At 40.7% G+C, this 288,358-nt stretch overlaps 3 protein-coding genes across 6 annotated transcripts; 1 reads left to right on the top strand and 2 right to left on the bottom strand.

Annotated features, from left to right (window-relative positions):
• Positions 1 to 13,534: 13,534 nt before the first annotated feature.
• ABCD2 (ATP binding cassette subfamily D member 2) lies at positions 13,535 to 60,866 on the bottom strand. Of its 4 annotated transcripts, none has more exons than XM_059816672.1 (10): positions 59,931 to 60,866; positions 58,391 to 58,571; positions 53,925 to 54,046; positions 50,836 to 51,004; positions 47,338 to 47,432; positions 45,819 to 45,964; positions 26,805 to 26,950; positions 18,005 to 18,089; positions 17,155 to 17,280; positions 13,535 to 13,949 (listed from the first exon to the last, which is right to left on the bottom strand). In XM_059816672.1, the coding sequence occupies exons 1-10, from the start codon at positions 60,864 to 60,866 to the stop codon at positions 13,739 to 13,741; spliced, it is 2,217 nt and encodes a 738-aa protein (XP_059672655.1). In that variant the 3' UTR covers positions 13,535 to 13,738. The 4 variants fall into 4 exon arrangements, with proteins under 4 accessions (XP_059672655.1, XP_059672658.1, XP_059672656.1 ...); XM_059816675.1 differs by having other exon boundaries at positions 58,394 to 58,571; positions 59,931 to 60,513; XM_059816673.1 differs by lacking the exon at positions 17,155 to 17,280.
• Positions 60,867 to 73,991: 13,125 nt separating this feature from the next.
• REDIC1 (regulator of DNA class I crossover intermediates 1) lies at positions 73,992 to 92,228 on the top strand. The gene is made up of 13 exons (XM_059816023.1): positions 73,992 to 74,377; positions 76,025 to 76,064; positions 78,125 to 78,260; positions 78,969 to 79,101; positions 79,602 to 79,668; positions 81,466 to 81,666; positions 84,713 to 84,819; positions 87,457 to 87,986; positions 88,223 to 88,295; positions 88,987 to 89,047; positions 89,601 to 89,667; positions 90,927 to 91,009; positions 91,608 to 92,228. Exons 1-13 carry the CDS (start codon positions 73,992 to 73,994, stop codon positions 92,226 to 92,228), a joined length of 2,505 nt encoding a protein of 834 aa, XP_059672006.1.
• Positions 92,229 to 109,430: 17,202 nt separating this feature from the next.
• On the bottom strand, positions 109,431 to 271,655 carry SLC2A13 (solute carrier family 2 member 13). Its single transcript, XM_059816927.1, has 10 exons — positions 271,106 to 271,655; positions 242,320 to 242,479; positions 234,805 to 235,013; positions 193,940 to 194,048; positions 152,922 to 153,085; positions 147,871 to 147,991; positions 134,621 to 134,746; positions 111,167 to 111,288; positions 110,881 to 111,033; positions 109,431 to 109,711 (listed from the first exon to the last, which is right to left on the bottom strand). The coding sequence occupies exons 1-10, from the start codon at positions 271,653 to 271,655 to the stop codon at positions 109,485 to 109,487; spliced, it is 1,941 nt and encodes a 646-aa protein (XP_059672910.1). The 3' UTR covers positions 109,431 to 109,484.
• Between the last annotated feature and the right edge of the window lie 16,703 nt (positions 271,656 to 288,358).

Genomic DNA, 288,358 nt, shown 5'->3' with positions numbered 1-288,358 from the left:
CCTGTCCATGCAGCTTCTGAATCGTCTTTCAAACTCAAGCTAAACCACTCAGGCATTGATTAAATTCAGTGCAGAAGCTTATTCACCTGGCAAACCCTCTTGAGATCCATGGAGAGTTTGGTCTGAAGTTGGGTAGAAACCAAAGTAATTGACATAATACTGCTTTTAACTTAGGAGGCAATTCCTGCCTTGCCTTGGCCAGACAGTGATGTGGGCAGCCATTTCATTTTTTTGTTTGTGTGGGGGTTTTTTGTGTGGTTTTTTTTTTTTTTTAGGTTGGACTTGATGATCTTACAGGTCTTTTCCAACCTTTGTGATTCTGCGATTCTGTGTGATTCATTAGAAAGACAGGATTTGCCATGAAAGCCTTTGTGCTGCCTTTTCCCTCTAACCCCTAAGTTGGGAGGTAACAAGAATAATCACTGAATTGTGCCTAAGGCCTGTAGACCCAGAATCCAGCTACGTACTAATACACGTTAATATCCACCATTACCTAATTCACTGTTCAGTCTTTAGCAAAACTACATATATTTCACTAGGATGTTCAGTTAAGTGGTCTGGCCTTCCTGTATGCTTTCTAACTGAACTGCTACTTACAGTGTTTCTTTTAACCTGTAGATTATGTCCTTTCAAATGAATCTGAACTTTAACCTGTGTTACTTTCACCAGCCGCATGCTGAACCACCTTCTGCTACCCAACATGTTTTATAAACTTAATTTGGGGTAGCAAATACTATGATTTATGTACTATGATACAAGCCCCTTTTTAGTTACTAGTAAAATCTTGTGAAATGTTTTCTGGGAGGGCTGAAATTTTCTAGGCTTGGCTCAGTTCAAAGGTATGCACATAAAAGGAAAAAAAAATAATAATTTCTTTTTGTTAGATGACATAAAGGTAAAAGATTTTTGTTTATTTTATAAAACATCAGTGTTGACAGTTCTTGTAATTTGACCAAGAATTTCAAAGATTTGATGTTTTCCATAAAGCCTGAGCTCCTGCACACCCATAATTATGCAAGAGTAAAATCCATCTGGATTTTTTAATAAGAAAGTATCCAGCACTCATATTCACAAAGAAAATAGGAAAATTTAGATTTGCCATATCCTAAGGCTCATAAATCAGAAACACAAAGATAATAACAACACAATAGTTGTGGTTTTGCAAAAATATCACTATTTTTAAGAAAAGCTGATCGAGGTGTGGCATTAGCAAACATGAAACCTTGCTCCATTCTTCTTCATGTATGTATCAGAAATGTTTGAACTCTGTCATTGGAAACAGATTATGCAAGTCATCCCCAGCACGTAGCACCTAGTTTTGAAGCATGAAGAAACAGGTTTTGAATCACCAGGGGAATGGTACTGAAATACCTCTCAGTAAGAACAGGCAGGGAAACATTTTGTCATGTTCCGTAACTTGTAGGTCCAGCTGGCTGTGGCACGTGCAGCAGTGCTCTGCAGAAAACATATTTTCCACGTGTATTTACGCAATATATGTGGCATGCCTTGACAGCCATATCAAGGCAGTGTCTTCTGGATGCAGAGGGAAGACTATGCCAAAAAGGCACAAACACCATAAAACTTTACCCACGTATTTCCCAGACTGCAGCAACCAGCAGTTTCAGAACATTCCGGTCTTGCCATCGCATTCAGGACACATTTGATAATCACCAGGGGACATACCTAAAGAAGCACATGGGTGTAACTCAGTGCCGGCAACGTTGAGTGGTGCTGCATCTGCATGAGGCATAACAATAGCTCTCCAAAATCTTGATTACAGTGGAAATAAAGAGTAATTTCACATCCATGTGAGTGGGTTGGCAGTCCACCAACAGCCTTCACACACTGCCTTGTGTCTCACCCACACAACAGCCACCCAGCCTGGCTATTCTCCTACTCTGGGACAGAGTGGGGGCGATGGGGAGCTGGCTGCTGTGGGTACTCGTGTCAGCATATGCCACGCACAAAGCATTAGATGGCCCTTGCAGTCTGTCCCTGTGCCCCACATGCTCATCATGCTTGTCACAGGTCCCAGCTGGTGGCCTGGGATGAGTGTCTTCTAGCATGACAGGAGGATGCTGGAAGTGCTGGTGTCCAGGCAGAGAACCATAGCATGCCAGAAAGGCATTCCCGTGGTCATGGCTGGATGTGGCCAGATGTTCCTGAAGGCATCTGGTGTCCCATAAGGACCAGGTGTTTAAAGATGTTCTACAAATGGGTTAAAAAAGCAGCAGCTAAACTATCTTCGGCCTGTACAATGCTGGCTGACAGCCCGTGGTCCAGGGGCTTGAAGTCAGCCTGGCTCTAATGTTTTGCTAGAGGTGGGCAGCAACTCCCCTGGCTGTGAGCAGCATCTTTTGGGGTGGAAAAGAGGTCTCTCTCCACAGTGGGAGGAGTGGATTTCCAGCTGCTCCACCTTACCCTTGCGGCTGGTTAGGGAGGGAGTCCCTGGCTGGCGGTCCCACCCCTCTGCCCTAGCTGGGGAGAGGCTCCTTAGTCTCATTCTTGGTTGACTTCGTGGCAGCCCTTGCACAATCCCTGGAACTACTGCCAGGCATCTCTCTTATGTGAACACCCCCAGATCTCTTATGTACTCAGCTTGAAACAAACTTAAAAGATGCACTGCTTCAAAAGGGGGTCGCTGCTGCCCCCAGAGGGGAAGCATTCCCCGGCTTCCCTCCGCCCTGGCTTTCCCTTTCCCCTGCCGCACCCCTCCTTTTTCTCTCCTCTGAAGTGCAGCTGCCCTTCAGCCTCCGAGCCTTTAACCTCACCTCATCAGTATGAGGCAGGGACTAATGCATTCCTCCTTTCCCAGTCGTTTCCACCACGGCAGGGGCCTTTGGCAGAGAGATGGGTGCATTGGCAAGGTTTCCTCACCCAGAAGCCCTGCAGAAGGGCACCCCGCTGTTGCTGCTGGCCTCTGCCCCTCTCCTTCGCTGGGGCCAGGAGGACATGGAGTTTGGGGAAGCCAGGCTGGCGGCAGTGTTTGCAATACAGAACAAACATTTAAACTGAAAGGAGCCAGGGGGACTAAGCTGTTTTCTCAGCAAAGCCAATTCTCACTTTTTTTATTAAAAATCTCCTAACAGTTGGATTTTTTTCCCCCCTGGAATTCCAGTTCTGTGGAGGCAAGTGAAGAGGAGAAGGCCACAGCCTTTTTAAAAAATAGAATACATAAGAGCAACCCATTTCTAACTTCACCGCCAGAGAGTAAAGCCTGAAAACACGAGCCATTGGCAAAGCCAAATGCAAAGCAGTGCCGTGGGTCTGTATGCCAGCTAGGTACTGTCAACATTGTGGGGCAGCCCCCTGTCCCGGGGACCTTCCCCAGCACCTCCTCTCAAGAATGCCAGCCTGGGATGTAAGCAATTATGCTCAAAACTCAGTGAATAAGAAGAAGCAAAAACACAATGGGAAAAAACAGTAAGATTTTCCAAAATATCCAATCCCCTTATTTCACCATAGGGTTGGGAGCACGTCCCTCTAATCCTGTCTGTCATCTTCAGATTCTCTGGTCCTGGACAGACAGGCAGCGTCAGTGATCCCTGCAGTGGAAACCTGTCTGAAAGTGAGTTCTGACAGTCTCAGATCTGCTTTCTCTGGAAGCCTCTCTGGGCTAACCTCTTCAAAGTGCAGGAGGGAAGCACCATCTGCCTGCTGGATCAGAGGAAGAGTGCATGAGATTTAATTAAGATGATTTTTGCCCTCCAGTCAGGTTGTTTAAAAAATAATTTTACCTCTCCTACCCCTTCAATTAAACTCGTAAGCTAGAGGGAGCAATGCACCCTGGAATATGATTCTGCCTCTCAGATGGTAGTGACCTACATTTGCGGGTGCTCAGCCCATGAGCGAATGCCCGGGATTGTTGCTGCCCTGCCGCACTGCACACAGGAGGAATGATCAAGCTGCTGGTTTGGATTAGAGGCAGAGTTTGACGTGAATCCTTTAATTTCTTTTAAATGCATCATGATTCATTATCTCAGGCGGGATCCCATATCAGGTGCATGAAGAAAGCTTTGTGAGAGGCAAGCTGAGGTTGTTTGATCAAAGCTATGCCCTAGGCAACATGAGAGTGCTTCCCAGCCTACTACAGCTGGTTTCTGTAAAGGCAGACAGCACAGGTTCAAGTGCTGGAATTGACTGGAAGGAAACTTAGATGTGTTTCATTTTTTCCCCAACACTTTTCCCTCTCAGCTTATCAGTCATGTCAGTCCTACACAACAAGGCATAACTAAAGGCCAAATTCAATTCAGCTTTCATCTACACCTGCAAAGCTTACATCATCTTCACTGAAGGCTTCCTAAGTGTGGCAGACAAGTATTTGGCTAGTGAATCGTCAGCCTGGCAGAGATAAAGTCATTGAAACTCTTGAGAAATGCTGTGGTTACTGAGCCCTGCTCATAGCAGTGCTGATCAGGATGCAGATCTGCTCCAATTAAGTAATGTAGCATGCAAACAATGGGGAAAAGAATTTGGGAAGGAATTTAGGGTCTGTGAATAATTTTGACTTCAAGTCTCACCAATTATATATTCCACGGTGTATTGCATAGTCAGTCATTCCCAAGAGCTGCTAAGCACCTTAAAATTATATTCATACAAAACAAACCCTTAAGTGCCTTCATAACATTAAGCGTCATGAATGCAGTTGCTATTTTATGTGTTGTGCCTGAAAGTAATGGCAATTTCTTAGCCTGCTAATAGCAAAAGGAGTTGCACTCACTATCAATAATCTGTACAGGACATGCTTGCCAATAAAATTACTCTAGCTATGCTGCGAAGGGAGCAAGCCTGGCTCGGGAGCAAACCTTGGCAATGCTATGCTGATACGAGTCTGCAAACTCAGCAGCAACGTGGGTTCTTGCAAGTTCCTCTCTAATAATCTAATCAGTGTCATTAAGGAAACCTTTTAAGAACAGCTAGAGATGCCTGGTGACTCTAAGCTTCACAGACCAAATATTTGTTTTGTTTAGTTTCCCTGACATGCCCTGTGTTTCACTACTCAATGTGGTTTTCAACTTGGCGTCACCTTTCTTTCCTGCCAGAAGCCCACCGGACTGGAGTTTTAGCAGCACTTTCCAAACAGGATTCCTGAGGCTTAGCATTACACGTGGAACAGGAAATCTGAGCCTGTAAGACAGCACAAAAGCTTGTGTATTTGTGCCTGAATCTGGTGCTCAGCCAACTGCAGGAGCAACTGATTGAGGTAAATGAAGCAAGACATAGGCGATGAAGAGCTCTCCCACCTCTTAAGTATTCCTGCATGCTGATGAAGTACGTTTGTAGTGAAACTCTAAGACCGTAAGATCTCCACGGCATGCGACAGAGCTGTGTTGTCGCCCCAACCCGAGCCCGCTGTGGATGAGGACTCAGCTTCAAGTGCAACAAAGCAAATAGTTTCTGCTCACACACGCCTCATTCTTCAGGAGAGCGTGCAGCCGTGCCTCTTCTGCCTCCACCCACGAGAAATCAAAAAAAACTTGAAAAGATCGTGACAATCAGATGGGATTAGAGCACAAGCCCAGATTATGGCCAGTTTAAGACCTGTTTGGGCAGGTGGATGCAGAGGTCTTCTGCCCGTGTTCCAGGCTGGCTGGGCAGGAGCCTGCTCTGACCTGGAGGCAGCCCAGCGCTGCGTTTAGTGCAGCCCAGGGTCACGTTGAGCCCGGCACTGGGTAATGCAGGGCAGGTCCTGCTTGAAGAAGTACCTTTTCAAGGTGGGCAATGCCGGCTAAACATGCTTTCATGGGTGCCGGGACAGGGCAGCCTGGGTCTGTCTGTGCTTGCCCACCTACAAATGCAGGAAAAGAGCTGGAGAGACTCGTCTTTCATGGCTCCAGGTCTTCAGTCCTTTCCTCCCAAACTGTGCAGCGAGCTCAGCATGCTGGCTGAGCTGTCCATGAAAGCACAGGGCGCTGCAGCCCTGTTGACTCCAGCAGCACTGGAGTTCCTGCTTTCATAATTGCCCGTTGGCCAGGAGGGGCTGTTTTGGCACCGCATAACACAAGCCATAGATGCCATCGAACAACGCCCTGTGCCAAACAGGCACTTTCTGCTGGAGCACCCCAGCACCCATCAGAAGTAAAACCTGTCCTGGCTTCATTCAAGCCTGAATGTGTCTACTTCCAACTTCCGCATCTCATTTATGCCTTTTGCAGTGGCGTAAGGCTCTGAATTCGCAAAGTAAACACGCATCTTTGAGCATGGCTTTAACGAACCAAACGAAACCACTTTGAACACGGCCTTACATTTCACGGCAGGCTAGGCAGGTATTTGATGATACACCCCTGAACTATGTCCTAGGTAAGAACACGCTTTGGCCCATCTGATCTGGTCTGTCTTTAAGGTGCCCCTGGGAACTCCAGCCTCCACTGGAAACTTTGACAGGCGGAACAGGTGTTAAAGCCAAGAGAGTTAAGAAGATTGTTTTTTAGGAAATAATCCTTGGTTGGAGGGGAAGGGGTTTGGAAAGGTTGGAGCCCATGCCAGTGCAATAACCTCGGGTTTCCCAGAGGCACTCAGTGGAGCAGAGGAGCAGGCGCTTTGGTGGTGTCCCGCAGGGAGCCGGGGCGCACAGCTCTCTCTGGCATGACTCCATCCTCACGGAGCAGCCCCGTGTCAGAGCAGGACGAGCAGGTCATGGGAGATTGACAAAGCCAGATCGGATGGACTAAGGGAACACCTAGCAGGCTCATTTTTCAGAAACAGACGTTTTTTAATATCTTTAAAACTGATGATGCCACCAGGGTTTTTTTCCTGGTTGTTAATTAAAACCTCTCTCAGACAAGCAGTTTTCAGCCCATGACTTGAAAGAGGAATTGAACCTCCCTTCAGAAGTCCCTGGAAGAAAGTCCTTACAAAGGAAGCGCAGTTGTTCTCCCAGGCCGGCATACCTTGCCTCCACTTTCATCTTGGCATGAAATGCATTAAGCACTCTTTCTTTCCACCCATAATAATGTAATCAAGAAGAGTCTAATAAACAAAGTCCTCATCCTCTGATGCTCAGCAGTGAACCATATGGCACATACACAAGTGAGGACGAGTGATTGGACAAGAGTTGAATTCTCTGTAACATGATTAAAGTGTAAAAATAGGCTAGCAAGAGCTTGCAACACCACCTCCTTCTATGCTCATTTTGCATTAGCAAGGAAAGGGGGATTTTCATAATTCTGCTTCTGCGGCTGTCATTTCATACTGGATATAAAGGGATTTTTGGTTGAATAGCAGAGCTCAGACAAGGTGTGTCATTATTTAAGAATTTATTATATTTATGGGTTACCTAGAAATACTCCGAAGGACATTATGAAAAGCAGTTGTGTGCTTCTGATGACCCCTTGCTGGGGTTAAAAGAGGATTAGTTGTTTTTCACAAGTATGAGCTGTACAAATTTTAAACCACCCTGGCATTGCAGGTATAAACTGATATTGGGAAGTGTTTGCTCAGTGCAAGAATGTCCTATTATTGTGAGCATACACCTAGCAAAGCCCAGCTTTATCACTACTAGCTGCACTTCAGGACCTTGCATTAGTACCTTGTTAGTTACTGACCATTTTAGTTGTGCAGATACTATTTCTTAAGACTTTTCTTAAAGGTGTTTGCTGGCTACCTATAAAAGTATTTGCAGGGTCTGGCCATGCGGTGTTCAGGGACTTCTGCTCACATGCACGTTTGTGCCGTACATCTCCCGGGGAGCAGGGCACCAGCAGCCGGTTGTCTCAGCACTGCACCCATCCTGGCAGGGACGGAAAGTGGACTAAAAGGCTGGGAAGGAAGACTTAGTGAAACCTGCATAATAAAGACAGAGATCTCCAAACACACCAGCACAGGGAACACCAACTGATAGAGAAGTCTCTAATAAACTTCATGTATTTATAGTATAGTGTGCTATAATTGAGGAGGAAAACATACAGAGGACAAGAATATTGAGAATGAGTGCATTTTTTTGGCTTGTTTTCTATATTGAATAGGTTGGGTTTGCTTCAATAACTTGTTTATCATTTATGGTGAAAATAATTTCTGCTTCCCAAAGACTCAAATCTTCCTGAAAAGCATCATGAATCTGATCTATTTGAAATGTGTCTCTAAAGCACAACAAATATAAACTCAGTGTCAAAGAAATTTCAATCTAAATAACTCCTATGACAATTTTCATGCTAAAATTGATCAATAAATGAACATTTTTGTTTCTTTCATTGTTCCTGTTATCCTACAAATGCTGTGTCAGGGCCAGCTTGTCTCTATATGTTTGATGACAACAGAAGAAAAGTAATGTGCTATTGCATAATTATTTTGTGTCCAAGACAGGTTTCATTATTACCTTTTTCCAACACATGGCTTCTCCCATGGGCTCTTTTGGACTTTTTTTTCCCAGACCTCATCCCAGCCTGGTTTCTCACTGGGGGCTCAGCCCCAGGACCCAGCTGGCTCCTCAGCCATCAGCCACCATCGCAATCTTTCTCCCTTTTTAAATAAATTACCTGTTTAAAACCAGATTGTTCATACACATCAAACTTGCACTGGGTGGGTGCAGTATTTTTAATACATCACTGTTACCCTCTCATAGATGGTCTCATTTACATGAGGTTAAAGACACTAATTTAAAAAATACAAAACAGGTGCTGCAGAATGAGTCGTCATCAGAAATAAGGCCATAGAGAGACAGCGTAAGATGTTCTTCCAGATACTCCCCACTTACCAGAAAATTTCAGCTGTGGGAAGCCTTTGAACGCCTCTGCTCTGAATATTTCCTGAGTACATTTTGCTCCTGTGATAGGAGCCTCGCTGTCCCATCTCTTCTGGGAATTCTTAACCCTTGGGCAGAGGCTCCAGGCTCCAGCACTTCACAGCGAATACATGGTGCTAGTCCTCCAGTGGCCTGATCAGAAAGCAAGAATGCTCTCCAAAATGCAGACACCAAAGCATGTCTTACCAAAAAAAGTGAAACTCAAGTGCAACCTCGCAGCTCTCAGCTCACCTCACCCACCACATAGCCTGTCTCCTCCTGGTCTGATGCATGAGCCCCAGCATGGTCCTACAGCCCCTCAGAGACCCCCCAAAATGCATTTCTCATGGTTCGTATCCTGGACTTTGCTTTCTGTCGGTGCTCTCCCTCTGACTGGGCGCAGTAGCTGGAAGGGAGGCACAGGGGACAGGCCTTCAGGCACTCATGAGGATCTAGTTCTCAAGTGACCACCACTGCCATGGGCTCCTCAGCTGCATAACCCCGGTCCTGTACCACCACACGGTACCTCACCATCCCCAGCCACGCAGCTGGGATGTGGCTGGACACAAGCCAGCTCTGGGTGCTAAGGAGGGAACCGGTGTCCTTAAGGTCCTCATACTCCTGTCAGTCTGCAGGGCTAAAGAGACTGCATTTGTGGATCTTAACCCCTAAGAAAAAAACATCTCTGTTATTCTAGGCCAACATGGGCACTTGCTTGTAATATTTGTGACATTGATGCTTTATGCATAACTTTATCTTACAAAGACCAGAACAACCTTTGGGAGTGATGCTGCTGAGGCCACTTGATCTTGCACTACCGGCACCGTCCTCTGGCACATAGCTCAGTGCCCAGCCTCCCAGCAGAACTTCCCAGCAAGTGGTGGCAGCTCTTGTCACCTTCTTGCCATGAATCAGGTCCGTGCCGAAGTAGATGGGCATGAAACACGAGAAACCTCACAGCAGCCTTTGATGCCAGCCTGATCTAGGAATGAAACACTTGTTTTAACTTGCAAACACGCAACGTCCACCCCTAGCTTTCCTACCCCATCACAGAAACGGAGGATGGGAAGGGGGTCCCAGAGCACACGCAAGCAGGTCCCGACTGCTTTGTGAATGATTCATAAGGAACACTGTAAACTCAAAGTAAATGCAACATGTTTTATTTGAGGTTGGAATAAATTACAACTGTAAAGCATAATTTATTGCTTTATAAATTTCTGCTCTTAAAAGGCATTAGTATCAAACATAAACAAAACAAAGACACATTTGATTAGCAGTTCAGTTCTCAAGCTTCATGAACAGCTCAGTAGGGGGATTTCATTCTATATACGGTTGTAATCTCTGATCACAGGCTCATAAACTTGACTTTGACATGCATTATCATCATTCAGACATATTGAGGGGACTGTAGATGAGTTCATTTGTTTTAGGATATAATTTTTATTGCGATTTTCCCTAAAATATCCCATTGAATACCTGGTCCTTCATTCCTCACTCAAATACAAATCCCACTGGTTTCAAAAAACTCCTTTAAAAGATGTGTGGGGTTTTCTACCCCTGCAGAAGGAGGGCTTCCAAGTCTAAAACAGGAATGAGTCTGGTCCCAAAACTAAGTGAAAAACAAACTCCTCCTAGGTTAAAATACTGAAATCCCATGCACAAAAAATGTTTCCTCCCATCCTGAAGATTCTTGCAAAAAATCCCAACATCATCTGAACGACCTGATTTGGATACTTTGTATTTTTATTGTACAGTTACTCCATGCCTGAGACTGGTATAAATTTTGCTCAGCACCTGTACTCCTCTAGGATGCAGACCCATGCAAGTCCAGTCTGCCCTGAGTCCTGGGGGATGAGAGGGTGCTCACAGGAGGCTTTGCAGTATCCAGCCCTGAATGCATAGATGCCGTGACACAGCGAGCTGGATCTGGCTACCTCCAGCTAGGTATGACAGGCAGAAGGAAGGCCAAAAAGTCACTTCCTCAGCCTCCTGGGGAGTCACAGCTTCTGAATGCCAGAAAGGGAATGAACATTGCTGAGCAGCTCTCATTGTACCACGAAAAAGGATTCCACCAAGGCATCCTGCCCTGCTCTGACCCTCTTGCACTGCCAGGGCCAAGTGGTCACCGTGCCTCGGCTCCAGAACAGCGTCTCCCTGAGCTATTCCCTGAGCAGGCAGCATGCACCTCTGCTCTTGCTTTCACAAAAAGATCTGGCTTATGCCCTGTATTACACCAGAGGTAAAACTCTCCAGACACAGAACCAGAGACTCCCGTCTCAATTGATCCTGGTGCGACTTCAGTTTTCATTAAAATTTCATCAGTAATGTATGTATCTGTTGCATGTTTTATGCATAATCTCATTTAAAAAAACATCAAACAAACCTTCTTCTAAACACGGTTTCCTCAGAAGATGTGTTTCTGTTGTGCCATGAGGGACAGCCAGCTTCGATCTCTGCGAGGCGGTACAGCAGATTTCAGGCCCTGCACTTGCCCATAATGGCTCCCAACAAGTCAAGCGCCACGGTAGAGCTTTGGTGGGAGGCTGGGAGCGTGCAGGGCCATACCTGGAGCTGTGCTGAACTGGGCCAATCATTCAGCACTTTTCAGTGTCCTCCTCATTCAGGACCTGGACAATCCTGGTTTAGCTGCCAGCCACATGGTAAAGTGCTTAACAGACGGGTGGGGAACACTAATGCCCCTTCCTCCACCTCAGCTCCTGCCTTGGGCTTGTGGAAAAGTAGCTTTGTGGCTGCTTTGTGCTAGCAGAAGGATACGCTGCAGCTGGGACAAGGGCATGGATGTGGTGCGTGCCTGATTCACCACCATCTTAGAGAAACATAACTCAGAAATGTGCAAGCCTTTAAAATCATCAGTCATCTCCTTTATGCTCACTGAGAACAGATTCTTGGCTGACTTCTTTTTTTCCTCAGCAGTTCTGAATTTGTCTTTGAAGATGAGACGGAGGAAAGCTAGCCTTCAGGGAGAGGGACAAGCAGAGACACTTGCAAATTAAAATGCATGCACATGTCATCCACCACAGCAGTGACCTCCAGTCTGCACTTTACAACACAACATCTTATTAGCTTGAACCTTAATTTCTCATCCGTTTCAAAGGTTCTAAAGAGCATTCCTTTCTGTGTCAGTGAGATATCCCAGGGGACTCTACAGAGAAAACTAATGAGAGGAACAAACTGTTGTCACCAGAGCAAATACAGGGTTACATTCAAGTCACAGACTCTGGAGTAGGACAGGGAGCAGACTTACTCCATTTTCTGGTGCAAGTGCTGTTGGGGATCTGTAAAACCAGCAAGACGAGCACACAGTGAGAAGGAAGATGGGTTAATGGTTAGTGCACTGGGCTGGCATTTGGCAGATGGAGTTAATTCACCTTCCCCTTGTTCGTGAAGCGATCACAAAAAGGAAAGAGTTTGTATTAACTTCAGGGTGCTCAAACATTCCCAGCTCAGCAAATACCCCCCAAAATATTTCTCCTCTCCTAACAGTTCTTAGCAGCTTATGCATTGCCCCTCTCAGACTAAGCACACCAGACAGAAATCTTCTAATGCATCATACTTCTTCTAGGAAAAAAAGAACCAACAAACTTCAGGATTGCTACATCTCGGCTAAGGCTCATTTATCCATCAGCAAAGGCTCTTACCCGCCCTGATCTTCACTCCCGAGCTGCCTATTTGCAGTGCACTTGCAGTCAAAGACAGTGGACCAGGAGACCTTAAATGCACTCCCATCTTTATTTCTAATTCACTGGGTTTTGCCTCCGGCAAGGCACTCAGGCCAGCACCGTCTTAGGGGTTTCTGTTTAAAGCACCTTCTGACTGACTGGCGACCAGGTTCCTACTGAACTGAAAAGCAGTGAGTGCCTCTGGAAGCAAAGCTGTTAACTGGTGTGTTTGCTCATGGGAAGGGCAGTGTTCAGCCGCTCTACAGAAATATGGCAGGCATATTAATTAGTGGTTACAAAATGCTCTAACTTTTCACAGACCTTTATAAGTGCTGAGCATTTTAATTGGCAGGACAGCCATGCCTGAGAATTCAGTGTATTGTTAGAAAGTGACATTTTCCTCTCCTACAGTCATTCCTGTCACAAAGTGTTTCATGGAACAAACAAGTGTCTATATTGTGATTTTTCCAATGGAGGAACTGGGTCAGAGATGGGCCCCAGCTGGATCTGACCCCTGGAACAGATGAATGACTTAGTCAAGCGAAAACTAAGTCACTTGGCACCTGGCCCAGTGCTCCATCCCCCCCACCAGAGGTTACTAAATTGGGGACATAAATAATCCCCCAAAGGAACTGATGTATCATGAAGGGCAAAGAGCCTCTATGCATAATGGCATAAAGTACAGCACAAGTATATTACATATTTAGCCCTATCTCTGCTTCTCTGTCGTGAGGGCAGTGGGCTGCTCGGACAGTTGTCTTCTCATCAGCCTATTACATTATTTCCTATGGAAATGCAGGTAAAAGTGTGTATGCGATTCAGTAGTAGAACAGGAGTCTGGTTTTACATGGGCTGAAAGAATATTTCTTATACCCAAATGAGATTTTTGCATGCATCTGCATACTCACCCAGATGCTGCCTCTGCTGTGCTCCATGCCTGAGTTTCATGCCAGGTTTGCTCTGCATAGCAGGCATATCATACGCACACAGTGGTACAAGAGCACATTCTGCAGGCCAAGTCTCAGGCAAAAATTCACCTACAAAACCTAAGTGTGTTGGTAGTTTTTTGCAGTGATTCAGGCTTTCACTAGAAATTAACATAAGCTGCAATGACTAATCTTATACTCTGTGCACTTGCTTATTTTCTTTTCACAGTTCATCCACTTTCTTCCTTAATACTAAAATGCCGAAGTCTTACATAGCATTCAGAGCATTATTTTCTGCTGGCTGTGTTTCTCTATGCTCTAAGCCTCTATCACAATGCATGCAAAGGATAATGGCTGAATTTGCAATGCTTTTAACTAAAAAAATAATTTTAAAAACATAAAACATAAATTATTTATTCCTCTTTATCCATTGTTTTAAGCACTGAGTCTTCTCCCAAGATTTTACACAGTTCATTCAGTCTCTGCTGCATTTTAGGAATTCCTGCAAGTTGGGATTCCAGTCTCTGTTTTTCTTCACTCAGTGATAAACGGATAGCAGTGTCCAACTGCTCGAAACTCCAGCCCCCTTGTCCGTCAAACTGCAGCAAGTGAGTGTGGTACTTCCTGCAGTAGAAATTAAAACATTAGTAATGGCTCAAGGAACAGATGGTTCATTTTTGCATGCAAATTTGGATGTCTGTGTCTCTTTTCAATGGTGCCTCTCAGGAAGTTGAGAGTTGTCCAGTTTTGCATCACTGGGCAAGACTCTTTTTTGGTGACTCATAACCCCAGGAAACCTTTTTGTAAGGGATTTGGGTATTTCAAAGCCTGTCACCAGGACCTCCCTAGGCCATCTAGTGAAATTCAGAAATGAGGTGCCAGCTGTAAGCTATTGGCACTGGTGTGGGCTCCCCAGCTGGGGCAGTCACCGTCTCAAGCAGCCCGCATAGCCAGGCTCACCCAGGCCCTCACCTGCAGTGACACTAGCAGCAGCAGTCAGCAGGGCTGCAGAGAGTCCCCACCATGGTCTGCTGTCCCTGGGCAAGGTGGCAGCCTTCCTCTTTTTGCCTCCCTCTTAGAAACATTGTCTGTGGCTGCAATTGCCTTCACTGCAATTCCACCAGACTTCTCTTTCTCCAGGAACCTCACGAGGAGCAGTGGACAAGGCTCCTTTCTTCCCCAGGAATGCTAATCCCAGTTAATTTTATTTACCTTGCTTTCTAAGAGACGTTTTACTTTCTTAGCAGAAAATACATTCAGGCAGGCATGGTGCACCTGAAGCTACCTATAAAGATCTAGTTTGTTTGAATTACACCTCAGTTTGTTCCCCTTCATCCTATAAGGCTGGCTAAAGAAAATTCCAGTCCTAAAACACGGTTCAGTTTGCAAGGGCCAAAATAAAAAACGTCTGTGTAGGAGTCACAGATCTGTCAGTGAGTTTCAGGGTGTGTGCACCGAAAATATTCAAAGGTGTACATGTGGAGTTTGTCAAGACCTGACAAGACATTCATCAGGAGATGCAAGAGAAAGAGCAGAGAGTTCCCTCAGAGCTGCTGGTATGACTGTGTAATTTATCATTATAAATTATAGAAGATGAGACACATCATAGAACAGTGATTATAAATCCCATCCAGGGAATGTGACAGTTTAATAAACTCAATAGCTTATGGCATGGGACTCAAAACAGATTCAACTCCAGGCTTAAATTCACCACTTCTTGCATATTATTCTTTGTGACATCAAATGCTTAACCCATCCCTCTATTTTTCCCCCACCAAAAAATGAAAAAATCAGGAAGCTAAAATAGCTGATTGAGACATCCAATGTTTGTGCTCTAGGAAAGTAGCCAATATTTTGATTAAAAGAGCAAATATTTCCTGGTATAATCTTGAGGAGGAGAAAACAGCAGGTGAAACCACGTGAACACAGTGCAGTCCCTGCGGAAGCATACTAAGTTAAAGGCATTTGATGCTTATTTCTGAATACTCAGCACTTCTGTTTACTTCTCCAGAACCCCACAAATAACCAGATTTCTGATAATGTCAATAGTACTATGGAGGTTAAGAGAGCAATCCCAAACCTTCCTGAATAGCACTAGTACTACAAAACAAGAAATGTCAGCAGGAAACTGAACTCAAAAGGTCTTTCTCACAAGTTCTTTTGCAGAACTTCCCCCCTCTGCATCATCGTTATTTGCGGGTGGGATCATAAAATCAGAATAGAATCATAGAATAGTTTGGGTTGGAAGGGACCTTTGAAGGTCATCTAGTCCAACCCCCCTGCAATGAGCAGGGATATCTTCAACTAGATCAGGTTGCTCAGAGCCCCGTCCAACCTGACCTTGAATGTTTCCAGGGATGGGGCATCTACCACCTCTATGGGCAACCTTTTCCAGTGTTTCACCACATCATGGTAAAAACTTTCTTCTTTAAATCTAGTCTGAATCTACCCTCTTTCAGTTTAAAACCATCACCCCTTGTCCTATTGCAACAGGCCCTACTAAAACGCCTGTCCCCATCTTTCTTACAGGCCCCCTTTAAGTACTGAAAGGCTGCAATAAGGTCTCCCCAGAGCCTTCTCTTCTCCAGGCTGAACAACCCCAACTACCTCAGCCTCTTTTCATAGGAGAGGTGTTCCAGCCCTCTGATCATTCTTGTGGCCCTCCTCTGGACCCTCTCCAACAGGTCCAACAGGTGCTGAGGGCTCCAGAGCAGGACACAGTACTCCAGGTGGGGTCTCAGTAGAGCGGAGTAGAGGGGCAGAATCACCTCCCTCGACCTGCTGGCCAATACACTCAAATACCTGTTTTCTTGACCAGTGTTTTTAAAATAATACCAAACTTTAAGAAAAATAAAGTAATACTTTTCTTTTTAAGTGTAATTTAAATTATTTTAAAAACAAATGTCCAAGTGGCATTTCCTTATCAGAATACCCATTTTTTCTTAATATTTAGGTCCTGATCCAACAAAAGACTTTTCCTGTCACTATCTCCACAGAGGAAGGAGGAATGACGGGGAAACTGTTCTTTTTCAGAGAAGCAGACACTGGTACAATTTCTTTCCTTTGAGGCAACGAATTCGTAATGGATTTTTTGTCATCAGCTTAAAAAAGCAAACACTCTGACAGTAGAGATCAAGGACTTCAGAACAAATAGTCTCTGCTAATGTCGCTTACAACTTCTTGATCTCCTTTTGCCCTTTAAAGTATTTGGTTGTTTTATGTATTCAGTAACTACATTTATTTCCTTTGAGGGACTCTTCCATACTTCGTACTCCCTCCTCCCTCACTAGAATAATGTTTCTCAGAATTCTAATATTTCTTTTTTAATAGACAATCAAATTTCAAAAGCTCACGAACTCTGCAGATAGAGGACACAACTGAAGTTAAAACAACAGATGTATTATTCCTATGAAAGGACAAAGAGCAGGTTAACCACTTGCCATGTTTCCCATCTTCTCCTAAGCACTGGTAAAATTCCCCAGGCCAGCTCATGTGTCTTGTCACCTTTACAGAATAATCTGGTGATAACTGTTGTGGCTGTGGTGTGGTGGACTAATTAATTGCCTCTTAGATACCTGCATGTTGCTATTAATAGCTAATAAATGAAACACATTTTAAAAAAATAAGAAGGAGGAATAAATATGTGTCAAAGAATGACAAAAAAATCAATGCTAAATGCATTTACATCGCTATTATTGTAGACAAGTTATCTTAGAAAGTGCAATAGATATTGATTGAACAACTGTACCAATATGAAGAGTAAAGGCCAATCTGCTGCCTGTCAGAAAGCTAAAAGCAAGGACCATGATACATCCTTGAACATACTTACCAAAGAGAAGGTCTGTGTGTTATAGAAAGCAGGGATATCCCAGCAGCTTTTGCAGCTTGGAATATCTTTCCTTCAACATCAATGCTTACAGCACTTGTGCATTCATCCAGCAATGCATACTTCGGCCTTTCAAAAGCAGATAAAGAACATTACTCGTCTATGTTTCAGACAGTATTCCCATGTATGATGTTTACTTGAAAGAACAACAGAAAGGAGAGAGCTGTTTTTGCCAGACAGCTGTCTCTCATCTACAGTTGGAAGCTGGCTAGCAACAACATAAAGTTTCCATGCATTGTTCAGGTGAAGAGCCAACTTCCAGGAAAAATGGGGTTTATTTCCTGGTTCATCTGAGTACACAGTGATCTAACTTCTATGTTCTAGTTTGACCTAGTATTATTCTGTCCTGTCATCAAGTCATGCAGTAGCTACAGCCAACTCAGAAACTTTCTATCCACTCCTATGTATGCACTGGGTTGCCTTTGCATGCCTGCAGTCTCCAAAACCAGAAAGTTTTGCAGCTTGGCTTTCAAACTCCCATAGCCTCTGCAACAGGCCACCAGACTTCTGCAATATTTGTAGGACAGATGCAGGGAAGATGGTTGTGCCTGAGATGTTAAAGAAAGGAACATCTGGAAAATGTAATGCTATGTTGCCAAAAGCAAAGCTTAAGTAAGAAGCATTGCCTGAACTAAAAGCACAGCTTGTGTGAATAAACAACAAGGTCTGTGGTCCTATGCAACCATCTAGCACTATTGCATATTGCATGGAGATTATAGTTTACTACTGCTCAAACTATTACAGCAAACATGCAAAACTCTTCCTCATTTTCAGATTACATCAAAATGCTTACTTATGGTAAAACATCCGAGCCATGCCCATCCTTTGTTTTTCTCCTCCTGACAAGACATCTTTCCAATCCATGATGGCATCCCAGCCTTTTAAAAAAAATGCAAACAAAACGCATCAGAACAATGTATGTTTATGAAGGAAATGCAGCTTCACTTGCAACATCTCTGCAATCTGCAACCAAAATTATAACGAGCATTTCTATTGCAGAAGAGACAGCTCAGGTTTGTGGATCACATCTTCTGAAATACCTCAGTGCCTTTCCACTGGCACTCAATTGGAAAAATGTCCAAAATATCATGTCAATTTTTAAAGTGGAATTTAACCTTCTTGGTCATATAGGTATTGTCAAAAAACTTTACTTACCATCTCTTTGAAAAAACATCTTTTACCTGTGTATAACTGATCATTTTATTCTGTCATGTTTGTTTTAAAGAAAAATTTGCTATTCCTTCTTGAAAGGTGTGACTGGAAATTTAAAAACAAATTCAAATAGATAAAGTGTAAAAAACAAAGAGCACTGCCGGACTTCACTCACTACTGCAGGTGAAGAATAAATGTCAGCAAACTCAACAGAAACACAGATGCAGACACAGGGATGCATCCTGTGTGCACAGACAAGCAGCTAACATACAAAACTGCATACAGACAGGAGGATTTTCTGTACAAACTTCCCGCTACTTTGTATTTAGAAATGACCCACAACTGTTATAATGCTGGGTATCCTTATTTAATATTCTGCATGGCCCCTAACTGATCTTTTTCTTTATCACTTTCAGATACATGCAACGGGAGCGTGATGCATTTTATCTGCGATCTTATGGCGGACTGGTGTTTCTGTGAGTACTCTGGCATGATTCATTCCCACTAATGAAAAACTTCAAATACCAAATTAACCTACTGAAAATAAGTTTTCAATCAAACAATCCAGATGGATAGAGTAGCAAAACAGATGAGTTTTGAGAAGGGAGAGTGTGGATGTAGATAAAATCTGATAAGACATTTCTCTTGATAGATCATCTATTCATTAGACAGGCAGCTGGAGCAGGGCCGAGCGAGGAAGAGAACATTTTTCCAAATCAGCCCAGAAGCACTGTAACTAAAAAATTAACAACACAACCAAAAGCCCTTTTCTGCCACTGTCCAACTGAAAATAAAGATTTGCCAGAAAAGACTATAAACAAGGTCAATCAAGGACGTGAGCTGTGTCATTTCTGATACCTGACCAAAGGTGACGTAAGTGGGGCTTGTGAAGGTGCAGGAGGCTGGGGAGTGTTCTACCCATGCTTGGTGCTACACCAGGGCTTGGTAGGTCTGAACAAAACCTTAGTGAAGCACCTGGTGAGAGGCTGTGTGACTGAAAACAGGAACTGATAATGCTAGAGACTGAATTCCAAGAATTTTCTCTATGTAAAATCATAAAATATAATGTCATGGTTTTTATATATGTCTATATAGTTAGATTTAAAAACCAGGCATGCACACACCAGAAATACATCACCTTTAGTAATCCTAATGTTTTTCCTTAGTTTCCTTCCGTTCTTGTTTAAGGATCCCAGTGGGCACCCCCCCAGGGGCACATACAGTGCTTTCTATCAGCCGGCTCCTAGCAAAGACGGAGTTGTGTAATGATTAACTGAATCACCATTTGGATGAACTCCGGTAAAGGAAACATACACAGAGGCTGCTGATGATGAGCAGACCTGGTGCTGGAACCACACAGAGAGCTGGAGTGCTGTTCCACCGACACGTTCAGCTTCCAAAAAAGATTGTAAAACACCTGGAGCTCTCCTTTTTGGCAAAGGGTTCTAGGGGCAAGGGATGGGAATGGCCCTTCATGAAAGCCATAGAAACAACTATGCTTCTGAAGACATCATTCAGGCTGCTGCATATATTCTTCTTATTTTTAAGCTAAGAATATAGATGAGCTCCAGGGATCTGGATCTGAGCTAGGGGGTGGGTGGGTGTGCATGTGTGCACATGTGCCTGGGGAAGCAGTGCCTGCATTCATACAGTTTCTTCCAGATCAACTGGTTTACAAAGACTTATTAAAAGTCAAAAAGGGAATGAAGTTCAAGAAGCATCATCATCTTATCAGCAAAATCGTTCTATTATTTCCTCTAAAGGTGTAAGATTTAGCCTCTGCTTACCAGGATACAATGGTCATCTCTGTGGTCACTTCAACTTACATTCTAACTGAATATTAGAAGTACGTCTTGTCTCTTCCTGCCTAGCTCCCTCCCTGAACTTTCCTATTTGCCACTTGAAATGTCTCAAACAACAGATAAGGAAGGATGCATTTTAATATTATCCCTTTTAAAAAGCCTTATGTCACCCATAGCTACATCCACTTTACAAATGAAGAAATGAAATGGCTTGTCCATGAATGCAGAAGAAAAGAAATGGCTTGTCCATGAACACAGCAGAAATCTCTCAGTAGGTACAAAGATAACCCTGGCTTTCAGAGTCCAAATTCCTTGCCCAGCTTCTTGTTACATGTAGCCTTTGATTGCACATGGTATGACGTAGACTGGATGTCACAGAAATGCCTTTTGCAACGAGTAAGACAAAGAGCATGTGTAATGTGCTGGGGCAGATTAACAGCAGTAGAAATAATACATACAACTAGTGATAGCCTCATGATAGCAGCATTTAATTTTCACAGAATCACAGAACCACTAAGGTTGGAAAAGACCTGCAAGATCATCAAGTCCAACCATCAACCCAACACCACCATGCTCACTAAACCATCTCCCACAATGCCACGTCCACATGTTCCTTGAACACCTCCAGTGATGGTGACTCCACCACCTCCCTGGGCAGCCTGTTCCAATGCTTCACCACTCTCTCCATAAAGAAATTTTTCCTAATATCCATTCTAAACCTCCCCTGGTGCAACCTGAGGCCATTTCCTCTTGTCCTATCACTTGTCACTTGGGAGAAGAGACCAACACCCACCTCTCTGCAACCTCCTTTCAGGTAATTGTAGAGAGTGATAAGGTTCCTCTCCACCTCCTCTTCTCCAGACTGAACAACCCCAGTTCCCTCAGCCACGCCTCATAAGACTTGGGCTTCAAACCCCTCACCAGCTTTGTCGCCCTTCTTTAGACACGCTCCAGCACCTCAATGTCCTTCTTGGAGTGCGGGACCTAAAACCAAACACAGTATTCGAGGTGTGGCCTCACCAGCACCAAGTACATGGGCACAATCACTTCCCTACTCCTGCTGGCCACACTATTTCTGATACAGGCCAGGATGCCGTTGGCCTTCTTGGCCACCTGGGCACACTGCTGGCTCATATTCAGCCGGCTGTCAATCAACACCCCCAGGTCCTTTTCTGCAGGGGAACTTTCCAGCCACTCTTCCCCAAGCCTGTAGCATTGCATGGGGTTGTTGTGACCCAAGTGCAGGACCCGGCACTTGGTCTTGTTGAACCTCCTACAATTGGCCTCAGCCCATCGATCCAGCCTGTCCAGATCCCTCTGCAGAGCCTTCCTACCCTCGAGCAGATCAACACTCCCGCCCAACTTGGTGTCATCTGAAAACTTGCTGAGGGAGCACTCAATCCCCTCATCCAGATCATCGATAAAGATATTAAACAAGACCGGCCCCAAAACTGAGCCCTGGGGAACACCACTTGTGACCGGCCACCAACTGGATTTCACTCCATTCACCACAACTCTCTGGGCTCAGCTGTCCAGCCAGTTTTTTACCCAGTGAATAGTGCACCTGTCTAAGCCACAATTCACCAGCTTCTCCAGGAGAATTCTGTGGGAGATAGTGTCAAAGGCTTTGCTGAAGTCCAGGTAGACAACATCCACAGCCTTTCCCTCATCCACCAGGCAGGTCACCTGGTCATAGAAGGAGATCAGGTTAGTCAAGCAGGACCTGCTTTTCATGAACCCGTGCTGGCTGGGCCTGATTCCTTGGTTGTCCTGTACATGCCCTGTGAGCACCCTCAGGATGAACTTCTCCATAATCTTCCCTGGCACCGAGGTCAGGCTGACAGGCCTGTAGTTCCCCGGATCCTCCTTCCGGCCCTTCTTGTAGATGGGCGTCACGTTGGCAAGCCTCCAGCCATCTGGGACCTCCCCTGTTGATAAATGATGGAGAGTGGCTTGGCAAGCTCCTTCACCAGCTCCCTCTTAGGTGGATGCCATCAGGCCCCATAGACTTGTGAGTGTCCAGGTGGCATAGCAGGTCCTTAACTGCTTCCTCCTGGATTATGGGGAGTTTATTTTGCTCTCCATCCCTATCTTCCAGCTCAGGGAGCTGAATACCCTGAGGATACCTGGTCTGGTATGGCTTCTTTTATAGTTCCTTTTACATCAGTTTTCTGAAGGAAAAAGCAAGCTATATTTGACAACAAAAAAAGGGTTACATGTGGGGTCTGTAGCACTGTGTATCCTTCATCCTTGTGAATCCTCACACTTAAATGCAAGACAGAGCATTCAGCTGCCGTAAAAAAATATGTTTAAAAGTTCCCTTTCCAAATCTACCTTCCAATGCACCTCATCAGACATGGACTGGAGTGTTACAGCTTCATGACAGAAGAAAGGCTGCCACAGCAAACTACAGCCAGAGACTCCACCCCTGGTGAGTTTTTGAACGTGGAGGCCTCTTGCACAGTGTATGTCCCCAGGCAGTTGTCAAAATGGAAGAGAGCCCGGGTGCTGTGCAGGATGAATATGCAAGGACAATCCTTAGTTGAGGAAGGAAAAAAGAGACCATCTACTGCATGAGCCCCACCTCAGCAGGATACTGCAGGGATTTGTGTCTCTTGATTTCAGAGCCACTGGAAAAGCCAGCAGAGCACTTCAGTGTTCCTGCTGGTACCAGTAACAAAAGCAAATCAGATGAAAAAGTCTCAGAGAGAGGAAATGTGCTTGTCTGTGTGTTTGTACATGGCCTAGCACAAAGGTTCCCTGGACAAGACCCAAAGATATGACAAATCTGCAAAATAATGAGGAATAATTATAATCTGGGGTGCTGAGAAACCATAAACAGGTTGAACTTGTTCAGTAATGTCATCAGCCCCAACCTGACAAGCCTAGTCACGCATTCAGCGTGCTGCTACACGTATTCATGGCTCCTCTCATGTGACAGGCTATTGGCAGCCTAAGGCTGCATCACGATTGACACTTGCTAAATATACACAGATTTTCAAAGTAGGTCAAAAAGGAACCACTTCATGTATATCTACTGCACATCTCCATGCTATTACCCACAATTTCTGGACATGCCTTTTCACCAGCCGTGCTGAATACAACTTTCTTTGCTACCCTCATTTTGCATGAAATTATTGTTCTGGTAGAGCTAGCAACTTCGCAGGTGTTGATGGGGGCACCTTTTTGATAATATAAAGGTAAATAACAGAAATGGCATTCCTCTAATATCCAGCAGGTGAAAAAAACATCAGTGTGGGCCTCAGTGGGAAGGAAATTCTGCCCCTAGCAGCAAGGGGGGGGCTACTGTCAACAGCAATTGCACTGGGTTCTTCTAGGGCTTGGGCTCAGGGACATACGGAATGGTGGTGGTGGGGAGGGGGATTGTTATTTTGGTGGTTTTGATGTATTCTGTTGCTACTGACTGAAAAAAGTTTCATGAGGGTTACACAGAAGCTAAATGCCAAACTGGGCTACTTATTCTTGTAACCATTCTATTTACTTCTAACTGGGTCAAACCTTATTGCTAGAAAAAGAGACAAATTTCTGTCATTGGCAGCAACAAGAACAACATCAGGCTCTTGTTGGCTACTTTACACTTGGAATCTGGTGACCCTTGTACTGATGCAATGTCGAAGTAATTCAGCTAAAGACAATAAAGTTACACCAGGACAAATAAATTGAGTTAGAGTTGCACGCTTCTGATTCCATCTGGCTTTTTCGTAACTGCCCATAGGGAGCAGAACACAAAACTGCAAAGCATCATATTATACACGCATGACATTCATGGTCAATTAAAGCACAACAGGGTCATGCTCTAAGGAGCCTGCTGTCTGGTAGAGGCTTAATACTGCAGACAGAGGTAAGGCTCTGAAGGAGAAGAGGATCTACAGAAAAAAGTATTGAAGAATTATATTAGATTTCTATAACTTAATGATTGACAGATAGTTAGCTCCATTCTTAGAACAGTTTATGGAAATGGTTCAAAACAGCATGGACATATCCCATATATCCACAAGAATCTGAATAACTAAAAATGGTTTCATTGATCTTTTTTTCAGATGTAGTACATTTTCAAAAAGTGTATATAATATATAAATAGAAACTTGCTGGGAATTTTTCAGCAAAATGTTTTTCTACTGGAAAATGCCAGTGTTTGTCAATCATCAAAGCAGTTTGCAAAAACGAGACAGTTTGGGGCAAATCCCTTGTTCTACAAGCTTTACATGGGATTTTTCATTATTTTGCAAAGAAAAAAGTTCAATTTTTAATAGTAATCAATTTAGTTTAAAAATGTGATTTAAAGTAAAAGAATAAAATAAAAATTGGAATTAAAAAAAATAACTCAACTATGTATAAACAAAAATTTCAATTGTTCACTTTTAACAAGTATTTCTCTGGCTTGCTGGTTCAAAAAACAGAATATGAGTCTTTGTCCCAGACTGGGGGAGCTCTGAAGAATACGTAAGCATAAAAAATCCATGTAACATGTCAAATCATGTGTCACGGATTTCCTCTCTGCTCCTGTTTTGGCACTTGTCCCCTGCAAATGCCCAAGGAGAAAAAGGAACAAGTAAGTGTATTACGATCCTAAAAACTTCCTGATATGTGGTAATCTCTCTCCCTGTTTTCTGGCTTTGCCCACTTTTGTCATTTTAGATCACAAAGTACCTAAGACACATTTTTTTTAACGTTTGTTTGTGCAGACTTTTGCACAGTGTGCCCTTATCCTGAGTGGAGTTTCAATAGAGCACCAGTGAACATTAACAATGCCCTCTAGACTTTTTTATAGATTGTGTGTGGCTCACATGCGCAGTCAGACAGGCAGAAGAGCAAGAATGGGGTCAGCAAGAAATACTTTCTTTGGCACAGAAAGTAGAGCGAGACTGATCCAAACCTGGGTTTTCAGCTTGGCAATACAGAACACTGACTCTAGCCAACGGCATCTTGTACGTGAAGCACAGTAACTGCCCCATCATCAGTTACACGCTCCAGCTGCAGGGTTATAAACCACAATGATGTGCGTTCAGAGACTGCTGGGGATATGGTTTTGGCCGCTGAGAGTCATGTGTTGTTCAGTACATCTACAAGTACCAGTGGGCTATGAATGCACACTCCACAGTGTCTTCTTGCCACTGACAATTTAACTGTTCCTCCTTTTCCAGCTCCCCATTCCAACACATCTGCTTGTTCTTCTGCAACCTAGACACTTCACTTTTAGTGAAGTAAGTGACTCAGGAATACTAACAGGAATAGTTATAATGTCAGTGTAGGGAGTAAAGGCCTTCTCTGCAACTATTCCAGTCACTGAGTTTAGCTCTCTGCCCACTTTTTCAATCCTTGTGTCATAGTACCAGATCTGAATAATAATATGAATCAGAGTGATGGCAGATTCTTATTTTCTATTGCAACTTGAGGGCCAACAGTCATTACTACATTCTTAACAAAGCAGCATTAACCCATGGAAAGATAAGAGTCTATCAACAGGATTGTGAGGTGGAGAAGTATCTGTAGGTATACAATTGCTGCTGCAAATGATTACTACTTCCCGCTCTAAAATGTGCAGAAAAGACACCACATGAGTGTCCATGCATACTTCAAAAATAAAATACACCTTCTGCCTTTTGAACAGAGCAACAGGCTGCCATCCAGAAATGGGAGTTTAGATGTTGCCTTGGGATTCCCAATGGCTGAAGCACTACTCTTGATTGTCAGAATGATCCTGAGAGACAGCAAGCACACACATTACAAGGCAATGCACCTGAAGTACCCTCTCAAAAAGGAGCACTGACAGCTGGCAGAGGGAGGCAGGGTACATCCAGCACTCCCAACATCAGCGCCTTAGAGGGGTTTGAAGATCCTCCTTCTTCTCTCTAAACGTTACCAACTTTGTCCTATGTCTGTTTTAAAATCATAATGATGGGGAGGAAATTCAAACTAGAAATTAGTGGCTGGTGGGAACAAAAGGATGAAAATTATTGCTATGCTTGGGGAAAAAAGCCATGAAATGCTCCAGTTCCTTAGACACAAGAGAAGCATTTAACATCTTGACATTTACTGTGCCAGTGTATTTACACTGTCCCCTACTCTTAGGACAAACAATGCTGAGAACACATGGCAACTTATACAGCAAGTGGTAGATCGCAACACTACTGCCAGCCAGTGTCATTTGCTTATTTTTAACTTGTTCACCCTGGTGGTGTGGTATCAGACACTCCTCCTCATGGCATATAGTCCTGCTGATCCCACAAACCAGGGAGGTGAAAGCAGGCCTGACTCTCTCTTCATTCATGTGCTTTTGTGTTGATGTAGTCAGTGACATTGCAAGGTTTTAAGACAGGTTACATTTCCTAAGAAAATGAAGGAAGGTCAGTGATCTCACAATACCATGAAAAGACTGGCCATTACAAAAGAACAAGGATGTTCAGCTTGGGCATGGATTTACTGGGGAGGAGAGGAGCACTTAGTTCTTCTCCCTCCATTAGCACCGGAGGCAACAACCATGTGGTTGTGCAGCTCCCACAATCACAAAAGGTCTGGATCCAGTTTTGCCAGTTCAGTAAGTAAAGGTCAGTCACACCAAGACACACATGTGAGGAATGGATTTTGTAAAGCTTTTTACAAAAATGTGCAATTTACCTCCTTCTCTTTGAACTATGTGGTACAGATGAACCATATGCAGGATGCACTCCAGATCTTGATCTTGGTAGCCTTTCTCGTGCATGTCATCCACTGAGTCTGGATAGATGACTTGATCACGTAGTGTTCCAATGGACATGTAGGGCCTGAGAAACAATACAGAGAAACTGGTAATCTGGAGCTGGCTCCAAGTAAGCACATCTTGCTGATGGTCTATGAGCAGAGTATAATGCTTTAAACATCCTGTTGCTAAAACTGGATTTATCTGTGGGTGCATTGTGTGTGGGTGAATATCTTTCTAAACTTACCCTAGGGGCAATCCATTGTTTCCATAACAGCTGATTACAGGGTAGCAACAGGGGTAGTATTAGCATGAAAACAAAACGACAAATCAGGCAGAATAAACATCCACTTCATAGCCCATTCTTAATGCTTTCACTTGGAATCAGGGAACCTCTACACTGTATTCAAGGTTTGGTACGCTTAGAGATTTAGAAATCGAATTAAACACCCGCATATTAAAAGCGACTTGTATCAAGTACATTGCAGCTCAAACAGCAAAGAATTCCATGGTGCAGCATGAGACGCCCAAATCAAGCAGGAGAGCACTGAAAGCCTCCTTTGCACACTGCTATTACGGACTGCAGAATTGGGCCCGGGCATAACTTAGCTGGCTCTAGAAGCCAGTGTAACACTTCTGAATTGCAAAAAGGCATACATTACAGAAGTTGATCAGCTTAAACCTCCCAGCATCAGCCTCCCTTTGCCAAACACAAGGCTGAGCTGTACTGTGAAGCAGCTTCTGAATCACCATGTTCCCAGACCAGGTAATACCATCCGTCTTACTAAAACAAGCTGTCTCCACATTGGAGCCAGAGTCCTCAATCACGGCCGTGTCCCTGGAATAACTATGGACAATCTCCACAATGTCATGAGCTGTGCCCAGCCTCTGGTACAGCACAGGCTCCAAAAATTCCTCCTAGTTTCTAAACAAAGTCAGCTCAAAGAACAGTTTTACAGCTCTCAAAAGATACCAGGCCATTCAGGCGAGGATAGCAAAGGCAATCTAAGACACATCTATCTGACTATCTCTCTTGCTGCTCTTATTCTAAGGATTTCCTGCAAAGAACAAATAAACATCCTGTCCCACAGACACTACTGATAGCCCTTGGAAGCTGGAAACACCCCGGGAATATCTGTGAGATTTTGAGTTTTGACGGGGAAGGCCAGAGCTGAAGAACAGTTAGGCTCCAGACTCTGTCCTGCTTTCTGTGCCAAGAGTTACACTAACTCCCTCTGGGTTCATCTGCCAAAACAATACTAGTCTTATTAAAGCTGTGGTGCCAGGGTATGATGACAGAGAGGAGCAGTTAAAATTGGGCCAGCAACGAGGAGTCTTCCAGACAGCTTGCTCTTGCCACTGAGAACTGCTTCCAAGAAGTTCACAGCGCATTGACGAGGGGTCAGTTTTCTTCCTTGAAGAGCTCTGGACCTGCGTGGTGGGAAGGTCTCAGCCATGCATTTGAGGCTTTCCCTGACAGACATGTGTAATACCTTAGAAGATTTCTTCCCTTCACTTGGATGTGTCTCTGCAGAAGGGGTGGATCTACCCATCGTTATTCTGAGAGTCCCTATAATAACACCACAGAGTAATTTGCATTCATAATGCAACAGATACAGAATTACAGAACTAAAGCAGCAACATGAACTGAAAGTCACATTCAAGCTGGCATCAGTTGCATTGGTTTTAGTGCTGCAGACATCCATGGTGAACTGTCTGTACCCACCCGTAGTTAAACTACTTTCACCACCAGCTGGGTGGGAAGGGCAGGGGATCTGAATTGCTCACAAATACTTGGTCATCTCCCTGCTGTGGGCAGGCACCCAGATGAAGTAAAACCAGAACCACAAGTGAAATACAAGCATTGCTGCTCCTCTTTGCTTATTGTTCTGCTTTGTGCTTATTGTGGGAAGAGTGCCGCTCTGGGCTGCTGCATGAACACCAGCATCAAGTGCAGTGAACCATTTACATTAATGGGGATATTGCAAAATCTCAACTCTAAAAATTATGTAACTTAATGAAATAATGATATATTGCATTTTCACAGTGCTCTCCATTTAAAATCCCAAAGGGCTTTACTTCTTACATATGTAGAAATCACTTCACTTGCTCCAGACTGCTGCCATCTCTGGGACAGAAGACAGCAACTCCACCTGGGCTCAGAAAAGTTGAGATCAGCTTGTGCATAAGACTGTGTAATTTAGGTGATGCTGCAGGTAAGGGCAAGGAGGACAGTTACCTATCATATAATTTGTCTGGGGTTTAATACTTTACTCTTGTGAAGTATGATCCTGTAATGATTAGAAGCTCTGAGATTTAACCTACAGCACAACTGGGAAGGCAATGCTCAAAAGCACTGCACCAGGACACTTGTTGCCATGCTGTTTATTGAGTCACAAGCACTGCTTCCTGGTACAACTGTATTTTCCTTGCATCTAATCACACCAGTACTACCAAGCATGTCTCTCCCCACCTAGTTTTTAAAACTTAAAGAAAAGCCCAGCCTGCAGTGGAATAATAAACCCCGTCAATTACTGACTCACTAGCAGAGAGGAAGAATGGCTTATGGTTACAGGTCTACCCCAGGAGGTCCGAGAGCATGTTCTGCTTCCCCCATCCTATAGGAAGCCACTCATGTCCCTGAGGGGACGCTTCATCTTGCTTGATATGAGATGTCTTGTTTGAGGCTCCAACTCTTGACAACAGAGAGGCACCTCTGTGGTTGGTTTATCCCATTTATTTTAGGGTGGGGATGGATTGCCTCCTGGGTGTGTCTTCTCCCTCAATGGCGGACAGAGTCCAGACAACTAACTTACTTAGATAACTAACTTCTAAAGTGCTAAAGTTAGATGAGATCTCATCTAACTCATACTCTCATAATCTCATACTAAACCAGGTTTCTCTAGCCGTAACTTGAAGGCAATAACCTCCTTACCTACCCTGGGTGCCACAAAGTCAAACACACTAAAACCTGTTAAACATCAGATGTTATTCTAACTGAGGTTACATGTGTGTGATAGCTAGACATTAAGTAGTAAGAAGTATGGGTAACTGGATACAGCAACAGTGAAATTTTGGCTCTGCCAGTTAAAATACTCCTTGTAAATACTCCTTGTAAAGCTCCTTGTTAAAATACTGTTTTAGTTAAATTTTTAGCAGTTCAAAAAACAAAACCAGTCTTTTTGTCCTGAAATAATACTTGAGTTTAACTGGACTTAATTGATTTCTGATGGGGTTTTTCCTTTCAGCCAGAGTGTCTGGGTTCCAGTCTCAAAGAAAGCACTCTTACAGGCTCTGAAAGCAACTCCTCTGCTGTGCGGAGGTCATGTCTTTGATGGTAATAGCTCTGCAATTGTTTTCTTTCTTTCTCTGCTCTCTGAAAAAAGATTCCTACACTGGTTTTGAGAGACAGGATTTAAGATCAGTAATCCTGTTTCAAAGCTCTGGTATCAAACCTCCAGAAAGCTAGGAAAACTTACTGATTCTTGCCTGGTTTTCTGGAATTTCAAGAACACTTTCAGTTCTCATAAACCAATCTTTTTTCAGTCAGTTTGATGGTTTTACTGCACCACCAATTTCTGTTTGGTGCATTTAGCGCTTCACTTTGCAGAGTATTAACTTCATTCTGCTGTAACAAGTCATCATCCCTAAGGCTTACAGCCTCCCCCTTGCAGTGCAGGCTTTAAAGAAAGATGATATCAAGACATGCTGTAATCTGAAGCCTGTGGTAAGGACAATTCCCCAGCACCGTATTGACACATGATGTTGTGTACAATGTTGGCAAAATATTAGAGAAATCATATGGGTAGGAAGGGCAAGTGTTGCTGATGATATGGTCTCTTTATTGCGGTTAGCTGTGGGGAGGGAGAAGGGGGCAGGTGCTACAAAACACATTGGAGTACATACCAGACACTTATCTTTCCAAAAGGAGGACTTACGTGTTGGAGCTGTTAGGTTTAAAGAGGGAGGTATAATGCCAGTGCAAAGGGATCGTAGATTAACACTGCACACTGTAATCAGGCAGTACTAACATCTATTCATTCACTGACGTCTTGAAGACCAGAGGGCGTCACTCTTTTTAGTAGCAAGTTAAGGAAAATTACTTGCTTAGATGTCAAGAAATTTCTGTTCCAAAATCAGAACAAGCCATATCCACTTGAAATGTTTACAAATACTTCCCGAATGTATTCAAAGGTGTTTTCATCTTCCATGCAAAATAAACTGTCCTGGAAGAACTGATAACCTGTTCTGACATCCATAATCACAGAATCACAGAATCACTAAGGTTGGAAAAGACCTGTAAGATCATCAAGTCCAACCATCAACCAAAAAAAGCACCACCATGCCCACTGAACCATGTCCCACAATGCCACGTCCACACGTTCCTTGAATACCTCCAGGGAGGGTGACTCCACCACTTCCCTGGGCAGTTTATTCCCGTGTGTCACCACTCTCTCAGTAAAGAAATTTTTCCTAAAGGAGGTTTTTCTGAACCTCCCCTGGCACAACTTGAGGCCATTTCCTCTTGTCCTGTCACTAGTCACTTGGGAGAAGAGACCAACACCCACCTCTCTGCAACCCCCTTTCAGGTAGCTGTAGAGAGCGATAAGGTCTCCCCTCAGCCTCCTCGTCTCCAGGCTGAACAACCCCAGCTCCCTCAGCCGCTCCTCATAAGACTTGTGCTCCAGACCCCTCACCAGCTTCGCTGCCCTTCTCTGGACACACTCCAGCACCTCAGTGTCCTTCTTGGAGTGAGGGGCCCAAAACTGAACACAGTATTCGAAGTGCGGCCTCACCAGCGCCGAGTACAGGGGCACGATCACCTCCCTACTCCTGCTGGCCACACTATAATATTTTAAATAATTATAGCAACTAATCAATATGCACTTTGAGAGCCTATAAAGCAACCTGAATGGTCAGAGTCTTAATTATAAGCACCCTGGAATAAGAAAAGGATCGAAAATATATCTTAATTAAGTGGCTGGCATCAGAAGTTAAGGGATATTAGTCCAGTGTAAGTGCCCAAGGAACTGCTTCCAGGTAGAGTCTAAAGCTCACCTCACCTTCCTTGGTACAGGCTATGATTAACACTTCTTCCATGCAAGGTAAAGTCTAAAAACATGTGGCTTGTGATTCTGAAATCCATCTGCATGCCCCAGACTGAGCAATCAGGACCTGACTTGCCATTTGCTCTCCAAGTGTGTTCGCAGTTATTACTGCACTATTATTCTCACAGATATGCAAAGTTATGTGGGAAAAGCTTTATATTCTAGAAAATTATGTGTAATGCAAGTATAAACTCTTGCCTGACCCATCTTTTAGGTTTCTGTCTCTGGCTGACAAGATGCCTCTCTAATATACCCAAATAGGAGAGAGAAAGGGGAACACTACACCTGGGATTCTCCATTTCAGATAAATTGCAGCTTGGATTTTCAAAGGAAATTGGGATGGTTTCAGAGTGCAATCCAGAGTGCTTGCTTTGACATCTAAAATAAAATGTATTCCAAATTTAGGCACCTCTGTTCATGAAGATGATACTGGAGCACAAGCTCCAGCCATGAAGGTATCTTCCTAGGAAACTTGGAAGATCTTAAGGAGTCAGTGCTTGCACTGAAGAATCTCCAGTCCAGAAAGCTAAGGGCACAGCTCATGTCTACAGATGTGCCTAAATGCTGTCTAATTCCCCAGAAGGTCCAGTACAGCATGGAATATGAAAGCAAGAGTTTTAAGTCTAGCGCAAAACACTACAGCTACTAGAGATGCGAGATGAGGGGATGTATGACAAGCCAACAGTTAGCAAATCTCTTCCAAGAACTGGGTTGAAGCTAAGTTCTTCTCAGCTTACAGGGCATCAGATTCCCATTTTTCTAGGCTAACGTCCAGGCTAAAGAGGAGTCAAAGGGAGGGCACCTTCTAATCTTCCCACTGAAGCAAGGGAACTGCTGCTAAGAGGCAGGAATCATGTGTCTGAAGAGAGAGTTACGGAAAGAGCCTAATTATATACTATACCAGTCAGAGTCCTGGAAGGAGGGAGACTTTAGTACCAATCCTTGTGCCATATATTATTTATGTTATTCCTTTTTTCCTAATGCTCTTTAATATAAAATGCAGTAACTATCCTAATCCTTCAGTAGCATTGTAAAAACATATTAAAGGGGATTCTAATCTTATTTAGGTGCTTGATCTCAGGAGAGGACTTAATATAGATAAAGGGGTTTAACATTTAGCTTTCAGTTTGGCACCTAAACTTCAGTAAGAGGCAGGAGTTCAGACATACATTTATATGTAGAGATTCCTATAGATTAACTCTAGGTGGCTCCCTTTACCTACCACACAACTTTTTTGGATAATTTTCCAAAAGCCCTAAATCTCTGCCCAACTATCTAGGGAATCCACCTATATTTAGAAGTGTCCATCACCTTGCTGGTGCCAAGATGCTAATTTTTAGGTGCTGTAATACCTCAGCTGGAATCACCTCAGTAGGACTCCAGCTTTTGCCATGCTCCTGATTTAGGTCAATAGTAAAAACTCCACGGTTTTCAACAGCAGCAAAGCTTGATAACAATGATGCTCAAGAAATGCCAGCCTCCACTAAGTAAAGTGATCTGGATTCCTAATAGTTCTTTGATGACATTAATAAAATAAACAGCAAAAAACTAATGATGGCACCACCACTACAACTTTGAGAAGATAAAGTGTCTTGAATGAATGTGAATTAAGTTCTTTTTGAGTGGTGTTGTGTCTACTACTCCCACACAGAAGGTGGTATCACCAAAGAGTTAAAAAATAATAAATAATATAATATTTAGCAAAATGTTAAAAAAGCAACAGGCTCAGTTTGTTGTATTGTATCTAGTTCAAGGGATTTTAGGACCAGCTAAAGTTTCAGCAACACTTCTAAAGATATAAATAATAGATGTCTCTTTAAAATACCCTACACTGAACTCTCCACTCAAATAGAACTAGCCATGAACATCCTCTAAATATTTCAAATAGATCAGTTGCCAGAGTGGAATGTAATCAGCTTATAGCTATTAACATAGTTAGCAGGAAATTAAATGCACAGTATGAAAGACTGAATTCTCAATGCATATAATTAGAATCTGATATCAAAGGCTGAAAAAATCCACTAATCAGTCTGTGGCTTTATTTGCAAAGAAGCTGCACATCTCTGCAAGAAAATAATCTGGGAGGAAATAATAACCAGAAAGGTAAAAGAAGCCTTTAACTTAAAGCATTATTCATGCTCAGGTATCACCTCATCTCATGATTTACTTATTCACCATAACCAAGATCACTTGCAATATAACTAGAACTAGTCAGATGGCATGAAACTTTAAGGTGCACAATTCACAAAATAATCCAGTTCAGTCTGTTTGTATCTTGTGATAGGCAAAGAAAACAGAAAGAACACAAGAAGACATGTATAATTAAAAACAAAACCCAGACAATTTCTACAAAATATGAGCAGCTAATGCAATCTGAAATAATTATACCTCCTGCAATGAATCAAATCAACCAGCTGAACAAATGAAGGAAGAATACTCTCCTTTTCTTAAGCATCCCATTTTTGCAGGCCCAGTCTTTTCATACGTCTGGCAGTCCTGATAATAAAAAGATTATTTGGATGGATGATCATGAAGATCAATGAATTGAAGAAAGAACAATGAGCTGTTCTGGACAAGAGTCCAGCCTGCCAGTCCCACCAGGCACACCCCAGCCTAAGAGGTGTTTCTGATTTTTATTACAGCAATGGAACACAATGAGCAAGGCAACTTCCCTCTTTTAGAAAGATCCCAAATTATTCATGGTTTTGCAGATGAGAAGTGACACCTTACTTTACAGAGAAGAGGAAGTGTAGACAGTGAAGCCTTTAGAGCAGAGGCTGCTTTTGCTCTGGGTTTCTACAATGCTTAGTTGTCTGTGGCAACATTTTGTGCATGCACTGGGATATGAATATGCAAGTAATACTACAGCAATAGTGTGTCGCCAGTGAGACACCCTGCCAACAAGTGGGAAGTCACACACTGCATTGACTTCACTCTCTAATCCTCTGTGAAACACTGCATTACACAGGACAGAACGCGACAGCGCAGAATACAAAAATGCACCATGTATATGGATACGTAGAACATTATTATAGCCATTTTATAAGCTTTATAGGTACCTGAAGTGGCCACAAGGGAGCTGTAGTAATCTCTAGCAGAAACTAAAATTGATAGGGTACAATTAATGCAAAATGCTAGGCAGACAAACAAGTCTGGAAAAGTCTTTCCTCTTGGGAAAGACATGCTCCCATCTAAGCTAGGCTAGCGCACACATGCTGAACTGCAGAAAGAAACCCACCTGCTACATGCTCCCATGAGACCATGACATAATTAATGACTCAGAAACAAAGAACTGAAAATCCAATGTTCTGGGGACTACTCAGCATTATTTGCAGAAGAGACTCATCTCACCTAAAAGTTACTCATCCAAGTCTGAGTGAGTCACCCCAGGCTCTCTTTGTAGTCAGTGGAGTCCTCTAGTGAACTGGTACCTCCAGTAGGTCTCATGTGTTTTAGATGTTTGTCCTAGGACACAGGATGAACAGCTGCAGTGGTCTGAACTGGAAGACTATTATGCACAGAGGAGTTAGCAATCCACATAACAGTTGACCTGAGCAGGCACAGGCCTGTGCTATACTTTGCTGCACTGTGTTGGGCTGTGCTGCACATACAAGTTGGCCTTCAGCCCTGTGCTGTCCTGCACTTATCACTTGGCTGCAGGGTAAACTTTGCCAGCTAATCGTAACAGAGGAGCCTGCAGGCAGCTCCCACTTGGCATCAGCAATTACGCCACCTGTGTCTCCTTGTCTTTATCTTGAAGTGAAGCAGCATGCTCTCATACTAACGTCCTTGTGCTTGACAGTAGAAATGATAAATGGAATTGTTTACTTCTAAGAAAATCCTACCAAAGCGCTAAAGACCATAATGCCAACGAACCTTAGCACGGATGGGATCAGTGCAGCATGCCATGCTGTGACTAGAGGTCCATCTGGTGCTGCACAACACTGGGTTCCTAGCATGTGATGGGATTTAAGTGCCACAAAGATGATGAACAGACTGGAGCCTCTCACCTGTGAGGAAAGGCTGAGAGAGCTGGGGCTTTTCAGCCTGGAGAAGAGAAGGCTCAGGGGGATCTCATCAATGTACATAAATACCTGAAGGGAGGGTGCAAAGAAGGTGGAACCAGGCTCTTCCCAGCGGTGCCCAGTGACAGGACCAGAGCCAATGGGCACAAACTGAAAGATAGGAGATGCCGTCTGAGCATCAGGAAACAATTTTTCACTGTGAGGGTGATCAAGCACTAGAACAAGTTGTCCAGAGACATTGTGGAGTCTCAATCCTTGCAGATAGTCAACAGCCATCTGGACACGGTCCTGGGCAAACAGCTGTAGGTGGTCCTGCTTGAGAACAGGGGTTGGACCAGATGACCACCAGAGGTCCCTTCCAAGCTCAACAATTCTGTGATTTTGTGATTATCTACGCTATCAACTTATTCCTTATCTCTAATAAAAGGAAGTTTAATTAATGCATTATAGAGTTCAAATACCTTTCTTATTGGGATTGACAATGAACATTTTCATTGGTGCACTCAAACAGTGAATCACCCTATGGAGGTAGACGGTTCACTCATTATAAAGCTCACACAAGGGTGTCTAACTTTTAGCTGCCTACATGAACATAGACAAATTCTACCTTTGGTGCCTGAGTTGACAGTTTATTGTGTTAACTTGTTGGGCGTGGGTGTTGAACACTTGTATACAAAAATAGCTTAGTCTTCTCTCTGGAAGGTGGGTAGTTACTAGTGAACACTGCATTGTCTCCAAGAAATGCAGAACAGAATCACCGTGCTGAATAAAACTTACATTTACCTTGGAAACCACAGTGAGCTGGAGGAGGGACAGAGGTGAGATCCTCAGCCTGCAGGCCGGCAAACATGGGACTAGACCCTAAGAAATGTGTCTAAGTGAGCAGACCGTGGAGAGGCTGGGAGAGGGTTGAAGGTCCAGTTCACCTTGGAGCTGGGACACAGTTCTGGAGCCCAGGACACAGCAGCAGGCAAAAGGGAGAGCATGGGAAGGACTACCACCTTCTCCTCAAGAGGGAGGTGTTGGCTATATCTACTATGTGGGTATTTAAAAGTATAGGGCATTGTAATGAGAATTTCTGATTGAAAACTGTAGTAAGGAGGAGAAAGGACTTCTTCCCAGGGAAGATGATACAGTTGTTATTACAGCTTTCAGTTGTCCTCCCCTACAAAAGCCAGCATCCTTTCAGTCTTTTCATATCAAGATTTTTATGCCAGGTAGCTTTTGTAGTTTATTTTTCCCAGTGTTTCCCAGTGTTATGTAGCCAAGTTGCTTCTCATAATTTGATATGCATAAGGCATTTGAAGCATGCCTTTTGACATTCCTATGTAAAATATTAAAATAGTAAACATTTGCCATTCTGTTCATCTGTCAAAGATCCTTTGTTGCACAGTTGCAATGTAGGGCACTAAAGTGGAGGTAACTGCTCAAGCTAGACATAGTAATGGCACTTCTCTGCAGAAACTAGGTCATGTAAATGCAACCACCACATTACTCCCTAATACGCAAGTTTGTCCATACCACTGCTAAGTTACACAGCGATCTCAGTTAACCTGTAGGTGAGTTTGGTCCTCTGGCACTGCTATCAAAACTAAATTTCAAAGGCAAGTGAGCTGTTTGCCTGAGCCAATTGAACCTAGCCAATTGAACCAGATAAAATAGATTGTCAGTTGCTTTGCTGGACGGACCCTATAAATACCAGCCATGTACTCAGTTCTTACAACAATCTCTTTAGTGACTTCATATTTATAAAATGTTTGTCAAGCTTAACCTGACAATGTACTTAAAAAAAATTTCAAAGCCTAGTTTTCCCAGCTTTTAAATGAAGTTCCATAAACAGTCTGGCACATACATGGATGCCTGGAAACGTGGTACAGGCAACGTGTAATTATCGGTGCTGAATGAGGACTTTTGATATTTAAAATCCCATCAAAAGAAGCAAGGTGGGGATTGGAGGCATTGCAAGCTCATGCTGGCAAGAATATGGTGTCCAAAATACGTTATGAAACAGAGCAGCTGATTGCCAGAGATTCTAGCAGAATTATTCCTGCAACTGGGTGTCATCACAAACAGAAACTTAGGTCTTCTGTAACATTGAGGAAAACATCTCAAAAGAATATAAATGGTGAAAGTTCTGCATATTAGTGACACCCACTTTTGTGCAGGAGCCAAAACAAGATTTATATGCTTAGTACTGAAGCAATACTCAAAATAGGAGGGGTGTTGCTTTGATTACAAGAATGGATTTCACCTTTTAGTTGCATACATATCACAGTATTTAATCAGCCATGCAGCTGACAGCACTTTAACATTATACCTCTGTGTCTCTGTGACTTGGTAGGAATGCAATGAGTTACTGAATGGATCTTAATCCTCTGAATGTTCAAGTTCTTTTATGGATCCCAAATAAAAGGGACTTGGCTTGCACCAAGTTAAGTGACCACATTGTGCTTTAAGTGTGCCATCTCCATGAGTCTGGACAATGAAGTCTCTCCATCCATCTGTACAGAAGGTGGTAATAATAGAAACTGCTTCAACCGAAAAGTCCACCAGTAGATAAGAGATGATACTGAAATCTCTGTATCAAATCAAGTCTGGACTTCCCTGGAGACTCAAACTTGTCAACAAGGGTCTTCATTGGTATCAAGTGTGGTACTGGCTTCTGTGCTTCAGACAACTGCCCACTAGGAAATGCACTAGTCTCCATATGGAGTAGAAGTTGAGTATGTATCAACTCAACTCAATTCCTCACCTATGTTTAGTCCTCTTGGTATCTCCCGTAGCCACAGCTTGCTCCAGACAGGCCCCCAGTCTGAAGGGATTGACGGACCAAAATCCTAGAGCATGCTGAAGTCCTTCACAACCATCAGTTCAGCAGCAGCCCTTAAGACCAGTGTTGGATTTATGTAAATATGTTTTAAATCTAAAGTAAGCCCCAATGCAGCAAGCTGACTAAAGCCTTCAGTCTGGGATTTCTGCAACTCTTTGCCTAATAACAGAAAAGACTTGTAAGCTGTGCTTTAATTAGCTGACTCCTCTGTCTGGCCAGTAAGGAAGGCACCTTGCATGGCTTGAGAGGAGGTAGCAGCTAATCCATAAAGCCATTTTCTATCTCTATTAGTGTAGGTGAATCTTGTTCACAATGTGCTATCAAGAGGTACTGTCATTACTTGTGATCAGTTAGCACATAGACCTAATTAAAAACCTTCAAACTTTACAGCTGTGAGTGAGCCTTCAGTGGAAATGGAGAGATCACCCAATGATCCTGGCAGGCAGAGCTTCAGCTAACCTACAGGGCAGCAAGACAAGAACTTTTCTGTTCTAGGTGGGACAAGACAGGACTTCCTTCAATCAGGAAGGCGAAGTGCAAGCATTTCTATATGAGTCCCAGTAAGATGAAATGAGAAAAGCTGTGCCCTGGCTGAGGGGAGAGCTTAACAGCCCTCTCAGATGCAAGGCCACTCTCTAATGAACAGCAGAATACTGAGTTAACCTGTCTTGAATTGATTCATTTCAAAAAAGAAAAAAGAAGATACAAAGTAGCAGCCAATTTGTTAAAGCAAACCTATATGAAAATAGTATGCGTAACTGAAGTATGTTTTGTTATGTTTTGCGTTAACACTATCTACCACAGACCTTTTTCTCATCTGTCAGGTAAGTGGTGAACTTTGGAAATAAACATATTTAAAAGGAGCACCAGGAACTTGATTACAGTAAGTATGACAGATAGATGCAAGGGGGTAGATATCTGTATAGCATGACATGAACTGATGGTAAAGTACTGAAGGAACAAGTCAATGTGGTGGTGTACTATCAGCAAAATGCTGAAGAGCAATGACAATTGCTAGTGCGGTGTTGGCATGTGCAGGCAGAGTACAGTTTAACTGCAGCTGATCCAACTAAAGGGATCATAGTTAAAGACAGAGCAGTATGAGCTGAGAAGAAATTAGCATGTGCAAAATACAACATAGCATAGAGACATCTGAGCCAATCTAAATGAGGTGAGGCAACACAGAATCACAAAATCATAGAATCACTAAGGTTGGAAAAGACCTGTAAGATCATCAAGTCCAACCATCAACCCAACACCACCATGCCCACTAAACAATGTCCCACAATGCCACGTTCACATGTTCCTTGAACACCTCCAGTGATGGTGACTCCACCACTTCCCTGAGCAGCCTTCACCACTCTCTCCGTAAAGAAATTTTTCCTAATATCCAGCCTAAACCTCCCCTGGCGCAACTTGAGGCCGTTTCCTCTTGTCCTGTCACTCATCACATGGGAGAAGAGACCAACACCCACCTCTCTACAACTTCCTTTCAGGTAGCTGTAGAGAGCGATAAGGTCTCCCCTCAGCCTCCTCTTCTGCAGACTGAACAACCCCAGTTCCCACAGCCAAGCTGTGCAAGGCTTGCACAGAACTTGCATAGGCATATTTGCACAGCACTTCACTTGGGCTACTTCTCTAACAGACCATACGCTAATGAGAAAGTAGTCTAATACAAAAGAACCATATATATACATACTATACATGCACATACTTTCATATGTAATATAGAGTATCTGAAAGTGAACACAACAATTTTGCAAGATTAAATTGTTTAGGTAATCAAGAATTGTCTTAGGGAAAAAACACATTTTAATGACAGTGGCCACTACTACCTACCTCCATGCTTAAGATAACATTTGAATCATGCTACAATCTTTAGAGTTTCATGTGCTTTTAATGTAAAAATTACTTTTATCCCTTTTTATTTATATCACTTAGATCGGAAATATCCTTGCTTGGTTTCATCCACATGATGAATATCCTTGGACTTCTTGAGGCAAATCACATCAGACATTTGGATTACTCAAAAGAGCTACATATCTAAATATCTATAGCTAATAAATAGAGAGGAACTATATCTTTGTAGCTGATGCAATATTGTTTAGTAGCCAAGGATACTTTTAGAATACTTTTAGAAGGAAAAACACCAGACAGGAAAACACTTGTAAAGGAACCCCAGATAAAACACCAGAAATAGAGCAGATGTATGCAAAACCAAACAACTTAGGCAGGCCAGATAAACCTTTAAACTGTTATGTTCCATATTGTCCTAACTTTAATAAGAAGACAGCAAGATATAGGCATATAAATCTTAAATGATGAAGAACAAACAACACTTGATACTAGTGCATCTTTGGTTGCCTCCATTTTAGCATCTGACAAGCCTGGTGTTGAAGGAACAAACTTATCAGAGATCTACTTGAATGAGCAATAGAGAGAAAATACAGAATGAGACCATCACTGTGACCACTGAGAAAGTGGTCAGGATTGGTCTTCTACTAGAACGGCACACAGAATTACAGAGAAACAATGCATGCTACTCGAAAAACATGCCCCTCTCACAAAAATGCCCAAATTACAGTAGAAGCAAGCTGGAGAGAAAAAACAGTAACAATGAAAGAGAAATGAGAAAGAAGTACAGTGGATTAAGAATTACTCCGAGCTCTATGAATGTGAATCAGTGAATCAGTCCTCAAGAAAGACAGAGAAAATGCTGATGATAGATATTTTAGATACATGCTGTGCTAGGAAGACTCGAGAGTTGTGATAGAAGGTTATGGAAGCAACAGAGACTGCATGAGACACTCCTCCATGCAAATAAGACAATAAGACACAGCTGGCAGAAAATAATTGATAGTTTATATCAATAACCCAGTGGTGATTACAGCTTTACTGCAGCTTTACGGTGCAGAGACGTTGAGGAATATTCCTGTGGTGTTGTCAAGGTAACCTGCAAGTATGTAGGTGTGCAATTCTGCTGGCGTTTATATCAAACAAGGGAGAAGTAAGGAAATGAGAGCCAACGTGTTTAGAATCTGTGTTTCCTTAAAACTGAAAAAGCTGAGACTTTTAGTTGGAGAGCAAGAAGAGCTGGAGTAAATGTTAGGAATTGCATGCTAGAGCTCACAAATTCCACAGAGATGCAGTCTCCTCCCATGTTTAATACCGACAAAGTAGGAACAGGGCATAGTCTGGAGAAATCAGACTACCTTCAGATACACTGTTGATATACCATGAAAGTATTGACTGCTTCTTTAATTCCCTAAGTGCTACATATACATCTTGTGGTCATATCTTTAGCATCTGTACTCATGCTATCCGCTACATATTTTCGTTAATTATTTCTTACTTAAAATTATGTTTCTGAATTCTGATTTGAATCATGATTCCTTACCAACTAGAGCACCTACAAGCATTTATTTTTTTATTCATGGTACCTTCTTGAGCAGTTAATTAAAAGAGGAATGCGAAGAGATGGTTAACACAAATGAATTTTACTTCGCAAAAGAGGGACAGAGAAGTAGAAGAAGGGGTAAGAGCACACACTCTGCCAGTTACTGAGGCTCCAATGAGATGTGACAACTTGTTGATCTGTGACCAGCTCCAGCACTGATCCATCCTTGAAAACAAGCTGCTTCCAGCACCAATATGATGCTGGGCTGCTTAAAGCCTCTTAAAGCCTCCCTCTCTTCTGCCCACCCTCCTCTTTTACAGGCCTGTCACCAGCAGCGGCAGAGCCACACTCACAGAAATCCCTGGGCTTCTCTCTCCCTGCTCCCCAAAAGGGCAGATTGTCCCATCAGCATTCACCAGAACTGTGACTGATTAAGGACAAATTCTGCATGGCCTGACCTATACAAGGGGAGAAAAAAAATAAATCTCACAATGATTCACAGTAAAATCTAAAAAAAGCAGTATAATGATGCCAAGCAATCTAAAAAGATAAAAAGATAGGGACTCTTCAGGCTCTGTTTTAAAGCCTAAATACTGCTAAGCAAAGCTAACTACAAAGCATTTGCAGTGCTGTTGAAATTTGGAGTATACAACGAGATAATTCACTTTTTAATAAATCATACTTTTGTGTGTAGCTTTTGAACTCGGCAAAGATACATGATTTCCCACACATTTCTGGAATACTACACTGGAATATTACAAACAGAGATGAAAAAATAATCTTTTCAGTGAGGTCCTGTTTACTGTGGAGTATTTTGTTCCTTAGTCATCACTGTATTCTCCACCATTCACTGTGTGCAGATGAGGTTCCTCCATTTGACTCAAAGAGGGCTGATGCAGAATTAAATTCAGCCACAGGCACGCAGGAGTAAGCTCTTACCAAGCTCAATGGTAACTGTGTCCACTCATGGACAGCCATCTCCCATGTTCTTAGACCAGAGGCATAATTTATACACTTAAACACAATGATGTCATTCTAATTCACCGCTCTGACAGACATCTGCCAATTCAAGAAAATTCTGCTATACCACAGTTTTTACCTACCCACCAAACAAAAGAGTGAGGTAGGTTGAATCCAGGTGATACTGCCCTACCACCTCCCAAATCCTCTCAGTTTGGAACATAAATTTTCCCTAAAGTTATGCTGAAATGTATATATGATGAAATGTAGGCAGGGCACTATCTTTTCCAGTCTGCAGTTTTAGAATTATGTCTAAAAAAAATAAACAAACAGAAGGTAATCCTAACAAAGCAGCAATTTGCACAGGGTTAATAAGCAAAATGGTTGCACCAGCAGGACCTTCCAAAACAGGCTGCTTTAATTTTGGGACTTCAGAATAATTTACAAAGCACTGCAGAAATTCTAAATGTATTCTAGAGCCAGGGGCAGAAAAAAACCCCAACTGAATGTGTCAATTATTTAGGCCATTAATAAATGAACTGTTAAAACACTTAGAAGTGGAATACTGGCAGAAAAAAAATGCCTGGACCACATAAGGCAATCCACACAAAAGCCCTAAAAATCCAGCAGATCTGTTGCAAATCTGGTCCAGAAATGTATAAACTTCAATTTAAAACTGAATCTCCTTCAAGTCATTCTTAGTGTCTCAGATATTCATCTAGGACTCTGTAAGCCCAAAGAACAAATACATTGGGCAAAAAAGCAACTCAGGATCCTCAAGGACATCCTAACAAACAAATCTGACTGATTGCTGCCCTATACCAGCCCCTTCAGTCACATTCACCCACAAATCCCTACAAGACTCAGTCTCACAGTCCCTTTCCAAATACAAGATACTTACAAGTGACAGGCCAGGCTTCTGAGCCCATAGAACCCATAATGACACAGCTGAACTGTTCCCCAAAGTAGACTTCAAAATCTTCAGCTGCAATCAAGGTGCAGCACTTTTGCAGAACAGCCCTCTCTGTAACTCACTGTTGCCCCATTTACCCAGACACTGCTCTGTCCCTTGGGAAGGGAATACCTCTGTACTGCCTAAAAAACCCTCCAGGAGAGCAGAGCTCACACAGAGCCACAGAGTTGAGCCATGGCAACATCACTTAGATGTCCCAAAGACATCACGGCAGCACCCTTTCTTCTGGCAGATGCTATTAGGGTGGACTGCATATGAGAGATATCTTCAGGGTACATAGCAAAGATGATATGCCAATCCCTACATGGCTTTGGTCACAGAGGGCTGCAAAGACGCTTGCTGAAACTCCATTTCCGACCAAAAGTTTTGAAATGTTCCAAAGAAGAGGTCTGCTGGACAAACTTACCCAGCACTGCAAAGTTAGGGGAAACAGCTAACAAAGAACCATATTTATGGAAATGAAACCCCAGCAGACGTGGTTCAAGCCCCTCAACCTGCACCTTGGCAAATCTGCCTGAACACAATGTGAGTCTGTTTGCTTTCACAGAATAAAGGGGACAAAGTAAAGGGCAAGGGCTGTAGGCAAGCCAGCCTCAGATGTTGATCTGAGAAGGGGCTGGGATCACACAGAGAACAGAAGTGTCTGAAACTCAAGATTTTCTGCAAGAAAAAAAATCAGAATAGCTTTTTTTCTGCCTAAGAGTAAAACTGATTTTAAGAATGTCCCGCACAATGGGAATTCTGAAACATTGTTTTGAAAAACATTTAATAAAGCATTTTGCTCCAAATTCCTCATTGAAACCCTTGAGTGGCTCAGAAAAATGACAATGGCTAGCAATAAATTATACATATATTTGAAAAGATTATAGATAAATGTTTTTTGTTACCTTCACCTGCAGCAAGGAAAATCTACTCATCCGTTAATATTTTCCATTCAGCTTAATAGCTTGTACTTTTTAAACAAGACTACAAACTGTACCATGAATACTTATTTTGCTCATGGGAAGAAATAAACTACAGAAAGCAATCAAAGATTCTCAGTATTTGATTTTGCTTTTGCAAAACAACCTAGTTAGAAGTCTCTAAGGAGATATTCTAAAATCAATTGCATTAAATTATGTTCTGAGAGTCCAACAGCAAGTCAGAATACAAATGAAGCACAAAAAAGCCATGTTTCCCGTAGTGAAATGAGCACATATTATTAAAAAGGCAATTTGCAGTCAATACTGGATTGGATTCTGGTCTTGTAGTGTAAAAGCTGAAGTTTTGAAAAATATTTTGAACAATTCAACATTTAGGAACCAAAACACTCTCACTTGTTTTGATCTTTGGTTTTAAAGTGAAATCAGAATTAAGATCTATTATGTCTATTTCAAATTTGTTTCAGATTCTAGTCTGTTCCCATGATCCCAGTCATCCAAGACTTTAGCCATCAGGGGAGCATAGGCTCCATCACGATGGTATGTGAGCCCTTTCCAATGACTGAACATTTGCATCACCAATGAGAAGGGATCTTTTTTTTTTTAGCACTCTCCACATAGCTGAGGTTGTGCTTACCACCTTTTAACTTGGCTGTACATGTCACAGATTGAAAATGAGAGGAACAGGGTCAAAATTCATGTAACCAGAAAAAAGGTATCACCTTGAGCACAACACATACCTTTGTGGTATATAAAACATGTGCTGCGGAGGGGGTTTGTAGAGAACTCCTTCATATACAGGCCACAAACCACTTAAAATTCTGAAGAGCGAACTCTTTCCACAGCCATTGGGTCCAGTGATTAAAAGATTCATCCCTTCCTGAACCTACAAAAGCAATGAAAATGCAAAGATGTTACTATGCAGTATACATGGCACAAGACAGTCTAAGACCCCTAGAGGGAGTTATGTGAGCGTTCATATCAAATTATCAGCCCGTTTCATTAATTACCTGCACATATTTATGCAACTATTCTGGAAACAGTGGCATTAGACACAATATGTGAGCTGAAATAAGGAAAATAATTTCTATAACGTCTGAGTATTTATATAAGCCACACTGATTATATCACAATGTCAATACACCACAGTCAGAATCAATTATTCTAATGCAGATTAGATCCAAAGGCATTAACAGCATACAGAGCAGTGCTATGCCCATCAGTGATATTAATTTAAGCTATGAGAAGCTCATCAAATGATTTGGAATATTTTCTTCACATTGTCCTTTCCTGTTTAATTACCAGTGATATTTTGGCTGTGATGCACTTGTTTTTATTCATTTGAATATTACTCTGTGTATATATGAGTGTATATTTATGCATAATCACAATGTCATTGTCTATGCTTTACATAAATATATTGACTATGTTATATTTTCTGTTGGTTTTGTCTCTTGAGCCAAATGAATAAATATAACTGTCTCCTTGACCATAAAGTTGTAATTTTACAAATCTGAAATTCCTACACTGAAGCCATTGCAAGTTTTGCCACAGCTAGGACCCTATCCTCCTAGTAGCTAATTCCTATACCAACAGAGTTGTCAAGAGGAACACTCTGCTTTAGCTAAATTAAAGGACCTGCTGGAATTATTCACGGTAGTGTTCCTGTAACTTCAACTATTTTTAAAAATAATAACATCTGCACTGGAACATGAGATCAGGATATATATGGGAGTAATTCCGTAAGATCATCCATTAAAATTGTGAGCAGGTACCGAGCGGTATCTGGAATAGCTTTTTAAAAACAACACAAATTTTTACTGAGTAAAGACTCCATGGTTGGGCTTGTGAACTATGCTGTCAACTACTAGTTAGTACTGCTTTTTGTGGTGATCAAGCAAAACTACAGACTCAGTTTTTTCACTGTTGCTGTGAACTCAGACTTTTAAAGGAGCCTATGTGAGTAAAGCATCCCAATTTCAATGAAATTAAGTAAAGATGGATGCAGACTCCCATATACACCTTTGAAAACCCCAGGTTGGTTTTTCACCTGGCAACAGCACCAGAAATCCTCTCTTCTCTTTCTTTGAGCAGGATAAACTACATATGTCTGCCTCTATTGAGCTACTATGCCTACCTTTCTGGACTTCCCCTTTTATCCATATGCTCCTCCAAGTACTTAACAAAAGGGACATTAATTCTGTGCTGTTTATGTTAATGTGATGGCAACAATCAGAAGATTCTTGTATATCATCTTACTTTGAAGTTTAGTCTGGAAACCACCACATCGCCATTCGGAGTAATAATAGGAACATTTTCACAAATAATTCCATGATCAACATCAATAACTTTCCCTAGAAACAAACAAACAAAAAAAAAAATTAGAGTTTGTGAAACCTTCCATTAAGCAATGATATGTGACAGTCTCTGTGCACGGCTAAGAAGTATAAATTGTTGAGTTTCAAACAACTCTTATGTGCTCCAGGTTCCCCTAGTGGAAAATCTGGATAATAAATCTCAGGTAGTCAGAAAGACACTGTCAGCAGTAGCCACAACTGTGCAATGAATCCCCAATTTAATCATAAATATAATGCACAATATGCATCATAAATATATAAAGCACTATAAAACCATGCTTATTCACATCCTACCTGTATTTACTGTGTTTAGTTTTAAATAGGTGGTCAATAACAACCACTAAAAAAGTTCAAGGACAGCCTTAGCCAAAGGCAGACCACTTTACCTTCTCTTGAGGTTTTCATTAGAAAATGGAATCTACTTTCACTGCCAGCTCTGAAACTCTCCTCCAGCAATGACAGCAAAGGAGAAAACATTTAATGGCTTGCTTCCATTTCTTTTTGAAGCCACAGACACTGTAAACGTTGTCTTGCAAGTATTTGTGGAAACCCATAAAACATATTTCACTCCAGTAGCTACACTTACTATTTGGGTTTCTGGCAAATTTAAATATACAAACTCAATCGGATATTTGGATACCCTGTAATACAAGAACTTAGAAATAAATTCTTCTGGAAACAGTAAAAAAAATGAAAGCAACTCTAACTTCTCAGTTGCCTGTTCATGGGCTTCTCTAACAGAACCCAAACAGCTGGTCTCCTGGACAAATATCAGAAATTGCATTTACAGACGAGATGCAAAGGAAAGAGATCCCTCTTTGTATTAGAAGGCTGCTTATTTTAAAACTCACACTAATCTGAACAAGGAAAAATGGAACTAAGGAAAAGTTTGAGTTTATTATAAAAGAACCTGATATCATTTCCTTCAGTTAAGGTTAGTCTTATATTTTCATTAAGAGGCTGTTATTTCAATTGCTTCCAACTTTGCCAAACTATAACAACCTGGGCAAAAATTTCTGTGCCATGGATCAGCCCAAGGGTTCTTTTTTTTCCTAAAATAAGTTTTATTTAAAACAGTTCTGTGGTGTCCAACATGACATTATGGAAAATGAAAGTGCTTTGCTGTTAAAAAAAAATTATTGCAGCCTTATAACATTGACAGGCTCTATTGCCTTCAGACTCCTACAAAGGCACTTGATATGCAACTGGGAGATCAACCACACCACACCAGGCGCGTGTTTTTGATGGGTTCACAAAAATGCTAACATACTATGTTAGCATTGCCAATAACTATGCCAAGACATACTTTTGTGAAAAAGGGTCATACCAGTCACTCCAACCACATGAATACTTGTGAAGGACTTGGCATTCATCTGACTATGTCTCCACAGAAGATTATCCTTCACAATCTCAAGCAAATTCTGCAAAATTCATTCATGTTTTTGAAGCACTTGGATACAGTGGAGAAATTCTAGTTAAAATAAATCTATGATAAAAAATAGTAAGCTAATTAAGTATTAAGTAAACTTAATTATAATTTCCTAACCTCACAGTGTTTGATTGCAACTTTACCACGCTTTTAAAGCATATTTATGTGTAATCAGAAAGACAATTTGGCAGTATTTGTACAAGATGTACAAAATTCTATTTCAATTTTAAAATTCTGAATTATCAGAATCACTATACATAAGGCAATATTATTATCTGTTAAAAATGTTCTAATAGTATTAATATTTTCACAAAGCTCTTATTGATAACAGTAAATGCAAGGCACAAAACAGACACCCCTTAGTTACATAAACTTATATTGGATGATTCAAAAGGAAATAAGTAGTATGTGTTCAAGGAGCCTTTGGCTCTTTGAAAATCTTGAAAAGATTTTTCTTTTCTAACAATGCAGACGCATATACATATGTGAGCATGTGTACTTTTATCTACGTGCAAATCCACTCTGCAGGGATTTCTGAAGTATCAAGACCAAAAGAAAGGAGGAAAAACAGTATTACAATGGGACTTGTCATGAAAAGTGGGGAGCCTGTGGCCTAGATTCATCTGGCCTAAATTCTACTTAAGTCTTTGTGCACAATGCTTGGTATTGGCTGGCTGCCTCTGAGAGCCTACAACCACTCAGGAGCAAACACTAGTCACCACGACTTAGGAGGAATTCAGGCTGGATGAAATGTGTGACTGTAGTGGAATCAAATCTTGGGAAAAGGCTGCAGAGAAAAAAGGAGTGGGATATTAGTATACTAGACCAAAAGGGATCGTGGACAGCATGCTTGCATATCTGAACTGTATTTGGTTTTGTTTTTGAAACACAGTTATCTAAAAAGAGCCCCCAAATTACTTTGTTGCTCCAGGAACTACAAACCTTTTCTCTTTTACATGATAAAATGTAACAGTTATAAAATGCCATTTCTTTTAATGTCAGCCAAATATGACCAAGATCTACAAGATTAAGACATAAGCTATTTCCACAGCTGCATCAGACTGTTTGTTATGAAGAACGTTGTCAGAGGACCTTTGAGAGATCTGTGCTGAAGGGCAGCACTGTTGAAATTGTTGAAAGAAGTTATTTCATAAATAGCACTTTGGTGCCTTCAACTCTACCTAGGTTTAAGTTTTCCGAAGCCAAAGGGAAGGAATGAGGCTTTTCAACACCACAGAGGGGAGAAGCAGAAGGCTGCAAAAGCTGCCTTTAAGTACCTCAGAGAGAAGCTGGATGCAAAAGAAAGAGAGAGGTAGAACGTAATGGAGCACGATAAGAAATGGATCTACACAGAAAATGCTCTGAGGAGCGTGGAGAGAGAAAGATAGTGGCACCAGAAAGATACAGGATAGGGAGAGGAGGAATAAGGTATATATTGATCAGATCATTCAGGAGGTGAGGGGGAGGGTAAAGTTGTCAGCCCATTTTCAGTTGAAAATTCCCACTAAATTATGAAAAAATGAGCACAGGCTGATTTATAGTCACTGAAAACAAAGTAGTATTTTCATCAAAGACTACTGAACCAATCTGTCTTTCCCTCCCACCCCAAACAAAATAATGTGGTGTTTGAAGATGAAAATGTTAGTCTCAGTTTTCTGAAAAAAAGTGTCTGAGGAAAGCAGGCACTGTCCGTGTGAGAATAACACCACCACCACTAATAAGAGTATAGTTGAAATGCCTTCTTGATTGAAAGTTTTCACAGAAAACATTTGAGCAATCTTCTGTATTAGAAAAGTACTGCATAAGCACAAAGTTACAAAACAGCAGGAGGTTAAAATGGAAGGCAACATGGTCTCTGGGTTATTAAGGCTGAGAGGCTGATTTGTTGTAGAAACAAAACCTCTGTTCACCTCCTGTCCCACTGCACCAGCCCCACACACAGGGAAATACATACAAATATGAATTAATTACCTTTGATTTCTAAGGGCCCATCGACGCGTAATTCTGCTTTATCTTCATTCTTGCTGTTGTTTTCAGACTCTTGAATAACAGCAGTTCTTTTGTAGATGCCTCTCTTCACCTCATCAAAGACCGAAAACATGTTGTAGACACGGGCGGTGTAGCCTGCTAGCTCAGTAACCTGAGAAACAACACATGCCTCATTTAAGTTATACTTCACAAATTCTATAAATGAAATGTTTGGGCAGAGATTGGTGAAAAACCAGCGATTCAAATCAGCGCTTCTCAAATGTTACCCTGGAAGGATCAACAATGTATCTTTTGACACCGATCAATTTTCATTCCTTGAGATTCTGTGCTAACCCATGTGCCACCTACAGCTCCTACCCGTCAGCAGACAGGGACAGTTTGAGGGGGACAGATTTCAGCCAATGTAAGCTATGATAGCTCCAGTAAATGAGGAGGTTGCACAGACTGCTCTTTTCCATGGATCAGTAGAGTCTTCAAACGGCAGAGAATAGCTATTAGCATATCTGAAAATAGAGAGCCTATCATACAAGATAAAAACAAAGTCTCTGCATTTGCCAGCAAAATAAAGGCCCACAGAGTGAGAAAAATCGGCATCTATAATTATTTATGTTTACTTCCCTGCATTCCCGAAACCCCCTGTGGGAAAGGTGTGCTTTTCTGTGGAAAACAAGCAGCATCAGGGCATCCTAATCTAAAATGTGGTACAAAAAAGAAATTACTCTTTTGTCGACTCCATGCTAGAATACCAGAGTTAGATCTGAGCCCTTGGATTAGAACTGGGCATTTTTAAGATGATGAGGTCTCTTAAAAGGCTTTCTCCTTTTTTTTGGTCCTTCTGTCACAGTTTCCACCTGGTGGAGACAGAAACAACAGATGTACGGACCTGGTAACTTCCCATTTGTGGGCAGCAACACCACCAAGAGCTCCCAAAGAACTGTCTCCATCTGCTGGCAGCGAAGAGTTAAACCCAGGCATCTTATTATAAATGCATTATTAGATGGTTTTAAAAGGATGAATTTTTATACTACATGCAGAGAGCAAGACAAGAATAGCACGAAAATGAGTTCAAGATTATAAAATCATTAACTTGCTGTGGTTAAATACATACACCCCGTGATTGAGTTCACCTGCTATGGCATACATAATTTCAATATAAAATCCTCTACAAATTCCCCTGTTTGTGCCAGATTCAGAAATGAGTGCTAGTTCTGGCCACATGGCCATGACTCCACTGGAGGTTAACAAGTATACAATGTCTCGAAAAACTCAGTTTAAAAAGAGTAATCACACAATGTTTCTACTCCATCAGCTGTACATTGTTTTGCACTATTGGTAATTGCATTAACAGCTGTGAAAAGTATTGGGCTAACGGCACTTGAGGCAGTAGATTGCACACAGGAGCTGTAACATCATTCTCCACACTGGAGTTCTTCTAAAAATTTCAGCAGGAGCTCGTGCCAGGACTGAGTGCTCCGCACAGCGTCGGCAGTGGCATTTGACGGAGAGAATCCTGTACGTGATGAATGAAACTTGTACCAACTGTGCCCCAGAAGAAACATAACTTGTAGTAAGTTTCTAAACCATAACCCTACAAACTCGCTTTGTCAAAACACGAAATACTACCATCTATTGACCTGCAAAGAAAAGTTGAGCCCACCTCATCTGCACGCTGAATTACATTGCCTGGAAGGAGGCTGCTTTGGTGGATCAGGTGGGCAAGAACTGGAACTTCACTACCACTGGAAGTGGATTGAAGTACACTGTCCTTTGGAAACTGCCTGAATCATGAAATGGGAATGACAATGTGATTAAAGTACCACAGTGTCTCTTGAAGGGAAGTATAAATGTAAAATTAAGATGGAAATTCATAGAACTGGTCTTTGATCTCATGCTGTCTGAATTAAAATCTCACCATGTTATAAACAAAGTGAGTTTGTTCAGTTGTTCCTACTACTTTGTGGGTATTCTTGTTTCCAAAAAATAAAACCACAATGTCTGTAAGTCCCCATGTACATTATATAAATGACTTAAATGTTGAAAATAAAATAGAAATTACATCAGTGTATAATAGGTTATCTGGCAGTATCTATACAAGCAGGGGAACAGCTAAAGGAGCGTAGGTCAAAATCACAGTCCATTAGAACTCCTTCTGAAAAAAGCACAGACTCTGGCTTTGTCAGAGTCCATATCTGAAGGCACCAAACCATCCCTCCTCCTCCAATTTATAAAGCTGTAGCTATTGTGGCTGGATTCCAAGTAACAGAATCCATAGTCTTTGATTAGCTGCCTAGCTAATGCGTGCCTCCTCGCACTGCACTGGGAAAAGGGGTCCCCACCAAAGGGACAAGCAAAAACCAATTAATAAATGCAGAAACAACATTCAGAAGGAAATGTTGAGGAGAATAACCATGCTGCCTCACTTTTCTTTTGCTTAACAGCCAGCACCTAGAGAAAACCCCAAGAGAGACCACAGATGACAGCCCAACTTTACTGGAATTTGGGTAAGGACCTGAAACAACATCTCTAATCTTCCAGACGAATATCCCGTACTTCTAGACTATCTGCTGTCCCAAGGTGGATTTTTTGCTGCTAAAATTTCTCTACTTTGCAAAATTACTTACAATTTAACAGGTTCACAAACTCCTACAGTTTAGGTGGCCAGGAAATAAGTATTCGATTCTCTTTGTGTTTCATACAAAACATGATACTTCCAACAGAAAAGTCCCAATACATTGGAGGCAGATGGCCTGAATTCAGGTCTGTGCTCCAAACGGAGGAAGAATTTGAACCTTTATTACTCACATTCCAGGAAGTTCTGTTGCTCTCTGACGGTACCTGAACACAGGTATTAAAAATGACATTTACATTTTGCATCATCCTGGCGGCTGTGCACTTTAGACTCTTTGTGGACTTAACTCTAAAGATCAAACTATCAGTTCAAAGATCTCCATGGATTTAGTTGCAATAGAATTTGCCTTTAAAAATGGCACTTTTTTTTTTTTTACATTTATATTAAATGTAAATTCTGGTTTACTTTCTTTTCTGTTTCATGTATGACAGATGTACAGTACCTCTTTGTATGAAGACATAATCCTTTCAATAGCATCTGCTGCAGAGATCAGCAAGTTTCGTGATGTAGTAAAAGCTTCTGTTCTTTCACTAACCATTCCCTGTTTCTGGCCATCTTCCAATTCTAAAAGTAAAAAATGTTAAAATATTCTTCTGAAAATAATATCTACAAATTAAATTATGATTAAAATGTGAGCAATTATAGAGCAGCTTTTAAATTAAGAAAAAATTAACTCTACAAAGAAAACCTCTCAAAAAGAATTGGTGAATGTAACTAGCATAGATAGGTTGGTAACAAAGAATAAGTGGGAGTATATGGAATTCATCTTCTTATGCAAAACATCCTATTCTTTTATACTATTTGTCTACCTAGATAATTTTCCTTTTAATATGTTATTATTCAACCTACATTTTTCAAAATATGAAAAAAGTGAAACCTAAGCAATTATCTGAAACAGATTTTTAATAGCATTTTTACTTCTTTTACAATTATTCATTTTCAGCCTTACTTATTTACTGACTTCATGTAAAAAGAAACATTCATATTGATGGAAATTTGGCAACATGATTATATTTCTATAAGAAAGCAATAAGCTCTTTTATTATCAAAGGCATGGCTTAAGTAGGATACCTCTCTCTCACAACACAGTTTCTCTCTTCATCTGACCCCAGAACAAAGTTGTGATGCTTTGTTTATGACACTGCATCCTATTAGCAAGACAACTCTTGCTCCAAAGGAGTTGCCTCGTAAGAACATGTCAGCAGCAACAAACAAGGAGAAAACAGCAGTGGAAATTATAGAAGACACGTGAGAAATAAATATGTTTACATTTAACATATCTACATATACTCTTGCCACCACGCAACCTACAGATTTATACAGCATAGTCAATTTGCAATGTTTGCTTTTTGAAGGAATCAAGATTTAAAAAGAAGTGGCTGAATATTTTAAGACTGAATGTTGTTTCAGTGTTAATAGCTGCATCTACAAAAAAGAAGACAACAATGTGTAGTAAACCACTCTTACAGATTTTTCACACACAAGATTTAGAATGAAAGGTCTCAAGGGTTTTCTGCATCACATAATTTTATATACAGCTTTATATATTGCTTAAGTCTATAGCAGAACAGGGTCTGGATATTATTCTTTTTTTAAGTATATAAAGTTTTTTTAAAGTTTCTTTTTTAAGCTAAGCTGCTGCTAGGCATCAGGCTAGGTAGGGTAATAGGGGGATCCAATGTGGCAACTCCTGTGCGAGCAATTGCTATTAACACCCTCTGTGATGATTGCACACTGTTATGGTCAAGAAAAAGCTACGACGAATTCCCTGCAGGTGTGATGTGACTGTAAATTTTATGGGCTAAGTCAAGCAATGCAAGATTATAGCAATCAATATTTTTTACTTGGTAAGTAACTGTCTCACCTCCCTGACAAGATCAGATTCTAGAAATCTGGTGTCTAGAGATTTACATGCAGTACCAAAGCCAGATGTGTCTTTTTGTCTTTATTAGTCAAATCTAAATGTTATTTTGTTTTCATTTACACATCCATAAAGGTATCCTTACAGAATTACATCTGAATCACTGAAATACACTATGGATAAGTTTTAGGAAAAAAATTTTTTAAATTCTTACATCATAATTTCGCATATATGTATACACACAGACCATTTATATGTTACTCTGTCTGGCCTCAGCTGTTTTTAATAACAATATTAATTAATTCAGACACATGTTCAAATTTTTTTGTTTAAATTATACAACATCAGTACACTGTCAACTAGTTGTAAGTAATCTAGCCACCTGAGACACAATGAGAGGCATGCTTTTTTTAAAAATAGACAGAAAACCTCTTGCAAAGGGAGAGATTACAAAACTCTTGCTCATGTAGTTCTCACTTATTTTAAAAAGTCATTTCCACTCCAAGAAGAATAAACTTAGGGGATAGAGAAAAATCAGTTAATTCATTAGTAAGAACTAAACAGAAATTTGTTTCTTACTTCTCAGAGAACCTATTTTTGCTGATCTATTGGGATTACAGCCCATGCAGCCCAAGTTATGTAGAACCACCAAAATTAAATCCTTTAGGAATCAGCTATGGTTTAACTACACTAATGCAGCATTTCTCCTGTAAGTAAACGCAGAATTTGCTGATGGCTGCTTCCAGCACCCAGGCTAGCTCATCTAGCAAGAGTTGAGAGATCTCTACAAACCACTGCATGGGTCCTTTTAGGCATACTTCTATGGGTATTTGAAAAATTAACATTATTTAGAATTTATGAGCATTTCACCATTCCAAAACACAAGCTCTTCTATTACATGCCTAACCCACCAAGATTACTTTTCTTGAACTTTTCGTCTGAAACATTTTTCATATGGCTGACCTCCTGTGTTTGAAGAAGTAGTGCATTGTCACAGGGCAGGCAGACGGTCTCTGTGTCTAACAGAATCTAACATTTGCCTTTTCATCTTCATTTATGTAATTGATAGTCATACTTGTTTTATAAACAAAGATAAGTGTTCACTGTGTCTAGAGAAATCAAAGTCTTGCTTCCAAAAATAGTTACTTTCCAGAAACTGATGAGAGACACAACATTTGGAACACCAATCGTTTTATACAAAAAGAATGAGAAATGTTATCAAATGGGAATCTTGGCTTTGCCAGTTAATTTCTTCCCTGAAATATGTAACCAAATTAGCAAATTTCAGTCAGAAATATCACTGTCGTAGAAGATTCTTTTTTCTTTTTATTGCAGGATTATTTTTTTACTTTTTTTTTTTTTCCCCTGAAGAAGTGTACAAGATCTATTGCTTTACACCTTTAGTCTCAGGTCTGGTCATGGTACCAGTTTTGTGCATATCCCTGATTCTGGTGATTTATCCTAAAGTAATAAATCCACTATCTGTTCCTTCAGATAAGAACAAATTGCATCTGACCTGCTAAGACACAAAGCACTGTTTTCCCAAGCAGGCCAATCGTTAAGTTTAGGTCTGCTTGATTCTTTGAATACCTGTTATACTTTGAACTGGTCTTGACAGTGTTGATTTGTCAGTATTATGTTTGCGACCCATCATTATGATATGCCTCAGGTCTCCATAATAAGCGTCGTGCTTTAACGTTTTATGTTGCTGGTGGCAAACACTCTTCCGCTTTACAACATGAGCCATCACTGCGTCTTTCTTTTTTCCCACATTTGAAAAGTATTTATCAAAAGGATACTCATGAGTAAAAGGAAAGTTATTTAGTTTAGCATGAATACAAGTCTGTTTTTTTTATTCATGCTGTAATACCAAGGAGATATTTACAATATGTGGTTAAATGATCTTTTTCTTGACTGTACTCGTTCCCATCTTAGCAGGAAGACTCTTACCACTTTTTCTGCTGTGCTGATAACCTTCACTGTGAGGCGAAATGGCTTTGTACAAACTCTTCTGTTTGGAATAGGACCTCCTGGTATTTTTGAAGCTGTTACCAGGATGCCAGCCAAGGCCCTGATACAGTGCCCTCCTAGCCATGTGATGGGCAGCAGCTCAAACAGCTGAACACCCAGCCATGTACCAACACAACTGCAAGTAAGCTAACCCATGGCGGGGCTGCACAAAGTCACCCTACAGGTCGAACCAAGCTTGTCCAGTTGGACAGCCCTGTTTGGAATATAACTACCAAGACCTGCACGGAACACTCGTTCCTGATTAAATGTACCAAACTTAGAACTGATACTTCCGCAGACATTGTAGGATCTGTGCTTAAAGAATCCTATGGAATTCGTAATATATTCTATGGTCCTAATTGCACATAACAAAGCCTGTTGAGACAAACTTCCCCACTTGTCTTTCACTATCCTCCCTTAATTACCTTTCTTTCTGCTCTCTCTTTTTTTTTTTTTTTTGTAAATAGTATCTGTAATAACAACACTACTTCAGTCTCGTTTCACTTCCTGGAAAGTTGTGATAGGATGTCAAAAATTATACCATCCAAGCCTGGAATCTGAGTTTCACCTTCTCTTCTCCCAGGGAGTCAGGGAAAAACAGCAGTTCCTAACAGGTCAACACATAAGAGAATAATTACTTATAATTATACTATGGTTTATAGAAGGAGGAGATAAGCACCCTAGAAAAGTTAATAGTATAATTTTGTAAAGTAGCAGGAGATGCTGCAAAAATCAGCCTGCCATCCCAATAGTGGCTAGCGAAAAAGGACTGTGATTATCATTATAATCTCATGTGACACGAGGATCCTCTAAGTCCTGAATTCATGCTGTTTATCAGGCTTATGTTCAAAGTTGGATCTCATGTGTTGCTCTTTCCTCAGCTGACTTGCTATGCTTGAAAGTTACACACAAGACATGGATGTTGTAATAAAGTCTGTGAATAATAAATGAATATGCATGGCATTCAGAGGAAGTACAGTCTTTTGAGGACGTAACTTTAAAGAAACATTTAGGAATTAAGTAAAAAACGGTATTACCACCATCTGCAAATCCCGTTGCGGTGATGATGGGCACAGCGACCATAATCATACCACAGCTACTCCAGACGTACTTCATCAGGAACTGCTCTATCATGATGTACCACAAACGTTTGGACAAAATGAGATTCATTTGATCTGCCAAAGCCTTGTAGCTTTTTTGCAGTTGTTTCATTTCTACCTACAGTCAAAAAATAAAACATTTATACAATGCAACAAAGATGCACATGTCATACAAGATACATTCACATACGTGCATGAAATAATTGGGTACCCAGAGCTGTGACTTGTGAGTCACATCTGCTGTGTGGTACTTTATTTTCACAGTGCTGCATTCTCACAGCAGAAGTGTACAGCTTTATGGAAGTCAGTGGACCTGGTTCTTATTTACAGCATCGTCCCTCGATAGCACATTGGCAGGTTTTCAGCTCTTTTAAGATCTCTGATATATACAAGAACAACATACGAGGCAGTCACAACAGCTGATTCTAACAAACAAAGTAAGATTGATTCCACATCCTTTTAATAAAGCTGCAGCTGTAGAGTTTCACAGCAACTGAAACTCCTCATATTGGAAAGCATTTGGGGATCAATTATCTCCAATGACTTTAAGTTGCAGAGCTGATCCCTGAAATGCAATGCTGCTTGTTTTTGCAAGCAGTCTGGAGCAAGAAAGAACTATCCCAAGAGGTTTAACAAGACAAAGACAGTTGCAAGTCAATATGATAGAATGCATTCAGGTCAAGCCAGTATATGTGGGAATTGAAAAAATGTTTAATTTAGCTGCATTTAAAACATTACTATAGGCAGCTTTCACGAACGATTGCTTCTACCAAAATAAACCATTTACATTATATAACCAATGCTTGGACTGGAAGAGTAATACTTCAGGCTGGTTTCCAGCTTTCATTTTCACCTTACATGAAACAACTTTTTTTTCCAAATCATGTGTGAAAGGTGTTACAGCCAAAATTCACTTCTAATAAAAATATGAAGAGTTCCTTAATAAGGTGGCTTTAAAACAAGCCATTAGTTTATGTAACTGTGACTGCTGAAGTACTGTACTTAAGCTATTTTAAGACTCTGATGACTACATCTTTGCTTAGCTATGTAAAAGAGTGTCAAAGGTTGTAGTGCTCTCTGTGCTATCACAGAGTTTCTCCCTAGACTTTCTGGTGTGCCCTGGTTGCTATTTCTGCAGCATTAAATCTGGTAGTTCATAAACATGGGTTAAAAAAAAAAGCCTGGAAAAGTTAAGCAGAATGGTCTGGGTGGGGGAAAAACAGAGATTAGCTTTCTAGAAAAGCATAAGATCCAGCTGCAAAACAGGAACATTGTCAGAGCACAAGGGAACTACGGTTCGTTCCCCCCAGATACCGCCTGTGAGACTGCATTTTCCTAGGAAACGGGAAGTGCTAGCTGTAAACAGGTTTAAATGCCAGAGGGACCCAAGTGCTTGGGGAGGGCAGCAGGGGAAGCACAGGTCGGCTCCAGCACTGCAGGGGCAACCCCAACACCCTCCGATTTCTCTCCTCCTTACCTTGTGCCCTCGGTAAAAGGCGATCTCTTCCACATTGGCAATGATGCGTGAATGCATGAAGCGCAGATAGCCCTTCTTGTGTGCCTCCTCAGCCACCAGCTTGCCAAACTTGGGAGAGCAGGCTTTGAGCACGCGGGCTGTGGCGTAGACGACGAGCCCAGCCAGAAGCGTGGGCCCGATGGGGTTAGCCCCCCGGGACCGTGCTGTGCGGATGAGGGTGTAGGAGGTAAGCATGACGTCCAGGATGGGCTTGGTGAGGTTGGAGTAGAGATGCGCCACGGACTGTGAGAACATCATGATGTCCTCGGTGAGGGACTGGTCAGGGTTGGCCAGCCGCCCGTCCATGCTGATCACTCTGTAGTAAGTCTGGTTGGCAAAGTAGGTCTCATAGGCGTGATCCACCAGGCGCGTGCGGAAGACGAGGGCCAGCTTGCACTCCAGGTACCGTATGGCGCTGTTCACGAAAGTGGCCGGAATTGCAATCATCAGCCATTTGATTAGTTTGAAGACAAAGCTCCTGGGCTTTTTTTCCACAATGCTTTTCACCATCTTCCCATCGAGGGCGGCCACATAGATGGAGAGGAAGGTCCTAGAAACCAGAGCGACCGAGTGGAGGCAGAGCAAGCCCAGCTCGGCGCTGACCAGCTTTGGGAAGAAGAGCTTGCGAAGTTCCAGCAGCTGCTTGAAAAATTCCGCGTTCACGGCCGGGGAGGCTCTGCCCCGGCTGCCGGCGCCGTGCGGCGCCGCCCGGCCCCCTTCCGCCCGGCCGGCATCCTGGGAGCCGCCTTTGCCGCCTGCCCGCTTGACGCGCCTGCGGATGATGGGGTAGAGGATTCTGAGCCCGTACGCCGCAGCCAGCAGGCACGCAGCTCTCTTCGCGGCGCTCGCCCTGCTCCACTGCACCCGCCGGGCCGCCGCATGCAGCATGGGGGTCATCCTGCCCCGCCGGAGGCACGGCTTCGCGCCGCTCCTAGCGGTGGCGGCTCACGCCCAGCGGAAAGGTCGGCCCCGCCGGGTCTTCATCGGGCCGCCGAGGGCCCCGGCTCCCCGCCGGTCGCGACGGATGCCGAATGAGCCCTGCCTCCGAGGGGTGATGGTTGCCTTCAAAGCGCGGCGCGTTGCACAACGCAGCCCAGTGCCGCGCAGCCCGCCCCGCAGACCACCATTGGCTGCGCCGGGCGGGGCGGCACCGGCAGCGGCAGCGGCCCGGCTCCCCCGCACCGCGGCCCCGGCCCCGGCCGCTAGCTCGGGGCCCGGCAGCGGCAGCAGCAGCAGGAGCAGTGCGGGTCCCCCGGCGCTCGGCTCTGGGATGACAGCGCTTGGCCCCAGCGGCACCGTTGATCCCCCGGAGCTCGGCCCGGCAGGGCCCCGGAGCTCGGCCCGCCAGCGCCCCGGCTCGCCTAAGGCTGCGGCCGGCCCTTTCCTTCCGCCTGCCCTGCGGAGCAGGCACCGCCTCCAGCTCCGGCCCCGGCCCCGGCCCCGGCCCCGCCAGCGACGCGGGGGGGTGGGGGGGACGGCGACGACGGCGAGTGCTCGGGCCCTGCGGCAGCCCCGGCGGCGGCGGGGCACTGCGTTACCCCCGACGCCCGCCCGAGCCCTCCCGCGGGGCGGGGGGGGGCTGTAACGTCGCCGCTGTGGGCGCGCCCGGTGTGCGGCGAGCAGCGGCCCGGCCCGGCCCGGCCCGGCGCGACGCGGGCGAGGGCAGCGCGCAGTCGGGGCCGGTGGCTGAGGGGCAGCCTCGGGTCGGAAATCTGGCCGGGCGGCTGCGGGAGGGACCGGGGCAGCACGGCGTCTCCGGGGCAGCGCTTTCAAAACACGCCTAATTTATTTCCTGTCCTCTCGTCAAAAGGAAACCGGTATTGTGCTGTTGCGGCGTTATTAGACAAAACCAACCCCGACCGATTCGCACGGTCCCTGCAGCAAAACCAGGCAAAATTCGCACAAACAGTAAACAAACAACAGTAAAGGCAGTTGTCCTGCTGCTTTGTTTTTGCTCTCTCCCTAATTTCTTATTGCTGCTTGATCAGTTGTTTGGAAACGGTATTGTATTTGAAATTACGGGGGGAGGATCAGAGTACTTTGGGTTCTGTCACACTTTGAAAATTAAGTAATAAAGTAACTGCATCAGCTGGTGTATGATAAAGTAGTAAATAGATTAGGATGATAAAATAATGATAATGATAAATAGTTTAGGATGTGTGTGTAAAAGCAGATTTGAAAAATGTATTACTAGGCATTTACAAGAGCGCTGAGGAGTCCAGCCTTCCCCTAGAAATGGGAAGTGAGGCTGCTTACCTTGCTGTAACTTGGCATACACAGAGTTAAGTCAGGTCACATTACTGTTATGAAACGGCCCTCTTTGGCCAGAGTGCAATGGTGATGTTTAGATAGCAACACAAGCTCCAGGATGAAGAAAGAGTATCTTTGATTTAGGAGAGGGAGCGCTTTGCTTTTAAAAATCAGGCACCACTTATCAAAACATCCAGGTGCCTTCCAAAGAGCCCAGTAAGCCAAGACCAGCAAGATAAGACCAAGTAATACTTACCAGGAGGTTGCACAAACTGTGTCCACAGTAAACTGGATAGTTATGTAGAGAAGATACGGGGTAATCTTGGAGCTTATTGGACTTTCTGCTGGTGAGGACAGGCTAGAGATGTGGACAGAGGTCCTTCTAGCTTTTTTTTTCAATACACAACTCAAAGCCAGGAAAACGTCAGAATATGATCTAGTGCAGTACAGCCAATGTTCAGTTAGTAGGTAGGCCTGGTTTCACTGCAGCTTATTTTGTCAGTATAACAGAAAGGTTTTTCAGCACACAAAGACACTGACAAGATACACTGCCTAAGAAATTGCTTTGCTTAGGGTTTGTTATTTTTTAATCATGATCTCCAGTTGGATACTTCCCATTCTGGCTTTCCCATTGTGTGTATCACAGCACGCTGATAGATTTTGCCAAACCACAGTTATTTGCAATATTCCATTACTCTAGCATTTTCTTACCAAGGGGAAAGTTCACAGATCTCTTTCAGTTCTGCATATCTGCTGACATTTCACTTCACAAGGTGCTGGAGGACTGAAGCTTTTCGTGTCTTGGTAGTAGGTGCAGGCATACACCCCACAGTCAGATCTGTGGGAACATTTAAGTAAAGCAAATCTGACCATGCAGTGGTTCAGTCAATAAAAGCAATGTATTTTCTTCTTTTGAAAGTATGGAGAAAAGCCTAAACTGTTGTTTTAAATACACCCTTTCTTCTGTTCTCGCTGCTTTGAGAGTTTTGCCCTGCCACAGTCCCGCTCTGTAATCCATGCACAAACTCTTCTTTGTGGAACATGGCCTTAGGTGGTAGATTATTTTTTTTAGTGGTGAAGGCAGCAATTTTACTACATTTAGTTATAATAAAATTTCTCAGTATTACTGGGAAAATAATTACCAAAGCTGCAGTAATATTGGTGCAGTGTTCAGTGCTCTGTTGTCTCCACAATTTCTACTGACTTTATTTTAATAAACTTTTGAAGATAAGTGCAATCAAATACATTCGAGTAACTGAGGCTGTGGGGTTGGGGGAAGTTTATATTGGAACCAGAATATTTTGGAGGTTATCCTCTCTTAAGGAGAACCAGATATTTTTTTTTTAATGCCCAATGAATGTTTTTAGGTCATATGGTTAGTTTTCATCAACACATTAAAATGACTTGTGTGCATTTTCTGAATATAGGACGCAATAACTGAGGAAAAGTAAGAGTAGCTTATCCTACTTTTATAATTATCTAATATTCTGTAGTAATTTTTCACTATTTTAAGTCAATATTCCAGCCAAAGAGAATGCCATAATTCTGCTCCCAACTACAAAAATAAATTTTTTTATTATCCAAACAGTGCTTCTCTGATGACTGAAGTGACGGAATCAGTCTATAGAAATGATTTGTGTTTGGATAAAACCACAAAGCAGAAATAGAAACAATGAATATCAAGATGACTAAACTCTGTGAATGTTTGAACATGTAGGAACTCAAGTGTAATCATGGCAACACTGATGCCTCTTTTTTTCTCTTCGATTTTATGCCCACTGGCTCCCACTCCAGCACTTCATCCTTGCACAGCTTTGTGACTGCTGTGGAGATAGTGGAACTGGAACATGCAGTTTATTATGTAAGAGATAATCAGTCAGCCTTACCCAATGATCATTTTTTAAAACCTTTTGATTTAGTGTTTGAGAAAATAGAATGCGCAGTTTTTGAAGCAAAAGAATGCTTACCTGATGCCTGATATGCTCCTAACACAGAGTCCAAAGGCTGTAATGTCAATCTTTGCAGAAAACTAGAATTTCCTCACTGCTTGCAGAGTGCCATACGCTGTGCCGTAAAGACATACAAAATAAAAAATAAGGTACTGAAAAATAGATACAAATTACGCCTTTTGTATCACTGCTATTTGAGATATCTAACATTGAAGACCGTCTTGGGAGACGGTCCTGAAGGGCAAAGGGGGCTAGGAAAGCTGGATGTTCTTCAAGAAGGAAATCTTGAAGGCGCAGGAGCAGGCAGTGCCCGTGTGCCGTAAGAAGAGCCGGCGGGGAAGACGACTGGCCTGGCTGAAGAGGAAGCTTTTGCTGAGACTCGGGGAAAATAAGAGAATTTATCACCTCTGGAAGAAGGGGCAGGCAAGTGAAGAAGAATACAAGGACCTCGTTAGGTCATGCAGAGAGGGAATTAGAAAGGCAAAAGCCCAGCTAGAGCTTAACCTGGCCATGGTCGTGAGGGACAACAAAAAATGCTTCTATAAATACATTAACAACAAAAAGAGAGCCAAGGAGAATCTCCATCCTTTACTGGATGCGGCAGGGAACATTGTCACGAAGGATGAGGAAAAGGCTGAGGTACTTAATGTCTTCTTTGCCTCAGTCTTTAATAGCCACACCAGGTATCCTCAGGGTATCCACCTCCCTGAGCTGGAAGACAGGGATGGAGAGCAAAATAGGCTCCCCATGATCCAGGAGGAAGCAGTTAACGACCTGCTATGCCACCTGGACACTCACAAGTCTATGGGGCCTGATGGCATCCACCCAAGGGTGCTGAGGGAGCTGGCGGAGGAGCTTGCCAAGCCGCTCTCCATCATTTATCAACAGTCCTGGTTAACGGGGGAGGTCCCGGATGACTGGAGGATTGCCAACGTGACGCCCATCTACAAGAAGGGCCAGAAGGAGGATCTGGGGAATTACAGGCCTGTCAGCCTGACCTCGGTGCCAGGGAAGGTTATGGAGAGCTTCGTCTTGAGGGCGCTCACAGGGCATGTGCAGGACAACCAAGGGATCAGGCCCAGCCAGCACGGGTTCATGAAAAGCAGGTCCTGCTTGACCAACCTGGTCTCCTTCTATGACCAGGTGACCCGCTGAGTGGATGAGGGGAAGGCTGTTGATGTTGTCTACCTGGACTTCAGCAAAGCCTTCAACACTGTTCCCCACAGTATTCTCCTGGAGAAGCTGGCGACTCGTGGCTTAGACAGGTACACTCTTTGCTGGGTTAAAAACTGGCTGGACAGCCGAGCCCAGAGAGTTGTGGTAAATGGGGTGAAATCCATTTGGCGGCCGGTCACAAGCGGTGTTCCCCAGGGCTCAGTTTTGGGACCGGTCTTGTTTAATATCTTTAATGATGATCTGGATGAGGGGATTGAGTGCTCCCTCAGCAAGTTTTCAGATGACACCAAGTTGGGCGGGAGTGTTGATCGGCTTGAGGGTAGGAAGGCTCTGCAGAGGGATCTGGACAGGCTGGATCGATGGACTGAGGCCAATTGTATGAGGTTCAACAAGGCCAAGTGCCGGGTCCTGCACTTGGGTCACAACAACCCCATGCAATGCTACAGGCTTGGGGAAGAGTGGCTGGAAAGTTCCCCTGCAGAAAAGGACCTGGGGGTGTTGATTGACAGCCGGCTGAATATGAGCCAGCAGTGTGCCCAGGTGGCCAAGAAGGCCAACGGCATCCTGGCCTGTATCAGAAACAGTGTGGCCAGCAGGAGTAGGGAAGTGATCGTGCCCCTGTACTCGGCGCTGGTGAGGCCGCACCTCAAATACTGTGTTCAGTTTTGGGCCCCTCACTCCAAGAAGGACATTGAGGTGCTGGAGCGTGTCCAGAGAAGGGCGACGAAGCTGGTGAGGGGTCTGGAGCACAAGTCTTATGAGGAGGGGCTGAGGGAACTGGGGTTGTTCAGTCTGGAGAAGAGGAGGCTGAGGGGAGACCTTATCGCTCTCTACAATTACCTGAAAGGAGGTTGTAGAGAGGTGGGTGTTGGTCTCTTCTCCCAAGTGACTAGTGTCAGGACGAGAGGAAATGGCCTCAAGTTGCGCCAGGGGAGGTTCAGGCTGGATATTAGGAAAAATTTCTTTACTGAGAGAGTGGTAACACAGTGGAACAGGCTGCCCAGGGAGGTAGTGGAGTCACCATCACTGGAGGTATTCAAGGATCGTGTGGATGTGGCATTGTGGGACGTGGCTTGATGGGCATGGTGCTGTGTGGTGTGGGTGGGTTGTGTGGTCGTTTTTTTTGTTTTGTTTTTTTGGTTTTTTTGTAATGGTTGGACTTGATGATCTTACAGGTCTTTTCCAACCTTTTTGATTCTGTGATTCTGTGATTGAAATACGTGTATATCATGCATAAAGTACGTAACTTTAAATGTGGATGAAGTATATGTGAAATATGTAAAATAGGAATCCACACAGTGCCCATAGTTTTGAATTACATACTAATACTGAACTGTAAACAATTTCTAAAATACAATGTACTGTAATATGGTGAGCTAGAAATTTCCGTTTTTTCTTTAATTTTGAGCTCTGTGTTTATGTACTGGTGTGGGAATAGCAGGCCTTGATTGGTGCCAAATTCAACAGAGGACGATCATACAAGCTGTTATTCAAGTAAATACCTTACTCTGAAGTACTTCCGAAGTTTCTATTGACTGTAATGTAATCACTTACATAAGTACAGAAATATACCCACAGAATTAGTTTGCAACATCAAGGCAAACCAATGACAAATTAGACCTTTTCATCAGAAAAGGGTGATAAGGTATCTGACCTTTGATTTCAAATTCATAGCAGCAGAAATTGTCGTCTTATTCTGCTTGGTTTAGAGAAGCTGTTGGCTATAATCACACACCTCAGTAGAACAGCCGGACACTGTCATTCGTTTAGGATCTGGAGATCTAAGCCAAGCAAGAAGCTTCAGTTTTAAGGTGACAGACGTGGAAGCTTGTTGGAAGAAGTGTCACTGTGGTGAGACTGACCTGATCCTACCAAGCAGCTGGTTCCAACTGTTTCGGTCCTAATGAGGCTGTATGGTACCCAGACTAGGGAGAGATGAGTTATGGCAAGAGGGTAGAGAGGAAAGGTGAAATGGGAAGGTCCTGCTCTGTTGTTTGGCTCCAGAGTGTAGGCACCACAGAGATGGTGTAAATGGTGGGCATTCCTGCACCTGTAGTCCTCTTACTCTTATTCTGTCTTCTGTAAATTTAAATCCTGCATGTCTGGTAGGTTATGAGAATTTATCCATAAGGCATTTGAGTAGTCTGGTTGATGGTACAATCAATAGCAGACCAATCACAAACAGTTCTGACTTCTGAGAAATGCATGATTCTAGACAGAATACAGCTCTAGAAAGAAGTGTAAACAGGTTGTTCTTCCTTTACAGAGAGAGAGGGAGAGGAAAAAGGCCAAGGATAGAGAAGGTCAGTGTTGGCTGCTCCAACCACAGTGAACTGCTGACTAATGATCTCAGACAAAGGATTACACTTTTAATATTTAGGCTTTAATACTTAAAAACTTGCATATATGTATTTTTAAGACATATTTCTCTTCTTAAATTTATTTCTTATTTCATACAGAAAATGCAACTAAACCCAGCGATCCCAGAAAAATACAATTCTGGGAATACATGGGAATACAGTTATGTGTCTATTTTATGCCTTCAGAAGTCTCAAATATGTTTTTTGGTTTTTGCTTTAAATCTGTAAGGGTTTCTGCTCTCACATCATCTGAAGAAAATGCTAACATTTCTTTATTAATCTTTTGCTCAAGTGCATTGTAAACACTTAAACAAGCTACATGCTAAGTGCAATTGTACAGGTATAAGTGGTAGAATCATGTAGCTGGTATCAATTAGCAAAGGTTATATTGGCACTGCCTGCAGCAGAGCCAGTGCTCTACTAGGCAAAAGTGCAGGCAGGAATAAATCCACAAAAATAATCTATCCTACTCATGCACCCCAAACACGAGATCTGCTGCCATCCTTTTGTCATGCCTGAAGAATTTATTTGAGGGGTTGCAGCTGGTAGATATGACAATAAAAAGGTAATTTACTGCAATCTATTAATTAACTTTTATTTGAGAGATTTCTAAATATTAAGAATAACTGAACTGGTTCAGGCCAGTGCTCCATTGAGCACAGTATTTTGTCTGTAACAATAGCTCTAAGCAGATACCAAGGAAGAATAAGAATTGCAATTACATATGATGCTACCTTCCCTGCTGTAGCGCTATACCCTCCCAACCTCTGGCCGTTTCAGTTGCGAGAATTTCATGCGACTGAGAGGTTTTTCTATGAAATATTCCACTCTTACAAGTAGTTGTCCAGTCTGTCTTGAAATCATGTAAGCTCTTACATAAATAGTAACATCCTTTGGCAAGCAATTCCTCAGTGCATGAAGAACCACTCCTTTCTGCTTGCTTTGACCCTGGCTCCCACAAGCTCCACTTTATGGCCACCCATGCCTGTTCTGGAAGAGACATTCAACAACAGAGCTCGCTCTAGCTCTCGCGCTCTCTCTCTCTTTCCCTCCCCGCCCCACCCCCGGCAACTTTCCCGTACCACTTATGAGTTTGTCAGCCTCTATTCCGTATCAGCCCCCAGAGCCTGAGTGCATGGATGCAAGAACTAAATAGTCTCTCCACTGTCTCTTGTATTTTAGCCAATGGCAGGACCTTCTCTTTTATGTCATGGCTTCTTAGTTTCCTTAAAACCTTCAGTAACAGATGTTGTCAACAGCCTTAATTAAATCCATCAAGACTACAGCAATTGCTCTTTTCTACATGTTTATGAGGCAGCACTCCCATTTACAGAAGCTATGCTGGTCCTTCACATGCTGGCTTATATTATAGTTCCTGCTATTTTTTGTGGTACAGAAGTAGGCTTTCTGGATTGCCCCAGAATATTTTTTTTCTTCAGTTGTGTCACATTTGCAACCTTCTAGTATCCAAAACCAAGGAAGTTTTAAGTGGTTCTTTCCACACTGCTGCATTATAGAACTCTTCAGCAAATACTGTTTAGTCTTGGTGCTATGCTAGTGTTCATTCTGTCTTGGTAACACCATTTTGACCTCATCTACTGTTATTTTCCCTTTGGACAGATCCTCTGCTGAGTTCCCCAGAAAGGATTCCTGCATAAAGTTCTCCCCAGTTTCCTCATCAATGCATACCGACGCAAAAAACCTAACTTACTTTTCTGTAACATCCATGTCTCCCCTGAGCACTCATGTTGTACCTTGGTCATCAACTGGCCCTGTAGACTTTCTAGCAGGCTTTTGCTTCTGGTTGATGTGTAAGAAGAATGATTTACTAGTTCGGTTCCTTTGCCTAGTTGCTTCCCAAATTCTTTTTGGCTTATCTAATTGTATTTTTGTGTTTATCAAAGTTCATGTTCCTTTCTGTTACCTTCTTTTGAATGCAATATAACTTTTTGCTATGATTCAGACTGTTTCTTTGCTTCAAGTCTGGTATCCTTAAGCTTTCTCCTAGCCACATGTAAGGGTTTAATACCTTTAGCTCCCTCTCCTAATTTGTTTTTAACAAGCCTCACATTGTTCCCTTACTAGAGTTTAGCACAACTATAGAGGATTCTTTGGTCTTTGTTGCTCTTTGTAGAAATACTGTTTTTATAAAGTGGGGATTCCAGCATGAGATTCTGAACCAGGTCTTGTGCATTGTTCTCCATCAAGTCAAGGACTGCACTTCATCTTGAGAGCTCATTCTGTGAAAAATAATTCCATCTAAATAATACCACCTAAGAATGGCATCTGCTTCATATAGCAACATGTCAATATACTGTCATCAATGGTACTGTCCTGGCTGGTGGTTTGACATGTAGGTCCAATCCCCTGTTCTTCCCAACTGGGCTTTGAATTTCAACCCATGTAGATTACGTGCTTTTCTCTGAGGTGGCTGGTTTGCTATGTTTGGAAACTATTTAGCCTCTCTACTATCTAGTCTTCGGATGAATGTCATCATCCCTTTCCATTTATGCTCACTCCTAACTCCTTCAAACCTAATGTAATGAATCCAGCTCAGCAAGGAGCGTGTATCAGGAGAAACAACCACAAAAGGCGGTTTCTTATCGCACTGTTTCCAACACGGCAGGGGCAAAACTGACCTGCTATTGAATGCATCGGTATTCATTGATTTCAATATATATTGTAGGTATTTAAACTGAATGAATGCTACTCATCTCATACAGCAATTTACTGTCATTTTTCTAATCTAATGCTGGTACCTTGTACACGAACATAAGGAAGCCCACTGTGTTTTTCTTTAGATGTTTGGCTGAAGATTAGTGTTTTGTGGTGAAATATAAACATCCTTGGGCTTTCTGCAATTTCTAGAATTCTTTGAACTAATGCACTTAGCGTAAATCAAAAAGGTGAGTGGGGAAGGACTTTTCATTAAATTAATTGAAAGAGAGGTCTGTCTTTCAAGAGAAACTACTTTTTAAAGGGGAAACTTGTTTTTAAAACAAGCTTTGTCTCTTCTGTTTTAAACCTCCTAAGACACTATCATGACTTTGCAATAGCACAGCCATCTTTTAAAAAGAACTCTTTTAGGGCAAAACCACCAACCAGGTTAGTATAAACCACCACAAGGATAGTATTACTTTATTTCTCCATAAGCTGGTCTCTCAAGGAAGGGAATGGGCAAAGGAGCATTGACTGGGAGAAGACCATGCAACTCTGTAAACAACATTTAAGCACTGGGTTTGCCAAACAAAAGCTTTCACTTGGAACAGACTCAGGTTTTTTTAGTCATACATTCCTAGCATTAGATAATTAGGTCAATATTAGGCGCCTAAATAAGTGTATCCTGGTGTTTAAAAGTACCAGAAATTCCCACCCTGGATAGAGGATTCAAAAGCATTTCAGTTACTCTGCATCTTTTATGTAGATATCTACGGATGGGTTTAGTTACCTAATGCTAGATATCAAGATCAAACATTTTGGGAAAAAATCAAAGCTAAAATGTGTTAAATTAACACCAAAAAAAAGTCAGTAATGTTGTAAAAGATTTAAACCCAACTGTGAGAATCCCCAGGGGTTTTTTTTAGTACACGTTCATCTGTTTAGTAATCCCTTCCTTTGTTATAATGAGCATTAGAAGAGGACACTTGCTGGGAAGTGGAAGATTCATTAAGAAACTTGAGAACCATTTGCAGTTAGGTATAAGAAATTACTTGGAAACACATTGTCTCTCTCTTTCTCTGTCACTGTCTCCAATGAGTATGAGATTTTATATAAGCAGTGTCCATTCACTTAAGGGAAAGACTGTCCTGCTTGGGGAAGGAAGGGTGTTCAAATAATGCTGCAGATAGTGGCACACACTTCTACTTCATGCAGTTTCAGTTACTTAAATTAGCTGCTTCCTCTCTGGGTGCTGGGACGTAGAGTAGGAGCCTAACTTACGTGCTCTGAGTCACCCATCAGAAGATCCCCCTCTCTCTTGTTTGATTGTATAGGAGTTCTGTGAGGACTTACTCAAAGCTGGGTGCCAAAAGTTGCACAGTCAGTGTTTCAACACCAGCCTTCATGGAGAAATGCAGTCTTACATCAGATAGATAGTACACTGCTTTGGATTGCTTTGCTACATCACTTAGACCTAGAGCTGATCTGATAAGAAGCATGTCCAAGGGGAAAACTCAATTGCTCAAGGTTGGAAAGCTGTTCTGAAGAAGATCCTGTGTAATACTTTTCTTAATAAAGGAACATGAGATGTAGTTATTCTAAGGAGTGGCTGTTAAAAAGTTACAAAAAAGGAAATCTTCAAGGCTTTTTTCTTTAAACTTCAGTTTCTGACACACGGAGGAAGTTTCCTTGTTCTATACTTACTTCGCTTCCCAGAGAAGCGACTAAGCACCACAAAACTCATTATCATGACCTTTTCAAAATTAATAATAATGTCCTGCAATTCTTTGAAAGTATGACATCACTTAGAAATTCAAATCAATTATTTCAAAGTTTTCAAATGTTGACAGTCAAGGTGCAATACTTAGACACTGGAAATCCAGAGTCATATGCATCTCAGGTCTTATGTCACTGTTTACTTTGCCTTCATTAAAGAACTGATTCTTTATTTTGTGACTGTTTGAAAGTTGTTTTAGCTTTATCTGCAGAAAATAATTTGAGGAGGGGAAGATTTCTAATGTTGAAAAATAGTTAATTGAAGCTGCCACATCATTTTTCCTGGATTCTATGAACTACTGCTAACTACCAGATTCAATAAATTAAACATAAAGAAAAGTGCAGTCTTTTGCTTTAAATCCAGGTAATGCTCTGGAAGAGTAAGAGTAAGGGTGGTACAGAAAATATCATATGTTAGAAAAACAAAAGTAAAAGGGATTTGATTATGTCATGCCTGAAACTACCTCTTAGACATAGTATTAACAAGTTAAATATTTACACTAGATGGAAATGCAAACAAAATAAAAAGGATTATTTCAAGTGATGAAATGAGTTAAATAATCTTTCAGTCTGTCATCTGTCATATTAGCTGTAGAGGCACACACACTTAAAATACAGATATATTTTACTATGAAGATTTTAATCTAGAGTTGTTACAAGAAACAATTATGCATACTGATCAGAAATACCTGGAATATCTCAATATTATCTCAATAAAACATTCTGTCCAATAAGTTTATTCGGTTTAATTGGTGATATTTTAAAGAAGCAGATCTTTTAACTTTTATAATGTTTCAGCTGTGGATTCTATAAACAACCTAGCAAAATTAAAAGTATTAGAAAGCAAAGAGCTTGGGTCATTTTTAACATTAGGCGCTTAATATCTGCTCTAAGCACTCTCCACATTGTTGTACTAATGGCAATCAAACATTAGTGTCCTGAAAAATGCTAGGCTAAAGATAACTCAGTAAAGAAACACTACAGGAAAAGATTCATATAGAATTGTAATGATTGTTTTGTAAACGGGTGCCTTCACTTGCTGAAATGATGGGAGTGTCACAGGGAAGGGAGCAAGGGGAGCTGCGTTGCTGTGGAGGTGCCCCGGGAGCACAGGGAGCACCCACAGCTCTGCGTTGCTCCTCAAGGGTTTGTCTCTATTTACACACAAAAGCTCATCAGGCAGCTCCAAGGGCAACGACGCCTACTAGTAGAAAATGCTTGGTGATTCCCCCATTGCCCCTAAACTGTCTGAGGAAGAGCAGGATGGGGAGGAAGGTGCTTCTCTCTTGCCCTAACAATTATGGTAATTGTAGCAGTGACAAGCTGGGCCTGAAAGACAAAACATCAACAGCTGTGTAACCCACTCCAATAACTGAATTTGATTCACCTGGGACAGCAAGAGGCTTGTGATTCCCTTGCAAAAGGGCAATGCCTTCTGGCAGCAGCAGGTATGGAAATGCTAGTGGTAGAGGAAGGGTGGAAGCAACCAGAGCATCGCTTCCTCCCCATCAGCCTGCCCCACTTGGCTTTCTGCATCCTTCTCCTTTGGCTGTCTGTCCCTGTACCACCCTCATCCTCTTCTCTGCCAGCACTGGGGGGTGTGGAGAGCAGCTGCCTTGGCTCTCCCAGGGAGGAGGAGGCCCTGCAGGAGGGCCCTGTGGATCTGCCGGGAGGCAGCAGACTGTCCCATTGCCTCCCCTTTCCATCCCCAGCACCACACACAGCAGCCCTCCCTCCTTCCTCAGTGGCGGAAAATGAACTGGGTCGGTGGCAGCCGGTGAGTGAAACTCTTCAAAGGCTGCCAGAAAAGGCTCCATGCTGAGCCAGTGTCCCCTCACAGACCGGGCACAGCCATGGTGTGTGAGACAGCCCCGGTGTCCCCTCACAGACCGGGCACAGCCATGGTGCGTGTGACAGCCCCGGTGTCCCCTCACAGACCAGATGCAGCCATGGTGTGTGAGACAGCCCCGGTGTCCCCTCACAGACCGGGCACAGCCATGGTGCGTGTGACAGCCCCGGTGTCCCCTCACAGACCAGATGCAGCCATGGTGTGTGAGACAGCCCCGGTGTCCCCTCACAGACCGGGCACAGCCGTGGTGTGTGTGACAGCCCCGGTGTCCCCTCACAGAGTGGGCACCGCCATGGTGTGTGTGACAGCCCCGGTGTCCCCTCACAGAGTGGGCACAGTTGTGGTGGGTGTGACAGACACAGTGTCTCTTCACAGACCAGGAGGGCCATGGTGCGTGTAACGGCGTTGGTGTCCCCTCACAGAATGGCAGGGCCCTGGTGTGTGTTTCAGGCCTGGAGTCCCCTCACAGACCAGCAGGCCATGGTGAGCGTGACAGTCCCCACGTCCCCTCCTGAACCAGACTGTGTGACGAGACGCAGATGCCCTCCTACACCAGGCAGGGTGGGTCACATTTGGGCCTAACATCTCTCTGCAGACTGGGGCCGGGTGAGGCTCTCCCACCTAGGCCTTTCCTCACGCCCTCATGAATGGCAGTGATTACCATTTGGGGAAAAAGATGTGTAATTATTGAGAGTCACTGAAATAGTAAAATAATCACCAACTGAGTTGTAACATTAAAAAAAAAGGGTAATATTCAGTTTCTTTAGGTGCTGTACCATCTGCGTATCTACTAGAAATTTAAACCTCACAGATTTTGTCAGCCATTTGAAAGTAGCTTTGCTAAACACAGCTTTATAATCATCCTGATTCTATGCAGAATCAAACTAAAATAATGCCTTATACATCTGGAAGTCTTCCCAGCAAAATCAGGTTTCTGAAAGTTGGCTGTGTGAAGCAGGGGGAAGGGGGAGCTTCAGTCTAAAAGAAAACCAAACAAACAACCCCAACTTTGTCCTAAATGCCTGTCTATCGTACTATTCTGTCTGTAAGAAAAAGCAGCACGTAGGAGTATTGCACTCACTTAGCAAATACCAAATCATCCTGCTGCTTTCTGCTGCTTTTAATTATCTGTCAGGATTCCTCAGGTGAGCCTGGTATTTGCATTTTAGGTGTCAGAAAAACTATCCATTACTGGGGCTTCTACCCACTGCAAGGGTAAAGGTTATGTGTGTATGTTTAGAAAGTGTGTTCTAATGTTAAGCACAGTAAAAAAAAAAAAGTAATTCCAAGGGGATACTCCATATTTCTAACTCTCAAAAAAAGTCCTAATCTTACTGACCAAAGAATTGCAGCCATGCTCACCCTGCTCACTCACAGCAGTGACCCAGAGCTCCAATTTCATGCACCATGTCCTGTAGGCGATTCATTTAAGACTACGTTTAACAAGTGAGATACGTAGTTTGAAATGTAACTGTCACCTATATTGCACAAGCAACAGAAGCTCGATAAAACTTGTAATGACAATCTATTGTTCTTACCTTTTTGACAAAATGTTCACAATATTCTGTAAACTCCCGAAAGGTAGAAACTTGTACTGCGCTCCTTTTTTTTTTTGCTAATATGGTTTTGTAACTATGTTGCAGCATGACAAAGAAAATTAGGAGAAATTACTGTATTGACAAAGATCTCTTATAATGTTTTAAGAAATTAAGAATTGATGAAATGTTGCATTACAGGGCAAATGTCTAAAAGCTTTTCCTTCTGAACTTTCAATGTGTTTGGTAGCCCTAAGATAGAATGTGGTCCTATCCTTACCTGAGTAAACCAGGATCCGTCAAAGTGACTTCAACAGAGATATGTTGACTTCACTACGTAAAGGCTTGATCCATTATAACATAACATAACATAACATAACATAACATAACATAACATAACCATATTTGTTTCCTAAATTCTCAATACTATTGATGAGAAATTCAAGTCATGACTCAAGATTATACTTTTGTAATTAAAACAATAATTATTTACATCTTTCAGGAGCAGAATCATATTAAAGCAGGAAAAGAGAAAGCAAAAGGTAAACAGTTCTAGCCATCTTGGATTGCATATTGTTATATAAATGCTTTAGTTGCTTCACTTAGGAAAAAATTTTAAAGCATTTGGAGTGAGACTCAGAACTGTAGCATAACAGTTGTAATGCATTTGCCTGACTGCATGTAACTTTTAGGGCAGAAGTCTTGTTCTAGGTTTACTACACTGAATTACAGCAGGAAGAGGAGGGAGTAGGAGAAGGCATGAATGAATATGCCCAATTTAAGTTTTACTGAATTACTTCTGTTACTGTATTTTGTTGGTATGTGCTGACACAGGGGATTGCTTGAAGCCTCGCAGTGACAACCACGTGGTCAGTTAGCCTAACACTTACACATATACACAGCTGTTCTTCTGGGCTACATAAAAGAATGTTAGGCTCATTGAAGAACTTTATGCTGGCATTTGCAAAAGTAGGCCAGTTTATTTGTATTTTGAATCTGAAAGTGAAATAATAGAATTAAATTTATCCCTGGCATAGCAGAAGACATTTCAAACAGGAAAGAGAAAGAAAACAGTAAAAGGAGATAGTTGTAATGATAGTAAGAGAAGTCAGTTTCCTCCTCAGCAGCTGGGAAAAAAAAAGACAGAATAGGGAAGATCCACCACTGAAGCTGGTACCCCGCAATGCCCAAAGCAGATGCACTGGCATATACAGGAGGAGGAAAAACAGGCTGACAGTATGGAGGCAATCTTGGAAATTAAAACCTTTACCTAAGGGGATGTGGGAGCAACCAGCAGCTTGTTTCCCCCATCGCTTTCCCAGTCTCCTGGAGGCCTGTCAGTTCTCCAAATACCTGTTTTCTTGGGGATTTATTGGTCTGAGCCACATAATTTACATTACAAACATGTAATTTGCTTCAGTGGAGGAGAGAAAACAGGAAAGGCTCCAAGACAGGATTTTTTTTAGTAATTTAGTACTAAATTACTAAACACAGTGGTAATTTTGTGATTGTTATTACACAATTAATAGTAATTTAGTAATTTAGAGGTGATGGGAAGAAAATATCTGGGACACTGAAGGGACATGAGTGCATTTTGGGGGTGTGGACTCCAAAGCAATATGAATTTTGAAGTGTTAATTTCTACACAGGCTGAATTTACCTTACTGCAGATGTAAGGTATTTTGCATAGATGGCAACATCCTGGGAAGCTAAAGATTGTCGTATAATAAATTATACTGGAAAATAGTTACCAACAAACATGTTGGGTATATTAGTTACATGTAACCTGCAATCACAAGAAGGATTACATTTCAGAAGAAAAGCCAATGCTGTTTTGTGTTTTGGCGTAGCCTTCAGTTTTCAATACCCTTCTTGTGGTTAAAATAAAGAAATCTTACTGGTTTTATTTACTATCTGCTGTGCTTGATACTAATGACTTTAGGATGACTATTAATAGTCTCCTATAAAAATGGAGATTTTTGTTTCCTAAATTTTCCAGAATTGTCTGCCTGATATATTCGAAGTGTCAGTCATATCTCTTTTTGTTCCTTGTGACAAAAAGCCTTTCCGAAGTCCCAGTCTCAGAGATTTTTCTTCTTTACTTTTTTCTCTTTTTTTTTTTTGTCACAAGACTATTTTCTGTGTCGAGAAAGACAAATTTAGAGAACAATGAACTCTTTGTATCATTGTAGATGGCCATGTGTATGTAATCTTGCTGATTTATTTGCCTCCTAGTTTATAAGCTTCCTAAAAAGCCCAAGTTTAAATTTTTTTAAGACTTTTTCCTTGCAGCATTTTGGTATGTCTTGTATTTTAAAGAAATGTTTTTAAAGATCATACACAAAGTTTGAGGCGTGACTGTTTAAGGACTAAGTTTTTGGCATCAAGAGGACAGTGATTTATTTTGAATATGACCAAATTATATTTGCAGTCTTTTTCAAGGCAATAAAAATAAACTAAACAACAGTAGACAGGTTGTGAAAATTCAGAGAGATTTAATAATGTTTTTATTATTAGGAATTGTTTACTAACAATTATATATGCTGCTAATGTGTTGTTGAAGCTTCTGTCAAAAACTTATTCTTTCTTTTAAAAAATGTAGGAATTCTTTGAAAAGAAGAAACTTAAGTCAAAGATGAAGATTCTGGAAGTATCATCTCCTAAAAGTTCAGCAGTCAGTTTAGATCTCCTCAATCTATACGTTGTTAACCAGATATCAACCAAGAAAACCAACACTGGTGAGTTTAGTGTAACAGTTTTCTGACTCCACAGTTAACAGAATCAGTTACCTTTAACCATTACTGCTATTATATTAGTCCTTGTTCTTCCATTTATAACTTAATGCTCAAATAAATGTTATTTTATTTTTAAAATAAAAAATTGTAAGTAAATACAAAAATTATGATTGAATAAAAAGTCAGGACATAAGAGGAATCAAATAACCTTGGCTACTGCCTACTTCACCTTTAAAGCTTTGTACACTTATGCATCTTCCTCATTCCGTCTATTAATTATTTTAACCCACATCCATTTCTTTTTCTCTTTGCCATTGAATGGGTCCATTTTTTCATAACTTTTGGGGAGCATTTGGAATAGCCTGCCAGTTCTATCCAGTTTCTTAAAATCCATCATTAAGCTTCTAAAACCATCTCTACACTTGAGTCCTAACTCTTATCCTCTGTCACATATTCATAAACCAGATTGTGGAACAACCATTTGCTGTCCTATGCTCAGGAAGATTAGAAGGTGACTGAGGAGGGCAACAGAGCAGCTGACCGTAAATAATTTTATACTATAATGCCATTTAGAGTAGATCTCTTGCATTGGTGGTAACAAAGCAAGTAAAAATACAGCTTTAAATGGATTAAAAAATCTCTAATGAAAATTCAGGAAGCTCAAAACTTTCTCCAAGCCCAGCACTGACTTTCCAAATACTTTCATTGCAGAGAATATGAGGAAGCCGGTCCACATTGATATCACTGAAGATGTGAAAATACCTGTTAGGAGGCACAACATAGAGCTTCCCATGTCACCACTACGTACACAACATACGTCAAAATTAGATGACATCCAGAACAGGTACTTGTATCAAATAGGCAGTAGTTAAGCTATCATGAAGTTCTGGAAAAGGTATTTCATGATGGCCTCATTTTTGGGGTATGAAGTAAACATAAACACACCATTCTAAGACGAAGTTTCACAATCACTCCTGGCATTCTAGTGACACTCTCACTATGAGAGAGTAAATAAATGTATTCTAAATAAAAAACTGTACATGAAGCAGAGAGATTTTTGAAAAATAATGTTTCTTTACTCATGTCAGGCACATACACTAAGTTTATCTCACAAAGCAGGCTATTCAGACAGCATTTTCCACTTACACTGTTTTCCCATCCAACTTTAGACACCCTAAAGTGACTGACTCACACACTGGCTGCTCGTAACTGCTTAAGAATCAGGCCTTTTTAAGAAGTGTGGAAAAATATTCTTAAATTATTTTGAAATTAATACTCAGAATATTTTAATCTTATAGATCTTTTATCTTGTATTTCATAGGCTGTTTTTATTCATTTTACAAGGTTACAAAAGCAAGTATTGGACAGCAGAAGGCAGCATCTCTCAGAGAAAGTTAAATACCAGCATAATGTAAGTAAGTTTATTGTTATCACTGATGTAAAGCTAAAAATATGCAGAAATGACTGTATTTTTAAGTGATTTTTCAAAGAGTGACCAAATCTCATGGATACTGAAACACGTGGAGTCTTCCTCTTTAAGGCTATACTGATATGTAATTTGCCAGTCATATTTTATATTTGTTCCTGATATTTATTATGTATTTCTTGAAAGTCTCACCTTGTTTTATGCATTTTCCAAAATTCTTAAGAATATCTGTGCTCTAGCTAGGCACAAAGGACAGAGATTATGGGAAAGAGGCTAAGGCCAACAGCAGGTAAGTTAAAAACAGTATGTAGAAATGGGACATGATGAAATGTGAGAAGCATAGACAGAAGTGAGTCTTTAAGAGGAACTTAAGTACAAGTCTCAGTGGATACAATTGGGAAGTTGATACACTTATTGAGGTTACAGTGAAAAACATTCTCTAGGTGGAATTTAGGCTTTTTTTTATGACCCATTCCACTGTTGTGTAAAAAACCAACCAACCAACCAAAAATCTCAACCAAGTTAGTAAATCTGTTAGAAGACACTTAGTTTAGGTTACTCAGACTTGCTTGAAAATATAGCTCCACTGACTCCTGCTATTCATATCAGATAGGACTCTGAGGAAAAGATGCTTGCAAAAGATGCTTGCACAGTATTGTTCTGTATGTTCTTGGCCCATTCATGTTGCCAAAGCACGTTTTGCTAGAGTGAGAAAGACAGATGTTTTTCTAGTGTTAGAAGTTCCTTTCTTTTGAGTCAGGAAGAATTACTTAGTATGGGTGAAAAGTTTATCTGTCTAACGTGTTTCAGCTAAGATCACCATGAGCTGCCACTACTATTTTGGATATCACATTAAGTCAGCCTTCCTTTATCACTCTTTTTCATCTGTTTCTTGAAGACAGAGAGGATGTATTTCAGATTTAGTGTGGCCAGAAATAATGCATCAAAATGATAGCTAAGTTTCTCCTCAACCTCCACTTGTATGGATAGATTTACATCAGTTCATTAAAACATGTCATAATGCAGTGTGCACACACAGAAAGCTAATTTAATGTATGGATCAAAAAATCAAGTCTAAGGCCTGTATGTTGCAAAGAACTGTTTTTAAAATCTTCATAAGGTGAAGTATATCCAATTTAAGTAATTAAGATATATCCACTTTATGAAGCAGAAAGAGGGGTTATAAAATTCATAATTTTCAGCTTTCTGGTAATGTACGGTTTTGTGGTACAAAGATTTTGTGCAATTAATGTACAAGGCTTTTGCACTTCATTAGTAGTTTGTGCTGCTTTCACTGGATAAGCTGGATTACAGGCATTACTTCCATGTAGCGGTGGATACAGTGACATTTCATGAGTTTTGCCTTCAAATTTCTCCTTGTGTTCTGATCTGCTTGAGATAGCATTGTTGCTATCACAACATGCTGGAGTTCTCTCCTCAATGGAGTAAAATATTTTTCATTTTACTACTTAAGAACCAAGTCAGCAGATCATTTACCTGCTAGTTTAAAGCTAAAACTTCATTTACACCCATCTCTACTCAGAATAACATTTGTGTGCATGCTTCAACTTAAGTAGGTACTTATGTGTTTCCCTGAAATAAGCCCTTATTACCTTACATTTTTAATGAAAAAAATCATATCAGAATACATGAAAATTTTCTCTTGTGTGTGGTATATGTGCAGAGATGTAAAAAATATAGAAAGGTTGGATTACTTTCAACTTTATGCTTACATCAAAACAATGTTAGATAAATAAAATGTCTCTGCTATCTTTTGTACAGTTATCACAAGTAACAGAATTAACATATGCTGACTCTAGTATGGAACATGAAGACAACATAGCAAGAGCTTTTAGTGCCTGTCCATTGTCCTCTTCTGTATTTTGGTCCTCTAACTGTACACAGTTTTCAGAAGAAACTTTTGACACAAACGTAATGGGCAACACTTGGGAACAGACCTATGAAGAGACGCTGCAAAACCAGGTTTGATTAATATTTTGTCATTTCCACAGAATTATTTTAAATTAACTTCCATTTATTTGGGGTGTAGAATTAGTGTAATGGTGAAGGTAATTATGAACGATCAACTCTTCTTGTAGGCTGGTGGTAATGAATATTCCATATATACAAATATACTTCTTTTATTGTTATGAAATATGCATAACTTGAGCTTTTGTTTACTGAGCTCTCAGTATCACTGGTATCTGCAGAGAGTTAGTCACATACCACTGGCTTTCTTTTGTTTCTGGCTTGTAAAGTTGGTTAAAGAAATTGGAAATGTCTTACAGTTATAAATAGAGCTTTCTTAAATGTACAATTAGTATAACTGAGTATCGTATGATCCCAGGTGATCACCGTGACCTAATCTGTAATCATGCAGTGTCTCAGTGAGTAACATAGTTCTTACAGTATTCTCAATGCTCCTAAAAGGATTGAGAAAAGCCTGCTGTTTAACTCAAGTTAAGTTGAAGAAATTATTGGAAGTTATTTGTTCTGATGCATGATACTATTTTTTGCTTTTTGTTACCTTTGGGATTCTTAAAAGAATCATCCTTAGAAAAGTAATAGCAAATATAAGGGGGCTCTCATAATATGCTTTGTTTTTAGAAAATATATTATTTATTGAAAATAATAAAACAAATTCTACACGTTATCACCAGTGGTATTTAAAAGTCTTGAGGTAAGTGAGGAAGGAGTACTTCGGGACTTCAGAAGGGGAAATGTTGGGTTGTTCAGGGGACGGGTAGGCAGAAACCCACAGGAAGCTGAGCTGAAGGATGAAGGAGCCCAAGAAAGATGTTTTCGAAACACAGGGACAGTCCACCTCAATGTGCAAGAGAATGAGTAGGTCCTAGAGGCCAGTTTGCCTGAATCAGGGAACTCCTGACTCAGCTCAAATGCAAAAAGAAAGTGTGGAAGGAGGGAGGGACCACCAGGAAGAATACAGAAACATCCTCTGAGCTTGGAGGGGTGGCATTAGGATGGCCAGAGCTGAAAGTCACAGGGGGTTAGAAGGGCAGCAAGGAGGACTTCTACAGGTGTGTCATCAGCAAAAGGAAACCAAGGAAAATGCTGTCCACTGCTAAACAGAGTTGGTGACCTAGTGACAAAGGACATGGAAAAGTCTGAGGCACTCGAGACCTACTTTGCTTCAGGCTTTTCTGACAAGGTCTGCTCTCTGGCACATCTTCAAGCTCAGTAGGGAGTTTGGGGGAGAGCGGTACAAAACAGTAGGGAAGGAACAAGTTAGGGAATCCTTAGTAATTTCATAAAGAAATACATGGGACTGGACAGGGTGCATCCAAGTATATTGAGGAAGTTGGATGACACCACTGCAGGGCAGATGTCTATGGTCTTTGCAAGACTGTGGTGATCAGGACAGCTTCTCAGTGACAAGACATACGCAAATGTTATGCCCATCTGCAAAAACATAAGCATGATCTGAGGAAGTATCATCTCACCTGTCCCTAAGAGGATTATGGAGCTAGACCTCCTGGAGGCAATTCCAAGGTACATGAAGAACAAGAAGGTGACTGGGAACAGCCAGCATAGATTTACCAAGGCCATAGTGTGCCTGATAAACCTGACTGCCTGCTGTGATGAAATGACTAGCTCTGTGGACAAGGGAGAGCAGCAGGTATTATTTACCTTGACTTTAGGAAGGTTTTTGACAAGGTTCCCATGGGATCCTAGCAGCCAAAGTGGGGAATTATGAACCAGATGAGTTGACAATAAGATGGGTAAAAAACTAACTGTTACCATCATGCTCAAAGTAGGTGTCTGTGGGCTAAAGCCTAACTGGCAACAGGTCAGAAATGGCAGGGATCCCCAGAGATTAATACTGAGTCCGGTACATCTTCATTAGAGAGTTGGACAGTAGGACAGAATGCACCCTCAGTACCTCAGCAGGTTCATGCATGACACCAAATTGGCAGAGTGATAATTACAGTAGCAGCGCTGCTACTCAGAGGGATCTTGACAAGCAGAAGGCCACCAGGAACTTCATAGAGTTTAACACAGAGAAATACAAAGCTCTGCACCTTGGGAGAAACAGCCCTACACATCAGTGCAGGTGGGGACTGACTGAGTAGGCAGCAATTTTGCAGAGAAGGACCTGAGGGTGCTGGTCGACAAGAAGTTGTACATGAATCAGCAGTGCACCCTTGTAGCAGCGAATGCCAACTACATAGAGGTATGTATTAGAAAGAGCATACACAGCAGTCAAAGGCAAGTGATTATTTCACTCTGAGCAGCGTATGTGAGAACACATCTGAAATACTGTGTCCAGTTTTGGGACCCTCAGTACAAGAGAGAGATCAACAAACTGTAGCAAGACCAATGAACAGACACAGGAATTGTTAGGGGATTGGAGCACATGATGAATGTGGAGAGACTGAGCAAAGAGGGCTTTCATAGTCTGGGAAAGAGAAGGCTATGGGGCTGTGGGGTGAACTAACTGCTGTCTTCACAGTCTAAACAGAGTTACAGACAGGACAGAGCCAGAGGTACACAGTGAAATGGCAAGAAGTAAAGGCCACAGGTTTCAACAATGGAAATTCTGTTTGTATAGGAAAAAAATATTGTCACAAAAGTAGCTAAGCACCAGAAGAGACCATCCAAACAGGTTGTGGAATCTCGGTTCTGAAAAATCCTGAACAATCTGGCCTAACCTTGAAGCTGGCCCTGCATTGAGCAGGTTAGACTACATACCTCTTGAGGTGCCTTCCAGACAGCAGCTTTCTATGATTATGTGATCTTCAGTGGAACTTCAGCTTGTTACGGTCTATCAAGCTTGTTAATACGATGAAGGATGGGGTGCTAAAATTAACAGTAATACGCAAATATGGGAAACTATGAGTTATGCAGAACTCAGTTGGGCTGTAAGGAGGTTTTGGCTTCTACTGTAAAGATAAAGAGAAGTAAAAATAGTGGGAAAACATGTATATTGTTTACAAACCCAACTTTAAAGTTTAAAACACTGTAACTATTATATATATTGAGAGTTTGACAGATTCTACTGTTTTCTCAGCCAGAAAATAGTTCTGATCAAGACCCTTGGATTACAAAACCTCCAAACCAGTGTATTTTCAGGAAGTCTGATACAGCGCCTCAGGAACTGTTTAAGCCATTGCACAGGTAGGCAGTGATTTTACAATGAAGAGAGAAATAACAGTCGCGTTTACGTTTAAGTAAGAAAAATACTAAGATAATCTGAAACATATTGCTACATGATTTTTCACTGATTCTTGGTTCTTTTCAAATAGAAATTGAAATTAAATGGAAAAGCTGAACATACCAAGCTATTTAAATTTGCTGAAAGGCACAAAATGTGAATTTTAGGTAGGTGCTTGGAACCATGATCTATTTTTTGCAATGTCACAAACATGATAGTGTTACTGAATTCACCCCAAGTGAGAAGCACAGATTTACTAAAAGACCGCAGGGAGGGTAGCTGCCCCAGCTCTCATTAGTGCTGGTTACTGTTGCAAGTGCTTTTCTGATGACCTTGATGCTGTAACAATTGAGCAACTTCACCTGCATTGTTTACATTTGGGATTCCAGGAACAAAGTATTTTCTTTCACTCTCTGTGGGATTCCACTATAGGTTTTTTTTGGTTTTTTTTAGAATTGGTTCAATAATACTTTCATGAGAATATACACTTTGTTTTTAAAAGAGTGGATAGAAATATAGAATATATTTCTTTTTGTATGATGTGCTGAATAAAAATCTTTTTAATTGCAGAGGGTTTAGGGCCAGACTTGTTTATATTGAACATTTTATTTCAATTTCTTTCCAGGGGCTCTTGCCTTGGATCTAGAGGTCTTACAAGGCTAATCTTTCTTTACTCTTTTTATTCTGTAAGTCTGCCATCTGGTTGAAAGTTCCTATCAGTCTCTAGCTTTGGCTGGATAGAGCAATAAAAAGGCCATATATTATTTTGCTGTTCCTGAAGTACCTACAGCCTGTTTGCCTGCAAGTCAAGTGACTGATAAGCTCACTGACCACATGATAACTAGATGAACTCATCAGCTTCCAGTCTTAGCCACCTTAACTTTCTCTTTCTCTCTTCTCCTAGCTTCTCCCAGCTTTTTCCAGCAAAACCTAAAATGAGGATAACATTCACCTTGCCATATATCTTGGTGAATTCCCGATTAATATCTTTACATTAAAGCCCTACCTAACCTTATCTCACCTATATCTCGCCTTTCATTTCTCCACAGGCCCTCAGCCCTGCACTCGTCTGCTTATGGCACCTCCTTTAGTCCTCTGCCCATTCATGGCTCACTAACAACATCTCCTTTCCAACAGTTCTTCAAATCCATTTCTTTGTATTGTCCTTGTTTTGTTTTCATCCATTATAGCCATAAATTTTTATACCTCAAGAGCTGGCAGTTCTCCTGGGAAGGGAATTTCTTTCGCTGTATGTGAAAAGTAGAGTATAAATTTATACAATCGTTTAATGTAATTGTAACATACTGATGATGTAATCAGCGTGCATACATCTGAGAGCTGTGGCACCTCAAGATCATTAAATATTAACTAAAAATTTTAGATGTCTTATAAAAATAGCAGATGTCTTTCACTCTGAATAGTGCTTAGCTAGCTATTTCCTCATCTACTATTAACTTTTACTTAGCATTACAAAATGTTCAGCTGGAGTGAAGAAGGAGCCTCTGAATTGCTTCACAAAATGTTTTTGCCTTTCTCACGCAGATGTATCCAAGTTTCTCCGCAAACAAACTCTAGTGTGTTTAGCCTTTTAAAACTGTTTGGGGGAGGTTCTGTAAGTAGGGGACACTACTTTCTCATCTAAGTTCTCTAGGATCTTTATGCAGTTCCAAGTATTTGCTGATCAAAACATTAGAGAATTTTTCTCCAGTAAGAGTTTTCTGTACTACATTTCAGTTTTCAAATTCCATTGATAGCTTTGCTCAAAATTTTTTAAAGAAAGGGCATTTTTTGAATGACCTTCTTTGCCAGTTCTCTGTGCTTCAGAAGCCTCTCAACTTTTTGCTCAGATTTTCTGAAAGGTCAGTCAGCAGATCAAGCCTAGAAAAAAGCAGTGAAAATGTTAGATTAAGAGCTAAATAAGTGAAGGCATGATAGGTTTCATGCTAGTGATGCTATCATGATAGCATCTTCAAAACCACTATTATCAGAACTGGGGTAGGGAAGTATGGGCAAAACAAAATGTCTGACTGGCCTTCTGACAGTGGAATAGGAAAATTCTGTGCTGAATTAGGATTACTGACTTCAAGTACAAATGGAAGACACTTGCTAAAGAGACCAGGAATTAAGCAGCACACAGAGCTTATTATGGGCCTTCAGTACAGAAGAGGACTGTACTCTTGAAGAACAAGCTGTTTTTATGAACAGAAGAAGCTGTCTTCCTCTTTTTCTTCTTTTTTGTTTTCTTCCCAAAGTGGACTTCTTTGGTCAGCTGGTGGAGCAGCAGTGACATACTGTGGCTGATTTTATAAATCACAGTTCCCTACTCAGGAGGATGTGCTCTATGTCTTGGTATGTTTGGAGACTTCATGAAACAGAACCCCTTTTAAATCAACCTTACTATAAAGTGGATATAAAATACAGGACACTTTTTCAGTTGAAGTAATGTACAAAGAAAGTGTAATGAGCAGTAAAGTCTTTGAGATTTTTATCGTCAAGTTATCATAATTTGTTGTGTTAGCAGTTAGTATTTCCCTTATTTACGTACTGAGCAAACTGTTTTTTCTTTTCTATCCCCCCTCCACCCCACACCCCACCCCCAGGCTAGACTGTATGAATTCTGCCAGGGAAAATCCAATGATAATGACCAGTAACGAATCAGAAAACAGTGAAGGAATTAAAGAACCAGTGTTTGATGTGAAAGAAACTGCAGAACTGAAAGCTCCCCAACATGGAAGTGATTGTTCCTTTCTGGCACTGTTCGAAGATGACAGCCAACCAATCCATAATAATCCTTCCACAAAGCATTTTAATCCTTTTGTTAACCAAAGCAGTACCACCATTTTTTTCATTGATCCTGATGATAGAAATCAAATGACCAACAGGAATTATCCTTATGATACTGGAGAGACTTATCCTGCAATCAGTGCAAAAAAAAGTTCTGTAGACAGACACCTTGAAGGCATTTTCACGGCTCCAGAAGAGATTTTATTTAAAAGTAACAATGCCTCAAACATAAGCTACAAGAAAACCAGTGGACTTCATAAAACCCACCTGCAGGACTGTCGTGAGGGACAACACTTCTTCATACCCTCTGAAAACAAAGAAAAACCTGCAAACCTTGAAAAAATTGGTGAGTGTCAATATTTTAAGGACATAGATTCTGGTTTTTATTCTCTTTTTAAAGACATTTTTATAACCAGAGATGTGTCTGCCCTGACCGAAAATATGTCATGAATCTTCCGAATGCAGTAATTTGATTTAAAATCCAATTATTAAGATTATTTTTAAAAGTTGACAGAAGCATTTATTTTCAAATTGCATTTATGCTATTGCATTTTAAAACCAATGTTTACTTTTTTATTTTAGAAACATTTGCTTATCACCATGATCAGCAGATTAACTTACAGGAGAATGTGCAGAACTATTCAAGAAAAAAAAGGTGAATGCCATAGAAATTGTCAATCTATTAACTGGTGATAACTGCAGAGACCTTGCTGAATTGTAGAAATCCTCCTAAAAGAGCATGAAGGCAAAATCCTAAACAGTATTACTGAGGCCCCAAGTTTTCCAAGTGAAAATAGCAGTGAATAATGTGAATAAGCTTATGAGCATGTAAGCCCTTTGTACCATTGTTCATCTGCCCATAATAAGTACAGAGAAAGAGTGCTTCATAGGACAGTTTTGAGTCCCTGAAGTTAAGCTGTTGCTCTGACTTGCCCCCTAAAAGACCTTGTCTCCTTCCGCTGACTAGAGAGGAAGTTAGTGTCTTTCTTCCCTGGGCTAAGGTTAGCATGTGTGAGTGCCCCATGGTTTACAAAACACAGTTTTATTAAAGACTCTGATCCATAACACCTTCCATTTTACAAAGCAGCACTATCTTCTGTCACCTCTCATATTATATTTTGCATTTCAACAGAAGTGAAGTTTGTGAAAAACAGATTCTTGGTGTTAAATCTCAGGTTCAGAAATAAGTTCAATGATCTCAATAGTGGGAAGCATTTCATGGTTACTGAAGACAAAATAAAAATTGAAGACAAAAAAGTCACCAGTAATGACTTTAATTCAGAAAGAAAATGAAAGTACAGGAGGGGAAATCACTTACCAGAGAACTTTGTGCTTGCATCCCTCAGTGACGAGGAGTCTGTGAAAGAATCAGCCTGGGGACAGAACCAGCTCTTTGGATTTGGAGAGGTAACTTTTTAAAGAGACAGATTTTTTGTCAAACCTACTGTTTGCACCATTCATTTGAGATGGAAAAGGAATGTCCGCAACAGAATTTAGCTTCTCTGAATTAACTTCTGTGGAAGCTTCTTTTCCTTCATGGTTTATATAGGGAATCGAGAAAGAATAGCATCTAGTTAAGTGGTTCAGATAGATAGATAGCCCTTTCAGGTCCATAATTTACATGGTTTGATTCACACCTAAGCTGATGCCTGAAATACATTGCATAAGTTACCCATTAACCCTAGGATCAGATTCTGCAGGCAGCGCCCGGACTGCAGGACACTTCAATATTATAAAGGGACTTTATGCCAGTATACATATAAAGAACCTTGTACATATTTTGCCCATAGAAGTCACTCAAGTACATAGAGTATTGTTCAGGGGGTTTGTACCTCTTAAAATAATTTGTGGTACAGTGCAGTGACTCCTTTATGTAATACAGAAACTGAATGTTCCTCACTTAACCTGAGGTGCTGATCCAGCTGAACCCTCACTATTAACACTTACTTATTTTTAAAAGTTCACAACAGCGCAAGAGAAAGAGTCTAAGTTTGGAGTGAGTTCAAATCTTCACGAGATGGAGAAGGGTAAGTACAATTTATACATTATTAAGTAAAAAAACCCAGATTTTTCTCCTCATGTGAAACTGAAACAGTTATTTTTAAAGCCAGAGAAGTGTTTTAAACTTTTTAGGATGTTACATTTGATGAAGGCTTGTATTTTTGATTCATGCAGCACTGTATAAAGAAGACTAGCATTACCAGGTAACTAAGAACTATCTGTATTTGCTTTTCCTTGAAGAGATAAATTCAGGTTAACCTCTCTCTGGTGACTATTACACACATATTTTCCATTGTACCATTTCCTCCAAAGTTGTCCCCTAAACTGAAAAGCCAGCTTTGAAAGTAGGGGTAACTGCTAAAAAAAAGAATAAATAAATCCATGAGAGAGGTCAAGAGTATTAATCCGAACACCACAACTCAAGTTTACCGACATCATCACATACTAAAATGCCAAGTAAATACCAGTCATTTTCTTTCTTTCTATTCCTGCAGACCTCTGTTGGTTGGAAAAAATCTTGGACATGGTTTCTCTATTGATTAATATCTTCATTAGATGTTTGACATGTGCCATTTTATTTGTCTAGTCTTTCCTAGTCTTCTCTTCCACTAGACTATATGCTGTCATTCCACACATCATACACAGAGTGAGGGGAGTCAGCAGAGAGATCCCACGACCTTTTTGCTCCCTCAGTAGCTGTAAGGGTCAGCTGTGCTGGCTGCATTTCAGAGCAGAAGATTTCGCGAGGGCCTCCAAGAGAAAAACATGGCCATCAGCCCATGTAACTTGTATGGCAGCCAATGTGTGTAGAGAGTTTGCTGTGTTCTCTCGCTGCCCGTGCTCTGCAGAGTCCTTCCTCCTTTTCATAGAATCATAGAATCATAGAATAGTTTGGGTTGGAAGGGACCTAAAGGTCATCTAGTCCACCACCCCCGCAATGAGCAGGGACATGTTTAAATAAAGCAGGTTGCTCAGATCCACGTCCAACCTGACCTTGCCTTTGGGTAGCTCAGTTCTGCTGCCGGTGCAGGCTGCTGATTAACGGCATAGCGGAAGCTTTGGGGAAACTGTCTCATGCTTTGTGTTGAGACATACTGTCCTGAGAGGAGAAGAATTGGCTATTGCCAAGACCTAGATTGACCTAGCTAACACTTTATTCATTAAACAGTATCTTATAACTGCATCAGAAGTACTAATGCTTAATTCTCCATGCTGTACTTGAGAGTTGGATGTTTGGGGAATTTTTGGTGAGTAACCTTTCTTTCCTTTTCATCTCATTTTTCAGATGTGGAGTCATCACTCAGCAGCCAGTCTCCCAGTTACTCTCCAAGGCAGACAGAGAGCTGTTTCAGCTCTAGTCCTGACACAGTGAGTACTGCCCCTTTAGGGGTTTGCAGGGCTTCATTTGAATGATATCTGTATGCCTGAGTGCATCTAGGGGTGGATGTAGCTGGAATCTTATTTATGGTTTTGTTCTGTACAAGGCAATTTCATGTGTGAGGAAGACAAGAAGTGATTAGCTGTAAATTTTCTTAAGTAGTTTAACAGACGTGTCATCTGGTCTCTTGATAGTACCAGGCCTTGTGGAATTACAGTAACATGACTGTGGGAAGATGCTAAGCAAGCTGCTTCTCTCTTCCTTGGTGTATAGCTGCCTTCCTTACATTACATGCCTGTAAAGCAGGAGGATTTGACACACTGTGTGTTTTCAGCCATTCTTGAACACAAAAATGCCACAATATAAGAATATAAATTCTGTGTGAGAGTGAAGGTCCACCCTACTCACCTTCTCTTCAACAAAGGCCAGGAATACACCCATGGAGAAAGAATGGAAAAAAACCCCAACTAACCAAAACCAGATCATTCTGGCCTTTCTCTTTATTTCATTAGCTTAGTTATTAGTTAGTCAATAACTTAGTTATTGAAGTATTTTAACAGTTGCATTCACACAATTCTGTCCAAACAGTCTGAAGAGGAAGACACAGCCAAAAAGAAGGAATATCTGAATGACCGGTCCTTGAAGATAGATGCTGCCAACCTAGCCTCAGCCTCAGCAAGTACAGAGCCCCCCCAGGCCTCTCACACCAGAACCGTGCCTCTCCAGCCCAGCAGTATTTTGACTAGAGAAGCAAGCCATCTCCAGGAGAAAGACTCTATTTTATGTGCCACCGAGGAGGAAAATAAAGACCACACCGCCCCACCTGAGGGCAGCTCATTACACCAAGCCCTTAAAAGAGAGCACGTCGCTCGCGGTACCAGGTGCGACGTTTGGTCGCAGACTGAGAACTCCGTTACAGAAGTAGGGAAAGTGGATGTTGCCACCCAGTGTGGCACCATGCAGGCGTGCAGCTGTGGGAGCTCCCTCCCCTCTGCCCGCAGCCCGGGGGGGGTCCCTCCTGCCAGCCCCGCAGGCACCGCTGGAGGGCACAAAATGCCCGCGCGTACGGCGCTGCAGCCTGCGGGCGCGGGCGGTGCAGCGGGAATAGCGGCGTTTGCTTCTGAAGCCGAGTATCTGAGTTTGGCTGGCAGGAGGACTCTCGAGGTGCTGAACTACATTGATGTAATGAAGGAGAGAGATAAGCAGTGACCAACTAGAATGGCACGTAAGGAATAAAGAAGTTTTGTCCTGTTCTCACTGTGTTTCATTCAACTGTCATGTTTTGATTTTTCCAGCCTGGTTAGACAAAATATTTTTTTGCTGTTTGTTTGCTTTAAATTATTATTAACTATGGATCTCTATCTACCTACTGCTATCTCTAACTATGTATTTCTATAGAGCTCCAACTGTTAACACAGAATTTTACAATAGCTTAGTACATATAAACCTTAGTAATTAGATTGGCTTTCCCACCATATATCCGTAAGATTCTGTAGTTTGGGAATGACTTTGCTTCTCTTGAAGGTAGTGGAAAGATTCTGTTTCGCTTCAAAACATATTTGAAGTGGCTCTTTGTTCAGAATTACTGTCTGATTCTTATCCATTTTAACAGGCAAACTAGCCTTTGCCATATGTCTGTACTAAATACAAAAATGGGAAACAACAGAAAATGCACATCTGCACAATGGAATAAAATGTAATTTAAAATTAATTAATTTATTAATTTTTTTAAAAAAACCCTCAACCAAATGCTTAGTCTCCCTCCATAGCATATCTATTGATTCATTCTCTGGCTGTTAATACTGACAAATCTTTTATGTATTTCTGTATTTTGCCTGCAGATTGAAAATCTGAAATGCTTTCCTCTTCATTTCAGTATTTCTGTGATGCTACAAATCACAATAAATAAAAGTTTCTGATAATATTGTTTCTAGGTTATATTCTTTCCTTCTAAAAAAGTTCCTAGTAAAGGTGGCAGGGAGACTCACTCTGTTACTGGTATCTTCTACTTACATATACATACACATTTACTTATCCTATATCTATATATCTTATGTGTGTGGTTGTGTGTGTGTGTGTGTATATATATATATATATATATATATATATATATATAAAGTGTGTGTGTGTTTATATAGGCTGGCGTTAGCCAGCTGGCTGCGTTCAGGTATCCTGTTCATTGCAAACTGGGCTTGGGCAAAAACTATGCTGGAGACTATTCCTTAAACAGTGCAGGAGAAAGGAGATTTGCTTTTATAAGGTTAATATGTTGTGCTTTCTCCCCTGTAGACAGCTGTTAAAAGATTCACTGCCCTTATTCCCACCAGGTCGGTTTCTTTTATTTCTACATTTTGTAATAAAAGGTTTTGCGGATGAAGGGATGTGTGTCACCCAGCCCTGATGAGACCCGTTGCCATTCTTTGTCTCCGTTCTCATCACCAGACTAGTGGTTGTGTTTTCTGCCAGCTTTTATTTTTGAAACTAAGAGCCATTTTGCAGGTTTATGGCTATGCCGTTTTCAAAATAGCATCTCAGAAATTTCAGTGGACTTTTCTGTACTCGGAAGAAAATAGCATTATCTTTTATATATATAAACTGCATACATGGGAAGTGGTTTGCACAGCTGGACTTCTGAAATGTGTAACTATCATTTAGCCAATTCACTGCCCACTTCCTAAGGCTTGACATAAGCAGATTTTCTTTTTTAGGTTGCCTCAATTTATTGTCAGCTCCCTAGTAATTTTTTTTATCTGAAACTGCAATGTTCATCTTCACAGGAGCTATAATCTATTTTAATAACAGCTATGATTTGCTGAAAGCTCAGCTATTACCAGTGGTTTGTAAGGCAGAGTTGTTCATGCAGCATTATGAAGCCCGTTCAGACTGTGCCACACCAGCAGCAGCCCGTGCTGGCCTGAATAGGACATCTCTAAGGAGTGCGTTTTCCCAGGAATCCCCCCTGCCTGGTACGTACCTGCCAGCCTTTCCAGTGGCATGTGTCCAGATTCATAGCCCTCCCCACAGCTGACACTGCTCCAGCTCCCTTGGTCTGCCAGCCTCCTGCAATATGCTGTGCCAGAGGCCAGCAAATGGCATGTTACAGCTAAAAACTCCAGCTCTATATACTTTAGATTTGAGTTTTCATATTAGACTGGCAGATCTAAAATTGCCACGTGGCCAGAGAGTTCTCTGCTGGGTGTGCTTAGAGGGATGCTGAGGTGACCCAAGCCAAGGTAAACTTGCAATGTCAGTTATACTCCTGATTTCTGTGAGACTGGCATTGTTGCTGGGACTTTTAAATTTTGTTTTGTTTTACAGTGAAGTGAGCTACCTGAGTTCAGTTGGATACTCCTGATCCGCAGAGCTAGCCGCTGAGCGGGACATATTCCCAGTCTGTTCCTGTGAACCTACAGGACAAAGAGTGCAGGTCAGAACTGGGAGAAGAGAGCTGGTTGCACCATATGGACCTATGTGCGTGGGAGTTTCAAAGGAAGCAATACATCTTTATTAAGTTAGCGCTCATATCTCTCATAATTTACTGCCTTTCAGTGGGTATAGCTTATTTTCACTTCAGCCACTAATATAGAACCTCTCAAAATCTGTCTGGTTCCAGCCAGGTTTCAGCCTAGATTGAACCGTTTCCCAGTAAGGACTGAAATTACACAGCTCAGTGCCAGATACACGTTTTCTGACTGGCTGTACGTGAGAGCTGCAGACATACCTCTAATGCAATAATTCACCACTTGGGATATGTCAATCACTGTAGATAATCATGTTCCAAAGCCTTCAGATGAGAGCGTAAAAAATCCAATTACCTTACAATTTTTACCTGTAATTGCAAAGCAATCAGAAGAAAGAAAAGTATCTTTGTAGTGGTATGTGTGCTGGCAATGATGATAAATAAGGCAGCGTGCTCTTTTTAGCCACTAGAGAAGTATTTTAAAGTATTTACGTTACTATTATTGCATTAGAAGAGAATTGTGCTTCCTCCATATCTCAGTGCCAGTCTCCCCCTCTGCTCAGGTGCTTTCTTTCACCTGATTTTTTGGTGACTTTTGGGACTGAGTTTAGTTTAATAGGAATCTCCTTTCTCTCAGTGGTAGCCTCAAATCGTGCTTTCTTCAGCTGATACTTCAGCAGCCGACGCTATTTAAGCCACTGGTATTTGTAAGCTGCAGTAACGACCGTTGTCCCACTACACTCATCCAGGCACCACCAGCTTTCACTGAGGCAACGGCACAGGCAGAGGCTCTCCTTGTTCATCCATGTTAATCTTCCTGGAAGTGTGCTAAGCCTCTGGGGAGGCCACAGAGATGTATGTGTTTTTGACTCTGGTGGGAATCAGTTATAAGTTGAGTTTTGCTGGGGAAAAGGACAGAAGGTACCTGTAATTAACCAAAAACCAGGAGCATTGGTTTAGCATTGGGACTCAAATGCTTCTAAATATAGATGGAAAGAAAGAGTCTCTCACTGAAAATGTTGCCCTAAGCTTCAGTCAGGAGCAGTTTTAATATGCACCTGGTATCCTTTTTTGCTATAAAATCAGCTCTAATTACAGTAACCTGCAAGGTGAGCATTCAGGCAAAGGTTTCTGGGCAAGCACCAACAGAAGTTTCTTTTCATTAATGGGGCAGTTTGTTGCTGGATGTTATTATGCCAAGAGTCTCCACAAGCTTTGTAGAAATCCTTATTTCATTTTTGTGAAGGATTATCATTGTGGGAAATGAGAAGCTTAAGTCTTCATACAAGTGATTATTTCTCAGGTTGAAACTATTTGTCAATTGACTTTTTAACAGTTTTTAGCAGAGACCAGCTTCAGGAAGGATGAGGTTTCCTGGAAAAAATACTCAACTCTCTGCATCCAGCGCCTCATCTGTCCCCACAAAAGCAACTTCAGCCCCTTCTCACTAACAGCCTCTGATGGGTTAGAGGTGACAGTCCCAGTTAGTTACCCAAATCAGAGCTCGCTTCTCCAGGGCTGGTGATACTGAACTCCAACAAGGTCTCATACCTCTGTGAGCCGAATACCAAATGCTTGTCCTCTCACCTAGCCACGCCGCTGTAAATTCACACCCTACACCTTGATGGCGCTCGCTGTGGGTGCTGCAGCTCCGGATGTGAAATCCAATGGAGACCAGTTTGCAGTGAGCTCACGTGCATCGCCCAGATGGCTGCGGAGGATGCTGGTATACCAGCTCCATGTGAGGTGATGGGGAATCCTGGGCTGAAAGACAGAGGGGTGGAGAGTCAGTGAAGATAAGGCAGGAGGCTGCAAGAGGGCTGCTGTATTATTTAATAGAGCTGGGATAAAACACTTCCAAATCAACTGTGTTTGTGCATGCTTTCAGAGAGGGGGCTGTGATTTACTGCCACTGTGTCATGCTTGGCACACAGGGGCTGGCCTGGCCAAAGGACCCAGAGCTGTGGCTGATCACAGGACAAGCCAATACATCATATTGCAGAAGATCGACTCTGTTCCCTGGGCTGGAGTAATTTTCAGGAAACAGAAGGTCTGTAAGGAGATTTGCTCTCCAGAGAACCTGCACTCCCTGCAAATGGATGAATTTTTGGAGAACCCCAGACCAGCTGAGGCTGGTGGGGACTGCTGGAGCTCGCCCAGTCCAAGCCCCGCTCGGAGCAGGGCCAGCTGGAGCAGGATGATCCGGGCCATGGCCGGCCACTGTCACCACACACCTGGGCTGGGGATGGGGGATAAACCGTGCCAGGTAGGTGACCCCAGGAAAGCTGTGTCCGCTCACAGCGGCTGCTGCAGAGAGCAGCAGCCACTGCCTGCAGCGGTTTCCTCCCTGTGCTGTGAGCAATGCAGGAGCCTGGGGCTGGAGGAAGGGGAGCTGGGGGTGCATGAGGAGCGAGGCTGGGTGCTGCTGCCCTGCTCTGCCCCCGCCTCCTCTGAGCACATCTCCTTCCTCCACCCACCCATGTTTCCCTGCAGCAGTGAAGAGCAGAGGCATTTCAACCCAACTCCAGCTCTACCCTGAGCGCTGCAGCTGCAGTGCCGTGGCTGTGGTAGCCCCACAGCAGTGCCTTGGGTCTTGGCTAACAACAGGCACTGATTGCTTTCCCACCAGGAACCTGAAGGGGGGGCGGGGGGTGGTCCCAATGCCCTCAGTGTCTCCCTGTGAATCCCACCCACCATAATGAAACTTGACATATAAAGATAATATAAAAGCTATCATCTCAGCTGGTACCAGGCTGGGGGTGGCAGTGACCCACCACCCAGCTGAGGCCAACCGGATGAAGTTCAATAAGGCCAAGTGCCGGGTTCTACACTTCGGCCACAACAACCCCAGGCAACGCTACAGGCTTGGGGACGAGTGGCTGGAAAGTTCCCCCACGGAAAAGGACCTGGGGGTGTTGATCGACAGCCGGCTGAATATGAGCCAGCAGTGTGCCCAGGTGGCCAAGAAGGCCAACGGCATCCTGGCCTGTATCAGAAATGGTGTGGCCAGCAGGAGCAGGGAGGTGATCGTGCCTCTGTACTCGGCTCTGGTGAGGCCGCACCTCAAATACTGTGTTCAGTTTTGGGCCCCTCACTCCAAGAAGGACATTGAGGTGCTGGAGCGTGTCCAGAGAAGGGCGATGAAGCTGGTGAGGGGTCTGGAGCACAAGTCTTATGAGGAGCGGCTGAGGGAACTGGGGTTGTTCAGCCTGGAGAAGAGGAGGCTGAGGGGAGACCTTATCGCTCTCTACAACTACCTGAAAGGGGGTTGCAGAGAGGTGGGTGTTGGTCTCTTCTCCCAAGTGACTAGTGACAGGACAAGAGGAAATGGCCTCAAGTTGCGCCAGGGGAGGTTCAGGCTGGATATTAGGAAAAAGTTCTTTACTGAGAGAGTAGTGAAACATTGGAATAGGCTGCCCAGGGAGGTGGTAGAGTCACCCTCCCTGGAGATATTCAAGGAGCGTGTGGATGTGGCATTGTGGGATGTAGCTTGATGGACATGGTGCTGTGTGGTGTTGGGTGGGTTGTGGCTTGTTGTTGTTGTGTGGTGTGGGTTTTGTGGTTTTTCTTTTTGTGGTGGTTTTTTTTTTTTTTTTTTTTTTTCAGGTTGGACTCGATGATCTTACAGGTCTTTTCCAACCATACTGATTCTGTGATTCTGTGATTAACAAAACTTTGCTTGCTCTTGATTTTTTCCATCATTTTTAGCAGCCCATGAGAGGAGAGCGGCAGGGACACCAGCACCAGCCCCAGCTTAGCTCCGATACTGTATGGTGCAGCCGCCTCCCCGCCTCCTGCTCTGCCCCCCAGCCAACCTGGCGGCTATGTGTACCCCAAACACGAGGGAGAGCATGGAAGAAGCTGTGTAGCATCAGAGACCAGCTCTGACTGAAGTCACATCTTGTGACATTCCAGTAGCAGTGCACACTGTCCTATCAGACAACCTGGACAAAACGAAGGAGCTCATCAGGCGCAGTCAGATGGGGTTTGATACCACCACGTCATGAAAAGATTAAAATAAGCACCAATTTCACAGCAAGGCTTACTCCAAAGCACCACTTCCCAATGCAACAGGCCACCTGCTGCAGGCTAGGACTGCCACTCTGGGGATGGAGAAGTCATCTCATGTTTGCAGGACGGCACGTTATGTGACTGCCGACAGCCTCCCCTTCTGCAACTACAGCGATGCTGAGTGACGCTGAGTGAAGGATTCAGGCGGACAGCCTGAACACGGGATTTGGTGACAGCTGGCTGAGGACATGGGGGTCTCACCAGTGTCAGCTGTGGAAACAGCTTTGAGAACAAGGAAGGGCTGTGGGGGGGGGTGGGAATGCAAATGCCACAGCACTGTCGAAAGGGAATGGTGAGACATGCGTAAGACAGGCCAGGCATCAGCCCCGAGCATTGTAATACAAACTCTGAATCAATTTTGGAGAACAGGACTAAAACAAACACAGGTCAGCTGCACTACGGCAGCCTGTTCACCACCCACACTTCATGCTTTGCCTGGTAGAGTCGGAACCATCCCAGTCCCTGCCCCTTACTGGGGTTTCTGGGCATGCTGGGAGCCTGTGTCACATCACTGGGGTGCTGCTGTTCCCTTGCACTCCAGGAGCTTCGCTGTGCTCCTCCCTGGCGGCACCCACGGCCACTGCAGCAGCTGGGGAAGGGCTTTGCATGGGGCTCCTGGTGCAGACCTCTTCCTTAGGAGGCTGGAGGGCCCTTTCATCAGGTATCGGGGGGCGATGATGAACTATGCCAGTAACACAAAATCAAGGAGATGGTGAGGAGCAACACTGACAGAGGCTACAAGCAAATTATCAGCAATTGGGTCCATTTAAACAAAATGCACCCAAATGTCCTCAAGCGTGAGGGTGCCCTGTTAAGAAGGAGAAGGGCAGGACGTGCGGGCAGAGCAGGGCTCAGCCTGGAGTGCGGTGCCAAGGGCTCGCCCTGCACCTGCGCCTTGCCACCATGTATGAATGGGCAAATGCAGCTGGGGACAGGGAGCCAGGTATGGGAACCAGGGTTAAATCTCTCTCTATGCGGTCTTGATAGACTAAGCAGTGAACAAACTGCAGTGCAGCACCCAAGAAATTTCAAAAAATAATTGAAGAACAAGCCTACAAATATCTGAGGTCCTGGGGGAAAAAAAAAGCCTTTTAGAGAGACAGTTAGACCACTCAATCTGCTTACCAAAAAAGATCACAAGAAAACCTGGCTACTGTGTAGAGATGGCACCGCAGGGAGCAAATACAGGCACTAAAGGACCCTGACGCATTTGATCTACCAGAGGGTGACAGTGCCCAGTACCTGTCCTCCTGCCCTCAGAGGGGAAGGAAGGGGACAGCAAACAAGCCTCGCTGGATGCAGGGTGAGATATGGTGGCTCTCTTCTCACTTAGTGCCCAGTGGGCACAGAGAGACTTGCTCTGGAAAGTGACACTGCGTCCTCACTTGCTCAGGTGCTGCAATCCCTGTTGAGCTGCTTGTGCAGAAGCTACTGCATCCGCAGCCCAGTGCCCATCTTCTGTCTTTGCTTCCCTCCGCCCGGGACAGTTTGACTGTGTCCCCTCTCATCATGCAGTGGTGTGGCAGTGGCACCATGTCCCCACGCTCTCACCTCACTAACCATCCCCTATACCTTATGCCCTGCTTCCTTCCCCCAGCCCCTGCTAGGGGTTTGCTCCTTGCTCTTTCTGCCCATGTTTCCTCGGCAACCTGATCCAATCTCAGTTCCACCTATCATCTTCGTTATGAAGTTTAGCTAATCCAGCCCCCTCTGCCCTCAAACTGCTGTGCATCTCCAACCACCTCACCGAAACCCCACTGCTCCTTCAGGCATGGACCTTCCCCACCTCTCCATTCCCCTTTCACCACCTTTCATGAAATTTAAGCAAGCGCATAAACTCCCTTTCCAACAGGGATGGGCATGTGGTTCACCACTTTGCTGAAAGGGGGAGGGGGCCTTAATTTTTCCTTCTCACATCTGAGCCCCCCCAAGGGCTGTGCTCCCCAAGGGATGCAGCAGTGTGCAGCATCTTGTACTCCCCTTACACCGTGTGCAATTCCTGCATCCTTGCGCACATCTGTTTACTCAACACGATCTTTTTCTGAAGAATAATCCACAGCATAGGGTTTGCTTGGAAGGTTTTCATCTCCCTGGCCCCTTAGCAATAAAAGGGGTTGTTGCAATAAAATGCAACTAAGCCCATCCCCTGTGTGGTGATGGTCTTAACATCTTATAAGACCGTGGGCTGGTCATTTTGGAATCACAGAATCACTAAGGTTGGAAAAGACCTGTAAGATCATCAAGTCCAACCATCAACCAACAAACACCACCATCTCCATTAAACCATGTCCCACAATGCCACGTCCACACGTTCCTTGAACACCTCCAGGGATGGTGACTCCACCACCTCCCTGGGCAGTTTATTCCAGTGTGTCACCACTCTCTCAGTAAAGAAATGTTTCCTAATATCCAGCCTGAACCTCCCCTGGCGCAACTTGAGGCCATTTCCTCTTGGTCTATCACTTGTCACTTGGGAGAAGAGACCAACACCCACCTCTCTGCAACCTCCTTTCAGGTAGTTGTAGAGAGCGATGAGGTCTCCCCTCAGCCTCCTCTTCTCCAGACTGAACAACCCCAGTTCCCTCAGCCGCTCCTCATAAGACTTGTGTTCCAGACCCCTCACCAGCTTCGTCGCCCTTCTCTGGACACGCTCCAGCACCTCAGTGTCCTCCTTCTTGCAGTGAGGGAATGGATGCATGCTCCTCTTTCTTCCTTCATACAATACACATCTTACTACTCCACATGACACCCTGCTTTTTTTCTCAGCATTATGGATTCTATTAGAGCTTTCATGGGATATCAAAGTACCCAAAATTAGAGTGTGCTAGCTAAGGCAAAGGTCTCACTCGTGTGAAAAACAGATGGATACTTGTATCATCATGAAATCCAGACTCAAAGATCTCCTAAAAAACACCTAACCAACCAAAAGCCCCACCCTCCTCTGGAGGTCTCAGAGGGGATTTTTTGCCTTTTTTTTCTACCAAAATCAAGATGGCAGAAAGTATTTCTGGTAGTTCTGCTGTTAACTCTCAAAAGGCAAAATCTTTCCAAATTTCAGCTCTATGCAGAGCTTCTCTATTAATTACACACACGCACGGTGGTAGGTAAGGGATGTTAAACAGGCGAGTGAAAACCTGCCCTGGAGACCAGCTAATGAAGAGCACCACAACGAGACTGGTGGAACTGCTTATGGCAAATGCGCGTGACTATTTCCACCTGTCTTTCAGCTGGTTGTCTGATGGGTTGAATAGGCAGAATCCTTATCTGTCAGGATAAGGATTGAGATGCCATTCATTTTGGGTCAAGCAAATGTGCTGGAAGTGAAACTGCAGCCGCAGAAGAGACCGAGTACGTTCTTGCAGGGAGCTCTGCATGGGCAGGGTCGGCTGGAGGGACGCCAGCTCAGGGGATGATCACCAGCAGGTCTCTTCAACCAGCTCAGCGACACTCAGCAGGGGACCACTAAAATCAGAGGAAAGGGACTTCTTTTTTTTTTAAGCTTACCTTTAACTTCTCCACCTACTTCCAACAAAATGTAGCAGCCTTTAAAAGAAGCACTTTATGCAACGCACAAAGCAAAGGCCGTGCAGGACTGTAAGGGTGACTTTGGTTTGGATGCAGCACCACCCAGCCTGGATGCCTGGGGGGTCTGATCCTGAAAATGCTCACAAAAATTTGGGAGCAAGTACTGCTACTGCCTGCAGTTCAGTTCTGCAGATGGCAGAATCCGTTCAGCAGAAATCAGTCCATCAATAGTTGTTTTGTGATAGTAGCTGGAGTGGAGGGGAATGGGAGAAGGCAAAAAAAATGGAGCCTTTGACAGCGGAGCCACCAGCCTTTCCTTATCCCACAAAGCCACCGTGTGGTTTTGCTGACAAGTAATCTGAACTGCAGCCACTCATCACAAGCACTATCAGCCAGAAACCTAAAAACATAACCTGTCAGTGCAAAATGATCAGCTTCCTCTCTCCCCTCCCGGAGATAAGCTCTGCCACGGGTACAGGCTTGCGAGCAGACCCTGCTGCCAGCATCTCCCCATCAGCTGTACTGCCGCCAGCTGCGATCTCTCCGCACCCCGGACCAAAAGGCTACAGCTCTGTCAGAGGCAACTCTGGATCTTGCAAGGTTCGATTGTGGTAGTTGCGGTAGGTGGAGGTAACGGGACCCATTTCCACTCAGTCTAGCGGATGTGATCCCTCTGCCGCATGGGAGACAACAGCCAGGGCAGCCCCCAGCCTGGCATGCCACGGTCCTGCTGCTCTTTGTTAATCATCAAACTGGTTTAAGGAATTTTCTTAATAAAACACACAGAGTTAGGACACTTCCCCATTAGAAAATAGCAACTTCTGCCCTTTCCCCAGTCAATAATCAAGTCTGAAGGTATAAATTGCTGTCAGAAAACTGGTCTGTGTTTGGGCAGGGGACATTCGAAACCCACAGGGGGACGTCGGGACAGTCAGCAGTTCTGCATAGCTGCACTCAGCTCTTCAAACAAATCCTCCAGGAAGGAAGGGACAATTTTCTGGCGTGCCATCAACGCAGAAACACTCTCTGGTTTGAAACGCATCATATTAAGAGCATATTCAAAGTTATTCTTACCCTTCACTTATTTCAGGTAAGCCCATGGGCTATTTTAGCTCATTTTGCTGAGCAATGCAATTTTGCAACTCTAAAAGACGACCCAGATATCCAAACAAAGGAAACATTGAGAAAGATTCTGTAATTAAGTATCTCACCTTTTATTTTGTTCATTTACACTTCTGGCACTGACAATTCTTTGAAGATATTTATTTTTATGTAAAGACCAAACTTCATTAAAGCAATCAGAACAGAAGTCAATTAAATAATTTTACATCACTTACTTAGAAAATGTACAACACTTTCATACATTATAGGCTTGACTGGCTGCAAAAGGAAATGGCATGTTTGACACGGTTAAGAAATAACTTGGACAACCCGACAATTAGTTTTGCCAAAACCTGTTTTGTACTGAATACCTAACACGTGCCCAGGAATTACAGTATGCCTGATGGCGTCATGTGCATGTTATTATTCAACACAGAAGTATTACTATCAATTTGGTCTCCAACAATGTCTGAAATATTCTACATAGAATTTGTCACAGAAAAATCCAGTTAACGGTTTTGTAGGGGTGTGAGATTCCCGATGGAAAGCAGAGACGTGACTTGTGCCACTTCCCAGCCATGTCCTGGACCAGCAGGACACTGAGCACATGGAGAATTTCAAGCATATGAATCATCCTATCGATTTCATGGGGACTACTCGAACACTTAAAATGGAACAGATGCCAGGTGTGCACTGGGCAGGGCCTGCAGTGTACCACAGCATCCCACCATCATGAAACCATCTCGCTTCACACCTGCTGAGGATCCATGAAGTTTCTCCTGCAGAAGTCATGACGATGGTCATACATTCAGTCCTCTCCAAAGTCTGTGTAATGTTCAAGGCAGCGAGAGAAATTTGCCTTTATTTTAACACTTCAGAAACTGATGTTTCCTTTAGAAATAGGTGGACGTTATTTATAATTAATCAGTTCGCCCCTTATTTATATAAATGCGATGAAAGGTCAAACCAAATTTTGACAAATTGTATCTCAACAGAATCGAGGAGTGTAACTGAACCAGAGTTGAAGCTTTATAATTACACGTGCCAGACCATTCACAAGTAACATACTGTCTAGGAACAATGTGAAAAAGCAGGGATTTAGATAAACTCAGTATTTTTGAGGCCTGAGGCTGGTCAAACTTCCCCCAGCTTGAGTGAGCTCTACTGAAGCTGACGAGTGAGCACCTCTGATGAGAGGTGTGCGTAAGATTAAAAACATGCCGCTGGTTCACACTAACAGGTCATTGTGGCTAAAGTATATTCTCATATACAGAACTCTGGAACACCATTAACACCCATTTACAAAACACTACAGTGATGGTTATTGGCACATAAAAAACTCCTTCTCTATATGAAAACATACACAAAAGAGATAAGAACTGCCATTTTTTTTCAGACTTTTAAAATCTATATATAGTTGCCTTTAAGGAGTTTTAACCCCCAGTATCACAAACAACAATATTTCTTTAACAACGTTCACCTAGATTTTACTGTGCTGACATTTGTAACACTGCCACAACCTAGACCACTTTGTGGATTATGCTTAACTGTACTGTACACAAGGCGATGAAGATCGATAGAAAACCACTAAGATTTTCGCACAAAAATGTGACTTGTTAAAATCCAGAGAACGATTGAGTCACTTTATAGGCAGCAGCTACATGTAAGCTGTAAATGTTACCCGCAATAAAAACACATTTTGCCATAAAGCACATATCGTGGCATTATCTGCTTCTGGCCTGGTACATAAAGCTTGATTTTCTTCCCAATGCAGAGGAATGGGGTTTGGTTAGCTCGACTCTCTCAGAAAAAAGTGCACAAATATCTTACTCTTTAAAGTGCTTTGCAGAACTGTCTCTTCTGCCTTGATTTCTACCCCGAGATCTCTCTGTGCTGTGAAGACTCTGCCTCTTTCTCGTGTAGTGATGTTCAGCTAACAAAGCCTCTTATGCACGTACAAGTAAAATTTCAAAACCATGTTAGAAGAGCATTGATGTTGAGAAATAGAAAGTTGGGTATCAAGCTGAGAAGTACAGGGTCTATCTTCCATTAGCCCACTGCGCGCTTGTGGGCCTGCACCCAACACCTCGTGGCCGAAGGACAGACCCTCGCTCAGGGCCTGTAGCAGCCCCTGAAAGTCAAAACTTCTCGCTGGTGCTCAACCCAGGTGATTAAGAAGGGCAAAAGAGATTTCACCGAGGAAAAAAGTACTAGCTTTGCAAACTCCATTGCCATGTTCTCACCTCTGCGTGGGCATCGGAGAGGAGCACTCGTGTGCTTCTTCCCCCGTAGTCTGCCAGCCCCCTGTTCCCATCCACAGGACCAAGCACAGCCCCTCGCTCCCACCACCCTTCTCCCACATGGGAGCATCCAGTCAGAGACTGCTCCTTTTGGCTACAACACCTGTCTCTACTGAAACGTGACTTTGTGGGGCTTTTGATGCATCATTTCTTTCTTCTCCCCTCCCAACCCTAACTCCTACACCAGTGAAATGCTGCATTTACCAACTCATGCAAAAATAAGTCGGTGTTGGAACAATGATCCTTGGGACATATCCCCTCTTGTCCCAAAATTTCTGACAGGGTTGTCACTGCAACTTACAAAGTATCAACATCTATGACAGCGATCTATCCAAGGTGCACGCATAGCAACGCAACTTCAGCCCTCAGCCGAGTCCTGGGGCCTTGCTTCGTTTCTATGTCTATTTTCAAAGCAGATTTGCTTCTCTCGTTAAAAACTGATTTTGACCAACAAAGTGACAAGGGGAAGAAACAAGTGGTTAATTATCTCAACCCCCCCCAACACTTTAGATTTGCCACATGGTGAACAAACTACTATATGTGAATTAAATTTAGAAAGATTAAAAATGCATCAGGACTTCTTTTATACTTGCTTTTAGATCAAAACATGTAGAGTCAGTAGATTAATCAGAATTAAAATATCTCAAATTGCTGTGTATAATCAATATGCAATTCATGCCCAACTCTAGCAGCAGTACTACTCTATCATTCCTGATGCACAGAATACCTGAATTAAGTGTGCAGTCCTTGTGAAGAAACGATTTCACATCTTCTGCAGAAAGCTTTCAATAAAACAATATTGTGCTTAGACATACTATTTATGCTACTTCATAAATTAAAATCCTGTCATAAGAAATTATTCAGCTACACTGTATTTTTATTCTTTTATCTGGAATGTTACTAAGTCTACCCTTAGCAAAAATCTCTTAAAACTTAAAATACGCACAAATATAAAAAATCTTTGCAAAATAGAAACATTTATTTAATTTTCTTCATACATTATAAATGTTCACAGATTCTAAAAATAAAACCCTAATTGCGTAAGATTAATTTCAAGTAATTGATGTCATTTTTATTACACGTGATGTTTGGTATGAGGTTCAGTGTTCCTAAGGTATGGAATGTTATCTTGGTGTTAAGCAATCCTAAAAGGGAGACTTAAACCCAACTCTCTGCGGGCGGGGAAGTGGGAGTGACAATAAAGAAGCTGATATCTTTTGCACCCTCACAGCCAGTAGCAATGATGAATAAAATGCACGTGTTTCAATCATTTTGCCTCGAGAAAAAGGGCACAGGATGCAAACCTTCAGAAAACTGCTTTCCCTAAGATCAAACTTGTGGGAGAAAACGAGCCCAGTGCGGTATACAGCTGAGCACCGCTTTTGAGAACGTCCGTGAAACAAGGCTGGCAGAAAGAGATGGTCTTCTGCTGCTAAAACGCCCCAGCAGTGCCTGCAAAACAAAAGACGCTAATCTTGTGACAGTGATCTTTCCAGTGACTTTGCTTTGGTTATGCCCAACAAATGCAGCGGTTTCCTCTACCTGTGGACACAAGTGCAACGAAGCGCGAGGTCAGCACTGACACTGTGCTGGCGCAGGGACATCCTCCTCAGCTCGCACCCCGCTCCAGCAAAACACGTCAAGCAAGGGCACGTTCATAGGTTTAACGGTGAGCATGGGCTCATGCTTTTGGGGGGATCAGAACCATAAGTCCCTATTCTCAAAAGCCAGTAAACACCCACTTAAACCTATCAACCACGTAAGCGCAGGTTGGACGTTACACACCTATTCACACACTCTTCTGGGTAACGAAGCGGTTCCGAATAAGGGTCATCAAACACACATTTTTCGGTTTCAGAAGAAAACCAATTTGGCCTTAGAACTATTTTGTTCTGGTCTGTGCCAAGTATCCCTTTTTCTCACTTGAGGTACTGCACCTTCGGTGAAGGTTTCAAAGAGGTGACAGCCTAAGGGAGACATCCTGCAGTGGGTGCATTTGTGGACAGGTCTGGAGACCTGAGCATTTTCAACAGCTGGTGCTTTCAAGCATAAAAATATTGCGTGCTTAAAGGGGAGGCAAGATGGAAGGTATGAGAATCCAGCCCTCTCACTGCGCAAGGAGATATTCAAGGTTGGGCCACTCTTCACAATGATTCATTTGAAATTCCCTCTGTCTGCTATGCTTTCCCCTTTTAGTCCCAGTCAACTCACAGAAGGATGCTTTAAATGTTTTCTTTCCAAAAGTATTTCTTTGATTAAAAAAGAAAATAACACAAAAGACACCCAATTGCCGAAGGTCAATAATTGGAAAGTAAGAACTCCCCCCATAGAAGATCAGATAACATAATGGCAGACTTCTTTACAACAACAAAACGCCATGTTATCCAATAAAAATAATTTAGTAACAGATGTCCAGTCTCAGTTTTGACAGTAATCCTACGTTCAAAATATTTTTCAACCCAAGAAAAGCCCACTAAGCAAATCTATAAAAGCTAATGAACCCAACAACTTCTTTAATCTTTACACAATGAAAAACAAATGTATTTTTACCAAATAAATGGGGGGCAGACCACAGGCAGAGGAGGTTTTCCACATTCTTTCATGAAGCAAATGTTTCAAAGATAAGAATTTGAATTGTTGATGCTTTCAAATTCGTATCTCTGAAAACTTAAAGCACTGAGGACAGGGCAAGGAAAAAACCCAACATAATATTTTTATGTAGCTGCATAAAATTCAATTTGCCAAGGCAAGCAATCATGGCAGGTGAATAAAATGCCATTTATATTTTCATTACCAGACTAAAGACAGGCAAGTTGATTTTTGTGCCTGACATTTTCTTGACAATTTTGCAATGCTTTGGTAAGGCAATTAATATGAGATATAGGCTTCTGCCCATTGCTAATATTTCTCTTGAGATCCAGCAAGACACTGGTTGACTAAGGGCATTTGAAGGAACAAGGTGCTGGGATTCATTTACTCTGCGCATACGAAGATAAACTGAAGGCAATACGATTATTCACAAGCAAAAGGCACAGGAGGGATGACCAGCGTGCATTTAGCAGCACAAAACCTCTCCCCTCCTTTTCTTTCTTTTAGCTAATGATTATTTTGTGTTCAAAAGTAGGCACAAACCCAAATGTTCAAATGTAAAAAAGAAAAACAAAAATAATTTTTTTCCGACTAACTGAAGCCTCTACATTGTACCTAGCAATATATACCAGTTCATTTGTATGTGTGGCGACATACTTAGTTCTGATTTCCTGCTGTCAGGTAGTTAATTATGGCAGTTTCTCTCACAAACACCAACTCCCAACCGTAGTGAGTACTCAAAAGCAGCAGTGGCTAGATAACCCGGTGTAACACAGATGCATGCCACCCTAGGGAACCTCCACCAAGGTGAGTATGGCTCTCTACTTGTTATCTCAAATAAATAAAAATGGAAATTCCCTTAGGGCAAATTTAGGAAATATTCCCTCCTATACATATAGCAGATATTTGTATTTTCCTAATCAGTTAAACTTTTAAATGGCTACTGTTACAGCAGCTTATGCATTTGTCATTCGTTGTACTGCACAACAGAGCTATTTGCTAGGCTTCTATGGGATGGGGATCTGACAGAAGTTGGCTGCTTTCTGATTAGCTACTCTATTATTTTCTCTTTTGTCAGTATTGAAGATAAGGACAACCACTGACCATCTAGGATAGCCTTTTGTATTCATATGGTACAGCGCACCCTACTATATACCTTGGGATGGTGCAGTGTTGCACACACTTGGTGATTTCACATAATAGTGGAATTCAATCTCTTTTGGAAACCATTGCTTTTAGTTATCAAGAAAACACTAGCATATTGAATTTCCTCCCCAGTGGAGCATTTTCAAATGCGAAGGCATTTTTAACTAGACAGTAGAAAGGAGAACCAGACCAGAAGCAGGGCAGTGAGGTCATCAGAGAGCTGCTTTTCCCCCAGAAGGCTTTTAAATGATTAAATACATCAGCAGCTGAAAATTATTCCACATCAGAAGCATCATTGTCAGAAAGATGGTAATTACTTCCCTTCACCCGAATATACTCGATATATCTCCCTTCATCAGAATCTGACATACCACATGTACATAGCCTGTTTTCAAACAAAGATTCAATTTCCTCTAGTTTTTTCCCTTTAGTCTCAGGAAGGCAGCCGTAGATGAAAACCAGTCCCAAGCCAGCAAACCCTGCGTAGAGGAAGAAGGCTCCTGCAATGTAAAACAATATGCACAGTTGGTTACAGAAGCTCCCGCCCCTTCTCTGCTCCAGAGCAGAGCGAGAGGCAGAAGCAGCAGGCTGCAGATATCAAAGGAGTGCGTAAAACCAATGGTTGGAGCGGCATCATTAAAATAACGAGCTGTGGGGCCGTGGGTGTAGGAGAAGGCTGCTTTATTGCATCACTCCACAACGGAGTAACTTAACAAAAGCAATTTCATTTCACATGGAAGATAACACACATCTTTTTTGGGCAAGTCATTCTGCTGTTAAAATAAACAGCAATTAAACGGTTGCATATCCAAATAAAAAAAGCAGATACGAAAGGCAAGAACTTCCTTAGTTTATCTTAACAGCGAAGGACACACTAAGACAACCCTCAGAATAAGAAACTTTAGCAAAAAAGAAATAGTTGGGATTAAAATAATGCTTGTGACTCTCACACCTAACTATTATTTGAAAGTCCTCTGCAGAGACAATTAGCAGTGAGAAAGAGCTTGTTCCTCCTGCCACCCACCTCACCTAGGGGGGGCCAGAGAAGGTACCAAAGGACCAACAAACGTTTACCTGCTATGTTTTTCTAGACTGATGACTCAAAGGAATGACAAGTAGAGCTGAAAAGCTCTGTACTAGTAATGATACGAAGGTCACAACAACTCCCCAGCAGCTTAATGTAATTTAAATGACTTGTACTGGAGTGGCTGAGCAGTAATCTGACAAACTCTCCACAGGCTCCAGAAGACAGGACTTAATCAACAGCTGGGAGTGGGGCAGTAGCATCTTACAGGGCTATTTCTGCAAGGACCATCTGATATTGGCCTTGGATGCCATCATAAACTGGAAAATTGCAGATGCTGTCCCCTTAAGTGGGAATCAGCATATTTCACTAAGTCAAAAGTGTTTTTTTTCCAGCTTCCCTGTTTTAATCAGCTGCCTAGGTTCTCAGTTAAGGACAGAAAGAAATGTTTCTTATGAAAGCTGACTGAACTCTATGATCCAGGCAGGTCATATCAGGTCTCTAGCCTTACTAAACCATAGTGGTTTGAGAACACTGCTTTCACAGTTGACATTTCATAGCAAAACCAACTGAGCGTCCCAGAATCAGTAGAAAATCTATGCGCCAATGGTAGTAACGCACACACGGACACATACTGTTTCTTACCATAGTATGTCAGATATTCGGCCGTATGCAGAAATGTCAGTGACACGAGCACATTGAAAACCCAGTTGACTCCAGAGGAACATGCGTTTCCTGTACTTCTAGCCCAAAGTGGGTAAATTTCAGAATTGACGGTCCAGGGCATAGGACCCATCCCTAAGAATTAGGAAAAAAGGTCAATCTCAGTTTAATGTCTGGACTCAAAAGTAAATTTAACATGTAGCCTCACTATTCGACATTTTACCTTCACAATTTTTTAACTTACATGCGTAAACAAACATTTGCTTACCAGGTGCAAAGAAAACCAAGTATAAAATAAGGCCCAGAAGTGCTGTCCAAGAGTATGGAGTGGGGCAGAAATTGTATGCCCAGAACAAACCTTCCTTTTTGAATACTGTTTCATTTGAACACCTGAAAAATAACAATAAAACTTAGTATTAAAGAATTTTCAGGGAAATGGGTGACAACTCAATATAAACATGGCACATGATGTCTTATGAAAAGCTAACAAATGTAAAATGAAAATAAAAAGCTCCATCCCTGTTAATTTATCAAGATCTTTGAGCCAAGCCCTACATTCAGAAATGTGCTTTTCCCCAAGCCTGGTCTTAGGAAGAGTAACCAGCAGAACATTACTGAATTTAAACTCTTGCCTTTTATCTACAGATCTTCTTCAAATGAATAGTCTTTACTATGCAAGTGGTCACACCAAAGCCAACGAGACCATTCACATGAATATCGCACAGTGCAGAAAGAGCTGCAGCAGCAGGACTTTGAGCTAAAGATGCTGCGCACAAGGATTTAAGGTAAAATGCAAGTTAGTCCTTAAGTAATTGATGAACTATATGCTGCACACTTTGGGTGTAATCAGTAATGCCTATGGAGTGTGCCAAGGTCAAGTGAAGTTCTAAGGAAAAGAGGCGTATACTTTCTTTTCTACGCAGTGAAATAATTTAGAAGAAGGCAGCATTTCTAATTAGACAGTAAAAATAAGAATCAGAGCAGAGGCAAACTATGCCTGTGCTACTGAAAGAAAAAGTGACTCTATTCCAAGGACTGTGTGGAAATCACATATTTCTAGGAACAGGTATAAAGCCAGGTATTTCCATCTGACTGTCAACAATGTATTTTAAAGGAATACTGGCAACTTCATTTTTTGTTATAAATCTTATTTTTGAAAATTAGTATTTGTTTAAAGGGACACCAGGTCATAACTGTAACTAGAGAAATTTTTCAGCTGCAACCGCATCAATTGCTACAGTTGAAAAACCATGTACTCTTGGGAGAGAAGACTTAGGCAGACACCGCCCTTTCATATGCAAACAATGTTATTTACTTGGAGAGAAGAAATCACAGAGAGCTGAACATCTGTCTGGGTTACGATTTCCAGATTAGCTGACCAGTTATGTGAAGGACATGACCCTCTTGACAGTAGGAAAACCAGAATGAAGATACCTGCAACAGGTGATAAATCATAGCTGGGCAATGAGTGGAGAGATGGCGGAGCAACAGACATGCTGAAACATTTCAGAGGACCTACCACCACTGCAGCTGACTTTCAAAAGCACTTCCAACAAAACACTTCTCCTCTAACTTTGCTGTTGAGAAATGACCAGGCAGACCCAGGTTGAACAGGAATGTGCTAAGCACTGGTTGCCAACCCACACCAGTCCTGGGGCAGAAATTTTCCTTATGCTGTCATGGATGTACCAACAGGACAACATTTAAGGCAGGATATCACTGTGAAGTCCCAAACCCAATGTCAGGACAGCTGGAAATCCAAAATTCAAATACACTTAAAAGAGAGAGGTTAATCCAACAAATCCTGGAAAAATGCACATCTGAAACCCCAGCCAAACCCTAATGCTGCCTTAACGGCAGTAAGCCACAAGATTTGCAGTTCCACCTTGCACTTGAGCAATGCCTGAGCAGCCGGTGCCAGCGCTGCCCAGAGAAATGCCGAGCCCTTGACACACTGCCGGCAAAGCAGCCAGTGCCAGCGTGCACCTTTCCACCCTGCCGCAGCCCTGCCTTGCTGAGCTCTCCCAGAAAGCCCATCTCATCCAGCACATACAGATTCACTTCCAGTCTTGAGGTGAAAAAAACATAGAAAACAGGCCAGCTGAACATCTCTCTCAAAGATACGTCCCTTGTTCCCGGATACCACAGCTGCGTGGCCTCAGCCACTGCCTGGCCCCTGGAACACCCATCAGCCTAAGATACCAGCAGCTTCCATGACAGAGATTTTTCACCTTTTCTCAGCCAAAAGTACTGCTGCTATCCTTGCCACTTCTTCATCTTGCTTCTAAGCATCAGCCCAGGTTCCTTCTTCTGTCACTTTGCTCTTTCATGGCTCAGCTCACCATTTCTTTTTATGTTACGAGCACTAGACACATATCATTCCCTGTTAGTGTCCACCTTGACACTTTCCTACTGCTCTACACACTCCTCACCATGTGCAGATTAAATCAGGTTTGAGCTATGTCCCAGGTACAAGACATACAGAAGACTGAACTGTGCTGGAGAACTATCCATACGTTTTAACCAGTCGTTCCTTACACGTTAAGGAAATGGTGTTTGAAAGATTAATTACTGAACACCTGATGATCCCGTTGCCATCTCCCGCTCAGCCCCATGTAGCTGCCCATTCTGCATCTGCACCACTGCGAGATCACAGGATCGCTCAGTTTCACACTGTTTTACCAACACCAGGTTTGCTTCTTTCGCTGTCGCTCTAATTTCATTTGCAGGTGTTTGGTAATGAATACGAGCTGATTAGCATTTTAAAACATCTTGATGCTGAGATTGGTTTCTCCATTCTGCCCAGCCAGATCAGCAGCTCCTCAGAGAGGAGCCTCATACTTTCTCTCGAACGTTACTGTAAAGAAAGACGTACTTGGTTTATTATCTTGCATCCATCTCCATCAGCGCAAACCAACCTGCTGATTCATACAGACACAACCGTCAGGAGGTTTGGATGTTTCCTTCGCCTACCATCTTTCTCCAGATATGTCCTACTTTTGACAGAGTGGAACACAAACGATACAAGGGAAAACCAGATATCTCCAAAGCCTCCTATCGCTTAAGCCACTCAGCCATTCTGCGCTGTCTGCCAATAACTGAGAGGAAATTCTGTTGCAAGACAGCAGATTCAGTGCATTGAAACAGGAAAAATAGCACCCGAGACTAGACTTAACAGAAACCTTGCAGTAATAAACTGTGCTTTTCTTATCTTTCAGTAGTAAACCAGCATGATACACAGAGTAAAAGCAAAGATATCTGCATTTGCTGGCATCTTGCAGTGCTGGGTACTTTCAAAAATAACACTCCTTCAAGGATGGGTATTTGTTCAAGCTCTGTTACTGTGCTAATTCTACTGCTATACTACTATTTCTACAAGATCTATTATTTTGCTGAAGAATATATTAATAATTACTGTATAATGTACTATCAGAAAAAATTCTGAATTTTGTCCCACATGAAGAGAGCATCTATGATGGAAAGCGGACAAGCAGCTACCTATCACTTCACAAGCTGAAACACACAGAGGAAAATGTCCTGTAAACCGCTTACAAGTGAAATGATGCAGTCAGGTACCAGTGCAAAGAGTTTGTAAATACCAATATGCTGGGTAATCGTCATATCGGTATAAACAGTGAAGACACACCACATAATTTCCTCTGAAATTACTGCCAAAGTGAAAATATGATAGTGCTACACTGAAAATCTTTATCGTGAATTTCTTTCGTTATGTATTTTCCACAGATAATTTCACGCACATCTATTCTAACTAGTGAAAACCTGACCTTCCAACAAGTGATGCGAACAATTCGACTGGCTGGAAACAAACCAGAAAACCAGTAGATTTCTAAATTACGGGCATTATATGCTTGGTTTCATAATCACAGAATCCATCCTTTATCAGATATGGTCTGTAGTTCAGAAGATCAAAAGCTTTGCTCTCCACCTCCCTAAATTACCTTCATACGGCACATAAAATAAGGTAAGAGAAGAAGAGCTGGTGTGGGTGGTCTAAAATGTTATTGCTAATAAGAGGAGGATGAAACAGGATAAGATCATTTCCCTGATAATCAATCTAAATTCTCCTAATACTTGAGCCAAGTTGGCTGTAAAGTAATTCTCAAGCGCAACACTGAAAACCACAGACTGGGAAATGGCTAGAGAGTACATAGCACAGCAAAGTGAGCACGGCACAAGACAGAGACCCAACTGACTTTCTCCTCAAATTTTCATAAATTTTTGCTTTACTGTAGAGTGAGGACTGTGTAGCCCTAAAGATACGGCTTTTGTGGGAATTAAATGTTCCATTCTGAACAGTTCATATATTTTTTATACAAAAGCTACTGACTTCTCATTGTCTTTTAAGCCCTTCAGGAGCATCTTAAATTGATTTAGATTGAAAGTCTTAAAAGGTCAAAATTCAAATCAAAGCAGGCTAAGGAAATAAATTACTTCTAAAGAAAATCACTAATGTGATCATTCATCTCCTTAAAATGCTTGTTAGAACAGGCATATTTCAAAATTACACATTCTGCTCCGAGATAAACTTTAACATCAGGTGCTGATGGTACAGAATGATTTTAGACTAATTCATAGCTTCTCTAATCTCCCACTTCTTTGTTCTCACAAGAGTAAAACTACTTAAGGACTGCTCTTATGCCAGACTTTTGTGTCTGGGTAATGAAGATAATGATAATCTACAACTTACCAACTTAAGTCTCTGGTGTAACACAAATATATTGGACTTAAAAAAATTTCCTTTAAAGAGATTTTTAAAGTCTCCTGTGTAGAGTGCTGACTTTTATAACATGCCAGTCCAACTGAATAATATAAATTTATGCCAAGCTTATTGACTCATCTTTTCACCTGAAGCCTGGTCATGGAAAGGACCAGGAGAGGACCAAACAGACATAATTTAGAGTAGCTCCTGTTTGGACTGAGAAAGGTTTTTGTGGAAGATGCTTGGGAACAACTAAGATTATTTATCCACAAGCAATTACTCATCCTGTGGAAGAATCTGGACCTTGACATTTGGGTTAGTTCTCACAACTTCAAGCCCCTCTTCTTCTGCTAAAGATATTTAGTTGTCTGAACAGATCCCTAACTATCTTTAAATTACTTAAAGGCCAGAATTTAGCAAGGTACCAGATTAATGGTGTTACAGTTTAGTGGTAGTCAGACGTGTAACTAAGGAGAACTTGGGAAACCGCCTCTATCCTGTCCATCAAGTGGCCTCTCTAATCCACCCATATACATTCAACATAGTTACATTAGCACAACCCATAGAAATCAGTGAAAACATACGGTATAGTTTCACTGTAAATCAGTATATTCTGATTTAAAGAAAAATCTCTGCTCCTTCGGTGTTTAATTTTTATATATACCTACAGTAAGATGCTATCTGAAGTATCGAGCAAAGTGTAACTCTTTCCGAAGGTGAACAGATTAATTTAAACCTGACTAGTGTCTGGATCAATACTTCCTAAGCTTTCTCACAGTTCCCTAGCTACTGGCTTCTGTGCCTCAGAGAAGACGTGCTGTAGCTCCACGCCCCTGGAGAAGTTTTGACTTTTGACCGCTTTGACTTTGTAGTTTACATGAAGAAATAACTCATCCATTAAACCAGATGTTGCTAAAAATATGCAGATGAAGCTTCTTACGCCAGATGATGGCAATTGAAAAAAACTGAAAAGAACAAACAGATGCAGACTTGAAAAAATATACCCATAAAATTTCACGCTATTCAGCTAGACATTGCTTAACCTTCATCACATAAAAATACCAGCAGCATTTTGGAACACTCATTGGAGTGTCCCCTTTTGCTATAACTGGCAAAGAGTTTTACTAGCATGCACTTCAAAAACTTGGAAAAATAGTTTCGTTCACAGCAAGAAAGCAAATTCCACCTCAGCAGATTGCTGATGCATTTGCACATGACTGAAAAACAATCTTTATCACGCTGAGGCCCCCTGCTATAGGATCTATCCGTTACACCTATAGAGCTGTGGGTGACATCCTGCACAAAGAAAAGAAACCAGGCACTTTAATGGATAACAGCTATAGTAATCGCTGCTGTCCAAAACATTTTAAAAAAAATCCTAAACTAAAGAGACAAAGACAGTTCCTTTCTCTGTGCAATGCTTTCCATGCCAAGTAAGTTTAGTAGCAGCTACTACAGCAATGCCAACAGGAAAATTATTCTCCTCAAGCTCAATGACTGGCACTTCATACTCTGCATCTGGGAAATTGAAAGCACATATTCAAAGATAAATTAAAAAAAAACCAAGAAAAACAGAAGCTTGGTTGCTTTGCCCATTACAGAGCCAAAGAGTTTAGAGATGCCTTCTTTACTGTGTGCTGTAGGGTAAGAACTGAATTTTTAATAAGGTTTTACATTTAAATCATCATTTCTTACAAATCTGCTTGGAGGCAGCACATAACATATATAGAAATAACTGACAATTATTCACACTGAGCATCTTTTCCCTTACTGGTTGTTATCTTCTGATCCCTCTTTTATCTTCTTATGAAAAAACCAGACTCCACAGACTGCTAAAATCTCCTAAAATCAATCACAAGGAATATTTCACTATAGCTCATACACATTAAGTTAAAAAATTACTTAATATTTCATTTACTTAAGCAGAAGATCTTACTGAAATAATTACTTCATAGAAATAAGTATCTCTAAGACATAACTGCCTTCTGTCATGCTTGGACAGGCGTACTCTTCACTGGGTAAAAAACTGGCTGGATGCCTGGGCCCAGAGAGTCGTGGTGAATGGAGTTAAAACCAGTTGGTGGCCGGTCACAAGCGGAGTCCCCCAGGGCTCAGTATTGGGGCCAGTTCTGCTTAGTATCTTTATCAATGATCTGGACAGGGGGATCAAGTGCTCCCTCAGTAAGTTTGCAGAAGACACCAAGTTGGGCGGGAGTGTTGATCTGCTCGAGGGTAGGAAGGCTCTGCAGAGGGATCTGGACAGGCTGGATTGATGGACCAAGGCCAATTGTATGAGGTTCAACAAGGCCAAGTGCCGGGTCCTGCACTTGGGTCACAACACCCCCATGAAACGCTACAGGCTTGGGGAAGAGTGGCTGGAAAGCTGCCCTGCAGAAAAGGGTGTTGGTCAACAGCCGGCTGAAGATGAGCCAGCAGTGTGCCCAGGTGGCCAAGAAGGCCAACGGCATCCTGGCCTGTATCAGAAACAGTGTGGCCAGCAGGACCAGGGAAGTGATCGTGCCCCTGTACTCGGCACTGGTGAGGCCACACCTCGAATACTGTGTTCACTTTTGGGCCCCTCACTACAAGAAGGACACTGAGGTGCTGGAGGGTGTCCAGAGAAGGGCGACAAAGCTGGTGAGGGGTCTGGAGCACAAGTCTTATGAGGAGCGGCTGAGGGAACTGGGGTTGTTCAGTCTGGAGAAGAGGAGGCTGAGGGGAGACCTTATCCCTCTCTACAACTACCTGAAAGGGGGCTGTAGCGAGGTGGGTGTCAGTTTCTTCTCCCAAGTAACAAGTGATAGGACGAGAGGAAATGGCCTCAAGTTGCGCCAGGTTTAGACTGGGTATTAGGAAAAATTTCTTCACCAAAAAGGTTATCAAGCACTGGAACAGGCTGCCCAGGGAAGTCACCATCCCTGGAGGTATTTAAAAGATGTGTAGACATGGTGCTTAGGGACATGGTTTAGTGGTGGACTTGGCAGGGTTAAGTTAATGGTTGGACTCAATGATCTTAAGGGTCTTTTCCAACCTAAATGATTCTATGATTCTCAGTCATGTCAGAATGCACGCCTCCATGAGACTTAGTACACTGTTTTCATTTACCTCTGTTCCTGGCCACCTGGTCACAGATTAACATAATTTTTTTTTACATTATTATTTATTTAGTTAAAAATCTTTAGTCAGTTTGAATTCAAACACTTCCATTTTCTTAAACTGAGAAAATTCTGCTTTGCAACTGCATCTGAATTTGCCCAATAGAGTGCTGGAGATGTTATTCAATCTGAATAAACTGAATAATAGACTACCAAATGATTGAAAACGGGAGCAGTTTTTCCCATGACAAAGAGTTCTCCAATATTAATCACATCAAAGGAGTTCTTAACTGTTTGCCGTTCTGGATGTTTCAGTATTTTTGTAACCACTGATTAGTGAATTCTGAAGGGTGGACAACATAGTTCCTTGCCAAAGGAAGATGCTCGGCTGTCTGACAGTGCCCGCCAGGACGTTCGTTAGCTGTGGGTCTGAGCAAGCAGCTTTTGTGTGATTAGACAACTCTAATCTCCCAACGAAAGATGTTCAGGTTTGGATTTGTTTCTGGACTGAAGGTTCTCCTTCATAATTGCTGTATCCTATCCCTGTCCTCTCAAAGTTCAGCCTGCTACTCCATTAGACTTCTTTTATCCTATACTGGTGCCTTCCAAGTCCTGCTGGCCACCTCCAGGCCATTGGCTACAATTTCCCGCTCTGCTGTCACACCACAAGTGTTTCAAGCTTCATTTTTCATCGTATCTACCAGGTATGGAGAGAAAAAAATCTCTGCTACTACCAGAACACTGTCCGACAAGCTTCTCTCATCATCTTTTGTGCTCTCCTTACCTTGAGAAATGGATTCAAACCAGGAAAAGGCAGAATAACATTTATACCTCGGTGTTAAAGCCCAACCATCTGAGATTTCACAACAGCTGACAGCACCCATTAGGCACACATGTACACTAGTCCCAGCTACAGCACACTTGAAAACTGGGAGCAGAAATAAGCAAATACCTGGTTTTTGTTATAGGACATAGAATTACGGTAATCACACAACACATAGATTGACTTATTTTTCTTCCCAAGCTTTTTCCTACTCTTCCAAAGTATCAGATGGTAATAAAAGTATCAAGAAACGTCTGATGTATCTGTGCTCTACAGAGTGCCCTATCCTAGTCCTAATTCTGATCCCGACTCGACACACTCTGTTTATCCCAGTACAAATTAAAATTAACTAGTAATAATTAAATTGTACTATTTCATAATCATGAACAAATCATAAATAATTCAAATATTATATTAATAATGTGTAAACTTGTGAGGGGTCATACAGCAACTATGAAAAATAATTATCTGTTCACTGAAACAACTAGCAGTCATGCCTCCAGAATTTTAATGGGCAGAATTCAAATTAAACCTGATCAAAATGCAAAATCTTGATTAGTTGTGAGTATTAGCATCTTAGCCTAATATCACTGTCCTTCATGCATTTCTACCTATGATCATTTTAACTACTTTAATCATTAAACAATAGGTCAGAGTTTCAAAATTTAGTATTTTTTGTTTCTTTTAAACATTGCACACTTTCAGGTATGAAATACTTAACAGTACAAAGTTAGCTGTTCAGGCGAGGAAAAACAATGAAGGAAAATGGCATATCTGTTTCAGTTTTTTGTGAAAAGCTTCAAAATTGCCCCAATTTTCAAGAAAAATGAAATTATAAAAAAGGAACAGAAAGATCATAGAATAAAAATTGTTTTGTTCTTGTTTAAAAAAGATTTTTTTGCATTTTGTGAAAAAATATTATTAAACATATTTTTATATATATTTAAAGACAATGAGCATCTCATAAAAGTACTTTAAATAGAAAACTCAAATATCTAAATATATTACTGCACAAACTGAGTGCACAGAGGTCCATTCTATATCCGCTTATATCCAAGTCTAAGACTATACTCAACAAACAGCTGGCTGTAGATGACTTGGTTAACACCCAGCTAAGGTTGAAATCATAGCTGTAAAAATTAGATGCGGTATTCACAAGTTAAGAAGCCATGACAGAAACACCCAGAAGACTACTTAAGGGTTTGAAACTGTAAAATTCAGTGACACCGGCAGCAGTGAGTGGTATTACTAAGATGGAAAATAAAATACCAGTGTACACGATAAATAAACAAGAGTACAATCTGGTAATTATTTCTGAATAGATTCTTCATAAAACTGAGTAAATAGTTTAAAGATTTTTTTTTTTTTGTAAGGACAGAGATTATTTTTTTAAATATATGTTCTGAACAGCTTTTTCTAAATTTACAGTATGACTCACTTATTAGCTTGACATGTTGCTATTTAGTTGCAGAAAATATTTCTCCAAAACATCAGAGAAAGCTTCACTGGAACTAGACGTCATACAAGGTTAAAGTTACAGCAAGGTAACGTTAAAGGAGAAGCAAAGCCCACATCTGCTAAATGTTTTCATGAGAAGACACAAGAATATATTTTTGCAACTTTAAAGATCATTCTGTTTATTTGCAAGCTAACAAAGAAGATGAAAAATGCAACGCTTCCAGTAAGGCCCAGAAGGCAACAGCAGGCAATGTAAGATTTTTGCCCTTCTCCCCCTCTGAAGGATGTACTCCAGCAGTTTACAGTCTCTTCCCCCGTGTACTTTAAAGACCAAGACCTTCAGTAATTTTTCCTGCTTTTTCATTTGTAGAATACAACCCTGATCTCAAAAAAACACCCAAAAAATCCAAAAACAAAATGAAAAAATTCACAATGTATCACACGCACTAAACCATCTGGCAATCCGTACTGAAACATTCTTAGTATGGATATACACCTTGGGTTAGGCCCTTTTATTGACAGGCATATCCTGTTGATAAAGTTTGTGCCTCTACAAGAGGTTGTGCCTGCTGCTCCACTGAAATTTCACCTCTCACCAGAAAACTTTGTTTGTTCATGTCCTTGAACAACTTTACTAACCCTAAATCTTTCACCTCTTTTGTTCCTCTTTTAAGACAGATTTTACTGTTTCTTGCAGCTTCCAAACTACTGATGTGCATGAGAAGTCCAACCACTTTATAAACATAGAGGTGGGCTCCAGTAGAGTGCCATCAGCAGGTCATGAAGCCTCCCAGATTCCAGTGCTGTATTTAAAAAAGAGCAAGATCCAGGAAGAGACAGAGAAACAGTTCAGTCCCAATTCTTGTATTGAAAAATTTCAATCGGTTAAATGCTGTAGTTTTCATTAATTCTTTCTTTCAAGTATCTTTGACTCTCGAAGAACTTCACCAAGGTGCAGATCGGCAAAGAATATTTGGAAATTTGGGTAAATATGATGGAGGTGATATTGTCCAATATTTTGAAGCCTTTGTCATGATCAACAGATATTTTAGTACTACAGTGGTATCAAGAAATGTAAGAAAAACACTGCATTCTACCAGATGGAGTAGAAAAAACGCCATGATGTGGTAGAGGGCAAGACCCACTGCTGTAACACCTAAAGCATCACGTATTTGTGTTTAGGTCTGGATGGAGATGTGACATGAGTGATGGGGCCATGGCTCAAATGATGTGACTTGCACGCACAGCAGTTGGTGGGATGAGAGAATTATTGCTACCACCGCCTTGGCAACTGCCGCAAATCCTCCCTGCCCCTTCAATCCTGTTCACAGCAATCAAGCACAAACTGAAAAGAAGGATCTCGTGCCGCAGCATGAGCACAGGCACATGGCAAGCCCTTGCAAGAAACGGCACCTGGGAATATTTAATTGGTCATGAAATAGATGCCATTTCACAAATTTTAAACGACACGAGCACAAAGCTATCTCCGCATGACAACCAGCAAAAAGGTAGCGCAGAGGCATTCTGGAAACAGAATGAGCTATTATTTCCCTCCCAGCAGCCGTCAGGGCTGAGACAGACTTGGGGACTCCCTGTGACCCCCAGAATGTGCCTTACAGTTTGTTTAGTGGCTTTTCTGTGGTTATACAGAAATAGTTCACTTCAGGAACAACCAGCTTCAGCAGTGAGTACATATATGCACCCGTGCCTTCATCCAGTCGTTGACGGCTTCCCTTATTTTTCTGGAAGGAGGGACTGCTCACTAACAATTTGGTCATTTTTTCTGACAGACGAACCTTTGGGGGATTTCAGTGATGAGCACTAACTGGGAGGCAGGTACCAGTCGCCCTGGGGGGCTCACGGAGCTAACCAGGGCCACACGATGCTTTCCACTGAAAACCAGACAGATTTGGCCACTCTCTATTACTCACAGGTGCCTGCAGGCAGGCAGGCTTCATTCTGTTTGATCTCTTTCAGGACAAAAATGCTCAGAAATGTAGGACTCATAAGTATTTTTTGTTAAAGACAGACTGGCATTTAGCACCCGTGATAGGCTAGCGTATTAAATATTTTTGTTGTGTGAAAACCCCTCTCTGCAGCTCAGTGCTCCCAGTCTGTCCCTGGAGCAGTTCTGCTGCTCCTGGTGTTTTTGTGTGGAAGTTATGGGTCATCCCAGCTCAGACATTTTTGAGAGCTTATGGATGGAGCACCAGGCTCCAACCAAACTACTGACAGAACTGGGGTAATCGAATTGGAGACTTTCTAGCTTCTGTTTCCAGATCTAAAAGCATTTAGTCTTTCTGATTGTATCTTCTTGCAGCATGAATACTTAATAATTAAATTACTGAAACAAATTGGTCTGAAGATTATGATGTCAGATGCAGCATTTTAGAATTTCATGCAAGTTTACTATCAAATAAATCTCCACCTAATGTTTAACGTGTTTGTTTTTTCACCTGATTTTACATTTAATTCACTTAATAATTAGCATTTGTAAAGTTCTTTTGTTACAACAGAACTATCAACCAACTGCCTATTCACTGCAGAAGTATGAATTCTCCCAGAGACACCTCTTCCCTATGGTATATGAAGGCAGATCGCCTCAATGAATACTAGTGGAAAGGGCTGAGCGTAGGGCTCAATAAAACAAGTATTCATATTTTAATATTAATTAAAGTATTATTAACAGAACGGTGTGCAAGAACTGCTGGCATAATGCAACAAAGTCTATTCTATAAAACACAGGCAAAGGCCAGCTGCAAATAAAGAACAACAAGGAACAGCAACTTTTACTCCATCAGTTAAGGAACTACAAGACAGCTCAAGGTCAAACTTTTAGACATCTGAAGTTGAGTAAGACAAACTCTATCCAGACTTCTTATTCTTGCCTGCACTTACAAGTAACCTTTATTGACACTGTGCTGTTCACCATGTGTCAGTAGTATTATCGAAGGAATGTCATCAGCATCTCAAAAGCATCACTTGAGTTACAACTGCCGAAAGTAACTCTAAGCCCATGGTCAAAAAATACCAAAGACAAAGAAATCAAGGTGGTGGTTGTAACACAGGATGAGGGTAACTAAGCAGAAATATTGACTGGAAGTTCAACCTCCAAATGAAATAGGTTCTATTTCACTGCTACAATCTTGTTTTTCCGAATGCTTCCAAACACTCCAGAAAACAATAAAGAAACAGAAGAAAATTGATTGCTTTTAATTACCCCAAAGTTTTAGATATGCAAAGGTATTGTAAAAAACATGCTCTTCGGTTGAAACCTGGTATTTCAAGTTAGTAGAGAATGGCAAGATTTTATAGTTCAATTTAGAAAAACAAAGCAAATCCCACCCAAACACAAATGGGACATGCTGACACAATTGTAACAAGTTACCAGATGTGGCACTGAATGGTGAGCATTATTGATTTAATTCATTATCCATATAACTTATTTGCCAAGTTCCAGTCCTGAAGCCCCCAAAAGGCTGCCCGCCCTGCAAGCAGAGCATCTGGTGGGCAGCCTGGGTCAGGCCCTGCTGCTGCAGGCATGCTGCTGAGATTTTAAAGCTAGTTCATGTATTGCTTACACCACGCAGCAGACCCTGCGCCTTATGGCGCTTGCCAAACCAGCACTGTGCAGAAATGATTTTCCATAGAGCTGTTAAAACCTTAAAATCACAATCAACCACATATTTCAATGGGAATTGAAGAGAGAACAAAATATTCATCCTTCTGAAATTTCCATTGAAATCAAAAGGAAAGTGTGTGGAGGGTAAAAATAATTTTCTGAATTTGCTCTTTTCATTGAATCAGAGACAAAAAAACTGTAAGAACAAGGAGTTTAAAATATAGATAAATATTACATGTATTAGCATACCTTTTTTAGCCCTTCCCTGCCCTATTTAATTTCTAGTTATTGACATACATATCAAGTTTATATTTTAATAATTCTAACAATAACCTTTTGGCCAACTTAACCTTCCACCTGAAGTACTGCACTGTTACGCTCAATTTCTGTAACAGCAGTTTAGACACTAACACTACATTTTAACTATTGCCAGCAACTGTCTTTCCGCCACTACAACTGAAATCTATCCAGACTAAAAATTTGAGATCTTGCGTTCATCGTTTTAAATAGATGATAGAAGAGTATTCTTAAAAAGGAGCTTTTCCCTGATTCCAGTAGATGGCAATAGCTCTGCCCTGAAAAGCTCAGAGAAACTGGTGCTTCAGAAGGGGAATGAAGCACCACATCCCTGCCCACCCATGCTGTACTCAGGAGGCTCTGAATAAAATCAATGAACAGAGCTATCCAAAGAATGATTCTTCCACTGTCAGCCCTAAAATTCACTGGAAATCATTAATGTCGTAATGGAAAATGGAGCCCCAAGGAGATTTAAATAATACTCTAAGACCACTTATAATAAGATAATTATTTCACGCCTGATTTGTGAGAGTGAGCACTTAACATAGAGTGTCACTCTGCTTTGATTTGTGCATGCAGGTGCAATACCTCTGCCAAATCTAAGGAATTTTATAAAATACAGAAATGATAAGTGGTTACACTATCTCTAGTTCATGACATATATAAACATCGGATACCAAAGTCTTCACTGTTACATGAAACTCAAAGTTTGGGATCTGCCAGTAGAAGAACTCAGAAGAAATCAAAGTAATCATCTATTTTCCATGGCCTCTGACAACTAAAAAGAACTTTACATAAATAAGTGCTTTCTAACAATAGTTATTTTGCCAAGAAAATATGCTAAATGGGAACATACATCACCTGAATCACAGGTCTGAAGAACTAAATAATCGTGCAGAGCCTCAAACTCATCTCTCATTATCATCTGTGCAAAGCTAATGTGACAGCTGTGGAAAGCTACAGGAAAAAAGAAAGTCTGTACATCCTACAAGCAAGAAGAAATGCCCAAAATGCTGCTGTGCTGCTGCCGTCTAACAGACTGCCCATTTCCTAGCCTGTACTAACTGATGAGCTGAGTTAAAGTAAGGTCACGACTTTAAATCCAATGAATCAATAATTCCAGCTCATCTTGTGCCAGTGAGGGATTGATGTTACTGCCTCCATTCTCAAGGAAATGAGCCACATGTGCAGACAGCACATACAATAATTTATATGAATTAAACTCATCAAATGTATTGAGTTATTCAACAGTCCTAATGCAGAAATGTGTTAATTTATTTTCCCTCAAAAAGAAAAAAATATACTCTGAAAAATTCATCCTTTTAAAAAGAGAGGAGATCACAATTTTACTATATCAGATGATGTGATTATTGAAGAGTTACTTATTATGGAATAAAGGTGTGTAAGATTTGGATTAGGGATACTGTTAAAGGTACAAGCTGCTGTACAGCTTGCTGGGTTCGACCCTGCTAAATGTTCTTTATCAACAAAAATCCCCAACCATGTGCATCTTTCAAAAATATTTTCTGTCTGCAAAACAGACAAAATTTCAATTTAGTAAATTCATTTCAGAGTGTAAAAACCTAAAGGAATCTGCTGAGACAATTTTCACTGAGGATTTTTATTTAGATCTGTACTTCAGAGTCAATAACTGAACACATGTGAAAAACAACTATCGGAAATATTCCCCTCTCGGGAAAAAAATCCACACGCTCCCAAATATGAGTCAGCTCCTTTTGCTTTGGCTCCAAGGCAGAAGGGGAAATCCCCAGCTCTCTCCCAGCAGTGGCTCCCTGCACGCTCATGCTCTCTGGTGAAGCATCCTCCTCTGCCCCTCGCTCCGATTCCCTTGGCCAAGGAGAGCGCCTGCGCCATGCTCTGCCCTTGCTGTGACACCGCCCCAGGAGAACCCGCCTGGTGAGGCACGGACATCTTTCAGTCTGTCCCTAGAAAGATGAGCAGCTGAAGAAGCTAATTAGCAGTAGGCTCCTATAGGCAATAAAAGACTGTCTTCTCCAGTGTACATTTCATGAGAGGGAGAGGAAGGCTGCAGGAATTATCCACACAGTCTAAGCATGCTGACAAGAGACTGCCAGTTCTCTCATATATGTTGGCATTTTTTTTCCTTTGCTTTCCTATCTATACCCTTTGTCAACTAACAGTGAACATGCTTTTAAAATGGGAAACAAGATTTATTTTAGTCCCATCTCAGCTGACCAGAAAATGACTGAAATGAGCAGAAAGCTTGCTCCTTCAACAGGATGTAAATTCAAATTTTAAACACCACAACATCGTCTTCCTTGGACCACTTTAAGTGGTGAAGAGCACAAACTGTAACACAATTTTTCCTGACACAAACCAGCATTCCTGTTCTACTCCATTCCATTCCATTGCAGAATGGTTTAGCTCAAAGGCCACTTTTGCTTTTCTATTCCAGTTACCTCAGTGATATAGCATCCAAATAGCTGTCAGCATCTGTCTCTTCATCATTCTCTACCAGAACGCCTTTTAAATTGTAACTTAGAGCAAGATCTTGAAGCAGTGTTCAGCAACAAAGTGCAATACAAACAAACTGGTAGAGAATAACACAAACGATGTTTCAAACTAGTCAGACCTGCTTTAAAATCCTATTTTGTGCTGGGTGTCTCCAACAAGTAAATTTTGTCTTCAGCATATAAACTAAATGTTTCCGGAGTCAGAATACATTCACTTCATAACAGGGCTGACTAGGAGTATATTTTGTCCTTCCTTTCAAGCATCCAGAATTTGCCATTGGTTGAGTAGATATAGTGAGTTAGAGCTATTAACAGTAATTCCTAAGTAATTACCCTAAAGGAATGTAAACAGTTTTAGTTTAGATTATCATGTTGGTCTGGTCATTATTTTAGATCTAAAATGCAGATACAATATACAAAAGACCTTAATTGGTCAGGCATTAGACTCAGTCAAAAATAAAATAATACAAAATGGGTTTTCTCCACCTTGAAAACAAATATGAAGAGACTGTATCTTCTGTTAATGTTACAACAAAATTCCATCCTCAATTTGAATTATTTAAGTACATATATAGATTTTACCATATTTTTAAATGCTTAAAGAGATCTTATCTTGGTTATCAGGCCCACCATGAAATAATTTCCTTTTAAAAGAACTTAAAATCCTGACGCCTCAAAGATTTGAGCGGGAAGAGTAGCTGAAAGAATCGGAACATTAAAATTGCACTTACTTGGCTACCTACTCCTGCATCACTGAGAGCACAGGCTTCATCTATAAGGACACAATATTCCACATCCCTTTACCCTTCTATTCTTCCTATTGACCCTTACCAGTTAGCAGAGACGGCATTAAAACACGCATACAAGGTTTCTTAAGTTCCTCCTCTACCTCCCCAGCTCTCCAGAATCACACTGGTATGTGCAACCATTAGACCATGATTACACTGCCTAACATCCTCCTCCCAGAAAAGACCTTGTGCCTTAGATTTTGGGCTGACAAAGACTGGAATCAGTTTCAGATCTTTTTTTCATTTCTGTTTTCGCACACATCACTAATGTGCATTAGACATCATTATGCTGAAGTACGTACTCCTAATCAAACAGGACAAACAGCGTTGCGTACTCCCACCCAGCTACTCCAGGTTTCCATACGCACTGGCAATGGTGAAGATAATCAGAATGTAATTCTATTTGAAACTGCATATATTTTGGTTTTCTTTCCTAAATGATCCCAGAGGGGAGAAGGGGGATTCTACGTTCTGGTTCCTACTGAAGCAATGAATATTTCAATTTAGTAAACATTTAGCATATTGTCCAGAAAGAAATTTCACTAAGACTACTGGTTATAATCACAGCTCTTCTGAGTGCTGCCGATATACATGCAGATGTAAATATTCTGTAGGTCCTGATACTTTCCTGAATCATTTACTCCCTCTACTACCTTTCTACTTTGCAAATGTGAGAACTATACTCCTAAGTATAATCTTCATCTATCGATCTGAAGACCTAGTAAGAGAAATACTAGTTTCTCCTCTAATTGCTGCTGAATTTAGCAGCACTTTTCAATGCAGGCCCTTGTAGAAAGATTCTAAATCAACATTTCAGCAATAAAGTCTTCTACCAATAGTTCCTGCATGACAAAACAAGCAATGTCTATGCGGGGACAGAAGAGTACTTCATTCCTGGAAGGCTGCTCTGGTGCTAGCCTTTCCGTGGTAACAGGAAAGGTCTGTATACCCATTCCCCATGACGTACTGAAAACAGATTCTTTAAATGTGCGAATACACACATACATTTTTTTAGCATTAGTAAAGCAGTCCCAGCAACTTTTACAAATGTACTTGTCACATTGCAAAATCATCTTTACAAGACCGTGACTAGCAAAACAAGTGTAATGAACTTATTTATGTCTGTCTTTACTTAAAAGCAGCAAAAGAAACCTGACATTTCCAGAAAAATCTAGTGCTGCTACAAAGAAAAAGTATTCTAATCATTTTAACAGTCTCATCTGCTGTGCATTAGACAACAGGCAGCACTGTATGACTGTAAAGCTCCCCAGAATACTCCCGAGGCTGTGACAGACACTGGCATGTCCCCCGTTGGACATAGACCAGGCTATTGTCTGAGAATCCAGCTAATGAACTCCTATGGCTGGTTTTTTTTAATCACTGGAATCTAGTTAGCATCCAGGCGCATATGCCGAGGTCGTTAGGCACATTCCTGTGGTGGAAACTCTCCTGTAGCTGGGAACCAGGGTTTGACTGCCTGCCTGACCTGCTTCTTCACATTGCCAGGGTAATTTAAACCCAATTTTCCCCAGAACGTGTTTCTGAGATACAGTTAAACTCCTCAGCAAACTGACGGATATGAGCAACAGGCACACAGTGACACATAACAGCATTATTGAGCATCTGTAAACATGCCGTTAATTTTACATGGAAGGAAGGAGCTCAGGAGAGCGCTGGCCAGAGGAAAATGAAGAGCTTCCCAAATGCAGAGCTCTCCTTGTACTCGCCTTTGCAAGGAACGCCCTTAGAGAGGGGAATGCTTCTTTCTATCGATGAAAGCAGGATTCTCCATGAAGCATTAAACTCCCGTGGCAGGGAGATGTGCCTCTAACGAATTTAATAAAAATGGCTGAAGAAAGCAAATCACTCAGCTCCTCTCCCTTTATAGATTTCTGTTCCCAATTGTCCTCCTTCGGGGACTGTGGAGACCTGCCAGCTAATTTTGTGGACAGGATGGCTTCTAGGCTTGCCTCTGATCTGCAGATGATGTTATTATTTCCTCATAATTGTTTACTGTGTAAAGTCAACATCTTTCTCTCCAGAGGGAGATTGCTCAGACTCACTCATGAGAGCCTTTTAGCTCACAGTTGTGGGCCTGCTGTGGTCTTGACAACATACTCATGTCAAGGTTAATATCATGTCAAGGCACTATTAGTAGCTCCTTTCCTTGCGCGGTTATTCTTTTAACTGTAAAAATATTAATGCAATTTCAAGTTACTTCTAGAGCATTCTTGGCTTGCCTTGAGGGCTATTGTAATTACACTGACAGAAGTTTCAAGGTTTCCGAGAGTACTGTTGGAGTAATTGCAATTGTGGGGAAAAAGCAGATTTTGGGTTGTGCTCTGAAAGCACAGAACTGAAAGCAATCACCTCCACATTCAGTCCTGGCTGAAAGACGAACTCTGCCCATGACCTCTGTCATGCCACCTGAGCTTCATATTGGAATTTTCCCACTGCATCCCCATCTGTAAAAGTGAGATAATGCTTTTTATCAGCTTTGTGGGGATTTTATAATTTGATGTTCATGAAGAGAACAGAACTGCAAGCCTTTCTGTGCTACTGCTAAATGCAAAACTTCCCTAAATCTTGGAGAAGAGAGTCCCGACACAGAACCCTCAGACCACACTGAGAGAAAAGACACAGCTCTTCTTTTATTACAAAATGAATAATTTAAGAATATTCTTGCTCGCTGTCTTGAAACCATCCTTTGTATGACCCTGGGCAGAGCTGGAGGCAGCAAGGTTTGCATGTCAACAGTTGTTTTGTTAACTGGTTCAGTAATACCAAGGGCAGCAAAGCACCCAACTGTGCTGGTGCCCTGGGCAAGACGTTTCTCTCCGTGTCATTCCAATACCAGAGTCAGGCTTATGTAACTGATTAAATAAATAAAAAAATAAATCTCTATTCTTTGTCTTACATTTATGATATTACAAGTGTACCCGTCATGCACTACCCATGCTGCTTCAAGGCCTGACTCGAACTTGGTCTCCCTCCCCCAGGGCCACTGCTGGCCACAGAGTTCCCTATATTCATAAGAACCAAAATGCTATATTCTTCTTGAAAAACATTTGGACACTCTAATTGTCTCCCTAGGTTTCTATGACAACCACAGCAACATAAACAGCCTTGCTGGCAGCCACAGGAGACTGAAATCTCTGCTCTCTTCTCTCCCTCCCCAGAACTTCTCAATTTAGAACATACCGTAACCGAATAAATATGATTAACAATAAACATAGAGGTGGTGTCTAGTACACCAGGCTGGCACTGGGGAAACTTCTTGCAAATAAAAATACATTATGTTATTTTATGATAACAGTCAAAACATTGCCTGTTACGTCAGTCTTATCAAAGTACCTTGGGATCAACTGTGAAGAACAGTGCAAAGCTATAAATATATAAACAGGAGAGTTTTCTATGTCAGATTGTGTGACTGCAGAGAGCTTTAAAAAGATATGACAAGGCCCTCTCTGTTGGTGCCTCTAAGCACCTCTCACCTTGCTGGTAGGTTACACATAAGGAATAGATAAGCCCCTGAGTGAGCACCAGGATGGTTGGGTTTAAGATGGCTGCAGAGCTACATGGCTGCACACACATTGTGTGAGGTGACTGTAAGCACCTCTCCATGGCTGCAGCTCCCAGCTTTCCAGCAGGAAAATCATAAACAAAATGTGATCGCAGCAGCAGTGAAACGCTCTGCACGGCACCGTCAATCTGAGCCCAGCAGAAGCCGTTTCTCTGAACCTCCTGCATCAGGGAAGGTAGTCAGAGCTGCTGCTTTTGCTTACACTCAGGCATGGAGGCAAACTGAGGTCCAATGAATCCCGAACAAATAGCTCAGGTCTTCCTTCTCTCCTGAGCAAAATTAATGACAAAATAAATTGGCCATATGAGGCCACTGTAACTCTGGAGGTTTTAAGCCTTTTAAACCCATTCAGCCCATACTGGATGACATGAAGCCATTAGAATACACAGGAGTTACAAAGAGGCTGCATGTGATAATTATGGTTATCAGCTGTCCATAGATCAAAAAATCATCTTTCAAATTACTAAACCAGTTTCTGATAGTAAAAATGCCACGTATTTTTAAAATAACTGCCACTGTACATCTAGCTTGTGACAAAGTAACCTTGTGAAATGAAGGGATGCAATTTCAAGCATCAGCCCAAACGTAATTTCACCAGTGCCGTTAGTTTGTCTTAGGCGCTTGTTCTCCCTATGCTGCCAGAAAGATACAGACGGCTCCTGCTGCTCTGAGACGCAACTGGGGATGTAACTACGCCGTTTTCACTGCGTCAATCTTCTTGCTTGGAGAGGAAATCCTATGGCTTTGGGGGACCGGTTTTGCTGTAAAGCAAACTCAGGATTTGAGGAAGCAGAGCTGGGGGGTATGTGAACGTGAACCCTTGGAAGGCAACATCTATGGGAATTCCCTCTGGACCAGTATGCAGAAATACACTTATCTGTGAGGAGGAGGTGAAATGCTTGCCTGTTCCACAGGGCTTGGAAGGCACAGAAGGTGCCACCTGACATTTCACAGCTTGAAGGACCGGCATTTAGAAAACTGCCTGATTACAAAGACCAGGTGGAGATGAGATTAGAAATTAATGAAATAAACACTAGAAATGGGGATGAACATATAATCTTCGGAAGAAGAAATGTGGGATTTCATTGGTTTTCTTTCTTAAGGCAGAACTTTCACTCTAATGACTACCAATATAACATCAAAATTGTTCCGTTTTCTCTGGAAAGATTTTGAACAGTGTCCTTATACTATGGAATTATTGTACAATATGGAAATACTTTATTTTGCAATACGGAAAGGAAATATTTCTCCTTTCCTATCTAATTCACTCCAACAGGCTGTACAGCAAGGCTTATGTGAGAGTGAATATAAAAGGATTACTGATGCCCACATTTCCTACATGTTATACAATAAGACTGCCTAATAAATAAAGTTTGATTTTATCTATCAACTATTCGTAGTAAGTTTATGTTTCCATTTATGTCTTCCTGCGTGTTAGCATGAGTTTGCTAACTACAGACACGCTACTTAAAACTACAGATATATGAAATGAATGTTGACTTGGAATACAAAGACAGACCTGTTAATTTACAAATATGAAAGTCCAAGTGCTAGAAAGCATATCAGGATATTAGGTAATATGCAAAGTATGTTGCATAATGTGCCATTGAAGATAGTCACAGAAGAAGCAAGAGGGATGAGATTTTGTAGTTTTCACAGCTATTCATTAATAAACGGTAATAGCCCCAAAATAATCACAGTGCTTTTAAATTAGGATTGCAAAGGATATAAACTATCCTCTTCTGCATCTCTAAGGAACTACTAGGCATAATATTTTAATAGTACCGAAATCAAAAGGTGGGCAATTTTAGAGTAATTTTAAATTAATGAATTTACAATTAGTAGGTATTTTCATACCTTTCAACCTCTGTCCAATATGACTCAGCGCCACTTAGGCACTTGGTTTTAACTTCTGAGAAAGACACATGAAAGTTAAAAAAATAATTAACAAAAAAGCCCAAACCACTACATGAACCTTTGCATATTTCCCAAGTATGTTTATGGCATGTGAGTGGCATAGATGAATTATGGCAGGGAGGTTTATCAGCAGTAATTACACATTTTATCATCAGTAATTATAGAATTCCCTTGTGGCACTGAACCATTCTAAACTCTAATCCAAGACCTAATCATCATTAAAGTATTGATAAAGACTTTACAGGACATTGCTCCAACTCATAAAACCATTCCTTAAGAATAGTCAATACTTCAGAAAACTTGAAGATTGCTGTGACTTCACAGGGAATCTTTGTGCTGCTTAAGAAGGAGGTGTGATATATTTTGCAGTTGCACTGGGACTTTTGTACAAATGCACACATTTTTACACCCCAAGTGCAACGTATGGCATGACGCTGCTTTTAAGCACAGAAACCTGTGGCCACCAACCATGCTTTTGACAATTTGAACTTTTCAGATTTTTATAATTTTAGATTATTCAGCTGAGCAACTCAGTTTCTTTAGTAGGTCAATATTAAAAGCATGGTTTAATTAAAGCATTTAAAAAGAAAATTAATTCAGAGGGCTTTAAGTGTATACCTAGGGAATGTGCCCCTCAAATGAATGAAGACATCAGGGAAAAGTAATCTTCCTAATTGCTACTGTACTTTTGCCATACTTTCTAAGTGGCAGACTACACCAAACTGGCTGCACACATCAGGGTCACGGCTTTTATTTAGAACAGTTGTTAGAATGTAATGGCCCATTTTTGACCACGCCAAGTTATTTTTTTTCTTCCAGAACATCCTAAGAGTAACATTTTATGTAAAAGCAAAAGTGTTCTCAATAGCATAAAATACACCGTCAATAGAGCACAAGACCAGAAAATCTTGAAAAGTGACATACCTGCCCCATGCTGCTTTCATTGTAGAATCTGTATCAACAGGAATGCATGAAGACTCAACAACACTTGATTTATTCAATTTGTAGCAGAGACCACAGTCTGGATCTAACATACATCCATTACAATAACTGAAAGAGAAAGAAATAAATATTTAAGTAACACTTTATTCATTTGTACATGTCAAGATCAACAGCATCTCCTACTCAATCTTGGGATGCACATAGTCAAGTTGTCAGTATTGGAGACAAGATAATAGAAACTGCCCAAAAACTAATACAGATCGCTTTCGCCTTCATCTGTACCACATTTTGGTGGCCCAGTTGCAAACCTCCCTGTGACACCTGATCAGGCTGTAGGAGAATTCACTCATGGAATGAATTTTAATTAAAAAAGACAGACTGGGGTTGAAAAGAAAGAATCATACATCATACCTAATAACCAAACTAGGATTTGGGCACATACAGATTTGGGAGTCAGCCTGAGATCACGACACCATGTGTCTCCATTTGGGAACCAGGTACCTGAGTACTGTTTATATTCGATGGACAGAGTTAATATGTCAATGGAGCCAATTTACATACAGGCATCTAGTGCCCAGAAATATCCTGCTTGCCCTTCACTTGCCACTGCAGAGTGTGCAGTGCTTTTGCAGATCATTCCCATGCATCACACTTGCCAGCTCCATACAGATATCTCTGATTTGCTTGGTAGTCTCAAAGAGCAAGAGATGCTTACATTTAGGTAAAGTGTCCTCAATGCAATCTTGCAAGCCATTCAAGTGACTAGACAGTAAAACTGTTCTCTAGACTCCACTGGTTGCACTGACCACATCCCCACTGACTACTGGGAGCCTAGACGCCAAGCACCCTACAGATACCTCACTTAGGTGTCAGTCTAAAACCTGCCTCTGAGAACAAACTGAGTGGATTTGGGCATGTGAGCTACGAAGGCATTCCAAAACCCTTCATGCAGTGCAAGTTATCTGAAAGCTTCTGGCACAAGCTTCCCCAGATGTTGCAAATGCTGAAGACCATTGCTGCTGTGGTTAAACTACCCAGGTGTTTATCTTCCCCAGAAGTCATCTCAGATTAAGAGATCTATCCTCATCAGTAAAGCCTCTGAAATATTCTAAGGGATAACTTTAGGAGGTAAAAAGAGGAGAACGAAAAACTGTAAAACATGGAGTAAGTCTGGAAATTTGAAATTAAAATTGAAACTTTGAAATGTAACATCTGCAAATGTATAATTAAGGTGACCAAAATAGCTTCAACATATATCCCTGTAACAACAAAACCAACGAAATAATTCTGAGTGTGTATCTTTATCATAACAATGACTTAGTGAATGAAGAAATAATCTCCTTAAACTGCTATACCATTATGAAAAAAGTAAAAGTAACTGTATAACAAAGTTCCAAGAAACTAAATCAGTAAAGCAGATTATATGGATTTTAAAAGTCTGAAAGTACATGCTTAAAATCTAGTCATTCAAACTTTTCTTACTAAGATGTTTCTAAAAGAGTTATAATAAGGCCCATTCATAGGGTAGCTGTCAAAAGAGAGGGCTGGGAAAGTGTTAAAAACAATGTATTTATTTGCATTTTCCCACTTCTCCCAAGTTTCAGAAATTTGTGCTCTTTATTATTGCGTGCTTTCTAAATTATCAAAATACTGCAGAATCTCCATGTTGTCTACTTCTTGGAATATAAATCTATTTGAAGTACACCCTCCTCTTGCTTAACTGATAGGTCAAATGCAGGTTTGAACAGCCTTTTGTTTTTTTCTATTAGGAAAGCTGCATTAAATCAGCTCTCTAAATAGAGATATAAACTGCAGAAAACATTTTTACAATGGAGGTGAAAGAAAACTTTCAGGTAGAAGTCAATCAACTAACTGGTAAACATTTCTTCTCTTGGGAAGATAAATGAGAAAATTATGAAAGGAAAGGACAATTCCAATTTTATATTAGCAAGACTTAGTTACATTTTGTTAATCAATATTAGGACAGCAATGGGCAGCAATGAAAGCAGTTGATGGGAACAGAAGACTGCAGATGAATAAAAACATTCTTATAAATCGTAAGTGTGTTTAAGTATGTAATAATAATATTAAGAATAACTAAAAAATTATAGCATCTTCTAGTGGAAAGAATCCTATGATACCAAACAGGATGCCGATATATGATTTTCAAATTGTAGAACATCTTCCACTCAAATTATGTTGTATATCAAAGTACCTTTCAACAACATGAATTTCTAAAAATACATGGGGTGTTAGCACATCCAGCATGGCAGCTTGGCAGAGAATGCAGACATTTTGAAATACTACATGCTATCAAGTGCAGCAGTGGATTTTTAAGTCAACTATATGCAAATTATATCCAACATGAACACCATGTGCAAAATTTAACACATTAAAGTGGTCTTTAGGCAACAATTCTCTTTGAAAAATTTTGGGAATCAAGGTTTATCTAGATTTATTCTTTTTAGGTTTTACTTCAAGCCGAAATATAGTCAAGTACCCAACATCAGCCGGAACATCAGCAGGACACAGGAACGCAGAGGAATGACAGTTAGACACAGCAATGAGTGCCATCTTTATAGTGTTGCCAGCAGAGGACAGGACGGGGACTGGACGCCTCATCGTTTCCCTCAGCATCCTCACAAAAATCAATGCATAAGATGAATGACAGATCTGAACTGTGCATTATCTGTTCTGTCCTATGGGGCTCGCTCTACAGATAACTCCATGTAACCTCAGATGGCATTGGGTATCAGTAACCAGCCAACTGAGAAGCAGAAGGTATCTTACTTATTCCTCCCCTCCATCCAGCAGTCCAGAAAAAACTCGAGAAATTTCATTATTGATTCCAGTGTCAGTCTACATGGCTGTTAGTTCTGCTGTTCCTCGGGCTCTATTGGGTATGCACAATTGTGTCTTCCAGTTGGCATTCAACATAATAAAGGCTGCTAGGCTTCATGTCATGCCAAATGTCAAAGGTTATAGTTACTCGTAACAGTTCAAATAATTTAAAATTATTATCTTCCACAGCTTTTCTGAAACTTGTCCTTCAGATTGAAAAGTTAAATGACAAATAATTATAAACCCTTTACCTTTGAGTTAGGATTTGCTGTCATTAGCTATATAATGAGTTCATACAATCAGGCTTTGACTTTAGGTTTTAGAGACAAGACCGAAACCCAGAAATTCAATATACAAGACTTAAAGCCCTTTCAAATCTAACTCCCAGCAGACTTAGGGTAGGCAGTTGCTGTTCAGATCATCCAGCATTTTTCTGTGCCCTGTTTTATCACTGACACAAAATTTTTATGTTGACTTCGATGAGGTAGATCGTCATTGCTTTTTCCAAGATGAAGATCAATGTTTTTTTCCTCCAAAATTCCAACATACACACATTACAACTGATTCATAACACAGTAAAGAAATCTGTATCAGTTAATAAAGAATAATGATCACTGAAGATGCAGAATGAAATAAGCAAGGAAGATTTTCTTTTTTTAAAGAAGCAATTTAAAGACAACCAAAAAAATCATGTGCTGAGGCTGTTTACTCTAAATTTCTCGCTCAAAAAATGGAAATAAAATATATAGGAGTTTCAGGCTTATGCTCTTCTTCACTCTAGCCCCTCGCTAAACAAAAATATTTAAACAAACTGAAATTGAGCACATATTCACATGTTCATAGTGATGTAAACAAATTAGGACACAAATTATACCAGGAAAAGAAATGCACAGTATAATACTCATTGACATGTAAATATCTACTCCAGATCTCCTTCTTGTCCTTAAACATACCTTATCAGCCCTACCCAGATACACCCAAATATACGTCAAGAGTATAAATCTATAAAAATACTGATACTTCTTCAAATCTACACCACAGATCAGTTATGGCCGTGAAAGCTCTATACCAGAATACTCCAGGATGTCTATGTTAAGAAGGAAATTTGCATCCAATTATAAATGGGAGATACATTTCCTGTACTTTATCATGAAATATTTATATCCACGCTAAGATTATGAGCTAGTGTCTTGGAAACAGGTTCCTCTGTGAAGAGCCCGTTGAAAATTCCCAGGCAGGATGGTTCTCAATCAAAGACTGACAACTCATCAGGATTGAAATACCTGAGAGAGATAATTTGATTTTGATGAAACCAGGCAGCATTACAGCAGAAAGGTTTTACACGTGCCTAGTTCCCTCCCTGCTTACCAGCTGGGCTCCTAGGCAACCCAACAAGGCAGCAAGCGTCTAGACTTCAGATGCTTCAGCCTCTGTAGCAGAATAACAACAACCAGGAATGTGAGGCTCCAGAAGTCCAAAGATGCCCAGCTTCTTTGCAGCTCAGTAGCATGAGGTCTACAAAACAAAAGTCTCAGTAGCCTGGCCCCTCAGTTTATCGGGAACTGCCATGGCATGGGATTTTGGGGTTCCTGCCTCATTGTCAGACCACGTTTACTGACAAGCTGATGGACTAGAGATATCTAGGAGACTAGATATCCCCAAACCTGCAATTCCCAACTCTGATTGTGCCAACTCACTCAAGGCTTCCATGCTCTTATGTCCTCTTCATCTGACCAAATGGGAATATCTGACATCTAGAAAGCCTGACAGCACTAACTTCAAGGTCCCTTGATAGCAATTTCTTGCCAGACTGAACACCACCAGCTTTCAGGATGCTCTGTTCAGGAGCAGCCTGCCCAATAAACTGTTCCTGAGGTTACAGGTGATCCCAAAGGTCACAATTCCTTCCTCTTTCACAGAGAATTTAAAGTATATAGAAGAATTATTAACTGGCTAGCTGTGCAATTTTTCTTGATACCAAAATTACTGGGGGTTTTTCTTCTTAACAGTATAGTTTACTAGCCTCTAGTGCAGTCTCTAAAAAGACTCAGTAAAATCTCTGACCTGCTAAAGCGACCCTCCAGATGCCAATGAAAAGTTCACAATTACTTCTTCCCCTGCTTTTTCCTCACTGCTCAGAATACTCCGTACTTACATTTGGTTTGTCATTACATTTTGTGCGTTAAATTTGTGAAATGACCTTGTAAGTAATGACATTCCTACAATTCTCAGGAGTCTCTTAATTTGAGCTACAAATTGTACCTTGCCACTTTTTGAGTGATTTAGCAGTAAAAGACCTTTGCCCAGTGCCCTTGCTCTGCAAGTGCTGTTTCTCTTTTTGTCAGATTATTTTGTCTTTTTCAAGCTGAATCTCAATTTCTGCATTGTTCATTTCAAAACATTTCATCAATTTTCATTTCTGCCACAATTTAAGGAACTTTCAACTTTGCCTTCCATATTCTGTTATCCAATTATAAAACTATATTAATACGTTACTATCATCCAGTTACAGAAATACAAACTGCGCTTGATAATATATTATGGACTGTGTAGTTCTTTACCAGAATGTAACTCCTGATTTCATAATAGTCTACTACATGGGTAGCATGAACAGCCTCTCAGAGTATCAAAATGTCCACAAATATGGATGTTTCTTTGGGATGGACTCTTTCTACTTGTTTTGGATTCATCAGTCTCACTGAGCACATGCTGCGCAATCAGCCCTTGTATCTGGAGAAGTAGCTATACATGAAAATCTGACACACTTGCAACATGCAAGACATTTTGCTCATGCCCTGTCTTCTCCACAGAATAAGTTCCACTGTCGTGAGCTTGTTGAACCCACTGCTCCAGCTCTGCATGATGCAAGTATTCATATTCCTGAACAAGGTTTTTCTCATAGAACTGTATGAACAATAAAAAAGCATCTCAGGCAAAAAAGCCTTGATGTAGGGACAGGAGGGTTTTGCAGTATCTACTGAGGATTAGCACACACCACCCAAAGAGAACATAAGCTGCGAATCATCACAGGCTGGACAGGAATGTCACTTTGATTGTGCTGCTTTCTACTCTTTCCAGCTTGCTGTTTCCCAGACTGGAGACATGATCCTAAGCCAGGTAGATCTTTCATCCTACTTGGTATGCCCTCAGGTTTACTCTTTGCTCTCAAAATTGGTTATGCATACAACCCTCTACCTCCCTTAGCATGTGATGTAGTTGCTTTCCAGCTCCTTACAGAAAAACAAGAGTGGAATCAAGCTTTCCTTGCTTCTGTGCTTGTATTATCCTATCTACAACCAGAGGATGCCTCTGTCTCTAGTCCCAAAACCAAAATGGCCAAGATAGCTGAGCTGAGTATCACTGGTTAGAGCGGGCCTACCCAACTGGACTCAACAAGGGATGCAGGCAACTGATGAATCCAAACAAGAAAAACTGCCAAGATACTTAAGGAGGACTTTTGGACAAATATTGCAGTAGATTTATCAGCTCTGTTGACATGTGAAGACATCGATACATTTAGCTTTCAGCCAGCTACACAATTAAAGAGTTTAGGGTTTTTTTTGGAAAACGGCTTACTTCATTTTTATACACAAACTCGTTTGAATTAGGTACTAGGACCTTGTTTAAAACTGCCTGATGCTTGTGTCTAAGGTCTTGTGCTGTTTGCACGTGCTTCACTGCACCTCAGGCATGAAATCAAGCACTTTGTTATACTTCTGATGATTCCTGTGTTGCTTCCAAAAGCTAACCATTAAATTCTGATTAAATATCACTGGCAAAGAACATAGGGGATGCTTTAAGTAGTTAAAATGCGTGGTAACTGCAAGATACCACTTCAAGCTGTTGTATCTGGAAGACAGAAAATACAGTATTTAACAGAGAATGAGAGAAACCCACTCGGACTTAAAGAGCACTTTCCTGTAATAATAGGAGACCAAAGGACAGAAGTTTATTTGCTGAGGTCTACCGGCAGTCCATTAAGTAACACAGGTATCAACTCAGTGATGTCCATAAGGAAGAGATACCATTTATAATCACAGTACTCATACGCTACCTGCAGTTCTGTAATTTACCATGCAGCTACTTCAACAGGTCTAAATCACAGTTACATTCAAGTATGATCAACCCTTCCCCATCTTCAAATCAGGCCCCTGCTCCATCTAGTCCACTGAGACTGTTCTTCTGTGACCCCCTCCTAGGTAAGTTCCAGGCCAATACTAAATCCTTATCCTTCTTGATATGCCAGCCACATATAAATACATTAGCTCACTTCAAACTTTCCTTAAACCCTCTTTTCCAAAGACTCACATGCCTCAACTAAGCCACACAATTTATATAAACTCAGAGCAACTGTTTTCAGTTTCTTGGTCTTTGCTACTTCTGCTTTAGACCTGAAGAGGACCCCAATGGCTCATCCATTTTTCCTACCTATCATAGTCCTATAAAGGAAACTACTCTCTACAAGCCTTGCTTTGCTTAAGTCCTTAGATTGTCATGGCTACACCGCTACTACTATAAGCACCTTGACAGCAGACTGTGCTGGAATGCTGACACCACATAAAAAGTGTCCTGATCCACTCGCACATAGGTATCAATTGTCTCTTGTCTTGGATGATCTTTTTTTCTGAATTTATATAGCCCCCAGCACAACAGCTTCTTGATTTATGCCTGGAACTGAGCAACACTGACAACAAATAACAGAAACAACTGACTTACATGTACCTTTATTTTGACTGTAATGGCAGTCTCCATAGAATACTTCGCTTTTAAAACTACTCTTCCAAAGAGACCCTACACATACATACTATATTCCCAGCTTCCGGGCAGATCAAATACAAGCCTTGTTCAAATTCTATTAAAATCATCCTTGTGTGGTTAAAACCCACAGACCATATAAAGTATAACACCATCACTTTGGAAGATTTTACAAAATAACTCCCTAAGCATTGTTTCAGTTTTTGTTAAACAGCAAAGTCTTAGAAGTATTAGATGAAATGTGAAGTGTTAATAGGTTACTAAATGAGTATCACCTTGTTCCCTCAGTAATGCAGAGTTTGATTCAAAGACAAAGTAAGTGGAAATGTTAACAATGGTTACAGGGTCTGCATTACACTCTCAGACATTATAGTTCAGACAAGTCACTTTTCAGAGCTTTGCGTTTAAATTGATGAGAGGAGGTTTTCCTCATTCGTATTAAAGATGCTTACTACATGGAACTGACATATTCCTCCCTATCCCTTATGATTTTAAATTAAATTACAAGTTCTGATTGATAGGAGCAACATGTACCAGATGGAAAATTATTACCAAGTGATAGATGCTTATATTAGCTCCTTAATAAATCTCAAGACTATGTCAAGGTCATTTTACAGTTCTACAATTTAAACCGTCTATCAGAATTTTAATTACATTTCATAAGAGATGGCAAAAGTATACTCAAACATGTTTGTCTCTTTATATACAGAAACACATTACTATATTTATTACTGCAGTTCTCAGTTATCAGAATGACTAGTAGTTCAGTCACTTTGACATTAGAAACATAAAATGAGAATCATATTTTTAAAAATACTGGTTCTGTGATACAGTGACAGTATGAAGAATACTGATGTCTAGTTTGCAGACAAATCAGATTTTCAATGAGTTAACTCAACAAAATAAAGTACAATAGCTAATACACTTACTATATGTAACCTAAGGCTATTAAACACAATAAAACCAGCTTCAGTTACTAGATTAGCTGAGTTTTTCAGGACTGATCCCAATTACATACTTTTGCTAAATTCATAAAGAAAATATCTATTTCTGCCTATTAGCTATCTTGTAAAATTGCTATGTAAGAGTACTAAACATTGTTGCCTTCATCTCAGTGGTGTGTATTTGTACAATGAGCGTAGGAACATTAACCATGTGAGAGTGACTAATTCAAAGATGAACAACAGAGCCCTTGTGTGTTCAGCGCAGCTGGCACCGCCTGTATTATTTTAATCAAACTCTGAAGACAATCAGTTTGGGATGGAACCTGAGAAAGTTCTTGTGCACAAGTGTCATTTCCCTAGGATATGAGCCTCAGGGTTAACCTAAGCTTAACACAGAAGTTACCATTTTTATATAGTAGCTGAGGTGAAAAACACTGCTTAAGCAGAACAAGTTCACATTATGTCTTCTACAGCTGACCAAGTCTCAAGAAGTGCAGTAAAAGAGACAGAGACATGAATAAAAGGAGACAAAAAGATCAAGAATACAAGGCAACAGGACAACGGTTGTTTTCCAGAAATGGGTGAATGTTCCAGAGATAGGTAGCATGGGATGGCCACACCTTTGATTCTTTAACGATTGGGAAAAGGCAGTAGGATAGTTAGTGCGCATGCCCTAACCTTGACCTCCATCCAGAACCAGGCAAGTCCCCAGTAAAAATGGGAACGCGTTTATAGTTTTGAGTAGTCAGAATAATAAGAGGAATGGCTAGCTTATCCTTTAATTTGTAAGATCACGAATTTTAGAACGATGCTGTTTTGTCCTCCTAAATTTGCCTCTGAGCTTCTCTGTAGCCTTGATGATAAGTAACAGATCACAGCTGCTGGAGAGATTATGATCAAAGAACAGAAGCGGTCACACTGCAAACATCTATACAACCTTACACAGGCTGAGTGTGAAAATGGAGTTTGATCTAAGGATGGCACATAGAAGAGCATCCACCTTGCCTTTCCTCAGTGAGACACCTACCCGTTTCCACCTGTGAGGAGGCAATGAGAATTTCAGCGCTCAGGGTGTCCTGCTGGGTTTGTGTTACTTCCGTGATGTCCTTGTGAATGAGGATTGCATTCAATTTTTTTCACTGATTTACAGATTATTTTTTGGCTGTTGATCAACTATGATATTATATGTCTCTACAGCAAATGAAAATATTTTACTTGCTATTTGCAGCCTATCTAACTGGTTTGTTTTCTGCAAGCACATACAGGTAACCTGTACCTCTCTTTGCACAGCACAGTTCTTTCAGAACGTAGTATTCAAGGTGCTTTTTTGAATCAGGGCAGTGACTGTGTTCTTTATCTGCTAGTCTGCTCTATCTTCATTGTTATTCTAGCAGCAGGAATTAATCTGTGCAGAGGAATACGGATCTGAGAGAACAACAAACAAACAGACTGTTTGTAGTAGCTCTAAGGCTTCCATAACGGACACCCACACTTCATCTAACGCAAAGGATTTGCAAACATAAAAAGCATCTTTACTCTGCACAGTATCAGTGAAGCTTTTTGTCAGCAAAATACATTTTACTGCTCATTTTATAAATTATAAATACATTTTGGCAAAGGCAAATACAAGTCATATTAAGGAAACACCCCCATACTCTGAGATGGCCAAGCTGCAAACAGGTTTAGACTCTGACTAAGTGTACCTCACCTCAGAGTAGCACTGCATCACCATTAGATGAAGGAGACTATGAGCTGCATTTGTGTAGTCACACGTATTTAAAAGTGGCTACAGTGGCTACAGGGAGATGGCATTATGTGTTGATCTTCTGAAGTCCTGCTGTCTTTTGCTTTTCCAAAAGTTTCTGAGACCTCTTCGGGGCTTGCAAGATACAATGCTAAGCAATATGAGATACCAGCAGTTATACTGAAGCAAGCTAAATATGGATTAAACAGCAAGAGACCACTGCCATTAAGTTGCTTCATTTTACTTCGATTGGATATCTTATTTGTAACTATCCTTACAGTAACATCTGCTACTCTACATGGTGGCTATCTGTACAGCTCCTTTAATGCCATTATTCTTAGAACAGCATAGAAAATACGCAAGACTGGCATTATGCAAGGCAGACTTCTATTACCAAATCCTCAGGTTTGAGAATGTCTTTGACCCAACTCCATAACTGCCATGGGGAATACCCTCAGGGCCAAAAAGGAGAGAGAGGTGAGCCCCACAAAATACATCCCAGACTTTAGCTTTCCTTTGGTTTGCAGTCCCCACCTCCTCTTCCTTCCAAGACCGTGCATGTTATGCTGAAGTTCTAACCCGAGTGGAACGGTGAAGACACCATCTACTTTCTCATGACAAAACCTTTTTTTAAAATTTCATTCACCTTATTGACCACGTGTGCAGAAAGCAGGCATACCTGTACCTTGAACAGCCACTTTTCCAAGTCAAATATTATGTATGCCTGTATGGCATCCCCTCCAGAAATAATTTAGATAAAGGAATAAATTAACCTATATTCTTTATGTGTAGCTACAAGAGCTTGGCAGAAAGGCATGCTGAAACTAAGCTCCTCTGGAGACTTCTCTAGAGACAAAATGTTTAAAATGGTTTTCTTCCCTTGATCCATGCTCAGTGCAAACAATATTTCTTGCACTTACTGCTCCCTTGGCTGGAGACACCTGGAGTTTTGAGGCTTCCTGGTATGGAGTCAGCGACTGATACCACCTCCCAAAATGGACACTAATATTCATGATGCTGAAGCAATATCTCTCCTCCGGCTCTAGCAAGGTCAGGGTTTGGTCATGTTTTGAAGCATGGAAATTGATATGCCAAATATAGTTTTAGATACACAAGGGTGAAAGTTGTTCTTAATCATATAAATGCCTATTTTTTTAAAAACCTTTTAAATAGTGGGAGCTGTAGCCTAATTCTGTGATCTGTGGGCAACTGCATCCATTTATTAGTTTCAACTATCCTGGCTTTTGTGTCTCTTTACCAAGGTATACTATAAGATTAAAATAGGAGCAACTAAAGCTTTCTTATATGTTGCTCATTATTTCACATCCCCCTCTACATGTTCACTTTCACCTGTAAACTAAGAGAGCTCCTCCTATTTAAAAATATTCCCAAATGAAAATATATCAATTTTTATTGCTAGACCCTTTGAATTTCTATCATATCTGCTTTTGTTCACTTCATGTCAGAAACAGAAATTATGAGAGATTAAAATATTCCAATAATTCATGGAACAACATGGCTTTACTAGAACTACCTGCTTTAATATTTCATGCTTTTGCCCAGAAGTGCACACTGAGCAAGCCGCTAAGTTCCTTCCTGACTATCTGTGGTTAACTGGAAAATGAAAACTGCATCGAATAATTTTTCATTACTTCTCAAGGTGGAGTAACCATAGTCCTTCTATGCAGATTTTATACTGTTTCAGGTTATATAACCATCAAGCTTTATTAGATAACAAATAATAAATTCTGCAAATGGTGTATCTGTGCTCTCCAGATACCCTTTCTGAACAGTTAACTTAAGTCCTAGGCAAATCCTTCTGATATCCTGCTATTAATGTCATCTAATTCTGAAAGCTCTTCTGAAACCATTTGGAAGCTCTTCCCCTCTTCGCATCTTTTAACCAGATGACTTGCCATTTGAAAAAGCTGTATAGGCACATCTCAAAAATTGCAAAATATAGTTGACTCTGTAGTAGAAAACAAGTAAAAATACAATTTTTGCATGTAGGGATCCTCATATCTGGTAGTATCTAATGTTGCAGTTATTAGCATCTATTTACACTCTTTTGAAGACCTTCTGTCCCTTTCCCAGGGGTCTATAAAGCTTCAGATCCTCAGAATCTTTCACGTAAGACATTGTGCTAGTGTTTGAAAAGCCATGAACCATATTTCTAGCCAATATCACTAGGAAACTAGAAGCACACCTCTCATTCCTTTAACTCTATCACAAACACATGTAAAACAGATTTTGAACATAAGTAAGAATTTCTTCAGCCATTTAACTAGTCTTCTCTCAACAGGGAATTTTCTAGTCTGCCAGCTAAATGAACATGACGTGACAAAAAAACACAAAATACAGAAAATTACACATTCCTAACACCCCTAGAAGTAATGTTATTTGAAACTATGATTGCACACAAAAGTGCATCTTCTACCCACTATAGAAAAAAAGGTCAAAAAAAAAAAAATCACTTTTGTTTTAATTGTTAATTGATCTGTAATTATCTGAAGATTCTTTTTTTCCACTCAGGAAGACAAAAGGCAAGGAATGCATCTTCTTGAAGAGTTTACAGCTGTTATACATGACAAATCTACAAGTAGGCAAATAACAGCAAGCATATATACAAATTACTTTAAAAATATTCCTAAATTTGTGTCCACTATAAATTGCAGCAGGTGTGACATAACAGAGGAGATCTCAAGTGTGGAGTTTGCCACTTAACCACCTTATTTAGTCCAAGAAACACCAAAGGATTATTCAGAGCATTTAAGCAAAGAGTCTAATTTTCTCTATTGAGGGAAGTTAGGGTTTTAACTTTAGGTATCTAGTTTAGTTCCTTGTACTAGACTTTGTGAATAATTGTCTATTACTTACACTAGGTTGTAAAACTCAATTAATTGGAAACAATCTTGAAGAAGATTGGATGAATGATCATGAAATCTCACCTGTATTTTGTGCAGGTAGAATTTTGATGTGAAGGATCTGGTGGATTAAGTGTGATTCTTGGCGAGACCTGAGCTGATAGCAAAAATCCCGAAGCTAGGATAATGAGTGCTACAGCAGTACCTAAAAATACAGATAAAGAACAATGTGATACTTTTCTCCAGAGTACATGAAATAATTCTCTATTGAACTGAACTACACTTGGGAAAGCAAGGCACCTCATTACTATGCATACAGCATTTGCTAAGGAGTTGTGATGAGAACCTAAGAAAAATACCCTTTGCTACATCCACATCTTGAATTAGGTTAGATGTTAAAGTCAAGTGCATCAGGTTTAATATCCAGATATTAAATTAATATGTTGAGACTTTTTTTTTAATATGTGGAATTGAAGACTGCACTACTGAATGGATATATTCTTTTTGGTGTTGAAAATAATGCTGTGAAGGTAGAATTTAACAGTGACTTTGAAATCGCCACACTTCTTCCCACTCCCACAACCAGACTTGCTGGCTTTCCTGTAAAACAGAAAATAGCATCAGCATTTTCATTGACTCTACCTCCCTTTGTGAAATGAGATAAATTCAACTTTTCATATAAACACCACCAAAAAGCCCAAGTGCAATTTCTGACCTTGTTTCAAATAGCACACATAACAACTGCTAGTTAAAAGCACCCTTTCATCTATTTGCTCCTGTCCCCCCCAACAAATTCCTTGTGCACAAGCTGGGCAAAATGATGAGAGGGAAGATGGCAAAAAAGGTTCATACTTTGTGCAACAGGCCATTACTAGAACATAAGCCATAGTTTTCCTAGCTTATTTGTCACACACACACAATATGCTGTATCATTTTAATGAAAACTGATATATTTCACTACTCATAGTACTGCAACTATCCCAGACTCAGACTGACAAAACCTTTACATCTTGCTACTTGACGAGGCATCAAGTTCTATGTTGTGTAAAATACCCTGAATATCTATTTGTATTCTCATTATTTATGTGGCATGTTTTATTTGAGGCGTCACATATAACATGTATAACCTGATCTAAAAATACAAAACTAGTAATAACGTTATTTGTGAGTTAGTTACCAATGATCTAATTACATTATCCTTACCATACAAAAACAGACTCACAAACCACTGAAGCACATCCCAGTTGGAAAGCAGCATACATTTAGAAGTGTGCAGTGATATAGCTTAATGGTTGAGGGCAAATTAAGGATACTGTATTCAGTTCCAAACACTCCTCATTATCCCTTTGCTCTGTATGTTAGAAGCATGTAAGTAATTTTCTCAGAAATGCATCTGTGCAAACTTTTAGAAATGCCACTACATTAAAATCCTTAACATGTCACTCTGGTAATCTTTAAGAAATTACACATTATCTGGTTTTTATTTTGGGGTTTGGGGTTTTTTTGTGGGCAGAGGGGATGTTTTGGCAGCTTCGGGGGTGGGTTTGATGGTGTTTTTAAAGAGAGAAGCAATAGTTTCCTAGCAGGCAAACCCACCAAGTATGTGAAAAACTTTTTCTGAGACATAAATAATACCTTATGTACCACAATCCGTGTAATAAAATTATTCATGAATGGGTCTGTGCAGCAGCCATGGCTATTAGGCATGAATATGCACAAACTGGAGATGATTGGACCGCATGTTTACCTGAACCGAGGCAAGAAAGACCTTAAACTCAATCACAAACTCTATGGGGAGAAAGCACCTGCCCACCATAAGATGTGATTTCAGGTTATTCTGTACTTGGCGTTGTACTGCTATGGCTAGTAGGTACACTAACAATCCCAGTTTTCTGGGCAGTATGGATATTGCACTAGATTTACTGTACTTTCAAAATGCCATAAGCCAGACAGCAAATATCTTTAGGCAGGGCCTATAATCTTACTTATATTCATTCTAAATATGCTTTGTCTGTCTTCTAAGGTAACTAAATACACTAACAGTCACTTCCAGTACCTCTGCAAATGTCTTATTTCTTTGGAAAAGTACTGAATATGTAAACTTGGCGAATGAAATTTATTATATATTTTCATTGCGTGGGAAGTTTGTCTATGATGAAGAAAAACATACAGTTACAATACATTATTAGCTGATAAAAAAAAAAAAAGGAAATATCCTGAAGATATTTTAGATCCTCTCTGTTACAAAAAGAGATACCAATTTTCCAATGCCCAAATACCACCATGCTTTCAAATTGACCATTTCTGAAAGGGAAAAAGGAAAACACAAATAAAATGGATATTGCACTTGTCAAAATTCTTGCATGTTTCCCAATTAACAGCTTTGAAGACAGAAATTGACTGAAGAAAAAGAGCGAAAGAAAGATAAAGAAATGATGCCAAGATATAAAATGAATGGGAAACTAAGAGGAATCAATAACTGTAGTAAAGAGAATTAAAAAGGTGTGATTTATTCTTTTTTTTTTTTGGCAGACGCAGTTTACTGTAATTTTCCTAATGCTTCTGGATCTATCCGAAAGGCTCAATTTTTCAAAAGTTGCTAATATTTTGAAAATGATAAAGATACATTAAATTAAATGTAAAATTGCTCTTTCCCAAATGTTTTCAGAAAGTGGGAAAAGCTGCACAAGTTTACAAAATTAAATTACAGTATGCTGCCTTTTAATAAAAATATTAATGTTACCATCTCTCTACCGATTATTCTTGTAGGTTATCATCTAACAAACATCAAATCAATTAAGCTTTACCAAAAAAAACCCCACACCCTTGCAGCAGCAGGCAAAGGTAGTAGTTTTGTCCTCATCCTATGTAATGGGAGACTGGGGCACACCTGGCTTCTCCAAAGACCAGAGAAGCAACCAGTAATAACTCAGTGTGAAAGTCAATGTCCTTAGAAACACAAACCAAAGTAGAGCAGTAAAATATAAGTTTACCCCGTGAGAAAACTCATCATGGAAAACAAATCCATCAAGAGATTTAGTAATTATCATTTTATTAAACAGCCCTCTTGCTAAGGAAAACACATCATATCCACCACTACCTAAATCAAAGTGTCAAACATTGCATAGAAAAATTCTAAATAGTACAGAGAGATGACATATGATTTCATTACTGTCATTATTTCTATCTTCCTTAAGGAGGGACTGTATGATAAAGAACACAGCAAGCAAAGTGATGCTGCAGACTGACAACTGGCCACAGAAGGACCAAGAATATTTTTACCAAAAAATTACTTTGTGTCCAAACATCATAAACAAATAACTCTTAACTGTGTTCTTCTCCCTCATTAATTCTGTGTCTTATTTCTATAGCCTTCTGTGTTCTATAACTAATATGCTTTGTAAGAGACATTTATATATACATTTCAAATGTATGACCTTTGAATACGTTAACCAGAGCCAAAAAGCAGAGAGTTCTGTGATTGTACGAAAAGTTCACATGGGAATCACGTGGGAATCTGGACCCACCGATACAGCTGGGTCCAGATAAGCAATAAACTCCTGAGGGGCTGGCCAGGTGTATGAGGTATTGGGGCCAACTACATAAACATATAAATACTCCATTCCAGTAGAGTATAAAGGAGAGGCAGCACCCAAGAACCAGAAGTACCAGTGCAGTGCGAGGAGAGATCCACTTCACAGAAAGACAAGGAAACAAACAAGTACCACAGGGATAAAAAAGGTATTGAGCATAGGGAACGGTACAGAACTGGGTCTTTCCCCTCTGAAAGACTTGGTGCTGGCTGGAGACATAGAAGAACTTATAAGGGAGATGTATTTTAACTGATCTGGAGGTAGACTGTGATAAAAGTAGGGATTTGAGAATTTTATTCATTTTTTTAAGACGCAAGGAACGTGCTTTTCCAGTCTCCTCTGTCATGAGTACATTTCTGAACTTGGATTGTGAAAAACACCTCAGGTTTCTTGACTCCAAATCAAAATGGCAACACTTTAAATACACATTTGTTATAACTTGGAAATGCTAACTTGCCTCCAAACAGCATGTTTTAATTTACAAATTTGGGTAACTGTATCAAACCGGATGCAACACTGTGCCATCACTGTTCTGCCTATATAAATGCATTCAAATACTGCGAGTGTAGATTAACTTGGGAACCGCAGATGGCCAGCGACTTGGCAGGTGGTCCCCCACTCTGTTGTGTTGTATTAACTAGAAGTTTGGATCCCTGACAGCGACAACAGAACAAAATATGGAGACGTTAAACCTTACCAGCTAAACACTTGTGAACATTATTTCAAGAGGAGCAGGAACTGTTTCTCTCTTCCAAACCCTGTCCTTGGAAATGTCTGAACCTTTCAGATGCTCAGCCAGAGGCAGGTATCGGTCACAGATCACTCCAGCCAGAACGAGTTCGTAATGTGGGAGCAAGCAGGGACTTACTGGGTAAATGGCAGGACGTGGCTGAGCATAGGCGACTACTCACTCTGCCTTTTCCTGCTTCCAAGAGATGGCTATGTGATGAGTTAGGGTGTTTGAATATTTGGAAAAAATGTACAAATCCAGAATTCTGGTTTTTAGTACCTCATACATGAGATGAATTAAAATCACATTAGTGTAGGTAAGGTATTTACTGTATTGTATTTGAGATAACTATGCAAAGAACTGCATTAGTTTTTAAAAAGTGCTGAAATGGCTATGTGATACGCTTTCTCCAGTAGTTCTTGATACGACACTCTGAATTCACATTAATGAGCCAGAAATTACATATCACATATACCCACATGAGATTTATAAACTAACCAGCTGTGAAGTTCCAAGCATTTGATTCCTTATACTGAAAAAACGCGTGAAAAGCTAAATGAAAACACTGTCAAACATGGCTTGAAGAAGAAACTGCACCTCAAAAAATAGCATGCTAAACCTCTATTTTTTAAATTAGCCTTTAGCTGTGGTACTATACTACTAGTCTTGAAAAGCTATATGATTTCAGGCAGAAGATGAGGTCAACACTGTTATTTTAAAGAAGACTACTGTCATAAAATTAGCACTTGAATTTTTATTTTCATTTTATTAACAATTATGAGGCATATATAATACACTAATTAAGCACTCACCTGTTAAGCTACCAAGTGTAAGTTTCCGGCGACCCATTCTTTCAACGAGCCAAACTCCCACGAGAGTAAAAATGAAGTTTATAAACGCTGTCAGTGCAGCCAGCCAGATTGCAAGCCTGTCATCTTCAACTCCTGACATCTGCAAAATGGTAGCACTGTAGTACCTGCAAGCAGAGGGAGAGACAAATACAAACACCGCTGATTTCATTTTGGCTCATGTTATAGTTTCTGATTTTAAATTGAAAAAGATCATGAAAAATACCAAGTGTGACCTCGTGCATAATGCAGCTGCAGACTGACACCCCATTACCCTGGGAAATCAGGCATAACCAAGGCATAACTTGCGCTTGACTAAAGTTTTGACCGGAAGACATCAGCAGACGAATTGCCGTTCCCTTGGCTGCTTATATTTTCAATGATCAATCATATTCTGCTAGAAATGGGGTTTGCATTTTTAATTTAAGTAAATCCAGATTTCAAATGCAGCTATTGCTTTGTGCTCTATCTTTTTTTCTGCCAAAACATGCAGGGTTTTAGCACTCTGTGTACTGTCTAGGGAAAGATAGCTCAAAAATCAAATATGTTTTCATTCCCACTAAAGGTCATCCAGAACTAATCTGTGGCATGCAACACGTTGCAAGTGACACTTGCAACCTCCTGGTTTTAGGTTTTGCAGTTTTATTTCACTGCCATGAAGCACCTGAAACCTTCTCTATTGTATTACTTTTGTCTTAACCAGAATGCGATTGCTTTGAAATGCCTTAGCACCACATTGCAGGGATGTGAATCTACACCCAACAGGAGCATACAGAAGTTTCCACTGCTCTCTAAAATGAATCAACCGTTCCACACAAACAGTAACTCATAAATAAATCAACTGAGCAAAATGAAAAGGGAAAAAAAAGGAAGCCTTGTACCATTTTTCACAGAGATCAAATGAACAGAGATATTGCGCCTATGTTCTCAGGGAGAGCTAAATAAACTTTCAAGAAAACATATGAGTAGTTGTGTTCATGCTGCAGAAGCACTTTTCATCTTGTTCTATTAATTTGTGCTGACTGAAATACTGAATAGTATTTCAAAGCCCTCAAATACCTAGCAGCCTATAGGCTTTCACACAGTAATAACCATCAAAAATGTCAAGGTCACGGGTTTTTTTTTCTGGTCAAAATACAGCTTGCTTTAGATGTCCCCTTGTTGTCTTAATGCCCAGATGTGTTATCCTCAGAAATTTTAGCGGTCCACATTTTTCTATTCTAAGCATAAAACACTTTTTATTTCAAATCAGTAATCCATGACGGACAATATGCTCAACTGACTTCCTGCAAAAGTTCTTGAGCCATTTAAGACAATACCAGCCATAAAAGATTGCGCCTACGGCTGGATGTTACTGCCTCACCCGTTGGCTAAGACAAGGTATTTAGATCCTCCCAGCTCCCTTCCTCAGCTCCTCCTCCCCACCAGTACAGCCATTTGAGGCCATGCCTACACAACCAACCCGTGGTGCAGCAGGAGAGGACCTCCAGAGTGAAACTGTTGGTACCGAGGACCCAGTATCTACATACGCATGGGTTTTGAACCTGGCTCCGTGGTCTGCCTGCCCGTTAGCAACTGCAACACCTCGTCCAGGCTCATTTCATCTGAAAGAGCTGCACAGCCTGAGATCCCAAGAAGGGTGCAAATCTTGGAGAGACAAAGATTCATAAAGGATAGACATCATCTGAATTAAAATGCTAATGTTAATGCGTCCTCACTTCTTAAGGCTCTCTGAATTAAATTGGTAACTGCCTGTCAAAACTTACATCGTACTGCACTGTTCTAGTCACCAAAATCATCCAAACAGTCTCTGATCTCCCAATACACCTTTCTTTTTCTTCTTAAGGGTAGGAAAATATCTATGAATGTCAAGTCTTGGCCTGCTGACACCCACTATGAAACTCCTATTTACTGCCACCACACAAGGTTTCAGGAAGCCATGGTTAACTCCACGCATCTAAATCTTCTCAAAATCCAATTCTACTGGGAAGTCAGAAATTACCAGTTGTCAGCAGCAATGTATAGCGTACTGATTCTATATGGTTATAAAAGCAAAGAATAAAGAATCACATAAAAGCATGTAGATGTCTACTGCCTTATACATACAAACAGGCACCTTCTGCCCCTGACATTCCTCTGGTTGCTTACTGCACTCACTGGTTATATATTCTCAACTAGAAGCTTACTGTTTATCCAGAAAGAAACAGCCTAGCTCATTTCTATGGAAAACAAACCAGGGAAATTTAGATTCTGCAAATCCAAATGCCAAGCTACCAAAGCCTGGGTGCTTGGCAATGACGTTCATGTTTATTACAGCATAGCAATCTAATTTCAACAATTTAAAAGAACATTTGCATAGACTATGATAACTACTAAATATATTCGCTTATGTTTACCTACTTTAGTATGTTCATTTTTTATACCAACCTGTGCAGCCCTAACTGCCTATTAATGTAACAAGATGACAGGACTTCTTAACTTCTTCCTGACAAAGAAAAAAAACTGTGTGGCAGAAAAAGGTCAAGTTGTGATATTATACAACCACAGTGAATACTGCAGCTCCTGCAGGGAATGCAATTTCAGTGACAAACTTGTGCAGTCCTAGCTTATTTTCTAAAATGTAAAGAAAATGACAAAAGCACATGTGTATCCTTGGAATTTTTAAGCAAGTACTGTATCTTAGAAAGCAAATAAATACAGACAATTACAAAGCCACACAAAGTAACTGAGTCAGATATATAAAGATTTTAAGATTGATCATTTCTGAGGATGTCAAAATTATGAAGTTCTTTCAAAAGTTGCTGTACATTTAAAAAAAAAATACCTGAAACATTTCCACATTCAAGAATCCTCAGACTAATCTTTTGACTATATACTGAAAATGCACAGTATTGGAGGAAACGAAGCACCCCCAAACACTTTTCTCCCTCTTCTCCTTTAAAGAGCCAGTATATTTTAAAGCAATGACATCCAATGTTTAAAGAAAAGGAGAATTTCCCTCCTTCAAGCAGGTCTTACAGACAATTCCAGATGCATCAGGGTTCCCAGGTTTGCTCATTCAGCAGCAGAGAAGCAGCCCACCATGCCAGGCTTTGTAGCTCTCAATCAAAAAAAATGACTGTTGATAAGCTGTGACCACAGCTTTTGTTGCCCCATCTTTCACAAGGGGCTGCTCCACCCCATCTGTTATATCAAGTCTACTCAAACAAAGTTTCTGTCTAAGGATGTCAGCCTTTTCGGACAGAATTTATAATTCTTGTGACATTAATGAATACACCTAAGTAACTCAGAAGTACCTTTCAACATCTTGAAAACAATTATATTTTTCCTTTTAAGAAAACAAAAATAGAGTACTCTGGCACTGCTTTGCAGGGGTTTGTTAACATTTTCTAGCAGAGTACTTTGGAAATCACTATCCAACCACTCAAACTACTCAGTCCAAGAAAATCAGTCCCTAGAGGTAACGAAACCCTCTATCTTTTTTTCTCAACTCAACTGAAATAACACAAAGTGAAATGGCAAGTAGTGCAATAGCCAAGAAGCAAATGATTAAATATTGAAGAAAATCCAAAATGGTGGCAATTTTGACAGATTTACATGCTCTTTTTCTGCAGCAGTGCACGAACAAAGATCCTCTCCTTCTGCTCTATCAATTTATTATATGTCACAATTACTGGACTAGGACAGAGAAAAGTATTCATAACAAAACATGCTCCACATTCACAAAATTGTGTTTCATTTACACCTTCAATCTGTTTCTCTGCTCCTTTAGGAATTACTAAAGTTTATTCCCATCAAGTTTGATGATTTCCAGCATGGGAGCTGCATTAGATGTGTCCAGGCTGAGCCAGGCATGCAGCGTTACCTGGACAAGGTACCAAGGGCGGTGCAGCTTCCCCAGCCCCGAGCAGCAGGGCTGTCGCACTAAGGGAAGCCCGGTCACAACCTCCTCCTGCCTATAGCCCCGACTAAAGGGACTCGTGCTGCCAAGCATAAGACAAAGCATAGTTATTTTAAAAACAGCAATGTATTACAGCCTATATACACATGGAATATAAAGTCTTGTCCCCCAGCTAGCTTTTGAAGTGGTGAAAGGTTCAGGTGAGAAGCAGCAAGTCCACGTTTTCAGGTACGGACACTTGCAGGCTGGCCATGGTGCCATCTATCAAGCCAGGCAGCTGCATTAGTATGAGACTATGCCAACGCCAACCCAGAAGCTGGACTGTTTAGACAGATACCATCTTGTAAAAAAATCTGAGGGACTAATGCTAATTCAAATTTCACATCGATTCGAACAGAAGTGTCCCACTCAACTTACAAGTCTTCTAATTTGTTTCATGTTTCCCTCCTTTTGCAAACTATCCCACATCCCTGTAAATACAGTTATAACATTCCCCAAGATAGACTGTTGTTCTGAGACACGCTTTGAACATATACATTACGACAACAATGAGGAAAACGGGTTAAGCCATCCTTCACATTTCACCTTTGGGTGATAAAAGATTTCGGTGGTTTTACAGGTTGCTAACCTGAACAGCAACAGCCCAACAAATGGCATTGCCATGGTGTGGAATACAGAACCTCCGCAGCAATACAACGCTTGGCACTGGCTAGCCTAGCTTGCCATGTCCCACTCACTGCAGGAGGAGGGGTTGAGGAAAGACCCCATGCTCCAACATACAGGTCCTGAACCATTCCACCCACTCAAAGGCCTGATGTGAATTTGCACATGATATACTTTCGCTGAGAACTGAAAATAAATTTATATAATAGTACTATTGTTATTAACTGGTTTTAATCCTGCAGACATACACACCTTCCTCTTTAGTCTTTTGTTTGCAGCTTGAACACAACAATTTTATCGTGTCTGGCATTTCTGAAGATTCAGAGGTGCTGAAGAAACAAGAAGCACAAGCCAGGAAACTCCCATTGGTATTACCACTGCTGGAAAGAGGTCAGGCACATCAAGTAACTGCAGTTTACTGAAAAATGGACTATATAAACTTGAGAACATCTTCTAGAGCAAAGCAGGCTTGTAGACAGAGCAAGCTTGTATCTGCCTGTCCCTCCCATTTACACCTATGTTATTAAAGGGATTTAATCAAGAAAGTTTAAGTTGACACTTTCATCACTAAGGCCCTGCAGAATTACCACGGCTTCACCAAGATGTTAAACTGTGGCAACTCATCTGTGTAGATGAACTCGCAGAAACAGCAGGAAAAAGCAGCATATGGGAAATTAGATGCCAAAATACTGGAAATGAGAACAAGCTAGGAAGAAGTTGATGTATCTGGAAGGAGCCAAGTGTGGAGGGTCTCCGACAGAGGGGATGCTATGGCCCTGCTAAGCACCATATGAAGCCTGGGGAAGGGAAACAGGCACATTGGCAAGGTGCTATAGAAGCAGCAAAGTAAAAATATCCCTTGGTTAGACTTGTTTGAAATAAGGATTGCAGAGCAATATAGCAGCATTTGATGATATAACTCGAGTGTTGGATCATGTGGTTCAACTTCCCAGTTTTGTGTTCTGCACACCACAGTGATAAGGGAGATGCAGCAGTTTCCACTTGCAGAGGTTGCATTCAGAGCAACCATGGACACCAGTTTGGAGACCTGGGCAGTTATTGAAATTCTGCTGCTTTCTGAACTCCTATAATAGAAATTAGTAATATTAATATCAACAGTAGCACTGATATTATGAAATATCTGAGCACAGATCTACTTTTCAATGGGAATTGCCTTTGCCAGACAAAACTTTGTTGATGCTGAATTTCCATTAGCTATGGATAATGAAAATGGAAAGTCACAGAAAGGATAAGATCTAACTTCACCTTTGACATTAGACATATAATAAAGTTGATCACAAAAGCTGTAAAAATCCATTTCATCACTATGATTTGGCACCAGTCCCAGGACTATCACATTAGTCAGTTTACAAGACTTTAGATTCTTTAAAACATCAACTGTTAAGTTGAAAAAGGGAGTATCGAACAACCTCAACAACCCTCTGAAAGCCCATATAGTGACAGACAGGGCAAACCTGTACAGCCAAACTAGTTCTGTCAGGTCTTGTACCTCACAATCTCTGTCCTCCTCTGATCCAACTTAATTGTAAACTTTTTAGTCATCTTTTCACTTACTTAATTTTTGAAAATTATGCAGACAGCCTCTTGCTTGAAATCGCATGAATTGATTGCTTTCACCTTTAGCATGTATACCACCTTCCTTCAATTTGTATTTTTAAAACATACCTCATGACCTATACCTGTGCCCTACTGCAGACTGGCAGCACCCAAAACATGATTAGCTTGTCTCAAGGTTCTGCTCTGCACAAGACTGTTTCAGTGCCAGTCCCTCCTGCAGGACACTCCGCTGTTCTCTAAAATAGTAACCATTCAAGAATATTAGTAAACCTGATTTCATCTTCTGCATTTAAAAATCACAGAGAATGTGAACAATGATATTTACACAAGAAAATATTGTATATTTAAATATATATCACTCCATGCACAATTATACATGCACACAAACTTTGTGGCTAATACCATTCTGTTAAACGGAATGCATCTTGTTTTACTTCACGTGATGAATCGCTTCAGCAGGGCAGGAGGGGACATTATGTCACATTTACTGTTGCCTTCCAAAAGATACTTAACAATAATTTTAATCAATTATAAAACGCTGATGTTTGTGCACGTCAGTGGTATCTCTCGTGGCAGAGACGAGACGCGTCTGTATGACAATGTACAAACAAAAAGTCTTTTATCATCTATCCACTGGACGTCAGTAAGACCCTTCCAGCTCATTAGCTCCTAAGGCAACCGGACTGCAGCTATAAAACAGGACTACTGACTACACATACCTTTATTTTCAGGTTAAGAAGGCAAAATACGTCAGGACTAGATCCTGAAATCTTACTGAAACCTGTCGATTCATAGCAGACTCTGCTGCTTTATAGGACTCCAATTTAAGACCAACAGTTGAATATGCTTTTCCATACTTCTATTTTTGAAGTCCTGAAGAGCTCTCTGAGGAAAAGGTTGCTGTACCATCTCAAAGTCTATACTGGATTTTTCAAAATGAGTGCCTGGGAGGCAACCCGGGGAGGTGCCAGCGTATGCTTACCTACTGTAATTATACCTCCAAATTCCCCATTTAGCAGTAATGATGTATTGTGTTATAAATGCTTTCAGCATAGAGTGAAATGACACAGGGATTGCCATATATTACAACCAGTATATTTTGATAATAAAAAAACCTCAGCATTTGGTACTGTTTGACAGATAACTCTATACACCCAATAGGTTCTCTGATTCACCACACGTTATCTACGTGCAAGGCACATGAGAAGGTTTTAAGGATTACCATTTAATTATGTTAAGAAAACATTTAGTCTCCAAAGAGACTAAATTCTATAGCTATTAAGCAAAGTAAATGTACCAGTGTTTGACAGGGATTAAAACCACCTTCAAAGGCTTAAGATCACCAAGATACACAAAGGATTTCACTTCCCTAATTTAATGAGATACTGTCACACAGCTATTGGGTCATTTGAAAACACTGTTGCAGTATCTGCTGTGAGACTGGAAAAAAATTCCTTTTAATTTTTTTTTTTTGCTTATTCGCTCTGCACCAGATACACCTTTGCACACAGCCAGAGTGTTTTTCATGCTCAGTCATTTCATGCGTTTATGTGGGTCCTTCACAGGTCTCACCTGAAACTATGGGGGTGGGAAATGGTTTTCTACTTCATAATAGAAAAATGGTAAAATACAAGGAGGAGTTAGAACTATTATTTAAAAGAAAAAAAAAAAATCAGGCAGAAAAATAATACCAAACTCCTACATAAGTCTGTAACAGACAAAGTGCTCTGTAAATTTGAGGACAGAACCCTGTAGTTAAATCCATTGAAAAAGTAGGTTGAATTTAACTGGAGACTTAAAATGAAGAGTAACAGGAAGAGCTGGAAACTAAATGAAAGCACTGGGAGGAACGACGTCTTGATCATTCTCCTCCTCTTCCCAAAACAGAGATGCAGTTTCCAGCACAGAACAAATAGGTTGGAGTCCATAACACCTATATGCTTAGCACTGCAACAAAAAGCAAAGTAATGTCAACTTTTTCACCTTGTCTTCGGTGTCTTCACTCAATACATAAATGCCTAACTCTTCAACAGAACCTTTATAAAAGAAAATCACCACCATCATCCTATTATATAAATAGAAACCACTGAGGCTTTTGGGAAGAGGATGAAGACGGATGACTATTTGCAGTTATCCACCATACTACCTGCAGCAGAATAACGACACTCCAGAGTCTCACTGCAGGCAAGTGCTCTCTGCAAATTAATAAGCATAAAAGCAGGGAAAGAAAATCCCCCAGGTGTTTCACAAAATATACCTCATTCAATTATTCATTTATTCTGACAACTTCAGTTTAATTTAAATTATGTTTAATATTCCAGGGTATTCTAATGCTGCAAGGCACTAATGCCTGCCATAAGCTGTCTGGAATCCCAAAAAATGGAATCAGTCCTCATTAAAATCAATAGACTTGCTAAATGTATGTAGCATTTAAAAAAAAAAAAAAAAAAGTCAAGCTAGCCCCTTTGTTTAAGCCAAGGCCAGTGGGAAACAAAGAGATGATACACACTATAGTCTCACTACAAGAGCCAGGAATTAGCAAGCTGGGAGTAATGGGATTTCCAAAGATAATGAAAAAGAAAAAGAAACAGGATTTCTTTTGAACCTAGTTCATGGATGCTTTCTCAAGAAAGAGCAAGGTTCTTTGGTAAATATTTATTTATCTTTTGGGAAAAAATATACTACTTCTAATTTTTGCTTACGAATAGTACAAAGACAACAGCACAACTGAACCCCAACTTTTCATTCATGGTTTAGTATCTGAATGGAATCATGCTAAACATCCCAAACTTCCATTCCAGGCAGGCAGAAGGAAAATCATATGTTAATAAATGCACTATGAAATGTTTAAGAAAAAGTAATTTCAGTGTTCCTTACAGAATCAGCTAATACAGGCTAATAGCTCACAAATGATACCTCTAACATTTTCTGCCAATTCTTCAAACACCATGGTACTGTATACACCAGAGATGGTACTGCATCCACACAGTGAAGACAGGTAATATGTACTTACAATCTTATACACACATCAAATAAATGAATCTTATAGCCACAAAGCTGCAAAACCCTCATTTGGCCTTTGATAGTCTAACAAAATACAACACAATCTTTACAGATATTTACAGATGTGACCACATTACTGCCCATTTTCTCTGCTACTGATTCCTGATCTCTGCTCACTTAGCCCCATGGCAGTATGTGGGCTGAGACTCAGACCAGCTCCTGCCCCTTTTCCTCTGTCCCAGAAGCTCTGTTAGGCTCCTGCTCTCTTACCATCCTACCATTTCCCTCCTCACATAGAGTTAATTATTTCTGATATCTCCTCATTTCTGAATGCTTCATCTTGCACTCCTGCTATTCACTTAACAGCTTTTTTAAAATGTAATTAAAAAAACCCCAACACACAAGACCCCACACACTCCCACCAAAAAAAACCCCAACCCTCTCCTTCACTCCTCCAATTCTTGTATTTTCAAGTAAGGGCTATCTTATGAAAGCTCAGCTGCTAAACACAGGAGACTAGATTTCAAAAGAAAAATACTTCCTTCCATGAAACCACACTTCACTCTTTTTTTAAATAAGTAAGTTCACTTGCAGACAACATACCATTATGAACCTAAAAGTTTACAGAGTTTTAAATGTTCATATAAAACCAGAAACAAGATCTTTGTAAATCTCCCAAATCTGTAACTATCTTACTAAAAACTCAGTCTTCCATATACAGAACTTTATTTCCATATTGATATCATACAAATCATCAAAATAATTTGTCTATGGCGTATAAAACCTAGTTAATATTCCAGTGACACTACAAGTATTAATTAACATGTGAAATCTTATTAATATTCTACCTTTTGCAATTTTAATTAAAAGATGATATATTAATAATGTTTATCTTGCACAGCTTAGCATTTTTAAAGCTCAACTCATGAGAATGATTGTAATGAACCCTTGCTAAGAATCCACAAAATTGGTCTAAAATAATGAATAGGTCATTGTAGTATTTTCTGATCACCAAGAAAAACTTAACAGAGACATAATAAAGGCTTTGTGCCTATCAAGCTATATATTTATTTATTTAAAGATACTGATTGACCTTCTAATACAGATTTCCAAAGAACTTTTAAATCCCAGTCCTTGCCTATTTTGTAGAAATCAATCACTAATTGCTGTAGCAAGCCTTCTTTCTTAGGTTGCTGAACGAGATGCTAGTGTCAATTTTAAAACCAAGGAAGCCCAAAACTGCCCTTCAGATTCAGAATCACAGAATCACTAGGGTTGGAAAAGACCTGTAAGATCATCAAGTCCAACCATCAACCCAACACCACCATGACGACTAAACCATGTCCCACCATGCCACGCCCGCACGCTCCTTGAACACCTCCAGTGATGGTGACTCCACCACTTCCCTGGGCAGCCTGTTCCAATGCTTCACCACTCTCTCAGTAAAGAAATTTTTCCTAATATCCAGCCTAAATCTCCCCTGGCACAACTTGAGGCCATTTCCTCTTGTTCTATCACTTGTCACTTGGGAGAAGAGACCAACACCCACCTCTCTGCAACCTCCTTTCAGGTAGTTGTAGAGAGCGATGAGGTCTCCCCTCAGCCTCCTCTTCTCCAGGCTAAACAACCCCAGCTCCCTCAGCCACTCCTCATAAGACTTGTGCTCCAGACCCCTCACCAGCTTCATCGCCCTTCTCTGGACACACTCCAGCACCTCAATGTCTTTCTTGCAGTGAGGGGCCCAAAACTGAACACAGTATTCGAGGTGTGGCCTCACCAGCGCCGAGTACAGGGGCACGATCACCTCCCTACTCCTGCTGGCCACACTGTTTCTGATACAGGCCAGGATGCCGTTGGCCTTCTTGGCCACCTGGGCACACTGCTGGCTCATCTTCAGCCGGCTGTCAATCAACACCCCCAGGTCCTTTTCTGCCAGGCAGCTTTCCAGCCACTCTTCCCCAAACCTGTAGCATTCCATGGGGTTGTTGTCACCCAAGTGCAGGACCCGGACACTTGGCTTTGTTGAATCTCATACAATTGGCCTTGGCCCATCCATCCAGCCTGTCCAGATCCCTCTGCAGAGCCTTCCTACCCTCGAGTCGATTAACACTCCCTCCCAACTTGGTGTTGTCTGCAAACTTACTGAGGGAGCACTCAATCCCCTCATCCAGATCATCGATAAAGATATTAAACAAGACTGGCCCCAAAAATGAGTCCTGGGGGACTCCGCTTGTGACCAGCTGCCAACTGGATTTCACTCCATTCACCACAACTCTCTGGGCTCGGCCATCCAGCCAGTTTTTTACCCAGCGAAGAGTGCACCTGTCTAAGCCACGAGTCGCCAGCTTCTCCAGGAGAATACTGTGGGGAACAGTGTCAAAGGCTTTACTGAAGTCCAGGTAGACAACATCCACAGCCTTCCCCTCATCCACTCGGCGGGTCACCTGGTCATAGAAGGAGATCAGGTTGGTCAAGCAGGACCTGCTTTTCATGAACCCATTTCTTCCTACTTGTCCCAGTTTCACAATTATCAAAGCCAAGTGGCCAGAGACAATGCTGCTCTTAAGAATGGAGCAACTAGACAGTTCAAAACCAACAGAAAGTCCTCTACTGTCTTAAAGGCTTTGGGTTTCTTTGGATTGGTTTTCTTTGGAGCAGTTTTCAAATACTTGAACACAACATCCCTGTCCCTCCAGAAGAACAAGTGTCAGGCCAGACAATGGGCTGCACTTCTGGAAAGGCAAGAGGATGCACAAGGGAAAAAACTAATTTAACCAGAAGTTAGGCTACTGAGACGACTGACTGTCAAGGGATTCCAGCAATGAAAAGAACAGAAAACAGAAAAAAGATATAACCAATAGCAGACTATATTGCTGGGAACATAGAGTTGGACAAAGGACAGCAGAAATGAGAAAGCCAACAGTTAACGACCTAGTGAGGAAAAACTCATCCGTAAGGTAAGTGGGGTTGACAAAACCCTGACACAGGGTGCAGGATGGCATCAAAGACAGTGCCCAAGTACACAGCAACACAGCCAGTGCTGTGCCATGGAAGGCTCTAGCATTGCTGTATCGTTAGGGAGGAGGTCTTACAGCCACGGCGATGACCCCAACACATACAACCAATGATATTGGAATAAATGGTGGAAGCCTACTTTAAGAACATCGCCATAAATATACATTTTCTTCCCATTCTGAATTAGTCTATTACAGCACCACACACACAAAAATATCTATCGGCATCAATCCCACAATCATTCAGGGAAAACAACATGATGAGCAACGAGGAATAACAGCATGCATACATGCATATGAGTACACCATAGCTGCAGTCACAACTGGGCACAATGCCCTTAGTAGTAACAATTTTAAGCATATGTCCTATGTAAGGAAAAAAAAATAGTTCTGGGAAATAACTGGCACAAAAGTCTTCCCTGGGTTCAAATGCACAGATGCACCCGTATTATCAACAGTCATTTTAGGACTCTTTAAAAAACAAACCCAAGAGTAATTCTGCAGTGACACCATCTGAGCTTATTATTCGTGGTGGCAGATGAGATCCTTTTTTGGACTGGTTTTGGCAAAAATATCCAAAGTTGACAACCTCAACTAACCATTCTAAATCTGCATTCAGGAATTCATATTTTCAGATGTTTCTGGCACCAAATGCCAAGACATGGCAACTGTTCAGTGTCTTTCAAATTCATGCCACTCACTTGTGGTGCTTTAATTGAGATTTCTAAATCCAATCTCAGGTTTTAATATTCATACAATCAAGTATTACCCTTGCAGTATATTTCAGACATACACTGCACATAGACTACATCTAGACAGACTTGTCTCCTTCCTTAGAAAACAAAATTAATTGCACAGCAAACTTAAATGTGTGCAGTGTGAATATTAATTTGGCAGTGTCTGCTTCCATTACACACAGTATTTGCTGTTGTCTTTCGTCCCATCTGTTCCAGCTGAGAAAGGAAAAAATCATGGCAGACCCAAAAAATTCCTTAGAGCGATATCACCAATGTACACAGATTTTTTTCCTTTCATGTTCAGGATGGGTAAAACCACAGAAGCAATGTTAACATAGCATATAAATGACAATCAGAAAACCAAAGCGTTTGATTTCTGATGTTTGAATGATCGATCTACCTGAATGCAGCATCTAGCTGCTGCTTTTGAAATTTCCTCTTCACTTTCAACAGTAAAACTTGCCTGAACAGGATAGTTCTTTGCCTCTCACTTACTACAAAGTAATCTGCAAGCATCCCAAGATGCATTTCTTTTTTTCTGCCAATAAACAAACAAAGCATCAGTCTCAAGTTCTGATGCTCTAACCCGAGATTCTCAAGTTAGACCTCTTCCTACCCACATTGTTTTGCTCCGCACCCCGAATATGCTTTGTGGACATGCTCTGCTTACAGCAGAGGTGAGAAGAACTGGATTCTAATTCCCAGTCCAAAAAGTTTAATACAAAAATGTAACACCATCAGCTGGAAAGACCCAGAACAAGCTTTTAGTACTACATCTAGAGAATCACTTGCACAAGCTGAGCTCGTTTCAACAAGCGTGCCTCACCTGGTGCGCTGGGTGCCCAAATCACCAAGCCCTACTACACCTTTAAATGACCCTTCTCACTTCTTTTGAGAAAGACCTAACCTAGGTTACACACCTCACTCTAGAAGGAGATTCATGGCTGAAAATGCAAGAGGAGGCAGGTATCGCTCTGCTCCAGAGGGAGCTATTTCTCGCCTTGCCACTTCCTACAGCATGGCTTGCTGGTCCTCTGGTCAAGCCACTTACCTTTGTGAATCCCCTTCACAGACACCTCAGTCCACTCACGTTCTGTGTGAAGACCTCAGGAATTTTACCTGAGGAAACTGAATTTACTCATTCCTCCATGGATTTAGCTCTTAGCTTGTACTTTCCTAATTGTTATGTGGGTGCAACTATGTTTTGCCACTGCTGTGAAGTTTGTGACTTCTGCACCAGTTGCCATTCATAAATGCTAAGTAGAATTATCATTACTCTTTGGATGCAATGAGAAAGTTAAAGCAGATACAAGACAGACCTCTAGCAGAGAAGTTCAATATGTTTCTAATGTACTGTGAAAAATAAAACTGTACTTAGAAAAGCACTGAATGGCTATTTTGGGAACGTTATGTTTCAACATAGCCTGCACAATGAAAACAAAGCAAGGTGTTGTGAATGTGCTACCTATTTAAAAGCATAAACACATTGCTCTTATCTTCAAAATGAAATGTAGCAATTAAGCACCACATCAAAATTATTAAAGCTATATAAAGCACTATGGAGACTAATGTAATAAAGAGTTGAAGGCTAATGTAATAGAGAGTTAGATTCTCTAAGTGCAGAATAGTAGGCCTTTTAATCTATGAACCATATGTTAGGCAATAGATTTGTTTGATAATCTAGTGTGTTATACACTGTATACGTCTATTCAACAGGGAAATTTTCTTCTAAATTTATATAGACAACTTTTAAAATGTACTTATATATGATTTAGCCACACAGAAGAGAACTTACAGTTTATACCGTGTATATAGTTCAGTATTAAGTGTGCATGCCACCATTTACTGCTAAATGTTATGTATATTTACATATACTTTGAATTTAAATTTCAGTGAAGCTGCTAGAAAATACATATAAAACAAAGTTTAAGATAAAATTGCATGAAATTTTCTAACACAAAGTCAATAAATAGCTGGCTGAAAAGATTCTATGCTAGATATTTTTAAGAACTCCTTTTGAAACTACGTTTCAAATTCTCTCTGAAATAATCAGTTACTTGTGAACACCTAGTAGAGGATAGATACAGAACAGTCTTTGTGTTTAACTGCTTCAAACAAATACTTTCCAGATCAGCTGTCTGTTTTCCTGTGTTGCCTCTGGGGAAAGATCACTTTCGTATTTATCATTTCCTTGTTGCAACTAATTAAGCTGCCAAGTTTTAAATCCCTGGCAGCTTATACTATTCAAAGCAATTATTCTACGTGCAAGGACAGCTTAACTACATACAATTTATGTTCTCTATCCTTCACAGTTCATCATATGAACTCAAGGCCAAGATCAAAAATCTAAATTTTAATCCCAGTTCTATGACTTTGTAACCTTGGAGATGTCATTTCATTCTTTCATATTTGTTCCTCCTCTGCAAAAGCTTTTTAAATATCTTTTCCACACTTCTCATGAGAAGATTCATATGGGGATAACACTTGAAAACTAGAAAAGAGAAAGAAAACAAATGTAGATGTTGATCAGTTCTCCTAATGCTCACCAGAAGCACCCCATGGAGGTGTGCGTTACAGCTTAGGAATATGCTGAACAGCACCAGTGATCTCAAAAAGGGGGTGGTGAAGAGTGAGGTGGTTTTTCAGGGCAATGGAAATGAAATCTGGATCTCCCACTTAAATTGTTAAGACGCTAAAATTGTCTTTCGCTACCTTTCAATACAAGAGTACTGTCAAGATCATCTTCCACTCCATATGACAAGCCTCTTCTGCAAAGAATGACTGGACGGACTGGCTCTGTTTTGAAGATAACATGCAACAATCCTCAACAAAACTTTAGCACTGATGTGCTCAAGTGACGAGTACTTGAAAAATACTTCAAAAGGGTACACCAGTAACATCAGCACTTGGCAAACACTAATCACAAAAACAAAGTGAAGAAAAACTAAGGTATTATTTTTTAATTAAAGAAATGGAGAGAAGATACGAGAAAGAATCATTACATTTCTTTGTTTGTGTATTAATTCCACAATTTAATGAAAAATTAATCTAATCATAACCTCATAATCCGTTTTATATCCACCAACATACTATCTTACGCGAAATCAATTTAATGCACCAAACAGTAACACCTTGGGTTATACAATTCTCAGTCAGTTACAGAACAAGGGGCCTCAGTGGGAGTTAAGCAGAATATGCTGCTGTAATAAAGAATTATTACACATACCTTAGTATGATGACAGGGCCCTGGGATTTCCCATGTTGCTTCTGCTCCACCATATCAGGTGTACATTTACAACAATAACAAGATTTAACAGCACTGAAAATAAGAACTTTAAAATGCAGGTAGCCTGCTGCATATTATTGTAGGAAGTTATCCTCTTTGAGCTCTAACACAACTTAAAACCATGAAAGACCTGATTTCTGATAGTACCAAACCAAGTGAGAGTCCTGAACAGGACCATGGTGAAAGGAATAAAGTATATGAGAAGAGGCTGAGGGAGGTGCGTTTGTGTAGTCTGGAAAAGACTACGGGTATTTTCCACAGCCTAAGCAGGGCTACTAATGGAGTCAGTCTCAGTCACAATCGTCACAAGCTGCAAGAAGTGAAATTCCAACTGAAAACAAGGGAAAAAAGTTCTTCACTGTGAGAGTGGTTAAGCACCAAAACAGGTTGCCCAGGGAGGCTGAATGCATCCTTAGAGATTTTAAAACCTCAACTGGGTAAAACCCTGAGCAACCCAATCTAACTTTGAAGGTAGCTCTGCTTGGAACAGTGAAGTGGACCAAATGATCTCTAGAGGTTCCTCGTAACTTATATTGCTCGCTACAAGTTAACTCAATAGCTTAAGGCTGCTCAGTCCTTTTCACAATCAGGCATTTAAGACATGCGAAGACCTTCTTGAGATTCATCTAAAAGAAAGGATGAGAATGAAACTCCTAAATCAGTCCTGCGCTACTGCAGGAAACCACAATGCACTTCATAAAATCAGTTACGCTCCACCTTACATTATGCTGCATAACCATCCTCTTCCAGCAGTTAAGCACTGTCTTCTGATTTCGAGCCCATATTTATCACCAGTGGCAATGATCCTAACTTTGTTTCAATTTTATTAGCAAAAGGAAACCTTTTGCACTAAGGTCTGTAACAAGAATACTAAATAAGGAAAGATTAATTAGTCTTTCCAGTACAGTACCTTTTCTCACAACCTTCTGTAATATCATCTTTGCTTAGACGTTTACTCATTTTACAGTTCTTGAGCAATGCCAGCTATTCTTGAACTAAAGCTGAACTAAAAATTTTTCAGGTGAAAACAAATCAAAACTTTCCAGATAAATGAAATTTTCAACATTTTCTTGTTCTAGCAAAACCATTTATTTGTTCAAAGAATAGTATCTGGTTGGTCTACAGCTTGATTTTTCTTTGTTAAATCAATGCATTGCATCCTATTCATCCTATTTTACTTTATCCAATTATTCTTCATACTTCAATTCATTTTTCTTTATTTGCTTGCACTCCTTCTGTATTCAGCTACTATTCTATCATAATTTTAAACTGTAATCTCTTGAAACAAGAGCTGTCCTTCCACTCTATTTTTCTACACCACTTAGCGCAGCACTGTCCTTATTGCTCCACAAATAAGCCTTTAAAATGCAACAGTAATACAAATACGTTTTTTATTAGGCTTGAGGTTGGCTACCACAAAATTGCCTGGTTTTCCCACCATTTAATGAAACAATTCTATGTTTTCCTGTATTCATATGCCAATAGTAAAGCTTGCTGCTAAAGGATATAACGTTTTTTTTTTTTCTGAAACTTACTATGATTCAGCTATTACTGGATTGGGAAGGAAAAAAAACAGTACCCTTTCAAGACTTCTAGTAAATGACACACCAGTTATTGCTAATTTTTTTTTCTCCTTTTTTTTTTAATCAATACCAAGGATGTGAAATACAACACATTGTATGCAGAAAGCCAGAAAAGTGAAACATTCAAATTTATGGAATCAGAGAAGAGGAAAAAAAGTCCTATCGTTACAGTGTGAATAACAAAGAACAAAGATGACTATGCCATCACCTTATTCATAAGATGAATTGCATTTTACACAGAAATTGTTTTTATACACATTTTTCACCACTCAGCCACACTTAGTGGGTAAAAACAAATGGCAGTCTACACAAGGTTAGTTTAGAATGATCTTTAGGGGTTTATGTTAGTAATGTAGTAAATATGAAACACCATAATATATAGAGTTTTCTTATGCAGGCAAAGGTAATTCACCTCTAGTACTTTTAGAAGAGTAATTACCTGTTCGAGTATAGTTTAAGAAAATTAACAGCAAAAATACACAGAATAACTTTGATTCTTTCTTCTGGTCTTTTCTGTTTTGGGGTTTTTTTTATTATTATGATGATCTGTGCACTGCTTGTAGACTGTAATGTCTAAACAAACTTGTTTCGGTTTGTATTGACGCTTCACCCAGTAGGTTCTGCTGAACTGATTATCTGGTGAATACTTATAATTTCTTATTAGAATAGGTTACATGGAAATCAGAATGAAAGATTTATTAAGATAAATAATAGCACTGTATAAAAACTCAAGTGAGAATATGGATTAAATTCTGTTATCAGATGCCTTGTTAAGGTCTCTAGAGAAAGCCAGTCTTCTTGACAACTTTAATTTAAATCCTGCAACTGGGATTTTGCTTGAAAATGTCACATTGAACAAAAATTTACTTTACATTTGAGAATTTTCATGACAGGTATCTAGAGAACTTAGGGGCATACAAGAATTTGAACTGAAATATTTTAATGAAGTAGCAATTACAAGGCAACAGGCATCAGCTTTCAGACAAAGTCAATTTTCCCCAAAGGTCCTTTTAGAAATAGCAACCTAGAATAAAAACTGCACCTCGATCTGACAGCCCAGCTGATGGAAGCTGACTGCCTTCACGGCGTGCAAGACAGATGATTTACTGTTTCACAAAATATTCTGCTTCAGACAATTGAGGACTGTGACTATGTATCCTCATTGCACTGGTTTTGTTGGTCTGCTAAGAAGGACTCTAGAAATAGCATTGGAATAAAAGTCCTTTTCTTCTCAAAGTGGCCAAGATAAATTAATCCCAGAGGGTCAGGAACAGTGAAACTGAAAGGAGAAAACCCATCACATAAATGAAATTTCTGTGAGTTTCACTGGCACAAAGGAAAGGCCTTCTTGCCTGAGGACATTCAAATCAGTCCTGACAGCAAGTTTTCATTTACAAGAAGAGAACCAAAAGGCAAATAGAAGATGGAGATCTCCAAAAATACAAAGCAGCAGCAGTTCACTCAGCAGACACATCTGACATACGAAGCAAGGGAAGAGTAAAAATCTCCTCAAGCAAAGCTGTTCATGGACAGGTTTTTCCTCTTTTTGAAGGAAAAATCCTGACTGGAGGTAATCCACATACATGCTGGGAGAGCGTTCCCACATTTTGCACTGATTGTCCTGGCCATATTAACTTCCTCAGATATGGCCTAAAATGTTTGGAGCAAACTACTTCTTGTGAAACTGTGTACTATATTTATTAGATGCAAGTGCTAGTATGGCCTAGGATCAAGTAATTTAGCTTCTCACTCATCTACTTTTTTTTTTCTCTCTCTCTTTAAGGTCAAACAGAGCTAAACTTTATTTCAGGTGACTCTGTGAATGACTAGTAGGATGATGCTGCCTTTGTTCTGTTCGTTCCCACTCAGAGCAAAGCACCTCTGCATGTAGGAAATCTAGGTCTTCTAGTCATCTCTGCATTCCCAGTCATTCAATCTGAATGCTGTTGTTTTGTCACAACCCACCTTTTGTGATTTAGAGTGTTTCACAAGATTTTAAGAAGTACAATCAAATGGATGGTAATGCATTAGTCACATACAGGGCCAGCCAAACAGTGACTGGCTGACAATAAAAAAGCTAAAAAGTTAGCAAAATGTAGGATGTAAAACAATCCCTCAAAAATTTGATGTTCTATTACTATCTGATATAAAGAAATATTTAATAAGATACAATCTTATTTGTTCCGAGTATTTCCCATGCCAATATAACAGAAGTTAACAGATACACCTGCATGCTAAAACTCCACTGTTCATCTGAACTCTTGGTTGTGCTTCTGCCTGGTTTTCCCTGCTGACTGGTGCCTTTGTCTCCACTCTTCTTGGCTTCTTATTTGGTCTTAATTCCATCCCAGAATCTATTTAATGCATCAAGAAAAACATCCAGGATAAACGCACATAAGGTGTGTCAAAGAGAGACACAGATAAATTTTCTCAAACCAAAGCTTGTTTGGGGATCCTTGCCAAGAGAAGAACAATACATATAAATACAGTAGCCAGACTCACCTATACATATGCAGTTTCACTGTTCCTCATAACAGTGCTTCTAATAACATCACATACTTGCAACAACATATTTTATTTCCATATTTCCACATTTTAATGTGCAGAGATGTTGACACACTTCTTGAAATAAAACTGCAATGGTGATCTCTTAAATCAGTCTCTTAAATCTTAAAAAAGTTGCTACAATAAACATACTAAATGTACATTCTTCTGCTTAAAATTTTACCTTTTCTTCTTAGTCTGACCTCCAGCCTCAGCCGTGGACTCTCCACACCTTTCTACATCATGCAAAACTTGGTCTTGTTATTGTTGTCTCACTGGGACCACTGGGGCTTCAGCAAGCCCACAGCTCCTGATCAGGGAAGAGTCTGGCACTCTTTGCCGAAGACTGACTCGTTGATCTGCATGTTGTTCTAACATTGAGAAGAGAAGATTGAGGGCACTTTTGCAGTTGCTGGCATAATTAGCACTGTGGCAAACAACTCTGATTACCAAGGTGTTTTAAGAAGTGCACAGTATTTAACATAAGACAGTATATGAGAGAGATTGGTAAATCATTATCATACCTCAATTGTCAAATTCTCAAATCTAATAGTAGATGGTCATGTACATTATTCATTTAAATATTTCACTGTAAAATAAAGCACGCTGCAATATAAAATACAAATATTCTGGGCTTACAAAGTTAAGGTAAGTTCTGGTAACTATTGTACCCTTAAACACCAACACTGACATTGCAACTGCCAGACTGGCAAAAAAAGGGTGACATCTAACCATTTTCTCACAAAGAATTTAAAATCTCAGCTTCATTTATTAAAAAGGTTGTCATATATTGTCAGTAAAGCTCCTTTCTCTTATTGTAATAAATAGAAAGGATTATCTAGGTGGGTTTTTTTTCCTTTAAATGGAAAGAGTACTTTTGTTAGAGAAATGAGATACTTATGGCCAGTGCAGAAGCTGTTGTCTGTGACATTTGGCAGTGCAAGACTACGACCTTCCTTCTGGAAGGGAAACCTGGATAAGGACAGAGCAAGCTTTCCATGGTGGGCATTAGGGGGAAGAAGGAGGGGTGAAACCAGATCTTCAGATTCCACACTGGAATAAAAACAATTACTTAGAAGAGAACTGTCTGCAAAATCACACTGTCAGAAGCAAAACATCCCATAGCCTCATTCCTAAAGGTTGAATGCATTACTGAAACATCTGTCTCCACCACTGGGAAGGACTCGATGTGCTAAGTGCTGTACAAATACCGAACAATTAAATGACCTCTCCCAGAAAGCTTGCAATGTAAACACAAGGCAAAAAACCAAATGGATGCTGACAGATGAGGAGAGATGAGATAACAAGAAAGCACCACTAATCCCTGACTTGCGACCATGTCAGCACACCGACACCATGGACTTCTACTGCTCATGGAGATTTTGCTTTGAGAAGGTGGCTTTATTTTTTTTAAGAACCAGGTTCAGGAAGAAAACTTGCACTGCAGGGGAAAAGGAAATTAAAGGTGAATAGCTTTCAATAGATAACATGGGTAAAATGCCTGGACTGGGGAAATTCAAGGTTGGTGCAGCAGAGAAAGGAAACACCAATTTTTCTGAGCGGTCAACTGTACAACCGCACAGCGTATCTACCTGACAACTTTGTCCTTTAAGGAGTAGGGAGAAAGTACCAAAAAAATAAAAATAATAATAATAAAAAAATCTATGTTAAGCTCTTTACACCTAGCCCAGTGACTACATTAAGCTGTTCAGCCCACCAGGACAAGTCTAGTGGGCAGAGACCTGTGTGTTGAATAAGCCAGGGCTCAACATACTGTTCTTAATCAAAATACACTGGAGCAGCCTAGTTCAGAGTAACTGAAAGCCTGGATCGTCATGGCATCATCATGTTGGAAAGAAGCAAGGACCACCTCTCACCGGCTCACAACAATTTTTAACAGGAATACTTCTGAGAGAAGCCAAAAGGATACGTGCTTTGTCCTTGAATGCTGGAGATTTGGGCATCCCCTGAAGGTTGAGGCTGACATGCTGCTCTTGCTTTAGACTGCTGCCGCCCCTTACCAGACTCAGTAACATTTTCTCCAGACACAAACCTTAAGCCAGCTGCCTTTTCATTCAAGTGCTTATCTCAGGCTGGCACTCAGAAATCTGAGTGACATAACAGTCTGCATTTGATGGAAATAACTGCTGAGCTGGGAGTTGTCAACTTTTATTATAGGCATAAAGAGACTGCCACATAACAGGAGACTAAGAAAATCAGAACTTGTATAGTTTTGAGAAGACGCAAGTGTATGATACAAATACACTTTCTGAACAAGGAATACTGAAAGAACGTTAGCTTTTTCTAATTATACTCTCACATGGGGGGGGCACGGAAAAAAAACATGAGACAACATACGTGAAAAATAGATTGAAAAAAAAATCTTAAACAATATTTATCCTGTCTATGTAGGATGCAAGTTCAAAAATTTCACAGCTTTTAAAATATATCGAATAGCAGTATGCATACAGCAAATAACCATGCCCTTTAGCATTAGAGTATGCCTCTCTTCAGTGTTCTTCACAGATATCTGCAGATATGTCATGGAAAAAAATTTCCTCAAAAGCTCTGTCACAAGAACATCAAATGAATTACTGCATAATTCACAGAAAAATTAATTTACTTTGTTGGGCAAGTAACAAAAGATTACTATTGTTTGACACATTGCCCTTTGGTGGCTAATACCTAGCCAGAGGATTAGAAAGCAAGCCTGCCTTAATGCTATTGCGGAAATCTGATGCCACAAATAAGGTGGCATCTCCTGAAGCAAAGGTCATGCTCTCCCAGTCAAGTCAGTCTTCAAGCATGGTGGACAGAAAACATGCGTTTAGAAGACTGCAGGGTCAAAACCCTTGAACAGTGATGGAAAGATAAATACCTGCTGTAATGTCCTCTCACCACCTGGTCACACAATTTTTCAGTATTCTCCAAAAGCTAGTAAATCTATGCCCTTTACATCAGTCATCCGTGGAACCTCCCTGATTTCTTCGATGACGACAGTGCCTTACTACTATCAATCAGTTCAATTTGGCTCAGTCATTCAGTGGTCACTAAGACTCCTGCATTTACCGTATCTAACATATATTTTGTAAACAAATTTTATTTGCAAACACTGCAGGCAGTTAAACACACAAAACACCTTTATCAGTATCAATAATACTAAGATAGGAATGTTTTGAATGTTTGTGTTTCTGCCCACACATTGCAGAAATAAAGCAAAGTGAATTCAACCTATTTCTACATACTTGAACAACAGTTTATATTAAAACTGTCATATCTTCAATCTTTCTCTATCTAGAAAGACTCCATGTACTTCTCATTTATCTTTAACCTAAAATTTCCCATCCTTTCCTTGAATCTCTAGAATTGCCCAGAGAGGAGAAAAGCCTACAGACTTTAGATACATGATGTACATAATTGTGAATACATAAGAACTAACACAATTTTAACATTTACCTGTTTTTAGATTTATAACGCATATAAACAATAATTACTTATGCACACAATACAATTAGGTATTGTTATCCTGAGAAGAATTACGAGGTGACTCTATTTCAGCACCTTCCCTCAAAAACCTGGAAAAGCAGTAAAGGTACCTAAGCAGAGGTGAGGACAAACTGGTGGGGAGTCTGTTCTTACAAGTGAAAACCACAGGGCCACCATGAAGCAGTGGCAGATTCAGTGCTATGTGCTGTTCTGCTTTATTAAGGAGAGCAACAAATTTCAGCATTACGTTTTGCTCCCATTCTCCTCCTTTCACTACTCTCTCCTCATAATACTTCTAATTTCCCATAGGTAAAGATCCCCCTTATAGAGTGGTTTCTGCCTGGCCATTCCCTTCCTCAAACACAGCTTTTGCTGGGTTTAGATACCTCCATACAGCTCAAGAAAAATTATACCAAGTGGCAACATACTTTTTCTGACTTTAATGACAACATGAAAAAGCTGCTTGTTTAAAATCTTGCATATAACCAAACATTCATTTAGACACAGAAAATAGCCGATACCTTGAATTTTCGAGAAAGCCAACTGACATGGCAAAACAGCCAAGCCATGCTTTATTGCTGTACTCAATCATTAATTAGTCTAATGAACACTGAAACCCCACCAGATAGGGTGAAGTTGTGACTCAGTGCAGCAGATGTGATTCTGATCTGAAACCTCTGGGGAGTGTCTGTGACAGCGAGCGTAGCAGTCAGTCTGAAGAGCAGTGCCACAGAGGAAGAAATTTCTGCCATGGAGGAAGAAATTAATGGCAGTTAATTTGTTCCAGACAGAGAATTTTGCTGTTAAGGAAGTAAAATGTCTTTTATGAAACCAGAATAAATCCCCAAACAAATCCCCAAACAAGTAAATTATTTCAACTCAATGGATAATGTCTAGTTTGCAAAGATAGCATAAACAGTTGCTTATAACATCTTCATAACTGTATTTAGATAGAATAAAAAGTAATAAGCTAATGTACAGAACCTAAGACATGCTTACATCAATAAAAATGTTAAAATGTGTATGTCTAATTTACTTCAGTGCTTCTGTACATGACCGTTTACTGTGCAGCAATCATGGGATCACTGCAAGATTATACTGTTAGCAAAAGCCAAAAGCTGATTTACTGAAAAGGTGAGCCACAGATCAGCTTTGATACTGGAAGAGAAGATGAAAGACAGACCTTGGAGCTGCCCCGATGACAGTCATACAGCTCTAGCCACCCTGCACAACCGTGCACATACAACTCTGAAGAGTTGTAAAGACCCTAAAAGACTCAGGGAGACCAAGAGCTTTACAGGAGCTGAACTACAATTTCTTCCAAGCTAATAGCCCAAATGAGTCTCCTGACTGAGTTAGAGAAGCCTGAAAGTATGAAATCGTATCACTGTGTGAATACTGCTGTAATATGCACAATAGAAACACATCACAGGAAGCTAAAACATGTCACTTAAGGGCAGTAGATTGCTGGCCTGAGTTAGAAAATGCGCTTAAAGCTGCTTGCAAGCATATAGACCAGTGTTTGTTAAGTCCTTGTAAGAAGGACTGGAGGCAGGATAACATGTTCTTTGCAGGAATCTACTGATTTCATTTGTCCCTTGGTTGAATAACTTTCAGAAATAACTTTTCTTCAGGAAAAGAAAAAAGATTTTCTTTTTCTACATGGTCAACAGAAGCAGCGCAGCTTTCAGAGCAACCTGAGAAAGAACAAAAGTCATATAATAGCATCTTTTCTTTTACACAACCATTTGCTTCAACGTATTCTAACACGACACAGCAAAAATTAGGGCTCAAGGGTTGTCACAGACGATCAAGAGCTATTTGTTCAGTTTTCAAAAGGCAAAAACCTAAACATGGCTCTTCGGTTCTGGAGACAGGAAGGGCAAGTGAGCTAAGCTTCTAACCATTGAATTAATTTCTTTTTCCAACAGAAGCTTTCAAGTACATTTTAAAGTACTGTCCATCTCAGCTAATGTGTTTTTCTTCTCTCTTTCTGTACTTCCTTTTTTATTTCCCCGTCTAGCATTGTCTAGTCTCCCTGCCACACTAGCTGATTGCAGTAGCATATTACACTATTAAGGGAATTAAGATTTCCAAAATTGGACAGAAGTCCACCATCTCAAACTGCTTACCTATATTTATTGCCTGTTTAATATGCATTTCTGCATTGAAGAGTTTGCATAGATGGTGGCATCAGTTACATTGATGAAAGAAAAAGTCACTGCAGTTGCTCAAGCACAACTGAAGAAACAGTCGGGCAGCAGAATCTTTTGCAAAGATACTTAAAGAGGAGGTGATCAGACCAGAGTTTGCAGAGAGAGAAGGAATTTAGCAATATGAGCATTTGTTTAAATTATTTTCGCACTATTTTAAGTTAACAAATGTCATAAATCAATAAACAGTGAGATCCAAACACCTGTGGAGATCTGACCAGTATCTCGCAGAGCCTGTGTTCCAGATCTCAGTACAGTCAATCATATTTTTACATATATATATATGTATATATATAAATAAAACTACAAGAAATCCTGTTTCTGTTTCTGTTCAGAATTCTGGCAGTGCCTGAGTTCATTTGTCACAATGTGACAAGAATCATCAAAAAATTGGTTTTGCTATAAAATATAAGCATTTAACTGATATAAAATACAGGCTGCCCAGGGAGGTAATAGAGTCACCATCACTGGAGGCGTTCAAAAAACATGTAGACGTGGCACTTTGGGACATGGTTTAGTAGGCGTGGTGGTGTTGGGTTGATGGTTGGACTTGATGATCTTATAAGTCTTTTCCAACCTTAATGATTCTGTGATTTAAAATAGGACTATATACCCTGGAAAAATACAATGAGCTAAGTCTCGCTAATTTTACTTATTCAAAACTCTAATAAAGCATATATGATAGAAAAGACTACTGTAATGTATTTGATAATTTTCAAACTATAAATGTTTTAACACAGTGATTATTTCTTTACTATTATATGAAACAGAAAAGAAAGGAAAATTACTTGGAAGGAGAGTATGTTTCCCTTAAGAGCTGTCCTATTTCACTAATAACTCACTCTTCATTCCTACATGCACCAGAAAAAACATCAGCCTGTATCCTGTCTTTTGATTTCCACTGTAAACAAATGAGATTGTAGGCGTATATCACAACCCGAAACAAAAATTTAAACTTGGTTCTCAAATATTAAGATGGTTGTTGAAAAATCTAAAATTTCTGGAACATGAAATTGAAAAAGTGCCATCACTAACATGGATAATTTATTTAAGATCCCTTCTCTTCTGCTCCTGTGTGCAAATGGGATGGAGCTGCTGACTCAGCATAGTGCTAAGATTTCTTTTAGTAGTTTGTATTTCACTGTGGTATTAAATTGTGGTTACACACTGTTTCAGTCCTTTGTTCTCACTCTGTTAAGGGCTCAGATGTAGGACAGGAGGTTTTAAAAGGCTACATTCAAAACTTTGTTAAAAAATAGCCAAATTGGTCCAAGTTTTACTGACATCTTAGCTGGTTCCCTACAGCCCTGGATGCCAACACGTGTTTCAGTACTTTTACCTGCTTCCCTCTCTCACCAACATACAAGGACAACAAGTATTTCTTTAGTACACAGAAGGCTTTAGTTTTTGTCAACTTTTAATTGTTTTCAAGAACTAATTTCGTTATTTTGATACTAAATCTATGATTTAAAGACCTGAAGTTGAAAACATTAAGTTGCCACCTTATAAAGTTTAACTGCTCATTTTCTCATCTCCTTCCCCACTCTACAAACATACCATAGAAATAAGATAACTGAGTAAGTAGGAACAAGGAGTAGAGTGCGGTAAGAAAGCCCAAATTGTCTTAACTGATTATTTTTGTTGTGCTTTTGTTTCCCTCCCCTGCCTCCTAACAGGGTTCTCCCCCTTTCTTCTAAAAAAAAGCCTCTTCCTTTTGTAATCCTGACCAAAAAATTCAAGTTTATGTGAGAAAGGGGCCTTCAGCAAGCAGAAGTTTGAATCAGCAGTCCAGTATTTCTCTGCTCTACTTTTCCCTTGTGAAATATAGAAAATAATTAGCTGCCTCTGTAAAACACAGGAAATTCTGCTGATAATAATGTAGTTTCACAATTTTTTTCTATTTCCAGGACATCTGTAAAACGTGCTTTGGGTAAGTGCAATATGCAAGTGACTATTAAAAGGAAATAAAACACGACAAAATTATTTTGCTCTTTCATGAAACAGTTCCAAAATCCCTCTCTGAAGTATTATTACCTCCCACAGACTTGTTAGCACTCTGGGGGAGAAAACCCGCAACCATTTTAAACAATTACAGGTGAGTCCCCCCTCACCTGCAGAGGCTTAGACTCAACTTGCACCCCTCCAGCTCTGACAACACCTGATCTTGGGAGACACTCCAGGAAGGAGACAGCCCCTCCAAAGATGAGAAGCCAGGGCTGTTTAGTTTATCCGTCCTGATATCCCACTCCCTCCCTGGACTCTCCCCGTTACCACTCATTCTCCTCGCTGGCCTTACAGACAGCATTCTTTCTCACCACACTGAGGAATTAAGAGTCTCTTTGGTAACTTCTTATTTTCTTACGATTTGGTGACTGTACTCTATACCACCTTCTGTATGGGCTATTTTGACCATAGTGATCTCTTTGTTTTGAAGACTGCTCAGAATAACAAAGTCTTGATTAGTCTTTAGATGCTACCATGTTTTATTTACGGTCCATTTCTGGACTATTTTTATTTATGGTAAATGTTTGCATCGCACATAACCTTTCAGCCTTTTTTTTGTGTCTCTCAACCTCTGTGGCGCAAGGCATTTTGACTAGCCTGTGGCAGCTTAACTCTTATTGACAGACTCCAAAGAATCCAATTTACAGAACCAGTTCCTATGCCCTTAAAGTAAAGGTGAATAAACAGATCTAAAGGGCATCATACCTCTTACTCTATGTTTGAATGGGACCAGTAATATATTTCACTGAGGTTGTTCATGTTGCTGTATCAGGCAGCATCTAACCAGGTGACCTTTTATACTTCAATTTTGTATCTTTTCAAGATTGGTTACATTGTGAGATTTGAATTGTTTCACACTTAAATATTCTTTGTTTTTCATCTAAGGAGGAAACACTTTCTTATTGCTAAGAATACAGTCCAATATTGAGTAATATGTAACCTACTACACAAACAAAATCCTCTCCCCTTACTACTCTACTGTACCTTAAGGAAAAAAAAAAAAAAAATTGGTCACTGATTGGTATCTGATTCCCTGATAGATCTCGAAATCAAAAAATGGCCTTTGCTAGACATAACAAAAATGTACAGATCAACAAAATGATGCATATTAAACATTAGCAATTGCATAGAAAAGAAATTTTTACAAGATTATTACAAAGATAATCACAGAATCACTAAGGTTGGAAAAGACCTTTAAGATCATCAAGTCCAACCATCAGCTAACACCACCATGCCCATTAAACCATGTCGCACAATGCCTCGTCCACACGTTCCTTGAGTAACACAAGAGAAACTGTTGAGACCAAACTGTGCTCCAGGAGCTGTCTAGACAAATAATACATTAAAACAAACAACCCAACCAACCAGTATTGCTACTTAGGGAGCAATCATTCATGAATGATTTATAAACAACATCACTGCTCTGACTACATTTCATTACTTGGCTTTACATATGAACAACATAAATGAGATGCATTTAACTGACTTAACAGCTACACCGTGTATACACTAGATACAAAGCAAAAGCATTTGACTTCACATAATTGCTGTACCGTAACTGCTAATAACCCAAGCCATATGTTTCAGCAAAGACTTTGCTCCCACCCATGCAGTTCACACATTTCCTCCTGTATGGCCCTGCAGTGAAGTTAATACTGCATTTGTGACATCAGAGTTATTACCAAGGCCACAGACAGAAATCAAACGGTATTATGATTTCACTACAGGCAAAAGGGAGAGTAGAAGCCAAAAGCAAAAAAATTGGGAAAAATTTCTTTTAAAGACACAAATCCTTCAATAACATCAAAGAAATTGTAGAAAATACTGGTTTCAATACACGTCTTCTTTAAAGAAATAATTTGTTTTTAAGTTTTCTCCAAAGTGACAGTCCTTCATTAAATATGGTTTCACAGCCTGAAGAACTACAGGAATAGATTTTATAACTTACCTTTAAAAAAAATCACACTAAGGCAAAACAAAACAAAACAAAGTACAATCAGCAGGACTGTTAGTTGTTTTTCAATGTTTTAATACAAATGTCTCAACATTCTGGCTGATTTACCACTGAAGATTACATTAATTTGTATGAAAAACTAGGGGTAAAAATTGTGCACTTGTGCACATAGTCCCTGCTGATCAGATTTCATTAGAAATAAATCATGTTCCAAATGAGAAGACAGATAGCAGGATTTCCTTTAAAGCAACTTGGTATGTTAACTCCTATACAGTTCTTTGAACATGTTATAAAATTAAACATTAATATTTCCAAATTAAGATATTACAAGCCTTTGTATTAGTAACTTTCAACACAAAACTTAAAAGGAATTTACTTATGTGAAAGCATTACACTGAAAAATGCTGATTTATAAATGACACTTGACTTTGGGTTTTGATGGGTTTTTTTTAATTGAAGTGTCAGTTAATACTCAGAAGAATCCTTTTTAATACATCTGCAATGTTTTAAAAATAATTAACCAAACTGTCAGGAAGACCCTCTAGTAGATGGGTCCAGACTGTGGCTAATAATTTGCTGCTGTCATACCATGAGATTTACTTTTACTCAGGCAATTCCATTCAGTATATATTCTTCTAGCCAATAACCCAAGACAGAACTCAAAAAAGACAGGAAAAAAGAAAAATATTTCATGTGGTAGTTCTTCAACTCGTTGAGTTAAAGGTCCAGGTTTGGGGAAGAAAAGAAAACACCACAAAAACCCCACAACCAAACAGGTGTTCAGCACCAGAGAAATAAGCAAAAGACTAATATTTAAAGATCTATGAAATGGAAAAAAAATCCAGTGTTTCAAAACAGAATGGGAGCCTAAAGTTAAGTGCCCATTACAGTACCTCACATCAGCACCCTGAATCTGCTTCCTCTCCAATTTGAGGGGTTTTGTTGTTTATTTTTAAACCTGAGGAAAATTATAATGTAAATAAACACCCACGTCGATATCATTTAATATGTTTGGCAGTCTATGATTTTTTAAGTTTGTCTAGGTTTTGGGGGGGTTGTTTGGTTTTGTTGTATTTTTTTAATCATAAATGGCTAGATTATGAGAATTATCAGAAGAGAGGTGGGAGGTAAAAGTGGAAATCAGCCTTTCCTTTAAAACTTACAGTCATCTTCTATTGTATGTCTACTAATCCCAACACCAAAAATCCACAAATATGTTATTTCTAATACGTTCTCTATTGTTCTAACACTTTAAGCAATTAGAAATGATGAGTGTTTCCTACCTCCCTTGAGACACTCAATCTAATATCTCTAAGCACTAAACTATGTTCTGATAATCATTCTAGATTTTACTTAATTTAATCCCATTACTCCCATTGTATAACATCTTGAACCACTTCCCTGATCTTCCTGGTACTCAAACCTTCAAAACTTTTATATCTGAATTACCTACTCTTCGATCTCCAATACTTAGGACAAGCACCTATCTGTAAAAGCCCTCCTCCAAAAGCTCTGGCTAGTTAGATTGATAAAGCAAGCAGCTTCTTAAATAAGATGAACATTTTACAGCTTTAAAGTAGTTAACAACTCCACCATGATTCACTGGTTTGTTTTGCACCTTCTTTTTTTCTTTAAGTGGCTTAAAACTGTGATTTTCCTTTTCTATTTCAAAAGGAATGAGAACATGAAATGCACAGATAACTGGCATTAGCAGTGAGAAGCTTCAGCCGGAGAGGGAACCTTGAAGTTTGGTGTATGGCATTGCCCAAATAACCCAAGCCAGAGGTTTTTGTTTGTTTTCAAGTGAATTACAAATCTATATTTTTAAACTGACTCAGATTGATTTCTGGCCATCACGCAAGGTCAGCACAACAGGATAAGAAAGATTCACTTTCTTTTAATGTTATTTTTAAGTGGAAACTTAGCATAGTGTGGTTTTAGTGGTACCAACACTAATACACAGGTGACTTGTTTTTAATACAGATATAGTCTCTTACTTGTGTCCTAAATACCCTCTCACAATTATTTCAACTGATAAATTACAGCTTTTGGAGCTAAACCATTAAAAACCCTTAAGCTGCTCAGGGTTTTGTAGGCTATCTCCAACAAGCACACACAAGAATATTTAAGAAAAACACTTCACTCTTTAAACAAAACTTCTAAAGCACAGGAGTTGTCTTTAAAAGACAGCAAATGATACATAAACTTCAGCAATATTGTGACAGCCTTAAAAATGTTCAAGTTTACTGAACTGCCTTCTTGTGCCTCAAGCACGATACATCCATCTAAATCGCTCAGTCTTGCAGTTTGCTGGCAAAGCACAAAATCAAAATGAAGGCTAAGGTCCTAATAGCTCTAAACCTGTGCAAGAACTATTTAAGATGTCCAGCAGTATGACCTGCTGTTTTCTCTCCCCATGCCTCTCTGTGACTTTAAATACCGCTACTCACTACCACACACCACCCTCTTGTCTGGAAGGGCTGGGATTTATGCAGGTCATGTTAATTCATGACTGAAGCAGTCAGCAGCCTGTTTCTTCCCTGTGGAACAAAGAGTTATTTTTTTTCCTCAGACCTGCTGCCTTTTTCCTTAGCCAATGTTTTGTTTGCTTGTTTAGTTTCAGTTCTTGGATATAGCTATTGGCATTTATGTTTCAGCCACTTCCCAGCAGATTTACTAAGGCACACTCCCCTTACCAGGTAGTACTCCCATTCCACATCCCTATTTTCTCATGATTGAGAAGAAGCAGCAAGTATCAGAGCAGGGTCTGGAGAAACTATGGTCAGAGTCCTCCTTGACCTGCACCAAGGGGGAGGCAAAGGCAAACAAAAAGAGGGAATGGAAAGGATTGACTCTGCCAACATGGCCATTTCCCAGCTGTTGTAAATAATGCCCATGGATCCTGTAGACAGCTTTTTATGAAAGGGTGTTTAACATTCCTGTTACCTACTCCACCAGCATCTTAACTGCTAGCTTGTAAACCATTTCTGCCCAACCTAAGGCTCTGTAGTTCAAGCAACACTTTCATCTCCAAATCAGAGTTCACCTTGGTCACAGTTCCAAAGCCACCGCTTCTCTCTTTAGTCTGTGTGATAAATTTGGAAAATTAAATGGACAGATTTCCACAAAGAAACTAACTGTTCAGTTCAGATCTGCCAATTTACCGGGGAAAAAAAAATTTAAAAAAAAAAAAATATATGTTCCAGGGCTTGGAAAACTTGTAACATGGGCTGGTTTCTATGCAAGAAACCAGTGTCCAGTAAGGACAATTTGGTGACTATCAGCTGTTTGGAGCTTTTTTTTTCTATATTTTATTTTTAATACACTCTTTATTTTAAAAGAAACAAGCTCAGATGTGATAACAGTACACTGCCTATGGAAAATGGTTGCTGAGTGTGCAAACCTTTCAAAATACCAGAGTCAGGGTTTTATTTTCCTTTAAGTACTACGAAACTGATACAGGCAGCTTAAATAAACTCTCATTTAGAATGTTTTACACTGAGTAATATGAAATTACTTAATTTATTAACTACAATTTGTTCCTCTTGAGCTGTTATAAGTTAATCACATTATTTCTGTATAGCACATACAACAGACACATTTGGTATAACAGGAGAGTCACCTTTCCTAGTGTGTTTGACTAGACTAGACTTCTGTTTAGTTGTTTTCCCAAAAATATTTGCCGTCTATCTAAAAAGCATCTGTATGCTATATAAGTCCAAAGATGCATCTCTCTTCTCCACTACAGTTTTTTACATTATGAGTTTGCACGCAGTACTATATAAAGCATCTTGCAATATGAAGGAAGGATAACATGGTAAAATGAAGGGTTACTCCTCCAAAAAAAGTTATTGGAAGCATTTATTAAAACCTAATAAAATATTTAATGGATTATTCTCTGAAAAGCAAGTGGACATGCAACATAGGGTTTCTTTTTGTTTTATTAAACATCTTCTAAAGCCTAAGGGGAAAATGCAAAATTTAAGAGAAAGATATAAACTGAACAGTTTACTCACAAAAAAAAAATCAAAGGATGAAAACTTAAGCAGGTAGCAGCCTTAATGTTACGGAGTCATCAGAGAAAATTAGATTTGTCAATTACCAAGACTTCTCAATTATCTTGACAAAATTACAAAGTTCATATCTGAAAAAACATTAATGTAATTGTCCCTCCTTCAGTCAGACTTAAAGCACAGTCGGGTCTGAGAGTATTCAAGAACAACTGAGGCAACAAGTTACTAGTCATGCAAAAATAAAGGCTACATGGCAGTCTGTTTGGTAATTACTGTGGCCCAATTTAAATCTAAGTGGAGACTACAATAAAAGATATATTGTTCTTCAGTAATTGCCGTGCAACTTGGACGACATTTCAGCATTGTGTAAGTTTTGGGGTTTGTTTTGTTTGTTGTCTTTTGTGTTTTAAAACAGCCTGAGAAAACAATAGAAACATATACAACCTTAAAAATCAATGCTTGAATACAAACCACAAGAAAAATGTGAACCACCATTACTTTTTGCCAGTAGAACTTCTGTTTACAGATCGCAACAACTATTGTCCAATATCCAAATCAACAGTCAATGCTCTAGCAAAGTCTCATTTCAATGACCAACTTATTCATTACAAATCTGTCATAATTTGTAAATATATTAATTCATTAATTATAAATCTTTCCATGGCTGCTGATGCTGAAGGAGTAGAGAAGGTTGCTACTACTTGTGCTGTAATTCACAAAACAAGGTATTTATTCAATGATCTTCAACAAAAAAATGAAAGGTTTATCTGCAGCCACTGGCCTATTCTTCCTATTCAGTATTTCATTTCAAAAAAGTTTAAAAACTGGAATTTAAAGATAAGTTTCTGCGTCTTGAGTTTTACCATCCCCATGGGGGTTAAGTCACATGTCCCTGTCAAGCAGAAGTGCTGAGTGCTGCTACAAGCCCTGCTCGGTCCTAAGACTACAGAGATATGCATGCTGCCTCATGCTCGCTTCAGCGAACAGAAGCGAAGCTTTACAGCTCCTCACGGGTTCCAGCTCTGCAACTGCTGCACAATAGACCCAGCGATTAAACCTGTCGGGAAATGTGTTTTGCCTCCATTAAACTCCTCTCTAGCCTCTATTAAACTTCAGAAGTATCCTGGCTTCTTTCCAGTCCCACTCCTGTTCTCTTTCATTCTGTCATTTACATTCAGTACGATACTCGTTCACTTTTCATGTTAATTGTTTTAATAGTCTTAACTTATCTTCAAACCTTCAATTTCCGCTTGTTACATAATCTCCTCTTATCCTTTTTTGTCTTTTCCTTCTTTCTTTCATCCAGCTTTTTTTCCTCTCTTATTACTCTGAGCTTTTTTCCTTCTCCATATAGTATTTTCTTCAACTCCCTGTTTCTTGCCAGCTGGAAAAAGATGCTCCTTTATCAACTCTTTTTTTTTTTTGTTCTTTTGTTTGCTTGCATAGATTAAAAAAAGCAAGACTGTTAGAGCTCAAAAGCATCTGTGGACTAAATCCAAACATCAAGACATTTTACATGTGGATTCACTTAACTTGTAGGACACACAAGGATATCTTAACAATAAAAAAACATTTTATTAACTAGGAAGAACAGATCACATACACCAGCAAAAAATCAAGCTTAACAAAAATGCTGAAGGCCACAAGCTCTCCCTGTTGACACATTATACCACTTTTCTGCTGCAGAAAGCTCTTCTAACACAGTATGAAAAGATAATGGCAAATTACTAAATTAGCATCACATCAAGCTTAGTGTTTCAACTGCAGAACAAAATATTTTGTTTGGCTTTCATCAAGTCCACTTAAAGTTTCGTGAGAATAAGAATAATCAAGATGATACAGCTGTCTCTTCAATCTTATCTCAGATTTACAGTCTTAAAGGCACAGGCAGCCAGTGTGAACGTCCATCAGCTCGCTCAAAACTAGCAAGCCCCCAAAAGAGCAGCAGAAACTCCAGCACAGGTCACAATACCTACGTGCAGTTCTGACAAGACAATACTGAACTCCCTCCAATTTTGGCTGAATTACTGCTTAGTATTCAAGATAACTTAGGATTTTTTCCAACAGCTTTCTTCCCCATGTTGTTTTTTTTTTTTGTGACTGCAATGAAGCTGCACAGTACCAGAAATGTTTTCAGAAGTCCTTAGTCCTGCAAGAACATGAGCATATAGCTGAAACATCCATATACTCTACTGACGTTTTTCACCAAACAATCTGAAATAATTAAATCCTTGAAGCCCCCTCTTCCACCCACCCCCAAAAGAGGAATTTCTTCCTTTTTTTCTTTTTTTTTTTTTTTAAAGAAGAAACTGATGGGAAAAATCAGCTTAAAGTTTTACCTTAAAATGGTCCTCCCCCCCCCCAAGTTTTAACTATGGGCCACTGTGGGCTTGAAAATATCTGCACAACACTGTTTTAACAAAATTCTGGGATATGTTACTATTAAAAAGCTAATTTGTAGTAACTGCTATCCTGAAATATAACTTGCTTCACAGGGCCTTTTTCAGTCTCCTGTCAGCCAGATTTGTGACTCCAGGCTTAAAACAGTGAGATTCTGTTTTCAAGATGAGAAAATACCAGAATGATAAGAAACAGAAAAGTTAAACCATTTCAGACCTGCTCATACCAGTGTGAGAGATACTTGTCTAAAATTGGATGACTTTATCTTTTACAGATCAGTTAAATTGGCAAAAACCATGACAAAAAGGAAACTTTTTTTCTACTTCAGGCACTCTGTCAAACACCAGTGGTACCCTTGTTCTTAGGAAAAAAAGGAATCAAAGCTATAGGTCACTCAGCTTTACTCTTTTACTGACTAAATTTGTCATGCTAGAATTTGTTGCTGTGACAGTCACAATCTCCTTAGCCTCTTTTTACATTTTGTTTCTCTTTTAGATCCACCTCCTCAATGCAGAGGTTGCTCCACATGCCGTTCTCACCAGTTCAATAACATCCTGTTCATGATGAGAGTTTCTGGTTCCTCATGGCTGGGTGTTATGCACATACATGGCTGATTCAAATACAGTATGAAACTATTTCTGTGCAAAAACTAGATCAGTTTATTGCACGACAGGATGGACAGAGCACAGTCCTCAACAATTCCTACAGAAGTTCTTCTAGTTTTCCTCTCCCATCCTCAAGAGAAACCCAGGGACACATGGACTTTGTTGCTTTCATTGGCTTCACTGCTGATATCCAGTTTTTAACCAGAAAATATGTAACAGATTTCTGAACTTTTAAGCATGGAAGCTCTAGATTTTTGTTGTTGTCTCCATGTGTTTCTTACAGGTATTTTTCTGCTTTTTAGGATCTCTTCTACTATTGGGTACACTCAGTGATTATTTTTAGACCCCTGCAAAACTCCATATAATTTCCTACCTCTAACACCCATACTTTTTGATTCAAACTTTTCTTTTCTTAAATAGAAGAGTTACTCAATAAAGCATATACAAATTGGGTAAGTATTAAATCATTCTACAACTGTTTTCTTCCTTATATTTTCATTTCACTTTCCTGCTTTGTGATTTGATTATGGTGGGGGTTTTTTAAATTAATTTTTCAGACACACACAAACTCACTCCTATGGCCTCACTTTCTTACAGTAAAATACAAGATTTAACAAATTCTTCTGTATCAGAAATAGTGAACAGCCTCAAGCCAGAAGATTAGAACAGGTCAGGGCCCATCGTGGACACTGCCATGTTAACTGGTCGCAGTGTAGAAGAGTCCCATGGAAATATGTAAGGAGAAAGGGGGCAACCAGAGGCTAAATTCTCTGCCAGGGAAAGCCAGGCAACAGCAAGTCGGGGTCATCAGCCTCTTCTCCTACAGCCTAGAAAGGGGTACACCAAGAGAAGAGGTTTCACAGCAGCACCAAAGTTACAGTGAACACCAACTATCAAAACATTTTTGGGACTGTTTTTGGTAAATGCATTTGCAAAACCACTGGAGGAAAGTCCACATGATCCTACAACCTCCAACAATAACCAATGCCTGTTTTCCTGCTGCAGCAGAACAGCAATTCCAGAATGACATAACCAAACATTATGGAGAGGAAAATAGTGCTTAGAGAGTTAATACAATCTGACAGTTCCTTAAGGCACCATTTAATTACTGCATTAAAAAGCAATCACCAATTTCTATGTAAGCAAACCATCAATAGACAGCTGCTTACTTATATTTCTAAAATGTCCTTTCCTAGGATGTTTGTCTTGCATACCTGATAACTAAAAATTTAGTTATACTGGATTATTAAAAAAATACTGAATATTGGAAATGGTTTACAAGCCAGTCGTTTAACAACAGTGCCTTCATGTGTTTATTATAGGCATTTTCTTATTTTAAAGCTAAGATTCAACTATGTTTTATAGTTGTAATTCTGTCCTCCTACATATCCACAAACAAACTAGGTTAATTCCAAACTATTTGTCCTACATAGAAAGGAGTTTGAGATTTTAAAAGATATGAAGTTTAAAATAAACAGTCAACCTACCAGTGTCATGAACATTGTGAACTGTCATTTTTTTACTCTAGCCTAATAAGGCAACCTAAAGTAGTAAGAACCAAAATGTGAGAATGACTGACGTTGGTTAGAGGTTGCATCCACATTGGGTTTAATAATATTTTAATAATTTTTATTATATAAGTTTCCCTAATTAACTTCTAAACTTACTTCTACATTGGGCACCTGTAACTTCCTGTGGCAATGAATACCACTATGTAATTACGTGTTGCATGAGAAAACATTTATTTTAAATCTACTGCTGGGTAAGAGCTAGGAGTCATCAAAATTATGTTATAAGAAATGATGAATAATCATGCTCTCCTCATCTTCTCCATAACATTAGTAGCTGTATACACCTCTTGTGTGTCTTCTGAACTAATTTCTTTTCCAAGCTGCAGAGTCCTAACCATCCTGTTCAAATACAGTTATCTTTCCCCATATATAACCTGGTTTATCCTTACTAAAAGAAAGGACATCTGCAATTATTTGTACTATTCCCAGATCAGTCATGGATGTCATCATGATGTTTGTATAGAAATATAATGCAACTTCAAGACGTCTTTTTTGAGTAGTAACAATTTAGACTGCCATGCATGTTAGTTAGCCAGTTTCCTCCTGCAAGCATTATTGCATAATATTGTATAGTTAATGCACTTGCCATTTGTTAATTTGTTATCTTGTATTATCTTCCCACAACTGTTCATGTTCACAGATTTAGGGATCTTAATATCATGAATGGTGTATGAGTACAAGCTGTTATTTTGCTGTTTAGCCCCTTTCACAGACTTATCAAAGCAGCAAAGATCTCCACGTAGATCCCTGGTAGGAGTCTGCTCTTGGCTTGCGACAACTTATCTTTTATTCTTATTCTCTTTTTTCCTATCTTAAAAAGTTATTAATCTGAGAGGGCTTCTCTCTTACTTTTGTGACCATCTGATTTCTTCAAGAAACTTCAGCAGCAGCTGTCATGGACTAGGATGGTTAGTTCTAACATGACCATGAACTCACACCCAACCAATCTGCAAGCTATAATCTGTCTACAACAATCATGTTGGCTCTTCTATATTATTTTATATTCTCCATGTACGTGTTCATTTTTCATATTTATAAACACACATCTTCTCATTTGATTCTATGACAGTTTTACTTAATTTTGATAAGAAGAGAAATAAAACTTTCTTGGCTGTAGCTTCATGCAGATTGTGCTACATTTCCAAATTCAGTGATTACCCACTCAAATTACTCCAGACCTGTTGGGTGTACCCTGAGTAGTCCAAGCAATTTGTTATTATTCATTTTAATCAGCTTGTTCTAAAAGTTCTTTCCCTAACACTTCAATTTGAAACAGACCATCTGAGACATCTCAAGTAAGATCCAGTGCAGGAACCTTCATATACCCTCCATAATTAACACAGATGCAAAAGGAGTCTTCATAAGATCTGCTGCTAAAGATTTATCTTCTGCTAGTGTTCTCACAATGTCTTGATCCTTACTGGGCCTGGAGACTATTAGGTCTCTTGCTTCTGATGTGCCTGAAGAATTTCTCCAAGCTCCTTCTGTGCCTGTCTTCTGGTTTTCACACATAACTTACCAGTTATGCATTCTCCTGTTTCCCACATTTGGTTAAAATTTCTACTTCGTAAAGTCTCTCTTTACTTGTTACAGATTTCCCTCCTTTGCAGTTTAACAATACTGAGTTTGGGTTTTTTCTCCCTTGTGATAAATGGCAGGTATTTAGTCTAACATTTAATATGGTAGCTCTTGATACCACTAAAAGCTTTATCCTTTTGACTGTTCCTTTTAACTATTTCCTAACAAGCTTGCCCCCTTAGGTGTAGTTCTGTCCGTAAGATGTTACTGCAATATATTTTACACTTGCTCTTAATATGGAAATTGTATTCGTTATGGTTACTCTTGTAGGGTAGCTCAACAGTAATTTAATCTTAAACTAGGTCTTGTGCACTGCGCATTTGCCAAGAGCTGACAGCTTATCAGAACACCCAATAAATTGTTCTTTGCTTCTGCATGTACTGAGTCTTCATAGAAGTAACAGAACCATGTAATAACAGGAAATGCTTCTTCCCTCAGCATCTTACCTCCTTCAGCACTTCACAGTAATTTTCCATCTCATTTACATGGTCAACAGTCTAACCTTCACAGTATTTTGATCTATTTGCACACAAATTCAGACTGTAAGCGTACTTTCTTATCTAGACATACATAGCTTTGACCATAAACCCTAACCTGTAAAAACGCATCTCCCAGAGTACAGTTTGCATTCTCATCTCCATATAAATGTTTGCCCTTATACTAGCATCCTCTTGTACCAATTTTCTGAGACACCAAATATGTCAATATCTGGATTTCAAACCAGCATTCCAGCTCTCACACTCAATTTTTCACATTTCAGATTTCGTCCATTAGCCCATCTACAACTGCTACTGGTCTAACTGTCTTTTTCTTATATTTTATAAAGAGAAGCAAGCAGTAAATACATACATGACGGTGTTAATCCCTGACAGTTGTTGAAACATCTGCAGACCACAACCCACAATTAAGGCTCTTCGAGTTGGAGGGTATGTTAGCATTCTGCAGATCACAGGTCCAGCTTAAAAAAAAAAACACAACAACAAAAGAATACGTAATAGTTCTTAAGTGATCACTACCAAGACAACGTTCCCAGGCATAACAGGCTTTGCACCTTAGTTTCAGACAAACTTAGATTATTTCAATTTTTTTTTTTAACAACTTGATCATTTCAGTTCTGCTTTTCTGCAGTGTACTACAAAGAAGATTTTCTTGAAGCCCAGGCAAAAAAGGAAACAATTTTTGTACACAGCATATACTACTGGTGGAAAATGTACAGCTCTCCTATATCATACTAACAAATTGCACAGCTGCTGCAACTGAATGTACTCAAAGTTATCACAAAATATCATTGTTGTTTCCTTTCTAAAAGTTCCCACTGTTATTGAGAGGTTATTTCAGAAATGTCATTATTTACTGCTCAGATCTGGATCTTTCAGATAAAGTGTTCTCCCTAGTGCCCCAAAGACCCAGTTTCCACAAACCAGTTGCAAGTGTGGATACTTTGAAGGTATGGGATAGATCTATTCTGCACAGCTGTAAGGCCAGCAGAGGGAGCATAAATTAATTAAACTTCTTCCATACCTTTGGTAGCAATGGTATGAGGCTGCATTCAAAAAGCAGAAAACAGTTTCTCAATGAAGAGAAAACCAAAAATTTCTAGCAAACAGTGACAGTTTTCTTCTCCGTTAATTTTATTTTTCAAAGTATCCTATAAAAAAAAAAATGTAATACAGAAAGCTATATGGTATCAGGCAAAAATTTAAAATAACTTGACTCCCTTATTTACTTGAATTTCTTTCTGCCCAGACTGATGTTTAGGGCAGAACATAGTCTGGTGAAAAATTTATTTTATACATCTTACCACATCTGGTATAGCCACTCAGAACACCTAATGTAGATCACAATATGTGTAAGTCAAAATAGTTGCCATCAAAAAAAAAAAAAAAAGGTGGTGAAGAGGATTTACATTTTTACATTTTCAAAGTCTTTCCTGAACATACAGAAAATATATTACATGTATTGATTCAGTATAAAAACATATATGGGTCTGTTAGAGAAGAACTATTTACATGCAAAGAGTTTCAACTTCAGAAAGCTGACAATCTGTGAACAGTTTCAATAGTGGAACTCAAGAAGGGTGTTTAGATAACATTTTCTTCATTGAAAGATAATCAGAAGAAAAGGCTTATTTTCTTTAAAAAAATATGGTATTTCTAATTCACATCTCAATTGTATTATCACTTAGCTTTGCTTCTTTATTATTAACAGCAGAATGCAGTCTGACAATTTTTCCAGCTGGCTTCCAAGTAACGTTAACACTCAGAGAGTACACAGTCCCACCTGTTCTGCCATATAGCCACATCACTACCTTCAAAATGTCTCTATCTGAGTAAAATCAACTGCCAAACAGAGCTAATCTATATATCATCTGGTAAGATATTCTCAAGCAAGACACGGTATCACTGGGTACACAAGTATATCAAAGGGTTCAGTAGTCAAAGTGGCATTTCCTTGGTGTGAAAAGAACAAAACCAGCACTCGCTGTTAGCTAGGAGCAGTCTGGAGCTCAGCCATACTCTTGGATTTCTCCTCGACTCCAAGCTTCATAGAGAAAAAGATTTACTAACAAATGCAACCGTGAACCCTAATTCACAAACAACAGTGCTCAGATTTTCATACTCAGCGTCACACCTGAGCATGGAGGCTTTGGGCTTAAAAACCTTTATCTGGCAACTGATTCTGCAGCACCTGTTGTGAACCCAGGCTACTGAATGCCTGTGAGATATTCCACATTCTTCATAAACTTCCTATAAAGTACTTAAGGACTTTATAAATTATATAAATTCATCTTTCTCTTCAAAGGACCTTACAGCCAACCTAAATCTTGAAGTCCACCATCAATGCCTATGCTCATCAAATAAGCTGGAACTCTATAGCAGGGGCTGTTAGGAACGGAAGCAGAAACATCCTAAGGAACTGATGCAAAGTTTTTAAACAATTCCTGATCCACTCAGCTATTTGATGAAAGTTATATAAAACTCTATTCACAATACAGCATTGTATAAAACAATTGGAAAGAAGGCAGTAAAATGAATAGCTAGAAATTAAAGCAGCTGCTCGCAGACAATGGCTTGCAACCCAGAGGGAGTCATGAACTCTCAGCAAAACTTCATCACACAAATCAGTTTGTATGCCTGAAGTGGGGCCCTGCAGGAAGACCACGCAGTAAAGTCTAGACCTTTACTTTAGAATTTTTGAGCATCCAGTCAGCTAAATTCAGTAAGTACTTGTAATTTTTCAGATTAATTATATCAAAAAAATGATACTAAAAATCATCATACTGGTTCAAGTCAGAGATTTAAAAGTTTCACTCCAAATCTGTACCATGGCAACCGCACATATCAATAAGCATACACAAAATTAAAGGATTTTCTTTCATAAAATTCACAGCCTTCAGATTTACAAACCAATAAATGGAATGAAAGAAGTAAGAGAAATCGTTAATCTCTATATTAAAGGAGCTTTACAAACTCCACTAAAAAACCCGAAGGACTTTGACTGCAAGGTGGCTGTTTTTAAAACAGAAAATGAGTGTGAAAATTTTTATTAAAATTATCTAGCCCTAAAACTAACTGTATTATTTTTGCATTTTCCTATCTTCAATTCTGCCATCCATCTTCTGTTGTGTTCATATATTGCGGCCTTAAAACTAAACAACTCTAGGCAAAACATGGTTGTTAACAACAGAGAATGGGTCTAAACCAAAAACTGAAAAACAAAACAAGTTTTCAGAATTAAATACATTTTTCTTCTGAAAATAAGTCTTCTGAAAACTGAAATTGTACTTCAGGAGTTTCTGATAACCATTAAATCTGCTGTTACTTATTACAATAGATTAAAATAGCACAAAACAATAAAATCATTAAATCTTGAAAAAGTGGAGCAACTTAATTGCTCACAGAACTAGAGCAAAACAGATGATGCAAAAGACACAGCACAAAAAAAATAAACATTTGGCAATTTTTACAATGGAAAAAAGAGATATTTGTCTCCAGAAGTCAGTATTTTTTGTTCTTCATGATACTTCTGCCTTAACTGTTGTCGTTTTCTCTTCAGCTAGGAGATTTAGAAACATTCCTGCATTTGAACCACTTCATTTGAACTTGAGAAACCACCAAGATGTTTGTTTTCCTCCTTCTAATCTATGAATAAAAATGAAGTCAAAATTATGAGACCTCCTAATGTCTTTATTAATTTAATGAGACTAGATTTGGTTGGGCTTTTTGTGCTGTGGTTTCAGATAATTACTTTATCTTAAATAAATTTCCTTAATGCACACCTTTACAAGGGTTCAAAACATGCTACAGTAAAGGGCACCTGAAGCTTACTCTGGTGAGAGTGCAAAATGGCAGCAATAGATAAAAAGCAATGGAAAAATAAGGATGCTGCTGTTGTAGAAGGTGACATTACACGAAGCAGTGACACATGAAATAGATTGCTGTGGTCTAACTAGCTTTTTCTTAGCCTGATCTAAACTGTCTACCTGACTAGACATTCATCCTTATAAGCAAAAGGCAAAAATAGAATTTGGAAGTTTGGCTTTACATCCAAAAAAAACCTTATTAGCTTACACTGAGCTAAATAGGCAGGGAGGAGCTGTTCTTGTCAAATCATTACTTCTGGAAAGCAAAAGCGAGTGATGCTTTCCAAATGTTACATTTTATGAGTAGTTATCTGAAACTTTTAACGCCAGCTTCCTATATTTTAGCTGCTGTTCTTGTTACTAGGCATAACCCACAAGTAAGTTAGGTTTAGAAACTGTGAATCACCTGGTAAGACATTTTGATTTTCCTCTGTAGGTAAAATGGACTGTATGGCAATCATAGGAGCTTGGGTGTGATCCACTGACAACCAAAAGATACAGAGACTTTTCAAAAACAACAAAACAAACAAACCCTAGATCTAAAAGGAGTTTAAATAATGAAAGCTAAAAAGCAGAAGAACGGGTATTAAATGATGTCTCAGCATCTCCTTCTGAAAATATACTGCGTACACTTCCAGGGAAATAAAAATATTGTAGATAGACATAAAGCCAACCTAAAAATCCCCTAGCAAATGCAGGCAGACATCTGGTGCCTGGAAACCTTGTGATCCCCCATCCCTCAAATTATTAGTACAATACTTGGCAAAATTTCACAGACAGGAAACTATGGTTAGAGACTGGGGGCTGACAAAGTCATTTGCAGGTTCAAACATTCTTTTGCCAGCTAGTCTTGGTGACAGCTTGTAGCAACAGCTTAAAACTATGCAGGGCTCCTGCCAGCATTTTGTGCTCTTGCTGTAGAGGAGTGTTTCCAAAAAGGCAGGCTTAGCCAAGCAACAAGACAGTCACTCATCAGTTTAGCATCAATTAAGCTCAACCTTCAGATTAGTTTCTCAGACCCATTCTTGTCCTAATGCCAGTCAATACCCTCTCTTCTATCCAGATAAATCTTTAAAGAACCAGTCTACAGTTAGAAATAGGACAAAAAGAAGAAACTTTGGGCTGGTGATCTGGGTAACAGCAGACAGACATGGGAACCATTTGTCTGTTTTGCCTTTCCTTACAAAATGACAGCTGCCAGCCCAGCTTTCTCTGCATCATCTGCAGAACATTCCTTCACCTAAGACGATGCCTCTAAAGCACTTAGAGCTAGCTGTTATTTTCTGCATATGAACAATATACTAAAGCAAACAGCCCTTCCCACTCCTAGCCTATTACATGATTATTTTCTAGAAGTAACAACTTCATTCATTTTTCCTTTCTGTAAAATTTACCAAATCACAAGAAAATAGAAAAGGCTTTAAGATCATAACTGCATTATTTATCCTGAAAAGATAGAAAACAATTTTACCTAAGTACCAACCTCTTCCCCACTGTCTCACAATGTTTCCAGTAACATTGGAAGAACCACTCCCAGCGCCAGAAGAAACTTCCTACCTCATATAGTTCTCTAATCTTTGAGAAAGCTTGCTTGAGTCTTTTTTTTTTTTTTTTACACCATGGCCCCCCATCAGTCAAGAATGAGAAAAGACTGTCAGCTTAGCTAATAACTGAGTCTTTGTATTCTTCACTTTTCCACAGCAAATATATTCAATGCTATTACAAGACAGCCTTCTCTAAAAGCAAATAAAAGCTAATCAGACATAACCATTTTGGTTCTAGAGAGTTAAGTAAAGTAGTGCAAGGAGTTTTTCCACACCTAGTTGAATTGAAAGGGGTTTTTTTGTTTGCTCAGGAAACCTAGATTTCAAATAAATGGTCCCTCCAAATGATCTTTTTAATCCACATATTGAGAACAGAAACACTAACAATAAAGATTTGTTTTGTTTTGACAGCAAGTTGGGTTGGTCTTTTGGGAATCCTGAAAACAAAGTAATTTTCTTTTATCTGTGGAAGGGAAAAAAAAAGATCTTTCCCTTGATACCACATTCTTTGATATAAAGCTTTGGTGATGGAAAATCTATATGACTGAGTACTTGCACAAAGGCAATCGCAGTTAAGAATACCTTTGAATAGGACAAGAAGCAGTGGCAAGTAGGGAAGCAAAAAAAGGAGTGCATTTTGGCTCTGTATGACAAGTTCTTTATAGAAAACAGAAACTAATGTAAAGAAGACCTTTAAAACTGGAGAAACCATGACAAACCGGGTAACAGAGAAGAGTGGCCATTTACGTGATGCCAGCGGGAGCTGAAAGAAGCGGCCACAATGACCGACGAGAGTCTGCATGGGTGGAGGAGGGACCTGAGTGCAGTACTGTCAGACCTGTGGCATGGGGGAATGACAGAGGGGGATGTTTACCTGTTTCTTTGATAGGAAAACTGGGGTAGGGACAGAGAAAAGCAGGGATCACATTGTGCTTTCCTTCTAGCTGTGGCAAGCACCTTAGAAATAAAGCAACAGGTATTAAGGCGGACTTGTGCATATCTGCAGCCTGCAATGTGGTTTTAGCAAACAAACATTTCTTTTCATGGTCTGCTCTAGAACCGCTTTACATAGGAAACATTAATGCGACCCTCACTTAAAGCTGGAGAAAGCAGATGAGGGAAGATAAGATGACGGAGCTAGCATTACGCAGGTACAACCAAAATAAGCCAAGTGTAACAGCCTGTAGAGCTTCCCACTCCACTGTCTCATCAAGTAATGAAGTGCAGTGCAGAGCATTTAGCAATCTGAAATTAGAAAGCTTTTCTTCTTTAAGTTGAGGAAAGACACTTAAAAGAAAATAGCAGTCAGGGAAATTTCAACAGCGCTTTTTGTGTGTGTGTGTTGGTGTTGCTGTTGCTGTTGTTTTTCAATTAAAAGAGCACCAAAAAAAGCTGGTGACTCAGAGTTCCCTCCAACCCAGTCAGTAACCTACTCTCAAGCTGATCTTCCCAGCTGTTACTATATTAACACCCATACAGATACTGTATTTTACTTCCTGGGCAACACACTTCAAGCCTTAATTTTTTTGTAATTTTTTTCTGCCAAAAATCTTACTTTAGTGATTTTTTTTTTCCCCCCCTCTAGCCCTTGTTTCCAAATGAAATACCCCATTCCTGCCCTAAGCCAGTGGTTTAACAGTGAAAACAGATTTCTACTCCTTGCCCTCCAAAAGAATGAGACACAGGGACACATTCCCAGGAGGGAAGGAGAAAAAAGGGAAATTTAATAGAACTGAGAAAGGAGCCTGGAGGTCAATGAAAGTCTCCATGGGAACTTTTAGATACAATGTATTGCATGTTCACTCTTTTTTTTATTTTTTTTTTTTACTTTATTAATAGCACATTTAGTTTAGACCATCTCCTTAAAAAAAAAACAATTTATCTAGGGGGCCTGAAAAACTCTCACTTTTTAAAATTCAGATGCCATTAGCATAAGAGCTTCATTAAAAAGAGGAGTAAAGAAAAAAGTTAAATTAGAGATGAGGTCCACATTTAAACATATTTTAAAAACCTGTTTTGAAATCAATATCATTTCATCACAGCTCAGTTGGGTTCCAAAACTACCAGAAAGGAGAAAAATCAAAAAGTCACTGTAGGTTAAAGTCAAAATACTTTAATTTTGGCTTCCTAACAACAAGACAGCACCATCAATGGCTGTGTAGATGACAGACAGCACAGCAGACCAGTCTGAAGCTAAAAATAATAAGTCTTAAGAAATTGCTTCAACATTTTTTTTTAAACTGAAGCATTTAAACTTGAGCACAAAGTTGAGTGCCACTCAATACAGAAGGACAGATACACACTTAAACATTTCACTGAACTGCAGCCTAAGATCATACCTTATCTAAAAGTACCAGCTAGTTTACTACATTTTAGTATTAACCATCTTCTATCAGAAACAGAAAGGGCTCTAAGACAACCATTACCACTTAACAACAGTATGTTTTTCAGCAGAGAAGACGGACCACATCCTGGGAGGAGAAGCAGGAGCACTGCCAGCAGTTCAAGGAAGCAGTTCTTCCCCTCTGCCCAGCACTTGCAAGACTCACAGCTCGAGCAGCACACCACATTGCTGCCTAAGTCCGGAGGAGAACCACCAAGGCGGACAGGGCTGGAGCACATGACATACAAGGAGATGCTGAAATAACTCTGATTGTTCAGCTTTAAAAGAGAAGGTAAAGGGAAAAGCCTCTGCTGTCTACAGCTACCTAGAGAGGGCCAAAGAGAAGACAGACCCAGGTGGCTCAGAGTTGTGCAGGGGCAGGGCAAGAGGCAACAGAGAAGTTGGAATGCAGAAAACTTGGACCAGATGTGAAGTCTGTTTATTTTGTACCATGGAAGTGGTCAAACACAGAAAGACAGATGCAGACAGGTCATGGTCAAAACTTCATTGAAAAAGTTCCTGAGCAACCTGCCCTGCCTTGTCCTGCTTTGATTAGGGACTGGATTAGACAACCTTCAGAGGTCATCTACATAATTCTTACATGAAACCTACATCATTCTAAGATTTGTGCTCATACTGGTTATTACAAACCCATGAAAAAGTAAGTTTGGTGCTTCATGGTAATCAAAAAGAGAAAAACGCATCCTTACATACAGATCCTGTAAAACTCAGCCATCCTCATACTGCCAACAGCAGATCCACCCCTTTTTGCAATTTCAGTCCTAAACTTCATTAATTGAGAACCTGTCAGTCACACTAGACTGACAGTTTTCACCCTGAATTTATAACCTCTGCAGAGAACACAAATCAATATTGAAATCAGCAAGTGTAAAATAGTCAATTGACAACTGCCATAACTGGTATGAAATATGACATAGCAATAACAAAGACCTTATTGCAGCCTTTCAATATATAAAGGGGGCTTATAAGATAGATGGAGAGAGACTCTTTACCAGGGACTGTAGTGACAGGACAAGAAATAATGGTTTCAAACTAAAAGAGAGGATATAAGGAAGAAATTCTTTACTATGAGGGTGGTGAGGCACTGGAACAGGTTTCCCAGAGAAGCTGTGGATGCCCCATCCCTGGAAGTGTTCAAGGTCAGGTTGGACAGGGCTTTGAGCAACCTGGTCTAGTGGAAGGTGTCCCTGCCCATGGCAGGGGGGTTGGACTAGATGATCTTTAAAGGTCCCTTCCGACCCAAACCATCCTGTAATTCTATGATTGTTAAGAGCTGTACACAGTTCTGGTCCCTTTTGCATTCTCCGCCTCATCTCAAAAGAGGAATATGGTAGAAATGGGGAAAGACTGAGAAAAAGGCAAAAAGAACACTCAAATCAATGGAACGGTTCCAACATACAGCAGTGGTAATCCTAACTGTACTAGGCCCCTGGGTACTAAAATGCATATACAATTATACCATATTAGTGTACTTATGTCTGGATTCACAACAGGCTAATATTAACAGTCTGTTTAGTGTGATTCTGCCTTCATTAGTATAATAGGCCTGTGCTTTAGCTACAGATGAAAGCAACAAATCAAGTACACCATCCTTCAAGCTGGAGGAAAGGAGCTGGATTAGGAGTTGGGAATACAACAAAAGTTTCATAAAATCGAAAGTGGCACAATGAAGGTGAGTAGAGAACACGGTTGTTTCAAGATAAGACAGAAAAAGGGGTGTATAAAATGGCAGATGCAAAACCAAAAGCATAGTTATGATCCACCATGCGTTGGCCACTATCAAGACAGAATGGCGGCGAGACAGGCTTTGTGTGACACAGCATGGCCATTTTGACCAAAGTTTGGAAAATCCACAGTGTAGTGGACGTATGGTTCTTGTCTGTGGTCCAGAAGACAGGGACAAAGGGCCAAGTTTTTGCTACTGCAGATTATATCTCGTTGGAGCAATGATTCCAAGTCAACCGCCTGCTTAAGTATTATCGCTGGCTGAACTAGTAATAATTTACAATTTAAAAAAGCAGAGAACAGATGATAATCTCTTGGGCTATGATCCAAAGAAGTGTTTTATCATGAGAACGAAGATTATGAAAAGCTGATGTTTACAACAGTTTTCAAATCTTACAATTTCTGGAGGTTTCACATACAGCCTATGTTAATTTTTATGTTTCAGCCACTCTGGAGTTTCAGACATAATAAAATACTTCAAAATGAAGTATGATTCTTCACAATTTTGTATCAGATATAATCATTAGCATCAATGCAAAACCACCATGGAAGCAGTTTACTTCTATTTGCACAAAGAAGAAAGCCTATGGAGAATCAGATCCTCTTTTGATTTATTTTATAAAGCTGTCGTGGTTGCAACAAAATTCCTCCTGCAAGATGTACGGACTGTTTTTAATGTACCTCAACTACGCAGTAAAATCTTGTTTTCCAAGAATTAGAGAGACACTGCCTCTGCATAAAGTTCAGAGAGCTTCTCAAGAGTAATTCTTGCTACTGTCAGCAAGACTGACAGTAAGTAGCAGGATCTGTGTAAAATTGTATAACTGAAATAATTTTTGCCTGTTGATTAATAGGATAACATACCGTGGGTCTTGCTTTCATTAAATCTCTTTTTAAAAGTAATTTCAAAGCCTGACACACGGATGTCCTGTATCATCAGCTGTGACTAACTCGGTGAACAAAGGCTCCTAGGTAAAACGGAATTTCAAAAAGATATACTATAATGCTGCACAAAACAGCAGGCAAAAGGCATCTTCCTGAATCATGATGCTGGTTTTAGGAAAATAGAATTAATACTCCATAATGGACAGTTCAAGGTCTCTCATGTATTATGGAATACATCTAGTTTGCAAGCTGCTTGCCTTACACCAAGTGGAAATCCTTCTGATCATTTTCAGCATCACGAAGACAGAATGAGATAGCCTAAATGTCATGTTTATTAGCAGTTTCTTTATAAATATAAAATATTTTAAAAGGCAATTCTTTTAAAAACTGTTGAAAATCCAGTAGAGTGCAAGATAATGCTTGATCTCTTTTCCCTGAGTTAAGTATGCTTTCCTCCTTAAAAAAAAAAAAAAAAAAGAAAAATCAGAATCATACTTAACTGCTCCTATTAATGCTTGGTTGAACTACAAGATAGAAGCATGCAGGACTAGGATCCTTTCATCTTTTCATTGCTTCTGTGCAACCTCACAGATCTAACAGATAGAAAGGAAGATCATAAAGATTTTATTAAATTATTTAAAGGCCTGAAGCCCATTTTTCAAAAAGATACAGGAACTCTGAAAGAATTCCTCATGAATTTCAGTAAGTAGATTTTTATGCTGATTTTATACCCTCATCAAATTAACCCACCATCTAAAAGAAAGGATAATATCCAAAAGATAGACATCGTTCAGGAAACACTATCCTGGGTGTAAATATATAAAAACTGATATTTATGATGCCTCTCATTCTCCTCTTGTGCTCCCTTACTGAGCTCCATCGGTTTTAAAAATTTCAAACATCATGTTTTTAACCTCTGTTTCTTATGCAGCAGCTTACAGCTGGTCCTAATTAGGGGAGGCAGCCCCAATAACACAAGGAAAATGGAACGATTAAGAGTGAAGCCGAGCCCCACAAGAGCCACCAGTTTGAAGGGGCACATTTCCACTCCATCACCATGTTTGACCATACTCAAATCAAAGCATTTAAGTGAACGGACATTTCTCTGATACCTGCAGTGATCCGAGCCATTTCAATGTCAAGGAATAGACATTTCTTTCTTTGGTGATAGATACTAACAATAAGGTTAAAATACCACTTCTAAATATGCTGCAAGAGGATTATTCTATTAGAATAAAAAGGGAGCATCAGGGTTTCTTCTGTGTTAAGAGTAAAAGCAAACAAGTTTCAATGTGGTAGTGAGAAGCAGTATGGCAAGCTTTGGCCTGCAAGCCAGTAAGAACAAATGCGAGGCTCACAGGAAAAGTGGAATATTTCAAAAAATTTACACACGTTTTGATGTAATTATCAAGGAGTCACACTGTTACACACTCCCTAGAAGATATATGAAGATCAGCTGATCTCCAAATACACCCTGGACAAGCACAGGTCAGAGTTTGTACTCAGAAAGTCCCACTTCAAGGGAAAAGCATGTCTGCTTCACTTACAAAGGTGATCGATCTGCTTCAAGACCACAACGTCGGCTGTCTGCACAGACAATAATACATTATGTTAAAAGATAACTAATTTTTCCCGGAGAGGAACAAAGCACTAAGAAAGCCCCTGCACAGCAGAAGATGAAGGGGAGGTTTTGGGTAACATTCACAGCACAGACTTTCACTAGCGCATTGCAGTCTGCCAGGACATGAGGAGATGGGATTTCAGGCAGACACAGGTGGGCTGGCAGGAGGCCCCTGTGGAGAGACGCTAGCAAAAATCCAGCAGGCTTTGGGAGTAGAGGTTCTTTGAACTTGTTTTGCTTGGTAAGGGTTGATTTTTCCCCCCGTTATTTTGGTACAAGGGCAGCATTGCCAAACCAGCAGAGCTCATCCTACAACTGCGTTCTCAGGGCTGTACTTCCCACGGGAGCAGTCCCAGCTGTCCCTCGCCCCTTCCCACCACTGTCACCCGCTAGGTACCGCAGGGCTTAGTGCAGAAGTCCTGCCTGCGGGCAACACGTGTGCTGCTGCAGACCCCCGAGGCCACATCAAGCACTGGGTATTGGTATAGGGCACAACTGTTTCTTTACTGGAAGATCATCTAGGACAGACATGGGTTTGACTCACTTACGTACTATTTTAAGGAATGGAAGCTTCCAACTTCTGTGTAAAAATTATGAGTTTCTTTTCAATACAGGACAGATTCAGTCAGGGCTCAGTCTACCCCGTGCACAGGTACTTTGGTTTTCAGTTCTGAACAGCGACAAAAACCACTGTGCAACTCAAACTGCTGTGCAGCACTGAAGAACACAAGGGAACGTGCCCTAGTTGCCAAATGAAGACCAAATGAAAAATAAGTAAAAACTGGACTGGCACCAGAACAATCCTTTCCTTTCACTTGGTCTACACATAGCTTCCAGACTATTACAGAAAATCACTATTCTAATAGAATCAACATAACAATCTACTAAAAACAAACTCTTTAGATTCCTTGGGTTTTGTAGGCACTACTAACTCCCCAAAGCTATGGCCCTGGGTCTACACATCTGTGCCAGTACACATCAGATCATCCCAGCTGTCCCTATAGATGCTACACAGGAACATGGTTACATTCAGCTTCTTCCCAATTCCATTTGCCAATGCTCATTTTTGCAGGCAGACAGAAGAGCAACAATGGAAACAGAACCAGCTACTACAGCAGCACCAGGGCAGTACAGCAAAATCAACAAATGTACTTCTATGTGTAAAACATATACAAGCGAGTCTACACATTAGGCTAATTGTTGCACATGGAAAATGCTGTTAGAATCTGCTATTTAAATATTTTTAGTCTGCTCAGGTTCTAGGCCAAGTCTGCTGGAGTTAAGGAATAATACCTGGGGAAAAACCATCTGCATCACCACCTTGTTGACATTTTTAACATTTCAACTTAACATTATGACTTGCATAAACACAGCAAGCATTCTCAGCTGTAACACTATTTCCAAAAAAAGACTTAAAATCCTTTCTTAAAGGCAGTAAGAGCTCAAACTATGTTAAGGGAAGAAGCTGTTTTTAGGACCAATATGAATTCTTACCCAGGGCTTCAGAAGCACACGTGCACTAACTAAAGCCAAACGTGATGCAAGAAAAACTTCACATAGCGATTCACAACATCCCAGTGGAAGTATGTGCTCAGCAACTACTAGTGGTTACTGAATTGCATTTCAGTTTCCCAAGGAGCTCCTGGTTTTCCTAGATTTGAGGGCAAAAAATATCACTACTGTGGCTGGAATTTCAGGTAACCTTCCTGGCTTCAGGGCAAACTGTAGATTTCCCAACTGTGATCAGCCAGAAAGATAGGCTGTGGCACAGAGAAGGGGCAGAATTTTACCTCTCTAATGCATGGGAGCTACTTTTCCCCAATGTTTAACTACTTTCCAGAGGCAACACAACTTGTTATGAAAAATAAGTGATTTGAGGATAAGCTCTAAAAAGAACAGAACTAGTACCAGTTCTACCTCCTGTTTATCAAAGAAAAGGGAGGGGGAAATTACTCCATTTAGAATTTGTCAGGCTGCAGAGGCTGACAAACCTGAAGGCATCAGCAAAACTGTTTCTACCATCACGACTTACAACAGCCTGGTTGGCATTGGATTGGGTCAGGAAACAGTTGAAAGTTAATTTTCAGTGTCAGATATAAGAAGCATCTGCATTTTTATAAAGATACCAGGAAAATATTTTCATGTTTCTCAGTAAAAACATCATTGCCCAACTGTGCCTTCTGCCAGCTGTCACCAACCTATTAAGCAGGCTGAAAGGAAAAAATTCTTGGGCAGGAAGTCTGGGGGTAACTTGTAAACAAAAACAGAGGGAGAGCAAAGCTGGAAGAAAGCTGCAGTGTTTGGGCCACCTACATTTCAGCGTGGATTTCCAAGTATCTCCATTGACTGACCTCATATTTGATGGTTTTCTCTGAGCTGCCACTTAGTCACTGAGAGAAATTGCTATTGCTGACCATGCAGGCTGTGAAGCTAATCTGAGAAGTTAATTCAATTCCATTCTCCACCTATAAACATCTTTACACATTCTCCACCTATATACACAGCTAGGATGAAGACACAAGCAGACAAGCATGGAAGAAGGTGGAGAGTAGAAGTAAGAATGACTTGCCTGACTACAGCAGATAGAAAACAAAGGCAGATATAAAATCAAGTTTACAACACAGAAATGACACCATCTTTGATGAGCTCACACTCCCAGGCTGACTTTGGACAACCAGACAGAGGAAGTTTTCCATTTTGGACAACACTAGGGTAACATATGCTAGACAATGATAATTTTTCATAGAAACACTCATAGATAATGAAAAAGCAAAGTATGCCTGCAGTCATAAACTGATTTCTGCAAGTGTTTTGACAAATCACAGAATCATTAAGGTTGGAAAAGAGCTGTAAGATCATCCAGTCCAACCATCAACCCAACACCACCATGACCACTAAACCATGTCCCACAATGCCACGCCCGCACGCTCCTTGAACACCTCCAGTGATGGTGACTCCACCACTTCCCTGGGCAGCCTGTTCCAATGCTTCACCACTCTCTCCGTAAAGAAATTTTTCCTAATATCCAGCCTAAATCTCCCCTGGCACAACTTGAGGCCATTTCCTCTTGTTCTATCACTTGTCACTTGGGAGAAGAGACCAACACCCACCTCTCTGCAACCTCCTTTCAGGTAGCTGTAGAGAGCGATAAAGTGTCCCCTCAGCCTCCTCTTCTCCAGGCTGAACAACCCCAGTTCCCTCAGCCGCTCCTCATAAGACTTGTGTTCCAGACCCCTCACCAGCTTCGTCGCCCTTCTCTGGACACGCTCCAGCACCTCAATGTCCTTCTTGGAGTGAGGGGCCCAAAACTGAACACAGTATTCGAGGTGTGGCCTCACCAGCACCAAGTACACAGGCACAATCACCTCCCTACTCCTGCTGGCCACACTGATACAGGCCAGGATGCCGTTGGCCTTCTTGGCCACCTGGGCACACTGCTGGCTCATATTCTGCCCGCTGTCAATCAACACCCCCAGGTCCTTTTCTGCCAGGCAGCTTTCCAGCCACTCTTCCCCAAGCCTGTAGCGTTGCATGGGGTTGTTGTGACCAAACTGCAGGACCCGGCACTTGGCCTTGTTGAAACTCACACAGTTGGCCTCAGCCCATTGACGCAGCCTGTCCAGATCTCTCACAGAGCCTTCCTACCCTCAGGCAGATCAACACTCCCACCCAACTTGGTGTCATCTGAAAACTTGCTGAGGGAGCACTCAATCCCCTCATCCAGATCATCATTAAAGATGTTAAACAAGACCGGCCCCAAAACTGAGCCCTGGGGAACACCACTTGTGACCGGCCGCCAACTGGATTTCACTCCATTCACCACAACTCTCTGGGCTCGGCCATCCAGCCAGTTTTTTACCCAGCGAAGAATGCACCAGTCCAAGCCAAGAGCTGCCAGCTCCTCCAGGAGAATTCTGTGGGAGATAGTGTCGAAGGCTTTGCTGAAGTCCAGGTAGACAACATCCACAGCCTTTCCCTCATCCACTGGGCAGGTCACCTGGTCATAGAAGGACACCAGGTTGGTCAAGCAGGACCTGTCTCATCAACCCGTGCTGGCTGGGCCTGATCCCTTGGTTGTCCTGCACATGCCATGTGAGCGCCCTCAGGATGAACCTCAATATAATTACCAACCTACGAATGCATGCAGGAATTGTTATTCAAGTACCTAACATTCATTTATAGGGCATGATGGATGTTTAAGATCAAATAGAGTAAAACTTGCAGAGTAACGCTGAGACGCAACAGCCATCTGACTAGATCTCTGCATCTGACAGACTAAAACACAAATGAATCATCTGCATTACCAAAAATGACTCAACTGTAAATTCATACTTAGTGTAATACACTAAGTGCAAGCTACAAGAAAAGTTTGGTCATAGCATGGTAACTTTGAGATTAATTCCACCACAAAGTAAAGTAGTTTCCTTAAGGACAGAAAGTACTGTGAAGTCCTCTGCTCCTTGGAAAAGTGCTAACTTTGACTGGGGTACGGGGATGGTACACGTAACCCCCCCCCACCCAATTATCTTTTAGGTTTAACAATATGCTCATACACTAAGTTACAGAACGTATTTTAACATAGAAGCTCACTCATTTGTGAAGAAAATTAATTCCTCTGGGCAATACGCAGTTTAGGAAGCAGTATGTCCATGTACATCTCAGCAAGTAAGGTGGTGCAGTAGGCAGGGATCGCCAGGTCAAAGTCATTTGAAGCCAAGGTCCCTAGATGTACATGACACGTGATTTGTAGGTGTTACGTCAGACTAGATTTAGCCTGGTCCCCTAGGCAGAACATTGCCATGCACGGGCTGTTAGAAGCTGCCCTGGGACTCTATCATTGATTTGAACCTTCACATCTCCAAAAGAGTCCAAGCGTACTGAACGCATCCCTGGAGCGGAACTCTGTTTTAATTTCCCATGAACGAAGTTACTCCATGGGCACTAACACCACTTTGCAACCTGAACAAACAGTACGTGGGGGTGACGAGAGGAGATGAGAAGAGACTCACTGCAGAGCTACACTGCTGTTCGGAGCCAAAATGCTAATGCAGATACAGTCAATGCCTCTTTTAGTAGCTGACAGCAAATGGAACAGTTCTGCATAAAAACACACTAGGAAAAAAGCAATATAAGCTGTTCCTATAAAGTACTAGATTTTATTTAAAATTAATTTAGAAGAAATATAGGACAAAATTAATTCAGTATTTTGTAACGCTAGCACAATGTATTCAACTGTGCAGCAGCTCACTATAAGTTTGAGTTTTATTCTTTTCCCTGGCTTTTTTTTTTTTTCCTTCCTCATTACTAGTTTTGCAAGTTCAGCCTAAAATCTGAGAGTCACCACAGGTCCTTTACTATTATTGTTGATAGCTTTTGACAAGAAACAGAATATTTTTTTTTTTTCTGCAGAATAATGATTTTTTTCTCAACAGAATTGTAAGGTCCTACTCCCTCCAGTTGGGCTGTATATCTTTTTACTAGACAAGCTTAGTAAATGATGATAAAAAACATGGGGCGGGGGGGGGGGGGGGGGGGGCAGCAGGGAGCAGGGGAAAAACAAAGGCAGGTTCTGAGAGCTGGTTATGTTCTACACCCTCTTCTTGCATCCTGGATTTTCAGGGACAATTAACATACAACAAGGGAAAAAGAATTTATAGTTTTAAAATAGAGTCATCAGAAGAGGTATGGAAAGGTTGAATAAGTTGGGTTTTAGTTTTTAAAATCAGTTTAAAGAAGTGTTTACCACGTTACTACTGAAAGTTGTTGGAAACTAAAAAAGTATGCTTCCAATTCAAATAAAAACCAAATCTTGTCCATTAGGAACAAATTCAGGTACACACTATTGTTACTAAGCCAAGGGCAATGTGAACACCAAAGAGATTAACTTATCAATGTTACTGCAATGTGTCTCCATACTTCCAACTTCAGGGAAGGCCAATATTTAAGTGCATTTTACATTTAATAGTTTCAGATACAAGTCTTCACATCAAATACAAATTATTTTACTTTCTGCTGTTCAATGACGACACTAGCTTTTCTTTGGACCAACCTGCACACACCTTCTGGCCATTCAAATGCAAGTCTTAAGGCAGGCATCCCATCCTCACAGTCACCTGCAACATCCCAGCTCACCTCCTCCTTCCCAGCCTCGCCCTGCAAGATGCTGCTGGCCGTTTTGCAGCAGCAGCTGGTGAGGTCTCAGCTCCTGTGTGTCTCACACTTTCCTCACCGGTTGGTGCTGGTTGCTTAGAAACACCACAGGAAAGGGGATTTTGTATTGGCTTTAGATAATGATGAGCTCAATTGATAGCAGCTGACTGAAGATGACATTCTTTTAAGTTTTTCCATATTTCAAACCAACCTTTGCAGTATTAAGAAAAACCCATGAGACATTTAAAGTTGAGCAAGAGCCAGGACTGAATTGGGACAAAGGAAAACAGAAACCTGTGGTTGTGAGTCTAGTTGTAATTTACTGCAAGAAAAAACCCCACCAAACTTCAAGAGGCAGTTCTGAAGAAAATTATTTGCTGCTGTCAGATGAGAGGGCTTAGGAGAAAAAGTTTATTTGTGCCACAAAAATACAACCAATCTCTCCCACATTGACTCAAAGTACATCAGGGCATTTACAGCTGGCACTTCCAGGTGTGTTGCAGACCTCCTAAGAGGAATGCTGGCTCTTTCACTTCCAGTCCAGATGTGGGAGCGTCAACTGGTGGCTGTTGCTGCTTGGGTCACTCTCTATCGTGGGCAGCAGCTGGCTGACCAGGTGATCCAGGTGACAGTGAAACCTGTGTGACTGAATGGAGCATTTTGCAGGGACACTACACACTACATTCCAGATCTTTAAAATAACATACAAAAATGGAAGTCATCCAATATCACCTATCATTAAAGGAAAGCACACAAGTTTCCCATGAGAAATACTGAGGGTAGGCTGTAACTCACCACCCACAATGGACAATGGGAGAAGCAGCAAAGATGTTGCTGGATCCCACATTTCTATCAGGAAGAAACACCTAAAATTCAAAAAAAACCCCAACAGTGTCTACAAAAAGAAGCTGGGGAGGCAGCAGGTTGTGGGAGAGGAACAGATCCTGAGGGGTGAACCCACACACATACCAGCAAAGGAGATCAGCACATGTTGCCCCTACTCGAAAAGGACACAGGAGGGTAGATCTGTCTCCAGCACCCAGAAGCTTTGCAGCTGAGTTGGGCGACTGCTCTTTCTTCAGTGCTCTCTACAGATGGCCTGCAGTGAGGGTGCTGTCCTATGCCACCGCAAAGCCGAGTACGTACCTCAAAAACACCCAGTAACCCTCTGCCATGTGGCTCACTCGTGTGCTCAAATCTTCCACCAGTATTCATCACAGCTACAGAGAAACAGTATTGTATAGAGGAAGTGCAAGCCTCCAAAGATGAGATACGTGATGCTATTAGATGAGAAGAGAGGCTGAACATTTTCTTTTACATTGATTCTTCCAGATAATTCACTCTGTAAACTAACCTGTGAGCGTAAGTCTAGAAGAAATTAATGTCATCCCACTGTGCTACAATACAAGAATTCAGATTTTAAACAAGTGACCTTCTTCAGTAACGGACAGCAACTCAATTCTGTGATTGAGAAGAGCAGTATTTCACTTCACCATTCACGTCTGATAGATGGTATTGCAGTGACATTGATTGAAAATGGAAGGCTTTTCTATTCTCAGTGGACAAAGACAATGATCACAAATGTCACCTACGTGACACACTTCTTTCCAGGCTTCGGGGGAAGAAGCTCTCAAAGCAGCCTGTGTGACATAACAATAGCAAAAACATATGGTTCTGTCTAGAAAAGAGACATCAACATTTAAGTAACTATTTCAGACTACCACCATAAAAACTGAGCACCAGCGTGCCCTTTCTTCTGTGCAAGGTGAAACTGAACCCTCCCGACTCTTCAGCCCATGAACTGCCATAGAAGAACAACCCCCTAATTCAGTGTTTGTCATCTAATTTCATCATGTAAATCAGGTCTCTTAACACCCTTTCTAACACCGCACTCTACTTGTACTTTTTTCCTCCCAAAGGCCAGGTATTTGCTTTATAATCTCAAAGTTCATCAATGACACTAACTCCCTGTGACATTACACCACAAGGACCAACTGGAAAGATTGTATAGATTGTAAATGTTCCACAAATGTGCTGTATAACTTTTAAACAAGTAAAGAAAAGTCTTTACACTAAAAACAATTTAAGTTATTCCAATCTCAAGCACTGCGATACAGATCTAACATCTGCATCTCCAACATCTTCCCTTATTTTACAAGGATGGAAAGAAATATTTAGGAAGGTAACAAACACATTAATCTGTCACTGAAACAGTGATTTTTGGTTGTTCATATTTGGTATATGCTGGAGGCAAGTCTCAAAGACATGTAGATACTAAACAGCAGAAAATCAAAATGAATTACAGCATGACAACAGCTTTTCAGTTAGCAAGAGAACAAATGTTTGTTTATTTTTTGCTTGCTCTTGCTTTCTCAAAGAGCACCACCATGATACCAGCAGTCTGGCATCAAAGAATAAAGTTAATAATGCAAGACTTTTCAGAATGAACTATACAAATAATTCAGTTGCTCCTTAAAGTGCACTTCATGTTTTATATACAAACTAGAGAAAAAAAAATTCATAGACTGTATTTTAAAAGAATTTTTCTTAAACTCAGTGAACATATTCAGTTTCAAGAATTGAAGAAAAGTAAATTTAACTTGGAAATGTATACAGATATGTACTCAGCATGGCCATTTCAGCCATCTCTTCCAGGTATACCAAAGAAGTGCCTCTGATGATCTTGTTTGCCCCAGAAGTAACATCCTTCTGGACATTGATAGCCCAAAAAGGTTTGAACAGAAAAATTCATTAATAACTTATCCTTGTGGGGGGTGAAAAACAGTGTCATTAAAACACTACACTTTTAACAAGTGGAAAGCACTTCCCTTCTCCCTGCTCTTTTTCAGTCTGGTTGTTCACGCTGATCTTGTAGATACTCAGAATTATTGGGAAAACTTCAGCTGTAGCTTTTACAAGGCCAGGTTTGGTTTTTTTCACTCTAGTATTGCAACACTGCCACAGCGTATGCAAAGTGCCCGCACTGATCTATTGGAAAGTACATGAACTCGGGGTAGTATATTGCTGAGATGCACCGCTGCGTCACTCATTCGCAAATGGTGCACTACATTAAATGGAAATTGTTTTACTGAAAATGTTACCTGATGGCATAATGCTTTCACAGAAAGTATCGAACATCCATCCTAACCCCAGAGGCAATCACTACTTCCTGCTAACATACAGGCAAAGTTTAGGACATTGTTTCCAAGGGCTAATGCACAAGACTCTGTACCCTTCTAGATGTGAGATCCTTAGTAAATAAGCTATAAAAGAAAATTCATTTAAGGCAGGCTGACGTTATAGATACAGACCAAAAGTAAGTAGGCATGGGCAAAATTTCAAGTTCTGATTTCCCTAAAGTACAGCAAAACCTGCAGTTGTGAGCAGCAAGTCTCAGTTCAATTTTTCCTAAGCATTCCTTGTAGATACCAATTCATTAGCCATTGTTATTGAAACAGTAGAAGAAACAAGAAGTACCTATCCCCATAAAGTATCACAAGAATTAAAGACATCAAAAGACAACAGTAGGTCTCAAGAAGTAATAAAAAAGGTTAAAGAAATGAAGAAAATATGAACAAACTAAAAGCTATAGGACAACAAGCATTCCCCAGAGCTCATCATTCACGAGGTCTGTACCTCAAACACGCATCGGGGATTAATTTGTGACTCCTGTTTTGACTAGAAAGGTTTTCACACAAATGTGTTTCAACTCAGAATCTGTCAAGATGTAATGCATGTGGATTGTCTGTCCACATCTGTCTTTGGGGATGCATGGACACAGTTAGCTATCTAATGCAAATTTTGACGACCATTTCTTAAGTTTTTTCTTTGTGTTACTTAGCATTAATTTTTAAAAAGACTGTAAGAGTGTTACTGTGTCTGTACATGGCAGCTCAGCTCACACAAGGAGAGCACAGGAACAGGCTCCATTGATGGTGCTGGGTTTCTAAAACACTTAAGAAAAGCATTACAGCACCCTAAGCTTGTGAGAGAGCACAAGGCAAGCACCAGGCTTCAAATACAACAGTAACACCAGCGGAGACAGATGTCTGTGACAGCCCCCATCCCACACTACCTAAGTGTTTCAGACTTGAGTGAGACCTATAGGCCACAGAGAAATCCTCCTCACAAGCATCTAGAATCCCACCACAAGTCAGTGATAATTTGTTGTTGTTTTACCTGCACAGAAATTACTCAGACCAACCTCCAAACAAGGATATACAAGAGAATATCACCCCAAATGAAGTGGGACTCTATTCAAGGACCAAGGTGCTTAAGCCATGGAGTAACAGCCTGAACAATTGCTCGGTTTAGCAGCACCCACTTGGGTTCATTTGACAGAAGTGTCAGTACTAAGCCAGCTTTGTCAACATCCATGCTTGGAGCTTCTGGAGAGCTTCCACCCATGGCTGGCATGCACCCTCTGCCCACCCCTCAATGTGCATATACATGCTCATGTACTTTAGCATAAAATTTTGAGGATGGTCTAGTATTGCCAGAGGTAGTTGTGGGAGCTGAACCCCATCACAAGCCTCAAGCAACCCTTGGAAACTTCCTCTGGTGCAAAGCCCTTGCCTGTTCTCTCTCTGTAAAGTGGGATTAGTAGGACTTCATTGCATTAAGGATTTTGAAAATACAGTTATTAAGAAATCAAGAGGTGCATACTTTTTATATAGGGGCATTTCCTAATCAGACTGCAAAACAACATATGCCTTTCCTGAAAAAGACTGAAGAACTTTGTTAACAGGAGGCAAATCCTAAAAAAAATCAGTTCAAAAAACCTGAATTAGTTGCTGTAAACTTTTGGAACATTTAGTTGTTACCTTGAAAAAACTCCACATCTAAATGCATAAGAACATCTCCTGAAAAGCTGAAAAACCCCTCACATTTAAAAAAAAAAAAGTTACAGAATTAAAACCATCACTTATGTTCCACACTGTAGTTAATCTATGGTTAAAACTTAAGTATGTGTAATGTAACTAAAAGTGTGAATGAGGAGACCAGACAATTTCATGGATTATAAATCCAAAATCATCACAAACTGGAAGAGTACTTGGGTAAAATATCACACATGCTCAGGCTCTTCTTCTACTCTTTCCTAGACATTTGCTGTTGGCTACTGCTGAATCAAGATTATGCTAATATGAATACATAAAAAAAAAAACATGTAAGCAGAATTATTTCATTTCCATAAATGTGTGAATGTTTCTCTTTGCTTCTGCATGTCCTTCTAATACTACTGCTGAATGCTCTTTTGGTGTTACCAACACATACATTTTGTTCATTAAAAAAACCGTGCCACTATCTGTCTGCAGTCACTTGAATCCATACATTATCTTTAGCAAATGAGACAAGAATAGTCATCTAGCAGCATATTTATTACCACTAGAAGACGCCACGTAACAGTGAATAGTAAATGGTGTAAGCACATTCTATAGGTGACACATACAGTATGTGAACTTTATTAGTGTCTCAGAAAGGTGCTGTAGTCAAAGCACAAAGTCTATTCTCAGTTCTACCAGAAATTAAATCCCACTGCCTCAACTATCCTTTCTGTAAAATAGCAGGTTGACCTTGATCTCTCATCAATGAAGCTGTATAAGGACCATTACCTATAGGCTATCAAGTACCTAGAATCTTAGGAGTGGAAGAGTTGTAAGAGGAACTGAAGCCTTTTTTTCCAGTCCGTTTTATACATCCCCTTTCCAAATAATTCAAATGGAGGAAAATAGTAGAAAGTGGTTTGCTTGACTTTTTAAGGAGTTTGGCTCCATGCTGTGCTTCCCAACAGTTCATGAACACAGTGAAATTTTTACAGTTCAACAAAAAATGCTTTTTTAAAAAAAAGAAAAGGCAAAATGTTCTTGTTTTCAGGATCACCACTAGCCCACAATTACAAGTTACTTTACCAAGCACGTAAGAAGTTTGCTAATGTATTATCACAGCAGTGGTTCAATTACTGTAGTAATAGATGTTACTGCACGTTTTTACTAAGAAATATAACAAATAGGAAAAATATATACAGCCCTTACAGGCTACACCCAATGTTCTCTGCTCTATCTACACAGAAAAATGATTCACTAAAAAAAAAAACCACCACCCAGACTCTTTCCAATTGAACAAGTACATTTAAAACCTTCTTGAACTAATTTAAGTGTTAAAACCAACTTTATTCTACAGGTAAATTTGGGTATAATGCATTACTACAACTCAGGCCCTAAAGGCAACTTATATTGTAAAAACAGTCTACACATCATTCAAGGTTTACATTCTGAATGGAACTCAAATTGTAGATGATACTTTTTCTCTTTGTAGCCATTTCAAATATTATGAGCTGCTGCAAAAAATCCTGAAAAAAACCTACTGTGCTCATCACCATAGCAACAAAATACTACACTTTTGTGTATGATATCCTATAGGATTTGACATAATTGATTAGTAGTTTTCAATAGTTATATCTTACAATTAGAATTCACAAATTTTGTCTAATATAACACTAATTTCTCAATATCATTATTACAAAACAAAAGCAAAAATTAGGTCTAATATTGATATCAGCACAAAACAATATTCAAATTTGCAAACAGATTAAGAGTGTACAGGGGAAATTTTATCACCAAATAAAATAAATACATTTAAGAACCACCACAGGAGGAAAAGAGGATTGTTTGAAATTACCCAAATCATGATAAAAGAAAACTGCTTTGAAACTGCTGAGCTAAAATTGAAGACAGCTCTTCAGATTCATGAGGTTCCAAAATACAATCTGGGAAAAGGCATATAACAGGTTTTGCAGGTTAATTTCTCTCTACTGGAGTTAGAGGAGAAAGGAATAGAAGATTATCAGCAGGGCAGAAGAGTGCAAGCTTATTAAAATAACTCTCAAAATAACTCTCAGTTGATTTTGAAAACCAGTTTCAGCTGACAAGAAGAAAAAAAATTATAAACTCAAAACATATTAGAAGCCCTTATTTTAAAGTATTTTTGTGATGTATTATCTCCTAACATGCCCATTATAAATTGCACAGTGTAGTAAAATGCAGCTCCATCCGTGAAAGACCTGTGGAATGTTTTCTGAATTCACATTTTTAATGGATCTGCCTGCACCTGAACAGACAATACCTTGATCTCCATCAGTTACATTGGGGGGGGGAATGTGTCAAAGACAACACTATACAAGACCAGCTGATATTTTGTATTTGGAGCCAGGCTCACACAGCACAACAGACGACTGGCTGCAGATGGTAGGGAATGTTTCTCGGATGAGAACAGAACACTAAACTGAGCGATGACTTCTCAAATTTGTAAAATACAAATCATTTGCCTCAAAATAACTAAATAACAAAAAAAAGTAAATTCTACCTCTTTTGTAATGCTGCTGGGTTATGCTACAGTTGATTTAAATATAGAATAAATTAAGCTACATTAAAAAAATGTGTCTTTCTGTTTATTTCAAGGATTTACAGCTAATACAGCATATCAAGAAATATTTAAAATCAAAACATTACCATTATGCAGCCCTGAAGTACATATATTACTTCTAGGCTTACAACATTTTTGATTAACCATAATTTGGTACATTTGTACATGGATTTATATCATATAAAAACGGGCAGTTTTTCCCTAATAAAGCATTCAACACCAACAGCTTCATTAGCTCCCGGCAGCTCAGATATCCAAAGCCCTTTCTTTAGGTCTCGACTCCTTCCATTGAATGGGGACTGGAGCACTCAAACCCACTATCCCAGTACCACTAGCAGCAGTCAGCTGGCACAGACCGTATGTCTTTTCTTGATATTTCATCCACTGTCTTTGACAATGAGTAGTTAATACCGATTATCTGAATTACCAAGGACAACCAAGTGAGCATCCACTGTGATGAGGGACATAAGTGTACATCTCATAGGTAATACCAGATTCTCTGCAAATTTAGGTTGATATTTTTACATTAAATAGTCTCAGGTTATAACTTTAAGAAAATCTTGGCTGTTGTTGCAAAAGAAGATTTCATGAAATTTGACATTAAGATCAACTGAAAGATCCAGTTTTGACCTTGGATTGGTACCACATGTTCCCATCCTGACAAATGAACATAAACTTTAGGTACCTGTCAAGCAGTGTCTCTGTCAGGGTATGGCACAACAAATCAAAGTGTACAAGTGACCAAAAAGATACCATCTGGTTTTTATGTATGCACACACTATGCTTAAATAACAGCAAATTTTGGCTGCAAAACATAATCTCATACATTAAATAGGCTGCCCATACTCCCTTCTTAAAAAAACAAAACCCAAAACCCACAGATATTGAATCCTCAAGCCCCTATAATCTATCCTAATGATTTTGGGAAGATCTGGAGACCAAAAAAAGTAAACAGCTTGAAGGATACCAAGTATGACAGATGGGGGCAGGATGATTAATTTGAGGCCACTCACTCACAAATAGGTATTCTATAACGGATCATTCTTCTGGGAATGTGCTTCAAAGGGATGTGAAGCTCTAAACAATCCAATCTAGGGATTAAATGGTGTCTCAGACCTCTTCCATTGTTATACTGCACTGTAATTAGAGTAGGATAAACACTTCTCACTATATTCAACCCTATTTATTTGCAACCTGTTATCCCCTACCCACCCCACCAATCTGGTGTTCTTTGGTAAATACCGCTTTAATTTATCTTCCATTATAAGACTCTCATGCCTCTTGTCTCCGAGTACTACTAAAAATAACCATCACTTAACAAAACATTAAAAATTTAAAGTCCCAGCAAAATATGAAAGATGCAAAGTTAATACAAATCACCATTAAAGTTTAAATCTACTTGATAATAACAAAATATTTGTATAGCATTTATATGGAGACTCCAATTTTTGCTACACATGGTGAAAAGCAAGGAGAAATTAAAGTGGAGGGAAAATAAATACCAGAAAGAGCTTACAATTCAAAAATTTTAAAAATTAGGTATGGGGCAATGTAGATGCATTTTTCTTTAATAAAAATCTTTTTTTCCTTTGGCTATGAAATGAACTATTCTGCAACTGCCATGTTTATTTTAGACTAGCAACAGTCAGAACCACCTACATTTTAAATTTGCTTTTATTGCCATAGAAACGTATGTTTGCTTTAACTAAAAAGGAAGTCTCCTGGCTCATAGCCTATCATCTACTTTCTATATCATACACTACAGAAGCTATAATTTATTCATTTATATATCCTACTTGCACTCTCTTAAGTGAGCCACATCCACCTCAGCTACAATGAAAATCACACGCGTTGTGTTATATAAAATATTTATACAACATTTATATTTAAATGAAACTAGTGCAATCTACTCTATATAATCACAAAAGGACAGAAATACTTTAAAATTATTTATCCTCTTAAATCAATCCAATTTCAAGTATAATTTAGTTGACTTTTGTTTCAATAGTAATTTAATGTTTAGCTGCACCATTTTATTAAATATGTGTAATTAAACCTTTCTATGTTCAATAAGTGCTGGCAAACACACTGAAGAAAATGGTATTTTTGTTCTCTTTATAGCTGCTGACACCAAGGAGAATGCACATAAAAATTAAAGATGTTCAGCGCTGATAAAAAACCCAAATATATTCATACAGTTTTAGTACCAAAAGAAAGATCTACGCTCTTTCTGCCTTAAAGAACTGTTCTACAAGGCAAAGAAGTGCCTGGAAGTCCTCACAGCCCCAAATTGCATGGGTTTGGGCACACAGACACCCCACAAATGCCATCGGGCTTCCACTGGCCCCTGCCCACCACTGCAGACCGGCCAGCAGAGCAAGGCTATCATGCGTTACAGTAAAGATGCTTGTTTCATAACCTACAATAAAAACTGTCATTTCACTATAAAAGGACAGAATAAACACGCAGCAAGTTGAATTAACATATTTAAGCAGTTGCAAGCAATACAGCAACTTGAACTCCCAGCAGTTTCTTAGCAATTCTACAAGCTCCTTGCAATGGAAGAGGGAAAAAACAACAATGTGCAAGGTTTGCCTACACTAAATATTGGCCTGAAGTCAACTCTGTAAGGGGGGAATTGGATGCTCACTAAGTATGGCAGGAAAAAGGAGAAATTTTTCAAGCCCTCGTAACCTTTAGTTACAGATTAATTCTAAATGTAACTCACAATATTGGAGAAAAAAAATTATTTCTTCATTCATAAATCTCTGTGGCTGCATTGTGAGATAACTTACTCTGACTAGATAACAACATTTTCCATATGACTTTTGGTAAATATTTGAATATCCGTAGACACTGAACTATACTGGTTTTGCAAGCATTATTTCTTATTCAACAGAAATAGGAATATTCAAGTATGTGCATAATCAGAAAAAAAAAGTTCAAAACCACCATTATCCATAAATGCAGTATTTACCTCTGAATGTTCACAGAAAAAAAAAAACATACACAAATTGAACACTGCCAGAACAGTGGAGTGATCCTTTCCTCATAGGAAAAAGACATTTAACAGAACAGTGGTTTCCTGGGGGGGGGAAAGTGCTAAAAAATGACAAACGGCTTTTGGTGAAGGAATTGGTGGTGGTAGGTTTTTTTTCTTTGTTTGTTGGGGGGGAGGGTGTTGGTTTGGGGTTTTTTTTAGCAAAAGGGAAACCTGAAAACAGGGATGGAGAAGGACCAGTCTTACTGATGCTTTTAAAATTTTCTTATTTTGTTAATTGAGCTATTCAGATCTTTATTTTTACAGGTATTTCTAGAACATGATTGAAAGACTCTTTAATATTTGTGAAAGCCACAATTTCCAAAGAGTTTATACTAAAAATTTCAAGTTTGCCATGCATTTGTTACAGCTTCACATAGAAAAATTCCAAAGCACTTTAACATTCTAAAACAAATATGTCTAAGGAAACTGCAGTTTCCCCATAGGCAGCTGACAACCAGAAAGAAAGTCTAAATTAATTAGATAAATTATTCATTGTAAAATATTCATGCAGCATTAGTTATCTCTCAGACACACACACCCTTCAACCATATAAACCCCCTCTAATCTACATGGACATTTTCCAAGAGATCAGTAATATTTTATAATACAAGATAGTATAATAAACTTCCTAGAAAGTACTTCACTTACAAAAACACAACACAAAAAGTGTAAGCCCACAGACACATTCATTCAGATGATAAAAGGAAAAGGTGGTGCTCACCCTTCCTATTCTGGAGTGAAATAACACGAGGAGGAAGCTTTCCTAGGGATTTGGCTCCACAGCAAGACTAGCACACTACTACAGTTATTAAGCATCACTATAGCTTAGGGGATGCCATTAAAAAAAACAACCAAAAAGGAAAGCAGAATTCTAACTTTCTGCTGACCAAAAATTATTAATGTAATGCAATTCTGAACCGGTTCACCACTTGTAAAAATTACGGTCAAACAGAATTAACGTGAAGAAAGAAAGTGTTTCTTACCTCCTGGATAAAAGCACTAGGTCTAATTACATATTCTGGTCAAATAGTCAACATGGAAGTACTACACTATTTTTCATTTATTTTCAAATGGAAGAAATCCCAACAACTTGCTTTCTTAGCATAGGGAAAGCTCAAGAACTTTTGTGTAAGGGAGCGTTCGAAATTGATAGTTTGGGAGTCAGAGCAGCAACATGCTCAGCAGCAAACTAAAGACTAGTAAAGTATTCTTTCCTTTTTTTTTCCCCAGATCCATCTTCAGTCAAACAAAACACAATCCACACATGGTAGCATGCCAATTGTGACAGACTTCACATTAGTTGACAAGATTTACTGAAATGGTTACTTTGGATTAACTATCAGGAGGCATGCAAATATAGCTGCTTATTCTGAACCAAACCCTACAGGTTCATTAGAAGAATAAAGTGTCTTGAAAACAGAAGAGATCAAAAAAAGAACAATGCTGTTATTTTAAAAGGCAAGAGAAAAAGATGAGCATTGGACAAAAAGCAGGCAGACAATATTTTTTCTGGAGACTTTCACCAATGTAAAGCCTGACTAGATTGCAGGAGCAGAATATGGCCTTTTGTAAAAGAAATCAGTGTAAGCACTGTTTAAAACCCTTTTTCTTCCCTAATGGTTTCTTCCTATTAACAAAACATTTCAGTTTAAACGGGCTGTATAAACACTGTATTTACCTGACCACAAAGCCAAAGAAAAACTACTGCTGGTGAAGAATCATTAACATCTGATGGGCGGACCAAATTCTGCCCTTGTGCAAAGCCTGTCACTTAGGAGGCTGCAGAGGAACATTCAGCTCTGCACTGACGTCATTTTTACACACTGCAAAGCAATATTAATTAAAAGAAAAAAGACAGAAAAATACCCTTTTTTAATTGTACTGATTATGCTGAAAGGGCTAAAATGGGACCAACAGGTAAAGTTTGCTCAGCTAATTGTCTGTGGCATTTACATATAAATATTGTTATTAAAAACCTTAAATCCATTTTACAGTTTCAACTCATCTTCACAAGGTCAGAGAGCAAAGAAGCTGCAAAATTATCTCCAACTTTTGCCACAGAACCTGCTTTAACAGTTAAATAATGAATCATATTACTAAGTTTAGTGAAGTGTTATAATTATTCCTCAGCAGTCTAAAAAAATGTTCCCCCTATGCCCATTAACATTTTCACACACTGTGTATTTTGTCTGAATCCCTGCTGCACGTAAACAGGCAGCTCAAGTGGGAGCATTCGGCTTAGAATTGTGTATTCAGTGCAGATGCTGGATCCAGCAGGGAAACGATGAAGAACCAGGCCTCTTTTTTTTTTTTTTTTTTTAATTAACTGAGCTCTTGAATACCATTAGCAGCTCTAGAGGCACCGTAATTTTATTACTTAAGAACAATATACATAAACAAAAAAGTAGATCCGTAATTTCAGATGAGAAACAAGTGCATCAGTGCAACCACGTTAGAAAAAAACACAGGCCCAAAGAGCAAATTCTGCTGTGAAGGCAGCGTCTGCCCATCTCTCACACAGGAGTACACAGGAAATTCAAGATCATATTTCCCATTTCTAACACAACCGGGCTGACCGCACTCCAGGCATCCCACCTCAAACCAGACCTGCTCTCCAGGACACTGACTCCAAGGCTTGGAGTCTTGGCTTAGTCCATTCAGACCAAAGAGGCAGGAGCCTGGCGAACACAACAGCAGCAACAAATCCTCACGCTGCCATTTGGAGGAGGTTATCACACCGCTATCGCTGGCAAGGCTGTTTCCACAGCCAGATGCCTCAAGCCACCAACTAAATGCTATAGCTTTCTTTTAAGCAGATGTATTCTACCCTTTCATTCCTATCCCAGCATTAAAAACCTATGACTACCTTTTACCAACACAGGCTTCTCTCAGGCCCTCCTCACTTCCTCAGGCTCCCTTCCCAGTGTAACAAATCGTGTGTGTTGCGGACAGTATATAGGTGTCTCCTTCCACTTACCTTCTCTCCACTTCTGTACTGAGTAAGGAACAAGTCTTACTACTGTTCAGAATAGGTTTGCCTCCCAACAATGCAAGAACCACTTCCTTCAGGTCTTTTTTTGTCTCGTCTCCCCCCCGCCCCCCCCCCAAGTCTTTTCTGCTTGCTTCACTCCTTTACTACTAGTCATGTTATGCAGATCCATTTTTCTTTTTGTTGACCAAGAATATTCCCCCCAAGTCCTTCAAGTTCACTTCTTCCAGGAATCTTTAGTCCAGCTTTCCTAAAATCTCACCACATGCCACACTATTTTTGTGTTTTTCCTGGACTAACTGGGAAGGAACTGTGGTTACAAATGCTGTTTTAAGTTTATACTATTATATACCAGACTTTTAATTACAAGCCCAGTTATACAGCTAAGCATTACTTCTAGAAAATCCAAGAACTGTGTCTAGCTTAACCGCTTTCTAGAACTGAACTGAGCTCTCCTAGAAGGTATGGAAATTGAGGCCAGAAGCCAATAGCTTCTAGAAACTGATCTAGTCCAAGTCAGTTAGACTAGCTTGTTTAAGTACAAAACACAAGTAGTTTTTTGTGTTAAAGGAGAAAGATACTTTTCTATAAATTTGAAGCACTGTAGCTAGCCCTAGCAGAAACAGAGAGAATGATAACACCTGAACAACCAGCCAAAAATGCTTAAATTTGGCTGTTCATAGTAAGAAAGAAAAATAAACTATTCTAGTTAAATTTGCAGGGGCTGAGGGTGTAGGGATTTGTTTGTTTTTTAAGCACAAGTTACAAATTCCTATTCCCCTGGACACGACTGAAACAAAACACACTATCCTTATTCACAGCCTCTCTTTCAGTCAGTTTTTGCTTCAAAAGATCCACATTCTCTCATGAAAGAATGTCCATCAGGAGTCTTCCAACATTTTTTTTCCACTGTGAAACATGCGTTTTCATGAAACAGATACCTGTTCCTAAACAAAGCATAGGGAGCATCTGAATGTTCAGTGATGCAGCAGTATTGGAGTGGAATTCAATACTGTTTCCAGACATGTAGTCCCACAAGAGACCTCAAATAAAGAGCAGCAGTTAATACTACCTGAATATCAGCAAATTCAGCTTCAATCTGTGAGTAACGTCATTTGGCTTAAAACAAAATCATTACACCCAAATTTATTTTTGAACTGATAAGAGATAAAGTCTTTTTAATTTTCTTTTATTTTCCAGACTTGTAGCTTGAATTTTCTGTAGGCTTCAGAAGCTGTGAACTAACATAAAGCTAATAACGCTGTCAATGGAAACCTAATTTTACTTCCAGAAACTTCATAGTGAATCTGAAGTAGAGAAAAGAAACAAAACCAAACTAAATCCTCCTGTCTTATAGTGCTTCCCTATACTTAAATGAACTTTTACAGAGATTCACTTTTTCCTGACCTTTAGGACTACCATACACAAAATCTGTCCAGACTTCAGGCAAAGAAGAGTTTGTTCCAAAGCATACATCTGAAGCAATCTACCCAAAAGAATCTGATCTTCAGACAGGCAATTAACCACCATTTCCAGATAAACGTTCAATTTATGTCAGCACACTGAAAACCAAGGTGAAAGATTAAGGGATTGGTTTTGGTCATAAGCCACTGAAGCAAGGCCGACTCGAAATGCCCTGCCAAGTAAAAACACTAACACCAGGATTCCTGAAGTATACAGACATTCCCAAACTCACGGTTAGCTGTGCAAACTGAAGGTATAAGCAGAGCTCTAAGACATCAGAAACAAACTATTATTTTTAAAACATAGCAATCGTATTTCTATACAAGGCAGAAAAACAATAATTGTTCTTTATACACTATATTTCTCAAAGGTCATATTTGCGAGAATAAGTAAGCCTTTTAAAAGACTTTAAGGATAAAAGGAGAACCAAAAATCTTCTTATCTCTCTTTATCAATTGTCTAATACAATAATTCATACTTTCAATATTCCTTGCCAAGTTTTGTAGAAGGCTTTTCCTTGTTATCTGATTGTACACTGAATTGAGTTAGTATACTTTCTCAAGATCAAATGTTCCATGTTTTATTTGCCTGCATTGCATGAATTTTAAATTATCCAGGAGTGCTTTTTTTATGGGTTCAACTCAATACAAATTCCAATGGAGACATACACAGGAAAAATTTTTGTTCTTAAGGGAACAGAAAAAGAAAGAATTCTACACATCAAACAGTTAAAATACAACAATGAAACAAAGACATTCCTTTCAAGTACCTCTTGCATTGGCCACGCTTCCCACAAAATCCAAAGGCAAAACCCACCTGGAAGCATTTAGTATTGCCACAAGCAAGAATTTCAGGCTGAAATGACTACCAACCGTATTGGATTCGGGGTCTTCTTCAAAGAATCCTTAGCCCAACTACTTTGTTTCCTTTTGCCCCAAAGAATTCCATCTAATTTCATGGTTACAGGTAACAACAGCCACTTAATATCATAAAAGAAGAATTAACATCAAATACTGATCTGAGTGCTTGGAAGTGGAATGATTCAGAGTTCTGCACAGCCCTACCAGAGCATCACAGTATTACCAAGTTTCATTAAATAAGATTCCAGCTGATGTCCAATACTAAGCACATTTATATCTTTTTCAACACCAGGCATGTCAGGCAACGGCCTAGGATAAAAAGGACTCCCAGAAATAAGGGGAGAATTATGATTAAGAATTAAAACATTGCAGGCTTCCATTATCTCCCTAGAAGGATGCATGTTAAATGGTTCCAGCCAAAGCCATAGCCAGGAATACTAACAAGTTAAAAATATTCTAAAGAAGAAAAGGTGCAAGAAACGGAAATATGCCAGAACCAGGAAGGACTGAGGGTCCAGATCTCCTGCCTAATAATATCCTGTTTTAACTGACAGTTAATTGGGTAAAGTTATGAGCTGAAACATAATGGTAATGAGATGATTTTACCTTTCTATCATAACACATTTATCTCCAACAGGGAAATACAAAACCTAAAAAAGGAGACTGACTCACTGATCCAATAGGAAATTCAGCAAAGAAGTGAGTCAAGCCTACAGGAGTGAGAGAGTGGCATGGATACACTTTTCTTTGTCTCACAGAAAAAAGCTGGGCTATTACAAAAAAATGTATTAAAAATAATGAAAACACAAGAAAATGTCTGATTTAGAAGCTGTGGCCATTACATAACATTCTGGTACAGACACAGAACAGTAGGTTAAACAATATTACAGTGTAATGATCAATTTTCTAAATCACTCAGTGAATTTCACAGAAGCAGCATGGTTCCATGCACCACTGAGCCCCAGCAGTTTTACACGGACAGAATTACTAAGCATAACATGTGCAAAAGAGACATCTTCATGATCAGAAGTTAACACATATACATGCATAAGAACAGATAATGAAATGTAAAGGTCCACAGGCATAGCAGATAAGGTCAAGAGTCTCAACCCTAACTCACAGGTTAAAGAAATGTGGGATAAATAGTGCTGGGGGAGATAACACTGCTTTCCTAGTGTAATTATGATCCGTGGCTACACATCCTTCATCTACCCAAAAACAAACGTCTAGTCTTAATGCAAATTATGTTCATTTCGTCAAGATGTTAAGTCAGTACTATACTCATCACTATTGATTTCACGTGAAATACCATGCATCCTGACACAATGCAGCTCAGTATTGCTACAGCAGGGGCAAGGGGAAAAGCCATGCAGTTTGGAGGTGCTTTCACCCAGAAAGACAGTACAAACTGATACTCATCTGTGATTTGCTTTGAACACTGGAGTGTTGTCAAACATACAGGAAATTAATGATCTATTTAAAATGTCTCTGTTGGATGCTATAATGATTTCTTTCCAGTCTGAAATGACCACTACACTGGCAGCCTGTAAAACTTTTACGAAAGGTGTGCTAGATAGCTTTATTGTTATGCGCAAAACCACCACACTAAATTCACTCCAAAGTGCTTGCTCTAGAATTAGCATTACAAATCCCACTCTCTGATTCCCTTAGGAGCACAAGTTACTTCATCTATACTTGTGTACTCAAGCCGCAGTGCCAGTGCTTACCTGCATTGCTGATTTGATTTTTAACAACGTGCAGTACAGAACCTCTGCCTTCACTGTACTAAGAACTACAATTCAGCAGCAGTGCAAGTCAGACATGTTTTGCCAGGAAGAGTCATCCCAGAACCCTCTCCCAGCAATGTCTTTGACCCTTCCCTCAGTTGCAAAACCCCTTCTGTCCATTCTCTCCCCCTTTCTCTCCCCTAAGGCTTCAGAGCCTGAGCCAAGCATGGGGGAACCTGCAAGATCCACAGCATATTTGAAGGGGAAGGTCACTGTGCACCTATAAACTACTGTTTTCAGAACTCTTGGGAAGCTCTCTTCTCTCTAACATCTTCCTCACTAGTCCTTCTACCCTTGATTTTCCTATGGCCAGCTCCCTTTTGCACTACAGCCTCACCATCTGAGAAGGGGATGATGTTAAAAGATGACGACTAGCTGGACTTGACCAAGATTCTACTTGTCTTGTAATGTTATGAAGAATGCAAAGGTTACAACACCAGGTTACAACAAAGGTTACAACTTCTCAAAATGCAAGGTTACAACACCAAAAGTCACACTGGAAGTACAGAACAGAGCATGCAAAAGCAGTATTTGTGACTGCCAGAAAAAATGTCATCTGCATAACCAGTCATGGGGAAAGTGTTTGTCAAAAAGATACATCCTTTTCCTGATACCAATTTGAAAATGCTAAAATATAAGCTGCTAAACAGTATCAGCAGCAGTGATTTGGCTGAATGTATTGGAAAGGATAAAGAAATGTGAATCATTTACTTAACAGGTATCCCACATTGGTACAAAAGACTTCTGAAACAGAAGTTTGTTGCTGAAGGCACTTTCATAATTTTCAAGACAGAAGCTGCTTGATGACCATGTGGAAAATGCAATGAACCTCTTTGGTTTTACAACAGACTAAAACCAAACTTTTAAGAAAGTAGCTTAAACAACACAGATTAAGCTACGCTGTGATTCGTTATTTCTGTGACACAAATAGTTGATGAAACTGTTACAAAAGGCATTACGGTTTTAGCGTGGGACTGCAGAGTATGTTACGGTTACATTCTGTTACTCCCTTGCAGAGGAGGAGTCAAACACAGGCTTATTTTCACTTAGAAAATGATGCCCTAAGAAACTGGCAAAGATGCTTGTGTATCAATTAATGAAAAAGAACATCTGTTCTTTTTCAAGAAAGGAAAAGACAGGAAAGGAAAATACACTATTACCTAGAACTAAGCCAGATGATTTTTCATCTACAAAGTTATCTTTCCTTGAACACCACATACACACACTGTCTGTTTAGGATCATTAAAGGTTTTTGTAAAACTGGAATGATGTCCACAATGTCTAATAGGAATTGCTACCATCATTTATCATTGCTATTAGCAAGTGTTTTAAAACATCGTCTGCCACAAATAGGAGAAATTAATACAAGTACTACTACAGGAATACATCAAACAAAACCAACAAAAAAACAAAACAACAAAATACACATAGCAAAATGAAATGCTAAGTCCTTGCAGAAGCACACATTTGAGTTGTCAATACCAGAACGCCTGGCAATGAAATCATGAACAGTACATTACTCTTGCACTATGCATGCCGAATTCAATCCTGAGGATCCAGACAACTCCTCAAGAAATGATAGTAATTACAATTTAACACCACTTGTAAATACCACCTGTAAGTCACAGAAAGGTAACAAAAGTAACGTTGATGCTGACACAGAATCACAGAATCATTAAGGTTGGAAAAGACCTGTAAGATCATCAAGTCCAACCACCAACCTAACACCACCATGCCCACTGAACCACGTCCTGCAGTGCCACGCCTATACATTTTTTGAACGCCACCAGTGATGGTGACTCCACCACTTCCCTGGGCAGCCTGTTCCAATGCTTCACCACTCTCTCAGTAAAGAATTTTTTCCTAACATCCAGCCTAAACCTGCCATGGCGCAACTTGAGGCCATTTCCTCTTGTCCTATCACCAGTCACTTGGGAGAAGAGACCAACAGCCACCTCACCACAACCCCCTTTCAGGTAGTTGTTGAGAGCGAATGCAAGTCTCTGAATTCTCCAGATGGTAATTATGTTGCAGAATGAATATACACTTAATACAAATAACAGAAAGCGGGGTCATAAGTGTTTTCAATGGCATTTGTCATCGTTTACAGTCTAATAAATTTTTGACATTTTCTCTTCCTGTACTGCTAAAAAATTTGGTTCTTAGCATTTAAGTCTAGAAGTTAATCTAGAAAGTGAGTTTTCTTATTTCTCTGCTCTTTAGGCACTGCAGAGTTAGAAAAGTAATGCTTTTAAATCTTGGACATCTTCATATACTGACACATAACATACCTTTTTATAGCAATGATGACTTTGGGCTAAATGGGATGAAGTGCAAATACAAGCAAGTTATAATCAAAACTGAAAGTGACCGTAACTATCTAATACCTATTTGCTAAGCATTTATAACAAGTGGAACAGCATATACTTGCAACTACCCTCATTTTTTTCATGCCCTTTCGTGACAACTCTGAAGCTGTGGATTACTTGAGAGGAAAACTCTGTAACCAAGCTTTCTCCTAGGAATGTGCTTGATTTAATCAAACTCCAGGAACACACTAAGTTTTCGGCAGAGTTGGGGGGGGAGGGAACCAAGAGACCTACACATCCCAGAAAGCCAACAACGTAATGAGTGTGCCAGTCCAAGTTACAAATGTATAGAGGACTGATTTAACAAGCGAGCTGGAGACAGTCCTACTGCAGTCTTACAACACCACATTTCGTTTACAAAGAGTGAAACAGCAGCATGAGGAAAGATTTAAGAGAGAGAAACAAAGTCATACCCTATAGCCCTAAAAATAAGGGACTGGATGGGTCAAACACCTGCTCCTTTTATTTCTACAAAGCATGAAAACTTTTATACTAGAGATTAAGTGGCTCTCCACGGAATCAAACAGCCCAATCCCTAACTAGGATCAAGAACCTTGGCACAGGACTATTAAACCCAACCTGTGCTATGAAAATCCACTTCAGTTTTTTATCTAATCAGCTTCAATGAACTTCATTCGCCACCCCGAACTGAAAAACTAGAAAAAAAGTACCCAAAGTCTCAAAAACATAATGGGAGAAAAAAATTCCAGCCCTACTTCACACCTGCTATTAATATTTTGAAAATCCCTTCACTAGTATGCGTCAAATAACTTTTTACAGATACTTAATTATTTATTGTAAGGCTCGAAGCCAAACTCAGTCATAGAATCATAGAATGGTTTAGGTTAGAAAAGACCTTTAAAGACCATCAAGTCCAACCGTTAACCTAACACTGCTAAGTCCACCACTAAACCATGTCCTTAAGTGCCTCATCCACACCTCTTTTAAATACCTCCAGGGACGGCAACTCAGCCACCTCCCTGGGCAGCCTGTTCCAATGCCTGACAACCCTTTCAGTGAAGAATTTTTTCCTAATATCCAGTCTAAACCTCCCCTGGCACAACTTGAGGCCATTTCCTCTTGTTCTATCACTTGTCACTTGGGAGAAGAGACCAACACCCACCTCTCTGCAACCTCCTTTCAGGTAGCTGTAGAGAGCGATAAAGTGTCCCCTCAGCCTCCTCTTCTCCAGGCTGAACAACCCCAGTTCCCTCAGCCGCTCCTCATAAGACTTGTGCTCCAGACCCCTCACCAGCTTCGTCGCCCTTCTCTGGACACGCTCCAGCACCTCAATGTCCTTCTTGGAGTGAGGGGCCCAAAACTGAACACAGTATTCGAGGTGCGGCCTCACCAACGCCGAGTACAGGGGCACGATCACTTCCCTACTCCTGCTGGCCACACTGTTTCTGATACAGGCCAGGATGCCATTGGCCTTCTTGGCCACCTGGGCACACTGCTGGCTCATATTCTGCCAGCTGTCAATCAACACCCCCAGGTCCTTTTCTGCAGGGCAGCTTTCCAGCCACTCTTCCCCAAGCCTGTAGCGTTGCATGGGGTTGTTGTGACCAAACTGCAGGACCCGGCACTTGGCCTTGTTGAAACTCACACAGTTGGCCTCAGCCCATTGACGCAGCCTGTCCAGATCTCTCACAGAGCCTTCCTACCCTCAAGCAGATCAACACTCCCACCCAACTTGGTGTCAACTGCAAACTTGCTGAGGGAGCACTCAATCCCCTCATCCAGATCATTGATAAAGATATTAAACAAGACCAGCCCCAATACTGAGCCCTGGGGAACACCACTTGTGACCGAGCACCAACTGGATTTCACTCCATTCACTATAACCCTTTGGGTCCGGCCATCCAGCCAGTTTTTTACCCAGCGAAGAGTGCACCAGTCCAAGCCAAGACCAGTCAGTTTCTCCAGGAGAATGCCATGGGAAATGGTGTCAAAGGCTTTACTAAAGTCCAGGTGGGCAACATCCACGGTCTTTCCCTCATCCACTAGGCAGGTCATCTGGTCATAAAAGGAGATCAGGTTGGTCAAACAGGACCTGCCTCTCATGAACCCATGCTGACTGGGCCTGATCACCTGGTTGTCCTGTACATGCCGCGTGATGGCACTCAAGATGATCTGCTCCCCATCCACATACATGTCTTTTAAATACCTCCAGGGATGGTGACTCAACCACCTCATTGCCAGCAATGAAACAATGAGATTAGGTATTATAAGATGTTGAATCTCAATTTACACAGACGTAAAATAACTTGCATTTTTCTTTCCACCAGCTCTAAGAAGATACAATATTTTCCTAGCAATGTTTAAGGAAGCAAGAATTAAGATGAGCTTTACTTAAGAGCCTTACTTGAGATTCCCACATTAACACTTTCAGCACAAAGCAAAAGAAAAATATGCAGTGGATAGAAAGTCAATGGAATGGTAATCTTACTTTATAAGTACACACATAAGTATATACATAAAGTTTTGAGCAATTATGGCATAGGGATACAAAAAATTTAAAAAAGGATTTGATTTAGACGCCTTATTCTCTTGGGGCAGACCAAAAGGACTTTCAGAAGCTGCCTTTACTGAAAAGGAATCTCTATATTACATGCCTCGTTTTGTAAATCTTTCCAAAGGTTGCTTGTTTAGAATATGTTTGGCCAGGATATGGCCTCTGGATAATTCAGGCATGTAAAATGCCTTCTGACCTCCCTAGTGTCTGTTTAGCCTTTTCCACTGATGAAAAAAAACAAACTTTATTTTATTTATTTCCACTCTTCAAGATGTACATTCTTAAGCTGAGCAATTTTTTGAGTGCAATTCTCACATAAGCATAGGTGGTATAAACTTAGAATCTTATACGACTTTACTTTTTCCTCACTTAAGAAATTGGAACCTAATTTAAAACTGTAGGATCATATAAACATCTGACCATTTTGGAAGCTACCAGTATATGAAATACTTCAAATAGCAAAACTGACAAGAAAAAGGAAACATCAAGTTCCCACAGGCTATGACTTCAACATTTCTTCTGATTTTTATCTCCTCATCAATAGACAGAGAGGCCAACAACCATTCAGCATACCTGCTCCAACTTCTTTTTCTTCTTCTTCAATGTTGTTTTTGATACTGTCGTACTCCTCATCAATTGCCTGGTTGCCACGCATTTGAGACAGAATTCTCCGTGCTCTCTGAGTCTGGCCTTTCTGAATGAGCCAGCGGGGACTTTCGGGAAGAAACAGGAATCCAAGAAACTGTAGAACTGCTGGAACAGCTGACAGGCCCAGCATGTACCTGGAAGTAAGTAAATAAATAAATATCTAATATTTGCCTACAAAAACATGCTATGAGAAGACTCAGTTACAGCTACTCAAGCTGTAATTTACAAACCAAACCCTCTTCCCCTCATATTCTTTATGACCAAAAGTTAAGCAGGCAAGAATCATATTCTGCAAGTATTTTAGGAAACAGGACCCCCACTTTCAATTCCAGGAAAACTCAAGGACATGTTGACTATTCTGCCACCACTGACCCTACAGCCACTCGTTCCGAGGACACAAAGTCTGACTAAATAAAAACCCTGGAACATTCCAGTAGTTCGGAAACTGATAATCCCTTTGGTGAAGTTATAAGAAAAAAAATTAACAGAAAGAGAAAGCAAACGCACAGAGAACAAATGGGTAGTGCTGATGGCAAAAATGAGATTGAAATCCTGCTAATTGTTTTACAGACATATAAAAAAAATAAACCCAAAACCAGCCAATGAAAAATGCTTGATTTGGTCAATAATACATATACACAGACACACGTGTGCTGGTTTTGGCTGGGGTAGAGTTAATTTTCTTCATAGTAGCTAGTATGGGTCTATGTTTTGGATCTGTGCTGGAAACAATGTTGATAAAGCAGGGTTGTTTTAGTTACTGCTGAGCAGTGCTTACACAGAGTCAAGGCCTTTTCTGCTCCTCACACCACCCCACCAGCGAGTAGGCTGGGGGTGCACAAGAAGTTGGAAGGGGACACAGCCAGGACAGCTGACCCCAAATGACCAAAGGGATATCCCATACCATATGACATCACGCTCAGCATATAAAACTGGGGGAGGAAGAAGGAAGGGGGGAACATTTGGAATAATGGCGTTTGTCTTCTCAAGCAACCGTTATGTGTGATGGAGCCCTGCTTTCCTGGAGATGGCTGAACACCTGCCTGCCAATGGGAAGTAGTGAATTAATTGCTTGCCTGCACAGCTTTTGCTTTACCTATTAAACTGTCTTTATCTCAACCCACAAGTTTTCTCACTTTTACTCTTCCGATTCTCTCCCCCACACCACCTGCTGGGGAGGAGTGAGCGAGTGGCTGTGTGGTGCTTAGTTGCCAGCTGGGACTAAACCACGACAGTCCTTTTTGGTGCCCAATGTGGGGCTTGAAGGGTTCAAGATAACGACAGGTTCGATTGGAATGTGCTGGATTGAATTTATAGCTGTTATTGCTGTTTAGCTATTAATCAGCAGGCTCCTGTGCTTGCCATGGGGCTTGCTTGCCTTACTGTATATTAGAGTCTAGTGCTCGTTAGTGGCTGCTTTTTGCTTTTGCTGCTTGCTGTACTGCCATACTGCTTATCATCTTGCTCTGCTGTGCCTGGGAACATTCTGATAACAACAATGGCCATGCGCCTGGGCTGGCAGATGGCCAGGGCATCGCTGCTGTTTCTGTGCTGCTGTACTGGACAGGCTGGAACTCCAGTATGAACTCGAGTCAAAGGGACTGTGACCTGTGGATGAGTCCATGTGGGAGCAGGACATCCCGAAGCGTCTGTGGCCGTGAATCAGTCCATATCAGAGCAGGTACATCTCAAAGCATCTGTGGCCGTGGTCATGCCTGTGCCGCAACAGGCATACTCAGAAGGGATTGTGGCCCAAGGATAAGCCCATGCAGGAGAAGGTACACCTCGAAGCATTTGTGGCTGTGGATAAGGCCATGCTGCAGCATGTATACCTGGAAGCATCAGTGACTGTGCATGAGGTCATGCTGGAGCACCTCAAAGCATGGGGCCATGGATAAGCCCACGACAGAGCACGTACATCCCTGGAGGGAATGCAGCCATGGGTAGGGCCACACTGGAGCAGGTATATCTCTGAAGGCATTGTGACCCATGGATAAGGCCACACTGGAATGGGTGCACCTCAAAGCAACTGTGGCTGTGGATAACTCTATGCCGCAGCAGGTATACCCCTGAAGACACTGTGGCGCACGGATAAGGCTCCCCTTGGAGCAGGTACAATCCTGGGGGACTGCAGTCTGTAGATAAGTCTAAGCCAGAGCAGGGGCAAGGGGAGGAGTTCATTGCAATGTTAAATCCTATGGTCTGGTCCAAAGGTACCAGCAGTGGAGATTGTAATGGAAACACCTTTAAATTGTTGTAACCCGGATTGGAATTGCATGTTATAGGCAGGAACTGCCTGAACCAATGGAGGACAAGCCTTACAAGAAGCACTGCAAGTGCAGCAGTGACCTGACCTGAGCTGGCTGTGCTGCCCAATAACTCCATGCAATACAACATCTCTCCTGTCCTGAGTGACCACCATAACAGATGGAGCCCAAAGTCATGGACTAAATGAACTCAATGGACATTTTCTGGACATTTTACAGACATTTCACAGGGGTGGTCCATAGACTAAGGGAATGGTATCTGTGTATTGTATCAAAGGATGGGAAGGGGGGGTGATTAACGAGGATGTATTGGATAGTGTGAGACCTAAGCATGACGTAAATGGTACGGAATAAGGGGTGGAGAATGTGGTGATTTTGGTTGGGATAGAGTTAATTTTCTTCATAGTAGCTAGTATGGGGCTATGTTTTGGATCTGTGCTGGAAACAATGTTGATAAAGCAGGGTTGTTTTAGTTACTGCTTCAATAAAACACTAAGAAGAATAACAAGAATTGCAGAAAAATGTATAATTTTGTTCTGCTCTTTTAATCTGACCTTTTCCCATTTGCACTTCACTGAGATTTTTTTCACTTCGATTAAAGACTTTAAACAGTGCTAGTGTCACCTGTACATTATTGCCACTATCATGAGTTTCACATCAGCAGTTTATACCATGGGGCAGGAAACTGGAGAATGAGGAAAAGAACTCCTAAAAGGTAATGCAAAGCGGATGGCCATCCTGGGACAATGTGCATGCAGGCCAGTCTTCCCATCCCCAAGCTAAGCCCTCAAGTTCTTCCTAAAACCAGCAAAAATTTCCAAAGGTCATACAAGTAAATCTTGGTCTAGAAAGAAATTTGTGAGCAAGTCTCTTATTTTCTAACACTTTAAGAATGGTACAGCTCATCATTAGTTAAAAAAAAGAAAAGCAGATGGAAGAACATAAATTTAAAACACAAAGCTTGTGGAAGGATTATTAGTTGTGGAGGATTATTAGTTGAGTAGTCTTCAGCCAGCATATCTAACAAGTGTCACTAATTCGCTAATGTTCTCATTCATTACTGTCCTCATTTCTTCCTATGCTCTTCCCTCTCCACAAACATTTTGGTAGCTGTATACAGAATCACCTTTACACACACACCACTGAAGTTCACCAAATTGTATATGCAATATCTGCATCAGAATGGTATTTAGAAAGCCTTTTCTATTTCAAACGAAGAGTAGAAAAAAAACAAAGAGATTAAAAACACAATCGCTGTACTCTGTCAAACTGCAAGCAAAAGAATCTTTTAATGCATCTAAATAAACAGATTTAGTCCTTTACACTCCTATTACCTAATTGCTGCTCCTCCAAAGCCCTTCAGTCCCTTAAATGCAGCAGAGCCTTCAAAACTAAGCAATTGGGTACCTGCAATCATCTTCGGAGGCAAAATCAATTGATGCTCCTGAAAGCTCGATCCAGCCTGATAAGGCTACCGGTTGGACACTATCGGATTGTTTATCACAGGCAAGATAAAAAAGAAATGTACAGAAAGTGCTCGCTCACTAAAGTCAGTTTCCAATCAACGTGTTTCTGGTCAAAGTTGAGTACAAGGAGCAGGCGAGAAGGAAAATGTTCAGTTAAGAGCATACATCCATTGCAAGTTCAAGAGTTGTTGCAATTTCCAGATCAAGCAACTTTGATATAACCAATTTAGAGTAAAAGCAGGCAATTTTAGACATTTCATGCAGTAAGCCAGCTTTCAGAAATCTAATATAGTTCTTTCCTACACCGAGTACAAGACTTTGCATTTGAAGCCAGATGTCTCGCCGACCTGAGAAAATCCAGCATGAAATTTAATAAGTCTGCTGTAACATTTCTCTTTCTCAGACATACTGCTGCAGTACTATTAAGATGATATTAGGAGGGTTTATAAAGCTAACCTGACATAAGAGTCAGGTTAAACATTTGTTTTCTTTGGCTTATTTTTAATTTAATACTCAGCATTTCCAATGACAAGCAGAGCCGAGAAAAAGTAAAGTTCCTTACTGTTTTTTGTAGCACTCCAATACTTAGCCATTCAGTCACTAGGAGCTACAATACTTGCCATAATTTTCCTTCTTATATGTGGTGACTCAGAAGTGAACATCTGTGATTTCTCCCCATGTGTTTGATGGCCACTCTTTCCAGGTGACAGACCATCTGTACTCTTCCCTGCTCAGTCTTAGGTTGCAGTAAACTAGTTGAGGACAGGGAAGTACACAATCCCCAATTAACAGCTCCAGCATCGCAGCTGAGAATCTTTGGATACCTCATCACTAGCATAGCCTCAGTTTCTGCCCAATGCATCGACAGTTTCACTTCACTCCACTCCACTCAATCGAGCAGAATAGTACTTGGCCTGTACATAAAACATAGCATTACTGCATTAGCACAAGTTATCCAGCATGAACCAGCAGGTTGCAAGAAACAATTACTCCTCACCGTTCAACACACTATGCTACATCTGGAAGACTGGGACCACCAACATGAGAGAGAGCTACAAACCAGCAATGGATCACTGAGACAGTCGTGCAACTGGAGTGTATGACATGAAAAGGCTGAGAGAACTGGGTTTGTGCTGCCCAGAAAAGAGATGATCAAGAGGAGATCTAATTGCATCTTTCACAACTGAAAAGGAGCTCATAGAGAAGATGGAGACAGACTCTTCTCAGATGTAAACGATGAAAGGACAAGAGTCAATAGTCACAAGTTGCAACAAGGAAAATTCAGATCAAAGAAGAGGGAAAACAATTCTTCATAGTAGGAGTGACTCAACATCTGAACAAGTTGTCTTAAGAAGTGAAAATGCCCATAGTCAGAGATTTTTAAAAGTCAGCATCTCACACAGCTCTGATCAAACACCCAACCTCCTAGTCTTACTCAATCCACAGGTTCTAGATTTTACTTTTAATTTTTTCAGTTCAGATAGGTTAAAAGGTCTGAATTATACCAGAGAAGTTTATTTTTTGTTCCAAACAGAAGAATAAGTTACACCAGCGTAGAAGTTTTCAGTACAGTTGTATAGCACTTCAGTGAGTGGGGGTCTCATTCGTATTTAAGGTATAGTGGCATATCAAAACATCAGTTTTCTACAAAAATATGAAATCTACATTTGACAATGATTATTGACTTCCACCTCATCTTCCACTTTAGCTAAATATATTTACAAAGTAACACATCAAAAGATGGTAATGTGTGTAACAAACTGGAATTATATTTTTCACTTCAATAATCATTTACATACAACTGTACTTGTTAAACCTATGTCACTGCTTGATTTGAAAACTGGTATATCCTATACCACAATGCCTAGCTCTTATCTTTTCCAAAGAAGCCTAGAAGTCTGCTTTTGAGCTGCAAAAATTCAAGGTAGGGAATATGTTATTTTATCTGAACAATTAAACAAAAAACACAGCTCCAGTAAGAGCAATACTTGTCAGATACTTTGTTAGCTTGTATTTTTCTTCCAATACACTAGTATTTACTGAAACACACATTACAAACACATCCTGACCTCCTATATGTCAGCACACTAATGGGGAAAAAAAAAAAAAAAATTTACATCCACAAAAGCTTCCCTCAGCTGAATCCCTAACCACTGAGGTAAACTGAACTTGAAAAATCTGCCTAAACAGAAAGTGCACAACTGCTCTAGCAGTGACTCAGAGCTCCATTTCTAAATAAGTATCTTTACTTGTCCATTCCTCCCATCCAGCCCCATGCATAGGTAGCCATTACATTAGCAAATTACTTAGCATAAAAGTTAATTTGAAATAATAAAGCAACTACTGAATAATTGGCATCATGGATCAAATACTTCAGTTTGTATTTTACCTAGAAATGCATTACTGCATGCCATTAACTTTTCTCAAAATTGAGCATTTTTCTTTAAATGGAGAAAGGCATTAGCAATCCTATAAAACTAAGTTTTTCTTTCAGTGAAGGTTGTTTTTCCATTCTCCGTAAGTGGACATATAGTCTGCCAGAGAATGCAGCTGCATTATGATGAAAAGGTCATCAAAAACTTCACGTAAAATGCTAAATGCTATTTTCACTTGAGCTAAAGTAACCACTGCATTTTAAGAAAGCACAAAGCAGAGCTAAAACTTAAAAATAAACTAAAATTATGCATTTTAATGCATATTTCTTTACATACTATAAAAAGATCAGCTTCCAAGTTCTTCTACGTACCAAGTCCCAAATTAATTGTTCGTAACTTAAACCTCAAACGTCAGTGCACCTAGAAATCCCTATTCAGCTCCATTAGAAGTCAGAGAATGCAATAACATTTATGTTGCAAGTTTTTGGGGTGGGGGGAGGATCTTTCAAATCAGGGTTTTCAAAGAGCAAAATGATTCCAGGCTGTAGCAACAGAAATCAAAGGCCCTACAATAACATGTGCCCCTTTCCCAAGAGTGTTTCAAGAGAAAAGCACTCATAATTAAGCACAGGTTTCCAGAAGCTAGAACATATAGTATAAGTTATTTCCATTTCACATTTCTGTTAACTATTTTTTCAAGTCAGCACTGCGAGTAAGATACTGAGCCACCAAAATTTCTCATCTCTCTCAAATGACACACCACCATAAAGAAGGTAGGCATAAGGCTGCAGTTCAGAGACACTTAGCAATGTCTACAGGAAGAACATAATATCTGGAAAGCAGAGTAAAAGAGATTCATATTATTCTATAATGTAAACTTGTAACTATAAAGTTATGCTACAATATCCTTCAATTCTGATTGGATTACTACTGGTCAGATTAAGAATATTCAAAATACACCTCTATTTTGCGCATACAGCATCACATTTACTGGAAATTTGCCTTTTGAAAAATCAGCATGTAATTATTCTAAATGCAAAAGGCAAGCTACTCTCATAAACATCATGACAATCATTCAAGCTTGTTGATGCATATTTATTGCTCATCCATTTTAAAGTTTAATAAAGTCAAAAAACTAAGCATACTGTGAATATGAAGCCTAAGTGAAAGCAGCATGGATACAATTTAGCATGAGTTAATTATTAAAGTTCATTTCAGTATACAGTTTTACCACTTTATATGTAAACTCTATTTTACCAACAAGAATTATAAGAGCTGTTAACCAAATCACGACCATGCTAGTTTTGCTTTTAGCAAGGAAGACTCACAAACCTCCATCCGTCCTTCGCGAGGTAGCTGAAGATTCCATCGATGACACTTGCAAAAAACTGCCCTCCAGTGATGAACAGAGTGTTAATGGTGACTAATCTGCCTCTTAAGTGTGGTGGAGCAACTTCTGCGATGTACACTGGCACAGTCATAGATGCTACACCTACAAGAATAGATTAAATTACAGTTATAAAATTGAAAGAGATACTACATTCCTCTTTCATCATAAAATATTTTATCATTTACATGGAACAAGCTGGAAGAATTTGATTTCCAGGTTTCGAAAGATGAAAAGAAAGCAAATACACCTAATGAACTCTAGAAGAACACCCAGAGCAAATGGGCATACACACTAGTTGCTAGCGGCTCTACTACAAGTTCAAGGTTTGATATAATGATACAAGGAATAGTTCACTTCAATTCACATTGCATGTATACTAAGATTAAATAAAAAGCATAAATAAATTTATAGTTTTGAAGCAAAGAGATGCTATGATCCCAGTAAGCATATGTAATCAAAGTGACTAACTGAAGATGCCAAGTGTTCACAGCTCTGAGTTTAAACAGAACTTTAGCATGGTTTCCACCTCCAAGAAAAAGCAAGGCAAAGCATTATTATTCTCATCATTATTATTGTGTAATTTCATTATTGTTATATAGAACGGATTGTTTCTTGACTTTCTTGACTGTTTCTTGACTTGGTTTAAAAGTATTCCATATGCAGTGCTAAAAGTTCTACTGCCATAAGGAAGCAAGGACTGAAGCTAAAGCACAAGTGCCTTTTATTCTGTCTTAACACTGGTAGTATTTCCTATAAATTATGCGATGGCTCTAAATGAGCCATTTGTGCAAAAGGTAGAAGTGGCCATGTGGAAGACATACAGGAGCGCACACACACACGAACCATAAAAACAGGAGTTCAACGGCATATAAAGAGCAGAGTTGGGCGTGGTACATGCTTTGGCGGTCCACATCCACCAACAAATTTGTGCTCTCACTTAAAGGAAATGTGTATCCCTATTTCCTTAATAGGACCAACAGTGACAACCACCAGAAATTTTTTTTTGTAGTTCAAACTGGAAGTATGTTGGCAGCACACACACAAAACCACATTTCAACTGAAGCCAGCTGAGATACAACTTGAGCACGGTGAGCACGGCCCAGCAGCAGCAGAGACATCCCATGTTCCAGCCTGGGGCAGCTCCATTGCATCCGCACTGATAGCCTCACTCCAGCACAGGCCAGTGCCGCACTCCCAGCTAAAAACGGGTCACCTAAAGGTGTGCACATGGCTCCTGAAGCACAACTACAGTTCCCAGCTTGTGTCACGGCAGAAAGGCTTCGTCACAAAATGGCGGAGGCTTCAGCTGGCGCCCCGCTGCCTGGCTGACTCACCGAACTTAGAGCACAAAATCATCTTCAGCAACAAGGTTAACCTGACAGAACTGCTGGAAGCCTCCAAAAGCCCGAGCAAGGAATATAGATTGTTTAATAACAAAATGGCATCAGAAGATCCTTTGTTATGATAGGTAAATGCTCAGAGCAGCCTCTCAGCATGATAAAACCCAGTTCCCGGCAGAGCCTCCCAGGACGCGCCAATGCCTCCTCCTCCTATTGACTGAGCAACACACACAGAATAAAGAAACCACATAAAAGTGTCAGGAAAAAAACAAAACATTAAAAATTTATTCAACCATTTTTCAAAGCCAACCAGAATGCACCAAGGAAAAAAGCATTCAAATAGCCCTTTGCACGTTTGATAGACAAGCAAATTTTCGAATGCAGTCCACCATTAGGGATATTTCTCACATCTTTCACATCAGCGTTTGAACTAATTACAATTAAAGCGATGTAGCTAGCACACATGTAAGGGAAAAGCCTTTATGGGAAAGCATAGGAGCACATCCGCTTTCTGGAAACAAAAGCCACAGAAGACCCGCACAAGGCAGCGGGTGGAGAGGAAAGGCCCTACAGCTGCAGCAGCCCTGGTCTGGGGAGGCCAGGCCTTCCCACGCCCCGGACCTCCCCTCTGCCTCAGGCATGCCTCCTCACCTGCTCATGCTTGTTCCCCCACTGCAGCGTGGCCATCCTCCCGCTGCCGGGACTGGCCTGGCAGGACACCCATCGCCCCGGGGCCAGGCCCAGAGCCCCGTGTCCCGGTCTCTGCCAGCGATGGGCAGCAGAGGCCTAGGAAAGGCTCAGCAGCAAAATGTGCATCGCGTAGTTCCCCAGCTACACCCTAAACAACCTTTCAATAATCACCAGGTTTGGGAATTTGTGACTCGCTGGACCAGACACTTGATATCTCTGGAGGATTTTTTTGAGGCCGTTCTTTTTTGGCTCTCTGCTACCCTATTAAGACCAATCATCACTAACAAGCCATGGTACCTCAAAGATGGAAACAGGAAAAAAAAAAGGGGGGGGGGGGGAAGGGGGGTAGGGGAGAAAAAGTCTGCTTGCCAGTGGCTATTTTATTATTTGTCCCATAAACACCTTCCCTGCTGTTTGCAAGAGTAACATGGAAATGAGAGAAGATGATTGAATGCGGAGCAGCAGGAATGAAAGGAGACCAAGCGCTCCAACAAGGAGCCAACAGGTATAGAAACAGAATGGGGTCTTGCAATAAATACAGGGAAGAAAAATATGGTTGTGTTTGTGTCTTTCAAGGGTCACAAAGAAAAAACTGACCTTACATCTTTCTCTTGGAAGCTACTGAAAATCAGTCCCTAGCATTCATTGTCCTCCATGCCCTGCAAACACGGATACCATTAAAAGCTTTAGAAAAGTAACATATACGCCCAAGAAGGATATCTTTGAAATAGATAATCATCTAGCAAAGCTAATTTGGAAGGTAAAGATGGCAACATCTTTATGTGGATTTTACCAGAAAGCAGTTAGAAAGATGTGTACAACCAAAACCAATATACGCTCTGTAAAAAAGCTGCTTTTTGCCCCATTCAACTCTTAATGAAGGCTGATTTTACACAGTATCTGCAGAGAAATCTTATTCAAAACATACCCTCCAAATCTGCTTCTTAGGCATCCAAAAAGCAGAGCCACGCCGTTGACCAGATGAACAGCTGTCGTCAGCGTTCAGCACACACCATCAGTCCTGGGACACTGCTAGAACCACCGTTAGCCCTGGCTAACACAACACTTGCCATTTACAGGTGAAACTAAAGCCTGCTGCTGTAATATAAGGGTAGTGTGAAGGTTAAAACATGTTTGTAAAGTGTCTTGAAGAAGAGGCACATGACAGCAGGATGTTTACTGTTTCTGCTGCATTCTTGCTACAAAGTTAATGACTACAGGAATTGGGAGAGGAAGAGGAAGCTTGCACACCTCAACAGCCCCGTCACAAGCCAGCCAATAATACCAGCTATTCAGCTGGCATTAATACAATAGTTGAAATTATTTATCATCAAACCTGCAATGAACAGCACATGATTTCTTAGGGAAACCTAAGGAGTTAGAGTATTAGTTCAAAATCACACAGAATTGTTTAGATTGACATGGACATTTCGAGATCATCTAGTCCAACCCCTGTTCAAGCAGGGTCAGCTACAGCAGTTTGCCCAAGACCATGCTCAGTTAGGTCTTGACCACCTCCAACCAAAACAATTCTGTGATTCTGCGACTTCCATGTCAGCTTTCTCACCCAGAGACTTTTCACAATGTTGCTGTCAAAAACAGCCTTTTTGGCTTTGTACTCAGACCTTACTTCCTCTACCAGGTTTCCCAAAACCTATAGATTCAAAACATCCAAACAAAAACCTCAGTTCAGAAGATAAATTTATGTTATGTATTTTCAGTTATCATTTAGATATCAAAACATATGCTTTGCTACTCTGAGCCTGAGAGAGAGTGAGGCAGGAGGTTTCAGGAAACGGGAGGAGGCAATTAGGAAAGCCTCCCCAGTTTGTCTGGCTGCCATCCAGCAAGCATTCACACACAAAAGCAAAGTTCTTTCTATAAAAATCACCGGGAGTAAAAAAGGCTAATCTGAAACAGATCAAATTAAGGAAAAAAATCATACCACCTTGAAGAAATAATGTTTTAGACTCTACAATGTTATTTACATTACAGATTTGCTTTCAATTGCCTTAGAATGCATCAATGTTCTCCAGATTTTCCTCCTCTAATTTCAATTTAAGACACACTAGAACACAGGAGAGTAAGTTCTTGTGAAAAGGCATAGTTAGAAGCAAGGCATTAAATGTTAAGCAACTAAAAAAAAAATCTCTAAAATAGTTATTCTAATAGATAGGTATTAAAGAAATTTGAAAACAAATAACAGCTTTCCTAGCAAAATAAATATGGCTGCAATGTAATCTTTTCTTAATTTTTCAAAAGAGAATGCTTTCATTTACACTTAGATAACATATTCTAATATGCTTTCACTGTTAAACTGCTCACACCAAATAAAAGATTCTTGCTGCAGGCAAGTACATTACTACCTAACTAATAAAGCTGATAAGTGACAAGATGTGACAAAAAGAAAATGAAAACAATTAACTGGAAATCTGTCAGAGAAAGTTTAAGCTGTAAATTGTGCACCACAGTTATGAAACCTGAGAAGAGAGAGAAGGCAAGCCCAGTCTTTATCCACTTGAGTAACCAAGGCATTAACCTTCTGCCCTCATTAAAGAATACAGTTCAGAAAAAAATATAATAGAAGGTTCCTTAAATTTAGACCACAAGATGTATCTAATTATTATACGGGAAGCATTAGATGACACAATAGACTGAAATCATCATATTAAATGTTTTTTTCACTTCTAAGATCACTTAGGACAATAATTACTAGAGCTGCTACTATAATCTGTAGACTTACCATTGGAAAGCAGAGACAAGACAGTGCACAGCTCAGTTTTAAGACAATCAATAGAAAGCAGCTATGAAAAGGCATCTTAGAATCCCATTACCATCCAGAAAGGTATTTTCAGCATTAACATGTAAGCATTATAAAGAATTCATTAAGAAGTTTAGGAATGAAGTCAACAAACCTACTGAAAGGAGAGATAAAAAGGTCATGAAGGAGAACTCCTATGATAATTAGGAGAATTAAAAATACATTTTAAGAGATGAGATTAAGTTAGCAAAACAGAAGGACTAAAGAAGGAATCCAAGTTCTTGTTTATAAAAAGCATTTGGGAATAAATACTAGGGAGATGGAATAATTTTAAAGACTTTTTTGCAAGATCAGATGGCTATAAACGTATTCTGTAAAGACCAGGACTTCCACTACAGCTCCAGTCGTGTGTCTAGCAGACATGAGGGAAGGTGCATCATAAAAACAGATGAGCAACAAAAGCTGGAGACAGGGTATTGAATGAGATGCACTTTTACTCCGAGCATAATAAAAAAAGCTCTAAGGTAGTAAGGATGTGTCAGTCATTTCACTGGTGTCAACCAATAACCAGCATCAGGAGCAGCAATAACATTGGGAAGGATTCCTGACAATTTTTTGTTGTTGCTGTTTAGATTACTACCCAAAAGGTTCATAAACACAAGAGACAGGTGACAAGAATTGGGTAACTTTAAAAAGAACAAAAACTCACGCAACCCAATCAGCCTTTCATGCTTAAGAACGAAGAGGACTGATGGTTAACTAGAAGTGCTAATGAGGCATAACCAGGAGCTGGTATCTCTTTGCATCGTGGTTCTGTCCCTCCTTCCCTCCAGCTCATGCTGACCCTTTGCATCAACACCAGGTAAACCAGGGAATGCAACCAGCTAAAAGGGGTTTGTACCACTTTGTACCACTCCTTTAAACAGTTTATGATGAGATCAAAAGGCTGTACTGGCCCATAGGCAGGACTACGTATGTTAATGGAGACTGGCCTGAACTGATATGGGACTCCAGACTGTCCAGTTGGAAACTAAAAATCAGGATGTGAAATAATCACAAAAAACAAAGATATCCTTGATCCTATTTCAGAGTACAGCAACTAAGCCATTAATCTCTATTAACAACAAAGAACAGTCACAGCTTATTACAGAAATGCGTATTGTTAGGAGTTCCAAATAAACAGGCAGAAACAAAAGTTACCAAAACATTTCCTTTCAGGAGAATACTCATGGGAATGAGGCATTCTTCACTAACATATAAAGCTGTACCAAGATACTTACCCAAGGTAATAGTTTTGGGTTTTTCACATATCTAAGAATGAACTTATAAGAGTAAATTTTCATTAAAATGTTAAACTTTAATGCAACCAACTTTAAAGTTCACTTCATTAAGAAGCTGCCCATAGTGGTTTGTACTACTTGTAAGGATTCCAAGAAGCTTTAGCAAGTGATTCCACAGACGGAGGATCTGTGGAGGCAACCTGATGAAGAAGCAAGTATATGGCAAAGAGAATCAGGAATTAAATATTAATAAACAGCTTAATAGAGGTTGTTATGCTATGAGAAAGTTTGAATATGAATATAAAGTTTGGTTGTTATTTGTGGTTTTTTAAAAATTAAATAGTAAATTCCAAAGGGGGCAGGGGAAAACTTGCCAAGCTACAGCTGTATACCAGGTTAATGTTTTCTTCCAGCAACTTTGCAGGAAGTCTGGTAAACTTCTTCTATCTTGGATTTTGGACATGCAACCTAAATTTAGTGCCTTGAAACACTATTGATCGCAGAAGTACATGAGATTATAGAGACAAAGAGACTTTCATCAGGTATTTTCTTTCAGTTGCGTTCCCACAAATTATACTCCAAGGTTTTTACTCTATTCCTGACAAAGACGTCGTTCTTGCCAACCGATAATTTTAGAACATTGCTCACATCTGAGTAGTAATATTCAAGAGGATAAGGGCAACACAATGATTAACTTTTTGAAAGAAGTGACAAGTTCCACAATAATCATATATTCTTTACTGTCAATCTAAAGAAGAAACCATTTAAGTAGTCTGTGAAGAGAAAAATGTCTATCATTGACAAAATGGGTACATTTTACCTGCAAAGGATATTTATTTTAGAAGACCATTAGCTTTCACAAAAACATAGAGGAGTTGCATCAACAATCAGCCACCTCTATTCTACAGATAACTCCACAACATACTTTAATGATACGGCTCAACCTGAACAAGTATTAAGCCTTTTTCTAGAGCCCTTTTCTGTTGTTACAGTTAACACTTCAGTTTTCAGTAATGACAGTCAACTGACAGGGATGTTAGAGTGCCTCATTAAACATGCTAATAGGAAATACTTGAGAAAGCAGTGCATTTGATACACTAACCACTTCCCTAGCAGATAAAGCCAAAACGTTCATTGAAACAGCTTGTATTTGAGTGTGAACATCAGGGGAAAGCTCAAGTCCCCTCTAATATCTAGGTTTCCACCCACTGCACCTATCTAGTAAATGAATTATCAGCAGTTTATAACTGGTTAGTGAAAGTTATTTCAAGAATGACTGGCAGCACACTTTCCCATTTCAATCTCTCACCTACATCAGATTAGTAGAAGTCCATTTCTTAGCAGTGACACAACTGTAGTCAGCTACAGCAGAGATCCGAAATAGGTTAAGGGCAGTGGGACAAACCACTAGCACTAAAACCACATTGCTTTGCGAGAATATAAATCACAGTAATGGGCAGATTTAGGTGCATCTCCTCTAGAATGGCAGTCCAACGTCAGCAGGCTTCATTCAATTCTTGTATATTATTTAAACACTGTTAAATCAGAGAAAGACAGTTCATCATAGTTAAAGAACCTGTACTATTGAACATCTAATACACTAAGTGATTGCAAATCTTTATGTCCCTATCTAGCCACTAGCCCAAAGCAGAGTGACTAATATTATAATTAATGCCAAAAACCTTCATTACTGTGTAGCATCCAACTGTGAAGGAGTCCAAGGCCCAGAACAATCTGAAGAAAAATAAATGAAGCTCCTCACTAGTTGATACTGTTTCAAATTTATAGAACAATCATATCTTAATGAGCCTGGATGAATAATTCCTTCTGTTGACCACAAGAAGGTTTTTCACTGTTGTGTGTATCAGTAAGGATCAAGAACACAAAATCCTTCTTTGCCTAAAAAACCCTCAAATTGTGTCCACTAGAAACAACCACAATTGTCATATTGTAAATGCAAACCCCCAAAAAGATTCATTAGCCTTTGTGAATTGCATTACACACAAGAGTAATTTCAAGTTTCAAACCCTCCCTTGATCAAAAGATACAGATGCAAACCTAGCTCAAAAAAAATTAAGATGCCAACACAGAGTACAATTATATAACGAAAGCACTAAGACCTTTCTCTGACATCTCCAGAGCAGTATCTTGCAAAAAGAGCATAAGGAAACCACATATCATAATAGAGAGACATGAATATTCAATAAATTGAATAATCAAGAAGGGACTATTTATCACAGTACTTACTTTCCTACACGGAAATTCTGCAAGTCAAGGAATCTTTTTAATGTGGAAACTGGGTGGTTATGAAATGGAAAAAAGTGACCCATGACACTTGAGGCAAAATAGACAAGAACCTACCATGTACAGGCTAGAGTGTGAAAGTTTATTAAAATAAAACCTATTTCCTCAGTTTATTAAAAGAAAACTTAGTTTAGCAAAAACTTGAAAATATACAAAAAATTTGCAGGAATCTTTAGCAACACACATGCAGTAAATAAAAAAACAGTACCCACAGCCAGAAAACTGCAGGCATTCAGTTCTACCACGTAACAACCCAACGTAGAGGGGGATACAAAACATGCCACAATCTGTGGCTACTGAAAAAGTAGGAGAGCTAGAGGGGAGAAAAATACTTCTTGTATGGGAAAATTGTCAAACAGTAGGAACAGAAAGAGAATTTTATATGAAAGCAAACAGAATTGAGAAAGTTTTTAAGGTCAGATGAAAGTAACTATTTATAAGTGTTAGAATCACTTTAACTGTAGGGTCCTATTCAACCTCGGCCTCAATGTTAGTGCTATACATAGAACAGCTCATTTTGGGAAGAGAATTTTGAAAACAAATCATTTTTTCTATCCAAAGTTATTTTAAGATTACTCAAAGTTACAGTTATCAAAAAACATGTAAAGTAAATTTATTTTGAGTGGCAAAGTCAGAAGGAGAGAGTGGGATTTAATTAACCAGAGACAAAACAATCAAGCTAAACATCCAGAAAATTTGAAGCAAAGATCTTTGCAACTGTCCAAAGCATAAGAGCATGCCTAGCACTACAGATGTCAGATCACAGTTTACACTTCCCAGCAACCCAGATTTAGTTACCCATATTCAGTCTTTCCTTATGACCAGCATATATTCCTTTTCATTCAGGTTGTAAAACACCTGGTCACACTCTCCCCACTCAGCTGCCCTAGTTGCTGGGTATCCTACTGAGGGATCTCCTTCTCACAGCATGCCATAATGGGAACCTGTGCTTGTAGCTCATGGCTGTAGATCCCATTCCAGAAAGCTGGCATGTTTAAAACAAGTTATTCCCTTCATGCTGCCCAAACCTATCCACAGATCTAGCTTTGAGATTTACCCTGTTTCAGATTACTTCAAAACATTAATCAGAATGATTCCTAAAAGAAATCCAGCTAAAAGACAGCATCATAAAAATGTAACAACTGAACCCATAATTAATTAAGCTAGCTCATCAATGACAGTTTCTTCAAAATATATAAGCAAAGTAATTGGTTGCTAACCTACACCTACATTTTCAATAAGCAAAAGAGTTAAAAAGTCTTTTGTTGGGTCACCTACACAGCTATCAATTTGTATTTAGTAACTTTCAACACTGAAACGGATTTTCTCCTTTTTCTACAGTGATCCAGACAGGAGCAGATTGATTATTTCTGGAACAGCATTTTTAGGAAAGCCTAAATAGGAAAAACTCTTTCTCAAAAAGTATGTGTGTGTGCACACAGGCATGCAGGGGAGGGAGTATCACTAATTTTCCACTTGGAATATGCTATGGCTCCCTCTACTTGAAAGGTACTAGGAATTGTGAAGAACAACATTTCTGAACCATTTTAACAATACAAGGTCAACAATCAGCCCAAAAAGTGACTAAAAGCTACCACAAGCAACTAGTGAAAAGTCCTAATTTATTTTGTTTCTGGATTAATTTTGATCAAGCACTATTTGCAAAGATTCTGTGAACTTACAAGCTGCGGAAGATCTTTCACAGTGAAAGAGTGAAGCAACATAGATTTTTATACTACTCAACGCAACCTTTATTTTTACCATATTGCAAAAGCTTCTCACCTCTGAAAATAAGAGTATTTTATTTTTCTTTCACTTGAAAATCATAAATAGAACATAATAGTTTTCTTTATGACAGCTTGTATAAACACATAAGACAAGCATTACTTAATCTACTTTAAAAGTGAAGCTTTTAGTTCCAATAAATAGTAATCGATATAAGCAGTGCTTTGCTGTAGACATTCTTTAGTACATGCAGACTATGCACTATACATGCTGCTGGCTTACACCTGGGAAAAACAGGCAAATGAACTTGGCCAAGTCCTGAGGCAGTCACAGCCAAAGATAAGGAGCTGCTTCCCCAGCCAGTGGCTCCTCCCCTTCCAGCAAGGCAGCAGATCAGGATGCATATCCGCATCTCACCTACTCTGTTTCCCATTCAAGACTTTTGATCTGGTGGCTGACACAGACTTGTGCTAAGGCATGAGATCACAACAAGCACTAACTAAGCGGCTGAGGAGTGGCCATCCAGCTCTTTCTGCTGACTCAGCCAAGCAGACAGCAATGTCCAGCAGGGAAGTATGGTTTTATAACGGCCCAGAAAGATTTGGCAGGACGCATCTGCATAACCATTCATATATGCCAGAATGCCAGCATTATGAACACCGTGCAAGCTTTGCATGGTTAAAAAACCAAAAAACAATCCCACACCAAAAACCCCAGAACAGTTGAATGCTTCAATGATTAGCTAAGATTTTCTATACAGATAAATCTTATTTTCAGAAGACGAGGGTAATGATTTGAAAGCTACAGATAAAATGAATACTCCTTTCCAACTTTGCACTTTTGTTTATAAACCATTTTTTTTCTTTCCTAGTTCTACTACAGTGATGCTTTACCCAACTTAGAATTATTGTACGAGAAGTGATATCTAAACAAACACGAACAAGCTTTAGAAGCTGAACTACAGCTCAGCTAAAAGCATGCCTTCAACTTATACCTGAAAGCCCTCTTCAACTAAGAAGTAACTTGGTTTTAACAGTGCCTCATTCTACAAGTGCAGTTATTAAAAGTTAAACCAGTTAACTTTTCTGTAAACTGCTTTAGGTTTCACTGAGTTAACCAAAAGTCCAGCAACTGACTCCAAACATGCAGCTTAAGATGAAGACGAGCAGAAGAATGCATTTTCTTACCTACCACTTGCCATTAATTAAAAAACTAATCTAGAAAGACTGATCGCATTGCAAACTCAGTATTTTAGACAAAAACTGTGCAGTAACATTGAATGTGTTCATTCGTTGTTCTGGAAAGCCATTCATAAAAATATTGTCTGTCTAGTTTACATTCCCAGTAATTTTGTGCTTGCAATGGGTAAATACATTGCAACCATCAACACAGAAAACTATATTTTGATATGAATTACTACATTTAGTTACCCACTTGTACAAGAAACAGCATGATTTGTAGGAAGACAGGTACCAGTTATATGGCTTTATAACTATTGCTCTAAAAAATAAACAAAAGCCCTGTAAGCCTTTTACAGCCTAAGGCCTGATTTTAAAAAATAAGTTTCAATTATATCATTATAATGCAAGTAGCACTCATGATGGTAATGTAGTATAACTATCATTATAATAATAAGTGCTGCACATTTCTGTGCTTTATGAGAAGCAGCTCAGCTTAGATGTTTAGCTTCCATGCAACTTCTCCCCATGCTCCGGAGTTTTCCCACTACCATTTCAATAACAGCTGCTTGGTGCAACTGTAATAGGAGAACATGCTCTGGAGGAATCCCAGGTAAGGATCTCTCAGGTAAAGCGGTTAAGTCTCTGAAAGGGTTTTGACTATTAGGACAAGGATCTTGCACTAGACTGTCCTTAGTAGAGGGACAAAGCAGTGCTGAACTTCCTCAGGCCATGTAGGTTTACTCTTAGAAATGACTTGCGATAGTCTAGATCAGCAGCCGTAACTGCAGGATTCACTGTGTAATACTCAAGCTGTCAAGGGATACAAGGGTGCTTTAACCTCTTTTGTTGTGTATTTACTTCCATCAGTTGCTTATACTGACAAAAAGGAGATGTTACAAGTGAAGAATGAGGCTGCTGCATTTGAGGGAAAAAAAACAAGAGAGTAGCTGTCAAGGCTAAAGGTGAAAAGGAACAGATCAACTCCGCATTACCAACATCAAAGGGACAAAAAGCTGAGGGAAGTCTCAGCTAACCAGGAGTGGGTGGATGCTGCAGGTGGGAAGAAACTACTGCTAAATTTTATCAGGGAAACGGACTGCCAAAGAGCTTCCTAAAAATAAGGCTGCCAAGTCTCAAGGCGTCAGGGAAGAAACTGGTAGAGGACAGAAGATCCCAGGAAAACCTGGGAAATGCTGCTCTCATGGCTTTCAGCTTTTGACAACTTGCAGTCCCCCAGATGCATTGTAACGGACAGCTGTCTTCCAAACAGCAGATGTAATTCTGCTAACAGGGTTGCTTTACTCCAACTTTTACTTTGCAGACCTCCTTACTAATAATAGTGCTCAGAACCAATGGATGTGAGAACCACAGATCACAGGAGCACAGCTCCTGAGGTCCCCCCGTAGAGCAGCTCTTTCCTGCCCTGTTTTCGTTCTCCGGGCATGTTAGCAGGAACAGGAAGAGCTGCAGCTCAGCCTGCAGTGAAAGCTGGGCAAACATTGTGACGTTCTCAGTAAATCTCATTAACCGATACAAGACCTTGGTAACTCTAGACAACCTAAAGATTAAAAGGAAATAAAGATGGGTATCTAAAATGCCCTTCTGTAACTCAGAGCACTGCACTGATTCTTTCATCTGGCAGTCTGCTGCGTTGCCCCTACCCAATGAGAGAATAGTGAAAACAAGCAATTTTAAGAAGAATTAGGAGCTGGCATTTAAAATGGTGTATCCGACAGTCCCATTCTAAGTAACATAGATGCAGCAAATAACCTTGTTAAGATAAAATCTGCTTTTCCTGTGACTCGCCCTGTGCAAGTTGCAATAAATCACTCTAAGTCATAAGATGACTAACCGGACAATGAAATATTGTGCTGTTTCAGTTTGCTGCCCCCCAGCTTCTAGGTACCCCAGCTTTTTTGTACGCAGAGGCACAGCTCCTACGGAGAGCCTCCTGTTAATTTTATTTAACTTCTTTGTATCTGCTCCCACTAAGAAGCAGATTCCATCCTTAAAACTGAAAGTTTTACCATTAAAAATGAAGCCACGCTCTCTTTTGAAGTGACAAGACACTCTCATGTCGGGTTCAAGTTTTAAGTGAAAAGATTCATGCACAAGCTACTGTCAAGGAAAACAACTAAATGCAGGATCTCTCTAAAATACAAACTTTGCAAATTCTGCACTTACAGCATTACTCTACTTTCACACTGAAAATTCATAATGAATTTTTCATATTTGAAGGTCACTGACAATCCTAACACCAGAGTGGGGAGGGAGCTCTGAATCCTCACAGCACTCTTTCCAAAGAAACCCTACAAAGTAATTACTGGCTCCCATCTTACTTTTCCCCCTATAAGCTGGTCACATTTCACCTGATCTTTTAATTAAGTTTTCATAAAGCAAGATCTAATTGAAACATCAATTACAGTAAAACCTAACTACCTATAATTGAATTTTCATTCAAAAGTAAAAATAATTACTTTTATTTACATTTTAAAAACATCTCTGGTCTACATCCTCTTCCTTATTTCCCAAAACAAAAGGTAGGGACTGCTGACAATACTGCAGGAGGGCAGCATCAGGAGGCAGAATTAATTACGCACTGGAGAAGAATCATTAAACTGAGCACTAACAGAGTAACTGCGAGTAGGAAAGAAACCAGTTGTGATAGCTTCTAATAAAGCACCAGGAACCAGCAGCAAAGCACAACACACACCTCACTGGTGACTGGATCTCTAAATTACTCGCTACCCACTCCTGCCTTCCCAGTCAGTACCATTTATGCCTGTATGCAGTAAGAAAATAATAAAACCATAGTATTTTCCCTATAAAATTTTACAATCCATTGCAAAGCACACATGCTCATGACAGGTTTATATGTAGATGAGGTTGGGAAGAAGCCTCTATTCTAGCAGAATGCTACTCTTCCTGCCACCAAAGATGACCTCCTTAATAGCAGAATCCCCTTCCTTAATACTCATGACCTACCACAGTAATGTAACAGCTAGAAAAACTTCCCACAGACTGTGCTTCCAATGCAGTGTGTGCTTTCAGCAATTCAAATGTCTATTGCTCATTATCATCAGTTGCAGCATGATCCACCTTTCAAATACCATCAAGTTCACATCCACATTAATCTGCTCTCTCTTGAGTTTACATTGCTCTCCTTTCTTAGTTTAAAGGACTTCTTAATTGCTAAGACGTACAGACCCTTTGAGTAGTGTTTCAATATACCATATCAGAAAACTCAAGCTTAGGTATAAATTACCAAAAGCATTTAGTAGCAAAGTCCTTTAATGACTCTTGTGCCAACTGCTTGCAAGGAACAGAAAAGGCTCGTGGGAGTAATTGAAGAATAAGCATATTTAGTGATACAGCATGTCAGATTACATTCTGGAAGTTAAGTCTACATTACTCCACTGAGATACATCTTAAAAATGCTTTATAGAGTTGGGTTGATTTTAGGCATTCTTATTTTTCTGTGCAATGACAAGTATGTGACAATTTGTATATATGTATCTATTAACAAATGATTTGCACTCCCAGTTAAGTAGAATTACCTGAAGTTACAAAGCCAAGTGGGAATTGTAACAGCCATTAATTGTAATTTGTAACAAATAATTTACCAGTATTTCAGTAAGATTTGAACATCAGGCTTCTCCGAGCCCAGTCTTCCCTGACTAGTACCACCAACAGTACTGCCTGTCTAAAGGCCAAACACACAGCAAGGAGGGAAAGAGAAGAGATCTGACTGTAGGAGAAATTATCCAAGAAACTGAAAATCAGACTATGAAGTCCATTCACAGAAATTGTAGTGTTGAACAGGTTATGACTGATAGAATTAAACATTATTATTTGTTTTTAATAAGTCCAAGAATGCCTTTCAAAAATGCAAGCAAACATCAGCCCCACCTTACAGAAGAAAAGTGGAGGCATAAAGTACCACAGTCACTTTAAGATCAAGTGGCCAGGAAGTGACAAATCCAAGAATTACAGACTGGTCTTATGTTTACTGGGCAAAAGACAGTGCATCAGACATTTGGGGTCTCACAATGTGCAAGTCACGCCTTTCAACAGTACAACAGACGTTTTTCTTATTGCAGTATCTAAAGTTAGCAAGCCTTCTTAGTGGCAAAGTAAAACAGCTGTGTGCATTTATTTTACTTTAACATAAGGCTTGTTGTAATACAGCCTTGAGACTATAAAACTGCACAACACAAAAAACTTCATGTTATGGCAAGATGAGTTCAAGGCTGTGTGTCTCTAGCTCTTTGTACCAGCATGAAATAGTATTTTTTTCTTGCTAGTACAAAAACACAACAGTGTCCTTGCTACTATTGCTTCTATGGCACACAAGCAAACTGTATGGGTTCCAGCTCCTAGGAGAGGTAACCCAAGCTGGTATTTGCATTGGCAAAATTTACCGTGACTTAGAAAACCAATAGCTACAGATCCTGTAACAGGTCAAATTTGCAGAGTACAGAACACACAGTGCAATTGTGAAAGTGAAATGCAGCAGACCAGACACTTCTCGGTCTATTATTGCTTCAGGGATGTATATATTTTAGTGACATGACAAAGAGAAATCCAAACCAAAGAACAGATAGAGCAACTGTGAAAAGGAGACACAGCAGACCAAACACTTCTCAAACTATTATTGCTTCAGGGACACTTGTATTTTTGTGCTGATAATGTACAACAAACAGAAATCCAAACCAAAGAGAGCAATACATTGCTTCTGGATGATTCAGCTACATTGGGAACATATTTGTACAAGACTGAGAAGTTTGCACACAGGCATTTTTATGTTTTACTACAACTAACTGAATCATTTGCTTTAAGCAAGAAACAGAGCATTGCTGTAAGCAAAACATCACAGAAGATGAATATAAGCATTTGCGAAGAAATATGATGTGCTTTGTCTTCAAATATCAGCTTAGAAGTCTTAAACTTCTCCAACAAATCTGCCTAAAGTTGTATTTTTCAGTTGTAGCTCAGTGTGACATCCGTATTTACCTTACAGACTTAATTTTATATGAACCTACAATCACCTGATGAACAGATTCTCCCATAAAGTACTGTACTAATTAGTTGTTTATCAAGACCATGAGGTAAAGAAATTAATGTTGCTGTAATGCCAGTGGAATCACACTGGCTTAAAAGCAGTGAAAGAGTGCCGAGTCAGGCCTCCTGAAGTTCTCTCTCTTGCTCATTGCCTGCCACAGCACAGATGAAAACTAATTACGCTGTGCATGTGTTAGATCATGCAAGTCCACATCATCTAAGCCAAGAAACATACATCCCTACTTGATAAAAATTTAACAAAGAAGAAAGAACTGAGCCAAGAACTATATAGTCCCACTTGATAAAAAAAAATTAAAGAGGCAGAAAGAACGGCTCCATACCCCAAAGCAGTTCTTCGTACCTCCTCCTGTCCTCCAGACCACAGGTGGGGAATCCATTCTCAACACACTAATCCTGAAAATCTGCAACTGGTTTATGGTATCGTCTTGCATAGCCACCTTCAATCACATTTTTTCTCACCACAAAAATACAAACAACTCCTAATTAAAATATCCACTAATACAGTTTTCTTTCACTACTCAATTCTTCCTGACCAGGCACACACACAGAGTTCTCCAAATGTCTGGATTCCTACTTCCCAACATGACTGTCTAGGAGGCCTGGACCAGACATTCCTTCTCACCAATGTGGGCCAAGAAAGACAAGTGTGGCAGATGAGTTATTGAGGTTCAAGTAGCATTACTTCAGCACTCACACTTCCAGTTCCCCCTTCTTTGCACCAGTGCAAGGAGCGTGGTTTCCCTATATCCCAGTCCAAATGAAGCTCCCTCAGAGGGGAAACTTGGGGATAAGAAGCCATTACAGCTAGACAAATTGAAAAGCTGAATAGTTTGACTGTAACAAAGTGGTCCATAAGAAGTCCCCATCACACCTAGCATGCACAGTTTCACTTCATGTACCCTGGAAAGAGCCTCTAGGAAGAAAAGCAGAATTAATACAAAAGCTTGAGACAGCAGGCTAACAGGCAAGCCAGGCTTGCCCTCATCCAACCGGCACACAACCATAGGGATTTATGCCTCAGCAACCCATCTAAAACAGTCACACGCACAAATCCATACTCATGGATGAAGACACAAGGGAGCGTATGACCATGAGCAGCGGCTCTATTAAGCCAGCCGGAAACAAGTTAAGAGTCTAGGTAGGGAAAACCAGAAAATGCATACACAGTCCCTTAGAAGTTTCACCATTACAGGGTGAATTACTGAGAATTAACTTCTGACTAGACTAAACATAAATATTCTAAACAGGTGGCTCAGATCTTGCTAAAGATACAATCAGTATTAGAGAGGAGACAGGCCTGCTGGTCTTGAGCTGTGAGTAAAAACCTTCTCTGCACTACTGCGTTTGTAAGGTCAGAGCACTGTTTCCTTCTGTGCAAAGGAGCGCTCCTCATCTAAGAGGATAATGATTAATCGCCCAGATAAGACTTGGGTGTCAGGCAAAGCAATTAGCTTTGAATCAGGGAGAGGCCCTGCAGACTGATACAACAGACAGCTTTTGACTCCAGGGAAGGAAGATTCAGAAATACATGGGGATAGGCAGAATCAAAGCCAAAACACAAGCTGCATCTTTAAAGTCACCATCAGCAGACAGAAAAAAAAGCAAAACAACAATCACAACAGAGCTTGACACAAAAAGTATGCCTTGAAACTACAGCAGAAAAGCACACACACCGTTGAACATGATAATATTTTGTTTACCCTAGCTAGTAAAACTACAGACTGGGGTCAGGAGAGGAGGGAAGCCCTAAACCTGCAGCACAGTAAGACACACAGAGGTAATCACATAGACCATACAGGTGTAGACAACTATTGTGCTCTGTCCCAAAGTTACACTTTAAGATAAATAGTACCTTCTCATCCAAGCTTTCAAAGAATTTAGTAAAGTACATTCCCACTCACTAAAAGAGAAGTTGACATTATTTGTGTAATGCTCTACTCAATGCATGCCCAGATTTCTGCTATATGCACCAATGATTTTTTCCAGGAACATGCCAGTCAATCATTACAAGAGAAAGGATCTACATTCTGTGCCTTATCTCTCCTCCTACCCAAGAACTACATACAGCAGAAAACCAGACCCCAGTATTCAGCTCAAAATATTACTACAGTGATTGAATTCTTGGGCTAAAACATCGTGAATGACTATGTACAACATTTCATCTTTTCCACCCCTTTCTTCAAGATCCTGAAGTTCTCCGGGTGGCTCTGGCTTTCCATTCATACCAAGCTGCTCCAATGTGAATTGGACTGGTGAGGTCAGCAGTGCCTATGATTAATGCAGGAGCAGGGAGTCTAGGAGGCAAAAGAGTTAGCTGCTGAACTCCATAATGAATAAAACCAGGCTTACCTTTTCCCCTCAGGCAGATTCCCCATTCCTATGCTGACATAGCTACTACTGACCTCAACAGTCCAATAATCAAGGACCTGTGAACAAACAAAAAAGGTCACTTACATGTAAACATTTGCTGAAGTGCATGCTTAAAGAACACACAGCTTTGGTCTTAACCAGTACTTCCTCCATGCTCACTGTGCTCTAGTTCATCTATTACCACGTTGCCTTTCTCAGATGTTAGTCTCCTCAGGATCCATCATAGCTCCAACCAACAACCCTAAAAAAATTAACTAACCAAATCAAGAGAGCAAGTACGTAGTGGCAAGTCCCTTCAATTTTATCTCCTTAACCTCACAGATTAAACGAAACTTCCTAGGTGGGCAGCTACAACCAGAAAATTAAGTTCAAAGTAACACTTAGGCAGAGTAAGTCCTAATATAGCTAGGAAAAACAAATATAGCACATTGACCTGAACCTTAACCACACAAAAAAATACTATAAGAAGCAGAGTGTTTCTCCTACTATTTCATGTTGGATAAGCAGATTCCAAAGAAGTACTAGCTCTCACGCGAGGCATCTGACTTTGGGATCCTGATATACGATCCTCCATCAACTATACTAGAACTTAGGCTCTCAACTCTCCCTGTTCCCAACTGCACTCCAGTTAGATGTTCAAACAAGCAGCAAAAATATTCCCTGCCTCAAACACCCCATGTAGGGTCAGTGCGTCAGTTATTTTTCTAGATTTCTGAAGTTGCTCCAGCCTCGTTGTCATAGCTTTCATCAATACATTTAGTTATCTACCACTTTTCCTGTAAAAAGCTCAGGAATAAGTAATTTATTAAGTATATTTATTCAATACACAGCTTTTACTTCCAACTTTCTCAAGGCGCCTTTAAGATAGTAGCTTTATTTTCCTTCCATAATTCCCTGATCATTTTTGCTGTTGAATGGCAGAATGTGAAACCTATGCTACAACTGCCAGTTCAGCAGCACAAGAGAAAACTGCAACATGCTCAGAAGGTAGCTGTCTTCAGCATCAGGATCATCTAACTCTTTCTTCAGAAATTACTGAATCCTGACTGCCTATCCATTTCTGAATGTGCAGCTGAAGAGACAGTAAACCAACAACTGTATTTTCTCCAGGTTCAGTACTGCCGGTTCCTCCAGGATTAGAGCTGTAAAAATGTAACAGGCGATACTGTTTGAATCTTTCATAATATTGATTTAAAAACCCACAGAATCACAGATAACTACCAAGTATTGTAGTACTATGACATGCTTTGGACAAGAATCAATGGTAATTTAGGGGAGAAAAAACAGAGGGATGGGAACATGAGCTCCCTGTTTCCACCAGCTGGTCCGGTCTGTCTGAACAGCATCGCAGGGCATGGGAAGATGGCACTAGTGCTTCTTCTCCCTTCCTGCTCCTCTGGGCACAGCAGCTCCACTCTGGTACTGCATTAGGGAAAGGTGTAGCTCTGCTCTTCTCTCGCCCTTGGAAGTGGGACAAATACCACAGCAGGACCTGGCTGAACTGCAGAAGGCAGTTCAGAGCAGGGCACGAATCAAGATTACTACTATCGTTTTCAAATACTACCAATACCTAACTTTATTTTTTCTATTTGATTATAATAAATGTGATTGATGATAGGCTATGAATGACGGCACTGCTGATAGTAATGTATCAGCCATAACAACATGAAGTCATTTAATGACACTTATTTAAGGTCACCTTCATGTTTTTATGACTGTGTTAGCGTGAAGAAAAGAAGACAGTCAGACAGGAACTGCCAACAGGTTGGGAAAAAAACCCCACCCAACCTCAAAATCCTACATCCACCTATTCATTAGGGGTGCAATCAGTTCAAGATGGATTTAAATTTCAAATTGTTGGTGCCTTCAAGTAGGCCTAATTCAAAGGTCTTATCTGGTGAACCAAGAGCAGGAGTGCTAAAACTACAAAAATATACCTGGTAAACTATCAGAAGTTACTAAGCAAGGTAGATTGTTTAAGGCTTTGTAGGGTTTCTGTGCTGTTCTGGAACAGAACAAGCATTTGAGAGGAGGAACAGGAAAGAATTTCTTGTGAGCAATTTAAGATCTTCTTCCATTGGCACATGCCAGTGATCACTTCAGTAGATGTTTCTCTCAGAGCAGCACCCACTGGAATACATTTCCAATTTACAAGACCACATGCCCCACAGCATGGGCAATACAACGTGTGTAACACCAGGCAGGCTCTTCTCCTCTTTCCAACTTGGAATGCATTCCCCCGGGTTTCAAGAATACGACAGGAAAGTAGAAAAGCTGTGGCTAAACACAAAGACATCCCTAATATTTCCTTCCAGCTGCTGGAAAATAATCTTCTTTTCCCAAAGTGATTATGTCCATAGGCACATTAAAACCTTAGTTACTGGTTTTGCTTCCCTGAAAACTTGCAAGAGAAGCAACAGTGGAGAAAATCATGCACATGAGGCTCGGGACCAAAAGAAAAGCAAACAGAAGGGCTGTTACTCCTTGTTTCTGTCCAAGACAGAAAAGGTTAGCCTGCAGAAACTCCCACTTCTGGGAAAAGGCTGGAAAACTCTTGCTTAGGGCTCCCACTTATGGTGTACGTTTCTAAAGCTATTTAATTTTGTCTGGACTATGAAAATATGGGCAATTGCCAGGTGAATCTAATTTTGGATACACATATTTGTTTACACAGCAGGTCCTCCACCATTTCTGGTTTTGTGTCTATTGTATGGAGATCGACAATCATTTCATTACTGCCTCAGAGACAACTGAGCACACAGCTGTATGTGCTTGGCTGGCTGTTGACTAAATTAGAGAGCTCCTGTATGCTACCAGTTGGAATGAGACCTGTGAAAACGCAGACCTTCCCAAAAACACAGTGTTGAAAAGAGACCAGAAAGTTCTAGATTTGCGGCCTGAAGCAACTGCCTTCCAGGGAAACCCCACTTCTCCCTTAAGACCGTTCAGCCTTGCAGAGTGCCTGTCAGCCTGTGTGCTAAAAGCATCAAGTATCACCGGGGTTTTCCACACTGCCTGGAAGATTTTTTTTTGCCTTGAAATTGCCTCATCACTCAGGAGCAGAACGCAATCGTTGATGCAAACTGTTCACTAGCAAAGGATGAGCCCCCCAAGGTTGATGCCAGGTGCTTCTGGAAAACATCAGCTCTAATGAGAACCAAGAAGCCTTTCAGATTAGCCACAGAGGGCAAACATCCTCCAGACAGCTGCTCCCTTGCTGAATTATACTGGGAAAATCCGGGAGGGGGGGAAGAAAAGTTCAAATAGAGAAGCTGGTGTGACAGCTCCTGAATATACGCAACTGGAAGACCCATCTCTAGGGGAGGGGGGAGAAGACCCCTGAGAGACAACTAAAGGACAAGCCCAAGGTAAAACATTGCATGTGTCAATAAACATACATTTTTTTCTTTCTTTTTTTTTTTTTTAAATCCACACAACTGCTTCAGTGTCTGAGCCCACTAAGGCAACAGCCACAGAGAGAGATGGCTGAACTCCCAGGACAGTCAACCCAGGAGCAATCCCTAGGGCACACATGGGACTCAAACAAGGATCTGCTGCTTGAAGGGGAGGAACATGAGAAGGAAGTCTGTCCCAAATTGCAGAAGAGGCAGACACCTTTGCTATTTAGCCAAATAAGAGACCGAACCAAGCGGGAGGCAGGAACACATTTGCTGACACCACAGCTAAAAGCATGCCGTGGCCTATCCACAGCAGCCAGACGTGTGGGGGGCTCCAAGGTCATGGTGTGACGTTTCATCCGCACAGGCAGCACGTCAGTAAGGGACTTGTGAAGGAAGAAGGGACAGAAACTAAGTTGCTAAGAAACGCAACTTCAGTGACTGGGTATATAAACAGTCAAAATGAGAAACCACCTACAAAAAATTCACCTTCAGAACAGGCATTTGCTTTGAATAAATCCTTAATAAAAGCACAGCAGAAGGCAGTAGCTAGCACTTCGAATGTGCTGCCTGGACTGTCCTCAGATGTCCTGCCTTGTGCCTCTGCTGATGCGACTGGTAATAAGCTTCAGCCAGACAAGTCATTCATATGCGAGAGTTCCAGCTGAATGATTTGCTATCTTTAACATCACGGTAAGTGGATGCCACTGGTCTCTTGTTCCTATAGCAAACAAAGCATTTTGAAAATAAGCCCACCTATGGTGCCCACATGAATTTTTCAAGATAGGTAAGGAAACACTTGTGTTTGAGACTGCAAGCTTCCTTCAAGTTGCCTTTTTATAAGGAGTAAGAGGATCATAAAAGTTTCAATTTTACGTCACATATTAATTGGATGCATTGTATTTTTTTCCAAAATGAACAAAAATACTTAAAATACAATAGGAATTCTGTTTTGATAGAACAGTCTGTCCAAGTACAGGGAAAACTATTTCACAAGATTCCCGTGTTTTAGAGACAGAAAAATCAATTTCAAGGTTTATGAACTATGGGAATTTTAAAGTTAAACAAAAACAACAGCAAAAAGCCCAAAACAAAGGTAAAGGAAAAAATAAAAAAAAAAAAAGGAAACACCACTCTTATGACTTTAAACAGTTTCCAGAAGAATCAAAAGTCAAAAAATTCTCTTAGCTATAACTCCCTGTGCTTAATACTTTACTCTGAAATGGTCACTAAATATTTGCCAAAGGTAGCAATATTTATGTATAAATTGCTGATCTTTTTGTATTACACCAAACAATAACAGAGTCAGTGCTTGTTAACATGACAGTGAACTGAGCATAGCACTGTGTATCCTGTCCAATGCACACAAAATTAGAGGCCTTTAAAAGAGAGTGTTTCATCTTAATTTACTCCTGGTACCCTGCAAGACCAAAGCTTCAGTCAGAAGCTAGTGCATCCTCCCAGATGCTTTTGCACAAGAACAGATTAAGCTCTTAAGATGCAGAGATCCAACCCTGACCATACACAGTAATGTCAGTAGCTATAGATTCTAGAAACCTGGGTAAGCATCTCTGGTCATTGGCAGTACAAGAGTCGATTCCAACAATGCAGCTACCTATATGTCTCTCCATTCCCCTCTGTCCCTATTGCAAGCTTATACCAACACACCACTGTCTCTGGAGGGAAAAATAGCCTATAAATCTCTGGATTGAAAATTACAAGGATCTGCCAGAAGCAGCACAGCAAATTTGGGGGCTGAGCGTGACCTTCCCCTCCAAAATGTACTAAGGTATAAACTCCTTCAAAAAAATCTGGTGGACACTCACTTATAAAAAACAGACTGAAGCTTAGCTTCCCATGGGGAGGGGGGGGGGGGGGGTGGGGGTGGGGAGGAGATTAATCTGTTACTTTTTCCAAGATAAAAATACATAGCACCTGAAAAAGCTCAGTAGTACACTAAAAAAAAAAAAAAAAACCTCATCTTTAATAGGCAACAGGTCATACTGGTTATTTTCCAGTATTTTCACAGCATACATGGTAGTCCAGCTGATACGGCGGACCTTTACTTAACCACTGTAAAGATACTGCAGAGCTGGTACTACACGATGCAAGTCTTTTGGTTAAATTTGTTTATTTTTGTTATTTGCTACTGGACCTTACCATCAGTAGAAGCCAGTCCCACCAGGGGAGCCCTGAACCATATGCCAGCACTTTTTACTCCTGCCTAATTCCATGTACAATCTTGTTTCCTCTGCTCAGAAGATGACCTACATATGCAGTGCAAAGATGCTACCAGGAACACTACATATGTCACATTCAAATACAGCCTTTAAAAAAAAACAATACTACAGACATTTTTAGTACAAAGCAAGCACCGAACAGTAAGCTCACATTGTAAAGATATGTCACATACCAGCAAAGACAGGGGTCAGAGAGGAGACATGGCACCTAACCAGTCAGGTCTCCATTGCATTCCAGACCTAATGACAGAGTGCATGCACACACAGTAGTCCTAAGAAGTAACTGCTTTCACAAGGGCTTGGGTAGTGTGTGCATTAAGTAACGCCTAAGCCGCACACTGAATAAGAAAACAAAACACTGAAGAGCTAATCATTAATTGAGCACCATCTATTCTGCATGCTGAACAAGACAGGAGAATCTAATCATCCAGCTAATGATTTTACATTAAGATAGAGATCAACTCTGCACGAGCGAGCTTAATTCTGTCACTTCCTGAACTCTGCGTAGCTCAAACAGCTTTCCTTCCACAGTTGGTACATAAATGTTCTTGAAAAACTGATCTGAACAGCACACTACCTGAAACACCATGCCAAACACTCACGCACATCAGCTGCAGACTTAACACCTTCAGCATCCTCAGATGACAGAAAGATAAACTGCTCCCATTGCTGACTGGCGAGCCACTGAAACACATCTGGCCAATGGGTTCAGACAGCAAAGTGATTGTAAAATTAGAACATTGGACTCATTACAGTCTAAGAAAGAAGTGACTTTGCAAACATAGCTATTTATTATTATCCTTTCTAGTCTCTATTACGTTTAGTCTCAGTGCTTACTCTGCTCACATTCCACCTCCCTTCTCAAGGCAGCAGTTTTTCAGTAGAATTAGCTCTTGTCTACAGCCATGCCTAGCTCTAACCTTTGGTGTTTAAGTTCTGGCTTGTCCTCAGACTTTGGTAGGACAGACCAAAGATGAGCCGAACGAAGAACCTGGCTTTGCTGCCAAGCATGCAAACTACAGCAGCCAACACAAGGCAAACCTATGTTGACCCTCAATCCCGTACCAAGTGTGGTTAGTCACCCTTCAGCAACAGGCTAAGGCCTTTAGCATTATCAGATGCAAAAGGTCCAAATACGCTTTGTACCAGTGACATTTTCCCTAGCTAAGCTCATACAAAGCGCTACCGATCCAATTTCCTAAATGTTTGAATTTTGCCTACATTTGCTGTAATGAATATCCATCCAAATGTTACATTCCTGACACCAAGCTCAGCCAAATTCCTAAAGAGTCAGGGACACCAGAGCTGCTCAGGAAGGAGCGGGCATGGGGGAGGGAATGATGACCATAACCTTATTCTTAAACCATTTTGCTTGAAGTTGTCATGAACTATGTATCTAGAAATTCAGACCTGAAAAGATCTAAGCATATTCTAAACTCATCCTGAATGTGGTTTCCCTTTTTTTGCATTCCCCATATTTTGTATTTACACTGGGGGGATGGAGGGGAAGGGGAACATAACTGTTTCCAACCATAAAAATCTATTCAACATTTGCAATAAAAGAGGACTTTGGCTTGTCCTTGAGAGAAGGTCTTTATTTTCCAGAAACATCTCCTTCTGTAATTGCTGGGGAGAAAACAAGAGTTTTTCTATTTCAAAACAGCTCTACAGAAAACTGTAAGAAACAGACAAGACAGACAAGTGAGAGGTGTTCCTCATTTCGGCATATATCCTGTGTTTTTCATCCTTCAAAGTTTAACTGTAGCCCTTTATAAATCACAGTCATGAGAAAAATGGCCGTTTTCTCACAAGAACACAATTAACACAGATCCTCCCTGTACCAGGGAGGGCGGAATGAAGACCCATAGGTAACCATCACTGCATCTGCTTTTACAGCACCACAGTACTGCCCGTAACACAGTAATTCATTTATTAAATGCAAGCAAACACATATTTCTGGAGTAGATCTCTTGGTGTGCAATTGGCAGAGAGCTACAGGAAAGAGTCCTCAAAAATGTATAAAATTATACATAGTTAAGGAGTTTTTACTGATTTGCAGGTAGGAAAGCATTTCATAACATCGCACCCTTATATTTCAGCAGTTCGCACTGTCACTGAAGTGTCACATTACTGAGTTAGGAAGTTCTTGCTCACTGCAGGCAGTAAAATGATAGTCAGAGGGCTCCAAGAGAAGAAAGGGAAGAAACTGGTTAAAAGTTCCACCAATTTCTAATGCCTTCATGAAATTATCCAGGCTCCCTCTGGTGGGGGATTTAATGTAGAGATTGTTGCAGTTCGCTGTCTGAGAACAGTTTTGAACAACAACATTTTTTTCTTTTGTAAAATAAACCTCATTAGGATTGGACTCTGTGATTCTTGGAGTCTCTTGTGATGGTTCAGTCACAGCAATTTAAGGTAATGCTTTGTTTCTGGCCATAAGCTCCATCACATAAACAAGAGCAACCTTTGATAAAAAGGAGACAATACCATATTTTTTAAATATCAGTTAGTGTCTTTGTGCTCCAAAATACTCAGAACATTTCTCAGTCCTTAATTTAGCTCTCCAGAACTCCACCAGAACCACTATCTCTTTCCCCAATGTGGAAAGAGGCCAAAGAGAGATCTCCCTCCCCAGACCACACAAGTGATCTATGGCTGTACGAAAGAACAACCCCTAGCTCCCAAATTCCATTTCTGTGTTTTATATATTAATTATATAAAGCCCCAAGTCTCATATCCCTCTGACAATACCAATGTAATTTATATGCACCACTGTAAGACAATTCAAACATGCCTAGGTCTCTCTCCACAAGACACACATACACAACAGTCAAGAAAACCATCCATCCCTTTCCTCTCTTTTCCCCCTGAAGTTGTCAACATAACCAGTTACAGTCAACAAAGAACCTGAGAAGCTTCAGAAACACAAAAATATGTCAAGTTTGATATTTTTAGTATCTACCACTAAACATAGGTACTACATATTGCCATGAAAATACCTGTTCTGCCACCTCACAGTCAAATTTAGTTTTCTTGTCTCCTGAACATTATAACAAACGTTATCAACATCCTGCAGTCTGAAGTCTTGATTAAAAAAAAATGCAGGGGGGTAGCATTTAAAAAATAAAAAACAACCACCCAACTCGGGGTGACTCACTTTTTTCCTTAGTAAGACCGTGAATTGCATCACAGCAAGTGTGTCTCTATCAAGCCAGAAAATTCAAAAAATTATTCAATGGCTAAGAAACAGAACTTCGCTATGTAGAGGAAGACAAGTCTAATTCTCAATTTGCCCTCATGCTTTTAGATAGGGAGGGTTGCAAGATCACAGTAAGAAAGATTTACTTCTCTCTTTTTTCTTTTTTTTTTTTATACACACTATAGTACAAGGACTCAATAACCTCATACAGCCCATCTTGGATGATGAATATCATTCAAATTACTGCCTGACAGGATGGCAGCTGAAGGGCAACCAAAATTCTGGGGATATTTAGGATATAGTTGGCACAGAAACCAGTCTCAAAGGTTAGAGAAATCAGTCCTCATCACTTCAAGTTCTTTGGGACAACTATGAAGTTTTATCAGAGCCTACTGCTTGCAAGTTATGCAACGTGTATAGGAACGTGTATATTGCTGCCTAAGAGCAGCAATTCACGTTCAGTTCTGCAGAATGTTATTAATGAAAGCCAAAGCCTTCCAAAGCAAGTGTCATCTCATTTGACCAGAGAGATTACTACCGTATTTTGTCCCAAAAGCATTCCTTTAGTGCCCAATGAAAAGCAAAGCTGTGCGGGGAATCAGAAGAGAGGTATTTACGGTTCAGAAAGAGGCATGACCTCCTCCTCACTCCCGACTGCCCAGAAACGCCTCAAACGCAAAGCGTACGGTGCGAGCTGTTGACACTGCTAGACCACCCTAAAGATGAATTTGCAGAAAGGATGCGAGACCATTCTGCTCGTACTGAAACCAGACAACTCTCCCCGAAAACGGGCTAGGGCTACACCACCTGCAAGTAAAAACACACAAAGGGCGAGCACACACACTCTCCCTTTCCACACCCCGCCGCGATGGCCAGCAGACCCCTCTCCCGACCTCCGCTCAGTTATGCATTTCCCTCGCCAGCAGCCGAGCGCTTCAAACCCCAGGGGCCAATGTTCGCCTTTTGTTTGCGGGCTGCCTTACATAAACGGGCCGTGGACGCGCGGGGACGGGCGGATTTTAGGAGCGGTTAAACCTGCCTCCCGGGGGAGCTTTTCCCCCGCGGGGGCAAGAGCTGGGGTCCCCCCGGGGAGCGGGGCGGGGGGGGGGCGGGCTGCAGCAGCCGGGAGGGAGCCCGGCGGGGCGGCGCGGCACTCACCGATGCCCAGCCCCACCACCACGCGTCCCCCCAGCAGGGTCTCCTTGTCGCGGGCGGCGGCCAGCACGCCGGCCCCCGCCGTGAAGAGGCCGCTGGCCAGCAGGATGCAGGGCCGCCGGCCGCACAGCCCGTTGAGGACGCCGCCGGCCAGGGCGGAGAGGGCGGCGGCGCCCACCGTGCCGGAGACGAGCAGCTCCTGCCAGAGGGCGTCCAGGTTGAGCTCCCTCTTGAGGAGGAGCAGGGCCCCCGACACCACGCCGGTGTCGTAGCCGAAGAGGAAGCCCCCCAGGGCGGAGAAGACCGACACCACGTAGACGAAGCCGGGGGTCTCGTCCTGCTGGAACTGCCGCCGCGCCGCCCGCTCCAGCTCGCCGCCCGACGCCGCGCTGTTGAGGCTGGAGCACGACTCGGCGGCGATGAGGCTCCGCTCGCCCGCCGCCGCCGCGCCCGAGCCGGCGGACCCGTCCGCCTGCCGCCGCCGCTTCTCGCCCATCAGGTTGCTCAGGCTCCGCAGCGTGTACTCCACATTGTCGCTGGCCTTGCGGGACATGGGACGGCCGCGGCGGCTCCTGCCCCGGCCGGGGAAGGGCAGGGGGCTGAGGCGGGCGGCTGCCGGGCGACTCCGGCTGCGGCGGCGGGGCTGCTGCTGCTGCTGCGGCTGGCGCCGCCTGTCCTCGCCCCGCCCGCCCCTCTCGGGCCGCGCTCAGCCGGGTCGCATAGTGCCCCCCGCCGCCGGACAGACTTGAGGGGAAGTTGCCCGCCGCGGCCGCCGCTCCCAGCGCCCAGGCGGAGCTGGAGGCGGAGGCGGGCGGGGACAGCGGCGAGCGCGGCCCGGCGGGCGCCAGGGGGCGGGCCCGGGCGGGCCGTCCCCCCCCCCCCCCCGGCTCCGCCGTGGCGCGCACTACTGCGCAGGCGCAGCACGCGGCGCCTGCGCAATAAGCATCGCGACGCTGCCGACCCCGCCTGTTCCCGCTTGGGAGCGGTGCTGGCAAGCTGGGGTGCTGGCGGGCCGCGCTTAGAGACGCGAGGAGAAGGAAGGAAGGAAGGAAGGAATGAAGCCTTGGGCGGGCGCCGCGCAGGCCCGGGGGGCAGCTCCCCCAGCCCGCTGCGGTGGTGGAGCTGGGGCGGAGGATGTTCCTGCTGGGCAGCCCCCGCCCGTGCGGGGTGGAAGGGGCTGCCCGCCCCTCCCGCCTTGGGCGGACGGCTCGCCCGCCTCCCTGCGCGGCTCACCGCTCTGCCGGGGGCGCGTCGTCCAAGCGGCTGTCGTTCGTAAAAATTTAGTAACGGGATCACTTGAAGAAAGACGGCGTTTAAAGTTCGCGTTTGTAATCTTCTAAAGCGCTGGGTGAGAAAAAAGGGAAATTTTCGACCAGTTGTTCAGAGAGGGAGTGGTTTGTTACCGTACGGAAGAAGAGTTCGGAGCTTGTTCTTGTGTTTATGCTTGAAGTAGAGCGTAGCGTTTTGATGGTTCCACCTTTAAGCAGGGTGAAGACGGAGGCCCGGTCCGGGCACAGCCCGGGGAATCCTCTCAGGGGTTGGCGGGAGAGCGGCGCCTCCTGGTGGCGAGAGCGCGCCAGGGAAGTGCCCGTTTCCTCGGGAAGTGGGGGGAGCCCGTGCCGGGCAGCGCGCACGGAAGGCCCCAGGTGCGGTGCAAGTATTGTGGAAAAAAGAAGTCACACCAGTATATTATCACTTGTGCCTCACTCCTAAGGCCTCATCTAATGGCACATACTAAAATTTTCCTACTGCCTTGACCGTCTTCTGTAAAAGTCCTCATAATGAGGCCAGCCCGTAGATGGAGGATTTGGGTAATTAATTGGTTCAGTTATTCTCAGCCCACACCTTGTGAGCGGTACTAGTCACAGCCACCTGAATTTAAAAACTAGAAGAGGGAGTAAAGTTCAATGTGGCCAGCTGCATGCAGCCTCTTTCTTTGGTGGTTTGCCTCTGCCTTAAAGCAAGCTGTGAAATGCCGCTACACTGTGGTCCAGATAATACTGACTGAATAAAATAGTGAGCTGTAGCCACTGAAATGAATGATAATTCATAATGAACTATAATCTCTATGTAGTTAATCCAGTTAGTGACAGATGCGGCAGTGGATTTATAAAAACAGTAAGTCAGCTTCCATATTTGAGTATGTGAGAAGCCTGAACTAGCTAAAAATTAAACACATGTTAACATTTAGTTGTTTTTAATCAAGATTTGGATAATATGGTGTGATTGGCACAGAGCGTTCCTTATTCCTGTACAGACCGTTAGGGCCCAACCCAGCACTAGAGCAGGATCCAGGCAAACAGTTCCAGGTTGTAGCATCAGGAATGAAGTTATGTTGTGCTACAAGAAACTGTACCCTCAGGTCCAGCAGCTCTCCACGAGCAGACTGGCTTACATTTCTACAACGCCATCAGGAGAGAGATGTGTAATGTTCCAGATTTGCCTGACAAGCACAACACTCAATACTTTTTATATGTAAGCCCCAAATAAAAAATGTGGGACTCAGTGCATTAAACAGAAAATATTCACACCAAATCCCTAGCCAGCTAGAAGGAATGCTTTCACAGAATATTGTCACAACAGCTGGCTGTCACAAAAACAACCTGTCTTTTTAACAGCCATCTCAGAAGCTGGAGGCATTCTGTATGTTACAGTTAATAGAGACTCAAGAGAGCTAACAAAAAGCTTATTTTTTTCCATTGCTGGCCCAACACGATCACAAACAGACATAATTTCTCATCAGATCCTGCTGTCAAGCTTCTCTCTTAAAAGGATTCCCTGAAGAAACACAACAAAGAAGTTCAGCTGCAGGAAGTGCTACACTGAAGACTGGCTTCATGAGAAAGAGGGAGGATTTGTTTGGTTTGTGTGTAGATTTTCATTATTGTGATCATCCTTCCGTAGTACTGGATTTCATGATAAGAGCTGAGTTATAAATAATTTCACAGTAATGCAACATGTAGTAGGTATGATTAGTAATCTAAGACACAGGGGTCAGATCCAAAGAAGGATTTGGGTGGATTTCAGGCATGACATTATGCTTTCAAGAGATTAAATGTTTTATTGAAACACTGTTTATATTTGCAGCACTGCCTCATTCTCTCCTTTAAGGTGTGTTTGCACGATTGTTTGCCAGGTGATGTTGTGAACTAGATCAAAGAACTGGTCCAGCTTTAAGAAACTCAATTTTTTGTGTTTCAGCAGGGATCGGGAATAATTACAGGATTTTACTGCTTTAATATTGTTGATACATGATACATCAAAAAATGTTTTCCAGAAAACTACTGAGCGCTTTGTGCATGTGCCCAGGACTCCCCCAGGCCTGAAAAGCTGGGAGTTAGCTCCTGTCTCTTTGTTGGCACTCAGAAGCAGGTGGATTAGTGCCTGAATCTCCTGGAGACTTCCGTCCAGCCAAGATGCACAGTGAAATGCTGTGGTCTTTTGTGTGATAGCCTAATGGTTGATAGCCTCACCCAGGAAGTGGGAGGCCCAAATCACAGGTTTGGTTCAGCCCAGGAGGATTTAAATCTCTCTCTCACCTCTCAAGAAGATTGTAGGTTAAGTGGAGAAAAGATGGGTTCTTAAAGGAAATTGGGTTGCTGTGCGGAAAAGAATGTAAGAGCCATAGGGTTAGACGGACAGTGAGACAGAAGAGGATCTGACTCTGTGGCAGAATAAGGTCCAGCCTTGTCAGTGCTGGTTATATTCTTTCCATGAAGCCGTGGTTGCATTAAAAAAGAGAATAGTACAAGGAGCAAATCCCCAAACCAAGAAGTCTTCCCATCTCAGTGCTGTGGGGTAGGCCTGAGGGCTTTAGCCTTATGTGGGATATTGCAATACGGTGTGCAACCTCTTGTGGCTCCTAAACTGATTTCCTGTTCTTTAGTGTGATGATGCCTTAAACTCTGATAGGCAACCTGCTCTGATATTCGCATTATTTTGCCACAAGCAGAGTTGCTATGTAAGTAAGTTTAGAAATACCACTTCACTGGGCTGAGGGAAATCACCTAGCTGAATATACAAAAAAGATCATCAAATGCTGTTTATAGTAGCAGCATATGTAATGTCTGGAACCTTGGACAAGCACTGACAGTAATGCCAAAACCTTTTCTTACAAGTTAAGTTTGCATGTAGTTCTCAAGGTTCCGAAACCTTTTCTCTACACAGAATTATACATTATCAGTGTGCCAAGGAATATGATTAGGTAGTATTTTATAAGAAAAGTATTTCTGCCCTCTGACAAGACACAAACCCTGATCCTGGATCACATCAGTTTGCTGAGTTTGTGAATGTGTATTGGTAATATAAGGTTGGGACTGTAAGGAACACTTTAAAAAAGAAAAACAGGAACTGTAAATAGGAATTTAACACTAGAAACAATGTGAAATAAGCTGTGTATTGCCCTAAAACTTCCTTTTGTTCCAAAGTTCATCCTATTCTCGCAACATTGTTTGGTCTCTTTGAAAAGAAGACACTTTCAGATACATTCCATAGTTTTCTGATCTCCAGCCATTTTCACTATCTTGACAGTAATTTTGTTCACTTTTCTGAATGTATCTATCTCTTAGCTCTCAATGCAGTTTTAGTTGTTTGTAATCCTTCTGGTGTTTGCTTTGGGCTCTCCTTTGTACATACAAATCCTGATTAGACTGCTGCAATATCTCAACAAAAGTTGCCCTTCATATACACAAGCTCTCCTCGATTGGATGCTGTTACGTGGGACTTTAATTCCTGGCTGTCCTAGCCTGCAGCGTGGCTTTTAGCCAATTATTTACCTTCTGCCTTGGTTATCTGAATCCATAAACTAGGACAACGCTATTGACCTCCTCTGTAAAATCCTTTCAAAATGAAAGTAACGTTGGAATTTGTTAGTAAGGAACCTACCAACACCATGCATTTAATTCTCCTGGTCAAGTGTTAAGAGATGAATTACTGAACAAGTAGGAAGAGTTACTGGAAAAGGGTGCGAATGATGGCGATTGCAGACAGAAGCTGACAAAACTGTGGGATGACGCATTCCTTGCCTGACAGGCAGAGCTGGCAGTAGTACAGCTAAGGTTGCCTAAGACTTCACACCGCAGGCTGTTTTAATCATGGGTAACTACCAAAGTAATCATTTAGGCTCACATTTTGTATAATTGCTCTCTCTCTCATGCTAAATATATTAATTCCAGCAAACTCACTTCAGACCCATTGAAAATGCAATTGTAAGAAGCACGTGGTTTTTTAAGTTAATTTTTTCTCTCTATTTTTAAGATCCTCAGCTTTTTCATGCTTTAGAGCAGGGAATCGGTTTTTGGCAGGAGAACAGTTCCTTTCTGCTTTTGGCTGTCAAAAGAAAGATCTAACGAGATTTGACTGAAACAGAGTCTCTGACAGAGGCAGCAGCAACATGTGTGAGAGAGTGCTGCTAAATCCAAGTGTGCCCCAAGCGGGTCTGCAGCCATTAAACTGACATCTGCACACTAACCTCTGTACAGGTGTCCAGAGGTGAGATTCGGGCAGCCCACTTAGATCCACTGCTTGAAAAATCAGGGCCCAGCATGTGCTGAAAGCCAGTGGTGGTGCAAAATGGGGGGGGGGGGGACGACTTCTATTATTGTACAATTTGGAATTTTATTTGGACTTTTATCATTGTACAATTTGGAATTTTTACATTTGCATACTTGAAAAGATGGTTTGCCAGGTTACAATCCTTATCAAGTCATTATTACCCTGTAAAAGTTATAATTACTTAGCTACGACACCTGGCAGCATAAAAATCAAGGACTTGGCACAACACTACCCACAAGATACCAGGGAAACACTGCTCTTCATACACGGTATCTTCAAACAAACATCTGTCAACACAGAGCTGTTTGTCTGTCTGCCAAACAGAAACCTCCTTTAGTGCTGCAGACAGGCCCAGAAGAACAACAGGTCATCTCTCAGTCAGCTCAGACTCCTGGGATCAGAGTGTAACCCTCTTTTCCAACACCTATCATCTGGTGTGTGTGAGAGACACATGCAGGAAGAAGACAACCATGTGCAAAACCATCGGGTTTAGTCCAAACCCCCTTAATTCTATTGTTCACTAAACAAATTTGATTTATGAGAGTCCATTTCTCTAAAAGGTGGATGGTACTTCTGAACTAAATCCTTCTACAGATTATATAAGACCGGCACTTCAGTTGTCCATCATTTAATGAAACAAAACCAAAAAATAAATTGGAAAGGCTTTTAGGCTTATGTATGACTACACACTATTCTGCATTCCTAGAAAAGTAAGGGCTGACCCAGCATGAGTTCACTACTTTGTAAGCTCTCACACCAAAGCAACATCTAACCATCAAATTAAAGTCCCAAGAAGTGGAAACCATATGTTTTAAGAAGGAGGTTAAAAGCTGGCTTTGCTGTCAGCCCTGACATTGCGTTGCCTCTGAGCAGAACACTATACAGAAGTGCTGTATCTGAGGTTGCAAATGAAAACTGGAAACAGACTGGGAGGAATTCTTTCGGTCACTGACTCATTAAGTTGGTCATACCCTCTGGATCTGACAGATGGTGAATCCGTCAAAACTTGTTTGGTGTTTTTTTGGAGAGAACTGTACAATGAGGGATAAGCGAGTTTGAAAAGGAGATTGGACGGCACAAATTCCCTGCACAAAGGCAAAATACGCACGGAAAGTGCCTGAAGTCAACTAATACCTGCCAGGACACCATCCTGGCACGTGGAAGATTAAAACCAGCACTTTCCATGGCTGGGAAACAGGACAGAGCAGCAGCGAGCTGGGACTTTTATTTGCCTCCTTGCTTATTTCTTTCTGTATCTGTACTTCAAAAGTCCTATTTCCACCAATGTAGACAAAATCTATTTTGTTAGGCTGTGAGTATTAAAATCTGCTACATTTTTTTAAATAGGTCCTCTGTGAAATGTTTTATAGAACTCCCTGTAGAAATTTTAACAAATTCTGTGACAAGCATCACACCTGCCACAGTGGTAATTTCAAATATAACATTGAACACTCATGAAAATGGCATTAATAGTGATTCTTGACCCCTTCAAAGTGATTAATATGAGAATGTGCTAATCTCATGGGAAGGTTAATGCCATCAGTAGGAAGTGTTGAACAGTGACTGATATTCATCACAAAGTAATGCCACTGATTTTTAAAAGCCTCTGAGTTCAGTGGGGACTCTTGCTTGCAATCTGACACTACCACGTGGCCCTGGATATATCTAGGAGGCACTTCTGACTTGGTGCTGTAGGTGAAAGAGGAAGGGTGGTTGTTAAATGCAAAGAGTCTCTTTCTAGAGGTTTTCCAAGGTACTGGGCTGTTTTCACTAATGATGCAAAATTTGTGCACCTGCGTCCCTCTACAGCTACGAATTATATGCCTAAATAAGGCAGATTTGATCCCATCCCATTTTTGCTTGCATCAAAAAGGCAGGCATTCAGAGGCTTCCCTCAGGTGCCTGTACACTGATGCACAGCACCAGGCAAAAAGGGGGAGCAGCTGCACTACCAGGCACAGTTGCAGAGTCTCTGCCACCAGAGTCACAGAGACTTTGTGGGGTGGTGCACATGGCCGGAACGTGGCCATGGGTGGGTACAGGATATTTGGGAAGGACAGGCAGAGAAGAGCAGGAGGCATCATGCTTTACATTGAGCTCCTTGACTACACAGTCCCCCAGTATTAAGCTGCAGACAAGCCTGCTGAGAGTTTCTGTGTCAAGATCAGAGTGAGGAGGAACCTGGGGGATGTTGTGATGGGGTGTGCTACAAACTGCAGGTCATGAGGAGGCAGGGGCTGAGGCTTTCTGCAAACTACAAGTCACCCACTTGGAGCACTTGTCGTCACTGGGGATTTCAGCCAGCTGGTTGTCTGCTGGAAAAGCAGCATGGCATGGGGCAGGAAATCCAGGAGGTTCTTTCAGTGCAGTGGTGACATTTTCCTAATGCAAATGCAAGAGGGGGGCAGTCACGGCCTTCTGCTTAACACTGGCTTGACCTCCTGCTGAGGAGCAGGGAAGAAGTGGGGATGAGAGCAGTCACAGAGCACTGCTCGGGCTGCAGCATCCACGAGGTGACAGATGCAGAGGAGAGCCAGGAACATGAGCAGCAGACTTAGGACTCTGGGCGAGCAGACTGACCTACTACGGAAATAGCCTGTGGGAAGCAGCCATGAAGGGGAAGAGTCCCCAGAAGAACTGTTTGGTTTTTGAAAAGAACTTACTGAGAGTTCATGCATGAACTATCCCCTTGTTCAGGAGCATAGGAAACTTCAGCTGACAGCCCATTTGGCTAGGACCATCCTAATGAACTAAAATACGGACAGGGAATATGCAGGAAGCAGGAGCAAAAAGCACTGCTCAGGTACTTAGAGGTAAAATCAGGGAGGCTAAAGCCCAGCTGGAACTAAAATTAATGAGGGACATAAAGGGTAGTAAGGTAAAAAGAGATACTTACAGGTATAACATGGGTCTGCAGGTGGATGGGAGAGACAACGCGGTGACAGACAACACAGAAAAGGCTGGAGTAATCAGCACCTTTTTTTGCACCAGTTGTCACATGTGAATCATGCTCCCTGGACTTTGCACGTATCAGTGCAGGCTGAGAAGAGAAGGGCAGCAGGGGAGCAGCAGTTAGGGACCCCTGAGACAGTGTGGATGCATTCAAACCCATGGAGTCAGGTGGTGGTCACTCAGAAGTGTTGATATTGCTGGCCAGTGTCACCGCAAGGTTACTGCCTATCATCTACAGAAAATCATGGCAAACAGGAGAGGACCCTGATGACTGCAAGAAGGTTAACATTACACATATTTTTAAAATAAAGGCAACAAGAAGGATACAGGGAACTGTAGGTCAGCCTGATTGATCCCCTGGGGGAAGGTGGCACCTGACTGTGCCCTCTTCCTCCTGCCTGTGCCCAGAGATGCTGGCGCAGGTCACCTCATGCTGTGGTGGAGCCCAGGATCACCTGTGCCAGGTGGCACCTGTGCTGAGCTCCCCCACATCTCTCATTCATGCTGGAAGCCTTGGTGCAGGCGGCCTTGAGAGGTGTCTTAATGTGGAGAACGACTCAGTGCAGAGCGCTGAGCTGCTGAAGCAGCCCCGGCAGGTTACGTGAGAGGCTGATTTCAGCTCCATACAGACACAGAGGGTGCAATGGTCACCAGGCCACCAGGTTGTTCCTCGTTATCCCTGGGATGTTTATCTGAGAGAGCGCAGGGGTGCCCTGGATAAGAAGGCAGCTTTGCCCTCCGTGCAAGGGGTGTTTGTTCAGCACCAAGAGTGCATGTGGTAATGAGGGGTGCTGGGACCGCACTGGAGGACTGTGCAAGGCAGGGAACCACAGCTGGTGCAGCCACATTCATACTGCCTGCCAGGAATGGTCCCGGGAGCGACCCATCCCCAACCATTCCCAGGCTTTGTCTCAGGTCCAGTTGGTTTGCTCCAAAATGGAGGCTGGAGTGAACTGAAATTTTGCACTTTGGCCTATTAGGGATCAGCACTGAAGTTCACTCACTAGCACTATTTTGTGTAGCGGAGCAGAAGATCCTCTCTGCTGACTAACTACACAGGGAGCTGTAGCTCCTGCCTCAGCACTTCTGCTTACATGCTTAAAACAGATGGTGTGAATACCCACCTTGATGTAGGCGACTGGGCATGCTGCCTGTACTAAAGCATTTACTACAGAAAACAATTAGGTCCCTGAGCAGTGTAGCCCCGTGTGTAATACAGACATAAATTTGAGGCCTTGGCTTACAGAAAGCAACATATGGTATTGTCAGTAGAGAATAAAGCAGTATGCATTTTATGTATTAATGTGTTAATTTGAAATATATGGGGTAATAAGGATAGTTTAGTATTCAGCCTCCCTCTAAGACATTAGGATACATGTGGCTTCTAGCTCTGACAGTGACACATGTAGGTGACACCAAGTGTGCAGTTAACACAGAAATGGCAGGTACCAACTGTTAATCAATAGCACAGGTATCCTGAATATGTCCTAGGGGAACACAGCCAAACAGCTCACATGCAGGTATGTAAATGTAAGGGCTTGGGGAGGTAACAGAACACATGTAAGGATTGCATCTTGAGTTGTGCAATGAGACTGATACTCTTCACGACAAGACCATGAGACTGTAAACTTATTAAGAAAGTGTGAAAGGTTTGGCTATGCTGAAATGCGTGAGCTTACTCTCAACATTGAAGAGTATGAAACACATTTTACGTGTTGCAATTCTGCAGCTGTTTGCTAAACCTTACAATAACTTTAATTTCAGGGGAAAACACCTAATAAAGAAGTGGGAATTTATCTGGTCTATATTTTTCTAACAGTAAACAGGTGGAATATCTCTAAGTGAACAAGAACTATTCAAGGAACACTATTTGGTGAATGTATTTACCGCTGTCATCAAAAATACAGTTCTATGACCAATGGGGTGGTTATTGCTCAGGACCAATGGCAAATGAGGAAGTGTCATCATCATTTTATTCTTACACTCAGCTTGCCAAAACTGGCAATTAGAGAACTTAGCATTGATAGCACCATGGTACATAACATAAAATAAGAATGAGAGAGAAGAAAAGAAGAAGAGATAAACAGCCGAGGATAAAAATAGCAGAGGAAGCAAAAAAAACTTGAAGTAAAGTAGGGGAAACTCAGAATCAAACAAATAAATAGGCTTGTGGGCTTTTGGAAACTCTCTCAAGTAGTGAAGATGGAGAAAAAGGGAGAGACAGGAACAAAAAGACATGGTGAGTGAACAGGTAGAAATCTAAGTTTTAGACACTCGTTCCAGCTGGGTTGAGTTAGGTCAGGAGATCAATCAGCAAGCAGCAGCTTTTAAGGCAAAAAAGTCTGAACATCAATGGTGTTTGAAGAAAAAGGAGTAAATAAGCCATTGTTTGTGGCACAGTCCCTCCCTATGCTCTCTCTTGCTATTGGGATTGACATTGCTTTAAAAGCCCAACCGCATTTGTTTGTAATCTGATGGTGAAGCTGTGTACAAGAGGAAATGGCCTCAAGACAAGAGGACAAGAGGAAATGGCCTCAAGTTGCGCCAGGGGAGATACAGACTGGATATTAGGAAAAATTTCTGTACTGAGAGAGTGGTAATGCAATGGAATAGACTGCCCAGGGAGGTAGTGGAGTCACCCTCCCTGGAGGTATTCAAAGAGCGTGTGGATGTGGCATTGTGGGACGTGGCTTGATGGGCAGGGTGGTGTGAGGTGTGGTGTGTGTGGTGGTTGTTTGTGGTTTTTTTGGGTTTTTGTTTTTTTTTTTTATGGTTGGACTTGATGATCTTACAGGTCTTTTCCAACCTTAGTGATTCTGTGTATCAAAGAGCTTTCAGGCTGGCATTTGTTGAGAGGAACTTCTGCTGAAGCACGGGACAGACCTTTACTAGGTTTCTTTGCAGGAAGACATAGTCCAGATGGGTGTTTTTCAGATCTGCCTCCAAATGTCAGCCCCACACCCAGACCTGCAGGTGATTCTCCTGCAGGATCCGTCCCAAGCCTTCTTGTGAGTTGGGCCCTTTGCGAGGCACAACACAGCTGCTCTAGAGTTGTACCCTGATCCTGCCTTTCTATGAGGCAGGGACGAGAGGAATGGATGAGGTTCCCTTCTACTTGGAACCTTCTTTCTGTAAACATCACCAGCCCTCACCAACTCGGCTAACAGCCTGCCTCGGGAAAAGCATTTATTAGTGCCCTGCCAGCTTGCAGTTTCAACCCGTGCCTGAAGGCTGCAGTCGCTGGAGGATACAGGCTGGCCCGGCGCCCACGTGCCTTCTTGCTTGGAGCCAATGCAGAGCACATGGGAGCAAATGAGCTCTCCCAGCAGCCATCTTTGGGTAAAGACTTGCATGCTCTTGCACCACCCCTCAATGTGGGTGCGAGGTTCAGAGCCCATTGCAGATGGGCAGCCCACCCAGCCTGTGAACATGCAGCAAACCCCTCCCTCCTCGGCATCCTACCTGCTGTTTGCAGCCCTCCTTTGCTGCTGGAAGAGGTCAAGGGATCACAAAATCAGGAATGGCTTGGGTTTCTGCAACCATTGTCATTCATCATGGACATACAGATGAAGCCAGGATGGGCTTGTCTCTCCTGAAGATGGCTGTGAACTGGGCTCTGTCTCCTCTACAGGAATCAGCCTCCTCACAATAAACGCCTTCCCTCAACTGCAGCTCACTTCCTCCGAGCCAGGTGCACTTTGCTCCCCGCGGACCAGGCTGTCTGCCGCTCTCCACACAGAAATGACCTCTCTGACAGTGCCGTTTCTCCCGTTCCTCCAAGTAGCACATTTTACACAAACTGGTGTGCTGACAAGTTCTGTTTGAACAGGAAAAATTACTTCAGCATCACAGTGATCTTTCCATTTTCCCCAGTAATCTTGCTGTGTATATTACATTGTGCTTTGGGGCCCACAGAGCCTCAAAACAATGTTAGGTTTTTGAGCAAACAGCAATATTAAAAAACAGATCCTGCCCTGAAAGTTTATAGTTTAGACAAAACCAGAGATAGGGGAAATGGAGCTGGCATATAAAGTGAATAGAGTTTGCAGTTACATTAGCTGCACTGTCCTCCTTATTCCCCACCAGGGAAAAAGAAGGGAAAGTAGATAGGCTGTGAGATGGATTATTTCTTACAGGCATGCTGATTCCTCAAATTCATTCATAAAAAGTGAACAGGGAAGAGAGGCAGGGCACTGTAGCACCGCAAATTACACTGGAACTTTCCGTAATACTAATGCATCAGTGCCTGTCATTTGAAATGTCTGCATCAGTTATTTGGGAGTTATGGGAAAGAAAAAAAAATCATTTTTAGCCATCAAATTCTCATAACTGGTTGGGAAATAGGGTTCATCAACAGAGATCAAAGAAAGTATCTGAGACTTAGTGTAAGAGAGGAGATGAGAGGATCATCCTGGATCTGTGAGATCCCCAAGAAAAAGAATTACTAATGAAAGAAAATGAACCTTTTAAAATACACCCTTCATTTGTTGTATGGGGGGGGGGGGGGGGGGGGGCTGCAAATGAGCCATGTTCTTTCCTCACAGGTATTACCTTGTCTGTGGCCATGAAAGCTGCCACTGTCAGCCTCTTCCTGATGCTGCCTGGGATCACCACTCATTAGACCCAGGGCAAAGATGTTTGGGATTGGTACCCTGGGATGGGAACTGCTTCTATTCCCTATTTCATTGGGTATCCAGCTGGAACGCTTCTGGATGGTACTTCTAGGTGTTGAGATGCCTGCGTGGATACACTGCTGTTCTCCAGGCACCTCTGTTCACTCTCCCTTTCTGATGCAACATTAAGAATCAACACCCTGTTCTAGTTTTATTTTCTAATGACTGGTCACCTTGGTGAGTTGGACCATTGATTTAAGGTCTCTTCACTGATGAAAGGCATAGACTTTCCATTCTAGAGAGACTTTGTCCAACCCTCTGAGAAAACAAATGGGCTTATGAAAAGCAGCAAGGCAGATCTGATGCTCAGGAGCAATACAAATGCCTGCTTGAGGCCAGACTTTCCGGACTGGGACATACATCAGTTTCATCTGAGCAGCTTAGAATCTCTCACAAGTCTCTACTGAAATCTTTTTCTCAACCATTTTTTTCCCCCGGCAGGTTTTCATGTCTCTCTTTAGAAATCACAAAATGTACAGCTGATTTAAAGTCCTGTTTTCTACCCAGCAATCACCATCTCCTGAGTCTAAAGCAAAGACATAGCTGGTCTTCTCCATCCCAAGATTGTAAGAATTGGGTATTTGGTTACTGACATGGTCAAATCAACATGTTTCTTCCATCATATACTCTTTGGAAAATTTTACTGACATTTTCAGGAAAAATCCAGGCTGAGACAAATGACAAACTGCCGTCTAACAAAGTTATAACCGTGTCTTATTTCCAGTGGGAAGCACTGAACAGCTTTAACTGTGGCTGGCATCTGAAGAAGTAAGAGTACGTCTGCACCACACACTGCGACTTCAAGCATATGTATCTGAACTAGAGCAGGGTAGACTTAGCCACCCTAGCACACAGCTCTACTCAGGCTAATTTGTCATTCAGACAGAGGTTTTATTAACGTAGTGCTGAACATCACACTAATGAAGCCATGTTGAACACGTAGCCCAGATACCACTGAATATCTGAATATTTCGTAGTGTGTCTGAACTGTTGTTTGGCTTATGGTCTTCCATTTTATTGCAATTAGTGTAAGCCAATCAACACACTGCAATTTCATATAGGCATTATAAGCGATCTTCTATTAGTGAGCTGTGCCTGAAGATGGTAACAGTTGGTCCTCAAATTTTCCTATGCCAGGAAAATAATTTATTAATTCATTTTTATTCGGTCATGAAGAATGTTGTGTCCCCAAACTGTCCATATTTGATGAAGCAGAGTAAAATGGACTACATGTGTTGTAAGCAGCGGTCTTAGAACACCAAACTGCCACACCAGACGTGTATGGCATGAATTTATCTTGGGGACTGATCCTTAAAAAATGGCTTTAAGGGATTCTACTTATATGTATGAATGTTTAAAGGTTCAGATTTGCTCATACTTGCTATCCAGCAAGAAAAGAGCTCTGGGCTTTCCAGTGAAGCTTGTAAATGTTCAGAAATACACTTGGATACAATAATGGGCCAGAGAAGATACTGCATTAAAGGAAAGTATTAAGTTCTTTCATAAGACAGACTTTCACCAAAGAAAACTAGAAATGAAGGCATTACTCTTATGCTGGGAGAAAAACTATAGCAACAGATCCTTGGGGAAGGGGAGATTGGACCAGAGGGGACAGCAAGGCACGCACGGGTAGTAACATCATCGCCAAGGGTGCTGTCCCACAGTACCTGAGCAAGATGAGCAGAGCAGGTCCAGTGATGGTAACGAGGGACAGCCAAGGGTCCGTAGTGTCCGTAGATCCACCAGGCAAGTCCATAGCAATAAGGCAGGTCCAAGATTAAGCAGGAAAATCAAGTCAATAAATCAGGATCAGGATCAGGTCCAGTGAGGATAGCTGGAGCAGCCAAGAATCAGCGATGGCCAGACAAGTTTGTAGTAATAAGGCTGATCATGCCAAGAGGTCAGGTGCAGATTGACAGGGTACATGGACATCACTGTAATGTAGCTCAGGCATAAACAGGGGCAGGGGTCTGAGCTGAAATGCAGCTCCAGAGTGAAGGAGCTGCTTCTCACAGCTCTTCTTTGCAAAACTCACCTGAACACAATTCACTTGAACCAAGGTTACACAGTGGTACCATGTCAGCACCAACCTTGAGCACAGGCAGACAACCTCCAGGAGTGGGGAGTGTGCTCACAGGCCTGCAACAAAAAGAACAAGATGAAAAAAAGTGCAACTGGCATGTTTTATGCCCTACTTGTCATATATTCCCAAATATAGGTGGAAAAAGAACTACTCAAACATCCTTCAGATGGGACTCAAAGTGCCAGGACTGAGAGAGGAGGAAGTGGCAAGTAAAGTGGAGACAGTTTTTGTAGTTCAAGTGCATATTCTTTTAGTGGTATGTGGTAGGACCCTTTTGGCTTTCCCTAACTGACGTCAGCTGATGAAGGTACCAGTTAGGTTCTCTGGGGTGACCTGAATGTTGCTGTTATGATGTGGTGTCGGAACCTGTCTATTGGTCTAAAATCTATCACTGAAGTTCATCTGACCAGTGGTTTTAAATTTACCACTACTTTTGATATTAAAGAAGACTATGTGTCAATGGAAGTCAATCTCTTTTCGGATCAGCTTTACCTGAACAAAATGCTACAGGTGAAATATAAACCTAATTATCCTCCAGCATCCTAGGCTACTAAAGCAAAGACAGAAGTGTGTCAGCAGTTTTATCAGCTAAGTTCTAGAAACTGTTTCATAAGAGGTTTTGAACATGGAAACTGTTATAGATCCTGTGTGCTGCCATCCATTGCATCCAAGGCTTGGAAAACAGCAACACCAATTTGAAGAAAAGTGGTAATGAAGTTTTGACTGTAAGAGGTAACATGCTTTCTGTCTAATAATGTTGACACCAAAGTGCTACTAATCCTCAAAAACAACATTTTGCTTCTCGGTGCAATAGATGAATGTGGTGCTACAGCTGCTCTTTTGATATCAACATCTATTCATGCCTCATGGAGATTTTGACTTTAAAAAGAAGACTAACCTAGTGTATGCCAGCTGCTGGAATTTATAAAATATCAGTGAATGAAAAAGCATTAGAAGCGGATTTAAAATTGCAATATATGAGAAGTGTCAGGTGAAGTAATTAGCTAAAAGAAATGCCATGGAATTCTGAACTGTTATTTACACATAATAAATTTGGAATACAAAGCCCCGAGACTTTCAAGTTATGAATGGTTACGCAAGCCATGTGCAGGTGCGGTGGGTAAACTGAGCATTCTTAGTTACAGGACTCACAGACAAATGCCAGAAGAGTCAACTCTGCTTTTCCAGGCTCCCTTGCACAGATCAGTCAAAGGACTTTTACAAAGGATGGAATAAAATAATTTTTTAGAAAGCTGCCTGATCTCATTTTAAAGTCCCTAGACAGTGCAGGCATGCCAGCAAATTTACCACACGTGTGGAAATCCCCATCTACCAGATTGCAGCTTCCAGCTGGAAGCTTCACCTGCAAGCTATTATGCTTTTGCCTAAAACACTGAGAAGTTTGTCACTTCTCATTCCCACATGTAAGCATTTATACAACATTATCAGTCACCTTCAAAGCTGAAGAGATCATACTTCTTAAATTTCATAATGGGAGATTTATTTTACAGCTTATTTATTTTTCTGGCTTTAATCATGGGCAATGACACAGCTTTCAATCAATACACATGGATGTATTTCTTCACGTATAGATGTTTCCCCACTACTTACATTTCTGGCTCAAGATGACATGTAGGAATTAAGGCACTGAAAACATTGGGAGTCACTATAGCCAAGAAGTTGTGGATAGGTATGTACCTATAACAAACTTTTAAAAGGATATTATTTAACTGTGAAGTAAAGTAGTAAAAACATGAGGATCACCCAGCCCTAAATAGGTATTCTTGAGCATCTACCCAGCAGTTTGAATGTCGTATTGAAAAAATAGAGCGTGCTCATAACATTGAATATTACACCATCATGCCAAATAAGAGGCACCTGACTGTAAATCCTTCTCTTGTGTACTTCACTTCACCATTTAAAACAGTTATTTTGAATAAAAGAGTAAAAAAAGAGTCAACTGAGTTCAGAGGCAACATTATCAGGAATCAGCAC

This window comes from Gavia stellata, chromosome 4 (genome assembly GCF_030936135.1).
Source record: "Gavia stellata isolate bGavSte3 chromosome 4, bGavSte3.hap2, whole genome shotgun sequence".
In the NCBI taxonomy this organism is placed as follows: Eukaryota; Metazoa; Chordata; class Aves; order Gaviiformes; family Gaviidae; genus Gavia; species Gavia stellata.
The sequence above is the reverse complement of the archived record's forward strand: the minus strand, read 5'-3'. Positions and strand labels throughout refer to the sequence as shown.

What these genes read in the sequence shown, in the direction of transcription:
- ABCD2 (XM_059816672.1), bottom strand. Translation starts at nt 60,866, where the DNA reads ATGACCCCCATGCTGCATGCGGCGGCCCGGCGGGTGCAGTGGAGCAGG. An exon ending in AACGGGATTTGCAGATGGTG is followed by an intron (nt 54,047 to 58,390) that starts GTAATACCGTTT and finishes TTTTACTTTTAG; the next exon opens with AATTGGAAGATGGCCAGAAA. An exon ending in TTTCCAGACTAAACTTCAAA is followed by an intron (nt 45,965 to 47,337) that starts GTAAGATGATAT and finishes TTGCTTTTGTAG; the next exon opens with GTTCAGGAAGGGATGAATCT.
- REDIC1 (XM_059816023.1), top strand. Translation starts at nt 73,992, where the DNA reads ATGGTGTGTGAGACAGCCCCGGTGTCCCCTCACAGACCGGGCACAGCC. An exon ending in AACCAAGAAAACCAACACTG is followed by an intron (nt 78,261 to 78,968) that starts GTGAGTTTAGTG and finishes CTTTCATTGCAG; the next exon opens with AGAATATGAGGAAGCCGGTC. An exon ending in TTAGATGACATCCAGAACAG is followed by an intron (nt 79,102 to 79,601) that starts GTACTTGTATCA and finishes TCATTTTACAAG; the next exon opens with GTTACAAAAGCAAGTATTGG.
- SLC2A13 (XM_059816927.1), bottom strand. Translation starts at nt 271,655, where the DNA reads ATGTCCCGCAAGGCCAGCGACAATGTGGAGTACACGCTGCGGAGCCTG. An exon ending in CTTGGTTTTCTTTGCACCTG is followed by an intron (nt 111,034 to 111,166) that starts GTAAGCAAATGT and finishes CCTAATTCTTAG; the next exon opens with GGATGGGTCCTATGCCCTGG. An exon ending in CGAATATCTGACATACTATG is followed by an intron (nt 109,712 to 110,880) that starts GTAAGAAACAGT and finishes TTTACATTGCAG; the next exon opens with GAGCCTTCTTCCTCTACGCA.